This window comes from Rhea pennata, chromosome 1, assembly GCF_028389875.1.
Source record: "Rhea pennata isolate bPtePen1 chromosome 1, bPtePen1.pri, whole genome shotgun sequence".
In the NCBI taxonomy this organism is placed as follows: domain Eukaryota; kingdom Metazoa; phylum Chordata; class Aves; order Rheiformes; family Rheidae; genus Rhea; species Rhea pennata.
The window spans coordinates 212194982-212476804 of NC_084663.1; the positions used below are offsets into that span (position 1 = coordinate 212194982).

General features: G+C 45.2%; 7 protein-coding genes across 14 annotated transcripts; 5 read left to right on the forward strand and 2 right to left on the reverse strand.

Annotated features, from left to right (window-relative positions):
- Positions 1-8236: 8236 nt before the first annotated feature.
- On the reverse strand, positions 8237-11606 carry LOC134145967 (H-2 class II histocompatibility antigen, E-S beta chain-like). The gene is made up of 5 exons (XM_062586088.1): positions 11504-11606; positions 11049-11312; positions 10112-10393; positions 9860-9970; positions 8237-8319 (listed from the first exon to the last, which is right to left on the reverse strand). Exons 1-5 carry the CDS (start codon positions 11604-11606, stop codon positions 8237-8239), a joined length of 843 nt encoding a protein of 280 aa, XP_062442072.1.
- Positions 11607-15906: 4300 nt separating this feature from the next.
- Positions 15907-71905, forward strand: NARS2 (asparaginyl-tRNA synthetase 2, mitochondrial). 4 transcript variants are annotated; one of them, XM_062567396.1, is made up of 14 exons: positions 15907-16056; positions 18738-18847; positions 19353-19473; positions 20197-20337; positions 23663-23743; positions 31601-31701; positions 46297-46429; positions 54286-54384; positions 54787-54824; positions 56266-56332; positions 57959-58096; positions 59362-59459; positions 61650-61676; positions 67648-68476. In XM_062567396.1, the coding sequence occupies exons 1-14, from the start codon at positions 15907-15909 to the stop codon at positions 67790-67792; spliced, it is 1449 nt and encodes a 482-aa protein (XP_062423380.1). In that variant the 3' UTR covers positions 67793-68476. The 4 variants fall into 4 exon arrangements, with proteins under 4 accessions (XP_062423380.1, XP_062423383.1, XP_062423382.1 ...); XM_062567398.1 differs by lacking the exons at positions 15907-16056; positions 67648-68476 and adding an exon at positions 71500-71905 and having other exon boundaries at positions 18760-18847; positions 19355-19473; XM_062567397.1 differs by lacking the exon at positions 15907-16056 and having other exon boundaries at positions 18760-18847; positions 19355-19473.
- An 8729-nt stretch (positions 71906-80634) lies between these two features.
- GAB2 (GRB2 associated binding protein 2) lies at positions 80635-208302 on the forward strand. Of its 2 annotated transcripts, none has more exons than XR_009957337.1 (10): positions 80635-80779; positions 151255-151555; positions 184755-184995; positions 190353-190939; positions 192158-192252; positions 193505-193787; positions 194953-195043; positions 196934-197036; positions 197971-198064; positions 200961-201044. XR_009957337.1 is itself a non-coding variant. In XM_062567395.1 (10 exons), the coding sequence occupies exons 1-10, from the start codon at positions 80708-80710 to the stop codon at positions 201102-201104; spliced, it is 2043 nt and encodes a 680-aa protein (XP_062423379.1). In that variant the 5' UTR covers positions 80635-80707; the 3' UTR covers positions 201105-208302. The 2 variants fall into 2 exon arrangements, 1 of the variants encoding a protein (XP_062423379.1); XM_062567395.1 differs by having other exon boundaries at positions 197939-198064; positions 200961-208302.
- Positions 208303-212173: 3871 nt separating this feature from the next.
- On the reverse strand, positions 212174-247569 carry USP35 (ubiquitin specific peptidase 35). 2 transcript variants are annotated; one of them, XM_062578126.1, is made up of 11 exons: positions 247520-247569; positions 232337-233033; positions 231073-231208; positions 225500-225629; positions 223860-223961; positions 220814-220972; positions 220176-220369; positions 219964-220057; positions 217666-217772; positions 215254-216475; positions 212174-213837 (listed from the first exon to the last, which is right to left on the reverse strand). In XM_062578126.1, the coding sequence occupies exons 2-11, from the start codon at positions 233016-233018 to the stop codon at positions 213667-213669; spliced, it is 2997 nt and encodes a 998-aa protein (XP_062434110.1). In that variant the 5' UTR covers positions 233019-233033; positions 247520-247569; the 3' UTR covers positions 212174-213666. The 2 variants fall into 2 exon arrangements, with proteins under 2 accessions (XP_062434110.1, XP_062434109.1); XM_062578125.1 differs by lacking the exon at positions 247520-247569 and adding an exon at positions 242335-242780.
- Positions 247570-247748: 179 nt separating this feature from the next.
- On the forward strand, positions 247749-257782 carry KCTD21 (potassium channel tetramerization domain containing 21). 2 transcript variants are annotated; one of them, XM_062567400.1, is made up of 3 exons: positions 247749-247794; positions 249351-249498; positions 256364-257782. In XM_062567400.1, the coding sequence occupies exon 3, from the start codon at positions 256394-256396 to the stop codon at positions 257174-257176; it is 783 nt and encodes a 260-aa protein (XP_062423384.1). In that variant the 5' UTR covers positions 247749-247794; positions 249351-249498; positions 256364-256393; the 3' UTR covers positions 257177-257782. The 2 variants fall into 2 exon arrangements, with proteins under 2 accessions (XP_062423384.1, XP_062423385.1); XM_062567401.1 differs by lacking the exon at positions 249351-249498 and having other exon boundaries at positions 247771-247794.
- Positions 257783-262970: 5188 nt separating this feature from the next.
- Positions 262971-276690, forward strand: ALG8 (ALG8 alpha-1,3-glucosyltransferase). Of its 2 annotated transcripts, XM_062578128.1 has the most exons (13): positions 262971-263059; positions 263912-263990; positions 265277-265470; positions 266832-266941; positions 267909-267976; positions 268526-268652; positions 269824-269927; positions 270057-270177; positions 270481-270620; positions 271462-271601; positions 273224-273321; positions 274444-274516; positions 276028-276690. In XM_062578128.1, the coding sequence occupies exons 1-13, from the start codon at positions 262971-262973 to the stop codon at positions 276257-276259; spliced, it is 1575 nt and encodes a 524-aa protein (XP_062434112.1). In that variant the 3' UTR covers positions 276260-276690. The 2 variants fall into 2 exon arrangements, with proteins under 2 accessions (XP_062434112.1, XP_062434120.1); XM_062578136.1 differs by lacking the exons at positions 262971-263059; positions 263912-263990 and having other exon boundaries at positions 265446-265466.
- Positions 276691-278104: 1414 nt separating this feature from the next.
- On the forward strand, positions 278105-280559 carry NDUFC2 (NADH:ubiquinone oxidoreductase subunit C2). The gene is made up of 3 exons (XM_062578150.1): positions 278105-278289; positions 279102-279245; positions 280350-280559. The coding sequence occupies exons 1-3, from the start codon at positions 278151-278153 to the stop codon at positions 280397-280399; spliced, it is 333 nt and encodes a 110-aa protein (XP_062434134.1). The 5' UTR covers positions 278105-278150; the 3' UTR covers positions 280400-280559.
- Positions 280560-281823: the final 1264 nt, after the last annotated feature.

A 281823-nucleotide genomic window follows, 5' to 3' on the forward strand; every position in this document is an offset into this window, starting at 1 on the left:
GAAGTACCATCTCCTCTTCCTACCATATCTGCAAAGAGGCACAAGGCATCAATCCCCATATGATCAGGGATATATACATATATATATTTATGTTTGTGTGTGTGTGTGTATACATATATATACCTATTACATGTAAATATAATATTGTGTTAAAATTCTGCCCTACATCACTGACTCCCAGGAACTCATCTGAATGGGCCTAAGTGAAGGATAAACCTGAGTCTTTGACATTTACTAGTGCAAAATTCTTTCTGTATCCACTGGAAAGCCTTATCTAATTTATCCTCATCTCTGCCATGGGAGATGGGAAAGAGACACTACGAACCAGGAAAGCGGGGCACAAAAAGACTAAGTGTAGGGCTTGAGGCCAGCTGGAAAATTGTGAGCAGACTCATGACTAGATCTCTAGAATACTTGACCCCAGGCCGCTTCCTAATCCAACCTTATAACTGCAAGTCACTTTAACTGGTGGTGAAGGAAAATGCACACAGCTTCTGGGTTTATGTGAGTGTTGCTGCTAGTTAGAGGACTGCAGTCTCCAGGGTTGTCTAAGCACCTTTTGCCAAAATGGAATTGTAATGTGGCTTATACAGTTTTGCTTGATTTACTTTGTTCCTTTGATGTGCAAGGATTTAGTGACATGCTTAGTAGTACAGTAGCATGAGAGACATATTGCATAAAATCAAATCACTGCTGGGGCAGATATTTCCAGATTTAAAAGCTCAGTTGCTACCACACACACGTAACTGCCTAACCGCAGGCTGTTTTGCCTGAGAATCAGGCTCTGGGGGGTACTCAGGGCCCCTGTTAGTCCTAAAACTACAGTAACAAGGTTGAGGAGTCATCATTTGAACTTCAAGGTGAATATTACAGATCAGCAGTAACAAGAACCAGGTTGCATCAGTGTCTCAGAAGGTCTGCTTTCAGTTCTAATTCATCAGAAAAGGTCATCTTTCTCCTCTCCCTCTCCCCATCAGCTGTGGACATGGACAAGGTGATTGAGATATTTGTCACCTCCAAGCTGGATTTTGACTTTGTTCATAGCTTCTAAAATAGGGCATGAAACAGATGGACATATCCTAGCTGCTTCACATGGGGACAGCTTCCTGCTCTGGAACCGTCAAATAATGCTCAAAGTCCTCTACTAACGACGGGTCTGTTCCTGAATACAGCAAGGCTTTCAGTCTGCCTATCTACTGCCTATCAGCCTATCAACTGCTACCCAAGCCATGCTTCCTAGGGACAATGCAATTCCCAAAGATGAGGATGAAAAGTGCAGCATCTGGAGAGAAGTACCTGGAAACTGGTACCTGCATGGCTGCTTACAAATATCCCATCTACCTACAGCTTCAGGAGCTTAAATATCTTTCTCAGTCTGTCTTGTTCTGTTCTGTTCTGTTCTATTCTACCCTATTCTATTCTATTCTGTATCTTACCCTACCCCACACTACCCCACCCTACCCTCTTCCATGAAATTCGGATGGACAGACATTCCTTGTGCTCAGGGCACAAAGGAAACTTCCCAGGATCTTCTCAAGAAAGATCTCACTTAAGTGTCAGGATTTAATCTGAATGACACATCTAAGCCTCCTCTTCATAGTCAATAGAAAGAGACAGGCTCTTCTTGACTTCTCGTAACTCCTCAAAAATCCCATTTCAGACATCCATCCTGGGAAGGAAAGAATCATTCTCTGGAGTTAGCTGCCTGGGTAGTTTGTCTTCTTCTTCTCTTCCAATTAACTGGCACAGTTAATTTCTTCTTGTCTCTTTCAATTAACTGGCACAGCTGTGGGCTGGACACCAACTGATCAAAAATGAAAATATTGAGTGTTTTAATTTCTCATCATATTACACTATGACATCTCTTTAAGGCTGTGATCCTGCCTCGATGAAGTCAATGGGAGCAGAGGGTCAAAGACTGAAAGCCTGCACTGCACTGAACACAAACGGCTGCCGATTTCTGTAGATTATCACTGCCTTTGAGAGTTGAAATGATACTGCAAGGAAAACAAGGCAACAGTCTCTATAAGAAAGTACACGGGAGCCTCTTCCAGTCACTGACAATAAATTGGAAACACATTTTCTAGTTTTGCAATATCTGAAACATTCAAACAGTCTTAGTATCTCCTCTGTGCTGGTTTTGACAAGGACAAAGCCCTGGACCATGCCCAAAAGCTGCAGGCACTGAAAATTGTTGCTGAGGATTTAGATTTGAGAACTCTGTAATGAAAATCCTCCTTATAAAATATTGTTCCAGCATCTCCTATGAAACTGTGAATAAATCACACAGACTGTCTCCTAGTGTCCAGGCCTTTCCTAAGAGCGTAGATCATATCCTCCCTGCAGAATACCTCTGCATAGATCATGGGCCTGATTCAGTTAATCGTCAGCCAACATGTGGCCATGTGCTCATACAGAGCTCTTTGCAAGACCATGGCTTGAATTAGCCCACTTAATAGCATCCCAGGCACAGAAATCAGCCACTTAATTGACTCATGTTTCAAAAACCCTAGCCTTTTCTTCCATGTTATCTGCACCTGGTAAAGGCATTCCTGATGACAGAATCATTTATAATTAAATAATGCTTTTTTAAAATCCCCTATTCCACCACTTATCTAACTCTCTCAATTATCCATCCTATATTCCACTGAGAAGAAGTAATTACTGCATGTACCAAAATCCATACATCCCCCTGCCTGTCTAAAGTATTTATGTTTGTATTTAGGCAACCATTTGAGGTTTCCACAGAAATTGCCCCTGGGAACCACCTACTCCTTGGGAGCTCAGTGGGATCCAGTCCTGGTGTCTCTACGTGTTGTATGGGTAGGGTTGCATTGGACAAGAAAAGAGGAAGGAGTTCCAGTTTCCAGCTCTGATTGCATGTATCTGTGAACCTTGTTGAACTAACTGTAATGGAGAGTATCCATTTTTGGAGAGCACAAGCCTAGTTTCATTCAAAAATCATCAAGAAGGTGTAAGAGAAATCATTAAAAATAGGATAGGGAGGATGGAGGTGATGGGGCAGAAAACCACATACAAAGTGACAGTTCTGAGTTAGACTGTATTTGTATATAATTTACCAGGGAAATAAACACATAAAGAGGTGTTAGAAGTCCTCAGGATGACTTTTGGCACCAGTAAGCTGTCTAAGCCATGAATGACGGGTTTTTTCAGCCATGCTTGGTACACTACCAGCTCTGAGTTCAGTCCTCACTGGTGAGATGTTGTGAGACCTCTGCTGTCACCTAGTGATGAAAGGGAAGAAGTAGCTGAAAAAAAGGAAAACCCCGTGGATGACAGAAATGCCAGAGCAGGTTATGACACTGGGAGGCAGAAAATACTGTCTTGAACATCTGGAGCTTACTTACCTGTACAACGCAGAGCCAGTTGAAGGGTTTGGGGTTTTTTAAGTTGTCATCCCCACGCAGTGCAGGACTGCTCTAACTCTTTGGACATTGCTTATAGCCAAGGTATCTTCAATGGGCCACATCTCTTAACCATATAGACTTCTCTGTCCGAGATCGTAAGCATAGGCACTACTGTGAGCATACACCTAAGCTACTTAAAATAATCCACTTCAGGACGAGAGGAACTGATCTATCAGCTATAAAGGGAGCCTGAACAACCAGCTCAGGTGGAGACTTCTCCACAGTAGCATTCTAGAGTTAGGTGAGACATCTGCCATCTCTTATGCTTGGGGGGGGGGAGGTGACCGTCAGCTTAAACTGGCCACCCTTCAGTGTAGCTGACCAAGAGGCTGCTTCTTCCTTCACGTGGAGCAAGGAGCTCCTCCAGCCTTTTGCGGACATGTCCTATGTGGAGACAGGTCCTGTATGGGGACATGTTAGAGACAACAGGGAGCATCTTTGGCAGCTGGGAGAGGCTGAGGGTGGTAGAAACTGTCCAGGCAGGAGGAGGTAGAAGAGAATAAAGCATGAATAAAATAACAGCTGACAGTGAGTGCATTAGAAGGTCAGAGTTCAAATCCCATGTGTGACCTTGGCTTTTTGTGTGGTTTAGGATAAATTGTTTCACCAGTAAGGCCTAGCAGCAAAATACAGTAGCGGTTCCCAAAAAGACTTCTGCAAAGGCGTTTGGTGGCGCAAAACATCACAGTGACCCTGGGCACACCACATGCTCCTGCAGTAGTCAATGGATACTCCAATTTCAAAGCAATTAGGGTTTTCACCCACAAATAGTTTCTAGCCGGCTTTCTCACCTTGCTCGTTAAGTACTGCGGGTGCACAGTGGTTAGAAAAGCTTGACTTTCCTCCTGTCAGCAGGGCTGAAGCAACTGAATCTGAATTTTGTCTTTCTCCCACAGTATTCTTCAACTGTGCTACCAAAGTGGATATTAAATATGAAACACTATCAGCATTGTCCCATTCTGCAGGTAACGGGCCTACGGCTTACTCTGCATCTCTATGAATCACTTCATTAGATTCACAGACCTGCCAAGGTATTTTAGAGATTTTCTTACAAGTCTAGGAAAGAAAATATTAAGCACAATCATTTCTAGTGACAGTTTCTTTGTCCATGAACTATTTTCATTCATTAGAAGCCAACTACTTAAAGGACACAGTGTGTAGGAGAGGGGGAGGTGTTCCAAAAAAACTCACTTCTTAATCCTAAAGCCAAAGCACAGTCTAATTTTCTTTGTTTTCCAGCTAGACTCACATATCTGAGGCATATCCATGCCTTAAATAAGGTATGAGCATTAGAGACACTCAATGAGGCCCCAATATCTAGGGTACCACGATAAGTGCATAAATTCAGCTTTCAGAGCAGGCAATTTTTTGATATCACAATCAGGGAGAGAAGCTTGACAACAAGCCCTGAAATGATGGAGAAATACCTTCCTGCATTTGCTGAGGTCCTGGAACAAAGTCTTTGAGGATGAGTTCATGCAGGGAGCTTAACTTCAATGGGGCTGAAGAGGAGCATGAAGCTTCTCATGACCTGCCAGTGTCAGCTCACCAGAGACCATCCTGGACATCAGCAACACCATTGGTTCATGCAGCCCAGCAGATACCTCCAGCTGCTCAGGAAAGAGGTAGAAAAACAACTGCCATCCCTAGCTTTTCAGAAGAAGTGGGGCATTTCTGAGCAGGATCAAGGACTTCTGCGTTTTCCTACAGGAAAAAGCAAGCTCACAGGGTGAGGACAGGACTAGGGTCCAAGATTGCCTCAGTTTAGTTGCAATGCTCCTTCACGGCAAGGAGCTACACCATCTCTTCATTCACTCATGATGGGTTTTCTTACAGACGAAGGGACAGTGCACACCAAAATCCCTCTGCGAGAGTCCGCGGCACGTGCGTCTCCTTGTAAGAGCGGCTGGGACTCGGAGCACAAAATGGTTGCTGCCTGCACAAAGAAATATAAAGATGTAGTACACAGTAAACAAAGGCAACATTTCACAGCAGCGTATGGTGCCGGCAACTCACCTCAGGTAAATATGCCACAGATGAATAATAAAAAGCCCACAGGCTGTTTGAAGTGGAGGCTGTCATGGAAACCCTGGCAGCCAGCAGCATCCTTTAGTGGAATCACTTCGGAGTGACAGAAGGAAAGGGCATCATTTCTTGGGAGGGAAGCAGGATTCGGAGATCAAACACTCCAAGTAAACCTGAAGTTTGGGCTCAGCGGCCCTTTGACAGACTGTCCCGTCCAACCCAGGATAAATCAGCCTTTCAGTTCCTTGCCTGCAAACCGGGGAGGATCCCCCCCCCTCCTCCATCTCCCACAGTTTGTTAGATCTGTTTGGGTAGGGCATAAGCCCTCTAGGCAACAAATATCTCTGACTTTTTTTCAAACCTGCTTTTAGCCCCTCCCTGCTGAGAGATTGCAACCCGCCATGCTCACGTTGCTCCACCTGCTCATCGCTGTGCGGAGCACCCTCCTCGTGGCATACGGTGTCGGGATTTACGCCTTAACTGGCATCCCCAAAACCACTCCAGAATGAGGGCAGACAACGCGATAAAATGCAAGATGCCTGCCCTCCCTTCGGTGCCTTTCCCGCAGCGCTCCCTCTTCCAGGCAGCGTTAGCTATTTTATCACTTCCTCGAAAGGAAAGAACGGTTGAGGCCCCAAACCTCAGAGCAGCAGGGCGCTGGAGATAAGGCAGGGAAAATATTTCACTCGCAAGGAAACTGCGCTCATCTCGCAGCAACATCCCCATCCTCTGCAATCCGAGGCAATAATTACAGCAATTTGTAGATAATTATTCGTTAATTAAAAACAGGCTTGCTGGGTACAGTTACCAATTTCCTCTGCTGGCTGCACAGGGCTGTGAAACACTAGGGGATTGAAGATTTTGTAAAATCATCCACTTGCTCATTTCGGAAAAGGGCCCCAGTGGGTTGTCTCTTCCCTCTCCCCATATCCTGGCAGGTCTGATTCATTATCCTAAGACATCCCAGAGAGACACATGCCTGGATTCCCCTTGGAGATTTTCAATGAAGGTGACTGCTGCATTTCCCCAGAGCAGCCTGTTTCCATGGTTAATTTAATGACCCATGCTCATACAGCTTCATTTCCATCCATGTTTGAACTAGCAGCTCCTCATGAAGAAGCTGGGACCCTAAGTGGAGGTGACAAACCTGAGAGACCCTCCCTTCCATTCCATATCCATGCTAATACTAAGGACCACCCCAAATGAACAGTGTGCAGATGAAGTCAAACCTGAGCACAAACTGCAAAGCACTGTCTTAAATAGTGCGGTTAAGATGATTATTCTGCCTCCGGTGGGGCAGTGGTTCTGTGGTTCCTAGCAGGTGTCTGGTGAGCTGTCCAGGCAGAGTTTCCATACCAGCTGTGAGAAGAAGCAATGACAGGATATCAGACATCCCTTACTCCATACAGCACCCATGTCTCTGGGTGATGCCCTTCACAATGAGCCAGGATTTCAAATCTTGTGAGTCCCAGAGGATCCTGCCTCATGCTCTGTTTCTCCTGTGGAGCATTTTCTCCTGGGCTTACCATCATCCAGGCTGTGTGACCTACTGGTGTGGGACAAGTCTCCCATCCTGCTAGCCCACCCAGGTTTCCTTTGCATGTAAACCATGAGATAACGGAGGATGTATCCACAGGCTTGTTAGAGGGGAAGTCAGAAATCAGCTATGGTGTACACCTGGGGCTCTTCTGGATCACACAGTGCAAATATAACTGAAGGTACAACCACATCTACATCTCTCCATCACTTCACTGTGTCTGCAGAGCAGCAGGAGATGAGAGAGGAGACACATATCAGACTCCACTGAGTCAGCTCAGGTCTAATAGGGCTTATGAGATCTGCACTGGACCTCAACAGACTTCTGAAGACTGCTCCAGGGGTATTTACATCATGGGAACCTGCTTCAAGATCCCTCATACCTCCAGGGCCAGGAGAGAGAGGTTAGCCCTGGAAGTAGGAAAGTCCCATTGCACCTGATTGAGCAGCTGGATCAAGCAGGCTCGGCGCAGTCATTTTGCTATTACGTGTCCAGCAGCAGGTTCTTCTCTTGCCCATGTTACCAGAGGGACCCCTCACTTAGCCCTGTATCTCCAGCATGTACTGGGAGGGCATCAGCTCAGAGTAAAGCAGTGGTGACAATGAGAACAAAACTGATAATGGGGGAAGCAAATTAGACTGTCAATACCCTCTTCATGGTAATAATCTCATGGGTTGTTAGTCACACAGGGCTGCCTTCACCCCTCTAATTTTCTCCTGTACCTGGGCTTTCCTGTTCCTCTCATCACCTTAGCAGCTGAGTGCCTGCACCACATACGGAGGAATCACAATTAAGCAAAGTAGCTGGGTGTCATGATATATGGGACTGTGTCTCTGCTTCAGCAGCATGTAAAGCTAGCAAAGAGATGAGATTAAACACCGAGTTAATTAGTACATTTAATTAGCTCTCAGTTATTAAATCCTTTCAGACCCTTAGACAAATCGCTGAAAGTACAAAACATTCCTTAGAAATGCTCTTATTTATTTCCTTCCTCTCTCTCCAGGTGAGCGCAGGGATGGGAAGCTCTAGCTCTCCTTCTGCAACTTCAGTCCATCTTAGCCTCAGTGTCAGGCCCTGAGGTAATCCTTGAATTTGCAAATTTTCAAATTCATAGTTCCTCTGAGAGGAGGAAAAGGCAGCACTCTACTACCATGGGCAACTCTAGGAAGAAAGGGAACCATGTTGGGAAGGAGCAGGGGGCAAAGGCTCCTCTTAACCCTGTGAGAGAAGAGTGGATTCACAGAGGTTAGCCATGGACCTGGTCACCTAGCAGCATGTTCCTTTCCATGTCAGCTTCCTCTGAGGCTGCAGCAGACAGACACAGGACCCCTGAAGGGAAAGAGCGCAGAAAGAAATGAGTGGAGGCACAAATAGGAGAAGAATTTCTCATGCATGCTTCAGAGCTTCCTGGTCACAGTGCCAGCCAAATTCAGAGACAGGAAAAGCTCTCCCAGGGTCCTGTGAGCAGTCTCTCTTGCATCCATCCTCCTGAATGATTTGCCTGTGGCTTTGATGTTCCTCCTCATAATCCACAAACATTCCAAAGACCTGGAGCAGTTGCAAGTCTGCACCCCTGAGTGTGTGGTGAACCCATGCTTGGATCTGCTGAGACCCACAGGGTCCACTAAGCTTTGGCCAGCCCAGGGCCACCCTGCCAGAGGCTGTTCCTCTGTTCTCCTCTTGTTCTGCTAGAGAATTTGTTTTTGGTAGGTGAGTACAGCTTCTGAGACAACCTTGGAGACCTACCCAACACATTAATGAGGGCTTCTCTCCTAAGGAGACAGCAGAGCAAAGAGCTCTGCTCTCCAAGGAAGAAAAAAACTTGTGTCTTCTATGACCTGAGGGCTCTTAAGAGAGGAGACTGTACAGTGAAGAGTGAAATCAGGTTGGACCTGGATAACTGTATCTGAACAAGGCAGGTACAGTGAGCTTGGGCTGTGGGCAGGCAGGAGAACTGATTCCCATAGAGTCAAATCTGTAAGCCAGGCTCTTTTTAGTTCATTGAGAAACTGATATTTGGGTCTAAGGAAGGGGGTTCAGCATTTTCAGCACTAAGCCCTGCTTCTTCCTAGTTATTAACAGCTGTGATGATGGGCAGCGATGAATTCCTCCTGATGGAGTCCTCCTGATGTTTGCTGATGATTCAGACCCTTAGGCTGAGAATTAATGGGAGCAGAGGGCTACCTTGGACATGGCTTGCTTAAGGGAGTTTGCTTAGGAAAAGAGTAACAGTAGAGGATTAAGCTTAGGGATATTTCTTCCTGCATGGTGAAAGACATACAAGGATTTACCTACCACTTGTTTGTGATTCTCATAATCCTAAATGATTAGAAAGGAGAAAGTAAAAGCTGGGATAAATTCCTACTGTTTAGAAAACCAACATTTGAGGGGCAAAAATGCATTTTTCTGGAAAATCCATTTTTTCCTCCACATTGTTTCAAAAGAAGGGTATTTAATCCTATTTAAGCCTAAGTATGAAAGTATTTGATTCCAGGATCTAAAAAATTACATCTGCAATAAAGCAATGTGGAAAAAATTGGGAACAAAGTAGCTATTTTGAGAACCATAAGAAACCATAACCATATCCTAGGACTATATCTTGGAAGTCAAGATTGACCTTTTAGCAGCTGATGATAGTCCTAAAATGGTTTCTCATAATTGAAAGCCCAATCTAACATAAACCAGAATATATTAAAAGCTATCACGGCCATTCATGGGTATTGGATCAGACCAAGTAAAACCCCCGAATGCTGGAAACCAAAGAAAATTATCATGGTAAATCTAAATTCCAGGGAAGTCCTACAGGCTTAAAACATTGCTCTACAGTTCCATTAAGAATGGGTTTCTGCTTAGCTCATGAATAATTCACCTTTCTTTTTCTTCTGATAGATGATGAGTCCCATGACAGTGAAGCCTAAACCTAGCACAAAGCCCAGCATTCCAGTCAGCTGCTTGCCCACACCAGATCCAGAACGTGTCTCTGTGGGAAGAGGAGTCCAGAGAGTTAGGGCTAAGACATTGCTTTCCAGTAAAATACCTTTGCCAGGTTTCTGACTGTTCTATTAAAGCTAGACGTGACCCTTCCCAAGACTTCCTGGTCTCCCCATTTTCAGTTTCTTACCCCAGTCCACGGTGATGGGTGCTGGTAGGCTGACATGCTCCACCTGGCAAGTATAGACATCCCCTTGCTTGGGTGCAACTCCCAAAGTGACCAGGATTTGGAAAGACCAATCTCCATTTGGGAGGAGATCCTCATACACAACTTTATCTGTCTCTTCCTGCCCATTTTTGAACCACCTGATCCTTATTTCAGAGGGATAAAACCTTGTTGCAGAACACTTCAGCTTGTCAGGATGGCCCAATGGCTCTGTTTGCACAGGAAAAATTTTCACTCTGGGCTTAACTGAAAAAAAAAAAAAAAGAATGAAACAGAGAACTCTGGCAAACAGGTTGCTCTCTTCTTCCTGCCTTATTCTCATCAATAATTTTTCCCATTGACAGGATCTATGGAAATCATAAGGATTTTTCCCCCAAACCCATTTGTCAACCTGTCTTTCAGTCCAGACCCACTGCCTTCAACATGACCTTGCATTACACATCTCCCAGACACATTTATCTTAATCTTCTTTCTTTCTTCCTTCAGCTAAGGATCATCATGGAAGATGCACTCTGCTTCTGTCAGAAACCTCTAGTAAGGGCATTTCATCTCTGAGGTGAGTCCGGATGGGTTCAGGAGTTGGTGGGAGCAGAGATACATCTGTGAGGCTTAGGAGTACCTGCTCCAAGCTGTTTGGCAGGGCTCCTCTGAGACATTTCCTTCAGTCTTAGCCTCATAATAAAGATATTACCCACTCTGGTCCATGGCACTTATTCCCCCTTTCTCCCACTGAGGTCAAACCTATGTCCCATTTTCTGACATCCAGGAGCTGCCAAACAGGAAACTGGCAGAAGGAGATAGATGCAGTCCTAGGCTGAGGAAGCCAAAGTTGCCCATGCCACTCTCCCTCTCCTCTCCTCTCCTCTCCTCTCCTCTCCTCTCCTCTCCTCAGAAGACTCACCTCTCCTGTCCATCAGACTCCGAAACCTCCTCTGGTTATAACTGCAGTATTTCTCCACTGAAGCCCACAGGTAACTGAGCCACTCCAGCCTGTTCCAATACTCAGCGATTTCCTGGCCCAGGTCTGTGCGAGCCACGTAGAAACCCACTTCACTGTCGTAGTAACAGATCTCCTGCTGGTTCCAGATGAATCTATCCAGGTACCTCACCTGCTGAGAGCCATTCATGTAGTGACACTCATGTTTACGCTGCAGCAGAAAATAGTCTGGGAAATACATATGGACAAGGTTAGGAAGTCAGGATGGAAATCGCCCTTTGCTGCAACTTCCCTTTATCCCTGCAGCTGGCCCATCCCACTCTGTCTGTGCATCCTTGTCTGTGCAAGGGAAATGCTGATTCCTCATCTCACAGCTGGGCAGACAGAAATCTGCTTCCAGCCTCATGATTTCTGCTCACCTGGAAGGTCTGAACAAAGAGTCACATTGCTCCTCAGCATGATCATCACCATTAGAGCTGCAACCCAGCAGGTCTTGAACTCAGGAATCCCCAGAGAGACCATTGTTCCTCAGGTAGGGAAAAGAAGAGTTACAAAAGAGAGCCAGAGTGGTAGCAACCATGTCTCAGCCTAAAATAGGAAGTTATCAGTAAAGCCCTGAGTGGAGGAATTTGAGGAAGTTGTTAACAAATGCTAAGTGGATTGGACAGCCCATAGCTAAACACCCAGTCAATGCCAGAACTAGGCAACATCACTTGTAACCAAGAAGGAAAAGGTTCAGCTTCTGCATTTCACTAAAATCTTTTCCAGAGAAAATCAGAGTAAGAGTTTCATCAGCAGACACCACAAATACTATCAAAGCAGAACAAGCAACAAAGCATCTCAGATACTGCTGTGCAGCTCCTGGGCTCCATCCTTGGTGACGGCTCCTTCCTGGGACCCAGGGTTGCTGTCTGAAGACTGTGAACACAGCCTAATCCCATCACAGGGAACTTAGAGCATTTCTGAGCATTGTATTTATTCAGCCACCAGCCCATGGAATTAAGAAATTGGCCCTGTCCCGAAACCCAAAGTCAGTTATGCCAAGTCACGTGTGTTAGCTCTGACAGGACAGGTACCACATCCCTGTTCACTGAGAAATGTAAAGTTGTGAGTACAAAATTTTGCAGCACAAGGTAAAAGCTTTTGTGTCTACTTCTGTTTTTTTTTTTTTTTTTTTTTTTTTTTTTCTTTTTCAATGAAGGGTTCGGGAAAAAAATGGAAGCTGGAGCGAAAGAATGAAATACCTAAAGCAGCAGTTTGTTTAGGAAAAATCAACTTTATTGGAAGAAATGTGTTTCATATTGTGTTTCATTTCACTGGAAGGTTGCTGCTGTGAAACAAAGAAATACAGATTATTTTGGAACAAAGACAAATGTTGCTTCACTTTGGCTTACCAAGACATCCCTGAAAAAAAAGGACAGCACCATCCAATCCCAGTGTCCCTGTTCCTGTATCTGAGGCATAGCAGGTTGTTGATTACATATGTTTCACACAATGACTTTAAGGACATCCACTGTCACAGTGGGAAGGTTTCATAATAGTGGGGTGTCTGCCAGCTTGCAGAGCTGCATATTATCCACAGGTTAATGAGGATTAGGCTGCCTTACTCTTCTTCCTTTCGAGAGGACATGTAGATGCCCTGCATGCATAGTCCTTTATCAACCCAGAAAGCACTATTCTGGGTTGATACAAGCTGATCTCTTGGCAATGTAGTCAAAGAGATGCTGGACTTCCAGGGGATGCTCAGGACTCAATATCAGTGGTCCATAAACAACAGACACCGATGCTGAATAAGAACCCTCACGGCAAGAGTCCTCCAAGTCCAAAAGAGCTGCTGAGATGCTACTGCTGGGAAAAACATCCTCTAGCATGCCCAGCCCTCGGGGCAGAGTTTTCCATGAAAGTATCCTCAATGCGCAGAAAACAGGTTTATGTCAGCAGACAACAGAGAAATTAGAAGGTTCTTGTAGAAGGGATTTGATTTCTTGCTTGGCACCACTCCAGCTCTGTTCCTTGCCTTTGTTAGGGCTGCCCCATCCCTGCAGTGGGAACGGAGTGGGAATGACGTGGGGGACTCCATGTGGAGACGGAGTCTGCAGCTAAAGCACCAGGAAGAAGCACATCTAGAGGCATTTCAGAGCATTTCCGCCGCTAGGTGAAGGCAGAGCATCATTGGGACGATGACCTGTAATTCTGTGTTCCCATGCAAAAATGGACACTCCCCATCCAAAAGCTGTTTCCCAACATTGCTCCAAGTTTTGTGCGCAGACTCTCTGCCCAGCTAGGAGTAAATGAGAATCACTATTTCTCACCTTTAAACTTCCCTACCCGCAAATACTCCAATAATTGGCCTTCTGTCTTCCAGCTCAGACTTACATTATTAATCTAATCCACAAACAGCAGCCGAATACCCTATTGCTCTCATCTATTGCCAGCAGTCCCACACCACCTCTTCCGGACAAAAGTTTTCCCCTATTTTTTTTTCCTATCATCTGCTGCATCTTTCTGCTGTCATCCAGAGCTAACCTAGTTTCTCCTTCAGGATCTTCTGACCCTTGGCCTGGGGCAAATCCACTGTTCACATGCCAGCTAGAAAGTCATTTTGCTATGAGACATCCCAGTCTTCAGCCACCCTCAGCCCCAGCCTCCTTGGACTGTGGTATTTGTGTACTGAAACATCCCCTTCCCATGCACGTCGAAAGGCATTGATTGAGGCTATGCTTCTAGTTCAGCTCCCCCTGTCCTTTCTGCTTTCCTCCCCACAGTCTCCTGTCCTTTCTTTAAATGCTGCAAGTATCCAGTTATGCCTGCGCCCCTACTCTGCACCTCTAATTCCTCAGGAAGGCCTTTCAAAGGAGCTCACAGCCCACAGTCTAGCCCAAGAACTGCAGGTGGGGACCTCAGCCAACTGGGAACAAAGCGAGAGCTGGAGGGGGGGCCCTGACAAGCAGCTCAGTGACTTTGAGGACAAGATGCTTTTCATCCATAGATTAAAAGGACCACAGGGGGAAGACCAAACCAGGTATCTACAAAGCATTTCTCATCTCTTTCCCATGAGCCCAGCTTGTTCCCTTTAAATGAGGTCTCTGGTCAGCGATTCTTCTCTTGCCTGACACTTTGCAACAAGGCAGGCATTTGTCTCCATATGAGCTTGGTGTCTCTAGCAAAGCTCCCTTACATCACCTTGTGGCACCAGAACATCTCACCACTGCCCAGGGGGTGGGGTGGGGAGGAAGAGGAGATGGGCATAGGGAGGGTGAGGTTGAAAGCATTTCACCCAACCTGCTCCTAGGAATAGTGCCTGGAGATGGACTAGTCTCTGACCAACCGGCTAGCAACATTAGAGACAGATTCAGCTCTGCCTGTCAGCAGAATGATTGCACAAAAGAGAGAAAACTCACAGAACAGGCAGTCACCAGACAAAAGGGAAGCGCATGCACAGCAGAGCAGGTAGCAAAAGTCTGGGCTGCATAGGAAAGCCACATTGATTTTATCCTTTTTTATCTCTCGGCTTCTTCAACATTGCTTTTCATCCCACAGCTCAGAGCAGCTGGAAGAGGCAGATGGTCAGGAGGTGAAAATGATAAAGGAGAAGGATCTTGCCCCCAAAACAGGACTCACAGTGGAGAACTGAGTCCCACTTCCCACTGCCTAGCAATTCTTTTTTCGCAGCGTAAAGCAGTGTAAGAAAGCAAGCCTTGGCAGTAGGCTTATCCTCCGAGAGAGCACCGATGCGATGACAGAGGGCTCCAGAAAGACACTGCAGCGGAAGGATGGCACACACGTGGCCGGCCATCCCTGAAACGCTCTGCTGGCCGGGGACGCAGCCTCGGCCTGAGTCATCCGAAAGCTGCACCGTTGCCAAAAGAAGCAGTCCTCCCCCGTTCCAGCGTTCCTGTGCGATGGGCCTCCAGGCTGGTCTGGCTGAAAACCCAATTTTATTTGCTTTTTCCCCAGAGGGTGAGGCTGCAGCCAGACCAGTCCTTGATGCCCTCATGCGAGGGGGTGGTGGGAATGTGCCGCCCGGCTGAGGCTCCTCAGGCAGAGGAGGTGGCGATGGCGCTGCCAAGCTCAGGGTGAGCAACAGGATCCCTTGCCCTGCTATAGGGATCCTTTACCCTGGCCATGGGAATCCTTCATCCTCAGTGTTGGGATCTCTTGTCCTTAAATCCCTCACCTCTGCCAGGGGGATCCCTTGTCTTCTATGGGGATCCCTGGCCTCTACCATGGGGATCCCCTGCCCTAGCCATGGGGATGCCTTGCCCCAACCACAGGGATCCCTTAACCCCACCACAGGGATCCCCAGCCATGGGGATCCCCTACCCTCACCACAGGGCTCTCCTGCTATGGGGATCCCCTGCCCCTGCCATAGGGATCCCCCCCCCATGGGGATCCCCTGCCCCTGCCATGGGGATCCCTTATCCCCACAACCGGAACCCCTGCCATGGGAATCCCCTGCCATGGGGATCCCCTGCCCCCTCCATGGGGAGCCTTTCCTCCCACCAGAGCATCCCCTTCCCCCCACCACGGGGCCCTCGTGCTCCTGCCGTGGGGCTCCCTCTCCCCCTTCCCCTCCCCTCCCCCTCCCCTCCCCTCCCCTCCCCTCCCCTCCCCTCCCGCCGTGACTACCGCTCCCAGAACCCCTTGCGCCCGCACGCCGGAAGGGGCGGCCCTTCGGCCTGTCGTGCCGCTCTTCCTCCCGCCCTCCCGCCCTCCCCTCCCTCTCCGATTGGCTCCCCGGGGCAGCCCGCCGGCGGCCATTGGCGGCGGCGGCGGCGGTCACGTGGGAGGGGGGGCGGCGGCGGGAGCGGTGCGCGGCGCCATGCTGGCGGCGCGGCGCGGCTGGCGGGCCCCGCGCGCCTGTTGGGCCCCGCGCCGCTGCGCCGCGCTGTCCCCGGGCCGCGCCGCGGCGAGGCTGCGGGTCCGCCAGGCCCTGGCGGCCCGGGAGCCGGCGGGCGGCGTCACGGTGCAGGTGCGCGGCGCCGGCGGCTTCACCGTAGCTGCCCCGGGGCAAGGGGCCTTCTGGCGGGGCACGAAGGAGCTGGCCCGGGACGGGTGCTGCTCCTCTCCTGTGCTGGCTCGGGTGTTCTCGCATTAAACCGGACCCGGGAGCCGATCGAGCTTAAAACCGAGCTTACGATGGCCGGGTTTAGTGAGCGGAATGGGCGGCCTGCGCCGAGTCAGAGCTGCCGCCGCGCACCGCTTCTGAGGGGTTGTGGAGCGGCCGAGATGCTGCTGCCGCAGCCTCTGCCGCTCCGGTACGAGGGTGAACAGGGTACTGGAGCGTCTCCCCTGTGAGGAGAGGCCGTGAGAGCTCGGCCTGTTTAGCCTGGAGAAGAGAAGACAGAGGGGATCTTACCACTGTCTACAAATATCCAAAGGGAGGTGTCAAGGGGACAGGGCCTGACTTGCTTTCAGTGGTGACAAGTGGCAGGACAAGAGGTGACAGGCAGAGACTGAACCACAGGAAGTTCCACCTGAATATGAGGAAGACCTTCCCTGTGAGAGTGACGGAGCACTGGAGCAGGTTGCCCAGAGAGGTTGTGGAGTCTCCTTCTCTGGAGATCTTCAAGGCCTGGATGCAACCCTGTCTAACACACTGTAGGTGACCCTGCTTGAGCAGGATGGGATTGGACTAGATGATCTCCAGAGGCCCCTTCCAACCTCAACCATTCTGTGATACCTGCCTGAGGATGTGCCCTTGTTGCCTGGTGTAGGATGCAAGGCTCATCTGGTTACTTAACCCTGAAACAGACTGATGAAGTGGGAGGAAGCTCTTGAGAACATTTTGTTGTTCAAGGCCCTTGTGCATTTCAGCAAGGAGCCCTAATGAGGAATAACAGTAAGAAAAAACAGCTGTTAAACCTTAAGCATTAGACATCAAGTATAATATATATGATGTGCTCTGAGGATTTAACCAGCTCTGGAATACAGAATATGCACTATGGCTGCAGACATGTTACTGTGCCAAGTACCTTTTAAACACCTACTGCTTTAGCCATCTTAAGATGCTCAGATGATCAGACTTTAGTTTTTATAGACTCTTGTCTTGCTTTTGGCATTAGCTACTGCTTCTGGTGGGGTACCCTGCAGAGGGCATTCAGATAAATGTATTCTGAAAAAGAGACTGAAGTTGTGGTAAATGGTATATTTAGTTTTATGGCGTTATAATCTTGCCTCGTTACTGTATGCAGTCCTTTCCACCCCCACCCTCTGCTCCAATTCAGTAGACGTACACTGTTCAGAAGAGAGCTGATAAGGTTCTCTGTAAATACGTGAGATAAATTTAAAATACATTCGGTGCATCTTAGCTAGGAAGTAAAATCTAGATTTGACTGTCTCTAATACTCATGGGAGCCTGCATAAGGCCTTACTGGTGTTAGTAGTCATGTTGTAATTTTAAAAATGAGTTTTACTTTTGGTGCTGTTTATCTTGGAGTTTCTTCAGTCTAGACAATAGAATTAAGCTGCTTAGTTTTGGGTGGGGGGAGGTTCTTGTTTTCTTTTTTTTCTGGTCTAAAATTCCTAAAGCACTTGCTCAGTTTGAAGTCATTGAAACTACCTGGACACTTAAAGTTAAGCAAAAGACAAAGCTGTTTGGAAAAATGAGGCCTATTTGGTTGTTCAATCAGCACTATGTTCTGTTATTCTGTGCAATATTTTCATAAGATGAATTGGAAGCACCCCAGTGGGTAAGGGCAGCTTTGCCTTAACTCTAGTGCCTTAAGGAATAGCTAAGGGAATTATATTTTGGATGCTATTGCTTCTGCTTAGTGTCTGAGTATTGACTGTAAATCTTTGAAAGGAAAATTTTCTTTCACACTGGCAAACTCAAAAGTAATTGCCGTGATAGGTACATAGCCAATTCTACTGTTTTGCTGGAATAGAGAGCTGCTGTATGGTATATTTTATTCAGACTGGATAACACTGCGCTTTTTTTAAGGGGGAACATGTGTATGCTTAGGAGAGTTGGTAACATTTCAAGTAATGACCTGTTAAATTGTGATTTTTCAAATTTCAATTACAAAATGATTTTGAGGTATAAAGAGACACATCTAAAACTGCCAGAACATTCATTTTGGTTTTGCATTAATATTTAATTGTCACCTGAATCTATTGGCAGTGGCATCATTGTTGTAACGGCCCTATGACTTAGGGCACATAAACACTTAAATTTCAGCTGTGATCTTCCTACAGCTGATTCTATATACATCAAAAAAAAAAAGATGCTAAAGTCAAAATAGTCTTAACTGTGTTATCTTAATGAACAGTGCATTCGTGGTCTCATTACAATAACACATGTTTTGACGGGACATCACAAATAAGGATACACACGTTGCTAGAATGCTTCTCATCTTCAAAATGCTTGGCCAATTTCAGTAGCCCCAGCTCCTGAGATGCCAGTAGATGATAGCGATCCCTGCTGTACTGATGAGGAAAGTTGGTGCTTCTGTCTGACGTTTTGCTCCTGTTTCCTTTGAAATCAGTAGCAAAACTGACACTGATTTTTGTTGCCCTTAAAGGAATATTTCCTTTGACTTCAATATGCTGAAATAACTCTGAAGTGACATGTCCAGCTTGGCTGTAAGAGGAACGTAGCTACACTGAATTAATGCCAAGCAGTAACAAATTTCTCTTTTCCTTTACCTCTAGGGCTGGGTCCGCTCTGTCCGATCCCAGAAGGAGGTTTTGTTCCTGCATATAAATGATGGGAGTTCTCTGGAAAACCTCCAGGTGGTTGCTGATCCCAGCCTGGAAACTAGGTATGTCAGTTTGAGATACTTGGAGAAATGTATGTTTTGATCAGTGTTCGGAGGGGTCTGCTCAGGCCTTGTCTTTGCTAGTGACTCTCCAGATTGATAGAAGAATACCCAGCAGCTGCAGCCTGACCACAGGGAAGGCACAGTTCCAGTTTGGGGCCTCTAGATTTGTTTTTAGGATGGAAAGTGTCTGACCACTCTGTCTTGACTTAACTGAAGACTTCTTTCTCATCTTCCTGGTCCCTGGGATTAGCATGACCTCATTTTCTTAATAGCTGTACCTGTGTGGGCGTTCTGGACTACTTTGTCCTAAACTCTTCTGTAGCTCTGTGAATCTGTTCATGTTGCTACCTATACATAACTTTTCATTTCATCAATTGTAAAAGAGGTGCTGTAGCCGTAGGGCTTAATCTCAAGTAGACCAGCAAAATTAACAGGAATCTCTCTTCTGAACGTAGTTGACTTTGTGTCAGTGCCTGGTTAGTAGTTGTTGTTCTTGGTTTCTTAGAGACCTGACTTTTGGAAGCGCAGTGGAAGTGCAAGGGAAACTGGTCAAAAGTCCTCATAGGATGCAAAACATGGAGCTGAAAGCTGAAACGATTCGTGTGGTGGGACCTTGTGATACTTGGGTATGTCACTGCAGCAGGCAGTCCAGCTGGTAGGATCGCTTTGGGAAGTGAATTTCAAAAGTCCAAGTATCTTATAGAGCATGCTACAAACAGTATTTTCTTTAAGTCTGAATGCTCCCGTGTGCTTTGATCCCTCACTGATATAGAGAGGGGCTAGTGTGTCAAAGGAGAAACAAATAGATGGGACCACCGTGAAAATTCTCCTCTGGAGCAGAGCTGTTTCTGCATGGAAACTGGTGCAAATACTGGCAGCGGAATGTGCCTTTGTCCCACCTTGAACAACTTACCTGTGCCAGCTGGTTTTCATGCTGTAAGTCTGGCCTGGAAACAAATGGGGAAAGCAGAGAGACTGGCTAAATGCTTCAGACTGTGCAGGCAGAAAAACTGTATCTGCCACGTGCATCAATATGTGCATTTGGACCCAGCTCATTATTCCAGTAGTAAGATGGGCAGCTGTCTTCAAGGAGGCTCAACATTGAAAAGGTAGAGCATTTTCAGAGTGTGACTACCTTTTCTTGTGTTTATAGCTCTTACTCTGGCCTCCAAAGTTATACAATCCACAAAATAACTAGAAAAGATAGGCAAAAGTAATTATTTTTTTTTCTCTGCTCTGTAATACAGATTGAATTTTAGTAGACAGAGATGGTATTTCGTGGAGAGCAGTAAAATTATGTTAACTTTATGTTCTCATCCTTTATTTTTTTCTTCTCTTGTTGTTTTTAGGCATTCCCTCTGAAAACGAAGGAGAGGCACCCTCTGGAGTATGTCCGACAGTTCCCTCACCTGCGGTGCAGGACCAACACGCTCGGCTCCCTCTTAAGAGTCCGCAGCGAAGCCACTGCAGCAATCCACGCATTCTTCAAGGTAGTCCCTTCTGTACTGAGTCTTGTGTGTCAAACACTCCCCCAGGTTAGGTTTTGCAGTAACATGTTAAGAGGAATGGAGCACTGTGTGTTGCCTACAGGATATGGATTTGGCACACAGTGGTTTTCTTTTCGGGTCTGGGCCTGATTGAGGCCTTGGCCAGACTGTTGCTTATGATCAAGTTAGCACATCTGTGCTCTTGTTAGTGTGTCACCACCCATTTCCTGTTCGTTATTTTATCCCTTTTGCTAAGCTGCAGTATAATCGTCATGCGTGTGAGTATGTGTGGTCTGTGGAACGCAACATAATATGGGGTCATTTAACCCGTCTTCAGCGGTGACATTACAGTCCTTGGACAGAAGCCTCCTCCTACGTGGAAAAATATGTGACGCTGAATGGCTACAGACAAGCTGACTCAGAGCTTCATGTTATTCCTTTCAGTTCTTACCTTTCTATTACTTCATTACAAGTCTGTCTCCTGTTTTGATGCATCTTAAACTGATATTGGGAGGCATCTATATTTCATGGGTGTGTCAACACTCTTGAGTGGTGAGCACTGGCATAGGCTGTGTACAAGCAGTGGCAGCAGGGATAATGAATTAACTGATTCCAGATGCCGTGTACAGAACATCAGATTGTTTGTGGGAGCAGATAAAGAAAGGTGCAAGTCCTGTAGCACAGTTGAGCCCTTTCTTTTAGAACTGTTCACTGAAATAAACTTGTCTGTGAGTTTGGTGTGAGTAGAACAAACCATTGTAATCGCAAATTTCATGTGCAGTAATTATTTCATTTACTGACCTGAAAAAAATGTCAGAATTCTTGGGATTGAATTTCTGGTCCTGAATTTGCTTGCAGTAGCAAATTTTTTTGAAAGAAGGTTTTTAAGAGGCTCAATAGAGATAATATGTCAGGTAAAGCTGCTGTTGGTGTCGGCTTTGTGGCAGCACTTTAGACAATCCAACTCTGGGAATCAGTTTGTGCTCGTGTCTTGCCACTAGATGGCATTACCCACAACAGTTTATGATTTCAAGCCAGGGCAAGGAAGCCAGTTGAGGTACAAAAGAGCACGTTATTCTGGCAAAGACTTTTAGTTCTCCAAAGCAACTCCAGCTCAAACGCTGACATATCTTCCTGATTAAAATGTTCCAGGGCTCGCTAGTATTAGAAAAAAATATAACTTATTGTTAACTTCAGCACAGGTATAGTAAAGTTAAGACTTAATATTTGCAAATGCTTATGTCACAGCTCTCATAACCGCAAACATGCTCCTGATTCTAGTTTCATTTCTGTTGAAAGGGAAGTAGTCTTTTTAAAACACCACCTGCATCTTCCCGAAAATGCTGCAATCTCAGGCTTGGCATTGTCAGAACACACAATAACTAGAAAGTATAACCACACTGTTTTCACTGTGCAAAACTGAAAAGACCTTAGTAGTGAAAGAGGATAAATGGGATTTTTAAACATACCCAGAAAAGTCATCCAAACTCTCTGTAACCTAAAAATAAAAAAATTTTAGTCTAATCATTTCCAGCCAGCAGTGAATGACTAATGACGAATAGCTTTGCTTCAGATGTTGAAGGCTAAAATGTCATTTTTAAGTCTTTTCCTGAGTATGGTGGTCCCTGTGGAACAGGAACATTGTTCTGCAGCACAGTGAGATGGTTGTGGTGTGAATGGCAATCTCTACTTTGTAGGTTAACTAATTTACAGGTTTATCATGGCCACTAATGTGACTTAAAGCATCTCAGGAGCCTTAATAAGGGAAAACTATGCAAGAGTTTTTTATGGGAACCACAATTTTGGACACCAGTGTTCGGACCCCTGCAGTTCACGTTCCTTTCCAGCGCATGCAAAGGGTCTTTTGTGTGGAAATGTACTTCTCTGCTCATGCAGTCATTGCAATTAGCTGTGATTTGGGCAATAGTCCACTGTGATCTGGTGAGAGGATGGGAGGCTGTGCCACTAGCTGAGCTCTGGAGTGAGCATAGGATTATGGAACAGACTTGCATTTTGGATTTGTAGGCTAAAACTACCCTCCTGAGGCAAAGCAAGCAGTTTTGGCTCAAAGCCACCTTTCTGTGTTTTCAACTGGATCTTTATGAGGAGCTCCTGCCAGCCACTCAGCAAACCAGGCTCTTTACACCTATAGCCAAGATAGCCTGGAGCTGACTGTAGGGACTTTGCTCCCTCTTGGCCGTGCTAGGTTGCTTCCACAAAATGCACTGCGTGTCCTTGTGTAAGCTCTTTGGTCTAACTTAGCTTTAGTTTGATTCTCAGAGTAAGCTGTAAATCCTGCTGCTGTCTCCTTAGCCTTTTAACTAGCTGGTGCTAAGCACTAGGGCCTGTGGTGTGGTAGATTTCTGCTACTGCAGTGAAAGCTGTGAAACTTTAGCTTTTAAAGGCAACTTCCATTTTTATCTTTTTTTTATTAATGTTTTGTGTAAATAGACAATAGAATATCCTGCATCATTGCCTGTATCGTGGTAATGCTGGGACTGCCTGATTTTAAAGGGTCTCTCTTTGTGCTAGGCATTAGAGCAATGCAGAGCAAAACAGTTCCTTCTACTGACAGTTGAAATTTGGTAGTGCTGTTTGGCTGTGGTTCCTTAGCATCCACAGATACGATCTCTGCACTCCACCAGAAAGATGTTGTCAGTGCAGACTAGTCTAGGAAGGAGATGGTTAGAAAAGTTCTGCTCCCAGTTTTGCCTCCAGCTTGCTGTGTGTGATTTGTTCAAGGTCTATTTGATGCGCCCTTCCGTAGAAAATAGTCACATAGCTGGAGTTCTTATACCTTCTCTCAAAATCAGCTTCACTGACATTTACACCGTGATTGGGTGGTTTTAATGGCTCTCTCTCATGCAGTATATGATTTCTGGTATCTAACACACCTGAACATTTCTTTTAGTGAAGAGCACTGAAAGGTTGTCCTCTGTCCAAACTCTGACTTTCAAAAGCTGGTAGAAACTGAAGAACTGAGGCTGTAGGGTTCAAATTTGGTAGAAACCCACCATTGGAGCAGATGAAAAGAAAGGGGAACAGTGTGGAGACACTGGGATATGGGGAAAAAAAGTAGCAATGGCATAAATCTCTTATGAAACATGGGGAAAAAGCGAAAGCAGTACACTTGGATTTGTAAATCATGCTAATATTTAGCTAGTCTGATGTCTTTGCCTATGTAAGGCAGAAGTTGCCTAAGAGGTTACATATGTTATCCTGATTGGGGGCTAATAGCTGTGTTATGATGTGTAATTGCTGATATCACTCTTCAAGCTCACACTTGGTAATTTTAACTAGTTAACTTTTAGTGTCCTGTCTGTTCCAGGAAAATGGCTACATGCATATTCATACCCCCATAATTACATCAAATGACTGTGAAGGTGCTGGGGAACTCTTTCAAATTGAGGTAAGTTGGGTTGGGTAGAGTTTGTTTTGGTTTTTGCTTGCAGAGCAGTTCTGGAGTCATTGAAGGTTAGAGGAAGCATTTGTCTTTGTAAAGACTTTCCTTTATGTAGTTCCGTGATTGTTTTTTAATATAGTACTTCTTTGTCTAAATTAATAACTGAGACAGAGCTAAAGAGATACATTACCTTTTTGGTGTTGTTTTGTGTGTTAATCATCACTTTTTGTACTGATGAGGGTTTTCTGTCCCTGATGCTGTGGAAAAGTTTACAAAGAATAACAGAGGAACATGGAACATCTTAATATAACAGAAAGAACTGATCATAAGAGCCCAAGAGATGGGATGAGACATTAGGGATTGTCTGCTATGCACAAATACTTCCTAGTATTGACATGGAGAATATAATTTACCTAGTTTCTCCTTTCTCCTCCTTTGAACCATGAGATAACTCATTAGAAGAAAATCAGCAATTCTTTTAAAACTGCTTTTCACCAGTGTATATATTCTTCCCTAAAAGCTACTCTTATTGTATTTAGGAATTCTTCACACTAATATTGCCAGCTCTCCTTCCGCCAACCTACTGCCACAGTCTGTCAGTTATTACTAGCACAAAGCTGTAACATCTCTGGTAGAAACCTTCTGTGTAACTTGAGTACAGCTATAACCGTTGAGATCTTCCCCACACATTTCTGATGATTCCTAACCCGTGCATCCATGAGTCATGAGAAATTTCATTTGCCGTTTATACTTAAACATTTGAAATGTACTCTTCTGCCTCAAATGGTTACATCTATTGCCACTTATGCTCATTGGCTCCAGCCTTGCTGGTGAATCATCTAGAAGTGCAAGAAAAATTGCTGAAGCAGCAGTTATTTGCCATGGGTCACATCTTCCACTGCCTGCACAGCCTCATGACAGAAAACCTCCATGTACTGGTTCTTCAGGATCTCAAGGTCTAACTTGTGCTCCCAGTAAATCCTTTCCAGACCAGTCCAGAACAGGACATGTGGCTCAGCTTTTTGCTTGTTAGGACAATAGAGTTGATTAGCTAAACTAAATCGTTCCTGCTGAATTGAGATCTCTTAACGCTACCAAAGGTTCACTCCAGGCTGTTGCATGCAAATTAAGATGTGAAAACAAGTGACACTTAATGATGAAAACATTATACAGTTTGCAGCTGTACAGTATATTACGTCTTTGGTACAGATTGTATCCACTTGAAAGCTGTAAAGGATGTAGGACTACAGCGTAGGTGGCTTGTAGTAACAGAAGCACTGATGCAAATGTTGATTGAGGTGGTAAAAGTGCGAGGCTGAAACTTCTATAAGCTGGATCTTAACTAAGTGCGTGGTTTAGGGCAATCTCTTAATCTTGCTCCAGTGTGATTGCTTATGTGTGAAATGATGCCTGTTGTGGGGAAGCATGGTGACAGCTGTGCTTGAAAGGTGCAGAGTAAGTGTCGAGTCATAGCTCATTAGATGGTCTGTGCTGCAAAGAAAGGACTTCAGAAATGTATTTGCTGTTGGGAAGTGGGAAATTCTGTGATACCCTGTTTCCTTTTGGAGCAGCAGTCATCATCTGGCCTAATTTAGTGGGGACTTGATTTTGTTTCTTCAAACCTCTGCTCAGAATTGGTCTTGACTAACAGAGCCACCACCACTTTCTATCCTGCCACTGTTCCATTCACTCCACTGGAACAGTGTGACTGTGTCTTGGAAGTGGAAATCTGCAGGAAATTAAGCCTTCCTTGGGCCACAGACATGCTGCTCTCAGGTAAAAATCAGAGTAACAGTGTTCTTGCTGTAGTCACATCAAAACCTGTATATGATTCTAATCAAATGAAACATCAACACATTTCCAAACTTCTCCATTACATCACTCTTAAACCAGCCCTAAATTCATTACTTTCACAGAGCAAGGAGAATGTGAATTACTGTTCTTATATTTGAGCAGTAGCCAAGTGTTATCGTGATAGGAAAGTGACCTGCAAAGTAGATTGTTTAATTTTAAAAATACGTGAATCCTGGTTTTATAGTTTCAAAACTAATCCTCCAGTTGTGACCAGAACAAAAATTATTGTCGTCTTGCTCCTGAACTTTTGATATCTGCTACATGATGTATCTATATCTGTAGCTTGAGGTGTATGAAGCTGATAATCTCGCCAGTTTAGCTTTCCTGCTGCTGGTGGAGAAAGTTGAAAACTTTGGATCAATAGTCTTTATGGCCCTAATAGAGGCTGTATTTAGCTCCACTATCAACTCATGTCTTTTAATAGCTGGCTAGCAATTTTAACCCTTTAATGTCTAGTTGTTGTTCAGACCTGTGCATTCTTTAGATATGCTGTAAAATGAAGGGAAGAGGAATCTTTTACATGAGACGTGAAGAGATAGGAAAATAGTATTTTAAATTAAAAGGGAAAGGCCTTCTAATGGCACATGGTCCTTTTTTCCTAGACCTCTTAATCCAGTAGGATTTGTATTTGTTTATATGTCCAGCTTCCTCATTATCTTTGTTTGGTTTTGTGAGTACTGATTAGTCTGTGCATAGTTTGGTTGGGATTTTCTCATACTAGGACTTGGGACAGGAATGGGGGGGAATCCCTTTTCCCTCTCCTAGGCAAATCAGTTAGGAAAATATTTTAAAAATAAATAACCTAACAATAAATCAAGCTAAAAAGAGGGTAGTAAGCTGAGGAGAGGGAAGGAGGGGAAAAATACCAACTTGCAGGTTTGTGCACATCAGACTAACTTTTGGTGGAACCACAGGCAGGAGGTCCTCTTGCATGCAATGTGTTCTTTAAAATGAGCTCACTGAAAACACCAAAAAAGCTTTGAACATTCAAAGCTGGATTTTAGTAGACTGCAAAGTAGGACAAGGTAACTCTTGAACTGGAGAGAAGGGTGAGATGGCTCCTTACATTTTAATTTAATCTGAGAATAATTCCTCTGCCTCAGCTCTTTGAGCTCCTCAGGGCAGATCCTTTCCTCACAGTTTTTTCACATGGTGACTTTGGCTTTTTGCAGCAATCTTACGCAGTCCCTTTCTGGGGACTCCTCATAGGGAATTCTCCTCTCTCTCACATTTGTAGTTTGGCTGCATGTCTGCTGCCTACTGTTTTCAGTATCCTCCTGCTCGGTCTGTTGTGTTGAAGGCTCCCTGCTTTCTGGCTCTCTTGCTCCACCTTCTCTTCTTTGTATCCTTGCAAGTTTCCATACTGGACTGTCCTCAGTGGCTGTGAAGAAGGCGCAGTCTCCTTTACTCTCCCAGAGCGTCTTCCTGACCCAGTGCACATCAGCCGGTGCAAAGCCCAAGGCAACCACCTTCACTACCATGCAGTTGTAGCCTTTCAACAAAACTCAATATGCAGCAACTGAGAAAGCACAACGGCTGTATCAGCATTCACAGCTCTTTAAAACAGATCTCACATGTGTTTTATATTGCCTTTATTGCCATGCAGGTATTGTTCTTTTCTAATATGTATCTGGAGATGATGGTATGTGTGGTTTTTTGTTGTTCGTTTTGCCATATGCTCACAGGAATGAATGTGAAAGTTTCTAGGTCCATGATGAATGCAGGGCCATGGTTTAACACAATAGTATTAGTGCCTGTCCAGTGTTTCCCCTTTAGAGATGCGTTATGGTCTGGAAGCAGCCAGTGGCTAGGATACCGGGACTTCAGAAAGCTTTTCGGCAGAGATGGGAATAGGCTGGGACTTGGCTGAGGGGAGGCTTGCTCTCTCTGTTTCTTAACTCCCACTTTCTGTTTGTTTCTACCTGCTGTATCCCTGTCCCTAGTTCTGTTCCATATTTATAAGATGTTTCTCTCCACAGAACCAGCTGCAATTGCCCAATATCCCACTGAACATTTTCATTGCCCAGTATTGTCCAGCTTTCCAGAATTAGGACTGGAATTGCAAGGAGGTCTTTTTGGAAGTGAAGTTTTGTATCATTTGTCTAAAATGAAAAACTAAGTCGTGTTTTAGTATAGGACATCACAGAGGGCAGATCTGTATTAAAGTTCTGGTACTGTGAAGCTTCAGCAGCATAATGTCACGGGCCTGTATTAGCATTTGAGCAGTGATTTTCAAGTCTTCTCTGATCTCTTCATGCATTTGGCTTGCATGGAGTGAAAGGCAAAATCAAACAGTTTACACTTCCCTGAAGCTAATTGCCCAAAGCAAAAAGTTAATACAAGACTAACATCAAAGGGAATAATTTTAAGTGAAATCATTAGACATTTGAGGAGAAGGAGAATGAAACAGGTACTAAATCCAGTTATTCTTGTATTTAGAACGAGAATAAAAAGCCTTTGATGTTGACTTTCAATCCTGGCATGTTCAGCGTGTGTTTACTCTTAAGATGCTAAGATGATGTTTTGGAAAGATTCCTCCTCTGCCCCCTGTAACTCAGGCAGTTTTACGCTAGACAGTGCAGGGAACTTGAAAGCAAACAAAATATTTCCCCTTACCCTGTATCAAGTAGATATTTTTGGATTTGCAAGTGGAAGAACAGTCCAAGTGAAATAAAAACACCACAATGTTATTACTACATTTGCTCGTCCAGGATGTGAAAAACAATCTCACTCTGTGTCAGCAGCAGAGGTATAGCATTATTTGCTGCTTTTAATTTGGCTTCTATCATTTAGTACACATGGTTGCATATAATAAAGAAGCAGGCTTGATCCAAAGGGTTAAACATGAATCTGCATCACAGATGCCTGAGAATGTTGGCTTGTTTCTGTGTTCGGATGTGTGAAATGGAGGAGGAACCACCTCTAGAGAGTTTGTCAGTATTTCCATATGTGAAATAGGTAGTTGCTAATTACAGGATACTGCCTTGCTGAAGTGGTCCCTCCTGCTCCTGAAGGAAGAGAGAGCCATTTCATCTTCCCTGCGTGGCAGGTGGATTAATTTTGCTGCTCACAACATTCCTTCATCAAGCTTTGTGTCAAGTAGGCAGCTGAGGAGGAAGTGATCAGGATGGTGATAAGGGGATAAAGTTTTGTCTGAATTTTGCTACATTTACGCTGCACCTTCCGTTAGGACCAGCCTGTCAGCTCCTTGCAATGCACAGTTGCAGCTCAGGATCTGAGCGGTCTCTGTCAAACTGGTTGCAGGTTTTGAAGAGTCCAGTTATGCTTTAGTCTTCCAGTCATCCTCCAGTCATTGCTGTTGTCTCTATTTTCTCTTTGCCTCACTGAGATTACATCTGATTTGGAGAATGAAAAATTACATAAAGTCGTATAAATAAACCAAACTCCAGCTCCTGGAGACAGCTGTATCCTGTTTGTGGATGCGGGGGGAAGTTTTGAGATTTCGTGGCTGATTTTTTTTCTGTTCTTTTCCTGCTTCCAGTCCGTCTCTTTCTTCTTGTTTAATTGTTGCATCCTACAGGATTAGGTGGGATTTTTCACTTGAGGAAATAGGAGTGTAGCTGAACTGAACCTCCAATAGGAGAAACCAAGTGTAGAGTAATAGCTCTTCTCTTTAGAGTTTTGGCCATGGCCCTCTGCTGTGGTATGGGGATGTTTGCATGTTTGTTCATATCCTTATTGTTCTTGGTTTTATTTGTACTCTGGTTTTATTTGAAGAAAACAGTAGGAACCTGATTCTGCATCCTTTTTTTTTCTTTTAAACCTGCAAAACTGATGAAAGAAAGGAAGCAGTCCTAGGGTTGCAGCCATGGATTGTCACAGTTCCATTGATCTCCATGGAGCAAGGCAGGCTCACTCTTTTCTTCAGTGTGCTGTTGGGAAGAGATAAACTGTCTCACGATCTGTTTTATCTTTGTGATGAGCAGCAGAGCTTTTTTAAAAACAAAAGCAGCACTTTCCTACTCATTGAGAAAATTGGCAGTCCCAACCTCCCCAGGACAAAGCAGGCTGAGGACCAGGCTGGCTAGAGGCAGTGGAGTAGTTAGCAGAGCTAGCAACGCTTAGGGTAATTCCTGGACGCTGTGTTTTTTTAAAATGGCTATTTCAAACTTATCTCAGAAGGAAGTGGATGTAGATTGACCAAATTTCAAAATAGCTTTTAAGCTTTTTTCTTTCTCCTGAAACTTTGGCCCTTCCAAAGCTTAGGGATAACATTGAAATGCTGAAACAATATCTCATTTGTTTTTGCTTTTAAAAATGCTGAAGTGCAGTCCATTCAGATGACTCTTAATTGTGGAGGTGTTTTAGTTCTTGGTTTATGTCTCTACATTAAAAAACAATTAATTAAAAATTATAACGCTGCTTTAATAGGATTTTCAGACCATTTTTTATCATCTAATACTGAGCTTCTGAAGTTTTCCAATATGTGTAGTATTTTTATGCTTAAAATATCTAGTGACCTGAAAAATATGCAAAAACTGAAAGGAAACATCATTTGTTTTTCAGTGCTTATAGTGTAAGCTGTGATGTTTCCAACTCTGTATTGTCTCAGTTCTGTTTTTTAAAAAATGAATAACAATGAAGTCCTGAGAGGATATTCCATTTCTTTTTTTTTTTTCTTTCTTATTTCTGTTGGTCTTTGTGCAATGGAAACAAATTTGCCCATGAAAGGAAAATAACACTGTTTTAAAAACTCTTTATTAGAAGCTAGTGCACTTGACATGTGGAAAATACTCCTCCGCTTTCTCATCAGACCTGAAATTGAATTTTGAAGGCAATGCTGCGTGAAGCTTTGAACTTCCGAATAATAGAAATTCTTTACTCCCTCCCCTATCCTCCTTGATCTTTGTAGGAAAGAGTCAAAAATCACTACTTATATTTGGAGACTGGGTTGATACGCTGTCATCTTTCCTTTGCATGTTGCAGGGCAAATTGTTCCTCAACAGACATTTCAGAGAGGCTTTCATTTTGTATGTCTGCATTTCCTGAAAGCATGGTATGTGGTTTGTGTACCTGCTCGTGTGTGTGAGTGTGTAAATCGGGGCATTTCCTCTGCTACCCTGCGAAACCAGAATTAGAGACTGCTCCTAGAAAATCTGGACTTCTGCCTCTTTTAGTTGTTCTCATCCATGCTTGTAAAACGGTGCCTGTGTCCTTCCTGATGCTTTATTTTGCATTTTAGCTTCTCTCTTTGTACAACACCCCTTTCTAATTTAGCTTGTCTATGCTTAAATGTGTAAATTACATGATTCTGTGCTCTGAGTAAGATTCAGAGCTCCTGACTTCTCACCTGCCAAGTTGAGAAGTGAAGAGCCACATGCTTTTAGCTTTCTGAATGGCCTGTCTGCTGTCCTCTTTGGTCAGACAATCAAACTCCACGAAGCTCTGTCAGTTTAACCAGTTACTTCTCTTCAGCTGAACTGATACAACTGATTGTCAGGGATCTGATTTACAGTCTCCATTAGTTTGAGCAACAGCTGAAGCAACTGCACGTCCTTTCTCTGTTCTGGCACGTCCAGGCTTTGCTGGTGACACTGGTGGTAGATGCCACAGTTTACCAACTTGTTCTGATACCTAGAGCCTATATCCTCATAGGTCACTGAAAAAGGAGGTGTAAGCTCTGGCTTTTCCCATGTAGCATAGGGCTTTTCACTGTGCAGCCACATTAAAACACCTCCACAATTAAGACTCGACTGAATGGACTGCACTTCAGACCCTAAGAAAGGGAAGTTCCCGGGAGTGTTTTACCTTGTGAGTTTTTAATGTGTTTTGCTTGAATTTGTTTGCTAACGTGCTCTAAAACCACCTGACTGAAGATGGGGAGCATTGTGTTAAGACCTTCCATGTTGTTGGATTCTGTCTCAGTGGTGTTTGGATTGAATCTCATGGAATTTCTTGAGGGGTAGAGGGAGGGAAAATAAGCAGGAGCTGTGCTCTTTAATCAAATGCTGATAGTCTGATTTGTACCTTTTTTTCTCCCCCACCCAGACATCAAATGAAGCAAGGGAATCTGCAGAAAAGAACCATTTCTTTGATGTGCCTGCCTTCCTGACAGTCTCTGGCCAGCTCCATTTGGAAGTCATGGCAGGGTGAGCAAGATGAGAATTTTTTGGTTGATCTGTGGGGTCTTCTCTGTTAGTGATTTTGCCCTACTGGTAACCATTAGGTATCTGGCACACATGCACTAAAATTGAACAGCACTGGTGGGAGAGTCCCATTTAGCCAGGAGAAAGTCAGACTTTTTTTGAATTATGGTCTGTGAACCAGTTTTAAATACTAGTAATCTCCCTCTGCTTGCCAGAGATTGGGAATGTGGGATTAAGACTGAAGACAGTATTTGACTGGGAATGACTGTGTGATTGTTACTAAAAACTGTCGTACTGTAAATGTCATTTTTCTTGTTGTTCATATATGCCATGTCTCAGTGAGAAGTTTTTTCTTTTCCACTTTACCTGTTGCATTCCTTTACTCTCCTTGTCCTTTCTTCCCACTCTTCCTTTCCTGTGTCCTTCTGTCTTCCTGTTGTATTCCTTCCTTGGCCAATTCTCATACCTCCTGTTTTCATGGCTTTTACACTTGATGATTTGTTCATTCCAGCTGCTGAAGTGATCCTAGGCAAATAGTTAATGTTGATGCTAATAGAAAAATTATCCTTAAGCTTTAGTGGTAATGTTTCACTGAGATTGTTAGGGGTGAAAGTGTCGCAGTCTCAGAACCACTGTTCTCTTTGATTAGTACATTTGATGCTAATCTGCACTGAGTTTTCACAATAAATTAATTAAATCAATACATTAAACAGATGGAGTTCAGTTAGCAGTCACTTAACTGAAGGCATAGTTTCCTGAGGACTTACTGTGGGTTCTCTTCAGATGTGGTACTCGAGTCAAATTGCTGTCTACCAGTTGAATTGCTGGTAAAGCCTATCAGAGATCAGTTCTCAGGCAAGTAGCACTGGATCAATTTGCCTCTTGCCAGGGGGGTTCTTCATACTCCTCCAGGGTATACAAGCCTCCTTTTGAAGTGATCGGTTATCATCTGGTACAAATGTCCTAAAGATGAGAGGGTTAAAACCCTAGCTTTAGAAAATGCAGTAAGAAGTTGAAAGACCTGCCTTTTCATGTGGACTCCAATGAACATTTCTAATAGTCTTAGTGCAAGTTGCTGTGCATGCCTCAAACACAATAATAAATATTTAGCTGCTTTTCTTTAATCATTGCTGTGAAGTTTAATTGTTTGTTGGTAAATAGGTACAGTGAAATTGTAGCTCTGTTTGAAGGGGAAGCTTTGCCTTCGAATCAAAAGGTGTGACGTTCTACAGAAATTTGTTTTCTGCCTGGCTTGTTCTTTCTGAGAAATGGTGTCTTTTCTCAGACCACCTAGACAGCCTTGGACAGCTGAGACCATGCTAAGCTCAATGGGTCAAGCTAATGTTTCTTGATAGGCAGGATGTTTTTGACATACTCTCATGTGGTGCCCTGGCAGCTACGACAGAAGCACAGATCATTTGGCAGCCAAAGACTGACACATCTTCTCAGACATTAGCTGCAAGAAGTTAATGAGCAAAAGGTTTGTTTAACTGTAGGGATGACAAGAGTTTTTGCATCCCTCTGGGAAGATGGTGTGGCACGTGTTTGTATGTATAAGACTTAATTGACTTTCATGCCTTGTGACCTTTATTGAAGGATGTAATTCCACAAATCAAGTAAGTCCAAAGAAAAAGTATGGATTGCAATGATTAACTTGAAATACAGTCTTACTCTGGTACATTGCTCTACTCCCTTTAAATTGTGCCTGCTCTGGGATTGAGTGGAAGGCTGAACTGGATATATACAGGACCTTTCAGCTAAAAAATCTTCCAGTGATATCACTCAGGTGCACTGTGTTCCCTCAGAGTAGGTAAAAAAGCAATGCTCTTCAGCATGTAGTACATCGTATTACATTTTCATGCTCCTATTTTACAATAGCATGTTGTTCTTTCAGGCATTTTAGATGGACCTAGTGTCATCTAGATTTAGATTAGCTATATTTATCCACAGTGGGGCATAGCTGTTCTGTGAACCTGCTCCTTTTTAAGTTTTATTTAAGCGCGATGAGTTTTTGAGGCCTAGAGCTGAAGTGCTGTTGAATGGCTTCAGTCTTCAAAAATAGATTAAGTGAAAAGCTCTCCTGGATGCAGAAGCACCAGACTGATTAATCACAGCTGAATTAAGGTATTAACCCTTAAGATACTGCAAGGCTTTTATTTGTGGTTTCCTGTACAGAGCCTAGCAAGTTGGGCCTTGGAATAGGACTCCTACATGATCAGATAATGTAAGTACCTGATAGTAATCAGAACTGCTTGCAAATGAATGTGTTCTACTGATATTTTCAAAGTAGCCAGCTCCCCAAAATGGAAAGTTTTGGTCTACACAGTAAATGAAACAGCCAAAACAAAAGTTGTGTTTTGGTTTTGATCACGTGAAATTAACCTGTTCTCTCCCTTCTGTTTTAGCCAGACTAAATTTTTCATGCCCAGACAAGGAACTATTCTTCAAAAGTTTCTATTAACTTTTATAAATACTTTGATTTGCTGCATTTTCAAGGCTTTCAGAAACAACTGATTCCTGAGAACCTGGGTAGAGACCAAGGTAAAAGATACTTGGGAGGGCTTTCTGCATTGAGTCTGGGCCCACAACCAGCTGTCCCTTGCTGCAGGAAATGAGAGTTCAGAGACAGACCCCACACAAGTCCATTAGAAAACAGGGATGGAGTAGGCTAGTTGAGAGACAGGAATTTGTTCAGAGATTTTATCTAGTTGGAGGACAGAATGACAACTAGGTAGACAGTCATGTCTGTTTGAAGTTAGCTTTTAGTTTAGAGAGCTGATGATCAGACTCCAAACTGTGGTTGAAGAGTGTGGGCAGGGGAGGTGCGAGGCAGACTTAACAGATCTGTCTGGACCCAAGTTTTCTGTTTTTCTTGCTGAGAGTTCATTTGCAGTCCACAGGGTGTTACTGTTACTATTGTGTCTGAGTGGCTGTGTGTTGTCCAGAACTGAAGGCTATATTTTGTGACAGAGCTGCTTGCTACTGTTTCTAATAACGGAAGTGAAGTAGCCTCTTAAGGCTTGGGAGTTTCTACCCTTTTTTCTCTGCATGGAAAAAGGGGAAAAGGATTGTTCCCACATTTATTGACTATCTACTGTGCTATGTATGCCTATTATCGAAGGCAGGGTCAGAGAAGTTCATCCTGTCTCTCAATATGACATGAACGGCCTAGTTGGCACAACTTCTCATTTCATCATACTTCATCTTTGCAGTGACGGCATCTAGGTTGGCTGCCCTGTGTGTCTGAATCATTGGCAACTGCTATAAATCTCCAGAGTGTTTAAGGTCTCCAGAAAGGTCTTTATTCAGTAATTTAGCTAAATCTCAGATGAGCTAGTAACTGGTAGAAGTAGAAGAAGTTTGTAGGTCTCTATGCATCCTGATAATTGGTTTTAAATATCATTTATTTGCTGTGAAGTCCCCACTCCTTGTGGATTTTCTTTATCCCATGATCCTCCTGTGAGGATAAGGACCCCTTTGGGGACCTGAAGTCAGCTGGAGGGTCTGTGACAGCTGATGATTCAGAGGCACACTGTAGTCAGACAAAAACAGTTGTTGCCAAGAAGTACAGCTCATTTGATTCATTTATTTTTCTCCTTTCACCCATCTGCACTTCCCATAAGCTCTACCTGCATCTCGCCTTTCAGTTGTTGGTCTAATAATAATCAATTTAAAATATTGCATTGTTTTTTTATTATTCTTTTTTATTTTATTCCCCCCCTTCCCCTTTTCTCATGCCACATACAGTCTGTTCTGCCTTTTGCATCATGAGCTTGACTGAAACTGCTCTTTCTAAAAGCTCCTTAAATCTTGGAATAAGTGCTTTCTCTTCTCCTTCCCTACTCTCCCTAGCTCTACTTCTGCTCTTATCAGTCCCTCAAATTTTTCCTCTCTTGTCCATCTTGCTTTCTCTTGGAGTTCCCAGCAAATGGGAAAAAGGCTTAGGGGCAACTTAATAGCAGCCTTTTAATGCATACAAAATTATCAAGAAGACAGACCCAGACTCTCCACAGTGACAAAAGGCAGAGGACAAGGGGCATAAATTGAAATAACAGAGGTTCTAAGTGGATGTAAGGAAAAAATTTTCACTAAGGAGACAGTTGAGCATTGGAACAGGTTGCGTCTCCATCTTTGGAGGTTTTCCAGATGCAATTGGACAAAGCCCTAAGCAACCTGGTCTGATCTCATTGCTAACCTTGCTTGGAGTAGGAGGTCAGATTGGAGATCTCCCAAGGTCCCATCCAGCCTGAATTATTCTGTAATTCTAAACTCATTCTTGGCTTCATTCTCATTTTCCTTTTCACCAGTTCATCCACAAGACTATCTTTATGAATCACCTCCCTAGTTTGCGCTCAGTTCAGTGGCTCTCCCCAGGACCTGTATTTTTCTGCGTAAACTAAAATCTCTGCCTTTCACACTGACATCTGCCTGTGAATGTCTAGCTATCAAACTTGATGTAGTTGAAACATAATTAATCCTACTCTCATCTCCTTAAGCACATCCATCTGTTTTTTCAGCCATCATGGATTTCTCTACTGTTTTGCCTATTCTCAATATTCTCTGCAATCCTGCAACTGGCTCTTTTGTTGCAGAGAGATTCTGAAAAGTGTGACTCAACTAAACCATTTAGCTGAGTTTGCAGAGAGCTGAAAGCACCAAAATTCATGTTCATTTCAGGAGATACTAAATGACACTGATTTTGTTTTTAAAATGCTGGTATTTCACTGCTCTGGGCTGGAAAGAAGAAAGGGAGAGAGTTATTCTGGTTTGGTGTTCAAGAAGACAGTGCAGAATTGAAAAGAAATGTATTTGAGGCCTTCTTCCATAAAAGATGCTTTGCTTTTGGGAGTCTGGAAAATGCCACCTTAAAATTGGGTTGCAAAATGACTTGCTAATGATGAAACAAATTGCATTGTCTTCGAGCAGGTATTTGATCTACATTGTAGAAATTTAAATACTTTTGAATGCAGCTGCAGAAATGATGTCTGGTTGTATAGGATTCCTGTTGCTAAGAATTAACAAATGTGAGTGTAATTATTTATCTTGGATTCCTTAAAAAAAAAAAAAGACATTTTTTTCAAGACATTTGTTTGAGTGTGACTCACAACACCAGACTTATAATTAGCATGCTAACTTCCATTAATTAGACTGACACTTAATTGGAGCTATAAAAAGCAACTGTGGCGTGTCTGTTTTTAATCAATTACTGCATGCTTCAGTCTGGTTCATGATTGCTGCAGTGATTGCTAACGACTTTATGTTACTGGGAGGCAGAATACATGAGGTTTGTAGTTAGAAGCCTGAGCTGAGGGTCGGTTGGGTGGTCAAAGCTTTACTGTCTGAGTAAATATGTTGTTGGTCCGCTCCACGTTTTGGGGATAGGGAAGCAAGTAATTCCCGTGTGAGAAACGCAAGGAGTGTGGTGAAACTCTCTGTGGTTCAGCCATGTCCCTGAGATCCCGGCATATGCCCCAAGAATTGGCTCCGCTATGAGACATTAAGGCAGGCAGCTAGTTCCCTGTTTGCTTCCACAGCTTTTCTTAAAGTGAGTTTACAAATCCAACAGCAATATATGTGCTGGATTTCTTCAAAGACTTACAGTTGTTGCACACAGAGTAGAATATGGATACATGTCATAGCTGAAAAGTGTTGCCCGTAATATAGCTTTAAATATTTTCTTTTGTGTGTGTGTGTGTTTAGGACAGTTATTTACTTTCTCTAGTTACCCTAGAATTTGAGGTCCTGGAGATTTTAAAGAGCTACAAATAAATTTTGAAATGTGTCCCGAACCATGACTGACTCTATGCAGTAATGCACCCACAGATGTAGTTTCTGGCTTGGATTTCATGTTCACATAGTTACTAGAGCCAGTGTCCGTCTGAAAAAAATGTATTTTTTTTTTTAAGAAGGAAAAATTAAAAATCTGTAAAGCTATTATAAAGCAGTTTGTGGAGAACACATGTTTTTTCCACTCTGAAAGAGAAAAGATTTAACACAATTACTTTTTTTTTCCTTTCTGCTTGTACATTTTTATGGCTTAATGTAGGAGTCACTGCAATGATTAAGTTCTGAAAGAGATCTTTGCTCCCTGTTTTATTTATATCTTTGAAACATTTTGTATCATTCCTTTGTGGAAGGTCTCTGTTAGCTGGGGCATGGGAAATGGTTATTTGAATAAATGCCTACTACTGTGGCGGCTTCTATCAGCCCAGCTTGAGTTATCGTTGCTAATCTGTAGTTTTATTGACTTCAATTAGAACTAATAATACCAAAACTAGGACAAGACGAGACTTCACTGAGAAAAAAAAGTACAGTGGAGTTGCGTGAAGACCAGGCTGAGAGATCTTTGAGCCTGGAACAGAAGTGATAGCTTTTAACTCACATTTTCTTTGTGTGTCTATTTTCTCCTGTTTTTCTGCCATCTGTAAACTAGCAATATGGGGAGGAGAAGACTGAGGGGGGATCTTCTCAATGTATACAAGTACCTGAAGGGAGGGTGTCAAGGGGACGGGGATGAACTTTTTTCAGTTGTCCCGTGTGACAGGACAAGAGGCAATGGGCAGAAACTGAAGCACAGGAAGTTCCACCTGAACGTGAGGGGGGATTTCTTCCCTGTGAGAATGACGGAGCCCTGGACCAGGTTGCCCAGAGAGGTTGTGGAGTCTCCTTCTCTGGAGATCTTCAAGGCCCACCTGGATGCAACCCTGTCTACCATGCTGTAGGTGACCCTGCTTGAGCAGGGGGGTTGGGCTAGATGATCTCCAGAGGTCCCTTCCAAGCTTACTGATTCTATGGTTCTATGAATATAACCCCTAGGTCTGTTATGAGGCTTAATAAAGCATGGAGTGTTTTGCCAAGTAGTTGCAGAATATGGATCACGTTGCTGCTGTTTAGTTACTCAGGCAGATTTTTAGCAAGGAAGTGTAGATGGCTTGGAGAGGACTCTCATCCCACCTTCTCCATTAGTCATAGAATCGGTAAGGTTGGAAGGGACCTCTAGAGATCATCTAGGCCAACCTCCCCGCTCAGCAGGGTCACCTAGAGCATGGTAAACACGGTTGCATCCAAGCAGGCCTTGAAGATCTCCAGACAAGGAGACTCCCCAACCTCTCGGGGCAACATGGTCCAGTGCTCCATCACTCTCACAGGGAAGAAATTCTCCCTCACGGTCAGGTGGAACTTCCTGTGCTTCAATTTCTGCCCATTGCCTCTTGTCCTGTCACACGGGACAACTGGAAAGAGCTTGTCCCCGTCCCCTTGACACCCGCCCTTCAGCTACTTGTACACATTGAGAAGATTCCCCTCTCAGGCTTCTCTTCCCCACGCTGAACAGGCCCAGCTCTCGCAGCCGTTCCTCGTAGGGCAGGTGCTCCAGCCCTCTGATCATCTTTGTAGCCCTACGCTGGACTCTCTCCACTAGCTCCATGTGTGTCTTGTCCTGGGGGGCCCAGAACTGGACACAGGACTCGAGATGAGGCCTCCCCAGGGCTGAGGAGAGGGACAGGATCACCTCCCTCCACCTGCTGCCAACAGTCTTCCTAAGGCACCCCAGGAGACCATTGGTGTTCTTGGCCACAAGGGCACATTGCCAGCTCATGATCAACTTGTCATCCACCAGCACTCCCAGGTCCTTCTCTGCAGAGCTGCTCTCCACAAGGTCAGCCCTCAGCCTGGGCTGGTGCCTGGGGTTATTTTTCCCTAGGTGCAGGACTCTGCACTTGCCCTTGTTGAACCTCAGGAGGTTCCTCTCCGCCCAGCTCTCTAGCCTGTCCAGGTCTCTGAATTGCAGCACAGCCCTTGGGTGTGTCAGCCACTCCTCCCAGCTTGGGATCATCCACAAACTTGCTGAGGAGGCACTCTGTCCCCTCATCCAGGTCATTGATGAAAAAGTTGAACGGGATGGGACCCAGTACTGAGCCCTGAGGAACACCACTAGCCACAGGTCTCCAAGTGGACTCCACACCACTGATGACCACCCTCTGAGCTCTGCCTTTCAGCCAGTTCTCAATCCACCTCGCTGTCCACTTGTCTAACCCACACTTGCTGAGCTTCTCTAGGATGTTATGGGAGACAGTGTCAAAAGCCTTGCTGAAGTCAAGGTACACAACGTCCACAGCTCTGCCCTCATCTACCCAGCCAGTCCTTACAGGAGCCCATGCTAAGGACCCGGGGGTGGGAGAGCCAGCCCTGGAGCACAGCGGGAGGGTGCTGCCACCCCAGGGTGCAGGGCTCTGCCCGTCAGCAGCCACACCACGAGAAACTGCTCCCTTGTTTCAGTTCAGTCTGGCAAGGGTGGAAGTTTGGCACTTCCCCGTCTCTGTCTGGGAACTTAGACAGTAGGGTGTTTTTTATTTTTATTTATGTATTTATTTTTGGCTGCCTACAGAAGGAAGTGCAGTCGCATCTTGTCGCAGCATGAATTGAAACTGTAGCACTCAGCATCTCAGCTCTGCCACTCGGACCTAAACCTCACATACTGCTGTAAGAGCCCTGTGTTGCTGCGATGCAGCGTTTCACATCTGTCATTTCTCAGAAGGCAAATGGAAGTGGTATGCTCTGCGAGGAATCTCTTAAAATTCATTTTTTTTTTCCTTTTTCTGGATAAAAATCAGTCTATCTCCTGTTTCCTGTTTCCTTTTTCTTTTTTTCTTTTCTTTTCTTTTTTTTTTTTGCTTTTTCAACAAAAACATTTTTAGTGTGCAAAACCCAAACCATCAAACAATAGTAATGGTAATACTATTTTAACATGGAGAAAACGTGACATATTTTTTTTAATTTGTTCGAAAAACAAGTGTTTCGTCCAACTCTGAGGTTTCCTGAGGTTTCATTTTAACATAGTCTGCCCACCTCCAGGAAGTAAAATGTTCTCTATCTTTTCCAAGCTGCTGAGCGGCCATACCTCGCCTACGGCATTTGGAGAACTGGGTTTCAGCTCCTCCAAAAATTGGGCCCTGGAGGCATCATATCAGTAGGTTTGAATGTGTTCTCTGTGTGCATGTGGTTTCTTGTGTCGGGCAAGGACATCTTTCAAGATACAAGTTTCTGCATCCCTGAAATGCAGTTGTCCTTGGGTCAACAGCTGAGGCAGGTGGTGTGATGTCTCAGCTCCTGACCATGGAACAAAGTCTTCAGGTTATTTATGTGGAGCAGACAGGCCCTCTAGAAGACCTGCAGAATGAATCTGGTTGTTTCAGAACAGAGCAGAGTTAAATAAGATGGCTTATTGTAGTAATTTCTTCCCTTCCCAAGGGGAAGGACCATGTGGCTGGCAAAGCTAAGCTCCTGGTGTAGGATCACTTTGCTCTCCTCGCCTCCTCCTCTGCTGATGCCATGCATTGCCTCGCTCTTGCCTTTGAAACCATTGTTTCTAGGTTTTCTTCTGACCTAACTCTTCAAGCATGTGGTGCTGGTAGATGACTGTGAGAGGGAACATACCGTGTTGAAGGATCACATGCTGAATTCATTTAGGGTGGCCAAAGATAACAATCAGCTCCAACTTGGATCACTTACCAGCTTAACTCTTTGCAGCAGACCTCTTCAGAGCAACTGTTCCTTTTCTGTTTATGCAGGCACCTGTAGTATTTCAGGATGAGAATGAGGGCACAGTACAAACCAAAGAGCTGCATTTATGTGTGTGGTTCGGTGCTAGCCCTGAATCACATCGACTGGCTTCTTTCTCCAGCTGTGTTGCTAACGTGTTGTGACCTTGCTTTAGGCTGTAGGCTGACTATGCAGGAATTGCATCTTCTTGATTAATAGCCTTGTTCAGGGTTATATCCCCATGGTTCAACAGCACAAGCAAGTCTTTATTACCTCTGGTAGTAGCATGGAGTCCTGGCTTGCTGAATAAGAGCGCAGTCCTTTTCCTGGCTTGAGAACCGTCAGTGCAATTAATTTATATTTGAATTGCAGTGTAAAAATTGCCAGAAAGGCAGAGACAGTCAGACCTACGAGTATTGCATGGGTTTAATTAAAAGGGTGATCTTGAGCAGCTTTGGGCATAGATGCTTTATACTTCTCTATTGGGTTTTTATCTCCACCTTAATAATTAATTGTTAATGAGTTTGAATGAAATGAGCTTTTGTTCCGTATGGGGTAATGCTCTCAAAGGGGAGAGGTAACTGGTTTTGAAGAGTGTTTTAGTAGCCTGTAAAATAGGGGTGGAAAAGGGCACCTTTTCCTCCTTTCCTGGATATTCTTAGGCTGGAGATCACAAATGCAGCACGTGAAGAATGAGCCTTGACCAACGATCTTTATTTTCAGTGCGGAGGACAGCTGTGATCCAGCAATGCGTGCGAGCCCTCCTATCTGCTCTTGAAGGGATTCTCCCAGGCCTATTTCTAGAAGGTGACTAAGCTGGGTTGGGGCAAGCAACCTCAGCATTTTACAGGGCTAGGCCCTAACTGTTGCAACATTTCAGCATGTCAGAGGGAATGCTGTGGATATTATGTTGGCCTCCAAGTTCAGTTCTCAGATTTCCCCAGAGAACTAGGTAGAACAAAATACAGGCTCAGAAAGGCAGCAATTAATGAAACGACTCTGTGCCTCCTTTTGCTGCCGACCCCAGGAGCAAAAGGGGTTGCAGGAGCGCAATTGGGCTTGCTGTCCAGAGCTCAGATCTGGAGATGGCTGACTGCAAAGGGACTCATTTCAAAGCCCCCCTTGTATTCTTTGGTAGCGCACGTTAGGACAGTGTGACAGACATTGCTGCCCTGCCTGTAATGGCTAAGGGAAAGAGCTCATCAGATTGTTTTTTTTTTCTTCTCCTGTATGTATGCTTTTGATGGAGATAAGGAATTAGCAGTATGGATTTTTGAAACACGCTTGAGTGCCCACAAATTCCAACCGGTCTGGGTATATTTGGAGACTAAGCCAGCATTTTCAAGTTATTTTTAAATGTTGAAAGTCTTACAAAGGTCTAGGAATATAAATGATTAATTATTTGCATCACAGAGCATAGGAGTCACTGCCCTGGACTAAGGCTCCATTGTACCGAATGCTCACACAACAAAATGACTGGTTTTACCCTCACAACCATGAAATTGGAGCAGATTCAGCTCTGGTCGCTCTGTTTTCTAATATATTGGTAATTGCTCAGTATGATACAGCAGTGTATCAAATCACAGATATGTTTTTTAATGGCAGATGAAGTGCAAATAAAGGTCAGGCTTGTATAACATCTATTTGTTTAATGCCTTGAATGTCAGAGTACAGTAAACACGGTATGAATGCCTGGATGAAAAATAATTACTCAGGCATAGAGTAGATAACATTGACTGTATGTATCTTTACTATGTTTTTCTATTATGTCAAAGCCTCTGATCAGTGCTGCATTACCATTAACAGATGACTTGCTTTTACTGCCCTCCTTTGATCACTTTGCCAGCATGATGTCTGGCTGGTTTCCCTTTGCCAAGGTCCCAGGATTCTGATGAATTTGTGTCTTATCTTTTTTCCTTTAAAATCAGCCTGAGAAATTAAGGATTCCTCCCTTTACCCTGGATGAGGTGGGTTTTCTGCTCCACCTTCCCACACACACACTTTTTTTCTCCTCCCCTCCAAGAGGTAGGAAGTCAGATTCGATATGGACTTTTACAAAGCGCTCATCCCTGCTGCACCTTGCGATAATCTGTCAAGTGGCAGGCCCGGTGGTTTCTTTTGTACTCATACATGGTGCTCAGGGTATATGTTAGAGAAGATTCGTTCCAGCTGGATACCTGGAACTGAGCAAAGACTAAAATCAGTGCCTGTGAGACTTGTTCTGCCTTGCCTTGCCTCTCCTGAAGGTCTGTCCCTGGCAGAGAGAAGCTTTATTCTTGCAGCACACACAGAATTCAGCCATGACAGTGAAATGCTTGACCATGCTTGCAGTCTTGAAGTAACAGATAATATTTTTTTAGCTTGTTTTTGTTTTCTTTCAGTTTTTTTAGATATCTTGCAGCCACTGAGCCCCTTGGAAGATAAGTACCTAGACATCACACTTAGGCTGACATTCAGTAGGGAATAAGTATAGTTCAAAGTGTTCATAGCAGCCTGTGTTGCTGGCGACTGTGTAATCTGCCACAGTATCTTATACTTACTGAAGTGTAAGTGCTAGTGCCTGGACAGACGTTGAAAACGTGCCTTGCTGAAGCCAGACTGCTGCTTTGTGGGAGGGAGATCTCCTGCCCACCAGCTGGTGTCACACATTAGTTTTAAGTGTTGCATTTTGAGAGCTCCATGTCAGGGAGAAGTTGGAGACCTGCACATCAAACCGAATGGTTTTGGGTGTGTTCTTCTGCATTTGCAAGCTCTTCAGAATATTTTTGTCTACTGTCCAGTCCTGGTCTAGTCACAAATTGAACTTTTGGCTAAGCTGATTTATTTAGGAAGAATTTGTTCTTTAACTGAAGAGCCCCAAACTGAAATAGTTTAGCAAAAGACTGAAACCCTGGCGCAGGTGGCTGGAGGGCTTGCAGCTCCTGTTTCCTAACACAAACCAGCATTTCTGTCCTCTGAAGTGCCATGGCAAAGAAGTTTTTGACCAGTTCTGCCTTAAACATTAAACAATTTTGAGTGAGTGACTCATTGTTTCATATTTGTTGTTTGTATTGCTATAGCAGTCGAGACTCTTAAGCTCTGAATCCAAGACCTTGTTGTGCCAGGTGCTGTAAGAGCATGAAAAAAGAACAAAAAGACCTTATGAGGAAGAACACGAATTTCTCTGTAACCCAACAACAGATGGCTGCAGATAGGGGAGCACAAGGATCTAATGAGATAATACTGACCTGTGCAGTGAACAACAGTCGTCATACATCAGTTATCTAAACATTGCTGAGGTTTTTATAGACTCTATTACAAAGGACATTTTGAAGGAGGATGATTAAGTGATGGCAGAAGCTTACAGCAACATCCCATCAAGCCACGAAGGCAGCACAAGGAGAAGACACATGCCAAAAATGCTGCTTGATGAAAGGTGTTTGCTGCAAAATCCAGCAAATGAGCAGCAGAGGTTAGCAGCAAAGGTGCTGTGATCATGTGTGAGAGGGTACAAGGTACAGGAACAAAAGGCTTTGAAAGTAAAGACAGAAAATGTGTTTGGGTGAGCAGGGAAAGCAGAGCCACTCGGGAAAAGATTCCTACAAACTGTGTATTTCTGTTAGAGCTTTTTTTCTAGTGTATTTACTGCTAGCAACTCAACGAAGATGAAACTGCTGCTTCTTTAGTTCATAACCTTTAGTAGTCATGTGGCATTAAGGAATAGATGAGTGAACCAGAATGTGTGTGTTCCTTTATTTGTAGCACAAACGCCTCCCTAAAGGACAGAGGAAAAATATAACTTTTGGTAGCAGAATTACTCTGTGCAGAAACTCCAGCAAACTTCCTTTTTTGGCTGTAAGATTACAAGATGCGAGTTAAATGACAACACCAGCAGTTTTGCTCGCATCTTTTCGTGAGTATTAAATTGAGCTTAATCTCCATCAGGTTCTTTCTTGTGCCTGCTGCCTACTGCTAGGCAGCAGGTTGATGATGTACTGAAGGGAGCAGCTGCCCAGTCCATGGGTTTTCTGAAACAGCTCTCTTTGTCCACAGTCATGGTTTATCTCCCCTGCAGTGTGGGAGGAGACACAGCTATCACGGCATCTGTTCTGGAAGTTCTCCCTGACAGTAGGATATCCAGGAGCCTTGCACTCGTAGCCTGCAATATAAAAGGTTTTGCATGGAATGCAGCTTCACCGTGGTAGAAATAAAACTTTAAAGGTTGATGCTGTTTACTGAGAAGGATTTTTTGTGAAGGAAGTGAGGAATCAAGAAAGTTCTTATATCCTGTGTAATGTGGCTTGATGTGAGTGCAGAACAAGAGAATATATTTAAACAGATTCCCTGTAAGATTGCTGGAAAGATAGTTTCACAAAAGGAAGTGTATTGGTTGCTTCTGCATAAGATGTTATCCCAAATCCATTCTCTGTAATAGCGACCCATTTATTTGGAGCCTTGTTAGTTGTGTGTAAAGAGCCAAGTCCAGGCACTTTCAGCAATAAACTTTAGTCTTGCCACTAGAGGGGGATTGCAAGCCGTACTCCATACATCCATCCTGCTGGACTTCACCAGCATCTTCGTAGTGCTAGTATGAATCCAAGAGTACCAGGTGTGGGACCTTTTCAGGCACATGAGGCTCTGGGGTATTACAGCACCTATCAACATCGGATCTGCAGCCAGAAAAATGTGATGTGGATGAGGGCAGTCTGGCTGTCCTGACTGTTGTGACATCCCAGTGCTCATCCTCTTTTGCAGAATGTTATTTTTTTATTCCCAGATTGTCACAAAAAGTGTCCCGAGCATAAATAATGTTCAGTGAAAGCTGCACAAGCTCTGTGCAGCCTCTCCAAGTCATGGAGGCGTATGAAGAGCCCTTCTTCTCACCCCAATGAGGGAATGTGACAATGGCAGCCTACGCAGCAGTGCCATTACACTGATCAAAGATCAAGTGGAAATGTGTGCGTTTCTAGATCCTGGGAGAAAAATGAGTTTGTGGATAGCGGGTTTAGTATAGAGGACTCATTTGTGTGCTGGGCCTGGCTGCATTGCTTGACCTACCTGTTTCTTGTCGCCCTGCAGGGCCTTTACTCGCGTGTTCACCTTTGGCCCAACGTTTCGAGCTGAGAACTCCCAGAGTCGCAGGCACCTAGCCGAATTTTATATGGTAGAGGCCGAACTGTCCTTTACTGAAAGCCTCCAGGACATCATGCAGGTGGGTATCTCCAAATGTGTACATGGAACCAGCATGAAAACTTCCTCCCTTAGCTGTGCTACCTGCCCTCAACTGAGGCTGCAGTTCCTCTTACTTTCTGTGATCCTGGTTGGGAACACAGGGACTTCCCAAGGATCAGGGTTCACTCAGCAGAGCAGAGGCTTCAGAGGAGATTTGGGAGGGAAGGGATAGGAACGCAACTGTAGTCTGAACTGCTCTGCAGCCTTGCCAGGAGATGTATAAATGTGTATGGTACGTTGACTGGTGCTAACGAGTGGCGCTCTCCCCTTCAACACCTTTCCAGTATATCTGAGTAGTGTTTGTGTAATGGGTCCCTCAGTGCGCTCTGTAAAGCGCTCCTTTAAATCTACATGGAAATCTAAAGTAGAAACAGCAGTTCCTGGCAGACACTATTCAGCATGGCTCTAGTAGAAGGCTAAAATGCTTACAGTCATCTGTTGATTATCCAGGGTTGACGTCTTGGTTGCAGGTTAACCAGATGAGGGATGCTAAGCATCTTACTATGCTCAGCATGAGGCAGCTTGTGCCCAGTAGGACTTGTGAGTAAACATCCACATGCACTCTCATACATCGGTTAAGCTCTTTGGAGAACTGTTGTAGAAATATCCTAAAAAGACCAGAGGCCCTACCTACACCAGTATAAAATAATGTCCACGGAGTGATTTCTGCAGGCTGAGTTATATGCAGTTTGCAGGATTGGAGTAGTCTAGTTGACGTGGCCTGACATCAAAGATGACATATCCTGTCTCTTGTGTGACAATGCTGTTTTTGCACTTATTTTTGGACATCTGCAAGGCGTTGGGCTGTGTGGGCTGAGCTATTAGAAATCTTTGCCCTCTATTAATAATATCTTGATCTTTCTTTTCTCTCTCATTTTCTCAAAAACACCTTTGTGTATTGTTAAACTATGTCTATGGTGTGATCTATGCCTTAACTTCCTGAGCCCCCATTTCTCTAAACAATCAGGAGCTAACCAAAAGCTTCACTGCTTTTATTTAGCATAATGAGCAGGGCCTGATACTAGGATTTTTGAGTCCTTGGACACAGCATAAACATCTCTGTACTCTTTGCTGAGAATTATTCGTAATGAAGTATAGCCAGTTGGGCTGGAGGATTCAGAGAACTAGATTTGAGAATTTTTCTGGAAAATGTAAGACCTTTATTGTATTTTTATTTTTACTGTTGCTAAACATCTTATGAAGTATCAGACTTGTGTTTTCCTCTTTCTCTTCTTCTCCCAACCCAAAGTCTTTGGTAAGCCTCCTTTCTATTCTAGTAATTGCAGTTTTGCATTCCCCATAGCAAGTCTACATTGCAACATGCTTACTTCTGTGATGTTCTCACTTAGAGAAGTGGAGCTCCTGTTTTGTTTATTTTTAAGTTATTGGGCAATCTATTAAAAAAAGATCTGACAGCTGCTGTAAATCCTATGTTAAGTTTCTTTTTTTCCACATAACTGACCTAAATTTAGCATTCTCTCAAGTATCTGCCTGTTGGGCAGTTTGCCTGTTTGTTGTCATCTGCAAGTTCTTTGTTTGGTACAGAATGCCCAGTTGAAAGCCCTGGAGGCTGTTGGCCAGAGTTAGTATCTGAACTTTGTCCTTGCATAAACGGCTGGATTGTTTAACATTTTAACTTATTTTTTAAATTTATATTCAACAGTTGGAGTGAATACCTCCAACTGCAGCAGGTTTGTGTGCTTGGAATGCTCAACTTCTTCAGGAATATGTTGAACTATTTGCTTGTATACCATTAAAGGGTACAGAAGAGCCTTGCTAAAAGATGCGTCCTTATCATTCTTTATTGAGGCTTCAGATCTTTCTCCCACCAGAGCTCCAAAAGTAACATAGCCTTCTTTACGAAATAACACACACCAAGAAACAACAAAAAAACAGTAACAAAGTTAAATATACTCAAGCCTGAAGGAATCTGAGAGTGATGACCTTTTTCCCTGCTTTAATTGCAGACAGCAATGTTTAGTTGTTCCTGAATTAGTAGCCCAGTTCTTGTGAAGTCTCATATGTCTTGATCCTGTGGTCTCAGTGTTGGTGCTGTGCCCAAATGTATTTGAGGGCTACAAAGAAACTTGAACAATACTGGTTGCACAATACTTTCTGTGGAAAGTCCCATCATGTTCAGTGTGTTCAGCACAGTACTCCTGTTCAACTTTTTCATCAGTGACCTGGATGAGGGGACAGAGTGCCTCCTCAGCAAGTTTGCGGATGATCCCAAGCTGGGAGGAGTGGCTGACACACCTGAGGGCTGTGCTGCCATTCAGAGAGACCTGGAAAGGCTGGAGAGCTGGGTGGAGAGGAACCTCCTGAGGTTCAACAAGGGCAAGTGCAGAGTCCTGCACCTAGGGAAAAATAACCCTAGGCACCAGCCCAGGCTGAGGGCTGACCTTGTGGAGAGCAGCTCTGCAGAGAAAGACCTAGGAGTGCTGGTGGATGACAAGTTGACCATGAGCCAGCAATGTGCCCTTGTGGCCAAGAAAGTCAATGGTCTCCCAGGGTGCATTGGGAAGAGTGTTGGCAGCAGGTGGAGGGAGGTGATCCTGTCCCTCTCCTCAGCCCTGGGGAGGCCTCATCTCGAGTCCTGTGTCCAGTTCTGGGCCCCCCAGGACAAGACACACATGGAGCTAGTGGAGAGAGTCCAGCGTAGGGCTACAAAGATGATCAGAGGGCTGGAGCACCTGCCCTACGAGGAACGGCTGCGAGAGCTGGGCCTGTTCAGCGTGGGGAAGAGAAGCCTGAGAGGGGAATCTTCTCAATGTGTACAAGTAGCTGAAGGGCGGGTGTCAAGGGGACGGGGACAAGCTCTTTCCAGTTGTCCCGTGTGACAGGACAAGAGGCAATGGGCAGAAATTGAAGCACAGGAAGTTCCACCTGACCGTGAGGGAGAATTTCTTCCCTGTGAGAGTGATGGAGCACTGGACCATGTTGCCCCGAGAGGTTGGGGAGTCTCCTTGTCTGGAGATCTTCAAGGCCTGCTTGGATGCAGCTCTGTCTACCGTGCTCTAGGTGACCTTGCTGAGCGGGGAAGTTGGACTAGATGATCTCCAGAGGTCCCTTCCAACCTTACCGATTCTATGGTTCTATGGTTCTATAATTATGACTATCTCAGTGAACAGGGTGTATGTAAGGAGGGGCCTTTTTGACCTCTTTGCAGAAGAGTCTAGTCAAGAAGTGGAGTCAAGTTGCCACAAGTCGTTCTCCCCTGAAACTGAGTAAGAAACAGAAGCAATTAGGAGAGTATCAGGCTAGAAAAATAGAAGGGGTCCAGCCTGTATGGCAGAGACTGGGCTCAGCAGAGCCATTTCCCCTTCAGTCTCTGAACTGGAAGTCCAAGATCTGCAGTCTCATTTGTCCTCTGAGAAGCTTGCTCTCTTCCGTGCTGCATCACATAACATATCTGTAAGTCATTATCTTCTATTTTTCCTTTCAGCCTTCTTGACAATGCAGTGGATTTAAAGGATCCCAATTCACTCATAATGCTAATGGTGGCTTACTGAGGCCATGTGATGCAGTCATTATTGTATTTCATCAAATCCACATGCAATACCGTAGTAAAGGAGCATCATTTATGCTGAAATGTTAGGAAATGCCAGAAGGAAATTTTGCCTAGGGCACTTTTTGAAGTTTATGCATTGTTTTACTCCTACATAACAGAACTGCATCCTAGCACCACTTTCTCTCTAGGTACATAAGATGAGACTACAGTATAACAGAAATTATTTGAACTTTAAGGGCAAAAGTACTGTCTTCCACTTGTTACAAACTTCTTTAAAATTAATTTGCTGTCATGACATGAAGCCAGTGACATGAAGCATTGTTATCCCCATTTTGGAGTCCTGTGACCCGTTCTGGGCTGCACAGTACAAGAGAGACATGGAACTACGGAGAGAGTCCAGCGTAGGGCTACGAAGATCATCAGAGGGCTGGAGCACCTGCCCTAGGAGGAACGGCTGTGAGAGCTGGGCCTGTTTAGCCTGGGGAAGAGAAGACAGAAGGGGTGGATCTTCTCAATGTGTCTTAAGTACCTGAAGGGAGTGTGTCAAGGGGATGGGGACAAATTCTTTTCAGTGGTGCCAAGTGACGGGACAAGAGGCAATGGGCACAAACTGAAACACAGTTCTATCGGAATATGAGGAAGACTTTCTTCCCTGTGAGAGTGACGGAGCACTTTACCAGGTTGCCCAGAGAGGTTGTGGAGTCTCCTTCTCTGATGATATTCAGAACCTGCCTGGATGTGATCCTGTCTAACGTGCTTGAGCAGGGGTATTGGACTAGATGATCTCCAGAGGTCCCTTCCAACCTCAACCATGCTGTGATTTTACAGAAGGGGAATTTAGGCATGAAACGAACTGAAAAGTAGCACTGGTTTTCGGTGCCAGTGTGAGGGTCCTCAGGTATGATATGTGGATGTGATTTGGTTTCCAGAATACTTTGCACTGTGAGTACTTTATCTTTTAAGTACCATTTCAGTTCCTGTTTGAAATAATTGATTTTGGAACCCTGATGCTATTTTTAACTGTATTTTAGAGGTGCTAATAAGTTAAAAAATTCAGTGTACTGTAGCAGATGCAAAGAGGATATCCCTTGCAAATAAATGGCTTCTGTTGTACTGGGAAATGCTTTCTTTGTTACAGAAGTAGAAATTCTTGACGTGAATGCTAAACTTAACTTTCCAAGATAATGGTTTTGCAACAGCATTCAGGGCAACAACACTGCATGGTCATATCCTACCTTTGCAGCAGGTATATCTCAAGCAGAGGTTGAGTTTTTCACCATGTAACAGAGAGAGTGACCCTCACCCTACAGAAATTTAGCACCTGAGCTGTTGGTTTTATGTCCAAGAGGGGAACTTCATGACCAAGATCAGATGGGAGTTTCCCCTGTGTGTGTGTGAGCAAGCATGAAGGTGACAAATTATGGTCTAGTTGGTGCTTGGTAGGAAAATAATGGGTGGTCTACACTGCATCAATATACATTGCCCAGGAAGATGCCTAGACAAAATCCCTCCTGGCAGTTTTTTTTTTTTTTTTTTAACATCTTGCATAATAAAATGATTCGGATCAATCATGCTGCGCACAGCACCTTCAGTTGTTGCTGCTGACATTTACTGCTACATTATTGATAATTTCCTCTATTTTATCTCTGATCGTAATTTTGTTTGGAAAGAGAATAAGTTGTAATGAGAAAATTTTCAAATCAAAATTAAAAGATACGGTTGGGATCTGCTCCTAATCCAAATCAGAGACCTCTAGCACATTCCACAGAAACATCAAGGGAGGACAGAATTGATGCTACTGAACTTCTTTGAAAGGTGGGAATCCAGAGACAAAAGCTGGGAGAGATGAAGGAAGACTTTCACATTCATCTTCCTTGCCTGTTCTCCTATCAGCAGAACTTCCTCATTTTCGTTATGTAGCAAGAAAGCTAATGGCAGTTGGGGCAACCAAAGCCCCACCTCTAAGACAAGCTGGGATTCCCATGGCTTCCCCTTTGTAAGCCACCTCTCAAATATGCTGCTTTCAGGATACATTCAAACCTGATCAGTGGGCCAATTTCTGCAGCCCTCACCCTCCCTCAAACTAACAAGCCACTGGCTATGCTTCTGCACTCTTTTTTCATATATCCTACTTTTCAATCTTTCATTATATTATCTGCTTAAATCCATGACTACTTTGCATTGGAGAGCGTGTTCTTACCCCCCCTCCCTTTTTTGAGTGTTTGTGCCTAATGCACGTTTAGTGTAAATGAGAGTAAGTGCAGTGAAGAGGCCAATGCCTGACCCACGTGTCTGTCTGTCTTTCTTTTTTCTTTTTTCTTTTTTCTTTCTTTTTTTTTTTTTTTTTTTTTTTTTGCCAAGAAAAGACCTCAGTCTCAAACCTGGAAATATTTCTCAGATTGTTTTTCCCATACCACCCACAGTTCTTTTCCACAGGAGGAAGCTGCTTATGTTGAATGCTGTGGGAACCTAATTGTTACTTTATCGTGCAGTAAGGGGGGAAAAAGTGCTAATTAAACAACACGCTTTTCTAAAACCAGATGATACTTTCATTTTCTAGAAAGAGGAAGCTTGATGTAAAATCACTTCGTCTCTGCCTGACTGAAACCAGATGAATTGCCAAGAACTTTTCTAATTTCATTTGCATAAGCTTTTTTCAAGCTACTTTGAAGAAAGTTCAAAGCTGGTTGGTTATTTGCCACTCAGCAGCAGGAATGCTGGCTTTTCATGTCCTTTGTGTTTCAGTACCAGTAAGGGTAAAACCATTCGTTTGCATATGATAACGCTGTTCCTTTTTAAATAGAGGGTCTAGATTCATGCAGGAGTCTGAAAGTTGCATTTGTCTCCAGAAAATTCAAAATAAGAGCTGATTTACAAGTTTCTCTTGGCTGGTAGTATGCAGACGCTGCTCATCAGCACAGAGTAGTGTTTCAGTAGTTGAAGACACGTGATAAAGTATGCTCTTCTAAAGATGAGAGCTTGGACAATAGGCCTGAAATCTAGTCTTGGCTGTGTCACTAGCCCAGCTTCTTCTCTCCATTTTCTTTCCTTGTTTTTGCCCCATAACACTGGTTCCTTGTGAAGCAGAGGCCTGCTTCTCCAGCAGACTCTGCTGACTAAAAGTCACATTCATCTTTTCCACGTTAGTCTTCCCTGGGCAGTGGTTAGGGACCTGTTCACTTGGACATCACCGGTGGATACTTTGCTTCTTCTCTCAACTCTGCCATTACTGAAACAGTCTTTATGCCTACAGAAAGAGCAGAAATGTGCATGGACATCAGGAGCTGCTTTTTAATGGAAAAAAAATGGCTCCTATCCCAGGTTGAGATGAAACACAGTCAAGCTGCATCACTCTTGCTTACGAAGGAGAGGAGGTAAAGAGGAATTTAGGAGAAAGTCGTGAGCATCGGAGCTCCACAGGCATTGACTCCCTGCTTTACACAGGCATGAGGCTATGAGGAGCAAGGGGAGCTCGTTTGCCAGCATCACAGCCAGTGTCTTGATCTGCTTTGCATAACCAAACAGGGAAACGACTCTTTAAACAAGATGACCAAAATACACTGAGGCCCCATTTGGGTGCTTTTTTTTTCTATTTAGAATCGAAGTGGCATTTGTTTAATTTCTTCATGAGTGAAGTCTATTTTAACGGATAGGTATACCCAAACTGGACGTTAATGTCATGTAGCTTATCCATATTAGTTTAGAGAAATTCAGCCAGATCTTTGTTTCTTATTTCTCAAACATCCCTGCATTGATGTGCCCTCAACTTTTGCTGCCCATTTATCTCTTTGCTTTGCTCTTACTGTGCAGGATCTGTGTGGCTGAAGTCTGTCTGACTTTACTCAGTACATTTATTCCCTTTTCCTTTAGTTCTGCCTGTTGTAACAATTCTGATTTTCTGGTTTGTTGTTCATTACAGGAAAGGTATCTCACTAATAATCAGCCTGAGACCAGTCACCACAAATGGTGATAATGTGCTTATTTGTGCTTTGCCAGGGGGTTGCTGGGGTTGTGGCAGCAACAATGAGGGCTGCTGCTTGAATATTTTAGATGTACTTTTTTCACTGAACAGATTTGAAGATATTGAAGGCACCAGCAGATACTGAAACTCTAAACCTATAGCAGAAACACGAGTTGCATTCCTCTTTGGCTGTGGGCAAGCCTCCTATTAGGAGCGCTAGCAAACTAGTACCTTTGTGCGCAGTCTGACCATGCAAAAGGACAGAAGCTCCTTCTGTACCCTTTGCCTGATGTGTAACATGCTTTACTTAGTTTGGGACATAAAACAGTGTTAATTTTTCATGCGCTTCTGTTTTCTCTGTTAGGTTATGGAGGATCTCTTCAAGACAGCAACAAGTACTGTACTCTCCAAATGTCCTCATGATGTCGAGCTTTTTCATAAATATGTAGCACCTGCACAGAAGGTAATAAATGCAATAGGAAAGAGTTGCAATCCTTTTATGCCTGTTCGGTGCTCTTGACAGTAGGAGGCACTTTTTTTTTCTAGTATACTGTGCTGAGCTGCGTTAGCTAACTCTGAAAAGCCAAAAAATCAGCCTGATCTTCTGTGATTGTTCAAGCCAGTACAGACAGGACACAAAGCTTTCTGTAGCTAGTATGTGTGGCACAGTTGTGGCTCCTAAATCATCTAGCTACGTCTGACTGCTCAGCTCCAAAAGCCAAATATTCTTTCAGCACTGAGCGAGTGGTAGTGGATTTTGACCTACGTCTCAGAAATTAGAGGGAGGTGACTTTTCTACATTTTCACTGGGCCCCTGACTCTTTACTAGTAGCTTTACATTTTTGTTTTTCTTGTTTTAACCAAGGGCAGGTTGGAACAAATGCTGAAGAAGAGATTTGTGACGTAAGTACTTCTATTCCAAAATGATCTGGAAAAGTGTTTTTGCAGGGGGGATCCTTTTTTATATATCTTCCTTTCTCTTCCCAAATCAGTGTCTTCTGAAAAGTATAAATTGCAGTTGCTGTTGTCCTGTTTTCCAGTTGCCCTTCCATCTCCACATGAGACTGGTATATGTGTCTGCTGTTGTCCTTTAGCTTTTGCTGTCCTTCCAGCATGTACCAGAGCAGAGTTCAGCTTTAGTGCTCTGCCTTCTTTCACTGCCTCTCTTTTATACTATTTAAAATCCTAGTTGATTTTCTATTGCCAATTGCTTGTGCTACATTTTTTCCAGTTTTTTACGTGCTAAAGAATAGAGGAGATTTTGGTTTCCTTCTTTCTTGGGCCTGCAGTCATCTCTCTTCTTCCCATCCTTTCCTGGCTCCTCAAATAGGAGGTTCTACGTTCACCCCAAAAAGCCTTGTCAGTTCGCTCAGTCCATCGCTAGTTTTCCTATTAAGCAGGTATAGCTGCCTTTTACAAAAGTAGCCACTTTGAGAACCTCAGGTCTTATATTGGAGTGAAATTTTCGATCAAATTAGTGCAGGATAACACAACCCAAGCACGTAGAGTAATATCTTCCTCCCAGATTTATTTTTTCCAGAAGCTTTCCATATATTAGGGAATACTGTAGATTGAGCTAGTTCTTTAGGGAACTTGATTAATAATTGGATTTAGCTGATGATATAGAGATATTAAATTATCGTGACCAGGTTATCCTTCTTTCTCTCCACCACATGTGTGTGATATGTGGAAAACTTGTGACCAAAGTATCTTCCATTGAATCTTGATTTCCTGCTATCAGACTTGCAGCATCTTTCACTTTCTTTGCTCTGCCGTGGTGCTGTTTTTTCTTTCTTTTATTTTATACTGATAGAAGTCAGTAGAGAAACTGCTCTCAGAACTGTGTCAGAGCAATAGAGAAACATTGTTGAAACTAAATCTTAGAATTTTTGCAAAGTAAAATGAAAACGTTTGAGCTACTGACTCTTTGTACCTTGGACTGCCATTTTCACATAACATTGTGCTGAACGCACTGTTGGTGTTCCTTGTTGATGATACACTAGTTTCTTTTAAAAAAGATCAAAATTAGATGAAATAGTTCTTTGCAGAACTCATTTCTGACTGAAATGCAGCATTGTAGTAATGCGAAAATGTCTTGAGAGCTTAGCACTTCCTGTCTTGCATCTAGCTGAAGCACAGGAAAAAGGTAGGGTTCTTGCCATATAAAATGTAACTTTTTGGTTTCCATCCAAAAAAGCATTGCTGGGAAGTCTGACATCACAGCACAAGTTGGCCTGGGAACGGGGAAATGCTTCCTTAATTTTCCTATGCAGCACTTGGCCAGAAAATTTTCTTGTTATTCCTTTCACACTTATCTCAAAGACTTTTTTTTTTTTTCTTTCAGAATTTCCTACAGTGAAGCAGTGGAAATTTTGAAGCAAGCTTCTCAAACTTTCACTTTCAAGCCAGAGGTAGGTAATTGCCTGGTTGCTTATCCCTGCATCTGCTGGTGTATACAGCCAGGCTGAACTTCATAGATCTCAGGGAAGCCTTCTTTCTCACTTTCTGATAGTGCAACAGTGTTGTTACTCAGCAGAAGTTTATTTATCTTGGTGTGTTTGCTCAGTGGGAACCTCAATACAACTATTACCCTTGAAAGGTAAAATGGGAATTTTGTAGCAGTGGAGCATGTAACATTTGTAGGGAGGGAAGAGACATTTGTAGGGAAGGGATGAGTTTACTGTTGGGGCTTCCGGGCTTTGGCGAAGACCTCTGCGTTTCCCATGTGTGAGTTCTGCTGAGTGTATTGTGGATTCAGCAGCAGTCGTCTCAGGAGGGTTATTGCAGTAGTCCCCAAAAAACAAAATGGTATTTAGGTAGCACTGAGAATTTGACACGGACTAATAAGGCAAAACCTTGTCAAAATACCGTCTGATCTAGATGTAGGTAAAAGGATGCCTTGTTTTTTCAAATGGTAAGTATTGCCTAGGAAAAAATATCACATGCTTGTCTTCCTAGCACTGTTAGGTTACATTCTTTTGAAAACCGTATTTTAACCAGTTTCAAGCACATACACTAGTAGGGTAGTGTTCAAGGCAGTACCATTCTCATGTGTTTATTAATTAATGTTAGTATCATTTTGCTGCTCCAAGGAACATAACCCTCTAGTTTAGGGAGTTCATAGTGAGTTAGATAATTGTCTGATATCTCTGTAAAAGTGAGTGTAGAACCCCCAATCCTGTGTCTAAATGTAGCTACAAATCATATTTGTGGTGCCATCCCCCAAATCACTGCTGTACTTCTGTTGCAAAGGAGGTGAATTTACTAGATGGCTGTGTTAGAGCAGGGGGTTGAAAAGAACCATCTCAGTGAGATGTCTACTACCTTGACCTGAGACAGAAAACTCAGGATTCTTTTAGACCAGAAGAGTCAACAGAATATGCATGTCTCTCCTGCCACCACCACCACCCCTTGCCTAGCCCCTTGCAAATTCTTTGTGCATCCTACCATGGGCTGGAGATCTCTAATCAAAAGTCACAGAATTTATAGCATTTTACGGGAAGAAAGCAGAAGGGATGAAGGGCACTGAGAGAGTCCGATGTTTCTGGTAACAAAGAGTTAGTTGATAGGATGCTGGGGTTTATTAAGTGAGAATTAATGTGGCATGTAACAAGACACAGCAGGGAAGAGAGCAGTGGATTGAGCAAATATACTTTCTATACACCAAAAGTAATACTGAAATGAAGTTGGTTTACTGGGTTGAGTAAGCCAATTTTGGATGGGTGCCTATTTCCCTTAAGCTATCTGGAGTAAGGGGGGTTTTTGCTCTTTGTTTCTTCCGGTGTGATACATCCAACAGGGATGATCTGGACCTGTTCTCTGGAAGTTAAAGCATGTTATTCTAATGGCCTTGCTCTGCTTTAAAATCTGCAGAACTATGTTTTTCTGCTTAGCAAATTTTCTCAGTGAGAAGTTACTGTTGCTGGTTTTGTGTTATTGAAAGCTGCACATCATTCTTGTGCAGGAATTTTGCTATGTTTCTTGCCACAGGTAAGATGCCCCAAAGCAGGATCCCAGGTCTCTTGTTCTTTTTACAGTGGGGCTGTGACCTCCAGACTGAACATGAGAAGTACTTGGTGAAGCACTGTGGTGAGGTTCCCTTGTTTGTGATTAACTACCCCTATGACCTCAAACCTTTTTATATGCGGGACAATGAAGATGGACCTCAACACACGGTGAGTCCACTAGTCATCATTCTACCTCCTTTTTGGTTAGGCATCTGTCTTAGTCTATTGATAAGTAGATCAGGATACTTTTCTGCTGGTTCTCCAGTCAAGAAGTCTAAGATAAGCCGTCTGTCAGCTTCTTCTCTCCAGTCTCTGTTTGCTGTTGTAGGAGAAATCCCCAAAGCAAGAGCAGGATGAAGATTCAGGAAAGATATAAGCAGGGATATCTTATATATATATATATTTTATTTAAATTACTTAAAACAGATTTGCCATAGTTTTTTCTTGTTCTGAGAAACTTTTGTACTGCTAGGCAAAATGCTTAAAATTGCATGGCTCCAAGCAGCCAGTGACTCTTCTGTCATGTAGATCTACTGCAAGTAATCCTCACATAGCAGATAGAGACAAGAAAAAACCTTTTCTTCTACAAGTCCTGTGCTTTGAAGATGTGATTGCCTAATTGAACTGAAATAACCTGAAACCTTGCTTCTACTAAAAAGAGTGATTTAGCCTACCACGTGCCACTGCTGCTTCATTTACATCAGTTCTTGCAGCAGTTCAGCTGTGAGATGAGAAAAGTAACCTTGCAAAATGAAACAAAGAAGAAAACCAGCCCAAACCTAACACACATGCAGATGCTGACATTCTAATCCTAACACTTAAATCAGCATATCAATACCATTGATCCATTGCTATCATTACCACTAGAGCTGGCTCAAGGAAAGGGGGCAGGTAGAGGGCAAACACATGTCAGCTTCAGCTTGTGGTCAGAGCAATTTAAACTCTTGAGGAAATCAGGGTTTCAGAAAATTTGCCTGTGTGTCTTTCTCTGCCAACTCCTGAGTTGCTGTTAGTTGCTGTTCTTTGTTCCCTTTTCAGGCTTGCCTACGTGCACAGGCTATCCCACGAGAATAACCTGATGGGACTCAGTTCACAGCCCCTGGTCTAGATGTCCTCCATCTGGAACATCAGTGCCCTTGGTTAGATTTTGCTTAGGCTTACTGATATCTACCATTTGTAGCACACAGCCCTCTCACAGCATTTTCTGCCAAGCAAATTCCTTGATTTGATGCAATTAAGCAAAGTGTCTTCCCTTCCTGTCAACAAGGGACATTTCCTGCACATGCAGATAGTTACCAAAGTGTCCTGGACTCAGTAGATTACAGTAGCTTTTTATTAACAGCCTGGCTCTGCTAAGTGTCAACCATCTTTTGATGTAAACTGTGTGGTTATATGGTGTGACTTACATTACATTTCTCTTTCTTTATTCAAAGGTTGCAGCTGTTGATCTTCTAGTACCAGGAATAGGGGAGTTATGTGGAGGCAGCTTGAGAGAGGAGCGACTGCCCTTCATTGAATCACGCTTACAGAGGTACAGAAAACCCGGAGGTGCCATCAGACCAGCCTAACTGGAGAGTGTTTCAGCAGCCCTCAGTGGTAGGGAAGCCAGAGGACTGGAAGGACAGCTAGCACTATTTTAAATGTCCTATTTGTTAGCTTTCAGATACCTATTTGAGTAAGTGATTGCTAACTGGTAAAGAAGGTCTTATGCTTCTGTTGCAGGTATGCAAAGTACCTGTGTTTTAGCTCATTACGGAAGAGTTCTGTTCTGGGAGAGAACCTTTTCTCTGGCAGACAGGGCAGCAGGATGCCTCAGTTGTGAGCAGACTGTCTAGGACCAGAGCTGGTCTGAGGCACTTCATCTTCGAGCCTTCCCTTCCCAGCTCACGGGGCTGAGAGTTGATGGCGAACATGGAAGTTGTAATGTAGACAGAGCCTAGATATTTTTGTCACCACATTGTGTAACTGAGGAACTGCAGTTTGAGTCAGAAGCTGCGCTAGCTGTGATGTGACTGGCCTCGATGGCATCTTTTCAGAGAATGCTGTTCTTTGCTAATGGTTTGATGGGAAGCTTCATTAGGAGTGGATAGGATCTGTGCTGAGTCATCTGGTCTCTTTGACAGTTTCCTTCCCTGCTTCTGTGTTCGGGTCTGTGCGACTAAGAGTGATTTTAGGCTAAATTAACTCTCAGAGCTTCAAATCTGGTGGTTAGTTAACAATCATTGGCATTATAGATGGCGGAACCCTCCATGGACAAGTACTCCCTGGATCCTGTCTCAGTTTTCAAAAGAACCTTTCATTGCTTGTCTGAGTCAATTTGTGCCAGTCATACCCTTGTACAAAGCAATTTTGGAGGAAGATTAATCCCAGAGTAACGTCATTTGCACATTGTGAATGACTATCACTTAAATCAGCTACCCGCTCACAGAAATGTATCTAGTCAGTGGAGAAGAGCAAAATCCATTTCTGCATAATGAATCCAAAAGGCAGGGCAATTAAAATCACCACAACATTGGTTCCTAATATATGGTACAGGATGATATTATTCCCTGCATTGCTGCTTGTTCTCCCTCCAAACTCTCCAGAGACAAGCATGCTTCAGCTGAGTTCCGTGTTGCCTGCTGCACTTTTTCATTTGATATTTTTACCGAGGGGTCAGTGAGATCTGTAGTCTGCTGCTGTCAAGGCGTGGAGTTAGAGAAGGGGTGCATGTAGGGGTTAAAGCCAGACTTTCTTGTTTGACCAAAAAAAAAAAAAAAAAAAAAAAAAATCATGGGAATTACTTCCAGCTACAGATGATGCTTTTTCAGTGACTTTAAAGTACAGCTCTGCCTTGAAGATGATCTGGAATAAAAAAATGGAAAAATAGCACCTCTTATCACAAGTTTTTCTCAGTTTTGAGTACTTGGGATCTGCTCTGCTGAGCCAAAATATTTTGTTCTTGCTTTTAAACCTACTTCTTATGGAGCCAACGTAACTGAGAGATGAAGAACTGGATTTTTGTCTCTTTATTCACGTTTCATGGAATAGTCCTCAAAATCCTACAGGGACAATTTTGTAATGCACTGATGATTAGAGAAGTGGCCTCTTTTGGCTTACAGAGAAATTTTTGCATTGAGAGAAGTGGAAGAAACCTGAGCATCATGCCAACTCTGTGAGGGCAGGAAGGGGAGAGAAGTTGCACTAGTGGCAATTAGAAACAAATATTTAGTAGTTTTACAGAAGTTATCACACATTAGTAAAGCCATGGAAGTTTAGTAGGTTTGTGCACTAAAAAAGGAGAGAATTTGCATCATTCCACCATTCTGTAGCCGACACGTGAAGAGATTTTATTTGTCTCATTCGTAAGTGAGATCTAGCTGCGTATCATGGTAAATTTAATATGCAAGCCTGTACTCTCCAAACACTCAAGCAGAGTTTTATCAGTGTGGCTAAAATTAAGAATATGCACGAGTCTTTGCATGAAGTTGCAATCAACTCTATGTGTTTACAAAATAAACTATATTGTAAGAAGGATATTGGGAATCTGTTGAAGATTGTCTGTCAAGTACCAGAATCCACAGGGCTTATCATGTATTCCTCTAGTTTCCTGCCTTTTCTTTTTGGACTGAGTTTAGTTTTGATCCTCTGTTTCATACCAGCGTTCTCTTCTAGACAAGTGTTGTTTGTACAAATCTACTATTTTCCTTTACTTATGAGAGATTTTCTTTTTGTTCCATAGGTTGGGACTTGCAGATGCCTACCAATGGTAAGAGAATTTCTTGGTCTGTACACTGTATTTTTTCTTTTGATACTCTTTAAACAACTATTTCGGTTTTTGATCCTGTTCTTCAGAGGAGAACTTGGCCCAGTTGCCTTGCCATCACTGCCAGTCTAAATGGAACAGCCAGTTCATCTGAACAAAATTTAATCTAATGTTACTTAGTTTATCTTCCCAATTTGTCCACTCACAGCACAATTCATTCCTGTCATTATTGCGTAAAGTGGATTAATTTACAGCCTGTCAGTGAATTTTGATATTAAATCATTAAACTGTGTCCAAAATTGAATAGGTTCTCACCACTGCTGCATGAGATAAACAGGGCACAGAACTACAAGCAATTTGTGACCTTTACCAGTTCTATGAATAACTCCCTTTGCAATTGACAGGGCAGTTGGGTCGAAAAATTTTCCCTAACAAAGTAGTTGAAGCAATTACATCTGTCCTCCTAAGGAGACAAAACAACTTTTGAATTAATGGTCCAACCTATTAAAATGACAAGATTTTTATGCTTCTCTTGAAGAGTGTTACTTGGTATGCACTTTGTCATAACTACTAAGAGGGTGACGGTGTAAGAGAATTTTAAATTTAGAAGAATATGTTCAAATGCTCTTCAATTTTGGAATGATCGTTATGGATACTGTCATGATAGAAGTGGAATAAGTGTAGGATTCTTATCCTCCCCTCTTCCCACAATATGAAATCATTTGGAAACAGCCCAAGGTACTGCAGACCTTTATATCATCCATATGCAAACAGGGTGAATGAAGTGTCTTCCTGTAATGTTTACATTTATGGGCCAGAATAAACCATATCATTTATCTGACCCAGAGCATAACTCTTCAGGATTTCTCTCTGTAAATTATTGGAGCCCATAGCTTCTGTTCGTATGAAATATTTCTTGACAACCATACAGTTTAACTTAGACTGGAGGTGATGTCTATGTCCCCAGGTAAGACTGCTGGCAGACAGCTGTTCACATGTCCGGTGTGCTTTCTCAGAAAACTGCCAGTCTGTGGTAGGAGGTAGCACTCAAGTTGAATCCATTTAGCATGTTTTGCTTGTTTTTGTCCTTTTGAAACTATTGTGAAATACTCGGAAAAATCCCAGGACCCCAGATGATGCTTTGTAGGCCAGATTGTTGTTTATCTCCTGACTCTGACTAGCACCTGGTATTCTAGAGGACCATAGTTAGCAACATTAACATGTTTAGGTAATTGCATACTAGGTGTACTGGGCAGGGAAGTAGTATCTTGACCAAGAATGATCCATGGTTGGGTTAGATGTGGAAATACAGCCTGAGGAAGCCTGGTGTTCAGTGCCAGAGAGCCTTCTAGCACTACTAAGATGGTTCAGTCTTCCTTTAGGCTTCCTTCAAGAGAGAAGACTAAGACTTTGTCTATCGCCAACTTGCAATTTCATGTGCTATGTCACAGTCACATTCTGGAGACTCTTTCCTCCTTTCCTGTCTGCACTCCATCCCAGATGATGCAATTTCCCTGAGAAGGTTAATGCTGTTGGTACCCCCTACTGTAGCAGGGTCTGGTGTAGTAAAGGGGCACAGGATAGGAGTATCGTGGGTTGCTTCTGGACTCCAGTCCAGAGTCTGACAGAAAATAGGAAGGTGGCTTTGCCAGCATCCATCTTTTCAATGGAGATTGATTTCAGTCTCTCCTTCCATCTCTTCATTTTAGTGATTGGATTTAGTCTCCAGAGCTGGCACACAGACTCTTTGGAGAACAGTTGAATCTTTCCTTTTGAATGGGCAGCCATATGAAACATGATCCCTTTTGAAATCCTTTATATAGCTCAGTTGATTAGAGCATGGTGCTAATAATACCAAGGTCATGGGTTCAATTACTGTGTGGACCACTCATTTGAGGGCTGGACTAGATGATCTCCAGAGGTCCCTTCCAACCTTACCAATTCTATGACTCTCTGTCTGCCATATGTCTGTTTCTATTTGTTTTCTTCTCTCCTCACTGAGCATGAGGATATTGTGGGAGCTTACTACCTCTAGAACTGCTTCAGGAGTACCTTGCATGTAGGAGAATCGTTGAGCATAGAGGCAACTGATGATCCGAAACTGTTTTGCTTTTGCCCATTCCTGCCTTTCAGAAAGCTTTTCCAAAAGGTAGATGAAGGAACATCGCAGAACCCCTCTGAATCTCCTTCAGATGGATATATATTTCCTGTTTTGCAGGTTTCTTTCCATAAAGAATGATTTGGAAAACTATTTGGCTTGGTTTTACAGTTATTTTATGTTATTTTCATACTGCTTCCTTCAAACAGTAAATAGAAAAGAGCTCAATACTGTAGATGGTGACCTTGGCTAGACTGAGAGAGATCTGTGAAGATGAGGTGGGAAAGTCAGGAGATCGAGGTTTACTCTGGGAAGTTGTTCACTTCCTCTGTGCCTCTTTCCACCTGTTTTTTGCCAGTTCAGCCTGTTAGACCTGGAGGGCAGAGACTGAAGTCTCTGTGGCTGTATGATATGAATACTAGGAACCCGAACCTGATGGCAGACTCCAGGTACTGGCTTAACACAAGCAATAACAAAACAGGTACTTTGTCATGATCAACTTCCACCACCAACTTGAGCAGCATTTCTGGTAGTCTTTCAATGTATAAGACCCATTTCCTCACTCTGATTTTCCTTGTATGCACAAATGGAAAAGATAGGATCATATTGACCCCTTTACAGTCCAGGTACCTTTCTGATCTTCTAGTGTAATGCTGGTGCTGGTACGTAGCGCCTGATGAGGTGTTATCTGCTCTCTCAACTGGGACGTTACTATGTCATCTTGGCGTTGTTCCTGGTCTAGATGGAAAATGTTGAGCTGAATTTTTGTTGAAAATATTCAACAAAACAGTCCTTCGATTTTTTTTTGCACAATTTCATTAGTAGTTTTTCATTCCCTGAGTTCTCCTCATTAATGTATTCTTTTCTTCCTGTAGAATACTCAACTTTACAGACTGTGTAATGTCTTAGTTCTCTCAGCTGCACTTTTCTTTTAACTGGCTGATGTGGGTTTCCGTATAATAAGGGAGTTAAATAAAAGACTCAAGGTTGTATTTGTTTTTAAAGGAGACCAACAATATAGTCTGCTTATGAATGGTCACTAGGAGAGCACTGCTCTTCATAGTGCATTGCTGTGCAACACAAGAGCTTATGATGATATTAAAAGGATGCAGGTTTTTAAATGGATGAAAGGAAATGCTTTTCTAACTTGGCACATAACAAGCTCCTGGAATTCACTGCCAGGGGATGTTGTTGCAGCACATAGTTTGGTCAGATACAAATCTCAGAAGAACTACCAGTCCTCTAGGTCCAGGGCATGAACTCTGGGGCCAGCTGGGGTCATGGAAAAATATTTCCCCCATGAAATAATGCTGCATATTCCCCTCGTTGCTGATGGAGGGCTCAGGCCTCCTTTAGAGTATGAGCTACTGGGAGAGATAGCTGGTTTTGAGGTGAGAAACATCCAGTGTCTGGAGATTATTGAATAAAGCAAACCTCAGGGAGCGTTTTCCATCCTGAAGGGAATTTTCTCTTCATCTGCAGGCAGTTACTTTTCTTTTTATCTGAGAAGAATGGAAAATTTCACAATTCCTTTGCTCCTCCTATGCACAGTCATCAGAAAAGATTCACAGGCCTGATCCACAGAACATTTAATTCAGTGGACTTTTTCCATTAAACTTTAATGGTTTTGGTTTCCGTCTTTTCTTTGCCAAAATGGCTTCTGAAAGTGCTTTGAGATCTACAGGACAAAAGCATTGGATAAGCAAGGACAGAATTTATTATTGTTCATCTGTAAGAAGCTGAGTTATTTCATCTCATTTACAATGACTTTATAAATTCTACCGCCAGCAAAAAGGAAGAAAAGATGCTAGACTCAGTCTCAACTATCTTTACACTGTCTGAGATGTGCTCATAGATGTCATCAACTCTGCTTGTACTATTATTTAAACTACTAGTTGCAGCTAGACTTGTCACCAGCTGGTTTGCCAATTCCACTCATGGGCAGCGCCCATATCCCTCAGATTTATGAGATCTTATTTCACAATAGCAGCTCTGTGCATCGTTTTCCTTGCAAATCCTTAAAAAGGTGCCAGGGAGAGCTCCCTGGAGGCGGTGCGCAGTATCTCAGCAGACGTCCACGTTCTTCTTCATACAGTCTTTATGAAGTGCATAGAAATGAAGACTCCCTGCTGTTGCCCAGGCTACCTGCATGTACTCTAAGCAGTCCTCATCATAGGTATGGGGTGGATACAACTGAGCCTTAGCTAACCAAGGCAATATCCAGCAGACAAAAAAACAGGTGGGTCTCAGGACTCAGGAAACATATGTCCTACTCTTGAGTCTACTGTTCAACTTGCAGCATTGACATAACTGCACTTTTCTTTATGTGACAGTACTAGGAACGGGTAAGAAGTTCTACTTCTGGGTTTACTACTAAAGCAGTGGAATGAAGGTAGAAAAACACAGTGAAAAAAATGAAAATTGAATTAATTATAAGAAATGACTCCCCAAATTTTACTGCTGTTAATGAACTGCAAAGGAAAATAATATTTGGTGATAATAAAAGGCATGTTGTCAAGCTGAGCTGCCAGAGTAATCTCTTGCAGCCCTCAAATTTGTTGGGGGGGCTATTTCTATTCTGCAAATAGAGGTGATCAGTCACATTATTTGGCTTCATTCTGTTAAAAATCTCAAACCAACAAAATGCTTAAACACGTGAAAGTCTCATCAAAGACCAGGTGTCTTTTTAAAGACTGGCACTATTGATATGTATTTAAGTGTACTTGCTTTTTTTAAATAGAGATGGGGAAACATTCATACATGAAGATTAGAGGTATGTTATACATCTGGAGTCACTCAGTCCCTTACTAGTATAAAGAATAGCAGCTTTGTGGCCTGGCAAGCTAAAACGTGACTCCATAAATGGCAGAACCATTGAGATGTTTTTTCCCTCCTGTGAAAATAAAAATAAAGCTGTTGGTGACAATTGATAGCTGCAAACTTAGTTCTTGTGTATCACATCAGATAGAATCTGGCTGGGGAACAGGGAAATCTAAAGAAAAACCATCCTAATCCTCTGTGCAGCATTGCAGCCAGACATACACACATATTTGGAATATGTGCTTCCAAACCAGGGAGCTGAGATTTCTGTGGGCAACAGGTACTGTTCTTCAAAATTAAATGTCTTGTTCCAGATCTGAATTTTGGACAGGATCTGTCCAAGATTTTTTGCTGACCTAGCTGTGGGAATAAATGAATCAGGCTATAAGAGTGATTGAAGTAAAAGGAACTAAAAGCCATCATAATTATCTTAAAAGGAAGAAAGAAATTCAGAAAGAATATTTTAGCGGGCAGCAACAGCTATTTAGTCTGTGTGACAGTCTTCTAAAGAAATTACTGTAAATGAAGTGACTTAGACTACTGAAAAGACGACTCAACAGAAAATGATAGAATCTGTTGTAGGGCAGATTTCAGCACCAACATGGCAAGGGTTAACCAAACCCAAGCAGATGACTCCTGTCCCTGACCATGGGAATGTTTTGTGTTGCTGTAGGAGCCTTGGTTTGTGTCTCTGCTTGAGATTTAAAACTCAAAAAGGTGTTCCCATTATGAGCAGAGCTATAATGCTAAAGCTGTTCTTCGTATCCCAATGATCTGTTGTTCCTAAACCAAACAGGCTCTCATATATGGGCAAGAGCGTAGCTATGCTGGTTTAAATGCATCTGCACTTGGGGCTTTTGTTAGTACAATTTACTTGTCAGGGAGTCGCACCTTTTCGCACCTCTGACCAGCGCAGGCTGTGTTGGCAAAAATGCTCATGGTTAGGGTCAAAAGGAAGTAATTAGGATGGAAAGCAAAACCCTAGGTAAAAAAAAGCTCTCTCTGATTGCATCAGTGTAACCGTGCTGTGAAGGTAACTGTTTGTTTAAATTACAGGTATCTAGACCTCCGAAAATTCGGCTCAGTTCCTCATGGAGGCTTTGGAATGGGGTTTGAACGCTACCTGCAGTACGTCTTGGGAGTGGACAATATCAAAGATGTTATTCCTTTCCCCAGGTTTTCTCACTCCTGTCTCCTGTAGCTCCACAGTTGACTCACACGGAGAAAACTGCTGGAGTGACCATGTGCATGTAACCTATTAGCACATGACCAAGTGTGATGATTTATTGGGAGGGCAAGAGGATTTTTGTATCAGTGAAATTTAGGTAAATGTAATACTAAGTTATAATATATTTTCATATTTTCTGGTGAGATTATGGAAGCACACTTGCAATTAAGCTGATAATAACAGTTCATGTCTTCAGCACCCTTCCAAGTATTAATAAATCCCGCTTAACTAAAGGCTTAAGATTCTCCTGGGAGTAGCACAAGCCTCGGAAGTACTGAATAAGCATTGTTGGGAGGTAGTGGGGATTTTTTTATGTAAAATGTTAATAAGGAGGTGTGTCCTAAAATGTACTGGGAGCTAGGACTACTGTGAGGCTTTAATAGGCTTTAAATAAATGCCTGCGCAGTGCTTTGAAGATGGAGCGTTACAAAATTACGAAGTATTGACCTTGCTGTGATGCATTTGTTCTTACAAAAGGGCAACAGTAAAGTATGATTCTCCCCACCCAGAATTAAAAGCAAATTTTGTTTACCTTGGACAAATCAGCCAAACCTTGCAAGGCAAAACATCGTACTGTAACTACTGGAGTGAATTAGGTGAATATGATGTTTGATCTTGTGAATCATCAATAAAGATGTGCACTGTGTTGTTTTGTAACTCTGTATGGTTTCTTCTTCTGTCATAAAACTGGCACTCAGCATCATAGCATTTCCTTCAGTCTGTTTGGTAGATGTTTCCTTTTCCATATACCCTCATTAGCTGCACAGCTTCTGCAGAAGGTATCTGTTTTCTGTCTCCAAGAGAGCACATGTTCTTAGCAGAAAGAAATGTTCTGTTAGATGAGAGTTCACTCATATCACGGAAGCAAACTTGCAGTTTAGTGTATGTAGTGTTGTTTCGCTTGTTGTTATTGAGAAAATACATGCTTATCTGGACAAGCACATTTTTCTGTATTTCAAAACAACCAACATGTGCTCCCAGCCATTGCATTTGTATTAAGTAATTGCTTATCATTATAGGATCTGAACTCCTTCCAGTCTTCAATGGATTTATGCTCTCAGCCTGCCTGCCAGGTAAAGAAATATTCATTTCTATTTTGAAGACAGGATTGAGGACAGATCAGGTGACTCACCTAAGGCAATTGGAAACCAGGCAATTTGGACTGAGGATTTCCAGCATCCTTCCCTTCTAAATTATCACCATCCAGCAAATGGTCATTTGCATAGTGCTTACTCCTATGAAGCCCAAGACTGCTACAGTATAAACAGTATACATAAAGAGAAAAAGATTCCAAGGTAACAATCTTATTCGCAGAATCACAGAATGGGTAAGATTGGAAGGGATCTCTGGAGATCATCTAGTCCAACCTCCCTGCTCAAGCAGGGTCACCTAGAGCATGGTAGACAGGGTTGCATCCAGGCGGGCTTTGAAGATCTCCGGAGAAGGAGACTCCACAACTTCTCTGGGCAACCTGTTCTAGTGCTAATATAGCTAATGAACCCAGTGTAAATTGGCACATAAAATGAGAAGTGGCTGCAGAACAGCCCCGAAGACTTTTCTTCTGAGTAGATGGAAGAGACTGAAAAATAGTAATCAAATAGCATTGCACTGATAATACTGCAATCATGGTTCTCTCTGGTAGGGCTGTAAAATGCTGCACCTGCAGTATCTAAAATTATATGTTCATGTAATGTGGCACCTGCCATGTTTGGGTTTGGTCCGTGGCTGGCGTTCGTACATACTACAGTCAGGCAGATAACCTCAGCGCGAGGCTGTTGTTTTGGGGCGTTTCTTGCATGTGTTGAGAGTGTTGAGGCATCCCTTGCATGTCAAGATTTCTTTCATATCTTCTTCCTCCGCTTGAGTGGGCAGGTGTTAACTGTGCATTTACTGGTTTGTGATTTCCAATACAGCCTGAGTCAGTAAGTCCAGTTCCACAAAAAGTTTCAAGCACCTGCCTTGCCTTTGAAACCGCTGAGAAGTTCCTAAATCAGACAACTAAGTATGTGTGTGTGTTTGGACCATCTCCACTTTTAACGGGTTGTCTTAATGTGGGCCGTCACTGACTAAGCTGAGCCCTTATGTTTTGGAATAACTTCTTTCAGCAGAAGGAGGTGGAAAGAGTACAGCTGCCAAACAGCCCCATGCATACCATGTTCCTAATTAACTACCAATTAGCAAGGTGTCCTTACTGAGATCCTTAGCTGTTGATTCTGTCACAGCTGCTGTTAGTAAGAGGGTCTGAGCTGGAAGCTCCTCCATTGAAAACAGAGTAGGTGGATGGCAAAGCCATGTCCTGGCTGCTCTTACCCCTGGAGCAGCTTTAGGGTAGCTGGATAGTTTCAGGCATTAGTAAGGTGTTCTCAGGGCCGAAATGCAGGAGGCTGTTGATCTCTCAGCCAGGTGCGGAAGCTGATGGGCAGGGAGAGGCTAAACAACTAAAGGCAAAAAAAAATGTGGAAAAGAAGATAATAGAAGGTGCCAGAAAGTTGCAGGATGATATGGCATGATTGACAAGTTAAAGGGAAGGACAGCGGGAGTGTTTTAAATAGGCTTGCAGAGTGGTTGTCAGGGCCCATGTGAGGTGACAGCTTGCAAGATCAGAGGGTTGGTGCAATCCACCCTTCATTCTTTGCCTTGAGAAGGTTTCTGTAGGACAGATAGAAAAGGCTGAACCTTTGATTTGTTTACAGGCAGGTGTGGAAAGAAACGTCAGAGGGTTTTTTTTTAACCTGTTCTCAACCATTGCTGAAAGGCAGATTTCAAACAAAGATACAGCAACGATGCACTCCCAGAGATTCTGGAGGTGTTTCTCTGGCTGCCAGTTCAAGAAGAGCAATCTCCCTGGCCTCCTAAATGAGCTTCTGTTCCGTTCAAAGACCCTTGGTGAGTTGGCAGATCTGCTGGGCAGGGTTGAGCGAAAGGGGCATCACCCTGAAAACTCCCCAGTGACATGGCTGAACCAGCAGAAGGAGAGCAGAGTTGTTCCCAGTAAAACACACCAGATGAAGACTCAGGCTCAAAAGAGAGAAGAAAAGGTTGTCCAATCTTGAAAGAAGTCTTTGCCTAGCTGTGGGAGGGTAGGGAAGATAGAGGCTGAGGCCTACGTGATGGCACTGCTTAGGGTTAATACTGATTGGCATTCTTGTGAACAGCTTGATTTATGGGTACATGGCGAGGGAGGGTGTCGCATTTGTTCTCAAGGTTGGCGTTGTTCACCTTATGATACATGCATACATAACACCGGTTGGTATTGCCAAGGAATGCGCTGTGTTTTCCCTTGGATTTCCATCTGGAATGTCCTGCATTTCCTTTGAATATCCTCTCAGAATGAAGTGGAAGTTGATCTAGAGGACAAGGGAGGCTGTTCCTCTTGGACACGTGGTCAGGGAAATGTGCTGAAGATTTCTTAGACTCAAGTCATTTCCTTGCTACATGTTAGAATCTGCCGTCCTGCAGTGGTCGAAACCCAGTAAAAACTCTTAACACTTCTTCAAGTAAGAATCTCTTATCCTTTGTACGTAGGAACCATCTCTTAGCCTGAACATGCGATGCAGTAACTCATAGCGGGGTTAGGAATGCAGTGAGCAGTCAGCTCTTAAGCGCAGGTAGCCAGCATCCTTTCAGTGGGTTTTTTGGAAGTTTCAGTTCCTGAGGCAGCTGCCATCACCTCTTTTCAGGTTTGTCCTCACCCTGAGCTTTTGAGGTAAGAATCAGCGACATGGAACTGAGTCTCTGGGCATGCAGCGTTAGGCCAGAGTGACGAGAGAGGACGCTCCCAGGGATAAAACAGCAATGCCATGGACTTCGCCTAACCAAGTGGAAGCCTCTGAGAAGGGTGCTAGGGAGTCTTTACTGGCACAGGAATTTTGTCTGTGTTACCTGCATTCATGCTCCCAGCCCTGAGGGAAGAGTAGCCCGGTGATCTTCTCTGCAGTTTGTTCAGTTGTAGTTGTAACTTGGAATGCCAAAACTTTGATGGGAGATTTAACGTATAATTTTGCTAGACTAATACTGATTGTTTTGGAAGTAGCTTATAGACGTGTTTGTCTTTGGGGGAGAAGGGGACTAATTTGCTGAGAAATACTTTGGTCATCATTCCCACTAAATGTGTGTAAAGAGATAAATGAGACCTTTCTGCTACTGAAACCCAGAACAGTAGTTATTGCTGTTCTTTGAGCTTCTACCTTAAGCTTAGGGAGAATTGGGAGATGGATCCAAAGGAGAAATAAGTAAGATTTTGTATAAAGACCATCAAAGTCCTAATTTCCTCAGGTCTAACCAAAGCCACAGAAGGTACAAAAATGGCGGTCTCAAAGGTGAATTTATTGTTTTGTCTTACTGTTTGTTGCAAAGCCCTGAGCTGCTGAAGGACTGTAAAGTTTTATTTTATGATCCTGCTGGTAAAGAGATGCATGTAATTTACTGTACGAGTTCTTACAGACTTGACTAACAACAAGTCTGACCCAGAGTTCAAAGAAATTATGGCTCCTGTTGCTTTATAGCTGCTGTCAAATATATTATCTGTACTACAGTTGTGTCTCAATGCCTTCTGCACAAGGTGTTAGGCAAAGATGCTGTAAAGAGAGCTCTTGCATCCTGCAAGCTTTCATGAAGAGGGCAGGAGTGGGACAAGACTGCAGCCATCTGAAAAACGTATACCGGCTCCATCAGAACTTGCAGGCTTGATTATGGGTGAAATGTGGGTGAAACAGTTTCAAAATCCGTGTTACTCTTACTGTTGACGCTATTGTACCGTGGGAAATTGAGGCATCGAGCAATTAAGTAACTTGCCCAAGGTTATCAAGGATGTGTGGCAGAACCGTGGACCTGACCCAAATCACCTGATTCCCTGCTCAGTGCCTCCCCTCGAGACCTCTCTGGTTGCCTTTGGGTGTACTGCCACACTAGAAGCAACACAGGGTGTTTGCAACTGATCTGGTTTCAAATGCATTTTTGACATTTCTGAGATCTTAGACTCTGTTTCAGTGATGTGTATCATTCCCTCTATGTCCTGAGGCCTTTCAAACATAGCAGTATGTATTTTACAGTGCTGCTGTTTGGTTTTATTTCTCTGATAGTTGACTTTTTTTCTGAATAATTTGAGGCAGCCAAAAGAGTACATTTTTGGATTTCTTCGCAAAGCTTGAGCTATGCTCACAGAGCTTAGCAGGAGCTTTTTGCTCTTCACTGATAGCTGCATATTTTACTTATTGTCTCCAGCAGGTTAATACACCGATATTTGCGTATTCTGTAAAGATGGAGATCAAAATTTTAAAAAGTAACTAATCATATGAGTTACTGACCAAAAATACACAAATTGCTGAGAAAAAAAACATACTGTGGTCTGGAAGGGGGCCTCAGTAAGCCATAGTAAATACCTAATTTCTTTGTTGGACGATTCTGTATGCTTTTCCGTGACTTCCAAGAGATGCTAGATCTTAAGCCACAGGGGAGAATAATTATATTTCATAGTCACAATGGCTTTGTGTAATATTCCTATGGTGTCTTTACCTTCAAAGTGACTTTTGAGCATTCAGTAATGTCTCTGACACTCTTTGAAGATCTCAAAGATCCATCTAAATGCTGAATGTTGTGATTATGCCGGATTAAGCCACGTGAAGTAGCCTTGTGACCCCTATTTTCGGAGACTCAGGCCTCCCGTTTTCCTTTGCCTCCCTTCATGTTGCTGCTGCTGTGCTGACGGAGGTGCTGCTGGAGGCTGCCCGTCCAACCTTGAGACAGACTGAGCAGGCCCAGACAGCCCCAAGCCCTACTGACCTCTCTCTGTTTGTGCTACCAGGACTGCTCATGCAGCACTGAGACATCTGATGCACTAGGTGACTGCAGAGTGGTCAGGGACAGACAAAGAGACTTGCCTGAGGCTATGGAAGGAAGCAAAGTTGGAGCTCAAGTCGGAGAGTTAGACTTCCAGGCTCTCCTTCGTGAGGTCAGGGCACATTTCTACCATCTCTGCATGAAGTTATGGAAGACCAGTTCTCAGCCAGTGCCAAGCAGGGTGGCCAGTCCGCAGCTCCAGATGATCCAGCTGCAGAGATAGTGGTGTGACTCTAACTGGCGATGCTTGGCATGGTGGAGTCTAGCAATGCCATCTCTGTATAGCACAGATTGAAGTGACCTCTCCAGCTTAAATAAATCACCATGTGTGCTCAGGCTTGCCCAATAACATGCACCGTGTCATGGTCACCAAGCAGGGGCTCTGCATAGCTGTCATAGGACAGGGGTGGATGTGTTTTGGGTGCCTCCTTCTAAACATTCGTGGGCATGGGTGCTGCTTTCTGTATAACCCAACACATTTGAACTTTGCCACTTGCAAAATGCGAATAATAATGCAAATCAAATCCGAGGGCCTGGTTTAAACAGTGACCTCAAACAGTCCTTCAAATCTCATTAATAATGATAGGATTAATGAATTATTATCATTTATGGTGATGTAGGAATAGCATAAGCTTATTTATTAATGAGCTTGCCTGATGACTTGCCTGACATGATTATATTGCTATCTCCTTGGAGCACATGCCCTGATCTTAGCACCACATTACTCCAGTCCCTGACTGAGATCTGTTACCATCTGTAACAGCACTGGCATAGAAAAAGGAGGAAAGTTTGTGCTAAACCCTCTGAGATACAACATTATGAAATGTTTGTTTCCCAGATTATTAAAAACTCGAATAGCCATCTGGCCAAAACCAGAGATGCATATGGCTGTATCTACAGCTTAATGACATTCAGCTGTGAGGACGACTGGTCTGCAGCTTTTGAGACTGGGAGATGGAGACCATGCTCTGCCACTAATCTTAGGGAAGTCTCCTCACAGCTGACCTTGGTCTTTTTATGGCCGATGTGCAATTGCAAGTTCAGCTAACTTTTAGGAAGTGTCTGAAACTCAAAGGACATTTCAGTCAGGAATGTAATACGCCTCTTATGCCTCCAGCTGGCCTCAAGTGCTGTGAAACCACCAGAACATGCTACAACCACAGGTTACTCTAGTGATGATCCTCACTGTTAAAGATGTCCCGTATTTTAGGCTGCATTTGCCTGGCCACAGCATCTGTCTGGGGGATATCACTGTGTCTTAACTCTCAGCAACTTGAATTTGCAAAGTTAGGCCTGAAGTATGGTGGCAACAGGCTTTCACGTGCCACTTCAGTGGCTTAGCGTTGGTAGGAGCTGCATGGGACTCTGAAAATAAGGCCACTGTGCCACCGACTTCATTATGTTTAGCAGGCGTGTTCTCTCTCATCTATAGCTTATCTGGAGTAGAGCTATACTGCTGTAAATACAGCACTCAGTTATTCCCTGTTCTTGGACGGTGATGTACAGCAGAAAATGGGACCTGAGGATCTCCTTCCTCATGAGTCATTGACTTCTGCTTCTGCTCTCAGTTTCCCTATTTGTACAATAAAGATAATAAGATTTATGTGCCTCAAAGCTCACAAGCATCACAGATATATGCAGACTGCTCTGGTCTCTTTAGCTCTAAGCTGGTGCGTGTTATACAGTTGTAAACAAACGTGGAGATGTATTTTCTAGATAATTTACACTTTTCAGGAGAAGCCCGAATGTAATATGACAGCAATGACTTCCTTCTAATAGAATTTTTAGTTCATTATATTGACTATACAGTGCAAGCTCATATCCTGAAGGGGTGTCGCTGGAAGGAGGAATAGGGGGGAAAGCATCTGTTTTCATTCTGGCTTCTGTTTTGACCAGCAAATATAATGGCACATGACCGCTGAGCCGACAGTAATCCAGTTACAAAAGTCTTCAGAGTTACTGCACCAACCAAATTAAACTTGATTACATCCAATTATGCTGAAAAACCAGACAACAGCTCTTAGCTTGGGGTGAAGTAACTTCTTGCGATCGCATGCGGGGAGGCCTCGCAGGGTGTCGGGAGGATAATTGCTCGTTTGCTCTACCGCAGAGCACCATCTGCTCTTGGAGTAATGCGTAAGGATGTGAGGATATACCAGGGTCGGGTAAACAGGCAGGGGAGCCGAGCTAAGATTTCTCCCCGCTTGTTTTATTATGATTTGTTTTATGGTTGCTTGCCCAGAGCCTGGCTGTAGTCAGAGCCACGTTGAGCCAAATAGTGTCCGGAGAGAGAGTCCTTCCCATACCCAGCTCATATGGTCTAAACAGGGAGAAAAAATAAATAAATAAATGCAAAGAAAAAGAAAAAAAAAAAAAAAAAAAAGAAAAAGAAAAAAAGGATGAAGTGGCCTCTATGCTTAACTCAGAAAGCATCCATGTCTGGAGCACAGGCTGGTGGTCTTACCACCAGGCAAGGTTACCCTGGTTTTCTGTCCTGAGAAGATGAGAAGAAAATTTGAAAACTCCCATTTCCCTGCTCTTCCTCTCCCCGGGGGAAACAGCGTAAGTGAAAATAAGGGTAAACAGAGCTGCCAAAAATGTACCTGGATCTAGGCGGAAGAGTTTGCAGGAGGAATTCTGATCCATTTCCTTCCAGATGGATAGACTAGATGTGAAGAAGTTCCAATCTGAGCCTCAGATTTGGGAATATTTCAGTAGCATCTTGGTGTGGTTTAGCTCCAGGCAAAACCACTTGAAACTATCCAGTGTAATGAGAGAAGCATGACTGGGCTTTAGCTTGGAATGTGGTTTGTGTGTAGGAAAATCCATTTAATTATCTTCAAGAGCAAAGAATAGAAGTGCTCCACCAGCTGCCCTGGAGCCTGGCCGAGCTGCATCCACAGAAAGGTCCAGCTCAGCAACCCAGACATCATCACTGTGCTGCCTGGTGTGTTGCCTCCACAACGATACGCCAGGTTTCACCGTGATCCCCAACAGAAAGGGGATAAAGCAGGTTTGATCTATCACTTTCCCACCACCACCTTGGAAGAGCAACACCTACTTTTCACTACTAGCAATTGGACCGCTAAGTCCAAGAGCGGACTTGGATGCATGATGACCCATGCGTCATCTCTTCCTTTCTCCCTTTTTTTGAGTCTCTGCTGAGGCATCGGAGATACGATGCCTCTGTCTTTGCCTGAACACTAGTGGAAATGCTTCAGCCTCATCATCTCAGAGCATCCTGTGCTACCATTGCCCCAGCTCGTGGAAAGCAGCCAGTGCTGTCTGTCACACAGGGGAAAGGACGGTCTTGCCGTTTGGCTTTGATTACGGGCTGCTCTTGGGGGCCTGCTGTGCTCTTTTATGGAGGATGCAAGACTCCGGTTCTCCTTGGAAGAGATGAATTTTTAACCTTGAACATTTTTTTTTTTCATGAAATAAAGGAAGCCGTTTGCCTCCAGCTCTGCTGCAGGAGCTGTTCGGTGAAGATAAAGCCAGGTCGTGTTGTTGCGGAGCCGGACCTCAAGAGACCGAGCGTTCGCTCCGGATGAGAAGCAGGCACGTATCGCAAAGCAGCACGGCCGCCTTTTGAAGCCCGTCCCCCTCCAGCACGTTGAGGGTTATATTAACCTCAGCACAGGGCATTTCCAAGGGGTTAGTGCCTGGCTGGGGTAAGTAGCCCAAAGCATTTCACCCGGCTGGTCCTTAATCCCCAGGAAATGCCCTAGGGCTCTGTCCTGGCTGCCTACACACCCAAAACCCGGGGTGTGGAGGGGGGACACCGCGCTCTCCGCAGCTTTCCCTTCTGCCAGTAGATGGCACAGCTCATTCGAGCAAATCTGGAGCGGTGGCAGGCGTTGCAGTCTGATTCTTAGAAGTTGTGATTTTTTTTCACACGTACATTTCGGTTCCCTTGCAACCAAGAACGGGGAAGTGCGCGGCGGATTCCGATTAAAAAAGCGGCGGCTGCCGCCGCGGGAAGCTCCCTCGCCCTGCTTTCGCGGCACGGCGAGGTGATTTTCCCCGGTTTTCGGCCGAGGCTGCTGGCTGCCCGCTCGGACTCCGGAGATTCGCGCCATCGGCTGGGGCCAGCCCGAGCCCAGGCTCCGCCGTCGGGTGGAAGAACAGCTTGAAGCTGGGAGAACTGTCGTGAGCGTGCGAGTGCTGCCAACTGAGAGCCGTGCTCGTGGAGCGTGTTCGCCGCAACTCCTAGAAGCGCTTGGAGCAGTACTTGCGTGGCCAGATGCTTTAAGCGGTACCGGCGTTAGAAAGTGTTGTAACATGACATGTGTGGAAGAAAATGTGATCTGGCAGCACGACGCCGGAATTAACTTGATGTTCTCACTCGGAGTGCAGCCGCGGCAGAGTCAGGCAGGCACGTTCCCATGCAGCGTCGTCGTCTCAAACATTTTTCTTTATTTTATTTTTTTTGCATGGAGCTTACATTTTACGCTTGTGGTGGTAGCGTGCTTAAGAGCACGTAAAATGCAAGCTGTTTCATTTGCCCTCTGAAAGCCATGGCAGTCTAGGGTATGCGCGTTAGCTTTTCGCAGTGGGCACGGCCAAGACGTTTGGAAAAAAATCCTTGGGGGTTCTTCATCCTTTGAATGCTGTTCAGATACATCTTGTGATATAACAAGGTCAGCAAGTTGGATCCAAAATAAAGAGTGAAAGGAGCAAGGGAGCAGGCGAACATGATCAAGGGCTGTCCCCAAATGGGTGACAACTCATTCCAGTCCAGTTCCATGCAAATGGGATAACTGCGGGACATTTCTTTTAGACGCCTGTGGCCCGAACAAAGCGCTTTCCACGCGGCGTGGTGAGAGCTGTTAGCATAAAAATGCGGACGGGGTTCTTCGTGACCGGTTTGAAGGCTGATATCACTTTGCATCAATGTCAGCGTGAGGGAATTCCTAACCTGTGAATCATTAACGTGCTCTTTGGAAGGGATTTGTATGCTATCAGTGTATTAATAATGAGAACCGACGGTCTGTGCTCGATTATGTCTTAGGAAGTCCGTGGTAAGTCGCTGACTTCCCTGGATGTTGGGAAGACCTCTGAGATGGAGAAGATCGGTCACCGGGAAGCAATATCTTCCCCGTGAGCGTGCAAAGCACCTCAGTAAGCTGGGGGAGATTTAGAGGTGCCGCCTCGTGGGAAGCACGAACCGATGCAGCCCCGGTGCTCTGAATACAGCGGTTCCGATGTACATCACCGGAGAAGCGGCCTCTCCGTCTTCTCCAGTTCTCAGTCCCATCAGGTGGAGCGCGTTTTCGGAGGTGCTGAGCTGACGAGAGTCGGCCTCTGTGGAAAGATGGCTCCATGCTTGTGTAGGATCGAGCCCGCGGTTTGGGCAGCAAAAAGGTGGAAAAGCTGCCTTTTAGGCTTCTCGTTTCCCTTATGGAAAAAGAACGAGCGTTTTTAAAAAGAAATGATACACTTGTTGTGTAAGGGCTTGGTTAGTCCCCTCCTTCCAGTGTTCACAAGGACGACAAACAGCGCACGGCTTAAGCACGTTGCCCCCGTCTTGAGAAGACGTGTCACCCCCACCTCTCTGAGGCACTGCAAGCTTTAATTACTGCCCATAATGTCACGATGCAAGATCCCTGCTTGAACAGCGTTGAATAAAAACTGTTGGTGTGCGACTTACAGACGATCGTCCAGCCGGCATCTAGGTGCTACTGCACCAGACACGGTCCAAAACGAGGGACTGTCCTTGTCCGCATGGGTTGGAGCAGTTGACAAAACGCAGTGAAGGGAAACTGAGGCAGGGAGGGACGATTTTGATGTGCCCGAGCAGGTTTTAGGGCAGAGCTGTCATACAGAGGCAGGTTGGGGAAATGCATCTCCAATGTTGTGTTTTCCCAGCAAGTGGATAGGGGTAAACGCATTCAGAGCTAGCAAAACTCAGCACTGGAGAACTTTTCTTTCGGTGCAATTTCCAGATTTTTGCGTCTAAGGAAGGAAAAAAAAAGAAGGTTTAGAGCATGAGCCTCCTCTCAGGGCTATTGAAGGGACTTTTTGGTGGTGCCTCGGCTGGGGAAAGGATCAGACCTTGGAGTGTTTCTAGATCTGGAAGAGGATGGGTAAATCTCAGCTGGGGTACAATACACTGCAATACAAAACCCGGCTTGTCTGCGTGAGACTTTGGTGGCAGTCAGTCCCCCTTTCGGTGGGCGCTGCTCCATTATTTAAAAATCAGTAATAAAATATGAAGCTTTTATTGATTCCGCTCTCCTTTTTTTTTTCCATGAGGATTTTTTTTTTTTTTTTTGCTAGAGCATGGCGTTTGCCTGCGTTTTGCCTCCATCTCTTTGTTTTCCTCCTGCGGCTCCTTCGCATCTCTCGCAAACCCCTGAGTGCTGGAGGGCGTAAGCCGCCCTCTCCTCCCTGGGGTGACAAGGACGTAATCCATAAAGTGAAGGGAAGGGTCGAGGGGGGGGGGATAGAGGGGGGAGACGGGCGTAGTGATTAATCCCCACAGCCTTCGCTGCGGGGGGGGGGTGGGTCTTAAATAAAGATATAAATAAAGCTAAAGATATAAATAAAATAAATATAAAAATAAAATATATAAAAAACAAAAATAAAAGATAAATATATAAAAATAAAATAAAATAAAATAAATAAAAATAAAATAAAATAAAAGAAAAGAAAATAAAATAAAATATAAAGATGAACAGGTGGTGGGAGACTTTCCACGCAGGATCCCGGCTCAGGCAGCCCTCTGCCCTGACCCAGCGGGTCGCGCTGAAGTTTCTGCGCAGCGGCGTGCGGATCCCCGCGCACCCCGCGCCCACCCCAGCCCGGCGCTGCGGAGCCGCGGCCGCGCGCGGGGTTTTGTGTCTTTAACAGCGGCGAGGGAGGCGTGGTGAGCCGCGGAGAGGAGGGGGGGGAGAGGCAGTTTCCTGCTTCCCCGCTCGCAGCGGCTCCGCGGGGCTGGGAAGGAGGCGCCGGCCGCGGTTCCCGGCGCGATGGACGAGCGCTGGCTGCGGCGGCGGCGGCGGCGCTGAGCTCCGCCGCGCTGCGCGCGGCTCCGCGCCGTGCTGCGCGATGAGCGGCGGCGAGGTGGTGTGCGCGGGCTGGCTCCGCAAGTCCCCGCCGGAGAAGAAGTTGCGGAGATATGTAAGTTGTGTGTGTGTGGGGAGGGGGGGGGATGAGGAGGTTTGCGCGGTGCGGGGAGACGCGCGGCCGCGCAGCGCCGCCGCCTGCACCTGCCGCAGCGCGCAGCGCGGCGCCGCCCCGCGGCTCGCAGCCGCCGCCACGCGTGTCAGCGAGCCGCGGCGCCCGCGGGGGGCAGCCCGCTTCTCGGGCGGAGGGGGGTTTCTAAACAAAAAATTTTATTAATTAATTTATTTATTAATTTATCGCCTGGGCTCGCCCCGTACCGCGCCTGGCGCCTTCGGAGATGGCTTTTTGCGGAGCACCTTTGTCCCCCCGAGTGAAGGTAGCGGCCTCGGACCCCCCTCCCACTCTACCCCACGCCACGGCTGCTGCCCCCCTCCCCGCCTGCGGTCGCCGTTCATCATTTGATGTTCAAACTCTTTGAAGATCGGACCAGTAATGCTTCGGTAGCCTTTTTTTTTTTTTTTTTTTTTTTTTTTTTTTTTTTGAATTATATATATTTTTTTTCTGTGTGGCAATAGCGGCAGAGATCAAACAGCTCAAGGAAGTTGTAAAAGAGGGTCCAAATGCCAGCTCTGTCACATTCCCGCCTCGGTGAAAGAAATAACTGTTCTTTGCACCCGCCGCCTGACGCTCTCGCAGCGCGCCGCGAGCCCCGGAGCTCGGGACCGCGACGGCGCAAAGCCGCCGTCCTTGCGGCTCGGCGGCTGGAGCCAGAGCGCCGGGCGCTGGCTCCGGCGATGCAGCTCTGCCCCGTGCCGGCTCGTTCGCACCGCGGCATCCAGAGCGAGCGGGATGCTCTTGCTTCCCGGGATGCTCGTGCTTTCCCCGAAGCAAAACTATCCTTCGTTGCAGTTGCTTCCTCCCCCCCCCCCCTGCGTCTTGGAAAGCGCAGGCAAGGAAAGCATTGCCGGGGACTCCCCCTTGCCGTAGACCTGTTATTAACTGAAGCATCGCTGCACGCCCCAGAGTGGGAGGTGGATGCGAGTAGTCCCGTTCCTCACGCTGGGGCAGGGCTGGGGAGGTAACTGGTTCGCGATTCAGGGCTCGCCTCGTCCCAAGTGAGTGCAGCAGCACAGACTTTGGAGCATCTCCTCGCTTGGGACCATGCCTGTTTGCTCTTGGCCATCCTCGTTGTCATGCCTGTGAGGGTCAGGTTGCCACCAGGCTACAGATCGACTGTGTGATGGAGCTGAGAGAAAATCCAGTTCCTTCACTCCCTGCCCCTTAAACGTACTGAGACAAAGCCTGATGTATGCAAGCAGGCTCTCTGCAAGATGGACAGACTGACTTTGTGCCTGCTGAACAGTGGAGGATGCTTTTAGCCTAATGGAGCAAAGCACCTTCCTCCCGCAGAAATCAACTAATTGCTGATACTGAGTCACCAGTGGCCTTAACTCATCAACCATCATTAGCTCTCCAGCATCTGCCCAATGAAAGGGTGCTCACATCGCCTTCTGAATATCTAGCTTGTGCTCCAGCATTCCAGCAAGAGCTGAATAAATCTGCTAAATGCTATACATGGGAGTGTGACACTCTAGTGGTTAGTGCTAATTATTGATGTGCATAAGAGTGCTTTTCATGCAGATGCATCCCAAAGTGCTTTGCAAGCCACCTATGTTTTGAAAACATCCTTATTCCCCCAAGAGGAAACGCAGCCCGTTCCGAAATGTGCCCGGCCGTCCTACGCAACGTTAGCGGGACAGGAAGCGGCGACGAACAAATGTAACTCAAGGGGATCGCTCTGTACCCTGGTCCCAGAGCTGTGGTCAGTGGGACTTCCCTTCAAGTCATGCCGGTTGCACTGGCTTCCTGTATGACCATCAGCCCGGCTTGCTGGATTTTGCCCAAATCAGAAGATTTTGAAGCCATTTTTTCTTAGGGAGCTTACTTCCTTTTCTTCTTCTTTCCTTCCTAGTTCCAGTTACATAGAGAAAAGTTCTGGTGAAGTGTGTCACAGGGAAAGTCAACAAATCACTGGCTGGAGAAGCATGGCCTTAATTTGTGCTGTGCCTCGTTTGGTGTTGCACTATCACTTTTTAATATAGAGAAGGTTATATTATATAACCATGCCATGTATTAAGAATGTTAGTGCTGAACTCCTTAGTACGGGTTCAAAGCATATGGATGTGACCAGGAGTCCAGACTCTTACAAAACCTACCACCACAGCAAAAACACATAGCCAGGACCTTGGTTTTCCACCGCATGAGAGGTGAGTTTTCCGCCACTGTGCCGTTGTGCTGACTTCTGTACTGATCCAAAAGGAAAGCACCGAATTGCCACTTTTTACCACTTTCCTCATGCCTGCAGTTTCCGTTCTGCAGGAAGAAAGAAGGAACCGCAGCCTGCAGGATGCTGCTAGTCGCGTTTGAAGTCTCTGCTTCTACTGCACTGAGATAGGGACTCTGATAGATTTTATTTTTTTTTTCAAGACAAGCACATTTCAGATGTGCGTGTCTGCACATGGGAGCGTGGCTGAAACTGCACTTGGAAGAGCTGGGCTTCTGTAAGCTCTCTCTTGTTTCGGTTTTACTTTTCAAAGAGATTCTTGGCAGGTGGGGAAGATGCTTAAATTTGCTTTCTACCCTCCTTCTTGATTTGTGGGGAAGGGGACGCTCCTCTGTGTTTAATCCATGCAGCGTTAATCTGCGTTTATGGCAGTACCTGCTCTGTTTCACTCTAGAGGCAGGAAGGCGTATAGGGGAGGTTATGTGGTCTCTTAGGTGGGACCTCTTCGTACAGTGCGTTGGGTAGGGGTCAGGAATTATTGCTGTTCCCTTGGGTGAAATTTGTCTGATCAAACGATGATTACTTCGGGATGAGATGAACTGTGCCCTTTCCTACCTCGCTAATGAGGGCATGTGCTATTTTGGGACAGGGGTTCATATGGACCCTGGACAGATTGGATATGAGCTCAGAGGTGCCCTACAGCTGCTACTGTAGTACTGGTAATAGGGAGTAACCAAAGAACGGCAGGTCAAAGGGAATGGAAATACCAAAATATCAACGTGAGTCTTAGTCCTGCTTGCAGCGCCAAGCTCCGGCGTCTGCTTGCTTGATTTGCAAACACTTTCGTACCTTCTCCTCTTTTGACTTTCACGCATGGAAGGATCTCCTTGCAGTCGGCCGCAGAGCACAGAGCTGTCTTTTAATTCTCCTCCTTAAAACTCCCATATCTTCCCCCCCCCCCAAAAAAAAAAATAAAAATAAAAGAAAGAAACAACCCCAAACAAAAACCTTGGCTTTACTTTTGTGGCTGATGAGCCGCGACCAGCGCATGTCGTGCTGGTCCGTACTGACTCACTGTCTCGTTTCTCACTGGACATGCCTGTCTGCTGGCTCCCGAGCTGTACGTGGGTTTGTTTCGTGTTTATACAGTGCCTGGCATGACAGGATTCAGGAGTGGGCTCTCTGGTGGCGAAGCAGTGCAAAACATAACTCTCATAGTTAGATAAGAGCTCGTAGCTTCCTATCGTTAAATCACTGCACTTTGCCTGTTCATTTGCGTATCTTGAAGTCGGTGTGTTTTCTGGCTGGCTGAGACGTATGTCTACAGTTATGACTAAAATAAAATCTCCTCATCTTGCCTTGGTTTTACAATCCTTCAGCATTTTGCACTGGTTTAACTGGGAGGAGAATTTGGTTTTGTGCATCAGTGGTCATTTTTACCTCAAGTGGAAGAAGTTTCATGAGATCATCAGAAGACCTGGTCACCTGTGGGGCAAGCAGAAGAGGTTAAGGGAGCTCAAATGGGCTGGTCTGCTGAGATATTGCAGCCCTGTTCACAGTAAAGAACCTCTTTTGGCCCTTGAAGTAGTTGCTTGATATCCCACCTGAGCATGTGTATCAAGAATATCTTCATTAAATAAGGCTGTGAGATGTGGGCTGAGATAGGAACCACTGAGGCAGAGCAGTCTTGGGTTGTTCAAATGCTTGAGGTACCAGGTCAGGTTTGGTGCTGTGCTAATCTGGGTGAAGGTTTAGAGTCAGGGGAGAAGGCAAGGATGTGCCTTTAACCCCACAGCACAATACAGGAAAATTGCTATTAAACAAAGCAATAGCCTTTTTCTTTATCTGCAAGGAGTTTTAATGGGTAGCTGTCACATTTGCTGCTATGTTTAGTTCAGGGTGCTCCCTGAACAAAGAATAGGAACCGGTTACAGAGAATCCTGAGAAAGACAGTAAAAATGTGCAGAAATCTAGAAAACATGGGAAGATTGAAGGAAATGAGGTTGTTTAGTCTAGGGATGAGAGGAGTATATAAAAGGTAGCTGCAAAGGGGAAGGGAGTAGGCTGTTCTCCATGTCCAGGGCAGAAAGGCCAAGAAGTGAAGAGCTCAAACTGCTGCAAAGGAAATCAGTGTTAGGAAAAACTTCCTAACCTCAAACTGCAAGAAGAGTGAAGCAGTGGAAAAGATGGCCTGGGAAGGGCTCGGCATCTCCGTCAGTGGAGGTTTCTAAGAGCAGGTTGGCCAAAGGAGTACTTCAGGAGAGCCGATCCTCCTTTGAGGCAATGGAAGAAATTTGCCGAGTTCTCCGAGTCCCTTCCAGTGCTGGTTTAGGTGCATGTATGAATTTCTAGCCTGAATTCAGGAGGAACAGCAAAAAGGTATTAGGGCACAAATCGTCTCTGGGATCCACTGACTGGTCTCATTAAATACTTGTGGAAGTCCTCCAAGCCAGTGTCTTTGCAGTGTCTTCGTGCAAAGCATCAGCAATGCTGAAGTCCATTGCTTTGCATTTTATTCCAGCTGTCAAGTTGTCTCAATGTACCTTACTCCTCCCTTATAATCTCCAGGTCTGATTCAAAAGGACCATCAGGTGTTTTAGCTGTTGTCTGTCATATGATTCAGAGGAAGGACAAACACTCGCTCCGCTGGAGCAGGAAAAGGTTTTGCAGGTCAAGGGGTGCACTTCTCTTCCAAGGGCAGTGCCCTCTAGCACGCAGGCAGCACCGCCTCTCTTGTGCAATGCTGCACAAAGATTGTGCACCCTCCATAACTTGTTTCTCTACTGCATCATTACTGATGATTCAAAACACACAACCTCTTTCCTGTAATCTTCCCTCTGGGTCATTTTGGTTGGGAGTACGGGGGCTATGTTCCTTTGCCCACTGTAACACTTGTCTGAGGTGATCAGCCAGGATTGTATTTTAATCCTGATACTCTCAACATGTACCTGCAGTTTCCCATCCATCCAAGATGGACTAGCTGAGTGACAGTCCTGTTAAAAGGGTCTAAGGGTTACAGTGGAACCAAGCAGAGTGGAGCCAGTGGTATGGTCATATCCAGAGAGATAAACCATGAGCTGGGCTATGTTAGGAGAATGGTGGCCTGTGGATCAAGGGGTGTTGTTATCCTCCCTAGTTCGTGCTTATGAGGCTGCACCTGCAATATTGTTGTCTCTTTTGGGCTCCACATGCTAAGAAGGGTGTTGAGTAACTGAAGTCCAGTAGAGGACTTACCAACGTGGTTAGGGGCCAAGGGTACAAGATCCATCAGGAAAAGTAAAGTGAGCTGGGCTTGTTCAGCCTGGTGAAGAGGAGGCAAAGAGGCAATTTAATAATTTAGAGCTGCTTGAAGGGTGGTTACAGGGATGACCAAGCCAGACTCTTCTCAGTGGTGGCAGGTGACATGGCTAGGAGCAACAGCCACAAAGTGCAGCTTTGGAGATTTAGGTTGGACATTGGGGAAACAGTTAGGAGGGCTGTGGTGCGCTGGAAGAGGTCATCTGCAGAGCTTGTGGGATCTCCAGCTCTGGAGATTTTCAAGACTTAGCTAGAGAAAGTCTCAGCTGACCCGATCTGCTGACGATAGTCCCATCTCAAATGAGAGCTTGATCTAGAGACCTCCAGAGGTGCCTTCCAACCCGAAGCATCTGATACCGCTGTGGCACTATGCAGAGACGCTATGCTAGGAAGCAGCACGGCTGCTTCAGCAGAGCTCTCCACCCAGGTGTATATTCCATGTTTCATTTTTTAATGAGGCTAACGACCTCGGGGAGGTACTGTGCTAAGACAGCTACTCTGCTGAGACTCAAACTGGTTTGGTCAGAGCTAGCTTGCATGTCTTGCCAAGGTGCTGCATTGGTCAAGGTGAACATGCCCTTAGAGGTACGAGGACTGCATGTTGTGCAGGGAGTGAAACCTCCGTTTTCCTCATGGTTAGGCTTTGTGAAGACAGCTTGAATAAATCTTTAGCTGTCTATCATGACTGCATCATGACCTCAGAACTGGCCAATGGCCCTGGCAAAGTCCAGGGTGGATGTAAAAGATTGATGATGGCAAAACATAGGTTGAGCTTAAGAAAGACAAACAATACTTAAGGAAAGTATAACAGGAAGCTGGATTCATTTTTCTTTGGAATAGACCAGAAATGATACTGAAGCCTTTTTTAATTTTCTCTTAAAGCAAGTGCCGTATGCGTGAGGTGATGTAATAGTGTTTACCAGACTAAAGCACATAATTTATAGTAGTGACTCAAATGCAGAGCAAATATTATTTATTTGGATTACAGTAGCAGCTGAGGTGACTGGGAATGAGGCTGTGATGAGCCAGGCATTTATGTTCAGTGGGACCAAATCTTCCTGAAGGGTTTAGTCTGAGTGGGGAAACTGAGACATGGAGGAAGTCGGTGCTTTTGCTTGCACTTCGTAAAAGATCATTCCCACAGCTGAACTTGACTTTACTACTTCTACCTTAGACAGGGATTTTTGAGCTGCTGCTCACAAGCTGCAGCTGGTATGTGAAGCTATGGAAAATGATTTGAAGTGATCTGCAGAGGTGCACGGTACTCCCAGCGAGTATTTTGACAAGGAAGGGCGCATGATGGTCTGAGGATGTGGCCAGGGGCTCTCCTAGACTAGATGGTCCTTCCAACTCTCTGAAGTCCTACTTCCCTGTCATAATGCTGATGTGTTATATCCTTGGATCTTATAACACCTAATAGTGGTGATGATGCATATTTATCCCTGTGTTTCAAGGTGAAATAATTGCGGAATAGAGACTTTGATTTTCTTCAAAGCACACTGAGTGCAGTAATGGAGCTGAAGGAGGTATCTAAAAGGTCTCTGCCGTTTGGTATGAATCTCTTTCACCTTTCATCTCTTCTCCACAGGATGGACTCATCCTGCCAAGGGTTTGGGGGAAAAAAAAGGGGTTAACTCCAGTAGAAGCCGTATACAAATACTCATTATCCCACACCGTCCTCTGGCAGTGTCATTTGGTGGAATTTTAATTGCAGCACACCTAGGCCTATCACTCGGCCGAGAGGCGGCACGTAAACACAGTCTGCAGTGATTTCCTCATCCAGAGCCGCAAGCGAGCTCAGTCACCCTTGTCTGCCTTGGGACCTGGCTCTGGTACCGCTCCTCAGTCCTTAGTGCCATTTTCTCTAAAGACCCCCCAAAGGAAGGAAGGATGCTGTCGCCTTTGCTTTCTCTTTCTGAGATGCTGTAGCTAAGGATCAGAATTCTTTGGGGAGTTTAGATTCTATGAGCCACATCTTCTAGATGGTCTTCTAGATGGTCACACGGTCTTCTAGAGCTTCCTAGATCTCGTAGTGGTGTGTCTCTGAGCAGCAGCTGTGATAGCACTCGTATCGGAGATGCTAGGAACAAACCTGCCCCCAAAGTTTGTCATCTAAAAACAGTGCCGAGGAGAGACAAGCAGCATGTTCCTCTCTCCACAGGGTCATACGGTGGCTCTCCTGCTGCCAGATGATCTGTGTTCCTTATCCCTCAACCTTTCCCAGCGTACCACACTGCAGGATCAAAATAAGCTGAGCGGTGTGGTTGGGCAGCAGGGAAAAGTTGGATTGTTTTTCGGTTTGGCTTTTTCAGCCTCCCATCCCAGCTGATAAGTCACCAGTGTTAGGAATGAAATGTTTACAAAACACTGGTGTGCACCATTATGTTAATATCACACCACACTCGGATGCTTTTCAGCAAAAGCTTTTAGAGTTACGGTCCTGAAAAGGCTGCTGCAAAATGGTCCATGTCTCCCTCTCACGAAAGGGTTGCTCTTACCTGTGTATTTTTTTTCAAGCTGAATCTGGAAATGTTTGAAGGACGACTGAACAGCTTGCTACCAAGGGAAATGAGCTGCGTGGCTAGCCCAGCTTCAAGCAGCAGCAAACTGGCAGAGAACAGACTACACCTGAGCTCGTGTAGATGCAGCCTGTGGTCTGTGTTTGTTTTGTTTCTTTTTTGCCATTAGCAGCAGAATAAGCAAATACTTAGTCATCATGGAATCACAGCAAACAGACCTGAGACATCCAGAAGTGATGCAGACCATGTGCGTGCCTCGAGGCGAACGCAGTTACTTACACCTCAAGTATGCCTTTCAAGACGTGGGTTTTTTTTTTTTTTTTTTTTTTTTTGGATTTACAAATAGGAATTCTTCGAGGTCGGTGTGTACAAACCTGTACAGTCTGGATGGTGCAGTCTTGCGCCTGTCATCAGTCATATCTATCCACACAGCAATTTAAAAGTGTGCTGTGTTCAAGCAAACAAACAAACAAAATAAATCAGCGCTGGTCCAAAAGAGCTCATGGTCTTTAGCCTGCAAGCTGCGCCTTTAAAGAGCAAGAGGAAAATGTGAGTGCTGTAAGCATGTGTTTCTTGCTGTGTAAGATAGCCAGCGGAGCCTGTTTCTCCAGTGAATCTGGAACAATTTGATGCCAGCAACCTGGGGTGGGGGGGGTGGATTTCATTTCTGGATTTGTCTTTTCTTATTCAGTTCCCTTCTTCTGAGCTGTTGCACAGTTTTCCTGGAGAAAGTTAGACGTATCTGGGAAATCTTGCATCAGTCTGCTCGTCTGCATTACACTAATACCTAGAAATGAATTTCTCCATCCAAATGTGAAATTTCTCGCCTGAAATGATGCCTGTTCAGGATGGAAGGTTCAGTCTTGGGCCATAAATGGGACATTTTTATTTATAGTTTAAAGCTGCCTTTGAAGCAGGAGCAGTTCAGAACAGTGCTTAGACATTTCTGTATTAATGCTTCTTCCTTGCTGTTGCTTGGAAGGATCTTCCACCTCTGCTATTATGGATATTTCTTCACATGGCCTCTGAATTTTTAAATCCTATACGTTCATTCTTTCTCCTTTTCTCTGAATATTGCTAGCAGTCTCTTTGGATTGGCCATTTCTTTATTTCTTCTGCTGCCCAAGACCCTTTGGACAACATTTCCATTATGTCTTCTGGATAATGCTGAGCTGCTGTCCTGGGAGGATCTCAGTACTTGTTATGCATCTTATTCCATTTAAACCTGGTATTTTCCAAAGGCATTTGCTTTGGAAGGCATTTAGACATCTCTTTGGTGGAGTTCCAGCTCTCACATCCATATGGTAAGATGGAAATAACATGTGAGTCAAAGATTTGTGGTCTTTGAATTTTGTAGATTTTCAGTGATTAAGTTTTGTCGGCGATCACAGCTGCTGCCTTGCCTGTTTAGATTCCTTGCTGACTTTCTGGACATCCCCATGGACTTTCACATTGCTGCCAAAGATATATGTTGACTTGCTAAGTATGTTCCTTTGCCACTCAACATAATCCCTGAACTGGATTATATCTCATTTCTAAAAATGATTAGGAAACCTTTCTTTTGCTCTTTTTTTTTTTTTTTTTTTTTTTTTTTTCCGTGGTGATGTTGAGGCATCTTCTAATCTTTTGGTTTCAAAGAATCGTGTTACTTGTATGCTGTAGATCTGGTACCGTGGAGTGCATTGAACCAGGTGACGCCTATGTTACATGTTACTGCGCTTTTTTCCCTCCCTCCCCATATTAATGTCAATAATCGTGCTAAATGGAATTATTAGTCATTGTGCTGGTCACTTCTGCAAATCTTCTTTTACATACTTATTTAGGCAACTCTCGGTCGTGATTTTGCAGTAGTTGTTTTGGCAGGGAAGGACAACTCCCAGTTTCTGACCGCTCCCCAGATGCTCTTGGCTTGAAGCAATGCCCCATGGAAAAGGGAAGATTTACTACATGACTCATATCAAGGCCTTGGTGCTCCTTAATTGCATCTCCCTCGCAAAGTCACCATGACCGTCCCTGTGTAGGACATTGCTCCGGCTAATCGCCTCCATGCCTGGATACATCTAAATCTCCTTTCTCTTCATGCGTGTTTGAGAGCGACCTAGCACAGGAAGGGGCAAACAAAATAAATATCCTTTCCAGCTTATTGACAACAAAAAACAGATGAGCTGCTTTCATGCCATCAATATTGGGCATAGTTTCTTTGATTCTGGGTCTTCTGCAGCTCTCTGTGCTGTTCCTAAATAACTCCCTCCAGATAGGAAGCTCATAGGAAAGTGTCATTTGCTTTGATTTTAGGCAGAAGCAATGTCTTGAGGCTTGTTTGCTCCCTTTTTCCTTTCCTGCCTCTCAGCCCGTGCAGGCTGTGCATGGCACGTAATGTCAGATTGGGGTTTCCAGCGGGAAGAGCGCGGCGATAGGGAATAGAGTGGCCCACTTTTTGTGGAGCAGAGCCAGGATGGCAGGAGAGAGGGGAGCAGAGCTGGCAGCGGAGCCCCATCCCTACCTCCAGCACCACATGATGTTATAGTATCCATAGCTGTCAGCACTCCTGCAGACAGTGAGTGGTCCATAACCAATGCAGACTCAAAGCCTGTAGGGGGTGGAAAAGTAAATAATAATAAAAAAACAAATACAAAACCCAGACAGAAGAGATCAGATATGTGGAATGACTTGAGAAGTGAGGAGTGTATGGTTTGGGGGGCTCTGGGCTGTGCTGAGCGGAAGGAGCGATGAGAAATCATGTTCCTGCAGCAAGCCAGAAATTGGGGATTGGAGTTTGAAGCTAGCAGTGTGTGCGGAGTTATGCAGGCCGGATAACAGGGAGTTTTTCTCCCAGCAATCAGGACTGTGTCCTGCAGAAATGTGTGTGGGTGGACTGCTGACAGCAGAGCCTTCGATGAAGGGTAATGTGTGCGATTAGGAGCCTGGGAAAGCTTTCCATGATGAGCCTCTGCAATGTTGAAGGATGTCCACCTTCCAAAGAAAGTGAATGAGAACATGCTTGGTAAAAGCATGTAGGTCATTGATGCAGATGATGCCCGACATCTGAGCCTGAGTTGTGGGACTTCTTACAGGAGCACCCCAAGGCTCTTTTCCCAGTAGGTGACCAAAAATGTTTGTCACATCACTAAAATGCAGTGGGCTCTGATCATAGGACTGGTAAGCAACTGGACATGCAGCCATGAGAAAAATGTCCTAGCCCATCATCTGAATCCACCCATGTAACAAGATGAGTGGTCTCTAACTGTGTGACCTGACTTGCAGACTCACTTCTGTCTTGGCTGAACCCAATTCAGAGCCTGTGTTGATCCACTCTGCACTAAGGAAAGGTGATTAGCCATTTCTCTTCCATCAGCATCAAACTTAGAAATAGTCACAGCTGTTGAAGCTTGCAAGATTTTCGGCCTCTGCATCATTCAGCAGGTTCTACTGAATTCTTTCTCCTATCAAATCTGAATTTGCACCTTCTAAGGAGATGAGACATGAGTAGTAAGAGTGTCTGGAGCAGTAGAATTTGATTCAACGAAGAGAACACTGGAAAGGAGAAAAATCTGTGTTTTGAGATTTAAATGAGTCGAGTTGAGGGTAGGCCTTTCTTGGTGATGGGGGCTACCTCCATCTGCTTGTTCAGAGAGTTTCCAGATGGAACTGGGCATGTTTTGAAGTGGGACTATTAGATCCAGTTTCTGATCCAGGCCAACTCCGTTGTACCCATGGAGGTACTCTCTGTTTTAAATTCCTGAGACGCATTCCCTTCAAAATCAACAAAGCAGCAACCCGGAAAGGATCGAGCCATTGTCTTAAACAGCACAAAATATGTTGGCTGAGGCTTCAACTCAGAACTCTCCTTTTAGCACCAAATCAGTACAGCCAGCTGGCATGCATATGGTCTCATGTATAACGTGCTATCACAGGGAGGCATACCAAAGAGTAAGATTTGAAGAAGGAGCAATGTGTAGAGGGTAAGGTTGTTTGCAATTCTTTAGTACTAAAGGCACTTCACCAGTTGTGTCTACATACAACAGAAGGCAGAGCTGCTTACAAGTCGGTGTCATGGCCAGCTCTTCATAAAACACTAGATGTTCAGTGGCTTATGTTAGATCATGGTTGCACTGAGTGTAGGGCTAAAAATGAGTATTTATAGTGTGCATTGACGATGTATGGGCTGCTGCCTACTGGGTAGCATCTCAACTGCTCTCCGCCACACGACCTTTACTGCTGATGGTGAGCTTCATGCTACCAAGGGGTCAGATAATGTGGTGTTGGATCAACAGCAAGGTGCTTGAGTTTGGAGTTGCTGTGGTGTGCATCCATGAAATTTTATTCGGCTGCAGGCTTTCTGCCCTGGTTTGAACCTTGTGCACATGGTCTGAACTAGAAATAAACATGGGAAGCAGAGTGACATCTGTCCTGTGTTATTCATAGGATGTTCATGGGGCTCTTTGTAATGTCGTATGAATTAATGGTTAACTAGCACATTTGATGAAAGCATTCAGTATGTGATGTTTCTCTCCATCCTTCTGTATGGAAGAGTCTGCCATTACCAACTCAAAGTGCTGCTAAATACACCTTAGTTAAGGCTAGATGAGATTATACTAGACCTGCATCTCTGAAGCACTCCTTATTTCAGACATGATCAAGTTGTTGGGTACCACCTGAGGATGAGACACTTCAAGATTTGCGTTGGTAATTAAAAAAAAAGAAAAAAAAAATTTTAAAGCTTGTTCTTTGCATTTGTTTGTACCTGAAGCCTCCCACTAGCCATAGGATCTGGCAGTGACTGAAAGTGAGAAGGCAGAATGACGTGTTCAGGGGTTAACTGTTCATGAGTTATATGCACCTCTCTTTTGGATGTATTACTGTTAACTGAACTGTGATTTAGGCAAGGCTTTAACCAGCTTTTTCATGCAGACAGTTCTATGGAAAGGCCTGGCCAAAACCTTCTGTTGGAATTGTTTCCTTCAAAACATGTGAGAGTTTTGACTAATTATCCTTTAAAAAAAAATCTGTTTACTAGAAAGCCAAACGCCAACAACAAGTATGTTCAGAAATGCAGCCACAGTGCTCTCAGCATTGTAACTCAGACGTCCCGTGTGTGGTTCCTCCATATGGACTGGATTCCCTGTGATGGATGCATCGTGGTGTCTCCGCAAGAGAAGAGATCGTGGTGCCTTTGGAGAGATGTGGCTTAGCCAAGAAGGCTCTCTCAGGGGAGCGGGGACACCCAAAGTACAACTGTCCTGAGGTATCTCTGAATGTGACTACTCATATCTGAGCCAAATAATTTTTTGGGCTACTATTTTTTATATTACTTGAAAAGCTGACACTTTCTGACAAGCTCTTTCACTGCTGTGAGTGATTGCAATAATAATTAGGAAAGGAAGTACTTAAAATGTAGAGGAAGGATCAGTTTTTTTTTTTTTTTTTTTTTTTTTTTTTTTTTTTTGTAGGTTGGTTCTCACTTTTGGTGTGTCGCCATAATAAAATATTAAAGGATAGAACTCATTTCAGAAGTGTGAGAATCGCTTCCCAGCTTTGCTTCCCTAACCTGTCCGATGGGTGACTGCGGTACGTAGCATCTTCTAGTCTGAAAGCCATGGTCCCAAAACCTGCACGTTTCTAATCCTGCTTTTCCTTGCCCCATGTCCCTGCCACCGCACGCTGAGAAGCTCAAGTCTTCTGAGCCTCGCACGTGACTTTCCTGAAATCAATAGGATAACGCTAGCAGTAAATTTGGCCTGTTTTAAAAACTCACTCCATCTGCCAGACAGGAAAATCTGATGAGTGGAAAGTCAATCAGACATGGGAAAGGAGGGGGGAAGCGGAGCGGTTGTCATCAGCAGCGTGATCGTCGTAGGGTTGGCAGTGGGTTCCTGCCACATCAGAAAAGTCGGTGGATGGCCCATTTCGGGAGCGAATGCGCTGCGGTGCACATGTATGTGCTGGTGGCTGAACTCGGCTGGGTAATAAGAGTAAATCTCCCATTGCCCTGCTTTAGAGTGTTATATTATAACGTGTTTAGTCCTATAATTTCGTATGGTGAGCTGGTAATTTACTACGATGTTTTGGGCCATCAGAGCCACAGTTAGAGGCTGTTAAGATAATTTAGTGGAGGTTTGTGGTTATAAAAACAATTTCCATTGTGACTAAGGATTCTAATAGATATTAAATTCTGCCAAGGGTTTTTTACTATTATTTCTTTTTTTCTGTATACTCCCCAGCGTTTCTGTTTTGACTTACAAATCTTACGGAATAAGCTGAGGGATAGCTATTATATAATGTTTTTTTAACTCATAAAATAGGAGTTATAAAAGATGATGTGATTAATGTAGTGTAATGTAGTTGTTCAGCAGTGCAGCTCTGAGTTATCCTACTTTTGGATGCTGATATTAGAGTTGTATTGTATTAGGCAGCATGCGAAGCTATTGTAATGCAATTCCTTCTCATGTACATCTTTTTCAGTTGTAATATTTTTGGTAAAAGGGGAAATATTCTTCTCCACCCACCTGGCCTCATGCAAGAAAAAATGTGCAGGATTAAGAACTGAAATTTAAAGATAGACTTCAGGCTAGTAATGTAACACAAGATCCTCCTCTGAGTCTTCTGTTTGCTGCGTGAGCAGCATGATCCCACATGCTGGGCCAAAGACTGCTTTGGTATGCATCTCTGAGAAATTCAGGTCTAAACGCATGGAAACGATTCACCCAGTCTTTGTAACATCTGTTTGCAGAAGCAGGGAGTATTCCTACTGCTCGGCTGGCCCAAGTCAGAAATGGACTCAAGCTCTGTTCAATGTTGAACTGCCCTCAACTCTCAAGATGCCAGTGGTTCAGCTCTGATGCCAGAGGTCTCGGAAGCATTAGCCAGTTCAGACTGTAAAACCTCCAGGACCTCAGACATGAGTTTCCAAAAGTATCTTGCATCCATACAAATGCGGTCTCCCTTCCAGCACCGAGCATGCATTGGTCACTGTTGACCTCCTTGCTGGAGGCATGCATAGTTAGTGAACAAGACTACACAGGGATAGGGTTCACCATCCAAATGGAGAAGTAGTCGGTGGGAGAAGTGGCATGGTTTGCTGTGGGAATGCCTTGGCTCTACTACTCTGCTGTCTTAATGCAAATAATAATATTAATAATAATAAAAGTTTGAAGGCATAGTTTGGAATTGGATAGCCCTCCAGAAATAGGGTCTCCCTAGAGATATCTCTTACTTCCTGCTGGGCTGGAAATATTGCACTAATAGCCTTTATGCTTACATATTTAGGCATCTTTTGGAAACTAGAGCATGAAGGAATGCAAAATAATAAAGGAAATCAGCTGAAGTTGCTCAAACTTCAGAAAAGTATTTCATAGCATTTGATACGAGCTTCGGAAAGTGTTCCCCCATGCACTCCACCTGGAAAGGCATCTGAGCTAAACCCCAATATTCACAAATGTTTCTGAAGTTTTTTGAGATCTTCCAGACTTAGACTCTCTTTCTATAATTAACAATATTTAGTTTGAATGCATCTGAGCTCCTGGAAAGCATGGTCCTCAAACAGAGCACATTGCATCCTGGTCCATATTCACTCCAACTCTGTCTTCAGGTGGTCTGAAGTGGGCTCAGAGTGCTGACTTATTGCTTATAAAGTAACTTGTGGCATATTGGAGGATCTCTGACAACCTCAGGGAATAGCTGATACCATCTGGTGTATCTTAATGAGTTTGTCATCAGGAGTTTTATCTCCCCACTCACCTTTAGGACAACTGGCTGATCCTGAAGGCAGCAGGCTAAGGTTTTTGCTTCACTGCTCCCTGAGGGCTGCCTATTTCGGTATACTTGGTCTTTCTAGTATGTTTTGGTCTTTCTCTCTTCTCCCCTTCTAATTCTTAGTGCTCAGGGGCTTGTCATTGGGAACCCACTTTACCCAGTGTGCAACCTGATGTATTTTATTCACTGAGGATCTGGCTTCATGGAAGAGAGCTTCCTCTGCAAGTCCATCTTAAATTATCTGTACTCCCATTCCTACTCATCTTAAGAGGGCTATGCCCATCTTGCAGTGTCTCCCAGAAACCTAGCCTAAATCAGCACCTCAGAGTGCAGCTACACAGTAATAATCCTTGTTCTGAAGTGTTTACAATCCTCAAAAAACAAGTTCAAGATATACAAAGCAGTATTAGTAACCTGACTTTAAATGTGGAGAGCCTGGGCTTGGAAAGCTGGAAAATCTGAATTTCCAAAGCTGTTGATCAGAGAGTTAAGTGCAAAACTCTTTCCCCTCATCCTCTGGCTTTAAGGTTTCCAGAGGGATTACTGGGATGATGTAAATGGCTGGTATTTCACCCACTGTCTCCCCAGCCACACCGCCACCATGTCTAAAAGCCCGTGTCAAGAACAGAAGTTCAGAAACAGACAGTCTCAACCTTTCCTGTCTTGTTTTCCCATCTGTTTTTAACAGCGTGTTCTTGCCATTTGGACCTTTCTGGGCTCGATCTTGTGATCCCTGATGTAGTATGACATTTCCAGTTTATTAGGAATGCTTTTGTTTATTTGCTGGGGTTTTTTTCTTCTTTCTTTCTTTTTTCCCGCCTCCCCTAGGTTCTGTGGAGGCTTTCTTGCTCCCCTGCCAACACAAACGAACGGGGCTGGGCCTCCTCCGAGTCGGGGAGGGTGCCACCCACACCCATCCTCTCTGGAATGTGGACACAACTATCCCAACAGCAACGAGCCCTTTGAGGGCTCTCAGCAGTTCGATTTTTAGGGGCTGTTATTAAACTGCAAGAAACAGTGATTATTTTTCTTGTGCTTCCCCGGCATTCTGTAATAAAAGGCCAGCTCCTCTCGTGCTGAAGCCAGGGAGAGTTTTGCAAAATTGGTTTAATTTTATTAAACTTGCTTAAGGAATACTAGCAAGAATGAACTGAGGGCTTCAGTTTACTGGTAGTATTTAATGTTTACCGGGCCTGGATGTGGTATTGCGTTTCGGTTCTGCCTGTAGCAGGTAGCGCTCCATGACTTGTGTGTGCTTCTCCTTAAAACCTCCTCTGTTCTCATGCCTCTGAGAAATTAATCAAGTGATGTCTTTCAGAAACCTGGATTTTGTTCCTGGTCAGCATGAATCTCATTGTGTGACTTCAGAGGTGCGCTGTTGTGGAAGGGTTTTTTTGGGGTTTTTTTGTTTTTTTGGTTTTTCTTTGTTTTAAATAACCTCTGCTATACTGTACCGGCCCGTGAAGTGCTGCAGTGGTATGAGAAAATGCAATATCTGAGCAGGCAGTGATGTTGTTTTCTGGGACTTTTGCATCCAAGAGGCATTCTTTAAATCAGCAGGAGAGTCATGCGAGTGTCCAGATGTGGGAATATCAGTTCTGTAGCACAGCGGACTCTCTCCTACCACAGTGTGGTCAGGAGATCCTTACACAGCGGGGATGGCACAGGGCAGGCTCTCCAAGTCATCTCCCTTGCCTGAGGGTGAGGAAGATGCGGGGAACAGATTGTGCATCTCCAAGAGGCTTGTATTTGTTAATCCAATTTTAGTTGCATTCCTGAGCCAGGAGAATAAATCCAGCAAGCATTATGGGGCTGCAAAAGGCAAGGAGGAAAGATGAGGTCCCACACCCCAGTGCAGACTTATTTGGGGTTTGTCCACCTTGAGGGAGAAGCTTGAGGACCAAATCTTTGGCAGCTGCGATCCACTGTGGTTCCTTTCAAATAAAGGCACTACTGTACAGCAGAGCACCTGGTTTGGGATGATGAATCTCTCCCGTACATCTATGTTCCTGTACAAAAGCAGACCTGCAGCACACAATAGTGGTCATTTGAAAAAAATCTAGGAAATCACTGTTCTGTTCCTTGTGGGTCTGGAAAGAGGATCAGAATTTGGGCCGGTAACAGTAAGAGTTTCCAACCAAAAATCATCACGTAGCCAAAACTAACAACAACAACAACAACAACAACAAAACCCTCTGAAAGCCATGGGAAGGTCAGCACTACTTGTCTGCATTTTATTTATTTTAAACATTGCCCTCCCCAGGAAAGCAGATAGAGAGCCTTCCTGAGCCCTGTCTACTCCGATTGCTGCCAGCCAAGCAGCAGCAGCATGTTTCTACAGAGGCAATCTGTTTCATGCATCAAGTTTCCCAGGGACCAGCCTTCATATCATTCCATTTGGTGCAGAAATCCAGTGTATGGGAATGTCACCAATGCATGAATATCAAAGCCACAGTGATATTTTCTCAAAATGACCTCTCTAATGTCTTTCTGCCAGCAGTCTGGAGACCGTGCCCACTGCTGGGCATTGCATGGGACGTGCATTGGGCGGGGGTACCGAGGTGAAACTCATCTTACCGTTGCATTAAATAGCCTTGTTTAAAGGCTATTTCTTGGCAGAAACCCTGCAGAGAAATATAAGGAACCACCCATAAGAAGGGCTGATTGCAAGTGCAGATGCTTCGGAAGAGGCTGGAGTGGGTGAGCTGCACGTGCACGTGAGCAGTCAGGGATTAACTGCGGTGCTTTGTCCGGACTCAGGGCTGAAGGATACAGGGAATAATACGCCGGGCGCAGGCAGAGCAGTTGGAAGGATATGTCAGGCTGTTGAGATATGCTGAATTAGCCTTTATGGGGTTATTTTTAACACTGGGGAAGGCCTCGACTGCTAGAAATAAACCCGATCAATACCCGCTCGGGGTCCTAGTCCTGCTGAACTGTCTCTGTGATTGATGTCTCTCAGGCCCTCAAGCATCGCTCTTCATGGGCTGTTTGGAAAGGAGCAGGGAGTATAAGGCAAGGATTTTTTTTTTATTATTTTAAATTATTATTATTTGTTGCTCAGCCTCGGTGGAATTTGGCCTTCGGGAGCTTCAGCCCCAGTGCTGCCACGGTTTTGCCCTCATCCTGTGCTCAGGGACAGCTTTCGTCCTGCAGCAGGATGAAATAATATATTTTTCTCAGGCTGATGGCCATTTTATGAGACAGCCTCTAACTAACAGTGTCTCTGCTTCGCCCGGGTTGATGTCTTTTAATTTTTTCACTTATAACGCTAGTACTGGATTTGCCTGTCTGAGGATTTCTGAGTAAGGTTTTGATCTCAGATTATTACCCCGCTGTGCTACTGGTTCCCATTTTTACCTTTTATTCTCCTTTTTTCCTTCCTAAATTCTGCTAGTTCCTCACCTATTTCTTTTTATCAATATACGTATCCTCTGAGGAATAGTGCTAGTGTATTTATTAGTATTAATTGGCATATGTGCAACAAATGTCATGCAAGGATCACAGAGCCCGTTGCCTTGGAGAAATCAGTGCAATTATCCCCCATGGGGAATCAGAGGCGCGGAAGAAGCCAGATGGGCATCGGCTGCAGGCATGCCCTGACTGAGCTGACCATGATTTCTTCCTAAAAGGCAATTTGGACCTTGCAATCATTGGCACACGCTTGCTTGAAACTACTTCAACCGTGCCCTGGAAACCATGTGCTACTACAGCCTTTCTTCCAGCAAACCTGCTGGGTTTCGCTTCGGCTCGCTCGAGCCCTGCATCTCCTCCCTCTGCACCTCGCGGGTGGTTTTGCAGCGTCGGGGTCACCCGCCTGCTTAGTGGAGCCGCTTGTCTGGGTTGGATCCCCCCTCATCCACCTCTGCATATGGGTAAGGGGAAGGGAGGGGCTTGGGAAGTCCCACGTGCCACAGCCCTGTGCCTCGTTCCCTCCTCGTTGGACCACCCAATGCGCCACAAACGTCCCCAGCACATGGTGTGCTGGAGCACTCGCTCGCCCAGCGGAGAAGAAAAAATAGAAGAGGCTTGTTCTGGAGATGATAATCATAATAATTTCCTAGAGGTGTCATTTCATAGCAACTTATTGACGTTTAAAAACAATGCAGGCAGAATGACCTAAGATGGAGCTTTGCTCAGAAGGTAGAAGTAAAGCCAAGAGGGCAAAAAGGAAGTCTGAAGGCTTGATTTATTATATTTTTACCATACTGAGCTGCCTTTCAATAGTGACTGGGTACAATAGGCACTTGTTTCCAGTAAATGTCCCACAGAAGACAGCCTGTGCTTTGGAGGGGACTGTGCAGGGGCTTCCAAGAGGGAAACCAAAGCCCGTTCGTTCCTGCAGATCAGCACTGACGCCCTCACTCATCCAGCTGAGCTGGGGGAGTTTATTTTTCCAAAGTTCCTACTCAGAAACATTTGGCTAAAGGAAAATTTGTGGAGGAGGTTTAGCTCAAATGAGCACAAAAACATGTGTCCTTGTAGTAGATTGCTTTCTTTTTTTCTTTTTTTTTTCTTTTTTTTTTAATATCTGAGAGCTTGGGAATCATGTGAGGAGGGTGGGGGTGATGCTTTTCAGATGGATGCAGAGCTATGTAAGCATGAGGAAGGGAATGCAATTCTGCCTGCAAGTTCTCCCAGCATTATGGGCAGCCTGGAGTTTTTCTCTTTTTTTGTACTACTTCTTCAGCTGAACGGGCAGAAGGATGGCAGAGGTCTCCAAGGAAGTCTTTCAAAGCTGGGCTAAGCTTTCTACCTTAACTACCATTGCCTCTAGCATGTCCACCCACTCGTCTTCCAGTGGCTCCCAGATGTCCCTGGATGAGGAAACAGGGTCCAGTGCTGTGCCAAGGCCCCTTTTCTTTAGCTGTGACCTGGTCACCAGGGAAAAAAGGGGGCAGGGTGTGAGAAGAGCTGGGATCTGGACTCTTAAACGAGGAGCAAGCAGCTGCCTTCTTCCCTCTCACACCACTTCATTCTCACGCACAAGCTGTTCCTTCCAGTCCCTTTTCTCTCCTGCTCTTCACAAGTGAAACATGTTGCTTTATGCAGATACGAGATGCTGAGCAAACAAATTGCAGGTCAAAGTCTTCCCTTCTTTCCCCCGCTCTGTTTTCCCACCCGCACATTTTTGTGCACCAACCCCCTCTGCTTTTTCCCATGCCCTTTTGGTGGGGAGCAGGGCTGGTACGCGATGCTGCCGAGCGCTCGGCCCAAGAAAGGCGGGCCTGCAGATGTGAGCCGCGTTCGGCAGGCACGGGGTTTTGTGTGCAGAAGGGGTGGAAAACCCGGGTAGATGGATTCCACCCTCCTCGCCAGGGTGGTCTAGGTGCAGCTCTTGCACGCGAGGGATAGGAAATGATTTAGCCCCTGCGACTTTTTAAGCCAGAGGGTCGCAGAGTGCAGCTGAAAGGAGAAGAGGTGCGAGTGGCTAGAGAAGCTCTTTCTGCCCTCCTGCGAGGTTGCATGAGGGCTATGGGGCAAGAAACGAAGTACCATCTAACTTGGTTGTGAAGCACTGCTAATGGTGAACGAGGAATGATGTGCATGGACTTGTGTACCTGGGGATTGTGCATCCTGAGGAGGTGCCATGAAGCTCACCTAGAAGCAAGATAGGGGTTATAAAAAGTGATAGAATGAAAAACGTGAATTTTTTGCATACCAAGACAGGCATTAGAGGGGAGGGATGTTGAGAAAAAAGGGAACCGCAGGGTTTTAGGAATTCAGGAGAGAAAAACAGAATATTGTGGCTACATTTGCTGTGGAGCACTGGGTTTGCAGGGTGGAAGGTGGTCTTTATCTCTTCTGTTGGTGCAAATAATTTCATAGGGCTAATCTGGTAGGCAGGATTCTTCATCTCAGGTTGTAACTGAACCACTTCTCTGGCCTGTGTTGTCAGCAGCACCTCTGAAAAGGGAAGAAAGCAAAGTCCTGACCATGCCTGGCTGCTGACCATCTCCTACATGTTGTGAAGACTCCAAATCCCAGGCTATCGTTTCCATCTAGAGTGAAGGACTCTGCCTGACGTGGTTGTAGGAGAGTGTCTTCTCTTTCTTTTTCAAACCTTTGCTTGGTAACTGAGTGGACAGGTCAAGTTCTGTCACTCCACTGGGCAGTGGAAGTATTCCTGAACTTGCTGCTGAGCTGCTGTAGGAAAGGAGTTGTGCTTTTCTTGGTTTCTCTTGCTCATAACACAGAGCTTATTCTCTGGTCAAACTACCTTGTGAAGCTAAATTCACTTCGCCCCAGAGTCTGCTGGACTCCAGGTTACACCTCCAGCCAGTAATGTGGACCTGAATGAAACGAATCTAAGAGTATTGCTCCAAAAGGCAGATGCAGAACCAGTGCTGCATCTGCTGTTCCTCAACATCTGTGCTTTGTTAGCCAAAAAATCCCTGTCCTGTATAGAGAGAGAGACAAGAGTTTGCAATCTGGTTTATACCACCTAGTCTTAAGCACACCCAGCTGAATTCTCCTTAGGCTCTTTCTGCAGACAGTTATTTTGTTTTCTACCTGGAGCCGCTATTAGGACACTAAGTGATGATTTAATAGTGAACTAGATCATCTTGTTGATGACTTGATCTCGTTATGGACGTGCAAGTCAAATAACCATCTGGGAAGCTCTGCAGCGTATGTGTGACTGTTGTGATGCCCGCTTATGGATGAGGAGTGTTACATCCTTCCTCCGAGTGAGTGGTAAGGAGCGTTAACGCCCAGGAACAACATGGCCACAGTGCATGGAGGCAGCGCTTTGTGTCCAGGGATGAGAATTGAAATGTCTGCAGCCTGGTGCTTCACGGGAGCAAGGCACTCGCTGCTCTGGGAACTGCGATTCTTAATTTGCGTGCCTGTGCTCCAGTAATGCACAGAAAAGGGAGGCCTTACCGAGGAGGAGAGAGAAGTTAGGTGAGAAGTTCAGTGGAAGGTGGCATCGGATTTCCTTATACTTATATTGAAAATCATGTCTAACAATATTAATCTCTGGCTGCTTACTCCTCTCTGTCCTTTCCAGAGTTTCGCCATATTTCACACCTTCTTGCACCACTGAGGTGGGTGAAACCATGACTGAAATGGGGTTGGCTGTATAGCATGTGAGGCACCAAGCAGTTTTAATGAGGTCCTTTTCTCCTGCTCATCCCTTTGTATCAACCTTCAGCTTCTGTCCCAAGCCACCAGAGACTACTGCCATGTTGCAAAGAAATGCTGTATAAGACAGGGGATTTCCTCTCATACAAATCTAAAAGCTGGGCATGTTCCATGTCAAGTATTAATGGTGTAAAATCTTGAGTAGGTATGTCAAAGTGAGCTGCTGGACTAATTTAAGCAGAGGAGAAAGGGACTTTCACTTCTTGTATTCACTACCTTGCTGCTTCCTGCAGTTTTACTGCGTTGCTTGGTCAAATCAGTCCTTTCCCAAAGAACATGCACAGGGAAAATGTGACAATTTAGCTTGCTCCTGTAACTTTCATTGCTTCATCAGGTCAGAACTGTTGACTCATCAGTCTGTCTTCATGTGATTCCCTCGAAATAGCTTCCTTTGGGCAGACTGCGCGTGGAATATGCAGCCCTGTCGGCACAACTTCGCTTTGAGAAACTGATGTAGCTGATCCAGCTATTCTGGTCTCTTCCACTTATGCTCACCTACTCAGCTTTGTGTGTGTGCAGGAGGGGAGGTGGGTTTGGAGAAGAACAGCTTCTTTTCTTCAGTGAGTTTTATGAGAGGGGGTGAATATTTTCCCTCCACGGGGAAGAGATGCTCCTCATGACACAGCGAGGGTTGTTGAGACATTAAGACATGCTTTTCCCAAACCTTCTGAGCCTCTTCAGTGTTTTTCCCCATGCCACCTTTGTTTTCCAATGCCACCTCCCTGTCTAGAAGGTCTCAGGCAGAGATGGACAGTGACAGTGGTGACCTAGGATGACACGGCAACATGTGGCAAGGTGACAAGGAGGTCACTGCCCCTGGGGGTGAATTCCATGGGAGAAATCCTGGCCACACTGAGAGCAGAGTCCATCCATCTTCCAGGACTTGGGGGACTGCTTGATATCTCTCAGAAGGAAAGAAGAGGGAAAACAACCTTCTTGCTCTTCCTTTAATCATTTCCAGAGATTACCACTTCTCCAAAATAAAGATAAGAGGTGACGGATGGCTTGAGGTACACTGACTTTGTCTACCCTCTGCATGACTGCCCAGGCTGTGGGCTGCCTGTTTCATCCTGCCTAATGTTCCTTGATTCCTGCCTCAGACCCTGGCTGTGCAGGCTTTTTGCTGGTGTACCCAGGGCAGACTGTGGTCAAGTGGTTTGGGGCCTGTGAGTCAGGTCTGCTGTGCCCTGTGTTGCTGTTGCTCTATGGGGTGTCCTTCACTAAGTCTCTTAAGGAATCTGCAGGTCTTCCTGAATCTCTTTAGAAACCTTCTCTCTGAGCAGAAGGTGGACAATAAAGAGCTGGAGCTGATCAGTTTGTGGTTGGCTTACTTGTCTGAGGGGGCTGTTTTTCTTTTGGGGTGTTATTAAAAATTTTATTCCAGTTTTAAAGGTTTCCCAGGAAGGATTTGCTGCAGTTTTCTTCTTTGGCAGTTAGGATAGAAAGAATATAAACAGGTTTCAACTTTTTCTAAAAGCAATGAGATGAAAATTGTCTTCATTGGTGGTTTTACCTAAGTGAGAGCTACTTTTGCGTGATCTGAAGATGCTGCTAAGAGTTTTGTAACTGCTTGTCATCTATATCACAAAAGTGTTTTGAAATCCTGGGCTAGAGGTCATTTATCCTGACATGTCCTTCCTCCCTACCGTTGCATTTGGTGACAGCATAAACCCTGACGTTGTAACTGAGGTTATATACCCCCTCTTGCGATACTGTCGAACACTTTCCCACTTCCCCCCTCCCCTTTTAGGTTTACTTTTCAATAGCAAACCCAGTGGTTTTCTGCAAGGAGTGAGCCCAGTAGAGCTGTCTGCAGAACCAGGGGGTGCAGCCATCTCGTCTGATCTTGCTATTTCAGATGACCCCATGGCAGTTACTTGCAGCTAATGTAACACAACTAGTCTCCCAGCGCTTTGGCCTCCTGTCTAAATGCTTCCATACTGGCTTCAGTGCCAGCTATAATCACTGTCTAAGAATGAGAAGTAATTTAGTTCCTAAGCAACCTCTCTCCTGGACTCTTGCTAAAGAGTGACTTAGCATTTTCCAAAGGAAAAAGGAGACACTGATAGCAGTGTGTCAAGGCAGGTTCTTATTATGCATTTAACCCTTAGCAACCTGCTTTAGTTAAGAGACACCAAGTTTCAGCCAGCTAGGTTGCTTCCAGGGAGGCTGGGACACTAAGTAGTGCTGTGCAGTGGGGAGTCAAGTTCAGTCCATCTAGGGGAAGCTCGAATAGGGATTAAAATCTGTAATCATTAGGAGTGTTTCTAGGATAGCATTCTTAAGATGACTAGCTTTTTCCTCATGTCTTCTCACTACTTTCATTTTTTCCCTACCCTTAAAGCATTTTACTGTTCACTGATAGTTTATTTCTTCTGATCCCGACCATTCTAGCCATTTCAAAAACCCAGGAAAGTCAATGAATGCCATTTTATAGGGCATTTCTGTTGTCATGATTACTGGTTTTATTTCAAACCCATCAGTGCTTGTCCTGGAAAATGAATTTGCAGGCTATCCCTATCCTAATCATCTCTGTCCATCTGAGATATTCCTATTGCCTCCATTAGAGTAGTATCTCAGTAGATTAAGATGTTTAGTGTATTTGTCCCTGTCTGATCCCCATAAGGCAAAGCTTTAGGTCAATCACAGTTTGTGCAAGTATTGTAGAGAAGTCAGAACCAAAGCGATGACTTTAATTTGTTTCATCAGGGTACCCAGCTCTCACATGGGACATGCTGACTTCTGACCTCCTGTTTTCATTCAGTTCCTCTTTAGTCGCAGTTCTCAACTCCTTCCGGGAGCTGGGAGGCTTGAAGGGGGAAGTATGTTGCATTTTGAGATTAGGCCCTAGGGGAGGGACAAGCAGCTTGAAAGGAAGGTGTAAGAAATGGAACAAGGGAATTCTTTAGATCACAGAAACATAGAATTGATGAGGTTGGAAGGGACCTCTGCAGATGGTCTAGTCCAACCACAGAATCACAGAATGGTTGAGGTTGGGCCCCCCAGCTCAAAGCAGAATGAGCTATAGTATGCCCTAGACCATGTCCAGTTGGGTTCTGACTGCTTCCAAGCCTGCCCTGCTCCAGTGTCAGGTCGCCCTCGCTGTAGAAAGTGGTTTTTTTCCTTATATTTACACAGAATTTCCTGTATTTCATTTGGTGTCCATTGCCTCTTGTCCTATTACTGGGTGCCACTGATAAGAATCTGTCTCCATCTTCTTTATTCCCTCCCATCAGGCCCAAGAGCTGAACCTGTTTAGCCTGGAGAAGAGAAGACAGAGAGGGGATCTTATCAAAGTATACAAGTATCTTAAAGGAAAGTGTCAAGAGGATGGGACTGGACTCTTCAGTGGTGCCAAATGACAGGACGAGAGGCAATGGGCACAAACTGAAACACAGAAAGTTTCATCTGAATATGAGGAAGAACTTCTTTATTGTGAGGGTGACAGAGCACTGGACCAGGTTGCCCAGAAAGGTTGAGGAGTCTCCTTCTCTGGAGATATTCAAAACCCTCCTGGATGTGATCCTGTCTAACATGCTTGAGCAGGGGTGTTGGACTAGATGATCTCCAGAGGTCCCTTCCAACCTCAACCATTCTGTGTTCTATGTGTATATATGCACATTGGAAAGATCCTCCTGAGCTTTCATCCTTCAGGCTGAACAGTCCCAGCTGTCTCAGCCTCTCCTCATATGACAGATGCTCCAGTCCTTTAGTCATCTGTGTGGCCCTTCATTGGACTTGCTCCAGTAACTCCATGTGTTGGAGAGCTCAGCACTGGACATAACATTCCAGCTGTGGCCTCATCAAGGCTGAGTAGAGAGGAGGAATTACCTCCCTTAACCTGCTGGCAATGCTAATTCTAATGCAGCCCAAGATACCATTGGCCACTTTTGCCACAAGTGCACATTGGTGACTCACACTCAACTTGGTGTCCACCAGGACCCCAGGTTGTTTTGTGCCAAACTTCTCTCCAGCTGGTCAGACCCCAGCCTGTCCAGATGCCAGGAGCTGATCCTTCCAAGAGGAAGGACTTGGCATTCCCCTTGCTGAACTTCATGAGGTTCCTCTCTGCCCATTTCTCCAGGCTGTTGATGTTCCTCTGAATGTCAGCACGACTATCCGAGCTACCAACCATTCATCCCAGTTCTGTATCATCTGCAAAGTTGATGAGGGTGCATTTGGTCCCATCATCAGTATTGATCCCATATCAGTCCCTGAGAGACACCACTAGTGACTGACCTCCAGCTGGCAGCTATGACCCTAATCACAACCATCTGAGCCTGGCAGTTCAGGCTATTTTCAGTCCACGTCGCCAACCATTTATCTAGCCTGTACTTCCTCAGTTTGTCTATCAGGATGTTAGGAGAGACAGTGCTGAAAACCCTCCTAAAGTCAAGATAAACAGCATCTACTGCTCTCCCCTCTCCACTGAGCCAATGATTTCATTGTACAAGGCTATCAGGTTGGTTAAGCATGGTTTAGAGGCTTTTCCACAAATGCAGCTGGAGATCAGAGAGGATTGCATGACTGTAGAAGGTCATGATTACATACTTGTTAGATGGGATAAATCCAGATATTTAGGTTAAACCGAGCAAACTGCTAACAGAATTTTGGAGTATTTCAGTCATTATGTTTGTACTTTAGTAATACCTCACAGTGTGGGAGGTGTCCTAGAGCAGGCACAAGGCTTTTCTGGTGGAGCTCTGCAATCTACAGGATTTTTTTTTACCCAGAGAGTTTGCCCCCATTGCTGCCCCCGTAACTGGTTTGCTGAGGTCAGCACATATCTGTAGTCTGCTCACATCCCTGTTTGTGCCAGCTAAACTGGGCTCTTCTCTGCATGCTCCTCTCTCCATGCCACTGACGCTAAGCTACATCTCCCCTCTGTCATCTGTGCAACATAACTTACGTGTACCTCACCATGGACATGCAGAGTGGAGCTTTTCTTTCTTTCTTTCTTTCTTTTTTTTTCCTTCTCTCCCTTGTCTTGTTTTTGTAGGGCTAAAAGAAAGACAAAAGGAGTGACAGCCTGGTACACTTGTGAAGTCAATGGACAAGAGCGACTTCACACAAGGAGCTGTTCTGCTGAGTAAAGTAACACTTTCTCACGCGACTGAGTGAAGCCAAAGTGGGCATGTGTGTGTGCTTACATTAAGCAAGGGCTTGCCAGCTCTGGAGGGCTGAGGTTTAGCTGTTATGAACCTAGGAGCTGCTAATGGTAAATTTGGGAGTAGAACCCAGGCATGATCTAATGGTTGCTAATGACCCCCTCAAGCTGCAGTAAGTTGTCTATATATACTAGGAAGGAAACACTATTAATTTTTATTCCTCTTTATTTAAAAAAATAAATCATCCTGGCAGAGAGTCAACATGCAAGAACTGGACAGGCACACTGCCTCATTTGTTGGAATGGTCTACAGATTAAATTAAGGTTTAAAAAAAAATTAGAAAGAGAGAAAGAGAACAAGCGTTTTCTATGGGCAGAGTTCATTTGCAAGTCAGTCATTTCTCTTGCTCTTCAGGGAGTGATATTAGACAATTAGCTAATTGGTTTGGGGAGGTGACCTGTCAGTGACTCAAGGAGGAAATGTCTCCTGTGCAGTTTGACATAAAGAATATATTTTCAGCCCGTTGTGACAGCTGCAAGTACCCCCCTCCCGTTAAAGTTGAGCATGTAATGGGTGTAATAACAGCAAGCTTGGAATCCATTGTAGTGAGAGAAAAGCAATGAAAAACCTGATAACATGCACTACATGGCAGTCATAGCTAGTGTGTTATATTGTCAGGTCTGAAATATTTCTGAATTATCTTACCATTAGCACCACCTAAGCATTCAAAGCCTTTCTGAGGTTGAAGTCTGTCCCCGATTCATTTTTTAAGCTCTTCAGTTCAGTAGTTCATCTATCTTCAGACCAAGGTTCCTATGAGTACTCATTAGGTAGTTGACTCTGCTCTGAGTCTGTGTGAAGCCTGGAGGACTTGGATCCAGGATTTTGGCCCAAGCCGTTCGAAAGAAGGACCAGTTGCTAGATTTGCTCTAAAAAAGCATGTAGATTTTCCGTATTTTTTTGTAAGCTCTCAGGGCCTGGCCGGAGGTCTTTGACATGCCCCCATAAGCCTCCCTCTTTATTTTGTGTGTTTTGGCAGATGCAGGAGGTCAGGGAGAAGCACACTGGTACCACTGATGTAGCAAAACCGAAATACCAAAGGGAATGTGTTGCAAATAGACACCAGTCATAAGATAATTGGCCGAAGAAAAGCAGGAAGTCTCCTTCAGCTGAAATGATGTAATTTTCCACAAACAGAACTCCATTCACGTGAATGTTAAAAAAAAATGCAAGTAGGGCAACTCCAACTTTTAACTGATGACCTTTGGAAGGAGGAGGAGGTCCTAAACTGATGCTCTGGAGAGCATGGTTTTCCTTCCATAGATCATTGGCCCTTTCTAAGTGTCAGATGCCTGAAAATCATGATATGGGTCTGAATATGTTGGCTACCAAACCTGGTCTCCATCCCTTCTCACACCTCCACCATTCACTCGTATTTCCTTGTCTTTTGAGTTACGGGGCAGGACTGTTATAATATTTGTGAGTGATGAATAACTTTGCAGGAGTTTAGAGGCTCGAATTTCTATGCTGACAGGGATGAGGTACGTGCTAGGATCAGACCTGTGGATGGAGTTACAGTGGAAGCCCTTCCTTGAGGATATGTAGCATCCATGCCCTGCTGTGGACACTGAATTTAGGAAGCCACTGAGGCTGGTATAATTTTTGCCGCTCACACTTGTGACTAAAACCAGATGTTTATTCTCCTTTTGCTGGTAAATTATACAGGGTCAGCAGGTTGGTTTGGGCAGAAGGCCGTGGTTTGATGACTGGTTAACTTGAGTTGATGCAGGATGTAGAAAGCCAGATGTTTTCCAAATTGCTGAAGACCCAAAGTCCCTTTGAAACACTGACACATCACTCCTCAGCCTTTTTTCTGTTACATCCCATAAACAGTGCAACTTATTGCGGACTCAAACTGGGCTGTCTAAGCCAAAACGATAACTACTAAATAGAAATCTGCGTTTGTGTCCGAATCACAAGCAGAAGTTAAAACAAGTGGATCATCAGTGTGCCTGTTAATGAAGTGTGAATGTAAAGCAGCCGTCCTGAATAAGCCCGTTGCCTCTTGGAGGCTGCTGCATAGGGAAATGAAAGAAATCCTGCCACATCCTTTCCCTCTGCAAGTCCCTATGTGAAAATATGACCTTGGAGTTTTTGGTGTCTACAGGGTTTTTGATGTCTATGGACTAGGGTTTCATGGGACATCCCGGAAAACCGCAGGCACCTTGTTGCATTGATGCATTAGGCAAACGATATGTATATGATAAATTAGAAAAGGAAAAAATATATTTCATCTAGCTGGTGTGTTTATGTCAGAATGCCAGACGGTTTCGTTCGGGCACAGGCAGGAGACAGTTGCTATTTTAATCACCGCTACACAAGAATTTCTCATAAAGACCTTCAAATTAAAATAAACCTCTCAACTGACTGACCTGTCATTAGTGGTAAAGGCAGCTATGCGCCACCGCAGTCATATACCACAGCAGGGCAACATGACGTAGAAATGATCTTTTTAAAAAAATGGAATAGCAGCAGACACATTTTCCAAAACTGTTTATTTGTTTTGCAGAAAACTTCTAAAATACCTTAATTTACCCCCCCATGTGAAATATTAAGAATATGTGAAATTGTGAAGCGTACGGAAAGTTAGTGTTTCCCAGTCCTACCCCACAGCCTCTCTGATTCTTGCCCTCTGAGCCTGGGGATCGTGGCCCCCAAAGCAAAAAGAGAGGAAGAGCTGCAGAGACCCGAGGTTTCCAAGTTACCCCACTGCCCTTTCCCCCTTCCCTAACGCCACACGTGGGCATGCGCGTGGGCTGGCTTTAATGCAGATGGATTTATTCAGCCAACGTTGGTCTCTCTGATGCCGCCGTTGGGAGATGCTCCGTTGCCAGGCTCTCTCCTTTCACAAAATAAGACAGAGCTCTTCTCCGAAAAGCTCCGTGCCTGGTTCCCACGTTATTCTCCTTTCTGTTCCCTCAACTCCTTGTGCCATGCCCTCCGATCTGCCTCCCATTCTGTTTTCCAGATGCAAAAAGCCTTATATTGGGATTGTTCCCATTCCCCCATTAATACCATCATGCTACTGCAAAACAGCTGCTGGTGGAGTTGTTCCTCACCGGCCTCAGGAATACTCAGAGATTTTTCTCTCTGTCATTGCAGACTAGCTGGAAATGGCAAACAGGCTCCAAAATTACCCGCTGGGGACCCGGGGTCCATCCCTGCCGCTCTCCGGTGGCTTTTCATGCCTGCTGGTCACCTTTGTTGGGCAGGTTTCTCAGCTGGTCACCTTTGTTGGGCAGGTTTCTCGTGCTTGATTCGTTAGTTACTGCTAATAATCTGGCAAGTGCCTGTGCTAACGGACAAGTGGATATTTGTGTTTTGAACAGCTAGAGACCCTGTGCGACGTGTGGGGTGTGCCTGCCCTGCGGCGTGGTGCTGGCTGCTCCTCTTCACGCTTTGCCCTCGCAAATTCGTGCTCATTTGGGCAGCTAAGCATCTAATGTGTTTCGTGCAAGTGATGCTAGTATTTCAGCAGCTACTGAAGTGTTTCCCTTAGGGAATTTTCAAAGCAAATCACAATTACAGTCAGAATATATGTAGGAAGTCTAAAGGTACTAAATCTCCACATTTTAGCTACACAGGAAAAACTCCTTACCAAGAGCTTGCTTGCTTTGGGATTTATGTTTTTCTCTTCCAAATACTGTACTCTAGAGTGCTACAGTAAATCATCAGTGTATTGTAAAAGAAAAGAAATCAAAGCTCTGTGACGACCTTTTGAAAGCTCTCAGTGCGGCTGAAGAAAGTTTCCGGGGCTGCATACTAAAGGGCTATTTTTTTTTCAGACAGCTTTATCTGCAAAGCTTGAAGTCAAGTAACTTGCCCAAAGTCTACAGAAAACTTGTAATGAACCCTAGGGAGCTGCACATCAAGAGTTATGCTTTAAACTAAAGCAAGAGCTTAGGTCTCTGTTGTTTAACAGACCTAAACAGGCATTTTTGACAAATCTTTTTTGAGGGTCAAGAAATTCCAGTTTTTCAAAAATAAACTGTTTTGCAGACGTGATTGTGTTTCAGCAGGGATTTGGAAGGGCTTTTGAGATTCAAGAGGGAAATTCTGAGTGAAAGGAGGAAAAAAACCTCCAGAATAACCAGCCACACGGTGACACATGGTCAAAGCAGAGCAACTTTTGCTCCTGTATTACCGGAGATGAAAGCTGAGGAGTTAATATCCTGGTGCATTTTGGTGGGGCAGGTAAAGAATAGACTGTCATTCCTGTTGCATGCTGGAAGAAAGCTGAATTTAAAAGCAGCTACGTTTTCTTGGTGAAACAGAGCATTGTTTTCTCGACAGTTTGCACTGCTGGGGGGACTGCATGGCCCCACCAGGTTTCGCGTGAGGAGCATTAACACAAATTCCCTTCTTTCCTCCTGCTTGGCTCCGGGGTTATTCTCGGCCTTGACCCGACAGCCCCATCTCTCCGGGTGAGCCACGGCGCTCACCCAGATGTGCAGGTCCACCCAGCAGGATCCCACTTGCTTGGAGATGCTTGCTGCCTTCTCAGTCATGGCAGGGGGTTTCGATACATACCTTCTTCTGGACTCGCCACCTCACGAAACAGTCAAAAGAAACCCCAGCTATAGGGCAAACATCCTGCTGGGGAGAGGAAACACTTCCTCTGACACTGGATAACCTGCCTTCCTATAGAAAGAGAATTTATGTTTCCTGGCGGAGCACACGGATGGACGAGGAAGAGGACACCGCGCATGTGCCAGTTGTGCCTGGAGGCCCAGCCCCATCGTTCACCAAAGTCGATGGGAACGTTTCCCACATTCATTGGGTTTTGGGGTGGGAAATATGTGAGGCAGCTTCTCAGGGATGTGCTCCGGTCTCTTTTCTTCTGCTGGCTCCTACTGCCAAAGAAGCAGTGCTCAAGACTCTTGCAGGAGCCAATTCCACCCTTGCAGAAACTAATTCCTGTCTTGGGGAAGTTAATTCTGCCTTTGCAGGAGCTAATTCCCTCCTTGCAGAAGCTCATTCCCCCCCCCCCCTTGCAGAAGCACTGAATGCAGTCCCATGTGCAAGGAGCAGGGACAAAGGCTGGACCTGAGGACCAATGCCACGAGGCTGCTGGAGCAGGTAGATCCTCATTGGCACCTTCTGCGCAGGGCTCATCGACATGGCTTTTACAGCATCTGCCAGAGGGACAGCAAGAGGATATAAGCAGGCTATTTGCACACTGCTGGGAATTTGGAATGAGTTTTGCCTACACCATCCACATCCATACAGCCCAGGATGGACACTGTGGTCAATTTGGAGTAGAAGAAATTTCTGCTTCTGAATGAGGACAGGCAGAATGAAATCTGCTAGCTGAAATGCCCTAAAAAGAAAAGAGAGAAAATGGGTAAAGAGAGACGTGAGGCAGAGAGGAAGACTCCAGGAAATGAGGTTTTGGGGTTGTTTTGTTTGTTTTTAATATAATGGCCAAGAAAAGATTTCCTGCTGTGCTAGAGGGACAACAGAGGAGGGAAGCTCTTCCTAAAAATAAACAGGCGGCTGCATGTACTTGCTAGACAGCTCCTCTTTGGGGCTGTCTGGTTTGACAGGGAACAGCTCAGCCTGCTCCCGAAGGCACTTCCACTCGAAACCCGCTCCTTCTCCTCTGATGTAGATGCGCTGATCCAAAGCATAAGTGACTTGGCTTTCTCCCCTCCCTCCCCCAGCATTTTCCCCCCATGCACTGAAAATACCCAAACATCTGTCAGCAGAGGTGACGGGCAATGAGGAAGGCATTTGTGAAACGAAACGGCTGAAAGAAATGCTGGATCCCTCGCGGCTCCACGCAAGAAGAATACAAATAAAGAGGGCGAGATATGATATCCCTCTAGCTGAGCATCATGTAAAGGCAGGATCTGAGCAGGTTGCATGTCTGAGAGCAAAACACGACTCCGCAGGTGTTCCTCCTGAAAAGCAGGGTTAGCAATGTTTTACAGCCTCCGCTACAACCACGAGGCATTGAAACTAGGGGGAGAAATAGTGTGATAATTGAGACTTTGGGGCAGGGGTGGTATGCTTAGCCTGGGCAAGTCAGAATATCTGGCCCCAAAGACTCCCTATTCATCCTATTCCTGCTAGAAGAAATCTACTGGCATCAGTAGAGAGGAGTGCCAAGAGGCAATCTGGGTGCAGAAGGCAAGAAACCAGATCCTCTCTCTGCAGAGTGGTTTCTAAATGGCAGTTTTATGTGTAACCTCCTGGTTCAGTGCAGAGCTGGCCTCAGAATTACTCTGGGCAAAACCAGCAGCCAAACAGGCTCCCACAGGGAGCTTGTGCTTTTATGAAGATTATCTACTTTTTAATGACATTAAAATACAGAAGAAAAGGTTTGGATGCATTGTTTTCTGATCCTCTTTCCTGCACGTGCCACAGCAATGTTCAGCAGGTTGCTATACCTCTCTTGCTCAATATGCTGAATTAGGGTAATGCTTTCCCCCAAAATAGGCTATTTCACTATTTCAGGGATTCCAGAGATTCCATGAGATCTATGGTAGTGGCCATTATTAGGGGGACTGTCTAGCAAACCTTTGGCTGTAACCCACCATCGCAGGTCCTGTGTGACCCTTGGGAGGACATGCTGAGCATTAGGCATCAGCATCTCAAAGCCTCCAGGATCTGAGCAAATGTTTAGATCTTGTGTTTCTCCTTCCTCTGGAAAATCAGAGGATCATCCTTCAGATGGGAAACTGGGGCAGTGTCTGGAAGAGGGCTGCAGGAGGCCTGCAGGAACAACAGCTTTTGAATGGTAATTATGGTCCTTGCAACCTCACTTAGACAGGAACGTAAATCGAGGAGAACTTGAAGCCAGGGAGTTTGTCTGGATATTAACCTGCATGTCTGAGATGAGAATCTAACCCTAAATCTTCTGGCCAACCTCCCAACCTGTATACATATTTCTGCTCTGCTAGTCACTTGCCTGGGCTGAAGCAGATTTGATCAAACCAGACATTGAAATCATAGCTTATTTCAGATAAAACCTGTGTCATCTGCTCCATGTTATCTGCTGTGGTGGCACCCCCCCACCCCTCAAAAGAATCACCATCCTGTTCCCTGTCCCTCCTCCTCCTCCCCTCATCACAGCAATGTTCCTCTGTGAAGAAAGGAATGGTTTCCCTCCTCTCCCTTTCCCCTTCACCGTTTTTGGGGCTTAGACCTGGTGGTCTCCACTCTTCCTGAATGTGGAGGACTGTTGCTGCTAGCTAAAGTTGCACAAAATCAGAGTTAGTCCCACTGTAGCAAACCAAAACACCAGTAAAGGGTCTAGACTTTCATTTTGCTTCCTGCAAGCTTTTTTGGAAAGCTTTTATCCACATGGCAGATAGGCTGTGAAGCTTGGGTTTGTATCCATGGAATCAAAGTGCTGCAAGAACAGTTTCTTTAAACTTCTCTACTCAAAGAGTGAAAAAAAGTCTTTAAAAAACTAACAAAAAATATCTAAATCTATCTTAAAAATGTAAAAAAAATTCCTTGAACTTTCCAGTTTGCAGAAAGCATTTGGACTTGTGGCAGACACACAGAGACTATGTTGCTAGCCTCAACATGAGCTACAAGCTGTGTGGAAGAGTCTTGTATTCATCAATTCCTGCCCATATGTGGCAGCCTGGACAAGCTTTCGATCCAATCTGGATTTAAGAAGTTGTGTATAAAGGCCACTTCATCCATCCTATGAGGCTGTGCTTAGGAAATATAAACAAGCCCTTCTTGAAGTGTGGTCCTTGCATGCTCTTTACATGTAACCTTGGATGTTTCCTGCCGTCCCCATGTGGTGCATTCTCATGCCACATCATGTAAGGCCCTTGCAGCAGAGCAGTGCACACAGGGCTGGGGGTAATGCATCCCCAAAACTGCCTGGGGTTTAAGTGCTGAAGAAGCAATGAATGTAATCATCTGTATTTTCACATTTTTACCCAAATAAGCTCCAGGTCTACCTGGAGGAGACTCAGCTGCTGTTACCATGTTATGGGTTGAGGGGATTAATATCCTTTTAATTGTCCACATTAATATGTGAAGAACACTCTCAGCTCTGGGTCAGGATGCTCCTATCCAAATTAAGTTCTACCTTGTTTTTGCCTGCAGCTGTGGTGAGCTGCATGGGCAGAGCTGGGGATGGAGCAAGAGGATCAGCTCTGAGATAGCAGCACTCGTTTGAGGCAGATTTGTGGTGTTTGTCTTACTTGCAACTGCTTTTAAATGCATCTGGAATCCAAGGGTGTAATTAAATAATGGAAGCAATTTACTGTAGACCTGTGCCGTGCAGCTAAGAGATCTCTGCCGGTAAATACAAGAATATCAATATTCTAAAGCAACCACATGTTTTGAAATCAGTGATGCAGCAAGTGCAAGGAATTTTAATGCCCATGGAGGGAGGAGGGAAGAACTCAAGAACTGAAAGATGCACCTTGTTGCAGTTTTAAGGTAGCAAAACACTGAGGAGTGAAGTCTGAAGAGGCTGTAAAGACCTCCGGGGGATCTTGTGAGAAATAATATGCTGTGCAAGTTCAGAGGCAGGGGGAGAAAGCCCTCTTGGATCAATGAAGTCTATGCAATGACTCAGGGAGCACGGATGCTTTTCTTCAGGCCTTCAAATGCACTCAGGTGAGGATGAGATGGTGAAACTTGGGCTACTTTTGCCTTTTAGGATAGCATATTTGTGGCACCACATTTGACCATGTAAGGCCAAATAACTGCTGAGAGTTGAAATCTCTCCTGGAACCTGCTCTAATCTGAAAATCCCAGCTCTGGGTATCTGATACATGCACCAAGGGACCCTTCCCACAGCTCCTTTGGAGAGGTCACCTTTTGGCAGAAACTCAACCTACCTGCAGGTTGGCAGTACTTTTCTTCTAGCAGGTCTGCCTCTCCACAACCTCTCTCTGGCTTTAACTGGGGTGGGAGCAAGAACGAACAGCCAGGTCTATGAGAGCACAGGCATGGAGGGCTTAAATTGCTTTTACTGAGCAAAACACGATGGTTGAATTCTGCCCTCAGCACAGGGCTGGGAGGGTCTGTGTGCAAAGTTGTAAGAAAAGACTGTTTTGAGCAAGCTGAAGAGAGGGATTTTATTGTCACCTTGGACATTCATGTTCACTTCTGGGTGAATTTAAGCAGGAACAAGCAGTGGCTCCTCTTCTATCATGAGCTGACCTGCTCGTATGACTTGGAGTCCTTCCCTGCAAGCTGGGTCTTGTACCATCTTCTAAACCTGCTGCCAAATGCCTCCTCTCTCGGCCCAGGAGTGCGAGTGATCCTCCTACACTACTTCCTCCATAATTGCCCATTTTTCACATTCAGCACTGTGCAGACAGCTCTGACCTGGGATGATTCAAGACCTTTTTTGCTCCCAGAGAGCAAGAGGTCATGACTGCATGAGTCACACTGAAACCTTCCCCTTTGGGGCAGTTTAAAAGATTCTCCTTCTCGTTATCAGTTTGTAATAAATCCCTGTGATTTCCAGCTTCTTTTTGCCAGATAGGGCTTTCCTTTGGCTTTATGTAGATATATAGAGCAGCTGAAATGGATATTTGGAAGTCCCAGGATGGAACGACTTTGGCCTGCAGCTGATTTACACAATCTGAAACGTAGTCTGGCACATCATCGTATGTCAGCCCATCTCAGCCCCCGGGAACGCGTGCATGAGTGTGTTATGCATGAATAACTGTGACTCGCTTCTCTCTCCTGAAGACTATATAGCAAGTGGCACTGAGGATTGTGTTTATGAATGGCATCAGCCAACATTACTTGCCATAGATGATTAACAAAGATGACAACTAAACTAATAATGAAATATTGTCCTGAATGTTTTATTGCCTGTTTTGTTCTTTCTGTGGTCTGATAGACAGAGTCCCTGGGTGAGAAGAGTCCTCTCTGCTTGGCACAAGCAAGGGGGAGGACCGGTACCTTCCTGACCAAAGAGGAAAGAAAACTGAGGAACTGAGATTGCAGGGGAGTGATTTACCTCTCACTCCTGCTTAGTCATCCTCTTGGTGTGACAATTTTCTGTCTGTGTCTGGCCTGATAGTAAATTAGGATCTATTAGGTGGAAGAACAGTGGCAACAAAGCGGTGTACAAAACCAGAGGCAAAACCAACGGCATTTTCCAGAGAAAGCACTGTCTGCACCCAGGGCGGTGTTGGCAGGCTCAATGCTTGGAGGGCCAGAGGAGGCAGATCTTTTCTGTAGCCTCCAGGCACATATTAGGAAGCAGAATCGCCCACCTTGGGAACTTCTTCAAGGTGGGACACAAAGATAATTGAAACCTGTTTAGTCCTTAAGGGCAGAATATAACTGGCTTAAATTATTGTAAATGGATGGGGAAATATCCTATGATCTCAAAGCCAAGCAGGTCACCTTTAATTTCCTTTTCCTTCCATCAGTAATACTGGCAGGCTGGTGTTTGATTTATTAAGTGCTGAATAATAGGGTTTCATGTGCATTGCCTTCAAAAAGATAAACAGGTCCCTTTGAAAGCAAGTTTCTGGGAGACTGCTATGACTCTCCTGATTTGTGTAAAGCAAATCAGGCCCTCCCCTTGGAGCGGGAGCCAGTTGCACCCTATACCAGCAGTCCAGTCTTTTTTCTGCGGGAAACTCCAAACTGTGATGGCAACGGCAATGCGCCTGGGTGCATGACACCCGCCGTGTCCCTTGAAGTCCTTGCAATGTCTTTCTTAGTTGCTCACAGCTGAGTCACCGGGTGTCATCGGAGCCATCGTTGAATCTCCCTGTGCATGCACAAGAGGCGGTGAGACCCAGTCTGCCCCACAGGGAGGATGATTAATGCTCGCAGAGTGCTTTGAGAACATCGGATTAGTAGGGCAGAGCCTCATTATTATATTAGCAGTCACCGGTTCCTTGGCCTTTTGTTTTGCTCTCAGCACACTTACTGCAGCGCCTGAAAGACCGATGGTGTTTACAACCAAACCTCCTCGCATTTGCCTGTATGGGATGCTTCGGAGAGAGCTTTTCTCACTGTTCACAGCTTTATTTTTAATAACGCACCTGTGGTGCAGACTCTGCCACAGTCCCCACAAACCACTGCCCTTTTATTCAAGCAAACATGGTGCAGATTAAAAATAAAGTCCACTGGGTACTCACTGTAATAACTATAGTAACCAAACATTTGGTTCGACTATAAAAGGCAGGAGTGTTTATGACTGTGTGGCCAAAGGCATTTCCAACCAAAGTGGAATGTATTTTAGTTCTACAGGCTATTTATAGATAGACAGCAACTCTAAATTTGAGCCTTCCGTAAGCAATTTTTTGATGCCTGCTGGGTTATATCCTTCTTGTTTGGGGTTTGGTGCCATCATCACAGAGAGTCAAAACTGTTTTCAGTCACCCTACAAGACAGAAGTGGATAACATGTTTTAGAGGGGTTCACTGATACCCTCCAGCAGAACTAGAGGAAATCTTTGACTTAAAACTGAATAAATATTTTATTTGACTGTAAATTAAATATTTTGATTTGGAACTATTGTTTTAACCTCTCCAATCTGAAAGTAAAATTACTTCAAACTGAAAAGTCCAAGCATAGTTCTGAAATGCTAAAAAGACTTGTTTCAGAGCTGGGGCTTTCTAAAAGATGTTTTCTCTAATGTTCGCAGAATTGACACAGACTAGCAAAATATTTCATGCCCCATTTGTCTTCCTATTGCTAAGAGAGTTTCTGATATAAAAACTCCCTTGTTCCTATCTCTTAAATTTGAAGTTGTTGGTGATAGAAGAGAAAAACAGGATGTAGGTGTCTAAACGTTGTGATTGTTACAAGTTTCTTGAAGAATGGCTGGGAACAGGGCTGGATGGTGTTAGGTACCAGAGCAGAGAGACCCTGCCCTCCCAAGCTTAGAATTGCAGAAATATCTACAAAGCTCCTCTTCGTTTGCGTACACATCAGGGAAACCCAACACAAGGGCTCAGTGTGGTTTTATGAGTCTCACAATGCCACAAGTCATGCTACAAAGACCTACAGAGCAGCTTTAAGGCTCAGGGGACTGCTGTAAATTGTAATTGGAGAGACCTAAGCCCAGGCTGGTAACTGTAGTGGGTCAGAAATTTCCTATTGGGCAAGAACTAGAGGCTGAGTGGCTGATGTGACTCCAGGTGCATAGCCCTCACCACCAAGCTATGGTGCTCTTGACTTACAGGTTTCTAGGATGGGAACTGTGGGGCTTGAGCAGCTCAGAAAAGCAGTGTGTTCTTGCTTGGGGACTAAACACGATCAGGTCCCCAGGCTTCAATTTGCCACTAGTTTGCAAAGTTGGCTTCCTTTCAAGCAGAGATGCCTGATAGAAATAGTTTGCTTAGACCAGCCTGCCAAAGGAAGATTGTTCCCTCCAGCCAAATGTTGACTGTTTTGTCTGTCTAATTTTTAAAAGGGGAAGGAGGAGGCCTCCAGTGAGGAGGCTGACAAGCTCTGTCTGCCTGTAAGGGCTGAAGGATGGCCCATAAATTTGCTGTTGGTAGTGCTGACTCTTATCCTGGCTCTAGCCCAGGCTTAGGGCATCCACACTGAGTTTAGAGAGATCCAGGATAACTGCACACTTGCTCCTGTGCAACTTGTTGAGGACGCTAAATATGACCATGGTCAGATCTGGGCAGATGACACTTGCTGGAGCGTGGGCCCATGCTTGCCCACCAAGCAGCCTTGTATCCCCCTTCTGCAGAGCCTTGCCTAAATCCATGCCCAAGTTCCCACTAGTGGAAAGGGTCTTGTAGCAAAGTTTAATATCCCATTTAGCTGACGGTGCCAGGATATTGCATTAGGAAGAGTGTTGCCAGCAGGTGGAGGGAGGTGATCCTGCCCCTCTACTCAGCCCTGGGGAGGCCTCACCTCGAGGTCACCTGTGTCCAGTTCTGGGCTCCTCAGTTCAAGAGAGACATAGAGCTACTGGAGAGAGTCCAGTGCAGGGCTACGAGGATGATGAGAGGGCTGGAGCACCTGCCCTATGAGGAACGGCTGTGAGAGCTGGGCCTGTTCAGCCTGGGCAAGAGAAGCCTGAGGGGGGATCTGATCAATGTGTACAAGTACCTGAAGGGAGGGTGTGAAGGAGACGGGGACAAACTCTTTTCAGTTGTCCCGTGTGACAGGACAAGAGGCAATGGGCAGAAACTGAAGCACAGGAAGTTCTGCCTGACCGTGAGGGAGGATTTCTTCCCCGTGAGCATAACGGAGCCCTGGACCAGGTTGCCCAGAGAGGTTGTGGAGTCTCCTTCTCTGGAGATCTTCATGGCCCACCTGGATGCAACCCTGTCTAACATGCTGTAGGTGACCCTGCTTGAGCAGGGGGGTTTGGACTAGATGATCTCCAGATGTCCCTTCCAACCTTACTGATTCTATGATATGCCGAGGTAACAATTTCTTTTAGCCTGCTCCTCCAACCTTGCCTCCATGCTATTACTCTTCTTCCTACTCTGTAAAGCCCCCTCAGTGATTTCCCTCTGTCCTTCATGTGTTATACCTTTCAAATATTTGCACACAGTTGAGTTGCTGCATCCCTGCTAAGCTGCTGTTACACCAGGCTAAATACATTAGCTCAGAAAGTCAGTCTCTCTGACTCCATAATAATATTTTGTTTTGCTCTTCTCTGAATTTCATCCAGTTTATAGACATTTTCCTGGGAGTGCGGCATGATACAAGGTGGCGCCATCCTTGCTGAAAATGGAGCACTGAATAGAAAATCAAGGTAGCCTATTAACGTAGCATCCATGCTGAGAAGTAGCCTTGCTTTCCTGGGGTCTAGACCCTTCCTTCATCTTGTTTCAGTAAGTGCAGAATGGAGGTGGCCCCCAAACCTTGGCTGAACTAGCAAATCCATCTAATGGATTCTTTGAAAATGACCCATGCAAGTCAATAAGTCCCTGTCTGACCAGATTTCCTTGAGCTCTTCCATTCTTCCTTCTTGTAAGTGGAGACAGGAACTGAGCATTGCCATACTCAAACCCTTCTGCAGATCTTCAGCACTGAAGGAGCCTTCAGAGCATCTCTCCCAGATCTTCTGTGCTTACAGTCTATGCTATCACCTATGCTATGACCAAAATGGTAGATGAATGCAGTAAACCCTTATCTCTAGTCTATAAGGACACAGTTTTTGAAGCCCTGCGTGGTCCTGTCTTCCCAGCCTTAATTCTACCACACCATCAGTTGCTCTAACCTCGTGCCTGTTCTTGCTGGCTGAGGAAATACAGGCAAGTAAAGCAGTTCTTGTCTTTGCGTAGGACTTCCTTATTGATTTCATTAAGAGGCCGGTTCCTTTTCTGTGCATCCCTGGACGCTAGTAGTGGCGGTTCGAAAGTATCCGGGTTACATGTGGAGCCCACCCCCGCACACACGCCCTTGGTGGGAAGCAAAGCCATTCTCTGTGTGTTTGCTCTGGATGGAGATCCCAGCAGGGTTCTCATTGCTCATCCTCACTGGTGGGAGGACGAGATGGCTGTGTGTAGACAGGGCGAGGATCTAAAATGGGTTTTGCTTCTAACCTATTTACTCAGCTGCAGAAACCACTTGAGCATTCAGTACTTGAAAAGGGTGCTCACAGAGTCAACACAAACCTCCTGTTTTTCCCACCCCTCAGACAGTACTGGGCCAGGCTCTTTCCAGTCCCAGCAGGGAGCATGATGCTCAGCACCCACAAATCGCGGTTCAGCCTCCCACACCCTGCTGAGCCAGATGACCCTGGGACATACAGCTTGGGAAGATCAGTGGCCTTGTAGTGATGATGTAGGAGCTGAAGTGCTAGCAGCCTGGTGCACCTCTCGGTCACGTCTCTCAGAGAGGCACAGGGACACGTGGAAAGACCACCTATACATTAGGAGGTAACGTAATAAGGATTGGCTTCCCTCTGACAGCAGAGCCTGGGGTATATTGCCTCACTTCCTCTTCCTTTCTTCCTCTTCTGCATAGCTATGGAAAGAGGTTGTGGAGTCTCCATCCTTGGAGATATTCAAAAATATTCAAAAACATTCAAAAGCCATCTGGATAGGGTCCTGGGCAATGTGCTTTAGGTGACCCTACTTGAGCAAGAGGGTTGGACTAGATGATCTCCAGAGGTCCCTTCCAACCTAAACCATTTTGTAATTCTGTGATTCTCCCCTGGACAGACCTCTGAGAGGACAGGATTCAGGCAAGCTCCTGAAAATTGATTTGCTCTCCTCAGGCTGCTGAGGCATTAGTGAACTGTGTTATACCCAGGGCCGTTCTTGGGCATTCCTCCCTAGCAGTGTTTCCAGGAGATGCTGCATCCTTGTTCTCCAGCCTCAGGTTTAGGGTAGGATCAGCCAGGAGGAGAGGGAAGTATTTGGAGCTGCATGAGTGGAGATTTACCAAACACATTTTAATCCCCAGATATTGTCCTCTCAACCATCCTGCTCTCCATGTGTCTTGTTCCCTTAAATCAGTTTGGATAAAAGAGGTTGACTCCACTCCCTGAAACACTGCAGCAGGGGTAAAGGAGGAAGCACAGTGGCTTTGCGAACAGCGGCCAGAGGTGCAGCTAGAAATGTCACAGCATCCTCAGCCACCCTCCCTCCTCCTCTGTGCCATGTGCGTAACCTTGGTCCTGCAAACGGAACCCAGACGGGCCACCTCCCTCCGCGGTTTACTGCTGTTGCATGGGGCCGGGTGAGTCAGCACAACAACACAAGCACTCCTGAGTCAGTGCGAGCCGCGGCTCAGCCGGAGAAACCCTGTCTCGCAGCTGCCTTGCGAATACGCGGGGCATCGGGCGGGCTGCGTGCAGCGCCGCCGCGGGGGGAGCAGCCATCCCGGCCACAGCTGGGGGATGCACAAAACTGTCGGATCTGCTTGAGCTGCTGGAAATAACAACGAACTGAGGAATCTGGGGGTATTTTAGTGCAGACTCTCTGTCTTCCCATAAGCCAACAGCCTACACAATTCAGGGTTGGAAAGCCACATACCCTGTGTGCGCTCCAGCGTGGTCATGAAGGTCCCTTATTTTTTAATGATTCATAGCATCTGCTTCTAAAGATGACTGGCACCAAAGGAGTTTGCAAAGGCTTACTAATCCACAGGTCCTGTTAGAAAGTACAGCAAATATCTTATCCCAGTGCACATACATGCAATCTCTTATCATAACGTATCTGGATACAAGTGCGCTGTTGCAGACCTCAGTTCTCTACCCAATCCTGATGTGAGCCAGAAATAATTGCACTGAAATCAGGAAAGTTATACTGGTATAAAAGACATGCAAGTGGGATCAGAAAAACACAAAATGTCGTAAATGCAGAAATGCTGGGAAGAAAAGGTGAGGAGTCCCAATGCAGAGGGAAAAATGAGTCCAGCTCATCCCTGGACATATGCTCCAGCTCTCTGGAACTGTGGAGCAGTGCTGGTTGCCTACCATAGCCCCCTGATTGCAAGTCCAGCCTGCAACACCAAACTTTTTGAGGACAAGGGCTCCCTGTGAAAGCTCTACCAGTACCTCTCCCATTTAAGTCCATGAAGAGTAGTCCACACACAGTATGGGAGCAAATCACTCAGGGAAACTCTTAGCTCCCTTTGGAAATCATCTGCAGTGGTCTGTGACCCCAGGTCGCTTGAAAAACGCCTTCGAAGGCTGCACTTGGCTCACCAGGTTAGATACTTTATGAAAGTTATCCATGAAGAACATTTCCTTCTGGCCTTCCTAGGCCAGACACTGTTTTCCCAGTCTAGGATTGATCCCAGATGTGTTTTAGCATTAAAAATACATCTCAAAAACACCTTTTTCACCAGCCATTCTCCTGCCAGCTGCCAATTCCTTCACCCCTATCTCAGCCCCGGTTTTAGAGGAATGATTAACACATGCTGCAATAAAACTCATCAGTTATTGCTCTTTCCACCCCTCTTTGCTGCAGGTTCAGATTCCCACGTACTGTTTTCTACCTCTCGATGCATGAAACTGTTTCAGGCAGAAAAATTATTCCCCACCCACCGTATAACCAACTTTCCACCCCCAAAGTATTTTTGCAGACATCAGCCATTTTTGTAATATCCATCTGAGATTGGGTCCTGATTTGCTGCTTGGAAAACTGAGGTACAAGGGCAAAGCTCCTTTCTCGGAGCCTGTGACAGATTTATGTCAGATCTGGTATCATATGTCACAAATTCCTACCTCCAAATCCTGTGTTCAGATTTATCTTCTAGTTTGTTCTGTAAATTCCTTTTTATGTATTTCATCTTACCTAAAATCCATGATACAAGAGCTTTGTAAAGCTTAGAATAATTAGAAATTAATCTATTTCAAATCAATCTGTAAGATCTCCCTTTGGGTATTCTCCTGAGGGGAGAAATTCAGCACACTGTTTAGGTATCTTCATGAGCCTTTTTTTCTTATATACATACTCAGTATCAAAGTTAATTGGCAGTACATTTGCTTGAGGTAGAGAGTGTCACGTGCAAACAAGCCTTAACCAGCACAAAGCATTTGAGCGTTCAAATACACTCACACATGAACTTGGTGCCTGGTGTGATAGTCAGGGAAGTGAGTAATGCACAGGATGGGGCTCTCAATAACCCATGTTATGAAGGCACCTTGCAGCTTCCTTTTGTCCTTACTACACTTTTCAGACACTTTTTCAGTGATGAAGCAAATCAAGCTTTTGGGTCCTCTCTAATAGCCTTAGAGTCCAGTAGATTCTGAGCACTTTGCAGCCTGTCTTTATGGTAGGAGGGCAGCCTTATCTTTATGACACTAATGGAAAAACAAGGCCTAATGATATCCAATTCCATTCATTTCACTTACACAGGTGCTTTTGGTGCAGTGTAGTGTTTATGTTGTCAGTCTGATTTACACCATTTCTCCCCGAGGTGCTTTGGTCCACAGCACATATCTGTTGGTTTGAATCAGGGATTGTTGTGGAGCAAATCTAGTGAAACCCAGGAGCAGAGAAGCTTGCCCACATGTGGGTCTAGACCTCTCCAGCTTCAGGAAGACCTGGCTGTGTCTTTGCTGTCTCTCATCAGTGCTATGATTCCTGGGTGCACATGTGCAGATGGGTTCATTTCTCTGCCTATCCCACTTCATTACATGGCAGGCAGTGCTTTTCTTTTGTATTTGAATGGGAACCGTGATTAGGGTTTCTTCCTAAAGTTGTATGTTTGAGGAGGGCACCAGTGCTCTGTAGGAAGGAGAACCCACAAGTGTCTGTTTCTGTCTGTTGGCGTATCAGCTGAATGTTTCCATTGTGGTTTTTATGTGAAGGCTTGTGTCTAGTCCCTTTGCTCTTGTGCCAGGGAGTCCCAGCACTTCCATCCTTGAGCTGTCTTGCTGGGACAAAAGACATCAGTGTGCACGCAACTTCCCCTGCTCTTGCCTTAGCGCGTCTGACAGTTTTGTGTTTGAGTGGAGCATGTTTAAGTGGGTCAACAAAGAGGTCATTTTCCAACACAAAGTACCCTAATAAATTAACCAAGGAGGTTTTTAATAATACATGAAAGGAGAGAGGTCCAATGCTTTGGAAGTGCTTTTCAGCTACTGACAGGGTCGACAGCTGGGTCAGTGGCCACTTGGGATTCCAGCAGAGAAAGAAGTGGTGGGCTACATCCTCCACTGATGTGCGAGGGGGCTGTCAGGCTGATAGAGTTACCAGCTGACACAAATATTGTTAAAGACTTTTCAAGACACATTTTCAGGCGGACCAAAGAGTTGCTTTGGCTTAGTGGTGGTGTTGGGATAGCATCCATCCTTTCTGCCCACTCCTCTGAGCTCTGCTGCCCCAGAGGGTCCAGCGCGTGGGCTTCAAGCTGTGATTTCAGTTTAATTTCCAAGATGATGAGGTCTGTGTGATCAGTGTGTGTGTTGGGGAGGGGGAGAGGTTTGTGTGAACCTGACTGCTTGGCAGTTTTCCAATTTGCATTACATTTTGGTTTATTGACCAGTTTCAGCCAGTCAGACTCTGCCAAAACAGAGGTCTCAAAAATACTTAAATCTCCAAGGTCATGAAAACAGACTGCTAGGAGAGACCCCTGCTTCTAAGAGGAAAGTCACACAGTAATTCATCCTTTGCTAGGCACCAGTGAATCCCCTCACAGCTTTGTCTTGAGAGCTGAGGAAACCAAGCTTTGTTAGATCTGCTGTTCCTAGAGCTGCTTGTTCATTTAATAAACTTAAGTATGGGAGTTGGGCTTCTGGCCAGCCAAAGATCCCAAAGCATCCCTTACGATCTTCTGCAGTAGTGTCTGGGCTGCATCCACTTTTGAAGGAAGTATTTAAATTTAAGGAAACAAGACTAACCTGGATAGGTCCCATTGAATGCCACTGTCATTCCTGATGGCCTGGGTTATGCACATAGGTTCCCAAAGCTAAGAAGCAGAGTACTTTTGTGCTCTGAAGTATCTTCCCCAAGCTTCACTTGCTGACAGAACGCAAAGACCAGAGCAGATACCTGTTGAATAAAGTACCTAACCATTGTGTTGATGGCTGTTCCTGATAGCAGTGACAGTTCTCTGCCATCCCAGTGTCCATCAGACTATAGCTCTCTGCCTTTGAGAAGATGCTTTCTGCAGAAGATCCCTTTTGCCCTACAAGAAAACCCAGTATTTTGCTTCGTTGCCATTGAATTCTGTGTGAACAGTCTCTGGAGGTTACCTCTCCTTAAGCCTTCTGCCATGCCCAGAACTCCCCATGGCCACTTCCCTTTGATATTAGGAGGTGGGTATTGTGTCCCGTCACTGAGGGCCCTCAGAGAGACCAGAGCAGTATGAGAAGTTCTTGAAGGGAAGTTCATGAAGGTACTGAAAGCAGCAGACTTCTTGCCTCTCTACCAAACTGTGGGGAAAAAAAGATCATAGCTTTAGAGGTAGGGGGAGAGAGAGATTGAGTTATCTAGAATAAGGAAGTTATTCTAATCCAGAAGGTAGAAGAAGTGTTCAGAAAAAAGTTCTCTGGATAGCAAAGACCATCAGTCCAACATCAATCCTGGGCCAGATACTGGCACCCAGGAGTCTATTAATAGCAGATCAGATATAGGATAGACAGAGCAGTCCGACCAGCACAGAGCACATGGGAAGTGTATTCAAAGTTAACAAGTACCAGAAAGATGTCACACTCAAATGTGGCTTTTCTTCATGGCATTTTTCAAGGATTAATGCTAGGCCTCAATGTATCTTATCACTGAAGCAGACCCAATGTCTCCTGCAGGGAGAATCTGATAGTGGCACAAAGGGTAAATGTTGAGGACAAATTAATCAGACAGAGCAGTCTGGGTCACTTAACAAATGAAGCTGATTTAAACAAAATATGTTAGAATACAACCCCATGCAAAGATATGTATCAAAGCCTAAGATATTAAGTTTGTTCTTACCAAAAGGAGCAGTGAACCGCTAAAAGCAGTGAAACTAGAAGTCTGCATGTATTAGCTGAGGCTGTGCAACAAGCCAGTAAGATTGGGCCACCTTCATGTCATACGGAGTCAAATCTAGGATTGACCAAGAACATCCTGAGTTATCCTCCTGCGTTAGTCAACAAACTGGCTCCTCGCTCCAGGCACGGTCCCTACCCCAAGCCACGGAGGACAGGGCACGTCTCAGGTGTCACAGAGCCCATTTTCTGACATAGCTTTTAGAGCCACTCTCAGGGAAGCAGAGAAACTGGAGGTCACCACCAAGTTTGGGTTATTCTGTTATGCCTCCTTGGGGAAAGCCACCCTGTTGCTCTCAGGCCTCTGTACCCTCTTAAGAGACCTTGCCAGAGCTTGACACCTGATTTTAGGAAGTGGCATTCTCTGAGTGAGAGGTAAGACCTCTCCACTCCGTTTCTTGCTTGCCCAGCTGTTCTTCTATGGCATTTAACCCCTGCAGATTGCCATCTTTTGGGAGTGCTCACCAATAACGCCTTCCTGCTGAGAGGCTTGGTTCACTGAGAAGTGCAAAGTGCCCAGATATCCTCCAGCAGAGATGGTAGTTAACTGTAGTTCCTCATTTAACCTCTCTTTCTGCTAATAAATCACCTTATTGTGCTGACAGAGTGTGCTGTTCTGGTGTTGCAAGAGAAATAACGCTGGCTGCCGTGAGACGGTTGCTGGGGAGTGATGTTAGGGGTAGACAGCTTGGCACAAGCAGGGCTGCCAGTCTCTCTGGCTGATGGACAGCCGTCAGGAGGCTGATAGGCAGCCCACAGCATCCATCCTGTTTCAGTGCAGTTGTGCTGTCTGCAAGCAAAACCTGTGAATCCCTTAGCAGGTTTCAGTTGTGCCTGACAGTAGGCTGCTATAATTGGGTCTCTACATGTTTCATTTAAAAAGGCTAGGTGAAAGAGGAAAGAAACCTTGTTTTAACTAAAGAAAGGCTGTAGCATGAACTTAGACATTATTAAGCACCATGAATCCACTCTGGACAGTGCCTTTTAAGCTGCAGGAATAAACCTGATATCCCCAAAATCAACAGAGTCATGAGAAACCAACCCATGGGTGAGTGCCATGAGTGCTGGTGTTCACAAGAGCTGCCTTTCTTGAAAGGGCTTTTGACTCTGTTTCTCTCTTTTGCCCCCATCTGATCTGCTTTCTCCCACAGCCTCATACTGCATCAACCAAGGACTCTTCTTATGTAGGAGATGTCATTACCGACAGGGAAAGCTTGTGGGTAGTCCTAGCCATGCAGCCATGCCTGTAGTCACCACTATGACTCCGGCAAGGCATCCAATTGCTAAATGACTCATGACCCATCTCCAGAATGGTCCTTTCCACTGTCTGTCCAGTACGGTGGCTGCTCAGACTGAGGCCTGCTATAGGCAGCAAGCTAGGTGTGCAGCATGCTTTGGTCCCTGTCTTGCTGAAATACCAATCACACCCATGTTTCCCAGAGAAAAGACAGGGTAGCATGTGAAGCAATGATGCTGGGCTCTTCCAAGGCAGTCAGTTTGGATAATGCTGCCTCCCTTGCTACTTCCAAGCCTAGTACATATGAACATCCATAAAGAGTAAAACCCAAGTCTATCTAGTGTTGTATTCTACTGCAGTGGTCAGCAAGCAGGTGTCTAGGGAAGAATACTTCCTCTTTCTAATATTTTGCCTGTTTTCAACAATTTTCAGCTCAGGACTTGCTTTGCCACATGTGACATCCAGGCATCTAGTAACCTTTGGGGGCTTTTCTTTCCACAATTTTGTTCAGTGTTCCCTTGAGGCCGTGTAAACGTGAAGCATCCAGCTTCAAGCAAGGAGCTCCACAAGTTATTTCTGCATTGCACAGAGGAAAATGCACAGTCATCTCTTTTGCAGACTGATCAGTCTAATCTCACTTAATAGCTCCTTACACAAAAGCCATTCCAGATTTTGGATTATCCTCGTTTTGCCCTTTACTGCCAGTTGTGGAGACTGTAACACCAGCTGTGCTGCTCAGATAACTGCCATGCTCAGATAACCTGCTAGAGAGTTGTCCGGGACTATCAGTTCAGCATCAGATGGATCAGGCCAATTCCCCCATTTTTCCTTAGTTTATGGACACAAAAGGGCTGATTCTTTTCCTTTAATTTCTGAGATATCCTCTAGTGCTTCCTATGCACATTTTTGCATTTGCATGCCCTCATTCACACGCTCCTCCGGGATAGCAGCAGGAGGCTCACCGAGTCACAGACACGGGCAGACATTGGCTTCTGCGCCCACGAATGACTTGCTGACAGAAAGGAGAAGAAAGCCCCAGCCTCCTGACTCACAGCACTGAGTTCAAGCCACAGCTTCCCTGCAAACAGGAGACTTTGCTGGGTCTGTGGGTTTGTCTGAGCCAAGCCTGTCTGGTTCTTCCAGGTGCCGACCGTTATTTATGGTACTTAATTAACTCTTGATTTAGCACTGGTTGCTGCTCTTGTGCAAAGAGCCTTACAGTTTGGGTAGAATGTAGATAGCTCAGAGGCATCTCACCTCTTTCTACCTTTTCCTAGCTATGTTGCTGATGGAAACAGATGGGATGGCACCTGATTTTCAAAAGCAGACTGTAATTTTTCTAGGTGTCTCTCTCCTTTAAAATATGTTTTCATTGGAGGCTGAGAATTTCCCACTTAGCTTTGGCTTTTCTCAGTAGGGTTGCTGAACTGCTGTTGTAGTTATGGAGATTAGTAAACACGCACTTCGCAAGGGCATAGTTGCCTCTGACCCACTCATAAGACGTTTGCTCACTCCTCAGACTAAAAGTGTCCCCATTTCTTTCTCTAATCCACCCTACGTCCTCCAAAGAAAGTAACCAGCTCTGAAATGTGAAGTCTGTGCCAAGTCTCTGCAGACTGAAAAATTTGCTGTTGTCATTGTTGCCTTTGCAAAAGGCCTGAGTTTGGTGTGAACTTCAGCTTCTTCAATCACATTAGAATAATTTTAACCCATTCACAGAAAACTTGGTTTTAATTAAAGATAATCTGTGTGCAGACAGATGAAGTCTGACTTCATGGTGAAAAGGCGTGAAGTTTGGGTCACTGGTGGCAAAAAAAGAATAAAAGAAAAAGAAAAAATACACCCCAAAATCTGTCACAGATTTTCGTGAAGTCCTGCTAAGACCACGGCAGGCAGCTTGGTGGCCTAAAGGCCGTGTCAGAAATATGTATTTTGTGTCTGCTTGGGTCATTGGAGTTTAAAACTCCTCTGCCATCCCCCGTTTCCAGTCCTTCCTGTGGACTCAGTGCTCATGGTGTGACACAGAAGAACTGAGGCTGCAAAATCATATTAATTGCACCCGAAACATGACCACAACCACAGAAGTCCTTCTTTCAGGCTGATGCTCATGTCACTGCTGGTAGGCAGAAAACCGGATTATGTCCATCCACAATTCGCTTGTCTCTAAAAGAGCAGATCAGTAGCTTGAAGGTGTTGAACCTCCTCCTGCCTTGTGTATTTGGGGAGCAGAGGATTTCCTTTGGGTCTGATAGAGGACATCTTGGAGGTGCTACTCGTAGTAGCCTTGTACGTATGTGTCTATAACCCTGGTAGATTGGACAGGGATGTATGGCTTTGTTTCCTCTGGAAGGGTGTCAGTCTGCGGGTGCCAAAACCACTTCAAAACCCGAAGCAGCGTGAGGCATGTGGAGATGAGCAGGAGATTTGTGTCAAAATATGATTACCACTCCGAGCAAATGGCTCTTGCAGACACGTGTGCCTTGACCACAGCTTTATCAGCACTAGACTTAAAGAAAGGGAAATCTCTGTAAGGAAAGACTCTGGAGGCAGCGTGATTGCAGCCAGAGTGATCAAGAGAGTAGTTTATTGGCCTGGGAGCCAGAAGACAAAGTCCTTTCCTCACCTCCGCCGCAGACCCGGGTAACCCTGGCTCAGCTAGCTCACTCCTTTCATTATCCATCTGCCTTCTTTCTTCCAGTCTGGCGTCTCTGAGCTAATGCTGTTTCTCACTATGCCGTGTCTGGCACAACGCAGCCCTGATTTTAGATAGCTTCTCGTGCTGGGGATACCATGGTAATGATTAATTGACAAAAGAACAAAGACAGGGGAAGATTAAGGTCCAAATTCTGTAAAGACATGAAGGGACCCGGTTCCCACAGTATTTCCTGGTTTTTCCATTATTTTCCAGAGGGTTTGTGGGAGTGTGTTGGAGTGGGCAAAAAAACGGTGAAATGTGAGGGAGTGCATTTCAGTGAGTGAAAATTAAGCTCTGCAAAATTTTGTACAACTGGCCCCTGGGCCGATTCCTGAGTGTCGGGTGTGAAGTTTTGGCACTCAGGAGCAACACACATCCAGGTCCCAACTGATGTCCCAGTGACATGACTGTCTTTCTCTCACAAAAGAGGTTGCACACCAGGATGCTATTCTTCTAGTGCACAAAAAGGGCAGTTTCGTCAAATCATCTCACTTTTGCAGAAAGAAGCCAGGCAGAGATTTGTTCAACTAGAGCAGTTACATGCTAAGATAACAGAACAGTGTACAAAAGTCATTGAAAATTAACAAGCTTCGGAGTTTTTCTAAGACTAGAAATCATCCCAGAAAAGCCAAACCAACACCAAGTACCATTACTAGTCAGATAAACCAGGCCAGTCCATTAGATAGTGCGGGTGCTGTAAGAAACTTCTCGACACTTTGCTGTCTTCAGCCATATGTGTGCCATCTGCTGGGAACTGCCGCATGTCAATTATGTTAGTCTGATGGACCACGTAGAACTGGGTGAGATTTTGATGCAAGCTTCATCTGGTGCAGCAGAGGACCAGTGCTGCCTGATGGTGCTGAGCTGTTGGCACAGGGCAGATGCTCAGCAGCCCAAGTGGTCATGAGCTCCCCAACAAAGCAGCTCTTCTCTGTTGTGCCCATGTTTGTTCAAACTGAGACTTTCCAGGAGAGGTAGGTGGCTTTTTGATTCATTTCTTTTTTTGATTCAAAAGTAGTGTTTTAGATTGTCTTTTTGTCCTGCTTTGAAACGCAGACAGTGTCCAGGATTTGGAAAGCATTCATTGGGTGGGAAATCTGTTTCTCACACAATCCCATCACTCAATCCCTGCCTCCCTTCATGAGCTTGCAGATGCTCTGTAGAACAAAAAAAAAACAAACAAAAAAAAAAGAAATGCGATGCCCTGTGGGTTGACAGTGCCTGGAAACTGGCTTTCAGCCAAGCCCAAGCCCAGCAAAATCAAGCCTTATCATCTCCCAGATATCCTCCTGGATGTTACAGAGGGTTCAAAGGGGGTAGCATGGGATGGGAAAGCAGCAGAGAGCTGGTGGAAGGAGACGACATGGGAAGGGACACGCTTTTTCCCATGCACCCCTGCTGTCCAGGGCTGTGGCCAGGCTGAGAAACTCTCACGTGCTGGCATGGCTGCCACAGATGTGAAACCCTCTCTGTCCCACTCTGGCATGTATCCCCAGTGAAGTTAGCAGGAGTGAGTCATCCTCAGCACTGTCCCAGGGCAAAGGATTTGGCCAAATGGGATCTCTCACATGAGGAAGGCAAGGTTCATGGAGCATTTGGGGGCTATGTGTTTGTGAGAGTTCCTGTTTTCACCTGCTTGTTCTCCAGGCAAATAGGACACTATCATCTCCTTACCAAGTGGAGGAATGAGAGAATTAGCATCCCATCCAAGTATTTAAATAACCTGCAACCAGAACCTAGACGTCCAGAATCCTAGCCTAGTGTTTTCTTTGGGAGATAAGCTTCTCTACCCAAAATCCAAGCTTTTCCGTGTAGCTGAAAGCAACAAGAACATCCCTTGGGCTGACATTTTCCAGAGTGGATCTTGATTTCCCAAGATCCAAATTAAAACCCTTATGGTCTCGTTTCCATATTTCCCAAGATCCAAATTATGGTCTCGCTTCCAGAAGCACTGAATCCTCCCCACTGTTACTCCAGGGCCATGAGGTGAGATGAGCACAGGTAACCCTAGCACCTCGGCCTGTGTGCACTCACAGGGTTGAGATATCTTGCAATGAGTTTTGTGCGGGCAGAGGCCGATGTAGCTTCACTGGGGATCTCAGCACTGCCCATGGAGTCACGCCGAATCTGGGGCAGGATCCGTGCCACTGTGCCCTGTCAATCCAGCAATGTGACTTTTTGGGGGAAGATCGTTCATTCTATTCTTGGATAGAGATTTGGAGTGGCTCAGACTGGCGGACGAGGGGAGGGAGCCGCTGGCAGCTTTCTGCATAGTACTGTGGGATTTGTTTTGCTGTTTCAGCGGTCTCCTGCTCTCTCACACACCCTCCAATGCTTGCTACAGAGAAAAAGAGACAGTGACAGCACAGAGTGCCCAGAAAGCTAGAAAAACTCAGTCTCAGTTATCAAAGCACTGTGGTCAGAGCAATTTGTTCATGCGGCGTTCCCATGTCCAGCCCTGGTTGTGTAATGGGCCCATGTCTGCCAACTGGTTCTCATATCCCGCCGGGAAAGCGCTTATCAGTGCCTGATACAAAATTCTCAGGGGGGAGGAAAGCCTCCTAGCAGTTTGCTTTTTCTTCCAGAAACCCAAAGTTCAAAAAGCAAAGTAAACTGCTTTCTTACTCCCTCGTGGTTTGAGCATTTGTGTTGTGCTTGGTGGACTACCCTGGGAGGGTTTGCTCGAGGATGGCTCTTCCATGTGGACCATCGAACTGAAGAGGGAGAGGGGAGATGCAACGAATGTTTTCCAAAATAAAGGCAGACTGTGGATGTAAGGAGCCACTGCTGTCCTGAGGCTGCTGCAGGCTCTGGGGTAGCAGCGCTTAGATGAAGAGGAAAGCTGAGCCTCATGTTGATAGTGTTGATTAAAGCCATTGCAGGCGAGCTGAGTGCTCCAGAGCTTTATCACCCGTGGTGATGGACAGTGGTTGCAAATGGGCTTGAAAAGCACCAGTTTCAACGTGTAGTGTACAAATAAGGAATAAACTAGCCTGCTAGGACATCCTGTTTGGTTGTTTCAGCAACTTGTCCACGTCACTCTCTGCAGAGCTGCATGGTAAGCCAGCACCTGCTGCTCCACTGCAGCCCAAGGGACGGCAGGGGGACAAGGACACACGTAGCCGGGGGCTCAGTCCCTCACTCACGTTGAGAGCTGCGTGCTTCCCTCAACAAGCCTGCCTGACTATGGGAGTGGTAACCAGCCTGGGTCTTGCCCCAGCCAGGGGTCAGGATGTGGCCAAGGTAGATTCAGTGGCTAGGAAACGATCCCTGGGCAGGCATTGCCCGTGAGGTTCATACGTCCTTGAGGCCGAGGATGAAAAATCCCTTGAGCTGCCCTCACTTTTGGATCAGACCCAGCCTAAACAGTTGGATGGAGAGTCACTGAACGGCCCTTCGGGGCCCCTGCGATATCATTTGTAGCTTTGCTTTTGTAGGAAACGTTGCCTTTAGCTGTTGTTTTTCTCATGCTGAGTGAAGGGGGCAAGAGGCAATCTCACCCCTTCGCAGGGTGCCCTGGGGGCTGCAGGCTCCCCACAAAGGTTGACTCAACTGGGGGCCCCAATCCTGTCCGTAATTCCTCTGTGTCCTGCTCAGATCCCCCAGGGAAGGGTGTGTCACAGGAGGGATGGAAAGAGCGATTTCGGCTAGGAATAACAGAGGGAAATAAAGAACAGGGCTGAATACCAGGAAATACTTGCAGATAATGAAGTCCGTGACATGGCAGCACAGAAGTGGTGGAGGCCCCTGCACGTGAATCATTTACAGCAAGGCTGGATGAGCCTGCCCTGGGGCAGAGCTCTTGCCTGCCCTTGAACTTGGTCTTCTGAATCCCTCACTTCTCTCCATATTTCTGTTTGCAAAGGAACCTTGTGTCTTCCTGCAAAAGGAGTTACCCAGAAAAGGCTCCTTTACTCAAGGAGAGTAAAACATGCTGTTGTTGCCCTTTATTGCATAAAATGCTGCATGTGCAGCAGAGAGACCCCTTAGGAGCAGACTCCTACATAGGAGAAGAAGAGGGTATGCCAGGCACGCGTTGATGCTCATGGTGCAGCATGCATGGCTGTCCCACTAGGGTGGGACATCTGCTCATGCTCAGCAGATCCATCTCAACGGGCTGTACATAAGGCACCCCCCAGCAAAGCCTCTGTGGTCTTTTTTGGGCAGACATAGGCTCTTGCTGCCCACTTTGTGAGCTTGGCAGACAGAAGCCTGCTCCATTTCAGTGGTGGTTTCTGCCAGGAAACAAATCCTGCTCAAGGGGCAAACCTTGGTTAGCTGGGCCCTTTGCTAACACATCTCTGGGTCAAAGCTCAGAATATGAGCAGAGTTTCATAATTTCTCCATACAACAAATTCAGTATGTATATCAATTCTTTGCTGAGAGCTGTATTTAATTATAGAAAAATAACCTAGAATCAAAGATAATTCAGATTGGAAGGAATGTCTGGAGATCTCTAGTCCAGCTTCCCACTCAAAGCAAGGCCAACTTTGAAATTAGGTCCAACTCTGAAGCTAAATCTTGTTACTAATGGCCTTGTCTGGGCAAGTCTTGAATATCTCCAAAGATGGAGATTCCCCCTAGCTTTGGACAGGGAGGAGATATTATTCTCATTGTGAATATTTTTTCTAATATCTAATGGGAACTTTCCACTGCCTCTCGTTCTATCACCGTCCACCTCCTAGAAGAGCTGGCCTCCACCTTCTCTCCACCCTCCTGTTAGGTGGTTTTGGACAGCATGAGGTCCCCCTTGGGATCCTCTTATTGCTCCTCTCCTATTGCACAGCCCCAGCTCTCAGCCTCTCTCATACGTACCATGCTCCCGCCCCAACCAGCTTGGGGGTGAATGTCCTTGTGTTGTCAATGCAGAAGCAAAAGGAGATGAGAGGTTCTTTCCCTCCTGAACATCACCAAGGGCCAACTCCTGGTCAGCACTCCTGGCCCTCCCTGGGCTTCCCCAGTGTCTCTCTTGCTCAAGTGGGTAGAGCTTGTCTAAAGATGCAATACAATCTCGCTATGTAGTATTTTATTGTTCAACCCAACCTTAATCAGTGTTCTCACATCACGAAGACATCTTTATTTTCCTAAGATCGACAGCACAGCGCTGAACTGTTGAAATTGTTCCAGCAGGAGAACTCCCGTAAAATAAATATTTAGGGAAATGTTTTCCACATTGTGTCACTGCTTTGTTGCCCTTCTCATTTGCAAAACACGGCTGTTCTTAGCAGACCCTCTGAGCAATGCAAATGAGAGAGGTTCTTCTGCACACCACCATTGCTTTAGGTATGAGCCATTCAAACCTCTTTGCTCCTCAGCAGCAAAAGCTATGATTGCAGGAGCTGGTTTTGAAGCTCATGATGTTTCAAATAGGTTTCAATCCTTGCCCGCAACTCCCCTCCTTAAAATACAATTTAAATCAGACATAAGCGATGCACAGTGTGTGAAGTCTTGTGCTGGCCTCACTGCACTTGGGTGGATTTCACGCATAGCAATTAAGTGTGTGCTCTGAAGATTGATTATGCCTTAGACACTGGGAGAAATAGAGGAGCGAGTGTTGGTTTGACAGTTTGAGCTATGCGCCAGGTTTTTGTGTTTTTTTTTTCATCATGGTTACTTCTGCCGATTCTCTAGAGAGCCAAGGAGGAACCTCCTTGTGCCTCTGAAGGTTTCCTTTGCACTGAAGGATCTCGCTGTTTGCACCTCACCATTATTAACACTGTCAATCAAGCCTTCCCCAAGTACTACTGACAAAATTGGAGTGAACTCTGCCACAGCAGACTCATGATTATCAGGCATCTCTGTAGAGAATCTTTTCATCCGAGGCATGGGCAAGAGTCATGGAGAGAAAAGGGAAGCGCACTGAACCTGAAATGAGAGCCTCTAATGAAGCCGAAGAGTAAATCACCGGCAGTTCTCTGCGGCGCCGTAAGCCGACGTCTCCCGCCCGCTGCCAGCACGCAGCGCTCCCTTCGCTTCGGCAGCAATACGCCCATTTTCCGTCAGCTGAGGAGGCGGCAACGTGCCATTTCGCAAGGTGGATCAATCCCATTGCAAGCTGCCCTCTGAAATAGCTGGTGAGGTGCTTACCGGAGGTGTGCCAACGCCGGGGACCCCAGCCCTCCCGGGAGCATGGCTCAGCCCTAGCGTTCAGTTTTGCCTCTTGGCGAAGGCGTTTGGCTTATAGTAGGTCAATAGGTTGCAACTCGTTTATTCTCGGTGCTTAAATTGCTCTCAGCTGAGTCTGGGCTGTGGTCAGTGGATCTGTGAGGGATGAGGATTGTCTTGGTGGATGAGTCTCTGCCCTGGATGGATGGCTCTGGCTCATGGGATGCTGCTCCAACAGCAGCCCAAGTCATGCCGTGGAAGAGGAGAACAAACCCATGGTTCGATGCTGTGTTTCGCAGAGGAAACAGAGCATGAAGGAGGCGGCTTCGTGCAGGAGCAAGAGATGCCACCACCGGCAGCACTGAGCAATCCAGGCTGGGACTGTAGCCCAGGGGTGGCTGTGGAGGAATCCAGGTGAGGTTAGATTCATCCTCCTAAAAGACAGAAAGCCATGGGACTGACTCCAGTCTCCAAAGTGAAGTGATGCAGGCTGGCTTGCAGCCGCACTGCCTGGGGTCAGCACCCTTCAGGACAGCTCAGCCGTATCCTTGTTAGATAACATGTTGTCCCCACCTCATCCGGGCCCCCTGTCATGCCTCAAAGGCATAATCATCATTTCACATGTACTTGCTCAGTTCAGAGTGCCTGTGCTGTGTGGGCTGTCTCACATCCCACTTGCATGGTGGTTTTGTGACATGAAACCTCAGGAACATGGTTACACCCCAGAATACAATTAGAGAGAGAGCGGAGGGGAGGGGAGCTGAGCTTGCTGGGCTAGCTTTGGAGGACTCAGTGCAGCTGGGTGCAGTCTCAGCCACTGCTCTTTCAAGCTATCCTCAGGGGGAAACGAGCCCAGGCAGACATTTAGGCTATCAGGCGGAGGGTGCTGTGGTCAGAGACAGGTCAGTCTTCTGACAAGCCAGATTGCTTTTTGCCCATTTACCTACACTTGGAGCAATTATGCTGAGCAGAAAACCTCGGGACAGTGAATTGTGCTGCTGCCAAAGGGCAGTGTCCTGCTGCCCCAATCTCCAAAGAGCTTCTGGTGCAACCTCAGTTCCTCCTTTGCAAGGCAAGGCAGGAGATGACACCTTTGTGCCATGCTTCTCTGCGCCGCAATGCTGAGCCGTTACAGCCAAAAGCAAATAAGCAACACCTGCTGCAAGCAAAATTTGTGGAGGATTGAAAGGTGCCCCTGCTGTAAACAGGCGAGGGGCGAGGACAAGGTGTTTGCGTGTCGTTTGGAGAAGAGCAGTGTAGATTTGGGAGGGCGTGAGGCAGAGGGATGATTCACGGTGCTGGGAACAGAGCAGGAATTTGGTGCGTATGAAGGGCCAGGCTTCAAAATAAATGAGGCAGAGGAACAACAGGAAGAAAGATGGGGGGGAAAGCACCTTGTCTGGGATCCCACGGCGGGTTAGTGCCAGACCCGGGAGCAGAGCAGAGGTTTCCAGCTTTGCACTCTGGACTCTCTCGTTTACCCTCGTCACTTGGGGACATCGGCTGGAGCCCAGGCCGCGTTCGCGATGAGTAAGACTCGCTGTGCTGGGCTTACTGCAGTTGTGCGCACTGGGGTAATTTGCCAACCTCTGCTGGCTGGCATCACGTTTACATGAGCAGACATGTGGGATTTCCATGCTTGCTGCATACTCCTCCTTACAAATCTTTGTCTTCTTCCAACAGTCAGTTCCTTTGAGTTAGAGCTAATGCAGGGAGGGGAGAGCATTTCTCGTGTGAATAATAAAAACATCATCATTCTAGCCATCAGAGAAGATTAAAAGGCTCCAAGAACAGAGAAATTGCTATAGATGAAGAAGGCATTATTATATAGGTCATGGTATAGCTTATTCTATAATCATCCTTTATGGATAGCACAGGCCAGATAGCACAGGCCATAGGAGATGACCATGTTCCCACAGCAGCAGGCCACTGGGTTAATTTAGGATGTTCCCGTTGTGGTGTCTGCTGTAGCGATCGGTGCTGGTGCAATCAGTAAAGTGGCTCAGGCCGTGATGGGAGCGCTGTTTCCCAGGCATCTTCGCAATGCAACACGTCTGGGTCAAAACTTTTGTGTCCTCTCCAGGTAGCTACAGTGGTCTGAATCCGCAGTGGGAAGCCTTTCGCTGCACAGTGACTCCCTACAAAGAGGAGGGCTAAAGGGTGACTTAGTCGTGTGCCAGTCCCCTTCCCCAGCCAGAGCTCTGGGAACAAGGGATCCATTGGCCTGGGAGCACAGAGGTAGCGCAGCCCTGGCCGCCGGCCGGTGCAGGAAGCCTGTCTACAATCAGCTCTGTTGTTGCAAGTGGCAAAAACAATAACGCCACTGATAAGAGCTCGACTCGGATTCTCCAGAGCAGGCCAAGCTGGATCGGAGCGAAAAAAAAGAAACAAAAGCCCAGCTGATAGTGTCACGGCACATGCTCGCATTAAAGAGCGCTTTGAGTGGGGCCAGCTGAGCTCCTGCCGGAGCCGAAGGACCAGACTCAGACCCCACAGGATGGGCCTGGGGGAGATGTTTTCATGCACGAGGTCAGATTTTGTGTGGCTGAAGGAACCATTTGGGAGCAATTCCTGCCTTTCCTGGAATAACTTCCTAGGTAGGGCACATCATGACCTGACCTCGCAGCCTCCATCTTTGGAAAGGCCCCACTGATCTCGTTGCCCTGAAGATCTGGACAGGGCTGATGGCTGCAGCAGGTCAGAAGCAGCCAAAGTTCAGGCTTCACCACACAAGTCATACTCTGTCTGCTCTGTTGTCATCTTGAGGTCTCCAGAAATGCTTTCCTGACCATTATAAAAGGTCTGGCCTGCAGGGAAACCCCCCACTGCCTCTCTTGTACTGTCACAAACATCACCAAGGTTTAACGCAAATTCTTGTGTCAGCTTCAGAAAAGTTATGCTAACATAACATGACTGAGACTAATAGCTTTGGTGGCATGGGCCCCAGGGCTCTGATTTGTATGTAAATACTGAGCCACAAATGCAGCAAGTCGCCTACACTCGGTAACCCAATTATATCTATGAAGAAACTCCTACTGGCTTTGGAGGTGCAAGGTCAGACCTCGTTTAACTGAGAGGTCACAGGGACTCATTTCACTTTGGGGAGTGTCACTGCCAGTTGCTCTGGTTCCCTCTCTGGAGGGCCTGGGGATGCCTGGCTCCTGCCCTGGGGTGGACCTGGGGTGGGTTTGCCATGATGTAGGAAGGCTGTCGGCCTTGATTTGATACCTGGGAAACTTGGGCCCTGGCTCCAGCCTTACTGCAAGGATTTTGAGGCTAGTCACACCATGATCTGAAGAGACACAAAATTTTGGGATTGCCATGAGTGTCCCCTGGGGACTGCCCAGTGCATCACCCAGGTTTTCACTCCAAAGTGTTCTCCCCTAGGATACAGGCTGCTCCCTGCCTAGGGCTAGCTGGGCGCAGCCTGGAGAACAACATATGGAGTCAGATGGGGACAACTTCTGCTCAAAGTCCATTTTCACTGTCTCTCCTGCTCTTCAGTGGAAATGAAGGGGTGTTGTTACTCAAATTTCAGAGGGAAGATACATGTCTGAGCCTATGCACAGAACAACTTCTGGTTCTGGGAGCAGCTTTCATCACTTCCTCCTCCCACCCACCTCTCCTCTTCCTCCATGCAGCCTCCTGCGTTGCAGCCTCCTCACCCACCTTTGCCAGCCTGCTGTACCATCACTGCTTCCCTTCCCTCTTCCTCACAAAGGTGTTGAGGTCCTTCTCACAAGCTACTGGAGTGTGAACTCCTTGGGCAGGGTGTGCACGTGCTCCGCTCCCTCCCTGCCAAGCCAAACGCGCCAAGAGCCGATGGCCAAATGTGGTTAATGGGGCGTGCGACCCACTGCACGACAGGGTTCGTCCTGAGCTCTGTCAACCTGCAGAGTGCAAACTGGGGGCAGAGAGAGGTCGGGATGATCGGCAGGTTGCACGTGCACATTAGCATCCTCGCCAGCAGCGAGTCGTCACAAGGAAACAATCGGAGCCGTCCTGCAACCAGCATTTTTCTGGCTCTGGGCAAGTCTGGGACACAAGTGTCTAATTGCCCCTTTGCTGGGTTGCCTGCTGGGTTCGCTCAGTCGTTGATTTGATCCTGCTTTGAGAAATTTGCCCAATATAACGTCTAGGTCGTGCGTACCGCCTGCCAGCTTGCATTAGGCCCTGTGATTTGTGTCAAATCAGATTTTGGAGCACTTGTTTCACACTGTCGGAGTGCTGCACTCCCAGATACAAAGGTGAAGGCTGGGGGAGAAAGAGAAAGAGAAAAATGGAGAATCTTCCCAGTGGAGAAAATCTTGGGGCTGGCTCAAAGACCCAGGGACAGAGGTGAGAGAGAAGTCCAGCCATAGAAAGCAAAACCCTGAAACTGCTGTTCGCATCTGCATGAGCTCTTAGTCACTGTAGGTGCCCTATCACATGCCCTATTTGGCCCAGCAGCTGGATTCAAATCCATGGGTATCAGAGAAGTGCTCAGCACTGGCAGCGTGCTGAGCATGTTCCAAAAGCATGTTGTAGTGGGAGCAGATCAAGGTTCCCTCCAACCTGCTCCACTGTGTTCACCTGTGATGGGCACTGTCCTGAGGCCAGATAAGACAGCTGCCTGTGCAGTGTCATCTATAAAAAAATATATATATAATCTATATTATAAATCTATATATGGTAAAGGACAATCTGAACTCTCTGCATCCATACTATCAGCTCCATTGCAGTATTTCTCCTCAAGTCCAATAGCAGGGGATGTGAGGGGCTGCATTTATCGTGTGGTCAGAAGATTTCCCGTGACTGAAGCACAATCATTCAAGAGCAACCACGTCTCCAGCTAGGATTTCCTGGCTTCTTTACTCCTAGCACCTGGGCTTAGGCTGAGCCTGTGCTCTCTTAAACCAGCACCCTGAAGTGTGTTCCTGCCATGGTCCCATTTAAGAGCATCCAGCCCTTCCAGTCCTCAACTGGGGCCAAAGAGTGGAGGCTCAGCACTGTGAGTGCACCCACACATTCACCTTTAAGAAGGGCTGGTCTTGCCCATGCATTGGGAAGCCACCCTTGCTGTGACTGCAAGCTGAGAAGTCCCAGCCCTGAAAAGGGATCTGATCAGCAGGGAACAGCTAATCCTGGCTTATGCTTTCAGAGCTTCTGTGTTGCTTCAACTTCACTTGGTCCCTCTCCTTCTTCCTCATGACCCTCAGTTCTTCCTCAGGCTTGTAGACCATTCCTTGCTTGCTTGGATGTGCACAGCCCATAGATTTCCTGGCCATGAACCTTACCCTTCGCCCTGCTAAGTGCACTCGACCCATAAAATCAGCAGCACTGCCTTGTTTTCTGCTAATTGAGAGCTCTTAAAGCCATAAAACAACCAACTTCCAGGTATCATCCAGCTGGAAACTGGTCAATTTTCTGAGCATTAACTTGCCATTGTGCTATTGAGGAGGAAAGAGACTGTAATAGGCACAGATGGAGCTTCTCGTAACAGATAAATAGCAGCCTTGATTCTCGGAGACCAAGGAGAATCTACATTACGCTGGCAGCATGAGGGGTTTTTGCTTTTTTTTGCCTTTTTTTTTTTTTTTTTTTTTGAAAAGACTTAAAAAGAAGTACTTGTCAAGCATCAAAATATTTGTCAATGATATTAAGGGCCTTTAGCAGCTGTAATTTAACAGTGAAGCAACCTGATGTGAACAAAGGACCACACAGCTGGAAATTTATGCCACACAGGCACCATTTAATGACTGTTAAACTAGTGGCCTTTCTACATCGTAAAGCTGTTAAGCAAACACAACCCTTGGCTCAAGCCACGTGGAATTGGAGTGCAGGCTCTTGGCTAGACCGTGCTGACAGCAAGGTGGGAGGGAGAAGGGGGCTTCATAAAAATCCAAAAACAGAGAAGAACTAGGAATAGGCAGAGGCAGAAAATTCAAGCGGGAGAAATGGAGGAGGAAATGTCTCCAGCTGCAGGAAACAGGCGGCCCAGTGCCCAGGTGGATAGGCCAGAGCTCATGCGCTGTAGGTTTCATATCCCATGCCATGTATCACTGGGTGCTGCAGCAAGCTCCGTTGCTGCGATGACATGGCCCAGGCCGGCAAACACAAGCTGAGCCTTTTGCCTTATTTACTAGCAGAGGTGTAGCATACCCGTGGGGAAGAAATAAAATACGTTCACTTACCAAACTTGGTGTTTAAAATACACAGAAAGAGAGAAAACCTCTTCAAAATTAATAAGGTTTCTTGTTATTTCTTTATTATTTCCTTCCATCCTTTTATAAAAGGGAGTGAATAATCAGACGAGCCAATGCTTATTCCTTTGGCTCAGAAACTGATCTTAGAAGATAGAAGCATTGAGTTTAAGGGCTGATCCAGCTACATTGGCATGAAATGGTAAATGGATCCAGCTGTGCTGGCTGAAGGCACTTGCACTTCATGCAATAAATGGCAGAAAGGACGGGATGAAAGTTTCCTCATCCTCTCCAAGAAAACTCAGACAGGCTCCCTCAAATCACCTAGTTAAACCATTTAAACTCACCTGACCAAGCTTCTAGAGCTTCCCCGCAGCTCTGCACAAGTGGTCTTCAGGAAGGAGAGCTAGGAAAGGAAAAAGTCTTCGTCTGACACAGCTGTTTGCTGCACATCTGGCTGTAGCATGAGTGGGAGTGCTCACCCCCAAGATCCATAGGGATTCGGTGAGGCTGAAATGAGTATAAAGGAATCTAACTTTCCTTTGGCCCAAGTGCCACACCATGGACCTGAGCTGAAGCCCACGAAGCCCTGCGGGAGTCATCCCTGTGTTTCCAGATTGCACTTATAATACAACAAAGCCTTCATTCTGGTGAGACAGGTCCAGCCCTCATTTTTCCTTCCAGGGACAATTACACATGGCATTAGTTCTCACTACAGCAGTGAAATTCAATAAAATGTCTTTTAGCTAGTGGGAACACAATGTATCTAAAAGGCACCAGGCAAGGAGGCAGGAGAGTTTCATGGCTGCTGCGGTGAACATTTTTTATCTGGGTCAGAAGCTACTTTAGAAGAACAGCAGTAACTGTTATCATCAGGGAGGTCCACAAAGGCACCAAGCAGAGGCAAAGAGGGTGGCTGCCCCAGGTGCCAGAGACAGCTGCCTTCAGCGGGGGTTTCATGGCCTTGGAGCTGTTCCCTCATCCTGAGATCCCACTGCCTAGCAATCCCGAGTCTGGTGGTGCAGTTCCCCTAGCTTCACAGTGAATTCGTGCTTGGATAGAGTAGGTCTCTTTCAATTAGCTTATATTAAGACTTACCCACTAACATCAGACTGTGCAGATTACCATTTTCTCTACCAAATATCAACAGCCTGGGGCTTTCTGTTGCTGGCATATAGCCCAAAGAGAAGAAAAAAGCTGTGGGTCTTGAATCAGTGATAAAAGAGGAAGCAATGGTAGTGTCTTTAGCCTCTCTGGCAGTATTTCATCCTATTTTTCCCCTGAAGTTCCTAGATTCAAGAGCCTAGTTACTGTATTTTTCTTTTTTTTTTTTTAATGTAACTTCTCAGTCATGAAGGAGTGCTCAAAGGCTTGACACCTGAAGGTTGAGAAGCAGCAAGCCAAGTAACAAGAACCAGTGCTGAATGTGTTTTCATTTACATAGTGGTTCGTGTGGTTCCAAGATTTGATCCTCTTCCAGACCTCTCATCATGAACTTGTTTCTTAGGCCGTTGGTGTAGAGTGGCTTCAAAGAAGTGTCTTGGCTCTAGTAGGAGGAAGCTAATGGGATATTTTCTACCTGGAGCTATAATAAATGTTCACAAGTTTATTTCCCAATGATATGGCTGGTCCAGCTTCAGGAGATGGACTAGAAAATTATTACTGTTGCCTGGTTAAATTGCTTTTTTTCCTCCCTGATAGATACAGCTCCATAGTGTGAATATATATTTTTTTTAATCTAAGAGCAGCCATTTCGTAGAGAACTTAGTGACTATTTTCCCAAGAAACTAAAAGCTGAAAGCCAGCCATGCGCGTTGTCTTGCTAAACAATTTGCTGTTCCACTGCATTTGGAAGATTGCACTGAACTTGGTTTCCTGGCACCAGCAGCCAGTTTGAGAATTAGCACAAAGCTAATTAGGTTACAAATCTCAGAGACACAAACCAAGGCTATTTTTAAGCATTTGAGAAGTACAGTGCAAGCTGGATTGTTCAGAGAAACAATCATGGAGACTTCTTTTCCGTATTTCCGCCACCAAGTTCTCCAAAAGCTGGTCTGAACGCTGTGATGGACTACTCAAAAAGCAAAGCAATGGAGTGAGATGAGCCCACTTACGAGTGCGCATCACTGTCTATGCTGGATGGACTCGTACGTACTGCACCTTATGACAGCAGAGGATGCTTCCTTGTTTGAAGGCACAGGAGAGTGTACTTCCAAAGCAGAAAGTCTGGCTCTGGCTGCACCAGCAGACACAAAGGAATTTCCCAGTGCACTGCACAGAACTCATCCCCTGCAAGATGAGGTTACACTCTTAATGGGCTATTTGCTGTTATTCTGCACGATGCACCCCCACAAATACAAGGCAAGGATGCTCCTGTAAATTGTTGCCAGTGTGTATGTTGCATAGACAAAACTTTGTTGTGCACAACCAAGCCCAGCAGGGTTATCAGGGCAGTGCTGATAAATGCGAGCTGATGTCAGTCTGTTGTGAAGGGCACATCTTTTTTAGGAATATGTGCCCATATGTGGAGGTTCATGGCCACAGTTTCCTTTGACTGGGATAAAACAGCAGTTGCCAAAGCAAATATGAGGCCCAGATTGATTTTTACCTCTCCAGGTTTCTCATGTTGTTGTTCCAGGGCTGTCCTGGGATCCTAATGTGATTAAATTGCTGAGATCCAGCACACGCCCCATCACCAGCAACATGGGAAATCAGCATCAGCCAAACTTCAGGGAAGCCTCCCAGGGTCCATCACCCCCTCCTGGCTAGCGTCGTGGAGGTCCATGGTACACAGTCCGTTTTATTGGCTCTCTCATGTTATTAAAGATGTTTGTGGCTGTCAGCTCTTCCTTGTTATAGAAGTCATATGCTTACTCATGATCCAGCTTCTCATAATCATATGACCCCAAAAGCTGGTGCTTTTTTTTTTCTTTTCTTTTTTTTTAAGCCAAATCTCATCAAACAAACATCTATCCATGGTTAGGGCAGGACAGTGGGGATCGTATCCCTTCCTATCGTATCCTTGATGCAAACTGAGATCTGCATCCTGTAAATCAGGAGTGCTGCAGTCATCCCTGTGGCTGCATCCAGCCAATGTTGTTCATGGGCCTCTCATTTTCCATTATAAATGTTTTTGGTGACTTTGTTTTCACTCCTTGAAGTTTTTAATAGATAAAACTGACATTCTATTCAACAACAACTCCCCCCGAAAGAAAAGCTGCATGTGCACGTCAGAAATAAAACAAAACCTGTTCTACTTAGCTTGGCACCGAACCGTGGAGCTGTCTCCAGCAGACCCGTTATCACTGCATGCCGCACTCTCAGTGCGCCATAAGCTCAACACCAAGTTTTATCTATCACAAACACTGTCGTTCTCCTTCATGTATGGCTGGCGGAAATGAGTTTAGCGCAAGTGGCGGGAGGTGAGAAACCACACAAGGAGGTCAAAGCAAGGTCCTCAGTTTGTGTGAGATAGGCGCTCGCTCTGGCTGTCATCCAGGCCAAGGAAGAGGAGCTCCCATCAGCAGACATGATCTCGCTTGCAGCGAGGACTAGAGAAATGGTTCAGGGCAAGGATCCACAAACATGACAACCTGGCTGTGTCGGAAGGTGACAAGGAGTCCTGGGCTAAACCTCAAACATTAGGGCATGTGGGAAGCAGTTTGGTTAGAGGCTGTGATGGTCTCCTGCCTCAGCTCCTGTTCAGGGCAGGGAAGCGGGGGTGGGGAAACCATCAAGAAGTTTTTTACAACATCAGCCGGAGATCAAGGAGCCTCTTTGCCTCAGGCCCCATGGGCTGAGCTGTGTGACTAGGGCAAGGCATGTGCCCCACTTATGTCCCTGTGGGTGCTGGCCAGGAGCCCTCCCCCATCGTGTGTGGCCCTGCCTTCAATGCTCCACTTAGTGCAACACAAGCAGATATTTCAGACCGATGTTTAGGTGGTCAATGAGATCTTAGCAAGCTACCAAACCAAGCCAATACCTCAACCTTTGCATCTGGAGATCCCCTTTGCTACAAATCCCTACCTCCAGCCTATCCTGATCCCGAAACAGGATCAGGTCTTGAACTGATCCTGAGAAGCACCTGCCTCTCTCCCTCGATTCCATCAGGAGCTCGCACAAATGATTTAGACCAGAGAACAATTTTTTTAAAAAGCGGCACTGAGATGAATCCCTCCCTTCCTCCTGCCATGGGAGCTGAGATCAGCCCTTTGTAAGGTCTTATAAAGGGGATTTCCTCGCCCTGTAGATCCCTCCCCCAGGCACAAGGAGTCTGATGATAGTGCAGAGCCAGCCGCAAAGGCTTCCCAGCTGGGTAAGCTCCAGTCTGCAGACTGGATATCCCTTAGATAGGCATAATTCTCTGTATCATGTGTAAGCTCTAACATGCAGCACTTTATTTTTGCAACTACTCCTGCCTCCTGTACCGAGGGCTGTGGGCTGGCAGTTGCATTTGGTGCTGCTTCTGCTAAGAGGATGGGGCAGCTCTAAGGGGCTTTTTCATTCAACTCATGGTATCTACATAGTTGGCCTGAAATTTCTTGTTGAGGCACCAAACCTCTGTGTCATCCTTCTCAGAAAGGCCCAGCGCAAACCCCCATGTTGACTTAGCTGTTGGACCAACCCAGATGGTTTCCCCTGAACTGGCTTGCCTTAGGGATAACTTCACAACGTCAAAAGCCCCATTTGTTTTACATCGCTGAAAACTTCAGCTTGGGTCACAGATTAATTCCTGCTCTCCCCCATTAACAGCTGGGCCAAGGCGTTTTCCACAAACACATGTGCTTCTTGGCAGAGGAAAGACGATGCAAAACAGCCCTCTGCGCGGTTGCACTCAGCCAGCTCCTTCCTCTGTGCAAAGCAGGTGTTCGCACAGGGGAGGAGAAGAGGGGGGACAGCTAAACACTGGTGCAGGGAGCGGCTGGGGCTTGCGAGTGACATTTATTTTCCAGTTTGCTTAAAACAGCATGAAGCCCTGAGGCCATTCTCGGGGGCAGCCTCGACAGGGGTGGTTTTGCCTAGTGAAGCAGGGCTGGAGGGCTGCCGGCCAGCCGAGCTCTTAAGAATCAATAACCTTTTCTTTGCTAAGGAATTTCCTATGTACCAGGGAGCAGAAGATGCTGAAAACAAATAAAGTCTGGATTCTCCATGGGTCTTCCTGGCATTATTCCTGGTATTAAAAAAAAAAAACAAAACAGTTTCCCATTGGCTTTATTAGCCTTTCTATACTGGCATTTAAACAGAGATGGGATCGACATGCTCTGTGTTTGTAAATGCTCATTATAATGCTCTCAGAGGGTTCTCTGAAGGGCAGGACACCTAGGATGCTGTATCTAAAGAGCTTGGGTTCCTGTGAGTTGCTGGAATGTATTTTGACAAAGTTATTGCCAGTAATTCCTTCCCACAAATTATCTCCCATCAAGGAGCACAGGGTATTCAGGTCATGAGAGGTGCAGCGGGAGAATCTTTTACTGTGGGAGAAAGATTGCTCTAAGCTCCAGCCTCTGGACTAGCACTTCTTGAAGTCATATGAACCTTAGGCCATAAAGATATTTTGGTACTTAACTCTCCTGGATAACCAGTGGGACTGGAGTACTGTACTCCTAAACTGATCTGGGTCTGTGCACCTCTTGCTATGAGGTATCTTCCCAGGACAGAGATTTTTTTGTGTTTTTCTGTGTCACCATGTGTGTGTCCATGGCTTCTTAGCCCTGCATGACTTGAGCTATGGGAGACACTGAGGTGGGCTGGGCGCAGCCCCTGGTATTCATGCTTTCACTCTTCTTGTTTTCAGGCATGGAAGAAACGCTGGTTTGTCCTGCGCAGCGGTCGGATGAGTGGTGACCCTGACGTGCTAGAATACTACAAAAATGACCACTCTAAGAAACCCTTGCGTGTGATCAACCTCAATTTCTGCGAGCAAGTGGATGCCGGACTGACCTTCAACAAGAAGGAGCTGCAAGACAGCTATATATTCGACATCAAGACGAGCGACAGAACCTTCTATCTGGTGGCTGAGACAGAAGACGACATGAACAAATGGGTTCGCAGCATTTGCCAGATCTGTGGCTTCAACCAATCTGAGGATAACACAGGTACCATGAGAGCTGTGTCCATAGTCAACAGCATCTCCCATGTTGTTCTTCCTTGGGTGGGTCCAACTCTTCTGTCATATCAGACATGAGGGAGGGGGGCTGCAGGCTGATGTGATGCTGGAATAGTTTCTGGAGGAACAAGTGGAAAGCCTTCAGGAGGATTTCCTACTGTTGACAGCCAATGACAAGCAGATGTTGACCCTGCAAGCCACCTAATTCATCTTTTTTCATAACTGTAGGCCTCTGAGTCTCTTAAAATTAGTTGGTAGGATTTTTTTTTTTAACTGCAGCATTTAGCCTTTGTCCTCACCATGGAAGTCCCCTCATGAGCTGTGAGAATCGGCAGTGAAAATCCCCCTCTTTCAGCAGTGTCAATCTCCTGAGTTGGGTGGAAGGAAGAAGTATTACTGGGACCAGGTCCTTCACCCTTGCTGCAGTTGCATCCCCCACCAGCAGGTTCCTGGGTGAAGGATATACCACTTCCTCCCACCCACATCCATATCTGCTCATGGGACCCACTGAGAAACCACTGAAGGGGAAGGGGTAGATGCCCAGGTTTTGCACAGCAGGGGAGCTGGTGTGACCTGTTCCAGCTGTAGTCCTCCACCATCAGTCCCTGCTGTGCTTTGGCAAGCTGCTGCATTGAGTCATGGTGAGCTGCCTCTGCTTCCCTGGTATGGCTGGGAGATGTGCATTGCGTACCCTCTCCAGGTGAACAAAGATGTTCCTTGGAAATAAGATCACCAGATGGCAACTACAGCTCAGCAAAGTCTCCCCAGAGCTGTTCAGGCTCATACAGGGCACCTCAAAGGGCCACCTAAATCCCAGCTGGAATGGGATGGAGCACTGGGGGCAGAAGTGCAGAGCTGTGGTTGACTGCCAGTCCTGTCACCATTGGCATCAGCTGTGGGACTCCTAGCTCTATCTATTCCATAGCCATGTGGGGCAGCTGTAGTGCTTTCCCATAATAATAGTAATGAATGTCACATCTGAGGAGTTTCCTGGAAGCTGAAGCTGTAAAACCAGCTAAATGGAAGAGAAGGCATGGTTCCCTTCACAACCCATAGTGCCTGGCTTCTGCTGCCAGATGATGTAGCTAAAAGATGGGATCAGTGACAAACTAAAAGTCTCATTTTTCTTTTAAACAGTTTATCGTGTTCATTCTTTCAAATTATAGAATTCCCTCCCTCTCTCCTCTCCTTTTCTTGCATTTCTCTCATGTCATCCCCAGAAGGTCCTCCCATAGCAAAAACAAGTCCGTTTTCCCTACAGGAAGGAGACCTCAGTCCTGTGCAGGGAAGACTCACAGATGCTGTCTACATAAACCTCCCAATAATAATGTCCAACTTTAATTTGTTTTGGTCAATAGTGGAGCAGCTGCAATCTGCACAAGCTGAAACCTTGCCAAAAGATTGTCAGGCAGGACAGCAAATAAAGCATCACAATAGCACAAATTCAATCTTCAGCGATTGACGCATTAAACAGGATGTCACCTTGGCAATGACTGTACAAGTGGTATAAAGAATCCTTGATAATGCTGCGAGCATAATCTTACAGAGAAAGGTCAGGCTAAATAAATTACATCCAGTTCTGATGTCAGTATTGCAATCATCAAGGGTCAGCTAAATTGCAGATACCTTTTTAAGTGCTGTTTTGTTGCAGGACTTTTCATTTGACTTGCATTCAGCTGGTGGAACTTTTTCTTCCAATTTAGTAAAATGAGCTCTCAGCCCAGAGGAAATAGGATCAATAGTGGACTTAAGTGAAATATAAGCTGGGGTATCACAAGGAAAAACAATCTCACGCTTACAAGTACATTTGTCCCAAAGGGAACATAGGATTTGTTAGGCTGTGGGGATTCAAACTCTGTTCCCTGCGGGACCATGGAGTGACATCAGCAAAAGAGGAAAAAAATCCGTTGTAACGAAATTACAGCTCATTAATGCTGCAGGGAAAGTACCCTCTTGAAACAGTACCCGGCTGCCAAAGCAGGATTTTCTGAGTCAGCTGAGAAAAGGCCTGCGATGATCTGCAAAAGCAAGCACAGCAGATGCCTCCAGATGTTGGAGAAAGAGATCAGAGAGCATCCATGAATTATTCAGGGCTAGTGCTTCACTTTGGTACTCAGCAAAATGGTAACTCCACAATCACCTCTGGAAGGCACCTTTTCTTCAGCATCACAGCTAAGTAGGGGCAGCACATGAGACCACTGTAGTACACCTGAGACAGCCCCAGCCCTTGTTCTGAGCTCTCATCCAAAGTGTTTGTTTTGGGTTGGGAAGGACCCATGGCCCAAGGCTGTGTGGAGAAGTTGCAGGATCATTGCAGTGTGATCGCTGTTAGGAGTCTTGTCCATCATATATGATCCCATAACATCCTTCCTCATGGATCAGCTCTAGTGAGAATCGAAACAGTCATAGCAATATTTGCAGCTCTGTAACTACCACACTCCCCCGTCATCATTCCTCGCAGCTGTGGGATGATGGGCAGAGGAGGGTAAGGGACATGGAGAATTTGCAGTCTCTGTATAAATGAGTCAGTAATTTGGATGCACCAAAAAGGGGAGGAAAAGGTAACCATCAGGGGCAGGAATAACTCTCCATGCTAATTGTAGCAATTAATTAACTAACCTCACTCTCCCAGCAGACAGTCAGTGTGGCGCAGTGAGATCAGAAATTGCCGGGGAAGCTACTGCACACATTTTTCTCTTATTCTTGCTCTGAGGAAAGTAGGGTGCTGACCTGAAAGCATAGCTGAGGTCTGAATTCAAAGCCAGGGTGTATCCAGCTGGATCAGTAGCATCCCATGCTGCACCACCAGCAAAGACATCTACTAAAGCTGTGATCATATGATGGATAACCTGCTCCTTCATGGGTTACCCCATGTCAGCTGAGCCACAGCAACTGAGCATGAGTTTGCTTTTAGCCTACTAGTTGTGGAGTAACAATTCACTTGCATTCATGGTAGTTTGTACTATCATCCAAGCATATTTATTCCCGTTTGGGGACAGCTAGGAGTGTGCATAGGTGGTCACTGTAGCCTAGGTGGCAGGCAGAAACCTATTCAGATGTGACAGCTTTTTGGCTTTGGTCATGTCGCCAGTCCCTACAACACGAGGGCAGATCCAAGTTTCTACTACCTTAATGTTACGTGAGATCAGAAGAATGGCCCAGCTGTTAATTTGTGCATGCTGTCAAAGGCCTTGACTGTAATCGGTGGGAAAGTACTTGGAGCAGAAGCTCTCTGGGCTGAAATGAGTGACTGTAGCATTTTTTGTTGTGCAGGTTTCACCAGCTCCCCTTGACAGGAGAAGAAAACACAGGGTTTCAGTTGCTTTTTAGTATATCTAGCAAAAAAACAGACAAACTGGCTGCACACATCAAAAGTATAACAACAACTGTCCTGCATGGCAGCAAACCCTCCACCTAGGCTACCAACTAAATATCACACAGATATTGCTTAGGCTCAGCTTCCAGCTTTTCGAAAAAGAAAAGCAAAATGAGTTTGTGTCCTTTGATGCTTCTTTCTGTGATGTGTTTGCAGTTTGGTGAGAGATTGTAAATTTTCTGTTGCATGAGGCTGTTTTTTATGTTAGACATACACGTCCTGTCTAGACTGGAAGACTCTAAGGACTAAGAAATAGGAGGGAGTTTAGGGTAGTTAAGCAGTTGCTACATTTAGTTGAACTGCTGTAATAGTTAGTCCCTGGCTGCTTTACACATGCTGTTCATCAAAAGGAACCTCATTTCAACCTCAGGGAGACAAATTTAAGTGAAGCCACAGGTAGCATTGGTTACCTCAGCACTGCCAATGAGCAATCACCCACCAGAGTCACTGGAGTTTCACTCTTTGCCCCAGCCTGAAGATGACTGGAGAACAACAAGGTAGGGAGATCATATTTGCCTAGAAAGGGGAAATTAAATTCACTCTAAGCTATTTACTCAGGCTGTTCTAAAGCTCTCTGTTTCTGCTAACACCTATTTACTTTGATAACTAATTAACGTTTTGGGGGGGAAAAAAAAGAAAGAAAGAAAAAAGGAGCCTTGCAGAATCTCGTCTCCTCTATAGGCTTGGGTAAGTTGACAGGACTCAATGAAGGCAGACTTGCTTCTGACTCCATCCACGAAAGCCCAGACTGCACAGCACTGATTGTACAGCCCACTTGTCTGCACACGGAGGCAATTTGCACTGGTTGCACTTCAGTCAGTTCAAGTACAATATAGGCCTTGTTGACATGAGGATATTTACCAGAGACTCTATTTGCAGGAGTGGAGGGAAGCCGATCTTACAGCACTCTCTTCACTCCAAACCATGGTCCTTTCTGCAGCTGGTGGCAAGGAATGTGACAAAAGGCAAAAATCCACCAAATTTTGCCTGTTCTTATCAGCTTGAGATTGGGGCTTAATTCAGAGTGGGAATCAGGCTCACTTTACCCCCTTTCCAGACTGATGGTAGGTAGGTATGTGCACGTGTACGTCTCTGTGTTAATGAACCTGCATACGTGTAAGGTGTGGCCTGGAGAAAGACATCAGCTTTGGTCTCCACTGTGTGGTGGCCACTTTTTGGCATTCACTTCGCACTGGTGCTGGTGTTGCTTCGTGATGGCCAGTTGCCCTAGTTTGTTTGAATGTTGCTTTTTGATATAAGCTCAGAGGGTTCCCAGGGACCCTTAGCATGGACTGATGAAGAAATACAAACTCATGATTATTTTGTTATATTTCTAACCATCTGTATTTTCCCTGCCCTAGTGGGCAGGCAGCCAGGTTTGAACTGTGAACTTTATTTTCTCATGTGCTTTGTTTGTTGGGGGAAAAAAATCCTGCTAAACATTTTTCATGTGCCATTAACCCTTTCTGGTGCCAAAGCAGGCTTCAGCAAAAACTCAGCCATGTCATTTTTTTTGAAACAACTTAGAGCTGAAGCTATGGCAATGTATAATTTAATTTCTCTTGGAAAGATGTGCATCCCTTCTGGCAAGCAAGCACAAGAGCTTGTCCTTGGAACAGTTCTGTGCACAGGTTACTTATTTTGGAGATGTAGGTACCTCTCCTAGCTCTGCCTGGATTTACTGTGACCTCCAGTACCTCCCTGTGGCTTCTTCTATTCCCATCTCTTTGGACCATCTCCTCCATGGGGCACAGACTTTTCAGGGCTCATCGGCCAAAACTCTTACTGTGGATTTGTGGTAGTAATCAGTGCCCTGATCTCAGCAGGGCCTTTTGGGTGGCAGTAAAAATCAAAATAGAAACAGTAATAATATGTTAATGGATGCACAAATATCCTTACTCCAAACTGAAGGCTCTTATCCCTCAGAGAGGACAAGCAGGGTGTGGAAAAAGTGACAAGATGCAACTCTTGCCCTGATGGGTTGAATTTGGCAGTGAAGGCCTCTCCCACCCAGTGCAAGCACGTTCATCTCCAGCCAGAAGCTCGTTGTTGTGGTCTTTTTCAATCTGCGCTGTTATTTCGTGATCGTGTTGTACAGCTGATTTGAAGGCTGTGGATTTTCACTCACCCGCATCTTTCTTCCAAAGCAAAGGCTCATGATAGCACCCTGGTTTGGAGGTGGAAACGTTGGCGGAAGGGGAGCAGAAAGATGTGCTCAGCGCAGGAGCACTTTGCCACCCGCCTCGTGCTGGAGGCTCACTCCAGGGTTTCTGCAAAGGTGCTTACCTGTTGCTCCATCCCTGTGGCTCGGTGCTGACATTTTAAATCACGGGTCAGATCAATCACTCGCACTCCCGATGCTTTTACCATCTCTCGTCTAACGCGAGTCAGGGACGAGCATTAATGTTTGATGGAGACCTGAGCATCTTTCCGCTGGCACTGCCAGCAGCAAGAAGAAGATTGAAGGGCTGATGATTTCCCAGCTGGCTGAAGAGGGAAATCTCTTTCTTCCTTCAAGTCAGTCAAGTCACTCACACCAACAGTTTGCTGGATCAGCCTCCAGATGCCAGTGACTCTCGGTGCATGTGGACGCCTGGGTGACTGTGTTCAGCTGTTCCCTCTCCTGGGGAGCTCCAGGTGCTGTCTTTCAAATTTTTTCATTAGTCAGCAAGAGGTTCGGCTGAAACGCCTGTGACAGGACCATCCTTGTTCTGCTGACAGGGGTTCTCCAGCTTGGGAGGCAGTTCGTTTCCATTCAGGAAAGCTAGCCACATCAGTGACTCCTAGGACCTGTTCCCAAACTCTCTGCTGCTGATATCTTTGGCCAGAACCTGCCAAGCCTCCCTAGCCCCTCCAATGATTACCTCTTTCCAGACCATCAGAATAGATTTATCTCTTTAATACCCATCTAACCTGTCTGATCTGTGGATCCCATGTGAGTCACAGCCCACTGCTCCCAGCCCATGCATTTCTTCCATGACACCCACTGACCCAGATGGCTTGATAGCACATGCCACAGATCTTATTTGGCTGCTATTGCTCCCTCTTCTCTTCTCCCCCAAAATGTGTATGTCCCAGTATAAGGCTAATTATGTCTTTTGCACTATTGGTTCCCTCAGTCCAGATTTACACCAGTGCTTGTGCAGCACCTTGCACAGGGAACTTTGTACTGCACATCAGCAAAGGGAGCTACGATGAGCTGGAGAAAAGACAGAGTAAAGCTACCTCCAAAAACTTTTTCAGAGGATGGCAGTTGCCCAGAAGCTCAGGGAAGAGGTTTCAGGTAGGACCTGAAGAGGAGGCAGGACCAGAGAAAAAGGATACCTAAAGGACGTGAGTGATGGAGGAAGAGCAACTGGAGGAGAAAGCTGATCTGCCGTTTGCTTGGAGGGAGGCCTTTCCATGCCATGCACCACCTCCCACAAACACCTTCAGGTCACCTGTGCTCCTAATATCTGCATTCAACAGCAGAGCTCTGGGGACACCACACAAGGAAACAGAGCTCTCGCTACCCTGCTGCAGCAGTGTCTCCTGTTGCCAGGCTGAACTGAAGTGTAGGGAAAATACTAATGACTACAGCAAGGTCCAGGTACTTCCTTGTTATTGTGCCGGGCACACGTCTGCTTCCTTTCATGCCAACACCTGCGACATAGCGCCCTTGTCTAATTGCAAGCCATGACTGTGTCAGGGAGTATGCAAGTGGTGTGGAGGGGCTGAGTAATGGAGATGGATTTTCTGGGCAGGAAGTAGGGTGTGTGGGGTTCCCTTGTATCCCTGAAAGTACCTGTGTTGCTGATGCTCTGCATTTTGGTATTTCCAGCCAGCTTTGTCACCTAAGGGCAGCTGAGAAGGCGGCCAGACGGCCTGCAGAGGCCTGGTCCCTCAAGCTGGGCCAGGACTTGACTCTTCCTCTCTTACCACTCCTATGGATAGGCCTTGACTTCATCTTTAGCAGCTGATATGGGCTATACTTGAAAATCATCTCACTTGGAGGCCAGTCTTGTTCCCAAGATTATGATTGAATTGAACTCAACTTGCAGGGTGGATGAGGCAGGTCTGGTTTGGTTCTCTCCATGCCTCCCACCTACCTAAGAATCATTAACCTTCCCTCATGTCATACTTACCCTGTTTGGGACTTGGAGCTGGCCAGTCTTGGGAAGGCAATGTCATAAGCATCGTAGTGGGGGAACTGTGGACTTACAGGGAGTTCCTGAGCCTTGAGCCCTTCCTCTGGCCCAGCATCCCAAGGTCTGAAAAGATGTAGCTTTTTCCTCTGTGTTCCAGTCAGTAATTTCTGCACTCAGTGTCATGGAGCTCCTTCTTTTAAAACCCCGTATTTCAGATCTAGATCCACTGGTTGCACATCTCAAGGGTATTTGGATCAGTCCCTTCTTCCTTCTGTAACATGTGCTGAGCTTCCCTAAAAAGGGAAATATCTGTGGTTGCAGGTTTGCTCTGATGGGGTAACTGTAGATGTCACTCAGACCTCTGCCTGCCTCAGCCTGCACTGGCATTGGTGGGAGAGTCCTGGTCACTCCATCTTACTTTGGACTAGGCACTTAGCTAAACTTCAGGCACATGCAGATGTCTCCTTATCTGAGTCCCAGGTCATCCCTTAGTTATACTGCGTCTTTAAATTTGTTTCAAACTTCCCTGACCCTGGTTTTCCTGAGCTGCAAACAGCAAGTTATTTTAAGATCTAACACTGTTCAGCTTTTATTTCAGTGTAAACAATACTGGAGATGGAGTGGTCTTGGCACAAAGGAGCAGTTTGAGAGCGGTTAAGTGCCTGCTGCCTTCTTCTCCCCTCTTTGCCTTTGGAGATGAGCTAGTTCAGGTGATAATGAATCTACTGAAGAGCAGAAAGCCACTAACAGCCATGAAACTTGCTTCCTGTAAGAAAGAAATATGGAAAGACTATTGCTGTCTCTTCTGACCTCTACTGAGCTCACCTTGATATGAGTTCCCCATGTATTTTGGAGAGGGAACCAGCTGAAAGGATTTGTACAGGATGTGCCATTGGCAGCAAGACGTGTAGTGGTGGTTGTAATCTGTGCACCACACAGTCCTACAGCTTGGCCTTCCAACAGCGTGGTGTTGGGTGAAAGCTCTCTACTCTCTGTCGCTCGGCTCAGTCAGCCTCGCTCTGTTCGTAAGACATTTGCCTGGAAGCAAAAAACACATCAACCAATTAACCCAGCTTGATTCTCTGGCTTTTTGCTCTGTTTTGCAGCTGGCGTCCAGTCACTGCAGGGCTGTTGTCTTCCCCTGTTTGTGGATGAGGAGAAGGAGGCACTGAGACAGGCCATGATTTCCTGGGGGCCACACAGGCAGAACCTGGAGTAGAAGTTACGCTTTCTGAGTTGAATGTTGTGTGATAGTCATTAGTTGGCATTGTCCTTCTTTATGTCCAGGTCCAAATTCAGATTATACTGAAAGTCACTCGTTCATCCATTGTTGTGAATTAGGATCATCTCTAATTAAATCCATGCAGCCTTTGCAAATAGAACTCTGTGATGGGGACTATCTATCTGAAAACAGATGGGGAGCTTCAGATGTAGACCTCTCCATGTAAGTCCATCACCCATCCATCCTTTTTAAGTTGGTGAAGAGAAATAACGCTATCTGAGAAGCATCTTTTCTCATGCTTGAATAGATGTGTGACCTGAAGTGAATTGGTTGCACCCTGAAAGTGCTGGTTTCTTTCCTTAGACTCTGCAGGGAACAAGGACTAGATAGCTGAGGTATCCACGGTGTAGCCTCCTAAAGCCATTCTGTGAAGAATCCCACCCATCCCAGGGTTTCTGTCAAGACTGTCAAGATATTTGGAAACAGACTTCAAATGGTGTCATCTGTCATCATTTCATTTACATTACATGAGGATCTGCCCCTGCCATCATTCCATGTCTTACTCTTCTTGCTGTATGTGGCTCCTGCCACAGTGCTGTGTTATCAGAAGCATTGCAGGACCAGATTCAAAACAGCGCTATTGTGATGGTCACTGTCCTCATAAACGAAAGCAAATTTCTACCCTGCTTGGGTACAGAGAAAGGACTGAAGCAGGGTTACAGAGAGCTTTAGAAACCAGAAAGCAAGGGGGAAAGTTTTAATGTATCTACATGGTTAGAAAGTCAAACTTCTGGTTTCAGCGATCTAATGCATACAGGTGAACATCTGAGGACTGTAATGGTGGATAAGAATTTCCTTCAGAATTTAGCATTTTGGAATTCAGGAATTTTTAAGGTATTAGAAGTTAAGCATTTTATTGCGGCTCTGGACGTGTTGGAGGGCTGGTAGAGGGACTGAAGAATCCGAAAGATCTGATGGCCTCACGTTTGCTAGCCCTTAGCAGGAACTGCTCTGCCATCCCAGGAGATTCATGGTAGGAGATTCCACTCTACAGTACCCTTCTTGGTACAATTATGGCCCAGAAGTAGATGAACTTTCAGAAGATGTGGCCATTTGTGGGAGCATCCAGGTTTACAGGCAAAGAATTCTCTTATCTGGAGCAAATAATGAAAACTTCAACCAGCAGGAAAGAAAATTTATGCTCAGCTTTCAGAAAAGACCAACAACCTAATACTACAGTCCTTCTTGACAGTTCCCCAGCAGGCACCCAGAGCAAGGCTGTCCCACTGCTGTCTTAGGAGGATAGGTATGGAGCTGGAGAACTGGGCTTACTGGCCTACTGGGGAAAATCCTGTCCTTTTCTGGGAAAAGTCCCACTGGTTTGCTGGGATTGGGGCTTCAGACCCTGTGTGTTCAGCACAAACACTGAGAGCTGGGGTGTGAGCTTAGAAAGAAGGAAGAAACATGAAGTTCAACAGCATTTTCATGAGATCAAAAAGCATTTCCCAGTCCCAACTTTTCAGCAGAAGTTGTGAAGTTGAGAAGCTATGTTCACAAGTCTCTCAGCCCAGCCCAGGGGTCCTGGTACCCAGAATCAGAAACCGATTTGAAATAATTCTTCATCCCATAATTAGCTTTTATTGCTACAAGCCCTGCGCATGTCAGGTCAGCCACATTAGTTTAATGGGTGCTGAGGAATTTTTGAGATGACTTACTGACCGTGGAAAAATGAGTGTGGCAGACGGTATCAACATTAGATCAAAAACCAAAACCATGCAAAGCCTTTGAAAGCAAAATCAGCTGATAGGCTTGAAGCAATGGACTGGAGCAGCAGCACTGTCTGAACAAAACCAAGGGAGGGAGGAAGGCATTTTGAGTGTCTGCCAGCTGGGAAGAAACTCGCAGTCAAATTCGCTTACATTTATATTATTTCCAAGAAGAGTCATCTGAAACCCTCTGCCTGCCTCGTCTCCATGTGGCTGATGCGGCCATGACTGTTCAACCGCTTTGATGGTGCCGAGTAGTACATTTCTGGGCCACGGGCATGGCTCTCCCCGGTTTTGGGGCTCATGAAGCTGCATCTTGGGGTCTTCAAAACTATATGGGATCAAGGGCATCGAGAGAGCCGGTGCCTTGGGGAGACAGTTCTGCAAATGATTCCCTACATGCAGAGTCCTGACCCTGGAAATATGGTGGAAGCAGAGTGAGATCTCAAAGGGGAAAAGAGGGCATAAATTCACCTCTATCTGACTCACATGCTAGTGTAAAATGAGAGTACACCAAACTGGTATCCGGCAGACACAAATCCCTTCCCTGCACCAAAGGTGCTGGCTGGAGATGTCCAGCTCTAGCAGCATGGGTTAGCACCTTTGCTGAAGGGCAGAGAGAGGTATGACAGCCAAGCTCCAGCCTTACCTCTCATTGCGGAGATGTGAAATGCAGCCTGTGCATGTATGTGAGCAAGTCACAGAATCATAGAATCAGTAAGGTTGGAAGGGACCTCTGGAGATCATCTAGTCCAACCTCCCTGCTCAGCAGGGTCACCTAGAGCATGTTAGACAGGGTTGCGCCCAGGCAGGCCTTGAAGATCTCCAGAGAAGGAGACTCCACAACCTCTCTGGGCAACCTGGTCCAGGGCTCCGTCACTCTCACAGGGAAGAAATTCCCCCTCACGGTCAGGCAGAACTTCCTGTGCTTCAGTTTCTGCCCATCACCTCTTGCCCTGTCACACAGGACAACTGAAAAGAGTTTGTCCCCGTCCCGTTGACAGCCTCCCTTCAAGTACTTATACAATTATACACATATACTTACACACAGATACTTATGCACATATACGCATATACAGGTATACTTACATGCAGATACTTATACACATATACAAGTCAGAGAATGAGGGAAAAAAATCACATCAAACCCTGAGTCTAATGATTTTTTACCTTGTTACTTTTTTTTCCCTCAAGCTGAGATAGCTCTTCTTTTTTCCCCTCCGTATATTTCACGTTGTTCCCTCTGAACCTTTGATACTGGCCATATTTTGTAACTCCTGAGCACTTCTTTGTAAAACAGGAAATGAAAGCCAGCACAGATTAAAATTCTCATTTCCCAGACCCCAGTGCCTGTTTGTTTACTGTTTTGTGTTGCTTTATGATTACAATTAAAAATAAGCCTGAATAAAGAGAAAGCTTTCTAAAGCCTCCAAGTGAATGCGCACGGAGCAATCAGGAAGGAGCCGTGAAGCTGTAGATTGCTATGAACTTTCCGTGACACCATCCAGTGTTTGTTTCCAGACTGATTTTTATTTATGAATGCAGTAGCATTTATTACTGATTTTATCTGCAAAGATAACACTTCTTCCCTAGATGGTTTCTGTGCTTCGGTTATAATTACTGCATGCTTCTCAAACATACTTCTGCATTGTTTGAAGTAGCGCAGTGTCAGAGCTGTAACTCACAATTTATCATTTGGGTTACACCTGATCCGGGGAAGGCAGGAGCACTTCTGGATTCCCCATGTCCAGGTGTGTGCCCTCGCTGTAGCCTGTCTCCCTCCGAGAACTGCTGAGCACATCTCTCAGGCAACCTCAGAGATGTTTGCAGTATAGATACAGCCAAGGAACCAGTCTTGTGTTACGCCAGGGACTGTACAGGTACCAAATGTAAAGGCAGTCTCCAGCTGAAGGAGTCCATCTAGGCATAGCATTGACATGTTGGTGCATGGGTTCTCTCTGTCCCTGACAGTCTGAGCAGTGCTGCTCTGGCCAGGTCATGTCTGTAGCCATTTGCTAGCAGAGACATCTCAGTGGTGGTTTCTGCTCCTTGCAAGCTGTGAAAGATCTTAAATGGGAGACTTGGACACAGTTCCTGGTAAGCTCACTGAAAAAATGAGACTGTTGAGGAAAAGATGTCATTCAGCTCTCCCATTTCCCCCTTGATCTCAGCCTGCTTCTTCCTGCTCTGGGAATCAGATCTAGGAGAGAACTGCAGTTTCCAATAGGTGTCTAAGGAGCAGCTTAACTGTTAGTACATGTTTATGTTCATTTTAAGCCAGGAATAATTAAGCAAGTACTTACAGTTAAGCATAAGAAAAATATTTCTTGTTTTGAGAGTGCCAAACATTCTCACAGGTTGCTCAGAGAGGTTATGGAGTCTCCATCCTTGGAGATGTTCAAGACCCAACTGAATATGGTCCTGTGCAACATGCCCTAGGTGACGCTGTTTGAGCAGGAGGGTTGGACTAGGTAATTTCCAGAGGTCCCTTACAATCTCACAAATTCTGTGATTCTATGGGTTTTTTTAATGAACAGACACTGCATAGAAATACCAGACTTCAGAGTGTGGTGAAGCTCATTGTCTTGTCTCGGCCCTTGCTGTGAATTCGATTCGCTTTCCTATCTACTGGCTCTCTATCATATGTTGAGGAATGTGTCTGACTTGTTGGCACTTTTGTTTGATTTCCACCCTTTACTTTTGTTTTATTAAGATGGAAAATAACATTTCACCTAAAATGTTCATCATTTGGTCTTTCAGCTGCATGTGATCAAATCCCATGCTGGCCGACGCAGGTCATCTTTGCCAATTTTTGGCATGATTGCCTTCCATTGTGTTACTGCTGGATATATGAACTGCCCCTCTTGTTGTACACGACTGCTTTTGAAGTAAGCTTGAGTTAAGTGGCTCATTGTATTTGCTGTTTTTTTCATAACTGACAATGAATCTTCTTTTTGAAGTGTTGGGGAAAAAGTCTGGTATGGACTTGTGCACCAGTAGAGCTGTCACTTGCAAATACTTCATCCTTTGTAAAAGTCTAGAGTGTAGTTACCGTGCTGCCCATGTCTCCATTTGCACCTTTGTCTCCATTTGTACCATGGCAAATCGCCTGCCCGGACAAGCACCACCTTGTTTGACGTTGGTATTTATGTAAACCTTTCCCTCTAGTCTGCATGTATTTTGATTGTACAGTCTCAACCTTGATATGAAGCCTTTATAATGTTAATTATTTTTGCTGGCTTGTCATAGCAGTTCAATTGCTCTCAAGTGAGTCATGATGAAGTCTTTTAAATATCCACTCGAAATCCATAAAATTTGTGATGAGTATTTTTGCTGTTTCATGGTTTCTTTGATGATTAGTGTTAGGGTGAAAATCTGCTCAATGCATGATCTTCTAGGTCAGAATGCAGCCTTCCTCTCTTCCAGAGGTTTATCTCAAACACGTTCCTCCTAGAGCAGAGGACTTTTTCTTTCCTGGAGAGCATTGTGGTATCTCCTCAGTTGTTGAGGATTTTATTAGTACCTTAATTCCAGTGCCTTGACTCTGGTGACTTTTTCTCATCCCCAAACTTTGCTCCGTGATTCTAAGAATGGAGCAACATGATTTATGACTTTCCCTTGAACTCCTTCACATTTTTAGAGCTTGATTACAGTTTTTAAATACTGTTATATCTATTCGTTGGCGTTAACATTTGCCCTTTCAAAGCATTTGAGATCCTATTCATTCAGTTTTAATACTCCCTGCCTGGCATGTGTTGTTTCTGGCATTTTTTTAAATGTTCCATTTCTCTTATCTTTAAGAATAACTCAGAGTATGGGCCTGCAAATGGTTTGAATTTCTCTGACATGTTGTTTGCTGGAATGGCTACGCTATCCTGTGTCTATCACTGATGCTTTTATGAAGATAGGCCCACAGTTTGCTCTGTACTAGCTCTAGAGAATCAGTGTTTCTTGCCATAAAACCTCCACCGACATATCCCGGTAATGCTTTCTGGTGCCTTGCCATGCAGTTTGAAGGGAAGACTGGCCCTGTATTTACAGACCCGTATAATATTCAGTGGTTCAGTTTGCAGATGAAATGGCTTAAAGAATTAGTACTTCCACGAGTGCAGGAACGCCTATAGTTATATTAGATAAGTTAAAATATTTGTTTTAATAAGGATTATAAATGATGAAATGAGGCATAAATCAGTATTTCCTACGAGTGCCTTATTGCATGAGTGATCTGTGTGAAGCTCTCAGTTTTCTCTGAAGCATTTGGAGACAGAAAGCTGGACTATACTGGCTTCTGCTCTGGTCTGGTTCTGGTAATTCCTACATTCTTGTGGTTGTATCCAAAATCTATTATATCATGGCTTATTATTCCTAGCATCTGCAGAGAGAAGTAGCTCCAGTATACTTGCATTTTTGTTACCAAACCGTATTTCATGCTATGGGTGAAGGACTCAGTGATATGGATAAAAGTACTGGATCTACCAAGTACTGTGTCTAACTCAGATTTATTCCTGCTACCAAATACTCTGGACACCAAGTTACGATCTTGGTCATCTAAGTAACTTGGAAAAAAAAAATATCGTCCCTGTAATTATAAAAACGTTATCAAAGGTGACACATACGGAGTCTTAGTTTTGTGCAAGCTGATTTTTTTTGTTTATTTTTTTCCTGAGGAATGTGAAACAGAGGATGTAGCTATCTGAGGGAAAACATTAAGGTACACAATGTTATACATGCCGTGCCTGTGATGTCAAAGCAGCGAGCTTGCATACTTTCCTCCTTGTTGGTAGTTATCTCTACGTAGCCGTTATTGTAACGACCCCTTCCTTAGCGGGTGCTGCCGTGCAGCCCATTGGGTGAGCACAGCCCTTGCAGGGAACAGAGCCAAGCAGGGAGTGCTTCCCAAGTCCACTTCGGAGCTGCTGAACACTTGATGTGTTCACTTGCATTCATTTTCAGTGTCAATTTTGACTATGTGTTTTCAGTCTGAATTGGATTCAATTTACTAAAAATCAGAGTTTCACTCAGAAATGCACTTTCACATTTCAAAAGCCAACAGTAGGGTGATTAAGATGATCCGCGTCAGTCGAAGCAGAGTGATCCACTCCAGAAACAAAAGTTTCACTTTAATGAGAATGAAATGAAACACCCTGAGCTGCTCAACTTTTTTAAAAATTCACTTTTATCCTATAAAGGTTTCTTGCAGTACAGGGCTACAAATGATCCCTTGGAAAGCTTCTGTTTTGATTAAATGGCATTTTCCAGCTGGAAGGTGTCAAAACATTTTCTGCTGGCTCTATGCCAAGCATGAGGCATCTGAGATGCACCAGAGAAGTGCATTAATTTTTGGATGGCGTGCTGTTACCTTCTGTAGTGTGTGCAAGGACAGGCACAGTCACAGGGATGACAATATAATCTATATAATGGGCCTCTTTGTGCCCACCTAGATGGCAGCAATTCCTCCCTCTCCATCTGGCAAAGTCCATCAGGGAGAGCTGCATCTTCACAGTGACTCCAATCGTCCTGAACCTGGTGAACTTCAGTCCTTGTTGTAGAGCAGGAGGTAGGTCAGATCTTTATTTCACTGACCCACCTGCCCATTAGGGTTTTCATACTATCTGTTGTGGGTTATGGGGATGGGCTGCTGCTCCACAGGCTTTGCCACCCAGTATGTGGTGTTTGAACGAGGAGGGGGGGGGGGGTCTGTTTAATAAACAGAGCCCATGGAATTGCTCGTGTGGGCGTCTGAGCCAACACCAGAGGAGAGAGGATTTGCTTCGGTACTCAGATGTCAGAGGATGTTTTGTTTCTGAGTCACAGGATGAGGAATGCTGAAGTCCAAAAATATTTCTCTCAAGGAGATTCTGACAAGTGGTTTAGATCCTAAATCTGTCCTGCTCAAGTCTCCTGAGGACAGATCTCCACATTACATTGCGTCTCCCCACTAACCCCTGTTCCACTGCTGCTACAAGTTAAAAAAAAAAGAAAAGAAAGAAATAGCTCATGCTTTAATGCACAAGGTTCAAATAGCAACATTCATTCTGGTTATTTGCCCTGATGGTTAGAAATATTGCTCCTCTGCAAAAGTATTCGGCTAAGGCCCTGACCATACTCAGATCTTTCCCCTCCATTTGGATGACTGTCCCTTTCCCATGTGTGCTCTTCTTGCAATATACATAACGGACAGGATTTATCACTCCAGTCAGACATCTCCAGTGTGGAGTTCCCCACATGGGCTTTTCTGCCTGAGTTCCCTGTAGCTGATGGTGAGAAACAAGTACTTCCAAGCAGAAAGCTGAGACCAAGCACCAGGATGAGATGGATAGCACCTCTTCTGCTCTGCAGGGACTCCCCACACACAGCAGTGTCGCTGCTCCTGGATGACTCTCAAATCCTTGAGCCAACCTGGTCCTGAGTACTGTTCTGGTGTCCTCTGCCCACAGTGCCATAAAATAAGAGATAAGCAGGAGAAACTGGGGATGAGAGCATGATAGCCGTAGGCCTTTTAAACCAACCACACCATTATCCTCTAGCTCTTTGCCAGCATCTGCTGAGCAATCTTTAAGACAAACCAATAAGGTTTCTTGCCCATCTCAGAATCAAAGAAGCCGTATTATAGCAGGGGAAAGACCCACTCTTTCCAGGGCTGCAGCAAGCCCTGTTGATGCTATCATCAGGGTGGAAATGTTCAGGCAAAGAAATAATAAAAGGTAATATGGAACTGAACCGATGGTGACCAGAGTCAGGATGAGATGTTAAACTTAGCAGAATTCAGAACGGGATATGCACAGGGCAAATGGTCCCAGCTTGGCATACCGCAGGGTGTGTCTCCTGATGAACCTTGATGTGGATCCTGGCAAACTCTAACCACTGGACAAGACAGCTCTGGGGTCAAAGAGAAGCATCGCTTTTACCCATCCTCACTGCTTCTTTAGGGGGCTCTCAGGGAGAACCAGAGAGGGATCCCAGCCCAGCCCCAGCAGATGCGATGCTGCAGTCGCAGCTGGAGCCATGGCGATGGCTTTGCCCCCAGGTTGGCAGGTACAGCTGGTGCTGACCCTCACCTGCTCCATAAAGGCTTTCAGGAGAGGCTGCCAGTCCCACATTTCTGAGCGCCAATATCTTCCTTATGCGTTACAGTCTTGCTTTCAGCCCACGCCACTTCTTGCCTTTGGCACAAGTCATGCTCCTCAGTCCCTGCCAAACCAGTACAGATGTTTTGACACCCACCAGAGCCCAGATAATTACAAACAGAGCTGAGAAACCGGTCGTAGCTGTTTTCTTTTCATTGCTTGAACTTTCAGCCGTTCTCAAGCAAGGCAACTCCCACTTTCTGTCACTGCTTTCAAAGACATTCTTGTGGGCTGGGTTGCTAGTATTCATTTTATTATGGAAACAGCTAGAAGCCCCAACCAAAATGAGGCTCCCAGCGTGCTAGGTGATGTAACGGTGACCACAGAGTGAAACAAGTGCAGAGCTGACAAGTGAAGGGATGGAGAACTTGCCTTACAAGAGGAAAGTAACACTGCTTTGGCCTTTAGCCTAGTAGAAACAAAAGCTACAAGGGGTGATGTAGCCTATTAGAAACAAAAGCTACAAGGGGTGGTGCTGTTCACCATGAATCCGCAGTGGGGACAACACCTGGGTGGAGAGGAGTTATCGCACTAAGGAGTAGTACTGGTCCAAGATCCGCCAGGTGTAAGGCAGCTGAGGTGGCATTTTCATAGCAACTTGGAGATGGTTTCTAACTCTCAGAGGAATGAGACTGCAGGCCCACTTTCCTGTCATGGGATTGCAGGCCTTATCTCATCTTAAAATGAGATTTGAAATAGTTTTGAATAGGGTGGAGCTGTGTGATTGTCTGTCGTGCATGGGCAGAGGATGCTGCTGTTCCTTCCCATCCTGGGTCCTCATGGAAGACTGTCCCCATCCCAGAGAGCTTGCAAGCTAGGTGGATAAGACAAAGGAAGGAGCAGTGTCTTCTGTTTTAATGATAATTGCCAGAAGTGGACATGGTCTGGGTTTGTAAAGCCCTAAAGTAAGGGAATCTGGCCTATGAACCAGGAGATGTATTCCCCAGACCATTTACAAATAGCCAGTTTTGAGTTTAACAGATGAGAATTGATTTATTATGAATGAAGTCAGTTGTCAAATGCATCTCCTCTGGGGCCATCTAGAAAGTGTCTGTGAGGAGGAGGACCAAGAAAGCCTCCTTAGGCTTAGTGGTCAGAGGCATAACTTCCTCCTCGTTTTCGCCAGGATGTTTTGAGGTCCTGGTTGCACAGGTCCATTTTACCATGTAGACATGACTGAGAAGTGATTGGGTGGAAGATTACTGGCACAAGCTCACCCCCAGTGTTGGGGCTGGGGTTTGGACAACAGCTTGAGCTGCATTCGTTACTCTCCTCTTGGGCCCTGATATGAAATTTCTTATTTGCCATTGTCAGACGTGAAGGAAATTTTCATCCAACATTATTCCAGTTTGTTTCCTGTTGCTGTGGAGACCAATTTAAATGAAACACTAGTATTTTGAAAGAGAATATGATTCTAAGTCATTTATGATGCAAAGTCTCATGCTAATAGCATTAGCATATTATTTGATTATGATGACATGTGGAGAATAAATTCCAAGTCATTTTTGCCATCGTTGCATCTTAAAAAAGAGGAAGAGAAAAACCTCCAGGTCTTAGCCAATACTGTAGACCTTGTCTGTAAGTGAATTTATGATTTCTAGTGCAAGAACCTCTGCGTGCCTAAAGCTTTGGGAGCCACAGACATTTCTGACCTCACGGCAGTGAAAGTAGCTTGCTGCGAGTCTAATCATTGTGTTTCAAAGGCCGCTCAAGGGGCAGCTGCTATAGCAATATCAAAATTGGGAGATGTTCTTAGCAAGTAAAGAGGGTGTCTGCAGGATGAGAGACTGAAGAAAGCAGTTGGAAGTGAGGTGGAAGGAGGTTTCAGGTTGCCATGATCAGAAAATGATCATCATACAGGGACAGTTGGTCTGTCATTGGTGTGCCTCTGGACAAATCATTTGGGGACTTATTCAGGGTTATTCAGACCACCTGCACCAACAGCTGTCCAGTGGCAGCCTCTATGGGCAGTACAGAGCAGTAGCTGCAATACTTAAGTGGGGCATCTGAAATAGAGGGGCTGAATATAGCCCTTCATCACTTTATTTCTCCATTTCTTCCTTATCATTTGTAATTTCTCCAGGGAAGAGACCTTGTATTTCTCTACTTCCACTAAGTGCCGTTAATAGACTGCATAATAGGCTGGACTCTTGTTCTTAATGATGGGTAGAGAGCTGGGGTGGCTGTTTGAGCAGTTTTCATTTTTGCCGGAGTGCTGATATTGCAATAGTGCCTTCAGAGCCTGGCTCGAGAGCGGTTGTGTCAGGCAGACAATACGAAGGGTAAATTTCAAATTGCTTTAAGAGAGCTTTCTTCTTGCTTTTTACCTTCAATATCTTAGGAATAGTTTCTCCTTCAGTACTTCTTTAGAGGATTTGGCATGTGGACTAGGTACTTCCTTAGCCCCTAATTAAAAAAAAAAAAAAAAAAAAAAAAGACATGCGAAACTCTCACAGAGATACTTTCTTGAGAGTAAAAGCTGTATAGATGAGAAAGAAATAAGATCTAAATCACTGAATCACTGGGGACCAAGACCTTCCCTTTTATCAGGTACCAGTCGGTACCCCTGCAGAAAGGCCTGGTTTTCAGGGAATGGGTGCTTCCCCCTTATAGCCTCTGAAGATGGACACATCTAAAATTGACATATCTGAGCAATCACATCCCTTTTGGGACTCTTGATGGAACAGTCATAAACCCTCAGCAGCAAACAAATTCTCCCTATGGTGAATCAGGTTTCACTCGTCGAGTTTCTCTGGATGTCATGACACTTCCAGGCCTCAAGTCTTCCGTGGAGACTTCAAGGGAAAAACAACTGGATAAATGACAGCTGAAATCCTCGGAGGAAAAGACAAGCAGAAAAGAGTCTTTTCGAGTCTCCAGCCATATAGGACACACATTGGCTGCGAGCATGAGATCAGACCTGGCCAGCTTCCTCTGACTTTGCTGGCCTTGCAGTCCAAAAGGTCCTTTCTCTTTCCAAAGGGCTTTGCCTTTGCTGTTGTCTCTTCCCAAGTGCTCTTGTCCCACTAACCCTTCTTTGACTGACCCTTGGGTCACATTACTGACAGGCAGCAAACTCCCTAGGGAAGCCTCTCGGTTAAAATATCACCCAGAGAATAAAAAATAACATTAAGCATAGTTAGAGAAAAGAAAAATGGGTCCAGACTACTGGGCTCTGGTTCCACTCAAGGGTAGGATTGCCCAAAAGGGAAGAGAAGAGAGATCTGAAAAGGGAGATGAAGATCATTTCCATTTCCCTATCACTTGTTTGCCAAGGAATCTTGAACCGGGCTTCCACAGTGCGGCTGTTTTATTGACTGCTCTACAGACCAGGAGCTATAATGTTTCTCCCCTAAGGTAAGGAGAGATCGAAATAAATTACTTCTGTAAAGAGCCTAGAATGGCAGTTCTTCTGTAATACAAAGTGCAAATATTTGGGCCTCTTGTGCTCTCCCTTGAATAGAAATGGTACTAAATCATGCATAAGTAAAGCAGGTTCACAATTCCTCATAGAGAAAGTTTTCCTCTGCTCTCCTGGAGCATTAAAGACCTATGCTGAAATCTCCATAAAACTGGCTATAAAATTTAAAGCGGTCCATTAGGTATGCGGAGGAAGTCCTGGTTAGGATTAGGCTGTGATTCACCCTTTTTCCCTGCTAAGCAACCTGCCGGCAAGTGAAAAGTGCACTGATGTTTGTTTAAGCAAGGCGAGTTGCCCACATTGTGCTTGCTGCATGTTCTTCTCATTGCTGCAAAATCCTCTTATCTCATTCCTGAGCTCCCTGCAACCATGTCCAAAGCCAAGGAGCCGAGGCCCTTCACCTCGGCCACCAGAGCAATGTGTTGGGCACCCTTAGATGTTCTTCTGAGAGCAGCTGTGCAGTCTGGATGATGCTGCCTCAACTTCTTATTTACCTTGCACAGCCCACAGGCCCCAGCACAAGGTCCCTGTTGCATGTCAAGGTGCTTTGTCTTCGTGAGATACCCCCATCTGTCCCTTAATTCCTCTCTTGGCTAGTGGCTTGCTCACCACCATAGGCTTTTGTGGGAATCAAAGGGAAGACAGAAGGTCAACTTGAAACCAAGTCAAGTTTCCTGGACCTTCCTTCAAATCACCCATTTCTTTCTTATTTGCATCACGGAGAGTTGCATGCAGGGCACCAGCTACATGTAGGACTAATTCAGATATTTTCAAAAAAAAAGGACAAACCATGATGGTAAAAATGAACCTGGTCCCTATCATACAAAATGAGGTAATATCAGTACGTAAGGAATTTAACCATGTGACTGCCCAGCCTGGCATGGATGCAGGATTATATAACATTTCCCAGTTTCAGTGGAAAAATAGTTGGTGTGTTAATTCTCCTGCACAGCCCATCTGCACTTTCACCATGCCAAACAGCTGTGTGACACCATGCTGTGGCTCTTGCAGTGACTCTTTGCCATAACCACTTTGGTCTGATGGCCAAGGGGCCAAGTTTCCACTTGAAAAAGCCCAAAGTTACAATAACTGATCCTATCTATCTCTCAAAACACAATGCCTAATCTTAGTTTTGCACAATAAGAAGGAGCCAGTTTGGGGCCACAGAAAGACTATATTTGGAGGAAAAAATGTTTTCCCATATGGATGTGCTATCTCTTTCAATGGCTCTTCCTGATGATTTGATTCAGTAGCACCTGCAGCAGTAGGTTATACATACTGCTTGCACCTCCATCCAAACCCTACTAGGGATGGCCCTGGCATGAGCAGAAATTGCATGTGCTACCCGCAGATAAAAAGTAGATAATTTGGTAGATCTGCACTGCCTTGACCATGTCTGCAATCTGGAACCTGCCCCGAGAAAGGTTACAGTGCCCGCCTTGAGCAGTGCCTTCCCTGAAGACCACTTTCTATTTCCACTATAGACCACTATCTATAGTTACAGCTGAGTCTTGTTATCTATGCTTTCTCCTTCTATTCCAAATTAAACAGCTCTGGCCTTTTTTTTTTTCTTTTTATCACTTCATCAAACTGTTACCCTAATCTTAGAAATGATGATTCATGAAACAGAGGGTTAGAGACGATGTTGTTTCTGCAAAGTAAATGAAGCCTGTCCCATCCCACGCTGCCTGCCCTGCCATTTTTCTCTATTCCCAGCTTTAGTTCATTGCTGCCTGTGAGGGCTCTGAGATAAGCGCATAGCCAGGTGCAATACTGCAAGGTTGCTCATAAACCAGGGTCACGCTTCTCTTCTTTTATCTTCAGCACTGAAGCAATTACTGAAAAAAATAAATACACGCGCACCGTTGCATGGACCAGGCAGCCCAATCTGAAGGGAAAAGGCTTTCTAGGCCAAATGTTAGTCTTCCAAATATTGACATGAAAAGTTGAGCTTCACAGACCAAGAGGCAGATTTTCTTTGTAAAGGGTAACCATCGCACACAGGGCATGCTGATAAACCAGTTGCTGCCTCTCTCCTCGCTAACACATATCTGGGCCACTGCCACAAAGGGTATTTTCTCAGTGCAGGAACATGATTTTGGAGTAAAGTCCAGGCTCGCGAGGCAGAACTGGGAGGTGAATTTTTGAGCATCACATCCCATTGGAGTTTGCATGCTCTGTGCAGCAGTATGGGGTGTGGAGACACATTCAAGGGTGAAAATCCTACCAGGGTAGCAGTCGTGGATGGGGTCAGGCACCAGGAGCCAAACACAGCACAGTCGCACCCATCACGCCTTTTGGTTGGCATCTCGGAGATTCGTGACATTATGGGACAGCAGAATTAGCCTTGAGTTGGCTTTTTGTACAGTCCTAGGACTGAATTGGGTCAGTGCCCATTTCTTCTGCTGGAGGACAGAGCCTGCATACCATGAACATCCCATGTCATGGCAAACAAGAAACTCTCAGCATATCCAACCCTCTTCCCTTCCTGCATTTCCAAGGTGTTCTGTGCTTTTTACACTAGAAAAGCAGCCGTGTTTGCATTTGCTTTCATTCAGGTTTGTGTGTAGGGGGGAAGTCTCCTGTGAACTACAAGGCCGCTCCGGGAGGAGCACAGCTTTGCCTTTCATGTTGCACTCTCTCTCTCCCTTTTCCCCCTCTTTGTCCTTCAAAGAATTGATTTCTGTTAAAATAACTGAGATATATAACGCTTTGAGGTCAGGATGATCTGACTTGGCTCTTTTCCCTCATCTCTCTCTTTCTCTCACTTGCTCTCCAGCACTGTGATTTTTTTTCCTGATTCCCATGCTCCTCTGAGGCTAGCAATGCTGGAGAAAGTGCCCTTGTTTCTGTATTTTTTTAATTGTTCTTACAAACACAAGCAGAACGCTGACACTAATGGGCACAGAGGATGTTATTTATTTCCTCTGATCCTTGTCTCATTCTCTCTTCCTCTCCCATCAACTGGTTTCTCTCTAACACACGAGCTGAACAACACAAGGAGAAGCAATGTGGAGCAGCAGCACCTGTTTATTAAGCAACGGGCTTGTGTGAAGGCAAAAAAGATGATATGTCATGCAGAGAAGGATGCTGACGTGCAGCGCGGAGAGATGGAGACTATCTGCTCCACTTTCTGGCTGGGCTGCTGCAGAATGGCCCTTGCTCCAGCCCTAGAGAAGGCTCTTGCATCCCAGGGTTCCCTCTTAGCACTGCTATGGGCTTCTTGTAGGAAGGTACTCAGGCCACGAAGGGCTTGTAGCATCCCACTTCAGCCACCTCATGTTCAAGGAGCTCCCCCAAGCCTGAAGATGGACCTTCTGCTGCTGAGAGGGAGATACAGGGACCTTTATAGGGTAATTCTCCCCCTCCTGCATTAGATGCTTAGGATAATTGAGGTGTTTCACCTTTTGGAGGCTTCTTCCCATTGTATATAGAGCCAACATAGAATAGCTCAGGCTAAATGACATTTAAATGTTTGAAATTGGGTAAGAGAAACCATGCCCTTAGCCCCTCTGTGCATCAGATCCCTGTCCATAAATTGGGGATACTCTTTCTCTCCCCAGCCTCGTACACCTTTTAGAAAGCACATGGAAATAAGCAACAGAAATAGGCTAGAAAAGAAAGTCTTCAAAGTCCAGTATCTCTTTTTCCCTGCCCTTCAACTCCTCTTCAAGGGACAGAAATGGAAAGGACGAATGTTGTTTCCAGGGCTTGATAACGTAGAGCAAAAAGTTTATCCAGATTTCATTGCCTGAGAGCTTTGTCCACGTAGTCACTGCCTATGGCAGCAGATGAGGTGCTCTGGGGCAGGACCTGGGAAACACAGCCGCAGAACAGGTGCAGGCAAGACTCAGAAGCTCGAGCAAAGGAGGAGGAGCTGGACATGCCACAGAGACCATCCTAGGTGCTGGAGATACCAAAGTGCACAGATTTCCTGAAATCACTCCCTTAAGCACTCAGTTAGGCGGCATTGCTTGTGCCCAGCCGTCCTACTGAGGGTCCCTACTGAGGGTCCCTCAAAGCATCTGTCTCCCACCTACAGCCGTGCTGGATACAGGTCCTCTCCTCTGTTTTGCTGAACTCCACCCTGTGAGTTCACTTTCACAGCCTGACACCTGAAATTTGGGCCCTGCAATGCTGGGTATTACGATACCCAAGTGCTTTCATGTACATCATCCTCCCCTTCCCTGCATAATCTCCCTCACACATCATGAAGCCTTGAAAACATTTCTCTTCCATCAAACTCACTGGCTGACAAAAGAGCTTAAATCTCACAAGATTCATTTTCTCTCTCTCTCAGCACGATTTATCTGCCGCAGGTCGTATTTCAGCACAGATTATGTGTGAGTTTTGAAATTCTAGTAGGGGCCAGAGGTGGTTTCCACGCTGGAAACCAGGGACTGAGCAGCCGAGAGAGGAGCAGATAATGCACACCCCAATGCTGACAGCAGCGGTCACCGTGCCTTTGAGGAGTCACCATGCTCCGCTCGGGACCGCGACTTCCTCAGGTTTCTCTGGAAACCACTCAGCGGTCAAGTTTCAGCCTAGCCATTGGGTTGGGTTTTAAATTACAGCAATGCACTGGCTCTCTCAATCTTAGCGCTCCCCAGAAGTGCAAAGATGAGTGAAGGATTTTCACATTAAGTGAAACTCTGAAGGGCACCAAATGCGAGGGGAGATCATGCAGGATGAAAACAGAGAAGGCCACAAGTCAGCAAGAAACAGGAGAGGGAGAAGTATCTGGTTCAAGCAAACTTTCCCACTAACCTGTCAGATTAAACATTTATAAGGTGACTTGCCAAGCGTCCTCAGATTGACAATGAACGTTCATCTCTCTTTCACGCAACAGATTGTCCAAATGCCATCCAAATGGGAGGGAATGGGGAAGGCTTGCTGAATAAATGTTCCTTCCATGCCACAATCGTCCTCACTGCATCTTAGGGCCTTCTGGCAACGCATCACATGAGCTGACTAATATATCGGACATGTTGTTTGTTCTGCTGGTTGTTTGTTCTGTCCGCGCCAGGAGAAGCATGTGAAGTGCCTTGTTTTGGTAGGGTTGTTTGTCTTTTTCTTTTTTTTTAGAATAGACATTGCTGTGTATTTCCGCTAGAGTCGGCAGAAATGTGCTGCTGGCAGCGGTTGCAGACATGCAGGCAGGGTCCCTTGCTGCTCCGGGAAGTTACTCCAGCGTGATGCACAGCCCTGGAGAGGAGCTCTGCCCTCCTGGTGTCCAAAGCGTGGGATTGCCCACCGTGATCTCCGTCCAAGAGATTTAGGTGGCCTTTTTACTCATGCACGATACCCATAGCATATAAGACAAGTCCTACGTTTGAGACCAAAGTGCTACTTGAGAAACCAAAACCACTTTTCTGTTGTATCCCTTGTGGAGTGCAAAGCAGCCAGGGTACCTTAAGGTATGTGGGATAGGATTTAGGGATCCAAGCTGCCTATCATCTTTTGCTAATAAATGAAGGAGTGGCTGCAAAAAGTAGGAAAGAGGGTTGCACATGAGCCCTAATCTCCCCCATTGCCTCTTAGTGCATTATTTCTAGCAGATTTCTCCTGTTCCCTCCTGAAAAAATCATTTGCTGTAAGTTTTAACTGGCACAAAGTCAGCAGAGAGGTCTCAGGCTTTGCCATTTCCCATCACAGGCAGGTATCGTATGGTTGAAGCACAAGCACAAGCTGAAACGATGAATCACTAATGACCTGTGGGATCGATTAGCGTGCTGTGCTCCTCTAGAGCACAGACCCTTGTTTCTTCACAGAACAGAGATCATCCGAAAATGCATTTATTAGCCTTATTTGCCAGAGCCATCAATCCCTGCATGGGCCAGTGCTCTGTACAAATCACGGGCAATTGCATGCTGCTCAAGGCATGTTGAAAACCACATCTGGCCCCTTTGCTGCAACTGTCCACGGGAGCTGGGGGATTTAACTGTGATGAAGAGTCGCAGCCTTTCCAGGTGCACTTTTTCAAGTCCATGAGTGTAAGGAATTTTAGATGCAGCCTCTGACTTAAGGCAGGGAAAGCTGTCATCATGTTAGCTGTGATGGTTAAAAAGGCTCTTTTCTGAGCAACAATTTCCAAAAGAGACTGAGTAATTATTTTACTCAGATAAGCACAGGAACATTGTGTAAAAATATGTGTACATAGCAATAGTCAAGCGCTCTAAGCAAGGGAATTTGAGAGCTGTCAGCAGTGAGGGAAATGCCACTTTGGGGGATCAAAAACATTCATAAAACATTCCTGGCTCCCAGCCTAGTCAATACCGTTGCTGGCCGTGCTTCTAGTTGCATATTTTTGTTTCAGGGATAGAGTCTCGATTAGTTTTTTTTTTTTTCCTTGCTGCAGCATATGGCCAAACAGGCACGTCTTAACCTGGATTACAGAGGGCCAAGCCTTCAGCTGACAAAAGCCAGCATTGCAACACGGGGTTTTGCAGGGCTGTACCGAATCACCAGCTGAGCATCTGGCTCAGCAGAGATCAGTGCAACATCTGTAGCATGAACCCAAGGAGACGTTTGCATGCAAGCTGTGCTGCTGACATGAAGTTTAAGTTTAGGCATTCAGCACTGCCTTTTCCAGACCATGAGAGCTGAATTCCCAGAACTCAGAGGAGGGCTGTCCAGGAAATGTGGGGTTAAGATGACACTTCCCATATGGCCCAGCCACATAACCTTAACTCTGCCCCCCTGGGAATGGCAGTAGGAACTGGAACAAGATCTGATCCCTCCTTGGCTTTATTTGATACATTCCCTCAACATAAACTCAAGATCTCAACCTAAAGCCAAGGGACTTAGAGGCTGTTAAATAAATGAGGGCCACAGGCTTATCCTAGGTCCCAAGGCCAAGAGACACAAATTGGCATATATGCACACTGCTCAGCCTGCCTCCCTCCCTGCCACCCTGCCCTCCAAGAGCAGATTGGCTGGAGAAGTCGGTTTATAGCACAAAAGCAAAAGGTACCCGCCCAGGGCCCTCACATCTGACTTCTGAGGTGTTTGAGGGCACCAAGCTTGCTGAGATAGTGTTGGATGGCTGTGTAGGGCAAAAGGGGCATTTTGTCTCCTAACACCTGTGACTGTCAACTGTGTAAGGAACAGGGGTATGGGACACATGCCCAAGCCCCCATTTCTCCAAGACAGATGGCCACAGGGGAAGGTCAAGCATTGCTCTTCTGGGTGTTGGTTGCTCTTGGCCAAACTGTCTTTGTGGTTCATGATCCGCATGGAAACAATGCCCAGAGGCAGTCGGCTAGGAGCGGGGGCACGCTGGGTTTTTACCCAGCACCATGCCTTGCAAGCTGTGCAGCACTGCAAGGTTATTATCTAACCGACCTGCACGGGCAAAGGAAGGGAACCTTTATCCCCATCACTTCAGAGCAGGGAGCTGCGGCATGGGGGGGCTAAAATGACCTCTTTCAAGGTCTTGTGAGGTCTCTGTCCCAGGGCTCATAATTTTCCCTGTAGGGGCTCACCCACATGATAACCTCTCTCCATTTCAGGCCTATGTGAAAGCACAAATGTCTTGGCCTTTTCTTTAAGTACTTCAAATTATCAAAGATAATTTTTCTCCCTTGATCTTCTTTACTGCGATCCTGTCTTCTTTTCCGCCCCACCAGAAGGACACATTGTCAATGTCTGACCCAGGCACACAAGGCAGCCTTTTCTCTCTAGTGCAAAAAAAATAAAATAAAATAAAATAAAGAGCAGTCTTGGCAGTCCACTTCTGCAGCAGCAGGATTTATCTTTCCAGCCCTTGCAATACCCTCGCAGGCCGACAAAACAATCCATCTCTCACCTGCTATTATGGAGTTCATCTCGCAAACCTAATGGCGTAAGTGAGTTCTGAATTCACTCCCATTAATGCTTTCAGCGTCCGGGTCGCTGTGGAAAGTGGAGTGGGAATTCATTTCGAAAATCGATGCTGCCGTCAATAGAGTGGCTTCCCCTAGGGAAGCAGCTTGCTTTTACTGGAGTTTGCCCATTGCTCCCCTTTGCCCCTGTCTTGTTTTATGCTTTCGGAGTAACGGGGATAACCACAGAGTTATTAATCCTGCTTTCAATGACTGCTGCTTTTGTGCTGTGCTCCCAACTTCCCCAAATCAAACTGATTTTTAAAAAGGGATATGTCTTCTGGCAGTGCAGGATTCGGTGGGTTGCATGGACTCGGCAAATAATGCAGTTTAAATTTGCAATGCAGCAGGCATGCTGCTGTCAGGCTAGGGTTACAGCAAGAAACATCTCCTCCGTAGAAGAGTTTGGATGGCATGGAGTGGCCTAGCAGAGGGTGGAGATGGGTTGTAAAATGGCTGACCAAGTAGCTAGACCAGTGCAAAGCGTAATTTCCTAAAGCAAATAGGAGCTCACAGAGTTCCAATGCTGCAGGGAGCTCAAGAGCAGCAAGACAGAGAAGGGGCAAGAAGCATCTGCGAGGTGGCCAGCGGCAAACCAAGCCCTAGATCTCCTCTTCAGCCATGTCAGCGTGGGTAAATCAGGCATGCTGATCCCAGCATTATCCCAGCTCTGTAATTGTGAACTCCCTGGCATATTTTGGGCTATGTTGCCCAACATCCTCCCAGGCAATGCCCAGGAGGCTGTAGCATTGGTCAGGGGCAATTCCCTGTGGGCATCCTCCAACTGTTTTCATGGGAAGAGAATTTAGGCCAGTAGACATGAGCCAGGCCAGGCCACATGGCCTCCAGACCAGAGATCAGGCCTATTATATTTAACACACTTTGATGGCTGCATTGGGGCTGTTGAAGTAATAAGAGCAACTTAAAGCAGCTGTCTGGGGAGACAGGAACCACATTTCTGTTCCCTCTGCGGTAGGACCACTGATGTAACCATGCACTGACCTACAAACCGTCTGCACCAGGAAAAGAGCAGGCTTGATGCATCTGGGGAGCAATTGGACAGGTTTTGGAAGCACAAAGCCTACCAGAATAGTGGTGGAGGAGAACTCAGGATAGAAAGAACTCGACTTGGTGCAATCTCATCTGGATGCTTCCCCAAGTGGTGCCTGTGGGCAACAATTCCCCAAACCAAGCCCAGGCGTTGATATGGAGAACAGTGTACTGGGAGCAGACCTGAACCACCAAACAGTGCGAACAACCAGCTCACATCCCAGCATCTCCTACTTAACAGAAGAGATATGTCCCCAGAGGCATCATTTGCACTTGTTAGCTAAACGCATCCAGGACGGGGACATGACATATTGATCTGCCATCATCTATACTATTAAATTTTTGATCCCCCTCCTTGGAAGGATTTTGACCAGGACCAATCTCAAGGGCAATTCCTATCCATGACTTGGGAGGTGGCAGGACCAGGTACCTGGTAGGTACTTTGTGCATGACCACACTGTTTTGGATAACAACGTGGACGTGGACTCTGCCACACTGGTTGGCCTCAAGGCCAGCTACATTTATATTGCCAAAGCTCACTGGGCTCCCTTTTCAGTGGGGATCAGCCTGCATTAGTAGGGGATAAATATTTAATAAGAATGAGGGTCAAGGAACTGTTTTGTCCAAGGACACTGAGACAGAGATTTACTCCCATGAAAAGCACCAAGAGATCTTTAATGACCATGCAAAGAAGACAGGAGTTGGAGTTTTAAACTCTCATCCCACACCATTAATGTCAACGTTAAATATTGATCCTTCCTGTGTTCAGTGCAAACCAAACAATAGAGTCAAGCCACACGCTTTGGCTTTTATTAATGTACTTTCTCTGTCTCAGTAGAAGTTTGCAGTATCACAAGAAGAAAGAACGTAATGGCAGGGAAAGAACAGCAGACAGATCGATTTCATATCTTGACACAATTTCGAAGCCGATGAAAAATCGCCCAGTGCAGAGCAGCTCTTTATCTAAGCCATAGTGGCCATTTCACGGAGATGGAGAGCTAGGTCCTGTTCATGATTACATTTCTGCACTTAAGGGAGGGGGTCAGGCCTGAAATTTCTCACAGGATTTGAGGACTGAGAGAAGGAGTTGATAGATTAAAAAATCTGTAAAAGCTGAAAAATTTTACACATTGGCCTCTTTCTGAAACCAAATTTGAAGAGACATCACGTTAGAGGAAACATGTCAAAAATTCCTAGGTCAGTGGTTGCCAAAAACTGGGTTGATTTACCCAGGAAAGGGTGGTCCACATGCCGTTTCACTGCATATCTGTCACCACTGGGGATGGCGTCCTGGCTCGCAGGACCTTCAACTCGAGCGAGCGCTACTATCCTTATCTTCCCCCTCGCCTTATCTCTCAGGAAGGGTTAAACAAATGCAGCGTTTAGACGGCACTTACCGACGGTCCTGGAGGAGGATAATGGGTTGTAGAGTGATCAAAATCTTATTTGAAAGCTGAGACAAATTCTGCTCTCGTTTCCATGCTCTTTGCCAATGTAATTGAGTTCAGGCTCTCCCTCTGCAAGGCTGATCTTAATGCAGAGCCTCGTCCTACGGCACGCTCCTGTGAGCCGGGCTGTATTTAATTTGTTTCCCACCATCCTGCTGGCTGGTTGGATCACTCTTAATTCAACCAATATGCCCCCAAAAAATCATATAGCAAGGCATCAGGTGGAGGTAGGCACATCGCCTCTTTTGCGGTCCTCCAGATCACTCCAGGAAAAGGACTGAATTCTGTGTTGTGGATCAAGCCTTTTTGTGAGGTTTTCTTTTCTTTAACTCATTTTCCATCAGCAGCAAATCAGTTAAAATCACAGCTATGAAAAAGAGTGACTTCAGTGCCACATGATGAGTGTTTTCTCCACATTGGGAGTGCATGTATGGCAGAGAGACCACTGCAGTTTCTGGAGCCTGAGATGGATCAGCTTTTCCAATATATTCTGCAGCTTGATTTTTTTTTTTAATGGGGTTTACAGCTTGGCTGTAAAAAATCATTCCTCGTTCAAATTCTTGCAGTACATTTATCAGAGAGCTGGAATAGCAGAATGATTATTTCTGACCTTTAGGATACTCTGAGTAGAAATGAATTTAATATTTTAAAGTGTATTGATCCTTGAACAAGGAGGGGGAGGGACTGGACGTTAAACCTTTTGTCTGCCTCCCATTTTGCTAGCAGAAAACAGCAAAAAGTCTTCTGAAGTCACAAAAGTGGTTGAGAATTGAGGAACCTGGGAGTATTTTTTGGTCTCTGCTGCCCATTGTGCCCATCGACATTCCTGCTCCATGCCTCAGTTTATCTCCCCTGTAAAATGGTTGCAGTGATGACCTTAGACAGAGGTATGGAGCGGACAACTTAAATCATGTCAGCTGAGGCTGAGCTGAACATGATGTGGGAGCTGGGAGGGTTGTAGTCACCTAATATAGTCACCTAATAACCTAAATATTATTTCCCTAGCTGGTGCCTATGGTTGCATTTTCTGTAGGCAGAGGCATCTGGTTCTCTCTGACTGCAACTCTCAGAGCCATAAGTAAACCCCACAGATCTCCATAAATGCCTGAGCACATATGTAATCTAACATTTGTGAGGAAAATGAAGGAAAATCCTAGGAACGTGAGCTGCCTGGGTCACTGAGTCCAGTCTCTCATGGGCAAAGTTGTTAGACCTCCCACTGAGAAGGTCCTCAGGACATCTGCTTCGCTCTCCACCACAGTGCAGCGTGTGTCCTGTGGCAGACCAAGGACCTGAAGTGGGACACCAAAAGCCACAGTGCAGTCTTGATGTACATCATTCAAGCTCGGGAAGGGCACCACCCTGGAGGCTTTAAATCTTGTAATTATTTAAGAGGGGACAGCACAGATTTGCCCATTTTCCAGTGGGGTTTGGTCTCATTCTGGAGGTGAGAAGAAACTTGAGAACTTCATCCCATGGTGTTGGGGGCAGTTACAGTGTTTCTGTGCTCTATTGGTCGCAGCCAATATCACAGGCTAGCAAATATGAGGAATTTAGCTAGTAGCCAACAAGTTTTGCTAGCTTGTCAGGACATGCAGATCCAGTGGCCAGGAAGCCTGTTTGTGGTGTCAAGCAGCCTGAATTGTCACCCCAGCTTTGTCCTTAACCTCCCACGGGGACCTAGGGCCATCCAAGCTCTGGCAGAACACCGTGCCAGACCTGGCTGAAGCAGCTAAGTTGGTTGTGACCTGGCATACGTAAATGACCTCATGTGTTTTTCCTCACACAGATACCCTGAGGAGTATTGCCTCCATGAACCATGCTCCACGTTCCTCCCCAGCTGAGCTGAGCGGCTCCAACCACCATCTGCTCCGAGACCGCAAGTCCTCAGCACCGTCCCATTCCAGCCAGCCCACCTTGTTCACTTTCGACTCGCCGGCCAACCACATCCAGACCACCCTGTCTGCCAGTGCCCCTCAGGACTACCTTTTCCTGCACCAGTGCATGAGTAGAAAATCAGAAAATGCAAGGTACTGTCAGCTTTCTGGGAGTGAATCTCAGAGGACAGCGAATGGAGGGGTGGGGGAAGTCGGGGACAAACAACAAACAACGTGTCTGTGGAGGTTTTCAAGACCGAAGCTGTGAGCAACCTGGTATGAGCTCATTGCTGACCCTGCTTGGAGCAGGAGACTGGACTAAACACGTCCCAGGGTCCCATTCAGCCCAAATTACCTCATAATCCTGCTCCATAGACACAAATGGTGCTTGGGCCAAGGCGTAGTGTCTGCTTCGGAGCAGGCAGAGCAGGGCGGTGGGCAGCCCCAAGCTCCCCGTTGCCCAGCCCCTGGAGATTTTGGCAGTATGCTTTGCCTCACCATTTAATTTAAAGCAGCCTTGGCAGGGCGGCCTCCACCCCGCCGGTGGTGAAGATCTCTTCTGCAGTGTGGTCCCACAGTTCACAGAGGGTTTGCAGACACTCTCTCTGCCCTCACACATCTGGAGAAGTCTTTATGCCCTGGGGAAGGGCTGCCGGACTCGTGCAGTCTGGAGGAGAGAGGGCGGTGGGGAGGCGAGATAACAAGCCTCTGCTACGTGAGATGTTGCAGAGAGGTGAAGGATAAAGTGTTCTCCACATTCACAGGGCAAGAACTGATGAGACACAGATTCCTGTTTGGAAGGGGATTGAAAAAGAGTTTCTAAGACCCCTGAGGTGCTTTTAATAAGTGCCAGGCAGAGATTGCTTAGAGAGATGAGCCTGCAGGAGAAGGACTAAGTGACATCTAAAGGGCCCTTCCTTTTTTTTTGTGATTCTATGTCCATAACCTACTGTCCGCCTAAGAGCTGCGGAGGAGGAACAGCATGGAGCTGGCAAAGCTAGCCAGGAATTTATCCCCTCAGGGGAATTCTCTCCTCTCTGGCTTTCCACTCCTTCTTCAGCAAACAGGGCCCTAATTTAATCCTCTCATAAGGAAACCTAACAGTGAGGACAGGCGAGTGGGTTTGCCACCACTCTCCTGCCGTTTCAGATAGCGTTCGTGCAGCCCTGTCGAAGCCCAGTGTTCATATGGCTTCACAGCAGCCCATGGTATTTATGAGTGAACAGCAACTCTCCGCCTCCAGACCAAGCCAGTTGCCTTAAATAGTGAGGAGTTTTGGCTTGCAGGAGCATGAGGAGGAACCGAGGGAGAAGCGGTCTGAGCCCAGCTGGCTTGGTGGGAGACTAGAGACCAGGCTGGAGCCTCTGCTGAATTTTCCTGCTGCAGCTGCCTTTTACTACCCAAAAAAAAAATAATTAAATAAAGGAGGGAGAAAATTAACTTCAGATGGAGTAAATGGAACAGTGCTTAAAAAAGTTATGCGATGCTCCAGCTGTTAGACACCTCTCGTAAGCGAAGAGCTGCCAACCTTACTCTGGGCACAGCTAAGACCTGCAGAAAGACAGAGCAAAGGCCAGGGCTTGGTGTGCACCAAACTCTCTCCCTGCCAGCTCCCTGGGCTCTGGGCAGAGATAACCTGGCCGATGGCAGCATGCACAACTGAGCTAGAAATAATTGCAGTGATCAATGGTTAGTGTGCGGAGCTAGGCTGCAAATTGTTCCCCTTGCAGCTCTGGAGGTCTTACTTTACTCATCCATAAAATGAGGATGATAGCAGCTAATTGGCAGGAGATGCTGAATAATTAACCCTTGAGATACTTTGGGTCCTGCCAGAGTCCAGATATCTCATGGACAGACTGAACATCAAAGGCTGGGAGGATTCGTTTGTCCTGCCACAGCATCAGGGTTTTTTTTTCCCCCAAATAAGCCCTATTTCTGAGCGCCATCTCGTGATGGCTCCAGGAAACAGTGCCACTGTCCTTGCGCAGCATCAGCCCTGCCAGCGCAGTGCAAAACAGCATCTCCCAGCTCTTCCTGGCCAAGGGAAAGTGAACCCCCACCCCTGTATAAGCATTTCATTTCTTCCCATCTTCTGTGATTGATACAAGGCAGGAATCAGCTCCACATAAAGACACTCACATTTAGGAGTCTATGTAGAGGTATTTAATGGGACCTAATATCACACCTGGAAAGGAGGTAAAGTTCTTCCAGATTCCTATGTGAACAAATGGTGAGTTTTGAGTCTTTCTTTTTGCAGTCAAAACAGAGGTCATGTAACATAAAAATAAAATAAATATTTCAGTATTATCATAGAATCATAGAATCACAGAATCAGTAAGGTTGGAAGGGACCTCTGGAGATCATCTAGTCCAACCTCCCTGCTCAAGCAGGGTCACCTGGAGCATATTAGACAGGGTTGCGTCCAGGTGGGCCTTGAAGATCTCCAGAGAAGGAGACTCCACAACCTCTCTGGGCAACCTGGTCCAGGGCTCCATCACTCTCACAGGGAAGAAATTCCCCCTCACGGTCAGGCAGAACTTCCCGTGCTGCCCATTCTGCCCATTTCTGCCCATTGCCTCTTGTCCTGTCACACGGGACAACTGAAAAGAGTTTGTCCCCATCCCCTTGACACCCTCCCTTCAGGAACTTGTACACATTGATCAGATCCCCCCTCAGGCTTCTCTTCTCCAGGCTGAAGAGGCCCAGCTCTCGCAGCCGTTCCTCATAGGGCAGGTGCTCCAGCCCTCTGATCAACTTTGTAGCCCTATGCTGGACTCTCTCCAGTAGCTCCATGTGTGTCTTGTCCTGGGGAGCCCAGAACTGGACCCAGTCCTCGAGATGAGGCCTCCCCAGGTCTAAGCTCCTTTTATGGCTGTTGGCATGCAGTCTTGAAAGGCCTGGCTCACGCTTGGTTGTACCTCAGTGCAGGCAAATGAATCCAGCCCAAAGCTGCCAGCTCATCCTGAACTGGCCCTCTTCGTGCAGATGCATTAGACCTTCATTGCAGGATAACCTCTCTGGGTGCCTGTTTCAGGGAGCTCCCTGAGCAAGCAACCTGGCTGTATTTTACTCAGCAGCACTGCTAGAAACGGCCCTGTGCCTTCCAGACCTCAGTGCCAGCTTGCTCTGAAGATGGAGCCATCATTTCTTCCCACACTTGTCTCCGATGCTTCTCACTTTCCTATCCCAGCACTTCACAAGCAGCGGTTACATTTCCCCACATCTTGCAGGATTTGCTGCTGGTGATGCTGGTGGAGCTGCTTTGTGGAGAGGCAGTAGGAGACAAAAGTCTAAAGTCCAGATTTTGTGTGGCCAACTGGAGATTGAAAATTTGAACTGGACTTGAAAATTTTCCTCTGCCGGGGTTATGGGCCCAGAATTCCCATGGAACTTGTGATCTTCTGCAAAAAAAAAAGTGGAGTTTAAGTGCTTTAAGAATGCAATAGCAGCATGAGGGATAAAACAGGTGGCAGCAGCAGATGAAATGCGTAATTTGCCAGGGGGCTTTGGAGGGGATCTACTGATAGCAGAGGAGCAATGGCTAATGAGCAGTCATTAAAAGACTTAGGTCTCCACAGTGCCTGTGTTTATGTGGCCTCGGTCTTTGCTGGTGTCTCTTGGCATGACCACCATACAAATCAAAGAATCATTAACAAAGCAGGGACCTAGTAACCACACTACTCCCACACCCTGAGGAACTTGAAAGGTTTTGTAAATCTGAATTACACCATGGGACTATTTCCTCTCACCCTGCAGCTGAGATAGGTGCTGCAAAACCCAGGTCCCAGATGAGGAAAGGAGCTTCCAGGAATGTAGCTCATCTCCTCCAGGCTGTGCGGCTTGCAGAGCAGTCCAGCCTGAAGCACCAAAAACATGCCTCAAACACCCCATCCTACAGCCTACGTGGCGATGACAGCTCAGGCTCATAACCACCAGACAAAAAGCAGTTAAATAGAGCCACAATGAAAGGAAGAGAAGAACAAAACATGTCTTTACCCATCACTGACTTCCTACAGCTCTCTGGGCCGAAGGAAGGAAATTGTCTCTGTCACCACCAGCCGCAAAGGCTTAAATAACAAACAGGGACGCTCAGCGAGTCCGGCAGCAGCAAGGAGGGAACAGAAAGGCGATCCCTGAGATAGGGGTCATGTATGAGCAGTGTCACAGAGACACTTAGCTATTGACTGACCTTCTAACACTCCAGTTTTGGGGGATTATCCAGGCAGGATCATATCTAAGGAACCTGATCAGAGAGCATCAGAGGCTGGCGAGCTTTGTAGAGAGCTCGCATGGAGTCTTCCCCTCCAGTCCTCCCGTTATCTGCTCAGCAGTGACCTCCTCTAGCTCTCTGAGCAGATGGAGTATTGCCCTGCAGGAAGGCATGAACACAGCATCCCCTGAACACTTTGAAAATCCCCATAAAGGATTTTTAAGTCTTGCTCAAATTAATTTACGAGGGTGTGAAAATGAGTCTCTTTCCTGCACTGGCTGTTGGGTGGCCGAGGCACGATGATGACAATGTTGCACTGTACTGGGGGGCTCTTTACAGCCTTGCTTTGTTCTTACCTGATGGAAAAATTGCCTATTTGGAGCAATTTATGCCTGAATAAAAGGTTCATTCATAGCTCAGCCATAGAGCTTTCTGAGCACATACCTCCCACAAACAGCATGAGCTTCCCTCTGGGAAGAGGTTGAAGTTATAGGTGGTGCTTAGGTATTTTGAAGGTGTTTCAGTACAAAATGAGTTGTTAGCATGTTCAGTGAGGTCAGAGCTTGGTCCGAGATGTTCCAGTTGCCCTGACAGGGTGCTGTGTGGCAAACCTGCGGGAACTGAATGGCAACAGTAGTAACAAGGACATCTCCACCAGAGCTCATCAGCCTTAACCCCATCTATAGTCAGCTGGAGAGGAACAAGCAGTTCTGGGGTGTGATTCATCTGGCTCATTTTACAGCCCTCACGGATGAGATGAAATGTGCTCTAGACGTGCTTGTCTCCCTCCACTAATTTTGTGGACAGTTTATATGAGCATGTTTGCATGGACAAATCCCTTTCGTCTTGGGTGTTGCTGTGAGGAAGTCAAGTAGTGTTAAGTTATTGGAGAGCAACAGAAAAATGGGATCACTCGCCTGTAACCTACTACAGAGAGCAACCTTGCCGCCAAGCAATTGTGCTGGTCACCAGTGTTCCCCATCAGTCCTACTAGCCATGATGGTGTGTTCTTCTGTTCCTCTCAGCCAAAAAAAGGCAAAATCTGCTCCTTTTGCAACCCCAGTTTGTCCAAGCCTTGCTATTCCTTTCCAGATCCCCCAGGTTGCTGCCTTCAAATTCTTTCTGGATTTGAAGGCAGAAGGCAGTGAAGGGGACAATGTGGGTTGAGAGACTTGCAACTGAGGGGACAGAGCTAGGTCTGGGCTGTGACCACGCGGTGGAGTTGCAGCCAAGGTGCATGGTGCAAGCCCAGGATAGGTTCTCCCACACATCTAAGCCCCCTTCTCTCTTTCTTCCTTAGGAGTGCCAGTTTCTCCCAAGCCACAAGATCCTCGTTCTTCATGAGGAGCGACACAGCTGTTCAGAAGCTCTCCCAGGGCAATGGACACTGCATGAACGGGGTCAGTGGGCAGGTCCATGGCTTTTATAGCCTACCAAAACCCAGCCGGCACAACTCAGAGTTCAGGGACAGTGCGTACGACCTCCCACGGAGCTTCGGTTCCTACACCCACACCAAGTCAAGCCTCACAAGCTCCGAAACAGATAACGAGGAAGTCTATACCTTTAAGACTCCCAACAACACCCTGTGTAAGGAGTTTGGGGAGCTCTCCACAGACTCCTACGACATCCCTTCCACTCCTCTCTCCATCTATCAGATCCCCAGGACATTTACACTGGATAAGAACCACAATACTCTGGCCGTGGCTGCCAGTGACTCACCTGCCGCGCCACCCCCGCGGCCCCCAAAGCCCGGGCAGATGGAGCCACGGTGGGGCAGCCCACCACAGAGACCCCAGGCCAACGAAAGCTTAGGATTGGTGCCCTTGGCAGCCACGATTCCCAGGAGGAACACATTACCAGCGGTGGAGAACAGCAGGCTACACAGAGGTAAATTTGGGAATGGAGAGGAGTACCTTTCTACCAGCTGGTGGCATCAGCTGGGACAGTAAAACTCCATTTCTGTAGGGCCAGTGCTTCTGTTGGCATAAGCCAGCATGATGGGTTTGAACAAAACGAAGCTCTCGCAGGTGAGGATCTGGCCTGGTTCTTTTTATGAGATGGGTTTGTGCCCTGTAGAGACATCTGTCAGTGCTCTGCACACCCAGGCTTCTCACCTGGCTCTTGAATGCACTGTGCCTTGAATTAAAACCTCAAGCCTCCTTGCACCCACCTGGACCCCATTGGTCTTTCATCAGATTTTGCTTTTGAGAACTTTTGCCATTTTTAGCTTATGTGTTTTATCTCAGTTAATAACTAGGTTTTTGAGAACTTGCTTCAACCTGTAGCTGCCTTGATTTTGCTTACCAGACTGGAATTTTTCATGTCTCTGAGATATGCGGAGCCATCCTTCCTGTTGGCCATGCCTAGAGAGCATGATTTTCCAGGACCGCCACAGAAATGCTCCCCAAGAGGCACGTGGATGAGCATGCCCTTTCCAAACATTATGCCTAGTCCTATAGGGGACAGAAAGAGTCTAGGACAGAGTGATTTCTCTCCAGATCACCCATTCTAATCTGGGTCATATAACTGCATTATGTTATGCCTTGCTATTTCTCCATAGGCAGAAAGTGGGTGAGACAGTTGCAAGGTAACTTAGAAGGAATAGTAGGAGAGACAACATATCAAAAATGATATACACAGCTTTCTCAAACATCTCTTCCATCTCCTCCTACCTAAATACCAACGTGTATCATTTAAGCTGAGCTCAGACCAACATTTAGCGACAGATAGGCGAGACTAAGAGCTTAGCAGCCCATCCTCACCTGTCTCTCCTTTAACCCAGTTTTATTTCTGTCATACACGTTATCTGACGGTTTCAGCCCTGAGGTTTTTCAGTACTTTGACAGAACAAGGCTAGGTCCGGACTGCACACGCAGTTGTGTTGACACATCTGAGAGATGGTAATTGGGAGGGAGCATGGTAGGGGGTAGAAGTCAAAGGAGATGTGGCAGGCTAGAAACCCTGTCTTCCTGCCAGCACAGCACGCTACAAACAGCAAGAACAGGTAATGAGTTCAAATTATCTGGATATGGGATTCTATTTCCAGGGGCCACATTTATTAGCAGTTGTGCTGCAACATACTGTGTGTTTGTGACTGTGTTGCAGCTTCTTCTTGTGAGACATATGAATATCCCCAGCACGGAGGCAGCAGTGCTGTGCAGTCAGTTGAGTCTATGAACGATGGGTACAATTCCTACCTGGTAAGTTGGCGTTGGTATCAGCTGCGGTGCTATAGGCTATAGGCTATGTGTGCCTTCTGGATTCAGAGAGGAGACAAATCTGTTCCTGGTGGGATCCAAGTTCAGTCCTGCAGAGCTGAGTCAAGAATGATTTTATTAGCGACTTCAGTTGAAACCTTGTCCATAAGGAGATTTTTTTTTTCTCCTTGTGCAATCGGAAGTGCAACAGCTGCTCCTCAATACGCACCCCAAATATGAGAGAAGCACCATTTCATAACAACTATTTGTTCAGCTCCCTGAACATGCTGCAGGCAGTTTTCCTGGCAGACAAATCCTCAGTCTCACATCTACAAGGGGTTTTGGTACCTGCACAACTCTGTAGATCTGAGCCTTTCTTGTTCAGCTCACTGTGGTCTCTGCAGTGATGACCGACAGGGCAGAAGCAGAGGGACAGCCCCCTAACTTTCTGGCATCATATGCAGAGCTTTGCTTTGGATGCTTCTACAGAGTTATCTGCCTGCAGCTCTGACCCAAAAAAAGCCCAGGAGTTTGGCTTCATCCTGTAAGCCTGAGATGCTGTTGAGCTGAATTTGAAATGTTGCCAGAGCAGACTCTTTTGTGCACTTTCTAAGACTTCCTGAGCTGGAAATGACATTAAAGCAACCTTTCATATTGCATTTTAGTCATGGCCAGAACCCAGGGAAAAATGACTTTCCAGGTTAGCATTGCTTCTGCAAATCACACTCTGTTCATGAGAAGAGGCTCAGGTCTGGAGGATTAAGATCATTCTATGAACTCAGGATGTTTCAATGTCTTGCAAACAGGGGCTGAAGCAGGAGAGGTAGAACTAGTGTGGGGACTGCTGGCTCCTGGGACCCAGCAGTTGTAATTAACCCTCCGAGAGTGCTGGTACCACATCAGGAGGCTGATGTGGAGGAGCAAGTGAGCCATCACCTGTGAAAACTCGTGGCAAGGGAGAGGAGATATGGTCCCTTCCCTCTGTGCTGAGATGAGGTGTATTGATAGGTACAGACAGGCTGCAACAGGAAGAGGTGTGACTATTCAAGATGCTATCTCCATCCCATCAACTCAGCTAGTTCTGGGATTAGCCTGAGTAGCGCCAGCTCAGGTATGTGTAAGGCCCTGAGTTAGAGCTGGGCCCATCCCCAATGCTAGTGCTCAGTGATGATAACAAGGATGGATTTATACTGGGCTGAACAGTGTCTGATGCATTCAACGTGTCCTGACTCTTTGCCTCCTGCATGTTCTCCAGCAAGCTAAGGCTGCCGTGGCCCGCTCACACAGTGCCGATTCCGAGGACAACTATGTTCCAATGAACCCCGGTTCATCATCACTGATCCACACAGAGAAAGCCAATGACAATGCCCAAAATCTCTACATCCCGATGAGCCCTGGGCCACATCACTTCGACTTAGTAGGGTTGTCCTCGAGCACCCTCCCAGTGCATAAAGGAGGAGCCATGACACAGTGCCACAGACGGTTGAGTGAGATCCAGCCCCCACCAGTCAACCGCAACCTTAAACCCGACCGGAAAGGTAAGGATATTTGTTTGTGGGGAAAGCTTTCCAGGAACCCTTCTCTTGTGATGCTTCAGGCTATGTCTGTCATATTGTGTGTACTGTATGGAGCAACAGTATTTGCATATCTTCCAGGGACTTCAGGCATGCACATCACTGCCTAGTCCTATTCAGAGTGTAATTAGTTAAGCAGCCACAGCACGGTCAAACATTCAGATCTTCCCCTTCCCTATCACCTTCTGATTTCAGGAGGACTATGATAAAGATACATCTTTCGTGGTGTTTCTAAACAGCCTACCTCAATTCTTTCCTGGCCTTTACAGAAGGTGCATAACACAGGCACAACCTCACGCCTTTTGCCTCCACTGCTCCCTATTTTCTGCCTCAAAATCCTTGGGTCATATTCAGATGGCCCTAATTTCACCTAGTATTTCCTATTGGCTGTTTTTAGGCAGCTCTACCCTTGGAGCTTTACCTTCTCCCTCCAAGTCATACCTCTGATCATTGCCCAGACCATCAGGGAAATTTTGGCCATAGTCAAATAGATGCTGAGCGGGGAAAGTTTCCATCTCACTGCCTGCAGGCTGTCAGAATGTAACCAGATTAGAGCACTAGGTGAGGTCTGGGGCTAGAAAGCAGTGCTGTTTTCTTCTACATAATGAACTAATCGTGATTAGAAGAGCTTTCGTATTACACTGCAGATTCACTTTTTAAGTTCCTCAGGGGAAGTTCTGGCCAGAGGCTACTCAGTGCTAGCAGCAGCCTGGTATTGTCTAGCTCTATCATCTGGCCATAAGCAGCGGGAGGCTTTTCCCACTCATCAGGGCTTATTACGCCCTTTGTTTGGGCATTTTTAGCAAATCTCCATTTCCTTGAAGGCACATTCCCCTTTTGGAGCCACCTATGCGCTGGGGACCCTTGGAGACTGGCAGGAGGAGTTGTGTGCCATGGATCAGAGGGAAAAGTTGCCTCATTTCCTGTAATCTTAGCATAAACAATCCCCTTTTGACTGGGGATATTCATCAGGTGGAAGGAGGGTTGGTGGGCTGAGTAACCTGAGAGCGGAGTGGGAAACAACCAGCATGTTTGGGGGGATCATCCCCTCTCAAGCCAGTTGTGAGAGCTGAGTTGTTGTGAACATCCTCCCTCTGAAAAAAAGTCATCTTCTCGTATTCCCTCTCAGCAAAACCATCACCTCTGGACCTGAGGAACAACACAGTCATTGATGAGCTTCCCTTCAAATCACCAGTCACTAAATCCTGGTCCAGGCCTACGTGAGTACCTGGTTGGGGTATGAGTGCTTGCTTTGCTCTGATGGCAGATCCCTGTTTCAGCCAGGTCCCACTCTCTCTGGTGTCTACATGTAGCCTCAGTGTCTCCTTTGCCTTTGGTTAAACATCTCTGCCTGAATGTCACAGGGATGCCAGCTGTCCTTCTGCTCTGCTGTCTGCAGAGGTTTCTTGTTGTCCGTCATCTCTTTCTGGTGAAGGGACACATTTCTAATATGCCATCCTGACTCAAACCAGAAGCAAGCCCAAAGTTTGGATGCGGACTTGAATTTTCCCAGAAGATAGATGCTCTTTTGTCAGTTTTAAAATCAAGAGCTGGGTCATGTGTTAGGAACATACAAACATAAGAACAGCTGAACTTGGTCAGACTGAAAGTCCAGCTTGTCCAAGATCTTGTCTCCATCAGTGACCAGTAGGAGCTATCTGGGAAGAGTATAAGAACTGAGCGTTCATATTGCAATACTTTCTTAGAATATTCTGCCACACCATGGTAATTTTCTTGGCCAGATCATTGTCAGGCTTTGGATTTGGGTCAGATGTTGTCAAAGCAGAAGGGTTCCTGTCTTGGGCTCCTCACAAGCTCTGTCAAGCATAGTAAGAGCTGGAGTCGTATTCCCCATACCACAGCTGGTGGCAGCATGATAAGTTAATTTAGGTTAGGATTCCACATGAAAGCCCAGCAAGTGGCAGAGCAGCTAATTAAGATCATTTGAAGACATTTCCTATTTCTGGGGTTTGACACCACCTGCAGATTTCTGGCTTTGACACAGGATCTGTGGTCTGCAGAGACTCGTGACACATCTGAGTGACCCCCAGCTCAGCTGAACTGAGGACACAGTGTGCAATTTCACAACCACCTCTTGCAAAAAAAATGCTTTAATCTAGAAATGTAGAGTTTATGCACTCACAGAATTTCACTGATTTCTGTTTTGATTGCCTTGAAAGCAAAGCTTAGCCTGGAGGAAGTCTGCAAAATGAAACCAAAGCACTTCATACCAAAGTCTCTCCGCCAAAAATAACAGGATTCACACAATTCCAGTTCTGCTGCTAATTCATAGTCTGATGTTGTCCAATAAAAGGAAAAAGCAAGACTTGGCTGTTATGACTCTTCTAATAAATTGAATTGTGTGGAGACCAACTGCAGGGCATGCGGGCTGTGTGCTGAAATCACTGCATCAGGAAAGAGAGAGTAGGGTTTGATTGACAAGATGTCTGACCATGTAGAAGCTAATGGATTTTTTTCTTTATCAGCTAATCATATGACCCTGCCTTTACTGCAAGGCAACGAATAGCTTTTTAAGACACAAGCTTTAATACCAGACACTGATTACATTATGTTAGTCTATATAATTAGATTTGACCAATTGAGAACAAGATGACGCCTTGGAGGTTTTGTTTTCCCACCAAAAAAGAAAAAAAAAAAAACAAAAAAAAAACAGATAGGCTACTGCACAGTAAACAAAGCCTGGAGCTGTGATTAGGATGGAGGTGAGAAGTCTGCTGTGTAGCTCCACAGAGGCTGTCTCTATATCCTACAGAATTAAATATTTCCTGTGAGATAAAAGAGTTTATGGAGCCTGGATTTATGTATCTGATAGCAGGAGAGTAAAGGATACATAGCAAGCAAGGAGTTATTAAAAAACCTTAGACAGAAAAAAACTTAGAAGACCAAACCCAGTGGTTCTCTGAACAGAGGGAAGGCTGGGCTGGAGAGACAGTCTTTGCCACCAGCTTTTCTTCAATAAGATTGAGGACCTAGATCTGAGCAGTGATGTTTGGAGACATCCAGTGCTGTCCTCTCTCATCCCTCCTCAGCAATGGGCAAATGACACCTGCAAATAACGTTATTTAACGTATTCATGCTTCTCTTTACAGTCAGACTTTCAACTCCGGCTCTTTGCAATACTGCCGCCCTGTCTCCTCGCAGAGCATCACCAGCACTGACTCAGGAGACAGCGAGGAGAATTACGTGGCAATGGTAAGCCTCTTCCTCAGAGGCCCCCGCAGCGAAGATACATATAGTCCTGGCAGGATGTGTATGTTCCCCAGTGCTGCAAAAACATTCCTAGCTCCCGACTATGGAAGCACTGAACTTGCTCAGATAGCACAGTGAGGAATGTAGCGTACGTCCTTACACACATCCTTACGCAGAGCGGTGGCTTTTGTTCCTAAAATGACACCTCCCGTTGGGGTTTTGACCCTAGATGAGAGCAGGAACGTGGACCACCTGCTTTGCCAGGAGTGAAGAGGTGATAAAAACATATTTGGATTGTCTCAATGTATTTTCATGATTTAAGTAGATTTTTTTTTCTTTTTTCCCCCGAGCTGCTGACATCATGTTTATGTCCGGGGCAGGGGCTATCGGAGCAGCAGCAGGGAGCAGCACTGGTTACAGGGAGGGGGATTTTGTCTCTTTCGACAAATCTGCTGACTTGAAGCATAGTTTTAAGGTTGTGTAACCAACGGGGCTGAGGAAATCTGCGGGCTGTGTAGCACAGTCGTGATTAGTGAGGATCCCAACGCCAGCCCGGCCCCACTAAGGTGTGGTTCCAGGGAAATGCGTAAGCCTACCCATCAGATGTTAGGCATGCGAATAAAATCAGCAAAAAAAGCAACAGGACTGCACCAATGAATCAAGTTAATAGTGTGCACTTATACGATTTGTTAATATCGGGCACGCACAACCCTATTGAGTCCCAGTCCAGCAAACCCCAGGCCCAGAGAGGACCTGGTAGCAAAGTGGTAAGTAAAAACAGGTCCAGGCTGGGACTTCTGGTGGAAGTGGAACCAAGGCATTTCTTTGCCAGATTTCTGTTAATTCCTTTTTTTCTCTTTCCCATTTTAATGCTCATTATCTCTCCTGTCTCTTTCCTGCATTAGCAAAACCCCATTTCTGCTTCTCCTGTTCCTAGTGGCACCAACAGCCCAGCACCTAAAAAGAGTTCAGGGAGTGTGGATTATCTGGCTCTAGACTTCCAGCCAAGCTCGCCAGGACCACACAGAAAGGTATGGGGGATTTCTAAACTTCTGATTAAAAGTAATGTGGGATTTTTTTTAGACATTTTTATCCAAATAGACAACAGCATGGGTCAGAGCCCTGGGCAGAGTTAGCAAGTGGCATGGTAACCTCTGAGGCATGAATTTTATGTGAGGATCTGCTGTATTTATTCTAGTCAGGATGTCTTTGTTGTATGTCTGTCAGCCTTGCTGGAGATGTAACCAAAAGCATGGATGTTTCAGGGGTACTAATGGACACAGAAATTAAGCTATAGATTGTAGATTTTGTGTCAGGCCTTATTCAAAAGCTATCAGAGGGCACACCAAGGAGCATTTTACAAGAAGAATTTTTCTTTGCTAGAGCTTCAGAACATCAGTCTTCAAAACCCTGGCCTGGGTTCTCCATGTGAGCTACTTTAAGGCACTCATTTAGACAATATTGAGCATCTATCTCCTACAGATCAGCTGTTTTTAAAGGGTGCCAATTGCTTTCCAAAAATGAAATTCCCATTTAAAAGTCAGATTCTGTTGACCTGATCAAGACATTACCCTGTGAGAAAGAGCTGTTGGGAACGGGTGGGTCAGGAATGAGATGCATCTTCCAAATACGGTGCAGAAAGATGGAAGGGAATCCTCCTACAGACCCAGTTGTTAGTGACTTTTCATTAGGTTCAAAATGGAGGAAATATGGCCATAAAGCAAATCGTAAAAAACAAAGCAAGAAAGGACCTTAAGGCGTCTCCATGTCCAAGGCAAACCATCTCTCCTTAGATGACAGACAGGACTTAAAAGTCTTAGACAATGGAGATGTCACAACCTCCCCAGCAAGACCACATGTTAAGATGAAGAAGACATCCAGGGTGGAGGAGTGGGATGGGGGGACCCGATACAGGTCCTGCCAGGTGCAACCCTGAGCATACAGCGGGGAAGAAGAGTGACTGCCTGATGTGTGCACAAACAACGAGCTCTTGAGCAATGGGATGGCACAAGGACAAGGCATTTTTTTAAACCTTCAGGGGACCCATCTGCGATCTGGCCTCAACTTTTTCAAACATCACCTTGTTCCCTAGGCAAACTGCCCCACTGGTTAGACTCTTTCATTATTTGACAGTAGTTTCTTTCTGCCCAGCAGTATTTCTGCAGGTATTACCAATTTAAATAATAACCTTCCCTGGAAAGATCATAGAATCATAGAATCAGTAAGGTTGGAAGGGACCTCTGGAGACCATCTAGTCCAACCTCCCTGCTCAAGCAGGGGCACCTACAGCATGTTAGACAGGGTTGCATCCAGGCGGGCCTTGAAGATCTCCAGAGAAGGAGACTCCACAACCTCTCTGGGCAACCTGGTCCAGGGCTCCGTCACTCTCACAGGGAAGAAATTCCCCCTCACAGTCAGGAAGAACTTCCTGTGCTTCAATTTCTGCCCATTGCCTCTTGTCCTGTCACACGGGACAACTGAAAAGAGTTTGTCCCCGTCCCCTTGACACCCTCCCTTCAGGTACTTGTACACATTGAGAAGACGCTCGTAGGTCTTCTCTTCCCCACGCTGAACAGGCCCAGCTCTCGCAGCCGTTCCTCAGAGGGCAGGTGCTCCAGCCCTCTGATCACCTTCATAGCCCTCCACTGGACTCTCTCCAGTAGCTCCATGTGTCTGTTGTCCTGGGGAGCCCAGAACTGGACACAGTACTGGAGATGAGGCCTCCCCAGGGCTGAGCAGAGGGGCAGGATCACCTCCCTCAACCTGCTGGCAACAGTCTTCCTAATGCACCCCAGGAGACCATTGGCCTTCTTGGCCACAAGGGCACATTGCTGGCTCATGGTCAACTTGTCATCCACCAGCACTCCCAGGTCCTTCTCTGCAGAGCTGCTCTCCACAAGGGCAGACCCCAGCTTGGGCTGGTGCCCGGGGTTATTTCTCCCTAGGTGCAGGACTCTGCACTTGCCCTTGTTGAACCTCAGGAGGTTCCTCTCTGCCCAGCTCTCCAGCCTGTCCAGGTCTCTCTGAATGGCAGCACAGCCCTCGGGTGTGTCAGCCACTCCTCCCAGCTTGGCATCATCAGCAGACTTGCTGAGGAGGCACTCTGTCCCCTCATCCAGGTCATTGTTGAAGAAGTTGAACAGGATGGGACCCAGTTCTGAGCCCTGGGGGACACCACTAGCCACAGGCCTCCAACTAGACTCCATGCCACTGATGACAATCCTCTGAGCTCTGCCTTTTAGCCAGTTCTCTTTAGCCTATTAAAAAATGTCAGTTGGGTCCAGTTGCAGCTGATGGGTGTCCTCTGAAATACTTGTAGAGAAAGAGAAAGTTCCAGGCTCAAGAAACTACAGCGAAAAAAAAAAAGAAGAAAAAAAAAGAAAAAAAAAGAAAAAAAAAGAAATCTCATTATCCAGCAGGTCTCCTGAGTGAACCAGCAGGTGTATCTGTTGTTTTGGGGACAAAAATAAGGTAGTGCTGTAAGTTTGTCAACAGCGCTAAGATGGATGGAGTTGGGACTTTTTTGTGCATCTACAAGATCTTTGCTTGTAAGAAAATGAGCCAGATTTGATTCTCAATCCTGTCCTGCAGTATCAGCAGTTAGAAAGCATGATTGCAACCAAGTATTCAAGTTTCAGAGTTAGTTCAGCAGGTAGAAACCAGGTACAGCTTTTGTCATTCCATTGCACCCCAGTCTCATACACAGGAGACATAGAGCAGGGTAAAATCTTTTATCTGCGACACTTTGAGAACAAGAGAGGGTGGTGGAGAGCTCTTGATTCTTCAAGAAAGCATGGGAGCTGCAAGTATCCTTGCTGTATCCATGATAAGGCTGTGGGGAAGGCGACAGAGGCCCAGGGTGACCATCAGGGAAGAGAGGGAGCTGAATGAATGATGAGTCTGTGGCTGTGTTTCTCCTGCCCACAGCCCTCCACCTCATCGGTCGCCTCGGACGAGAAGGTTGATTACGTGCAAGTGGACAAGGAGAAGACACAGGCCCTGCAGAGCACCATGCAGGAGTGGACTGACGTGCGGCAGTCCTCAGAGCCCGCTAAGAGCACGAAGCAGTAGTGCCAGCAGCGGCCCAGGATGGGCATCTAGACAGGCAAATGTCCAAGCAGTTTTCCCGGGCTGAGGCACGGGAACCCCATCTGGGGTTGCCAGCGCTGCTTGGGCTAGTTTCTAAGACTGTTGTCTGCAGAGGGGAGGGGGTCTTCATTATTTTTTCCTTTAAGACACAATGAAACTTAATTTCAGGGGAAGACTTGGCAGATACTGTTTGCCAGTGATAAAGACCAACTACGTTCGGTGGCTAGGTTTGTGCTTTAGCTGCTGGTTTCACTATCCAGGAACTTTAACTTAGCAATATCAGGTTTTGCCCTGCACAACTTTTGCTTATAGCTATTAAAGCCACCTTGTATGTGCGAACGCTGCAGCATCTCTCCCCGTCTTCTTACAAACTGTACCCTCAAACTGTGCCATGCGGGTTTGGCAGCATCTCTCGTAGGACATCAGTTCCGTAGCTCAGATTCCCATGACCCCTCCATATGGTCACCTTCTTCTCTCGCCCCTCCTACCGCATCCCAAAACTGAGCAAGGACCATTCCCATATGTCTTTACTTTCCTTGTCACATTTCTTGTAAATAATGATGTGTTCAAAATGTCTGTGAGCTATTTTTTCTCCTGGTGGGACAGCCCCCATGTTTATGGTTGTGATTCTTAACAGTTAGGAGCCCGAAGAGTATCCAAACCCACCAGCTGAGCTGGCTCTGAAGTCCAGAACTCATGCTTCACCATACATGCACAAGCACATCAACACATGCTCACGCACACATGCATGCACACATGAAGCAGCCAGCTTTGTTGGAGTGTCTTCTTCTTCCACTGATGCTTTCCAAGGTCTCTCAAAGACAGTGGATTGGAGAGATTAGCTTTTGACTGCAGAATTTAAATTCTGACCATTGTCTGTTTGAAGCCAAGTACCCGTGAATCTGGCCCTAAGAATCAAATTTTGCCCTTCATGGCAACAAGAGAAGCCCATAGAGGGAGAGTCCTTCATCTGTCGCCATCATGAGAAGCTCTGCGGTTGACTACTAGGAGCAGGAAGAGGCTCTGGAGGCTCTTGTGTATTGTGACTGGCATGAGGATGATCAAGAGGAAGGGGGTGTGAGGCTGTATGTGAGGACACGGAAAAGGCAGATGCTGTGCTGGAGAGGTCAGACTTGGGAAAAGGGACCAACGGGGTGTTTCTTGGAGGAACGGAGCAAAGTAACTGAGATGTCGAACTGTGGTGAAGCCTTAGGCTTGGGAAGAGGCTGTACAGGAGAGTCGAGGCAGAGCGGGCATTTGGGTGTTTTCATGTAAGCTTTGATGTTGTGCTAGGAGTGGTTTGTGCTGGGTGCAAAGGGCTGAACTAGGTGTTTTCTCCCCATCTTTAATTGCAACTATTCTGTTGTTTCTTCGACACAGCTAGGCGGCTTGCTGTTGACAACCCTGGACTCCAACTAATGACAGGAGCCTGCTGTTCCCCCTCCCAGCTTGCTTGACATATCCAGGCTTTGGGATTACTCCCTGAGCAGCTGCTGGGCTCAGAGAGTCAAGAGGGAAGAGGCAGAGATAGTATTTGCAGAGATAATAATTCATGATCTCATAAAAACAGGAAGGACTAATGATTGTCATGTAGCACCGTGATTGCCAGACTGTGAGCGTGGACACGGATAAACAGGCTGACCACGAACTGAGAGCCAGACAAGAGACACTAGTAAGATTAGGTAATAATATTTATTAAATAGCTTGGACCAGCTATTTTTTCTTCAAGCTGAACCCCTCCCAATGCCACTGGCTGGAAGTTTCTCCAACACCACCAAGAAAAACAAACATTAATGTTCATTATTGATACTTAGGCTTTAACATGTCTTTTAATCTTGGCCTGAGTTTGGAAAGAGCCAGATATGACCCACATGGGCCTAGGACGCCAATCCCTTTAGAGCTGGATGCTGCCTTGCAAACTAATTCTCAGATTTCCAGTTTAGATCTTCTCCCTTACTGTGAAAGGGGAGGATATTAGTGAAAAAGCTCTGGATGATCTTTTAGCACATTGCAATGTTGGCCTTTTACAGGAATAATAAAGCAAATATCTTAATGCTCATGATAAAAATAAGAGTCATCTGGGAAAAAAAAAAAGTGGGAAAGATTTAGCACAGCCATATGCTTTCTGAAGGTCGGGGAGTGTGTTACAGCCTGCAAGGGCCTTTGCCTCACATTGAGGGCTTGCACGCTTACACAGTGAAGTAATACAATGAAGAGAGTACAGTACTTTGTATTACTATAACCTCTTTCATCATCACATCTCAGGGGAGACTAAACATTGGGCCCAGTTCAGAGCCCACTGAAGTCACCGCGAAGCATCTCATGAAATTCTGTGAGCTCATTAAAAGGACATGGACAGACCGTCTGGTCTTGGCATCACATGGGTGCCTGAGAAAAGGGGAGAATAAGCAGAAGGAGAAGCTGAGCCCACCGGCCTGCTTTACGTTCACCTAACTGAGGGCACTGGGCAATGCAACACCGCCAACAAAAGCACCATCCCTGCTGAAATGCAAATTTGACTTCAGCAGGAAGCCAGTTTTCCTATTTAATCTTCCAAAGTATTATGATGACCCTTCCCAAAGGAAGATCAGATTGGGGAGAGGGGTTGCAACGCATGCTCGCTGCCCTGTATTAGTACATGTATTTACTCACCTCATGTCACACCGAAATGCAGCCACCGCTGGTGTGGATTACAGAAGTAATTTAAGGGGTAGCACCCAATGCTGCTATTTGGGCCTCTCTTGGTAAAACAACGCAATTACTCTAGAGAGTAAACTGAGTCCAGCTCCAGGCAAAAATGTGCTAAGCCAGACCTAAAACCTGGAGTAATCGGATGATAACTTGTGCTCAAACTGAGCCTTTTTCTCTGCCCATGTGACTCGCTGCCTCACGCACGTATCCAGTAATTTGAGGCGCGATCAGAAATTCATTTCCCCTTTGCACGAACAAGGTTGAAAGGAGAGGAGCTCTGGAACTGCTGAATAATATTTGTCTGCTGTATCCTAAAAGCAGGGAAGGAAGGGGGAAGCAATGTTTATTTCTGATGATACAGCGACTCGATGGACAAAATAACAAGTGGGATGCTGTCTGTTGAGCCGATGTCCTTCAGTTGTGGGATCGGGTGCATGCAGTGCACTCCCAGATCCAATCCAAGGGGGTAAACGAGAACAAGAGAGCCCTTCCTATTACTGGAGGAACTAGTCTTTTTCCTCTGTGTCCCCATTTGTTCATAGGACAGAAGCTGTCACATACAAGGCGTGGGATATCTCTTTTCCCTGGCTGAAAACTTCTGATGATTTCCATATTAAACTCTCCAAATGGCAGGATTGCTTTCATGCGCATCCCCGATAACTGGCCCTTCACATTTAGCAAGCCAAAGGATCCCTAAAATAACTACTTTGCAACCACTAGTTGCAGTGAGGTCTATATTTTCCCCTTCACATTGGTCAAAAACAGACCTTCTCCTCTGTTTTTTGCTGCCAAGCACCAAGCATGTGGCTCCTACACCATGCACCCTGTGCATTGCACTGCCTCATCCCTATAGACATAACTCTGCCAGCCCTTCCCAAGCCCAAAAGCAGTCAAGTAATCAATGGCTGCAGTAGAAATAGTCATTTCTGCCGGTTGCTGAGCTGATTACACCAGTCCCCAATGATTAATGTTTGTGAAGTATTTAGCATTAAACCGTATTGAAAAGCTGCTGGTTTAATTACACGGACTGCCAAGAACTTTGTCCTGAAGGCATTAAGTTCATCGCATCCACTCTATACTTAGATGCTCGAGTAAGACTGTCTCTTTTGTTAGAAATAGGTATTTTAAGAAGCTGAGAACATTGCAAATGAGTCATCTGCATTGCAAGCAAAAGGTCTGCCTTGAGTCCATACGTCAAAGCCTGTTCTTCAGCTGGACAGTCCCGTTTAAGTAAAGGGATGTGTATGTATTTGTGTGTGTGTTCACAGACAGAGGTTGAGTGTTTGACAAGCATGCTGACCTTTGCATTTACTTTTTCGAAGTGTCAGGACCAAGGCACAAAGCTTTCCCCTCTTTCAAAGCTGGTGCTTTTAGAGGCAGCATGTTTCCAGAAGTGTGTGTCCCTTTTTGTGAGCGACTGACTATTGCTCCCAGCTATTCTGGCTCTTCAAATGTCTATGAGCTGCCTTGTAACCAATTTGCTCAGAATTGCCACTCTAGTGCTTGATGGGAAATAAATTTCCTGCTATAAATGGATGCCAGACTTAGGCTTAGTCTGAAGTAGGAGAAAGAATGTGCGTGAGCGGACTGTGCAGGGGCAAAGCTGAGTGTTGGACAGACAGAGACAAATCGGGAGCCAGCACCAAAAAGTGACTAAGGCTTGGGGTTGCAGAGGGCTAATCAGGATGGATTTAGGATACAGGGCCACTAGCCACTGAAGAGGGAGCATGAGACTGGGAGGAGATAAAGAGGAGATGTTTGCCAGTGAGGTTTGAGTCTGGGTCTTTGCACAATCCATCCTTGGCAGGACTTACAAGTCAGATTTAAACAGAATGTTTGTGGGTTGTGGAGAGGAGCTTCTGATCACTAAAGGTCATGTGCTAACTCAAGGGGAGTGCTCCATGCGCTCTTAGGCTTTACCCAGGGTGATGCAGCTTCTGGTGGCCCTGCCTGACTCGCCTGGATTGGATAGCCCTGCACCCAAGGCCGTGGCACTCCTCTCCTGTTGAGGAGCCCCAGGACATGCGCCCCAGCATGCAGCTGTGCAGCAGAAGCCCTCAGAGAGAAGTGTTGGGGACCTAAAGCCCAGGCAAAGAGCGTGGTCAGATCAATGCTAAGGGGGCAAGGGCTGAGCCCCACTCTGCATGCAAGATCTGGGAGAGGGTGCCCTCCCCTACATCTCTCTTGGGCTGCTTGGCACGCAGCAGTGTGACAAGCACAGGATGCCCAGAGAGGCTGTGCCTCTCCACCCTAGGAGGCTTGCAAGACTCAGCTGGAACAAGCGCTGAGCAATGGTGTCAGATTCCATCACTGATCCTATTAAAGCAGGAGGTCGGACTAGGGACCTCCTGAGGAACTCCTAGTGTCATATTAGCATTCTAATCAGGGCCAGGGCCTCTTCTCCAGCTATGAAGCCAAATGGCAATGCACAACTCACATAACTAAGGCTAAACATGCTGCCAGCAAAATGGCCTAATCCCCCCCCCACCCCCCCCGGGACAATCCCTTGGACCTGGGAGAGGTTTCAGTATTTTCCTAGCTTGTGATGTTGCCATTCCATTTAAGAGCTGCACTTCGCATCACATTGTAGGGACAAGCCCAGTGCCATGGTGGTGTGCCTAGGGAGAGGCCCCATTCGTAACGGGAAGGGCAAAGAGCACAAGCTAACTCTATCCCCCGCTGGGGTATGGGGCCAAAGGAAACATTTGGCCATCAGAGAGCTGTCACTGCTGTGTGAACACCTGAGCAATTCAGGGACTTTGAGGGACCTTATGCCAAGCCTCAGTGTTTTCTTGCAGAGCTCCCCAGGGAAGAGCAGAGTGCATTACTGCCCAGAAAGTGCTAACCTCGTCTCATTCACACATTGATCTCCTGACTGCTAATGAGGTTCACGCAGTTAGAGATCTACACCTTTCGGTAATGATTTCTTTCTTGGACTTGAGGACATCCCTCTGTCAGCTCGTTCTTTATTTCTTATCTGTGTAGTCAAGATTTTATCTCCTTGTTCACAACTCCTAGAGATGTATTACTTACTAATAGGGCTGCTACTTCAGTGGCTTCTCTTGAGAAAATTTGATATGTAGCAAGGTGTATGAGATGTAGTTCTTGCCCTGCTGACCTACAGCCAGCTTGTGCTGGCATGCACCAAGTCCAAATTTCAACACCAACCAGCAACCTGTGGACCAGAAACTGGTCTATATGGCTCCATCTCTTGAGCTAAAAGAGCTTCACTGCGGACTTGCTTCCCATCAGAGGGTCCTTAATTTTCTGTATGGCTATTCCTAAGATATGACGGGTGTATTTCTACATCAGTGGGTTGACTACATGTGAGAAGTCTGCCCCCAAGACCAGGAGATAAGAAACCATTGTTTTTATTGTAGTACTTTGGGTGACACCATACTATATCTTCAGAAGGGAAAGGGTATGTTTAAGCTCTTGGTACCCCACTTTCTCTCCTGTTTGAAAAATGAAGATTTTTATTACTTGATTCCTCATCTCATAGATGTGTTCTGAGGCTTAATTGGTCATCATCTAATGATGAAAAGAGCTCATTTGAGCCTGCACACAATTGAGTCTGCAGGGCAGCATGACACCCTGCAACATTGTCACCTAGCAATGCCTAGTCTAGCACCACACAGGACATGAAATTTCCTGTTCTACACAACTCATTAAGACCCTCATCCTTAATTGCTATGGGGAAGCATTTTCTCTTGAAGAAGGTGGGGGGAAAAAGATTTTTGCACAGTTTTGACATTCTGCTGCCATATCACCCCTCAAAATACAACGTCTCTTTTAAGAGCGCTTCTAACGTTGTGGTCGAAGCCTGCCCCATGCAGGCAAAGGGAGTAGGACCATAGGCTCCATGGGGAGTCTGCCAGTGAGTTAGGACCAAACCTTTGGAGTAGGACATCCCGCTCAACCCAGCCCTCGGTGAAGTCCACCAATCCCTGTTGACTTCAGTGATCACAGTGTGGGAACGACCCCATCTGAATTAGGGTAGCTTTATCTGTTTGTTTCTTCAACTGCTGCAAGGAGAGTCGGAGCCCTGGCTTTGAAGCCAGCGTGCTGGCAGCCTATTTGCAGTGATATTTTGTGTGTTTTGAAGCCTATGACTGTTCTTAAACAGGAGTATTTTTAATTTTTTTTTATTTGTAGAAGGAAGGACAAGAGTAATCTGTGGCAAACTGTACAGTATGTGTCTTCTTGTGGTGTCACTGTTTGAAAGGTAATTAAGTTTTCAAATCACTGTGGACAGCTAATCACTTAAGTTATTAATTTATTCTTTGGGGTTTTGTTGTTTTTTTAAGTAATTTGAAACAATTATTTATCCTGTAAATTGATCTTGAGTGAAACTTAGATAATACTTTTTTTGCTGTTAATAAACATGGTACCTGCCTGACGTGAAGGTGATCTCGTTTTTAAGTACTGTATATGCAGTGGAAAAGCAACGGGAAAAATAAAAGAATAATAATAAAAAAGACCTCTCTCACTGCTGACTCCAAAGATTGATTTGTGGGGGGGGAGGGGTATTAATTTCCAGGTCAGTGGGGCTACCTGGCACCTTTAAAATGTTCAGAGCACCTTCCTTTGCATCACCAAGTATCTCCCCTCCTTCAGCTCCAGGTGCCCTGCCTGGGCAGCGAGGCCAGAGCAGATACTGCAAGGTTTGGGGTAGTTTTTTAGAAACACTGGCTCTGTCTAGGCTAGTAAATTAAATAGACCAGGAACTGTTTGCTGACCCCAAGGGCAAGTGGCAGTGGGGCTCAGCAGGGCCTTTACGTGTGCCTGGTCCTGACTCCCTGCCCAGGCATCATCTGAAGGAGTTGGCCCACGCCAAAGCCATGCAGGGACCACGGCAGCACTTCCCGTGCCCAGCCCTATGCCCCGGCTTGGGTTTATTTGCTGGTTCAGACCTTCCTAGGACCTCACCAGGAACCGAAAGGCTGTGAAGACAGGGGCTGAGCCTTGACACACTCACTGGTGTAAGCCTTGCCAAGGACTGCTGTATCAGGGCCCTTTTCTTCACTCTCTATTTTGACTGGTCACATTAGCACACGGTCACAAGCTTTGCTTATCCAGTCTTTGGACATCTTGAATCTCTTTTTGTGTGTACTTTTCTCTTCAGTCTATCCATCCCTCGTTAAATGACCTCAGAACAAATCCTGCTGTGTGGATGAAGATACATTGGTCACAGACACCAGGTAGACTGTTCTTCTAACCTGGCCAGCTCCTTCCATCAAGAAGGGTGAGGCAAGGATGAGCTGGTGACAACATTTGCCAATGCCACCACATGCAATCCGGGCATGTTGCCGCAATATAATTCTCTTGCACGTGTACTCGCAGCTCAGAAACAGTGCAGGAACCTACAGAGCCCATTGCAGGCTCCAGGCAGTTCTCACTACACCAGCTAGCACCAAGGGTGTTTCAGACCCTTCAGTCTGAGCCTTCCTCCTGCCGCATTGCCTAGCTCCCCAGTAAATCCAGATTTCAGTGCTGCCAAATGCCTCCCCCTCCTAAGAGATGGGCACTTTGCACCCCCCTGCTCCATACGTAATTACAACTGTTAAGGCATGCAGCAAGTGGCATCTTGGTGACATTTTTGGGGGTGCTGGAGGTCTCCAAGAAACCAGGAATATCTCTTGGCACCCTGAGCACAACAGAGGAAAGAAACTGCTGTGGGAATGTCAGCTATTGCAAGCAAAAAGACCTGGGGTGTAGATGTCGCTGTTCGCCCGACACGAGGAAGGGGCGGCGAGCCCAGGTTTTGTCCTCCACAGCCTCAGCCCTTGGCACCTCAGGGTAACTCCCAGCGTCATGTCTGGGATCGAACAGGGGCAGCATGAGACACCAAGCCCAACCCTAACATCTTTGCAGACTGGCTTTTTAAAGACTTTTTTTCCAAAGTTTTTGAAACTGGCTTTCATCTCAAAGGAGGGGTTTCTCCACATTTGTTAACTGTGGATCTGGGTCCCACTGGGAGCTGGCAGGGCTCATTAAACAGGCAAGGTGGACGCTACCGCACTGTTTTAGAGGCTTCACAATATGGACACGAGATGCTTCACACCAGCCAGCCCCAGTGCGAGCAAATTGTCCCAGGTATGTTTGATTCCCTGTTGCGGATGATGCCAGTGTAACCAGCTGGGCCTAATTTAACCCAAACAAAAGCACAAGGGGATGTAAGAAGCATCAAAGTAATAGTATGAGAAATCTGCAATTAATACAAGTGCTGATCGCAGAAGTAATGTCTGGGTTGTACCCTCTGTGCAACAAATGCGGAAAGCAGTGTAGGACTGGCCGTTGCCACGTACATCTATATTTCACAGGTCACCTTCCTTGCCAAAATTCAAAACAATTCTGTAACAAAGGGATTTCAAGCCAGCTCAAAAAAAATATATTGGCTACTGATAACACAAACAAAGTGGAAAAAGGCAGTCTTTTTTCATACGAGGCCATCAGTGGTCAGGAAGTGGGGTACAGTTCCACCCTGCTTAACATGCAATTCTGGTTTGGGTTCAAAACCAAGATTAGAAGAAATTAGAAGTCTGGACTTCCAGCCACTTAGGAAGCATCAGAGCATTACCCTGTCCTTACTCAAGTCTGAGACACTAAAATGCAATAGCTCAGTGTGTAGTTTACATTTATATAAAATATATAGTTATATTCTTATATTACAATAATGCAATACTAATTGCATATTCTCTATATATTATACTTATATAGTATATAGTATTGCTAATGTTATAGTATATTGATATTATTACTGATATTAATAATGGTAGTATTATTAATGAAGTGTATGAATATTAATGCTAATAGTAATGTATATTAAATATTTAGTAAATTAGTCATTCATATCTTTTTTTATATCTATCTATATATGTAGTAATTATTTGGGAAAAAATATCCTAGAGCAACTGTAGACAATACTGCGAAAACACAGGCTCAGGGCTCAGTCCAAAAGGGAAATCCAATGCTAAGAATTATAGGAAATGAACAGAGCCCAAAACAGACAACCTCCCTACGCCGCTGAAAACACCCAGGCTGTGATCCTGTGTTGAAACCTGCACGCAGTTTGGGTCAGCTCATCTCAGAAAATCACACAGTAGAAGAAAAGTAATAATCAGGGAAGAACCTAGCAATAGCAACAGCTTCTCCGTGACGGATGATAATTAGCTGGGACCTCCGGTGTGGCAAGGAGACCACGACAGAGGAATTTGCAATCCCAAATGGCGCAGGGAAAACAGAGAGGGACCAGTTCTCCTCCTCTTCCCATGACACAAGCTCCAGGGAATAACTAAGAAGCACAGACTCCACTGTCCCATCTTGCCTTACTTACTCAGACCACGTTTCCCTGATGCTTTGATTATCTGTCTTGATTGTTTAGATTAGGAGCCAACCAAGGCCGAGACAGTCTCCCACAAATTTAATGTACAGCACTGAGCACAGCAGGGACCAGGTCTCAGCAAATGCCTCCAGGTGACAACGTAATGTAAAGAAGGAAGTCAATGTGACCTTCAGGGACAAGAAAGCTTTAAGAAACCTCTTTGGACAGGAGGTTTATGAAAGATTATTGTTAATAGCAGGAAATACTGTACATTTTTCTATAATTTCAGCTTTGGATCCATGTTTATTTCCCATTAGCACCACTTTAAATCTAGCTTAATTCCAGCAAATACAATAGATATGCTCCGCTATTCATATACATAAACCCTTTAATAGGATTACAATCTGCCAGTGTAACTCAGATTTGAATTTAACGCAGTACGGTTCAAATTTAATGCAGTATGGTTCATAATTAATTTAGCTTAAATATAATTGTTCAGTTTTGAAGGCTCCTTATTTGTTTCATGTTTTATATGAGTGTATATAAAATAGAGGATGAGATCCTCAGAATGGGGTTTTATTTTCCCTCTTCTTTCACACTGCTATATTTATGTTTAAAGCACAGGGAAACATAGTCCAGCCAATGGCTCTGCCAGCCAGCCCACACGGTATTCAAAGGTAGGAGGACGTGGGAAATTTTAGGACATTTTAGGGGCTGGAGCACTCATCTGGCAAGGGAAAACCAGCCCCGCAGGCACAGCGACAGGGAAAAAGCTCCCACCAAGGGGTCAGGCACCCACAGCCAGACCTCATAGGTCAAGCAGGATCCAGCCCCAGCTCAAGTTATGCCAGTGATAAGCAACAACCTGGAGAACTACCGAAGCAGGGTGGCCGGCAGCAGATGTGTAAAAGGAGGCCATCCACAACCAAAGGGTCGCAGAAATGTTTCGTGTTCCCCAAGCATCGGCGGACAAAGGACCGAAGCCGTTCTATGAAGCTATCAGTATGAGACACTGAGCATGCCATAAGCCTCCATATTGAATTAATTCATCATCTCCTTTATTTATACGTAGGAAAGACACTAAAAGAATTCCAGAGATCACATCCCAAGCCAGAAAGTGTCATCTCTAGCAGACCTCCCATTTGCATCAACTGTAGCAATTTCTGTGCTTTGCCTTTCACTCCACAGCAATGAAATATTCCCCCCACCCCGTCAAGATTAGGCCCTGAACCCAGGACCTAAGGCACAAGTCTCTGCCGCTTGAGCTAGAGAAATCTCTACTACAGGCATGAGTGAGGAGCAGACTTGGACAACTGCAGGGAAACAGCGTTAGAGAGATATACATTCACACAGACACATGACCCTGGGGTAAGGTCAACCTCCCACCATCAAAATAAGCTTCTGTCCTTACAAACCAACATTTATATTGGTTTATATAATGCACTGGTTTATATATTATGTATTTATATTTGTTTATATAATATATCTAGTTGGGGTTACTGTCCTTGCAAACCAGCATTTTAACAAATAGCCAGTATTTTCAGGTGTCTCCATTTTGGGGGGCTGAACTCAAGGTACCCCAAAAGAAAGCCCAATTTCTGAATGACAGATCTGGCCCAGAAACCCAGAAATGACAGTAGCAGAAAAAGGGTAATCAAGTCCTAAAGACATGCCTGGACAAAGGGCTGTGTGTCCAGGGCCGTCTTGTACATTAATAGCATCCAAAGAATCTGGCGAGGTCACTGTAGGAAACGGGTAACACAACAGGGGCTTGATAAAGCACAAAAAGCCCAACGAGATGAAGGTCAGTCTCTTTTGGCTTGAGGAGTTTGGGCCCCCCAGCCTCTTTCCGGAGGTTTGCAGTGCTGCACTGGCAACGCTGCACAAAGCCCCTCTAGTTGACTTGCTCACGCTTGCTCTGATCAAAGCAGGCTCGTGGGCTCGCTCCCCCAGGCAAACCTGCTCTGCCACGCTGGCTGCTGAGCTTCTTTTAGAAAATGCAGCTCCTTTACGTTGTCTTCCCATGGTTTCTCAAAAACATATTTAAAAAAAATCAAGCAGAGGCACCCCAAAACTGAGTCGGCGCTGTAGGAATGCCTGGGCTGCAGATGGGGTGTGCATGGAAGGTCTCAAACCCCGGAGCTACTCTGGGTCCATCCCTGTCCTCTCGCCAGGCTGGTGGCATGGTTGGCAGCAGGCAAGACAAGGCTACGCTTAAGCAAAAGGGCACTTCTCCGAGCTGTCATCAGCTGCTCATCTCCATAGGTGCTTAGCTACTAGTATTACTTTAAGGCGTTAAGATCAAGTGCATAGAAAGCAGTAGGACCCTCCAGGTGCCAGCATTCAGCTCCAGCCAATCACATAGTCTCTGAATTAGCCCATGAGTCCTTTTTCATTGAATCATTCAAGGCCAAATCCTTCTCTGAGACACTTGCTATCACCGGTATCAGAAAGAGAAGCCTCTGGCTTCAGGTTGGCCCAGTGGCTGGGTTAGACACATGGACAAGAATGTTTGATTTAACCCGATCCCTAGAAGACAAGTCCATGAAATGAGCCGGATCCTCCTCCCCCAGCAGCGGGGCTGCAGCCCCCTGATGAGCTGTCGTCATCCTTGTCCCTGTCAAAGTCTCTCCACCACAGAGGAGATTTCGGCAAGGCGGAAATGTAGGCAGCTCTGTTCCTTGCTTCTTTTTCCTGTTCCTAGGAGAAGGAAGGGGGAGAAATACAGCAAAGACATTGCCATTATCCACAGCTAAATGGCACAGAGAGCTGCTCCCACCTTCCCTTCAGCGAGAGAAGCCAGGAGCCTGCTTCTTCATCAGTGGGAGCCTGCTACAAATTGCTCTGAGGTTATCAGACCACAGTGCCTCAGATCAGGTCCTAGTGAGAAATTCAGGAAGGAGAGAGAGATCAGAAAGGTCAAGGGCAGGTTTCACTATGAGATCTGGAGTATCAGCTGGTACGGTTCAGCATTAAGGGGTAAACCACAGAGGAATACTCCATCTGCAGGCCCACTTGTGAAAGCCAACAGCATCCTTAAGCCTTGCTTAAAAGTGGGAGGGGATCTGCTAGCAATAAATAATGGGCAGAGTTTGGATCCGTAAACCAAAATGGATCCCCAGGGATTCACAGGTTTTGGAGCGATTGTCCGTCACAGATCTCTAACATCTATCTGAGCACTCCGATAGCTGAGTGCTCATCTCTAGAGCTGTCATCAAGCATGATGTGCAACATGAGCTGAGGAGACACAGTGGCAGGAAGACACATCAGAGCATCGCATCTTCCAGGCCACAGCAAATGACCAAACACCAGACCCTCTGCAGCCTGCAGCAACCTCTGGGAGAGGAGGAAACTCCTCAAATTCCCTTCCATTTGCCTTTCCTTCAGATGATTCACTTCCTACAGGACACTTCTGCTGTTTGGAAAGCTTTAAACCTGCCCTGGTTTTTATTCTCAGCTCACTCATCTTTCCTAGACATCTAGTAGAAAATTTGATGCAAATCTTTGGCCAACTTCAGTGAACTCCCTCCTCCAGCTGAAGACATGCTTTGGAAGCATAAAAAACATGTTTCTGATAGTTAGACAAGATCAAGTAGCTGCTTCTCCCTCACTTAACAGAGCCATAAAGAAAAGTCAGGCCTGACCTTGGGGAAAGGCATCAGAGATATCATTATACTGCAGAGGGAGCTGCCAGTTGATCAGGCTAGGCAACGGGAACAGATTTACCCAGGGACCAAACTTTTCCACACAGCACGTCTTCCACATGTGGTGTAGATGGTCCCAGTAGGTAAGTCTGGTTAAAAAAAAATCAAAAGCTCAAATTCGTTCCTGCTCTATCCTGGCAGTCTCAGCCTGGAAGCCACAGCGTGGTGGCCCACTTAGGTGATGAAGGAGGTGGGAAAGCCATGACATGGCCACCTACATAGCTGTGAAAGCCATATAGAAAGTAAAATACTTAACAAAGCTCTGAGTTAATTTGGGTATCTACACATGTGGACTTATCCTCAGAACTGGATCTTGCTGCCACCAAGATCTGCGGAAACACAGCTGTTGATCTCGTCAGCAGCAGGAACGCATCCTTCTGCCATGGTGCAAATGGCAAAGGGAGTTAGTTACCTGCAAGAAGAGGATGTTATCTTTGGAAATGGCTTCCATCAAGTCCTTATTGAGGGAGGGTTCACCGTGTGGACGGCTGGTCTCGGCCTCAGTCTCGTGCACCAGGCAGCTCTGCCTGCCCGGCCGCTGCCTGTAGAAGAGCACGTAGGCAGTGTCTTTGGGGAAAAAAGAGGTCACATTGCTGACTGATTCGAAGGAGGAGAAAGAAACCCTAGTGTCATTGAAGAGGTACCACTGGATTTCAAAGTCCAACTGCTTGTCAGAAGTAAGTTTTGGTGCACCATCCCGGGGCTGCCCACAGGCAATGGTGTCATTGCACTCTCTAGAGTAGCAATAATAATGGCCACTCTCGGAAGAGATCCCTGAGTGCACCACCACACTACAGAGGTCATACACGACAGACACAAAACTGCTGCCCAGTGCAGCTCTCTCTTTCCTGCGCTGGCAAACATCCTCGCTTTCTTCTGGGGTAACAAGAACAGGCAGCTTCAGTACCAAGGGAATGGAGACGTTATCCAAGATCTTCTTCCTCTTCATGGTCCTTGGGTCAAAGGAGAACCGCAGCAGGGTGAGGATGAGATAGTGTGGTCCCTCCGTCAGCTCAGCCACTTTCTCAGCATCCTGTAAGGAAGCACATTTCTCACAATGATATTTATTCTCTGCTGTCAGTCTCTCTGGGGACAGGAAATAATTGATTAAATCTGGAACAGATCTGGAGTCTTTGGGACTGCACGTCTGCTCCCCAAAAGCCAAGAGAGGGTCTTTGGCTGAATCCATGCCAACAGCATCATTGCTTAAAGGAGTTGCCTGGTCTCCTGGCTCCTGGAAACCCAGTGTTTCTACTGGCACCAGCTGGGCTGCATGGTCTCCAGACACATGAGGCTTCCTCTGGATCCTGGGAGATCCCATTATCTGGCTTGGGTTTCCAGGAGGCTCAATAAATTGTGGACCGATTTCTTCCACTGGTAAAACAGATGCACTCCCTGTGCTAAGCACATGCCTGTCTGGTGGAGGGAAAGCCAGAGACAGGTCTGTGAAGACTTCTTCTCGAGAGGAGACATTCAGACACTTCAAGCAGCGGATTTTTGTCATCATTTTACCCCCAAACATCTTCTCAATTAATGTCTTGTTTAAATAATGCTGTTCAATGGCCTGAGACATCAAGCTGGATTCTTTGAGTTTCTGGTAGATCCTTTTTCCAGTTTTTTCTTCTTCATGTAATCTTTGGCAGAGGAAAAAAAAATAGGGGGGAGAGAGAAAGAGAGAGATTTCATTATACAGCAGCACAACACCAAGAAGCAGTTTTCATGTATAGTTTCTATTCCCCCAGCTAGTTTCACTCAGGGGTGTTAATTCAGGTTAAGCTGCATATACATAGGTGCCTGGTGTCATTTGAAGCGCTGCAGAGCACCCCAGACCCCAGCACATCTGCACACAGCTGGTAGACATGGCAAGAGCCTAAGGGAGCCCCATTCCTTTGGGGAGCAGCAGCTGGAGACCAGATGGGACACTCTCAGGCACATCAAACAGCTCTGCATGTTTACGCTTAGGCATCTGAACCAAGCCGCCAGTGTCTCTTCTTCATCCTCTGCCTTTATATGGAGGTTTTCGACCTCTCATCACTTTCAGATGGATGGAGAGAGTCCCACTGGTCGAGGCGTTCGCTGCAGGTGGAAGGCAGGGGGTAGGGAGGGTAGGATTTTGGAATCAGAAGTCTTCATGTGCTATTGATCCCAAGTCTAGAGGGATCACTGGGATGCTGGAGATTTGGGAGTTCATGAGAAAGGCAAAATGAACACATCAAGCAGAAAGCTAAATGGCTTGTCATTCAAAGACAGGCAGCCGGCTTCTCTTTGAACTTGGCACAATCATTCCCCTTTGCCTTCAGAGTAAAGGCAGAAATTTTCAAGCTGAACTGATTTCCTGAGCTTATCTACTGGACAGCATAAGCAGGACTTTATTAAGGATTCTGGGACTAGTTTCCCTGCCTTTCAGCCCCAGGCACTCAAGTCTGCATTCTTTGAAGTCCTCTGGGTCTCACCTGCTATTTCTGGCTCCAGCACACTTTCTAAATACCAGTCCTTCGGGTGAAATGTCATTCGTTCCAGCACCCAGGGCTAGTATAACATATCTGACGTGTAAAAAAGAACGTGTGTGTCAGACAAGGCTCAGAAATGCTCTGAGTACCAGGAACAGCAATATTAGTCATTAAATGCCTTCCACTGTTCTTGCTAAAAAATAACCCTGGAGTGCCACAGGAGAATGCTTTGGCTATCATTAAATATTATGCTCATAGCCTGGTGCAACGCTGAGCTGGGCAGCACAGAGGCAGAGCAGTGAGGCTGTCCCTGCCACGTCACGGTCTCTGTTGGTGTGCATGGGGGCTACGAAACCACGGCGCCTGCCACATACCGGTCCAGCAAGTACTTCAGATACTCTGAGCAATCCTGCTGAGCACCAGGAGTAAACCAAGGTGGCCAAGAGGCAGAGAGGAAACTTTCAGGTGAGATGGCAGGTCGCTGGCAGAAAAGAGAAGAGGGAGAAAAGCATTTAAGCTGGGGTCCAGGTTCCCATTTGGCATGGGGGGCTGGAGATGAGGAAGGAGATCTTTCTGCCTGCTTTGCTGGGAGCAGGGCAGGCTCATGTGCCACAGCCCTGATCAGGTCCCTTCTTTTCCCATACAAGGGCTAATCCCAGAGCCCAGGAAGACTTGCTTGGTTTGCTACAAGCCTTTGCTGGCTAATGGAAGGTAATAAAGTCAGAAAACCTGTGTCCTGCTCCCAGCTCCTCATGCCTTCTCTCACGTATGACCCTCTCACTTCACCTTCTTCTGTCTCAGTTTTCCCCTTAAGCAAAACCAGCACAACAGGACCACGACTGGAAGGACAAATTTCCCACTCCCCACTTTTGCTGAACATCCCTTTGCTCCAGTATTACGAGAACAAGAGCTTCTGCTCACCCACTTTTCTGGGCCATTATTTTATCTATACTTCTGTAAAATATCCTCATGTTTATTTCTTCCTTCAGTTTTTAAATGGCTTATTTCCCTGGCCCAGAGACTTCTGCTTAATTCAGCCTGAATTTAATTTGATGCTCCATTTAATTTGATCAGGATATCTCTCACCAAATCCTTCTATAGAAAAACAAAACAAAAAAATCCACTAAATTTCCACCCATCATTCTGATCACTGCAGGCAGGTAATCTGCATTACCAGATAATGTAATCGCTGCCCTGAGGAAGCTGCTGTCTAATTAACATGGAAGAAGAAACATCTTCAGGAAAGAAGTCATTTTAAAAGCAGCCCAAAGAAGAAAAATAACTGGAATATTATTAGGAAACTATTAGGATATTAGGAAAACAGCACAACTGATCCCATCCATAATATTATTTTACATGCTTGTCTGGACAGCTGGTAAGCTGGTAAGCGGACACATGAGGAATTTCAATCCAGAGGAAGGGACTTGCTCAACACAGGAGGAAGACGGCATGAAATAGCGACTGCGCTGTGATGGGCGTCCACAACAACGTTTTCGAGCCTTGGGAAGGGCAGCCAGGGGACTGGGTTGTTTTCAGACTGTAAGCTACACAATAACAAGCAGGTTGTTCTGTGCAAAACCAAACCTTGGTGGTGCTTCCACTACTAACAGCCCAACCTGCTTTTCCTCCCGCCCCCTGATCACAACCCTGGACACCAAGCACAGAGGCATTTGAGGGAAAAAAAGCAGAAAACATTACTGTATTTGCTCATCAGAAGATCATAGACACCCTACGCTGCCATTAAAAAGTAGGCTCTTTTATGACTAAATACGATGTATTTTTTTTTAATCCAAAGCCACCAGAAATGAGAAATCACCACAATGCAACAAGCCAACGCTGTCAGTCAAGGCTTAGAAACCAGAGGGACTGAGCACAACAGTTTCACAACAAGGGAACATTCACTGGTCAGTGATTTTCCAAATCATGTCTCTTTTAGGGATAGAAAGATACGTTTTCAAGAGAGGGGCTAGATATGACCATACTTCATCTCCAGAAATCTGCAGCTTGGTCCCAGAGCTCTGAAAGGCAAAACCTTGCTGCTTCCTGTAGTGTATTATGGACACTGCGCATACCAGCTAAATGCTCATTCATAATTAATTTGATTATGGGTTACAGAATCCTTTAGTTTCCCTCAAATGCAGAAGATTCAAAGCATCCGGAATCTAAAGGCTTTTTTTTTTTTTTGTTTTCCTTTTAACAAAACCACTTTTAAAGCAAATTCCATCGGTTCCACATAATTTGCCTGCACTTTCCTGTGAAGCAAGGGGACAACTGAGCTGATACAATCTTCTTTCTTGATGCAGAGCAAGAAACAGAAACCTTTATACCAACAGGCTTTTCAGTCAGCCACACACATAAACTATTAACAAATGGACTTCATTGTCAAAATCATTAGTTATTGTATCAGCCAAATCAAGGAATGTCACAGGCTGAAGGCATGGAGCCTGGTGTGAATGCAGCTCACTTTCATGTGTGATAAATGTTTGGGACTTACTTGCCTCCCCCACCCCCAAAATCCGCCTTTTTCATATAAACAAAATTCGTCCCTTTATAAAAATCCACCAAGATCCACAGCTCCTTATCAGCACGTTTGGGTAGGCAGGAAGTAACTTGGAGACGAGCCTTTCCGCAGCCGACAGTCCAAACAAATAACTAGAACATGAAATAATTACCTGACTGTGCTCCAAAAACGCAAAGAGCCACTGGAGCTTTGTCATCAGGGGCTGGGAGTTGCCCTCTGTTAAATTCAACACCGAATGCCTAAAGCTGTAAAAGAAAACAAGAGATGCAAAACAAGACAGAAAATCAGTCCGAGAAGAGCCACGCTGGTGTGGCAAGCAACCCAAGAGCAGTCCTGAGTGGGAATGAGGGAGCAGAAACTCACTCTGAAGCCATGAAAAGACTTTGTATGATGCTGTTCATGTAGCAGGTGTTTCCCAAGTTAATTAACCCAATCTTCCCTGTCTCAGATTTGGAAGCCAGGCGTGGGTAGAAGCAGGCCAGCTCATTCTTCTGGGAGGTCCAAGCGTTCTGTCCCAAGAGATGCTTAATTCGGTCTTCGTTTGGAATCGGAAGAGTCTTGGAAACAGAGAGCTGTGTCACAAATCGGTACCTTTCGAAGCAAAGAATTAGTAACAGGCAATGGCAAAACTCCTCTGCAAGAGGTGTTCATGGCAAAACGTATTTCCCTTGCTCTTTACATGCACATGCATCTATGAGAGGAATTCTTTAGCTGCAAGCATTAGTATTTTGGAGGCATCCAAATCACAGCCAAAACCCACAGTCACGATCAGGACTTCTGCAGGCCCACAGTAGATCTCTCTACCAGTCTCTCTGGCCAGTCTGCCTACAAGCAGCTCAAACTCAAGAGTTTTAAACCCTTTCTTCTGCCAGAGCTTGAGGTATTCAGTCATGACACCCCTACCAGTGAGACAGTCCCTCTGTGCTAAACAGCAAACTAACACGCCACTTCTGTGTGTAATACGTAGCTTGGAAAAAGTAGCCGAGAGGTGCTTGTCTTACTTTAACTGCTTCTAGGACTGGTTCGTAGAGATCTGGAAATCCTGAGAAGCGGAAGAACATGCAGTGGATGAGCTCAGCCAGCTGCTCCAGGGAGCTGGTGGCAGAGTTGGAGTCTTCCTTCTTCAGAGAAGCCACCAACCTGGGAATGTGAGGGAGCAGCTGGAAAACAAAAGTTCACTCGGTGACATACAGCTCCAAATTACTCACAGAGCCATAACACACACTCAAGCGAATGAAATTCACCCCCGGGCAGGAAGGACAGTGCAGGAGTTCACTTCAGTCCCATGCAGGACCTTGTCCTTCATTCATTGAGCTCAACTCAGCAAATCTTCCATCGACTTTAGCAGAGTAAATTTGGAGTTATAGACTTTAAAGGGTTCATGTCGCAGAAAACATGCAGGTTGGCCTTCGTTCTTTGCCATGCTGTGATTTTCTTTGCTGTGCTGTGATTTTCATTCTTTTTACAGATTAATCTCTTCTAAAACACACTCATGCACTCTGGAAAGGAGTGTTATAAGCTAAGTATCAAGTGATTCACACCTCCAGTGCAGGTAAATTAACCTACAAGCGCATTCCCTATCTTGAGTAACGTTGATGTGCTACATTTTATCTTGCCCTGCATAAACAAAATGGCAATTAGCATGGTCAGCTGGGCGGTGACAGGCATATAAATCGCACATTTATTATTTTGCTTTAAGCGTCATTCTTAATCTAGAATTTTTTTTTAAAATGAACAAGCCAACCCAAATGGAAATGATGAATTGCTCTTGGGCCCCCTCTGCTGACCCTGTAGCAACAGTGAATTAATAAACTATTCCGACACTTGCATATGCGCTAAAGCTGAGTGAAAGGTGACCCTGGGTATTCACACAACATTTTTCATATTTATATTTTATATTATTTTACACCAGAGCAAGTCTGGAGTAAAATATCAGAATCTCTTCTATAGCAATTTCCTGCTCCTTCCTCTCCTCCTTTCTTCCTCTTCTTCTTTTTCTCTCTCTCTCTTACTTTCTCCTTCAAAATGTTGCTGGTTTTAACTATTTCATTTCCAATTGAAAAGTTTTGTTAAGGAAGCAAAAGCAACCCAGTACCATTTTATAAATCAATATTGCACGAAGCTGTGATAGGAACAGTTCTCAGAACTCTTCCAAAGTGCCAGTGCAAACACAAAGAGATAAGAAGCAAGAAAGACGTATGCTGTCTTTTAAAAAAAGTGGGAGGAAAATCGTCCTTGCTAGGCTAGAGATGAAAACTTCAGGCCAAGAGCAACAGATGACTTTTGGAGTGTTTCAAATTTTGGACGCCTGGCTGAAGACAATCCGTTGGAACGGTCCTATTTTTAGAAACTGAAGAGTTTCTCAAGAAATCAGGCTCCTCTAAAATATCTCCAGCTGAAGAACAAAAACACATCAGTTGAAAATGTTGGCCACTTTGATTTTTTCCAGCCTTATCTGCTTAATTCCATGAACTTTAGGTGAAAAGCCAAATGTAAAGGCTTTAATGATAAAGTATAAAATCAAACATTAATAGCAGTAATTTTCCATTATTTTTTTAACCAGCTCAATCACTGAAAACATGCCTTTCAGCCCTGCTTTTTAATCACAGCATTCCAACAGCAACACCGGAAAGAAGCAGCCTCAGTGTCAGAGCAAAATAAAATATGCAGTACCACTGAGGAAGTGAAAAGAGAAAATACAAATGCTGCTTAAAATGGCTTATTTGGGGTTTTTTTGGCCTTTAACAGCAGAGAATTTGTGAATCGGAGGCGTTCCGATCCAGTCTCTAAATGTCAGTCGCTAATGTTGACAAATCCTTAGAAAGATACCCCATCACTTCAAGCAGTGGTAACTGGTGTCAGAGGACACTGGTAACATTTTGAAGTTATATGTGGAATGGTCCAGTGAGTCCAAGGAAGGGTCAGGCACTCATTTAGGGAATGGCAAGGCCTTTTTAGGAATATATTCCCTTTCCTTCACTGAGCCCTCTGAGACGCTCTGAATGCACCTAACGTGCCCAAAGTCACAGAATCACAGAATGGTTGAGGTTGGAAGGGACCTTTGGAGATCATCTAGTCCAGCCCCCCTGCTCAAGCAGGGTCACCTACAGTGTGGTAGACAGGGTTGCATCCAGGCGGGCCTTGAATACCTCCAGAGAAGGAGACTCCACCACCTCTCTGGGCAACCTGGTCCAGTGCTCTGTCACCCTCACAGGAAAGTTCTTCCTCATATTCAGGTGGAGAATATAAGTTAGAGTGGCAAAATTTGTGACACCTCAGCTGAAAGGATGACAACAAATAATTATGGTGCTGCATCTTCTTAATCTCAGCCTGAAACAGCTACTTCTTTCATTTGCAGAGCTGGCAAACGCCAGGTTAAAATGACTACAAAACCATCTCAGCTGTTTCTGATAAAGCCTTCAGTGTGGCTCCACAGGCCGTGCCATATATTCACACTGTGTCCTTGGCTGGCGTGCTCTGAAGCTGCGAAAGGACTGCAAAGGCTGTGGGCACTTGCACATGGAAATCATTCTTCTGGCTAGCAGAGCACTGCAGCAAAAAGTGGAGCCTGTACACAGTAAACCCAGACAGCGCACACATTGCAAACCAGGAAGAGCCAAGCCCCAGTCGGCTTTATACTGATTTATGCTGGAAGATGAGCCATCAGGTTGGTAAGCCTCAAGAGAAATGGGAGGAATTATCAGAGAATAAAGTAAAGCCTTACTTCTACTCTCCATCTCATTCTCTTATCCAGCACAGTTGCTTGGTCCATATCAACCTACTCCTTCTAGACTCAGGACTTCCCTCTTTATCTCAGCACCGACTCTGCAGTGCCCATAAAGCTTTTTGGGCTGCAGAAAGACGGCGCACAGATTCCAGAAGAGACAAACAGACAGGGCTGGGTTTTCACACGGTGAAAAGAGGCAGACTATGGAAAGTGATTCCACGGTATCTCAGCTCCTTAGGCTCCCTCCCAGCTCCCACGTTCACCATGGCACAGTTACGCACAGAGTGACACACTCGTCTGAGTCCTGGATTCAGCCTTACCAAGTGGAACGCTTCGTGGGAATGCTGGAAACTCAGCAGCATGTACTGCAGGACAGACAGAGCCCCTTCTCTCACAATGGGGTACAGTAACTTGGAGAAGACCTAGTGGTGAAGAAAAATAAATTTAAAAAAGCAAATAAGAAGGCAGGATGGCATAGCAACACACCCAAGAAGGCACAGCAAGAAACAGAAGCACTGGATGGCCTCAGCTGCCCTGTGTTCGTGCACCACTTCTGGTCAGTCTCTACACCTGGATGTCGAAGCAAACAGGCCTCCAGAGTTATCTTCTGTCCTGAGTGTGGCCTCAGTGCACCCCACACATACCATGTAGGGCATCCTCACTTTTTCAGGCCTGCACAACGAGCACAACAAGGTGCTCATCTCTGGACCATCAGTACAGCCATAACACTACTGCTTCTCACACTTTCCAATGGAAGAGGCCATGCAAGTGCAAAGGGATGTTCTATTTTCTAAAATGTGCCTCTTTTGTTTTATTGCCATATTTGGATTTTTTTTTCTCCAACCTTTCAAGCAAATAGAGAAGAAAGCAGAGGACAAGTAACAATATGTGTCCTACTCTACAGAAAATGGCATAAGATGCCTACAGCAATGGTCACTAACCCTTCCAGATCATGCTCCTGAAAGTTTCCAAGAATCACATATCACATTAAGGGCTGTGTCCCTTTCCTAAGCACTAGCACTGAAAGGAAAGATAAAAAAAAAGCTGGAGACTCTGCACTAATCCCTCACTGTTTCCTGTACATGGGGTACTACAGGGACAAATGCAGTTATTCATAATATTCTGCATTCCTACAATGACTTCCACAGCAGATATTCAACCAGATATTATTTTCATCTTACAAAGGAGAAAAAGAAGTCACACAGGAGCATGGAAAACATTATCTGAATTGACCACCTGATTGCTCAGTGTCCTGGTTTTCAGGTAGTGGTAAGTACTCACCCTCAAAACAGCTGACAGCAATGGGAATGGGGGATTTATTTGTGATAGTAAATGAAAAAAAGGGCTAGGGCATAGGCTTAAAAACTAGTTTGTGACTGTGCAGATTGTTAACATGCTCGTTGGCATGTATTTTGCCCATGCCAGCCAGCACTGATCCCGGTACAACTGAATGAGAGCATGTGCCTCGCTTTCTCAAAGGCAGGTTGTGCAAGACCTTCTTATTTTGGAAAGCAAAACATTTGTCTGGCCTGAGAGTCCTCAGCTTGTTTTATTTTATAACCTTTAAGATATTAGCACCTCTGCAAATCAAGCCCTAAAAAGCCTCAGCTTGGGCTCTTGACCAAAATCCTTAGGCAAGACACTAAGGGAAGGAACACACTGACTCCCAGTGCCCAGCTCCCGCTAGCAGGAATAACACACACGTAAAATGAGGCTTTCTGGAGGACATAAATGCTAGCTGCAAAACCAGTATTGTATGTAGCAGTGCAGCTTTAGCACGGTGTGCAGCAGGCACAGCCTGTTAGCAATGGTCCCTTCGAAACTCCTTGGGACAACATAATTTCTTCTATTCATACCAAGTCGCATCTCACCGTCATTTGGTTGAAAGGCAAGGCAGAAGATAACCTAGATGCAAGGAGTACTCTGTTGTTGCTAGCAATGTTTAAAAGAGCCTACTGACCTTTTCAATTTTTGATAGAGTGACTTCGATCAAGATGCTGAACTTTTTCACTGCAGCCAAACCCTTCAGCAGAGCAATGATCCACTTGTCTATGTTCTTTCCCAGGGGCCAGGACACCCAGTCAATCATCCTAAAATGAAATCCAAACTTTATGTAATAACTTAACGCGCACACCAGGAAAGCCAAACTACACTCAATCAGTGGAAAGACCAAGCAAAGAGGCAGGCCTCCCCACAAAGCATTTCATACGATACTCAAAGCACAACACTTCCTGAAAGAGAATGACCCCCACATCCTCTGTATTTCGCAGCTGATGAGAGGACCTGACTACAAATTCATAGCAGTTTTTCCATTAACGTCAATCAACTTGAGATCAAGTTCACACCACTGGCATGCCACTGCACCTCTTTGTGGACTTTCTAGTATATCCTTTGGAGGAGTCCATGAAAAGAGAACCTCTGTTTTTAAAGAAAGATAAGGTAGATCTAATGAGGTGGTGACGGGTGCCTGTTCTAGACCCTTAGCATTAGCTACGGATCAAGGTCTCTGCTACCATTACAGAACATGATACCAGTACGAACTCTGGATTGTTACTGGCAAGGAAATACCGCAAGGATTTGGATTTTTGTCTTCTCTGTATGGGAGACATTTATTCCCAAATATACATTAAGGAAAAAAATACTAATAATTCTGACAGCAGCCAGATATTCCAGAACTTTTAGCTAACAGATTTATTCTATATCCATGCAACCAACAAGATGTCACAGTATTTAAAATCTTTTTTTTGCAAATAACATTCTATTTACAGAAGAGTCAGTCATTAAAAATAATCTTAGAGTAATGACAGGTTGTTTGTTGTTTTTTTTAAAAAAAATTAGGTGAGAAGTTAAACAAAAATGAGAGGTAACTAAAGTTTGGGCTCTCCAAGGGTCAAACTTTGCTGATCACTTTGGTACCTTTGATTTGAAGGTATCATCTCTGGCCTCCTTCATCTGATTTGAAGGTATCATCTCAGGCCTCCTTCACATTCTAGTCTGCCACCTCATTCCAGCTATCTTTCCCAGCCAATCTCATTTGTTTATCAATCTGTATCATCTTGTGTAAAATATATTAAAGGAACTGAGATGAATAACCACAACAGGGAGATGATCAGGGAAAAGTGGAATCTGCAAAGCACTGGGGAAAAAAAGGCTAGCCAGTAAAGAAAGCTTAAAGGGCAGAATATGCTGGGATCTTGAGAAATGCCAAAAGTCAAGCCGGGTCAGATAATAAAGTAAATGTCAAAAAGCTTCTGCAGACATTTGCATCTGAAGAGAATAAGGACAGACGTGCAACCACTACATACGCAGGATGTGATGGCGATTAAAGATATGATATGGCTTCTAGATGCGACTTCCAAGCTAAACACATGCTCGGCCTCGGTTTTCAGCAAGAGGAAGGAATTGATCAAGGCAATAAAAGAGAAGGCAGATAATGGGTATGAGAATGGAAGCAGAAACAATAACCGCTGATATGAAAACAAAACATGAAGAGCTCATGCACTGTAGTCAAGTGGAGTCAGGAACTTCTTCCCAGAAAGTGCAAACACTGGAAATGTGAAATTCAACTCTGGTGCATTTTAATGACTCTGTTAACTTTGGCATGGTGCCATATTCCTGAAGACTAGCAAGACAGTTCCTATAATGAAGACAGGCAATGAGGGGATGACTGGGAAGACATGATACCACGTCACAGAGGTCTACCACAGGCGTTACTGTGCCAAACTAGGATTTGTCAAGATGTCTGATTTTCTAGTCATAGAATACACAGTAGGTCATATCTCACTGGGTTTCAGCAAAGGTCCTGATGCATATTTGTGCATGTGGGAGCAGTTAGTTAAAAAAGAAAATTTGGCTTAGCAGAAGAATGGCAAATTAGGTAAGAAGCTGGTTCCAGAAGAGATGGAAATGAAATATAGGAAGTCTCATGCTGCAGAGATGTTACAAGTAATGTTCTTCAGGGTCTAATGGCATTGACAGAAATATCAGGAATATGGCTTTGAAATTTCTGATGACATGAAGCTGGGAGGCCTCATCAGCAGAGGAGGAGGATCAGGCTATCACAAGGAAGAACTGTGTGACCTTGAGGATGAGAGATACAGAACCAAGATGAAACACATTCATTCAAAACACATGCAGTGGTGATGGGGATCAAATAGCAAAAATAGCTGCTACATGATGGGAGCTGATCTGCTTGAAGAAGACTAGTGAGACAACGATGACCACAAGTTCCCAGTGTAACAGTAGCCAGAAGAAGGCAAGCACCACACTAGAGTGCAGCAGGAAAGGCATCTTTACTACAAAAAAAAAGGCCTTTAATGCCATGGTCTAATGCCAGGATGAACCTCATCTAGAACACTGTGTACAAATCTGACTATCCATGTCCAAAAACAGTGAATTGAAGCTGGAGCAAGTGTTGAAAACAACTGTTGAGATGATCAGGGAAATGGAAAATTTCTCTTCCAAAAGCTTGAAGCTGGCCTGGTTTGATCAGCCTAGCCAAAGAAATGCAGAGAGGGGATGTGACTGCTCTCTGTGCATACACTGAAGGAATAAACACTAGGGAGGGAAAAGACCTTATTCAGCTATTTATGTTAGTATAAGATCAAATGAGCTATAAGATGACCAAAGATAAATATAGGCTGGCAATTAGAAGAGAGATCCTAGCCATTAAAGCAATCATATCCCAGAGCAGCTATGGAAGAAGAGCAGTGGGAGTAAAAGCCCTTTTAAGATTAGAGTTGAACATTCATGAAAAGGGCCCACAATGTCATTGCCTGCAAGAGCAGAAAGATGGACTCAGGGATGCAGAGGCCCCTCTTTACCCTGTGTTCTTTTACATAGGCAAACAATATGGTTGACCATGAGCCAGCAATGTGCCCTTGTGGCCAAGAAGGCCAATGGTCTCCTGGGGTGCGTTAGGAAGACTGTTGCCAGCAGGTGGAGGGAGGTGATCCTGCCCCTCTACTCAGCCCTGCGGAGGCCTCATCTCGAGTACTGGGTCCAGTTCTGGGCTCCCCAGGACAAGACACACATGGAGCTAGTGGAGAGAGTCCAGCGTAGGGCTACAAAGATGATCAGAGGGCTGGAGCACCTGCCCTACGAGGAACGGCTGCGAGAGCTGGGCCTGTTCAGCGTGGGGAAGAGAAGCCTGAGAGGGGAATCTTCTCAATGTGTACAAGTAGCTGAAGGGAGGGTGTCAAGGGGACGGGGACAAACTCTTTTCAGTTGTCCCATGTTTCAGGACAAGAGGCACTGGGCAGAAATTGAAGCACAGGAAGTTCTGCTTGAGTGTGAGGGGGGATTTCTTCCCTGTGAGAGTGACGGAGCCCTGGACCAGGTTGCCCAGAGAGGTTGTGGAGTCTCCTTCTCTGGAGATCTTCAAGGCCCACCTGGATGCAACCCTGTCTACCATGCTGTAGGTGCCCCTGCTTGAGCAGGGAGGTTGGACTAGATGATCTCCAGAGGTCCCTTCCAACCTTACTGATTCTATGGTTCTATGATTCTATGAATATAGGTTACAATAAACAATGTTTATTGACATTTGTGGCTAAATTATAATCTTGCTCCACTTGCTGCCTGCATTGCTACACTATAAACAGTTATATTTTATATTCACTTTCCACACTGAAAGATCTACAAGCATTTTGCAAGCCAGTTTTCCAAAGGAGTCATTGATTTTTGCATACACATCTTTTAAAAGGTCGGGTCCTGATTCCCAGAGACAGCAGGTATCTGCATCTCTGGGAAGGCAGATGGCTCTTTATATCCAGACCTTGTCTCTTTGAAACAGATATACACTAAAAGAAAAAGAACATCAGCAAGCACTTCTGAAGCCCTGGATGCAATTAAATATAGCTTATCTGCAATGCATCCATCCTATGGGCGAGATAGAGGCATTCTTTCAGTCGGTGGTGTACACCTATACCAGCAGGTGCCAGGCTTGCTCTTATTAGCACTGTTTGCTCTCAAATGCTTGATCACAAGTTCCACCCTGCTTCAGTTTACTCCCCTGGTAATGCCTCCCAAACCCAAACTTTGAACTCTGGAGGAAGAGATTTTGGTATGAAATTAGTGTGTCAGCAATCCTAAGATGAAAGACTTCATTTACCCCAGTATATTTTTCTTTTATTTGCGATTTATTGAGCACATGTTCAACAAAAAGCCAATGTTAATATAGCTTTCTGGAGCATCTGTCTGCTACAAACACTCCACCAAAACTTCTGCATTTCTCCTAAGTGGACGTAATTACGATTTGTGGGCTCTGCCTAATATTGACTAACATTGAGTAATCATTTACTCATCCTTCTGCGTAACAAAGAATTTTTAAAGGAATGAAGCAATTGATTTTGCAACTGCTATTTTTAGTCACTGCTGTTCTTAGTGGATTTATTGACTGGAGCTCCCAGCAACATCTGGGAACTGCATCCAAGGAGAAAGAAAAAAATGAATAAGATTAAAAACTGAACTGTCAACTTATTCCTTTGTCTTGGGCTGCTCTGGACTCTGGGAAAACCAAGGCCCTCTTCAGCACCCTTCCTGTAGACATAAAGTTCCCATAAAGAATTATATGCACATCCATCATGTAAGGGAGACAAATCCTGGAACAGGAAGGGGAGAAAGGAGATTTTCACAGTGAGAGCAAAGCAGACCCCCCTCCCTTCACTTAAGTACCTGTGAACATCACCCATTTAAACAGGGACCTCTGAGGAAAGTATAGGATGAAGATATTCTTAAGCAAGTCTAACCAAGGAACCTGGAGCACAGAGTAGCTGTAGGACTTGAACAAAGGCGTGCAAGAAAGATCTAGTGATCCCAAAGAGGGCACTGGCCCTGGGAAGACTAAGTCTAGCATTTCAGATAGTATTTCATCCACTACCTCCTCATCATGCTCGATATCTCCCTTGACTCTGCCTGCACAGAGGGCAGGGATAAACGTTGGACAGCACTGAGATCTGGACCAGCAGCACCACGTTCATCTGGAAAAGGTCAAAGTGGGATCATTTAAGCAGTTGGGCATACCTCCTTCTCCACTGAGAAACTCCCAGCAGTTGGAGATGCACACGCCAAGATTTTTAGCTGTGACTGGTCATTTAGGATGATGTCCCTCTGAAAGAAGACAGAGGATCCACCTGAAACTCTTTAAAGGAGATTTTATGAGGAAAAGCCCTCAACAATTTCTGGGAAACAACTCAATAGTTCCTGGGGAAAAAATCTAATCTCTTTAAAATGTTTTATGTTCGGCATCCCTTAGCGCTACATATTTCTAAGAAAAAAAGAAATCAAATTAAAATAAACAAATAAAATAACACAAAATATCTTTAATCTAGTTCTCTAGGCCCTGAGGATTGGAAGGAAAGGTCTAGGAGTTCCCTTTTCCCCAAACCTCACAAGACAGTACCAGCCAAATTTGCTTTTGCTGTACAACTGCAGTACTAGGATAAAATTGTTATGAGGAAGTGAGTGCAACTTCGGGACAGGTTTTCCTCTGGACTGAAAAAGACCATGTGAGTTCATTCATGCAGTCTCTCCTACCTACTGATGGCTGTCATCATTTGCACATCAGTGATGCTGTCATCATTGGTTAGGTTTCTTATGACACCATCCATAAGCTCCAGAGGGACAAACTGGACCACGCTGGCCAAGGCATTTGATGGTGTTTCCTGCTCCTCTGTAAGATATGGACAAGAGCCAGCAATAAAGATGTTAATCACCAGGGAAACCAGGCACATATGGTCATTTCTCATCTCTAAAAGCTGAATCACTTCTGGTTCCATTGATAGAACAGAGCATAAATGATCAGTGTAATGTGGCATCTACACTTAGCTGTGCTATGCGGACAATTCCCAGAATCACAGTGTAGCCCATAACAAGGTTGGGTCATAGCAGACAGGGTGTTGCATCAAGTCATGCACAGCCCAAAGGGAGGCAAGGGTCACAGACACAAGAACATTACTGCCTGGGTCCTCTGCCCAAATTCCCTCTGTGTGCCCACTTCATACTGACCACCGAATAACCGAAATGGGATGAGGCTGCACATTTGCCTGTCTGGAACTCAAAGGATGAGGTCTTCAAAAAGAAGGCACTTCAAAAAGAGGCCCATCTCCTCATGGGGTTAGGAAGAGCTGAGACAGGAGCTCACCTGCCTACACAGAGTCTAGCCTTTTATGGCACTAGTACCTCTAAACATCTTCTGAGACCCTTTATAATAATCTGAAGGCCCTAGAAGTTAGATAAACATCCTCTATCCCATCCTAAGATATAACTACCCTCCAGAGAGCTACTGACCATGGAACATAGGGCTTCCTACCCTTAGATCCAGTGAGAAATAAGTCCTTAGCTTCTCAGTAACTAAGGCTACTTAGTAGCTATGGAGTAGGCTGAGAGGCCCAGTAAAGTTAGCTATTAGAGAATGACATTCCCAAATGCTTTCAAGTCCCACTGTAACCCTACTGCAGATAACGGAATGCTTTGCATTAAGGCCATCTGGTGCAGAAAAATGCTGAGGATATAAACTTCTGTGCTGCACATATTTCAGCACAGTTAATAACTCCTGCTTACAAACTCTGTGTGGTTTCACAGGGATGTTGTCTTAGTCTAAAACCCTGGACACTTTGGGGACCCTTGTTTATTATATTTCAGCAGAGGCTGCATTTCTGAAATGGGTTAGAAAATTCTAGTTTATCATAGCTTATGAAATTATTGAGCTCTGACATGTCAGGACCATGTAAAATGTCAACCTGTCTCGTTCCTCATCAAAGCCAGCGTTTACATTTGTGCTTGTTATTTATTTCTTTACCTGTAGATGAAATGATAGTGAACAGCTCCTTCAAAGAGGGCAGGATGGCTGAAGTCTGAGTCCTCCAGATCCTTTGCAGCAGACCGCTCACTTTGTTTACCTGCTCCAAAAACTCCATTATGTCCTCTTCCCCTTCAGAGATGCACTGGAACTGCCCGATGCACCGTATCAGCTGCTGACAAAACAAGATCTGATGTTTACCTGTGGGAATGCACTGAGGATGCTGGGTTAAGAGTTTACTGATTTTAGCACACTGCTTGGGGCTAGGCCTCTCACAGACTTTGCGGAGCACTTCAATCCTCAGTAAGTTGAAAATGCTATTTGCTGATGGGCTTTCCAAGACAAACTGCAGTCCTAACTGGATATAATCTAGTACATAATGGCTTCTTTTTCCCAGAGGCCCATAGCCTTCCTGGAGGAGACTCAGTAGGAAGCGGACATTGAAGAACTCCTCAAATTCCTCCGGGTGGTAGTGGCCGTAGACCTCCAAAACCTCTTTCCCAATCTCTCTTTTATACTTGGTGTCCCCAGTAAGATAAAGCTTGGTTGACAGCTCAAGCATGGACCAGCATTGCTCACTGTCCATGGGCTGCTTTGCTGCCTCAATGACGCGCCTCACAAGCCCCTGCTTCACGTTGTTGGGATATGAAGACATCACCACAGCTTCCAGTATCTTATCCATCTCTGCTCCCAGGTGCTGAAAGAGAGAAGGGTGCCAGGTTAGTTCAAGTGGGCTCCGTTGTGCTTTACAGCCCAGAGATGATGACTACCTGTGCTTCCCACTTGACAGCAACTGGACCTCAGAGTTAAGGCAGAGAGAGGGACAGGGAAAAGACGATGCTGTTGGGAGAGCAAGCGGTCTGGCCCAACAACAAAGCAAAAGTACGAGCTCAGACCCAGTCCCATGACTCTCTAGACTGTGTTCCCCGGAATGGTTTAGGAAACTAGGACTCTCCAGGCAATGAATGAGTATATCTGAAAGGCCAGCCCAGGCCACAGCTTGGTCAAAGAAAACAGCATAGATGAAGCTGTCCTGTTTTGGGAAAGGGAGGAAACGGAAGTTTAGCCTGATGGATGTGAGTCACACAGAACCACTTGCCTTTGGACAAAGAACAAGCCCAACCTGTGCAGTCTAGTAATAAGGATATAGTCTATAACTCCACATCTTAAATATCCCTCTACATTGGTGTGAGCTTCTGTCTTATGTAATCTGAAAAGAGAAAGGATAAGGCAACAGAGATGTATTTTGATGCTTTGTAAGACATGGGACAATGATTCTTAGACTTAAGAATGGTGAAAATGTGGTGGAATGTGGTGGAAACCAAGCTGAATTTGGCATCAGGATACTTCAGAAGTACCCTGAAGACATCTCTATCTCTGCCAGATCCAGGGCCTGGAGCTCTGCAGAAAAAGCCTCCAGAACTACCAGAGCCATTTCCTCCAGTGAAGACTGTCAGGCTGTAGCCCCTAGGGTCAAAAGTTTCTAATAGGCTTAGAAGTCTCTCTTTGTTCTGTCTAAATATTAGGAAGAACTTTTTTACCATGAGAATGGTCAGACACTGGAACAAGAGCCCAGAGTGGGAAAGGGGGAATCTCCATCCTTGGAGATATTAAAAAATGGACTGCACAAGACCCTCAGCAGCCTGTTCTAACTGGACCTAATTCAAGTAAGAGGTTGGACTAAACGACTTCTGAGGGTCCCTTCCAACCTATATTACTCTATGATTATGAATCTTAAATTATGAGATCATAATTTTAAAGGTTGGCATGGGCTTACAAACTGTCTCTGCTCCAAAAATGCTCTTTACTACGCATCCAGCATCTCCCACTGCTTACAGTCAGTAGGGGACATTTCTTTGTTCTTGCTTAGAAATCTTCCATGATAAATCAACATTGCAGCTTCTCTGCGCGCAGTCCACCAACTCTTTTCCTAGCCTTGGCCTGGAGGATTTAGCAGGTGCCTTCATGGTATGGTTCTGATGTGTCTCTTCCCCAACCTGACCAAAATTGTGCTCTCACATCTCTATTAATGGAAAGCTTTGAAAAGAAGGAGAGGGCTCATGTTGGGACAGGGGCTAGAAAGCAGAGTCATGTTGAAATGACATAAGAAAATTGACTTTGAGTCACTGCATTTTGAATGGACTCAGGGCAGATGCTGACAAGAGCCAGGTGGACTATAGTAGGAGACTGCAATGTTCATAGAGTATAATAGGAATACAGATGTGACAGAAGAAGCCGCAGAACATGAAGGAAAGAAGGGAGCCCCAGCACAACACATTGAGGAGATGGAAGGAGCAATGCTACTACAGTTGCAAGGATGAAGGACTGGAAAGCCAGGAAGTTCATTATGGTTCTGAGAGGTCTGAGAAGACGATGAGCCATCCTATGGGAGAGCTGAGCATAGTACAAGAGAGCACAGCAAGAGAAGCCAAAGAAGCAGAGCCACAGAGCTTGCTGGGGCCAGTATAAAAATGCTAATCTTTGTGCCATTTTTATGGTGGTATTTTGATGGATGCAGAAAATGTCCTCTAGTGATGCTCAACCGAGATTAAAGGCTCAAATTGAAAATTAATACATAAAAATACAGAACTTCTTCAGATTAATCACATTTTTGCGTTGCAAACAGACAACCAAAACCTGACACTTGATAAGAAGGGATGAGCTCCCTCAGTTCCAGGGTCTCAGTAACTCAAGATGGTGCTCCACATTTCATAAAATCCAATCCCCACAAGAGACAGCCTCCCACAGACCCACAGAGAGGCTTAACAGGGAATTATGGGACAGTCAGTGGAGTTGAGGTCTTCCATTGGTGTCTATACCATTCTCCTCCAGAGGCACGATGCTTCCAATGATTTTCTTCATGTTCAGGGAACAAGCTTCACAAAGCAGACATGAGATTGCAGCCTCTGTCTGGGCAATAGCACAGAATGCAGGGGAAGCATCTATTTAAAAGGATCCAAAGCTTAAAAGGACAGAGATGCAGTGACAGGGCAAGACTTCTGCCCCTTTCCCTTGCACATGCAGCATCTTACATGTGTAAAGGGACATGTATTTCTCAGGGCTCATGCCCATCCTGCCCCTAACAGTACAGTCTGGTAGGTCATGTCCTAGTTTGGTGAGGACTGATCTCCAGTAGAGGGAAGCCACACACTCTCCTGGTACCATACTACGGAGCTCCATCCATGATGGACATCCATTCTCTTGCTGGGGCTGTCCTTGCTAAGGACCTGGCAAGGTGGGTTGAAGTCAGCAGCTTATGAGGCTGACCAAGAGCTTTCCACTAAAGGTAAAGTGTTTTGCTAGCTCCATGGCCACTCTTAGCCAGTCAGGGGGCAGGTATGTGGACCCTAGGTCTAACCAACACAAGGCCAAGGAGTTCCCCTAGGAACCTTGGAGTTTCCTGCTCTCCAGAGGATCAGAGAGCATCAGGTCAGATCATGCACTGGGGGGAAATGTCAGGCATGTTGGGTCACAGCCCCAGGGCTAAGCTTCCTTGGGGAGCCCATTTGAGTTGCAAGGCCCTCCTAGCTGTTACATAGTGATGTGGCTAGTTCAGAGCTCTGGAGCTTAATTCACAAAAGCCAACTGTTCAGCAGATAAAAGGGTTCACACACAGGCTGGGTCTGGTACAAGGTTGAAGGTCCTTGAAGAGAGAAGGAAAACACTGTACCACACCAGGAACGCGTGAACACACAACCTCCCTCACAGCAGCTGAGAGTCTTGTGCCTACGACATGAGGCTGCACCGGTCTGCCCCACGTGCAGCAAGGGGTGATGGCGGTGCAAATAATTTAGATAAAAAGAGAGAGGCTCACGCTGATGGAGGCACAGGGGTTCTATGAGACATCACTCCCTCCAGCTAGGAGAGCCACTTGAAAGTTTAAAAGCCTTGAAGAAATATCATACTTATGATAACAGGGAAATGATGGAGCTGGGATTCCAGCTGGAATGTGAAATAAAAGATGGATAAGAAAGAAAGAGAGATAAGAAAGAAAAAAAGTCTTCAAAAGAAGAGTCAGTAATTTGATGCTGGCAGATCCAGGCTATCCAAGTATGCAGTAAAGGTAACAGAGATACTGAGCAAGCAGGGTAAGTCAGAGCACATCCTGTAAATAGGGAATCATTTGAGTGAAGGAAGTTTGGGATTTGAACAACCACAATCAGTCATAAAAACTCTGCCCCAACTTGTGGTCTGATCCTCCTGAATCCAGTGAAGTCCTATGTGAACCACCATCTAAGGCTGCATGCTGCTATCTGGAGGGGAAAGATGTCTATCTGCTCCATGAGTAACAAACCTATTTAGAAATATATCCCTTCCCCACTACTATGAAAAAAAATGTTTGGGTATCTATAAATACTCAGCTCTGCCTCAGTTTCAATCCTTTGGCTCCTTCCTTCCTCGGTTCCCCAGGCTCCCGGTCTCACACGTGGCAGGGGGTGTGCAGTTGACATTTGCACGGGGCCACCACCACCCTGGCTTGACTGGAGGGACTGACGCAGTCTTGGCTGCTCCCCAGGGACCTGCCGCATTAGTATGCTATACCATCCGAGCGAGAGGGCAGAGAGAGACTGCAGAGTCAGGCAAAGCTTGCCATTCGCTCGAACTCACCAGCAGTCCAGGGTTAGAGAAGAGACTGCTGAAAAAAAGAAGGGAAAAAAAAGAAAAAAAAAGAGAGAGAGAGGAGGATTTCCCTGGAGCAGCTCAGAACAACATTTATGTCACATTCATAGCCACGTGCTGGAGGGACTATTGCACAAGAAACCTCATTACAAAAAGTGATAAAATCAGCCAGCCAGGATTTCTTAAAACTTATTGCAGAGAATGAAGGTATAAAGGGCCACAGTAGGTCCTCCCCATGCTAGGTGCTGCACAAATACATAGTAGGAGACTGTTACTTGCTGTCTATAGTCTAAAACAATGTGTGGGAGAGGGAAAAGGAAGACAGGTATCATCTTGATTACCTAAGGCAGGATAGTTTCATCCATGCTCAAGTATGTAGCGTTATATTGAGGAAAAAAACATGACACACACCCCAAGGATGCTCGGAGAGAGCTTAGCAAGAGCAGAGTTAGGTGATGCTACACATCAGTTCATCTCTAAGCTTCTCACTCCAAGGAAAAAGGCCACCAACTGACAGCTGGGATCGCATGGGGAACGTATGTATGATCATGGTTACGTCTCCGCACTGACATGTGGTTTTCACAGACGACATCTAGAAGGGACCTCAGAGGATGCCATCCAGGGACCAGTCTATCCCTGGAGCCTCCATCAGAGTGAGAGGGCATCTTCTCTAAGGGTAGAGAGCTGCCTACTGGTGGGAAAAATTCTGTGGCAAATACAAACAAAGTTCTGGTTCCCAGCTTATTGGCTAGTAAACTCTTCTTCTCAACCAAACATTGCCTCTCCCCATCATTGCTTCCCCTGTGGTCTCACAGGATGAAGAAAACACAATTTACATATGGTCAGAGCCCTGACAGGCAATGACAGTGGCCTGCAGTGCAGTGGTTCTCCAGGCACCATTTTGGCCTTTGTGTCCCATATCTGTTGACTTGTATGGTCCTCTGTTGACATGTTGGATTTGTCTCCTACAAACACCATTCCTGCCTTCCCTGCATGGTAATCAAGCTATGGCAGAGCTAACATTGTTTTAATTGGATTTAAAACATAGCCAGGACTTTCAAGGGACCAACTTTCATTAGAGTGGTAACAAATGAGGACCAGGTAAGAGAAGAGAATAAAAGAAGTTCACAGGTTCACAGCCCGATCACCTCAAGCTGATCCCAGAAGGGAACAGAATGGGTCAACCCAGCCTTGCTGCTCAGAGTGGTCTGGTCTGAGGAACTGTGGAGAAGGACGAGCCTGAAACAAGGCTCCCTCAACAGCTGACAGGGCAAACAAGTCCCAGTGGAGAGTATCTAGTGACCCACTTTCCCATGAGCATATTAACATTAGGACCTTAAAGATAAGCAAGGAGAACCAGCTGAGTTGACCCTGTGATGGAGGCTGCAGGTCTCTCTTCACCAAAGGAGGACTTTGCAGTAGAAGGCTGCACTTTAAGTAACACCCTCCCATCAACATCCGCCCCTCTCTAACTACACTGGTATTAGCACGAGGGGATGAACAAGCCCAGGTTTGCACTGTGAATGAGGGTACCTCATGTTGGTGCCCAAGCAAGGGCCAGACAAAGCCAGGATGGAGGATGACAGCTCTCGGACAGGACACAGTGAGCAGAGGAGGCAAAGATGAAGCAGGAATGGCTGGAAGAGACAAACACCAAAATCGCAAGGATGGTGCACTGACCAAGAGGCTGTGGAATCCAGAGAGGAAAAGGACACTGATGCCATTGATCCAGTCAAGACAAACTAGTTCAAAAAAGCAGCATTTCTGGCCAGGAGCCCACCTAGCTGACTTCTGTTCTTCCCTTTGTCAACTTAGACAACACCACTCCAGTTCTCAAGAGCTTAACTGAACAGCACTTTGCAGAAGCCAGAGAAACTCTAAAAGGGATGCATGTATGATGTATGTACAATACACGTTCCAATCTTAAAATATTAAAAGAGCACTTAGGTTGCAAAAGGTTAGGAAGTAAGATGGTTATTTCAATCTCAACACAGCTCCAGATGCTTTCAGAGAGATATTATTTAAATGATCATATATTAGCTTTCTGTTCCAGGACGTTCCTGGAGAATGAATCAGGGTTTGCAGCAAAGGAGACTTATCTGTAAGATCATGTCTCATTTGTCATAAATGACCCAGGGAACTGCAAGAGAGGGAGGACAGTTTCAGCTCCAGGCAGCTGAACGCTGCCCTGGAGGACTGGATTCTGCCCCTGCCTCTGCCACAAAGCTCTGTGAGTTTCGTATCAAGTCACAGAAATAAAAACCTTTTCATGAGTGGCTGTTTGCTGTTGGCCCTTCTTTTTTCCAGGTGCCCCAGCTGGAGACCTGGAAGCCCAGTTTGGAGAAATGTTGAGCATTCAAGGTTTTTAGGGCAAAGCAGCTCCTGGTGCTCAGGATGTTAAAACTCTGGATGCCCAGCTTGTGCTGCCTGGGGCTTTAGTCTGAACTCTCATTCACAGGATGCAAATCTGGATACAATGAATGGGTCTCACTATCAGCGCAACAGATCTAGGGATTCCTGATCATCCAAAGAAACTCAGTAACTACTGGTACACCTCCTGACTATTTGAACCACTTCACCTACCTCTCTCCAAGATAGCCTCCAAAGGAGAGGGCTAATCCTGAGCAACATAAATCCAAGCTAGTTGGCATCACTTTGAATTGGGCTCCCTGGTTGTCTTCTTTTCAGCAGGATAGTACAGAGGGTTTCCAACTAAATACTCGGAGAATTATCCATCTAAAAGCAGTGCTTTTGAAGTGGGACAACCTTACTATTTCTGCACTTCATCTTCCTTACAGACACTAATAATTCATAGCAATGCTAGGAAAATCAGCTTATTCCTGCTTGCAAAGAAACTAAGTTCCTACAGCACAGGAAGATGCTATAGAAGTTCAAAGCGTTAATTGCTAGTTTAAAGAGCAGCTTTGAGGTTCCCATCTGCTATGTGGCTCACCCAAAAGAGGAAGTACATACAATGAACTCTACAGCAGGAAAAAATCCCATGAAATGAAAAAGCTGTTCTGCTTCCTGGGTGAGTGAACGGCAGATGCAACATGGATAAAATCAGAATCAGGATGGAAGGGGCCTCAGGAGGTTACTGATCCAACCCTGAAGAAAGTAGGGTCAACACTGAAATCAGCTGAAGCTGCTCAGGGCTTTGTCCATTAAGGTCTTGAAAATGTTTCGGGATGGAGACTGATAAGATGCTCTGGGCAACCTGTTTCAGCTTAACTATCTCATAGTGAGAAGTTTTTCCGTATATCCAGTCAGAAGCTTTGGTACAATTTATGTCTGTTTTTCTCTTGTTCTCCTACTATGTAATGCTGTGAAGAGCCTGGCTTCATCTTCTTGATAACCTCCTTGTAGACCCTGGAGGGCTGCTACTAGGTTCCCTCTTCGTCTTCTTTTCCTCAGACTGAAGAAGCTCCATATCGCCAGCCTCATCTCACAGGGCAAGTGGCCTCCAGGCCGTTGGCCATTTGGTGGCCCCCTGCTGAACTTCCTCCCGCTGATCAATGTTTTTCTTGTACTGGGGAGCCCAAAACTGGACACTTTTCTAGATGTCTGACAAATGTTGAACAATGAGGGGAATAAGCACTTCCCCTCTATCTATTGGCTCTGTTCCTGTTTATACAGCCCAACATGCTACTGCCCTTCTTCATTACCAGGGCACGCTGCTGGCTCATGTTTAGCCTACTGCTGTCCAGGATCTGGGCCCTTTTCAGCAGGGCTGCTCTCCAGCCTGTCAGTCCCCAGCTTTTATCTGTGCAACGTAAGTGTATTCTAGGTGCAGGACTTTGCATTTGTCCTTGTTGAATTCCATGAGGTTCTTGTTAGCCCCAACCTATCCGGGTACCCCTGTATGACAGCCCTATCCTCAAGCATGTCAATCGTTGCCCGAAGTTTGACGTCACTCACAAATTTAATGAGATGTTCTTTATGAGTGACCCTCAGGCCACTGATGAAGATACTAAATAGAAAAGGTCCCAGGATAGATCCCTAAGGAACTCCACTCGTAACTGGCTCTTAGATAGAGCACAAACCGCTGACCACCGCCCTTTGGGCCCAACAATCCAGCCAGTTTTCCACACATCTTGCAGTACACCCATCTAGACCACAAATCTCATCTTTCATACAAGGATGCTATGGGACACTGTATGGAAAGCCTTACTAAAGTCAAAGTAGACAATATCCCCTACTCTCCCCTCATCCACAGATCTATCATTCCATCATTGAAGGCAATAAGGTAGGACAAACATGATTTACCTTTGACCTACCCTGGCTATTCCCAGTCACCTTCTCTTTCACATGCCCCAAAACAGCTTCCAAGGGGATGTGCTATACGATTTTCCCAAAGTGAGGCTGACTGTAGTTCTGCAGACCATCCTTATTCATCTTTTGAAGATATCCTAGAGAAGACAGTGTGCTTTGGAAGAGGGATGTTTCTCTTCAAATCTCATATTTGTCATGCAGAAATACGCTCAGACCTACAAAAGTGTCCTGAGGACACCTGGGAGATCAGTCAGCTTTAATGGCATTCAACACCACATATCTCAGTCTCACATTCACAAATACACACAGAGGTTCACTATGCTTTATCCCATGCTTCCTCCTTAAAATAAAATGAACACTGTAAAGGAGAACAGTCCTAGCTCCAAACTTAAATTCCATCTAAAGTCACAAGGAAAATGAAGTATGTCACCAACATTTGTAACAGGCCTTGTTTACCATAAGATGTGACCCTGCAAGTTACAGATACACAGACACGCTCTAATAACCACAGAGTGAAATGGCATATAAGCAAAGAGTGACATCAGGCAGCTTGGTTTCAGTCTCCAAATTGAGTAAAGTGCAAAAAAATAAACAAAAGACCTTAGGATAAAACGTCACCTTGGGCTCTGAGTCTAACCTTAATAATCTGAACTGATCAGAAGTGTCCTTTTAATAAATTTCTCTTCTGATTATGGTTTTCCTTTAATAAGGATTCATTTCAGTTGAAATCTATCCAATTACTTTTTAATCAATTCATTCCACTATCCCAGCCAGCAACAGATTTCCAATAAAGACTCCTTGGTGCATTTTGCAGAATCGAGTATCAGCTCCCACACCCCAGATCTCACAGAGCTGTGAGAAAAAGATAGATCTGAGATGTTTCTTATCTTTAGAAAATCTCGGTAACAAACTCAGCACATTTACTAGAATGACATCCAGATTGCTTCACGCAATAATTTGATAAATATCACTAGTGAAGGAAAAAAAGCCCACTATATAAAGCCTGATAAATAAAGTGGTATCGTTCTCAGTAAAAAGGAAAAGAAAAAAAGAAGAAATTGTGATCTACTTCCCTGAATTCCCTGGAGCACAGGAACAAGACTCACCTTTTATTGTCCTTTACTCCTGCTCAGACAGTTTCTTTTATGTCAGCCAAGACATTACTGTTATTCTTGCTGCATATTCCAGATAGCTAGGCAATTAGGGCTCAATTCTGCAAGATGCTGAGCTGCTGCAGGCTGGAACTGAGTACACAGCAGCTGGCTAGAACAGAAAATACTGCACAACAGTCTTCCTTATATAAAATTTTCCATAACTTGGTACATGTCTTCTTAAAAGGAGCAGCCTCTGTTGGTCACACTCCTTTCTAGATCTGTTTTTCAGGAACATCACAGTAATTGAGCATGTCCTGATGCATTCTGGCAGGGGAAAAAACGTAAGGGCAAAGGGGATTTTAATGAGTCCAAAGTATCTGCGTGTTTATCCAGCCGAGGAGGGGAAACAGCAAACGATTCATCTGATTTACATCCAATAGATGCAGCCTGACCAGCCAGTATTGGACAGTCACAAAAGTCATTCTTATAACATCCCTATTTTTTTTCTTAATGACTAAAAAAAATCTCCAAACAACTATGAAGAAATTAAAATTTCCCTCTAGAGTTAGAAATCACCAAATAAAAGCCACTGCTCAGCTCTCATCAATGCTACTATATCTCCTGCTTTTGTCTCCCCATCATCTGTGGTAATTTATAGGTCCAGATATACCCTTAATTTAGCTGTGAACTAGTTATCCTGATTAAATCACCTTAATTAATGTAAGCAACACAATTCCAGTTCAACGACCTTCTGTCCATACCTCAAGCACTCACATAGACATGCTGCAGTTCCTTTCTCTAGTCCTTTCAGTGACAATTGCTGCTTCTCTCTGCTTTCTTAATTATTTCACATCCAGTTCCTCATTATTTAGCCAAAGCCTTCACTTCCCTTATTTATTATTTGCAATAAGGCCTGAGGGCTTCAACTGAAATAAGAACCTGCTGTCCTACAAACTAGGCATATCGATAGGAATATACACAGGGGAATATATCTCTCTCAAGAGTAAAGGCAGCAAGAGGATACCGTTCGCACCTTTTTGGTAGTGGTCTATCAAGGCACATCTAAATTAAGCTCTTTGCTCAAGGATATACAATAGGTTGAGGCAGACCCAGCAACTAAACACGTACGGCGACTCTTGTCTCGAGTCTCCAGGCCACAAATACGTTATCTGCAATATCCCGCCGTCCTGCACCTACTTGCAGGTTTATATTTAGCAGAGCTGCACCTAAACAAAGCGCCACAGCAGAGCAAAGCATCGGGTCCGTTATTACGCGATCCGAGCCGAAACTGAGAGCTGCTAACTGTAGAGGAAAAAAAAATCCAGTCAAATACCCCTCATAGCAAGAAACAGAAGTGGGAGTCTACCCGTCCGCAGCAAATAAAAGGGAGAGATTGCTGGTGCACAATCCTGGACAAATTCGCTCGTGTAGTTACAATCTGCCTTTTTAAATTCACCTTTCAATGAGATAATCTATTCTTCAATTCCTGTCCTAAACCACTTTTCAGTGGCAGATTGCACTTGTCTTGCATGACTCCTACTCACTAGTTTTAATTAATTTGGGCTCATAAGACTCTTCTGTGTTTTCCAGTCCTCTGTTGTACTGAATCAGAAACTCCTGAGTTGCTCCTTAGAACCAGGAGTTGACGGAGATGCTGCTTTAGCCACAGGGAGCAGCAGACCCGGAGCAGAAGGTCGTCCCCACCGCCTACAGGACCATCCACCCCGCTGGGCAACTTTCGAGCCGCTGCAGAGATGAAGGATTTGTTCGAGCGTTATCACCCTACTGGGCCTGTCAGCATTTGGCAGGGCTTTTCCGTACGTCAGGAGTTCCACTCCGTGAACAGCATATACTTTTCACTGCATAAGAAAAAAAAAAATCCATCAGCCACCCGCAGGTGACTTACCGTGGCCTTGATCACGGACAACAGTGTGGGACCGACTGCTCTACCTGGACACGGTTATCTTAGCTAACCTGCTCTCACATTTCTTCAAAGCCTTAGTGCAGCAAATCCTAGGAGCCTGGTCTCTTCCTTTATGTTTCTTGCTATCAGGAGCTTTGACATGAAATGAAAAAAAAAGGCTTTGGCTAGATGTCAAAAAAATCAGTGCAATAATGCCAAATAAAGCCCAAGGCCCTCGCATTTTACCGTCTTTCTATCTCTGGACAGACTCCCCCTCCCGGTTCAGTTCCTTTCCTCCATCATCAGATACGCACCTCTCTCCCTAATACGGAGCAGTACCATTTTCTAACAAAGCTCCTCAAAACCCTTGTTAGCTTTTTATATATTATCAGACATGATTCGCTGCTATGGATGCAGAAACGCAAGCACAAGGAAGTTAATTTCTATACCCTGCTGCCTCCGAAACCAGTGGTAAAGAAAGGCACGCAAAGCAGAACTGCTCTAACCAGTAGACCATTGGAGATGAACCATGACTAACAGCAGCACCAGCCACCAACGCCACTGAGCCAACGCAATTGCTTTCTAATTTCTTTCATATGTTTGGCATCAGATGACCCAAAGCTTTGTCCTGCCTGCACTAGGCAAGGTTTTTCCCCCCGGGGCGGTCTCACCCCCCAAGATGAACACATCTTCCTTTTATTTCTCAGCAGTGTTCTGCTTTTCTCCTTAGCCAGAGGTCCCAGACGGGGTTGTGCTACGTTACTGCCCCAGGGGTTGATACCACGAACGTCTGGATCCCGTTCTGACCTTCAGACCAAAGTCCTTTCTATTATCATCCCCCGAGACCATAAATATGTCTAGGCCAGAAGGCTTGTTGTTTTCTTGGAGATATTAATAGCATAAACATCACTCTTCTTTCTTCTGATTTCTGCCTGCTTTTATCTGCATATAGAAACAAAACCCCTGGATAAAGCTCAGTCAAAACCCATGTCCTATTTACCGAAGCATACCAGACCAAGAATTGACGCTAACTGACACCGGTGGGATTCACCAGACGCTGCCTAACTGCCCAGACATGCAGAGCTCTCCAGTGCTTTGACAGTGTCTTCAGAACAACGGGATACGTCACTCATTCTAGACCTCAATTTCCCTTCATCCCCCACATATTTGGCTTTGCATCAGCCAACACACAAATCAGGAAGGCGAATTCAGACCACGGCAGACTTTACTGACTGCATCATGAAACATCCAAAGCATTTTGAACTCCCTTCCCAGGTGAAAATCCAGCCCCTTGCTACGTCCTTTTTCCCTTAGGCATGAAGTTCCCAAAGCATTTTCAAAAGTGGCAAATGGATGCCAGTCCCTGCTTTTATTCTTCAGTAATACCTCCAATGTTCAAGCCTGGGCAAATTTAATCTAAATGGATTTGGATCCAGACTGTTCTAAATTTGACCTTCATTTTTAGGGCCTTTGGGCTACCTATGGGATGGGAGCATCCCTGGGCATTTCTCCCTGGGTCAACTTCCCTGGGTGAAAACCTGAACCCAACTCAGCCAGTTTCTCAGAGCAAGATGCTGCCTTAGAAACTGGGGTTTGCAGAGTCCTGCAGGCACTGGAGGAATGCGCCCACACCCGCTCATCCAGCATCCCTCCTGCATCTCTGCCTCCGAGCACCCCCCCAAGCATCCTGACCCGGGGAGTCCCTCCTGCATCCCATGAGCATCCTGTAATCTGAGATATCTCCTGCGTCCTATTCCCTGAGCATCCTGATCCCCAAGCAGCCCTCCTGCCTCCCATCCCTTGAGCCCCTCTCCTGCCTTGCCTCTCCTCCCCCTTCGAGGATCTCTACTGCATCCCCATTGCTAAGTATCCCAGTGCTCAAGCATCATCCCCCCATCTCCTGACCCCCAGCACCCCAATTCCCAAGGATCTCTTACATTCCAACCTCTGAGAATCCCTATCCCCAAATACCCCAATCCCAAAGCATCCCTCCTGCATCTTGATCCCCAAGCACCCTCCCTCTAGCACCTTTCCTGCTTTCCAACCGATGAGCACCCCTCCTAGATCTTGATCCCTGAGCACTCCGATCCCAAAGCACCCCTCCTGCATCCTGATCCCTGAGCACCCCCTCTGCATCCCAGCCCCAAACATCCATCCCTCAAGCATTTCTCCTACAACTCAACCCCTTAGCACCTCTCCTAAATCCTAATCCCTGAGTGCACTGATGCCCAAGCATCTCTCCCACATCCCAACCCCCACGCATCACTTCCATCCTGATCCCCGAGCATTTTTCCTACACCTCAATTCCTGAGCACCCCTCCTGCATCCCTCCCTCAAGCATCCCTTCTGCATCCCGATCCCAAAGCATCTCTCCTACAGCCTGACCCCTAAGTACCTCTCCTAAATCCTAATTCCTGAACGTCGCAATTCCCAAGCATCCCTCCCCCCTGAGCATGCCTCCTGCATCCCAACCCTCGAGAATCCCTTACCCCAAGCCCTCCCTGCATCACTCCCTTCATCCATTCCTTCTGCATCTCATCCCCAAGCATCTCTCCTACATCCAGACCTCCAATCCTCCCCAGTCCCCAAGCACCTCAAAGCACAAACAGCCCTCCTGCATCACCCCTCAGAATATCTCTTACCTCAAGCCCCCTCCTGCACCCCTCCCTCCAAGCATCCTGCCTGCATCCCACCCCCAAACATCCCTCTCGCATCCCCATCCCCAAGCACCCTGACCCCCAAGCATCCCTCCTGCATCCCAACCCTCCAAGCACCCCTCCTGGATCCTGAGCCCCAACAAGCTCAACTCCTGAGCATCCCTCCCACACCTCTCCCTGCAAGCATCCTGCCTGCAGCCCTCCCCCAAGCATCCCTCCTGCATTGCAAGCCCTGAGCATCCCTCCTGCATCCCACCCCTGAGCACCCCAGCCCCCACGCATCCCTCCCACACCCCCATTCATGAGTACCCTGACCACTGAGCATCCCCCCTGCATCCCTCCCTGGAGGCTTCCCCCCTGCATCGCGACCCCTAAGCATCCCTCCTAGATCCTGATCCCCAACCATCGAGTACCCCTCCAGCATCCCTCCCTGGAAGTAGCCTGCCTGCACCCCAGCACCTGAGCATCCCTCCTGCATCCCCCTCCCCGAGCATCCCCCCCGGCATCCGCATCTCCATTCCCGAGCATCCCTCCCTCAAGCATCCCCATCCGTCCCGCATCCCAATCCCTGAGCACCCCTCCCTCGAGCCACCCCACCCCACCCCACCCCACCCCACCCCGGCTGCCCCGCTGTTACCTGCCGCCGCGGGCCGGGCCGGGTCGCGCCGAGCCGCGCTGGCCGACGCGCGGTGCCCGGCGCGGCGGCGGCTTTAAGGCGGCGGCGGCGGCGCGCGGGGCCGCCTGGGAGCTGTAGTCCGACGGGCTGCGGGCGGGGCGGCGGCCGCCGCCAGGGCCGCGCGCGGGGGAGGAAGGGGCGAACTACAACTCCCAGGGAGCCGCGCGTCGCGCCCGCTCCCCCCCCCCACACCGCAGCACCGCCCCTCCGCGGCGCCGGGCACGGCACGGGCCGAGGTGGGTGCTGCGGGGCGTCGGGCACCGGCCGCGGGTCGGGGGGGTTAATCCACCTCCTCGGCGCGGTTTCTAAGGGTGTTTTTTTTTTTTGTTTTTTTTTTTTTTGCTTTTTTTTTGGTGGTGTTTTGGTGGTGTTTTGCTGCCGTGCAGCTGCACCCCGGTGCGTATCCCCCCCCCTCCCCTCCCCGCCGGGCAGCAGCACGAGTGCGTCGGGGAAGCGCATCCCCCGGCAGGGACGCCGGGGGCGGGCGGGAATACCCGGGGGCTGGGGCGCTGGCAATCCCGGGGCGCTGGCAATCCCGGGGCCCACGCCAGCCGCAGCGCCTTTGCGGGCGGCCTGCTGCGGCCCGCGCCTCTCCCCCGCGCCTCGTCCGCTCCCGCTCCGCAGGGCGAAGCCTCCTTTCTGCTTCCACCGGCGCTTTCGCTCCTCTTCTCTCCGCACGAACCCGACCTCTGTTTTACCCTGCTGCTTTACCCCTTCCTAACCGGGCGGCAGCCGTGTGGTGCCCTTCCCCTGCCTCCCTACCGCCGTCTTCGCCCAGAAATGCTTGAATTCGGCACGCGCCAAGCGCCGCGCGCGCGTTCGACCCGCCGCCTTCAGCGCCGTCCTCGAGCGAGCGGCACGGGCCTGTCCGCGCGCGCGAGCTGCCGCGTGGCGGGCGAAGGCGCGCCGCCCTTCCTCGCCACGCCGCGAGCAGCCTTGGATCGGAGGTGTCTCCTGCGTCCTGTTCCCCGAGCATCTCGAAGAGCAGCGTCTCTCCCTGCCAGAAGGCGCGGGCGCCGGGAAGCTCGGGTGCACGCTTTGCTGCTGTTGGGCTCTCGCCGGCTATTTCCGTCTCCAGTGGAGCCAACGTTAGAAAACAAAATCCAAGTAGCTAGCAGATAGCTAACCGTCCTCCGGAGCGCTGCAGGGGACAGCACGCGTCGCTGTGCTGTTGGCCGCTCTCGCATCGCTCCCAGAGATCTCGCATCCCTGCCCGAGAGCCGAAGGAAAAGGCCGGCTGCCGTTTCCTGTCTCGCGCCTGCTGGGAGTTTGAGTCCCCTCCTGCGCTTCCCCGAACCCGGGGTGTCCCCGGCTGGGCCAGAAATCGGTTCTGCATCAGCCGAGTAAGGAGGGAGGCGAGTGGCCTTCGCGAAACGCGGGCTGGAAAATTCCCGTTGCGCAACAGCAGTCCTGAAGCCAAGCTAGCTGCTAGCCCCAGGCCTCTGCCTTTCGGGATATATTGCTTTTGGCACACGCGCCACGCTCGGGTTCACCCTACTGAATTTTAAGGCTCTGACTGAAGTGCTGTACTAGACTTACTGGAGGGAATCACCTCCGGAGGTTGATTTAGCCCGCCTAAGATCTGAAGGGCCCTCTGCAAGTGCCACCCTGTCTCTGCGTGGGTGCCACATGGACCCTCAGGATCTTGGGTTGCCTCAGCCAAGTGTCCAAAATTAGGTGGGATCAATTTCTGCCCTGCAGCCATGGGAAAACACCGAGTTCTCCTCGGTAAAATTAGTATAAATAAGCACATAGCGTAGGGAAACCGTATCATGAATGTTTAATCTTTCAGACTTGAGGATCAACTTAGGTAAGTAAATCTGGATCAGCTGCACACCAAGATTTAAGCACCTTGTTGCTACAGATCTTGTCTCAAATCCTTCCTTAAACTCAGCTCTGACTTGATATCCACTGGCTTCGGCTTCTCTGGCTTCGGCTAGGTAAGTGGTGGTTTTTATGTTTCTTTTCTAAAAACTATTTACTTTGTTTCTGCTTTTCCCTGTGTTTTTTTGTTTGTTTTGTTTCCCCTACCTGTCACAGCCTAGGGGACTTCAGACTACCCAGAACTGTCTTGGGGCTGTTTGTAGTTCTGGTAACTACAAGTTACTTAAGTAAGTGGGGCACAAATTCATAGCTGCCTGTCTCGATTTCTTTTGAGAAATCATCTTGAAAAGGCACAAGACACAAAATTAGTCTAGAGGTGAAGTCAACGTGTTTTCCAGGGGCTGGTACCACTGCACGTGTCCAGAGGTAGATTGCACAAGTTACGGATGGTTTTCTTAGCACCTGGGTATTTCGTGGAAAATGGATTTTTTACCTCAAAATGAACTGTTCTGTTTTAGTAAGACATAGTGGAGCAAAGTGATACCTGCTAAGTGCGGGGAATTTGGAACAAAGTTGAAGACAGAACAAGTGTTCGGCAGAAGGAAATGTCTTTAGCTGATTATGCACTTGACATTAATGTACTCTAATGAAAGAGACTGGAGCCCAGTAATTGGAAAAACTGTTTTCCTGTAGAACCATATTTAAAGTCTCCAGCTGCCAATGAAGAGGTGCCGAGGATTTTTTTTTTTTTTCATACCTTTTCTCTGGCTGAAATCAATCTGTCCCCTACCACGGCAGAAGTTATTTCCTATAATGCATTACCTGATTGGCCTCTTTTAACATTTATCCAACTGATGTCGCTCTCACCAGTTCTCTTGGGCAATACTCAAAAGCCAGATAGATTTTAGTCTGGCTCTTCTTCCTGATGCTTATCATAAATATTCCCTGTCTTGCTTTAATTTTATTGCCACTTAGGCATTCTTCAATGTGCCAGCCTAAATAATTCATCTCTTATTTTGCTGTATATATATTTTGCAGTCTATTGTTACTCCTCAACTATTTCTTAACTAAGCTGACTGTTTTAAATGCAGGTTTCCAAAGTTTCAGTGGTGGAGGGATGTTTTGTTGGTGGAATATTGAAGGCTATATTACTAAATTAATCTGCAATACAGTACCTTATGTACAAAATCAAAACAGGAAAAATGATCGTGTAGCTGACCGTGTATTACTACATCTTGCTGTAGTTCTGGGTAGGGGAGCATGGTTGCAGAGCTCTCCAGGCTCCAAGTGCATGACAAATCCATTGCGTTCAGCTGCTTCTGGATTTGAGAGGCTGAAAGCTCGACACCAAGGACAACCTTGGTACCAGAGAGGCAGGAAAAGATGCTACAGCCGTCGAAGCATCCATTAGCTGGTTCTGTCAGGGAATGCTACAATTTTAAAAGCTTTTTTGTAGGTCACATGTAAAGGTTGCAAAGGCCATCAGCAGCCTGTGGGCTACTCTTTGGGAACCCTGCTTTTAACAGCTCATCATGATCCACTTCTACCAAATCACGTCTCTCTATTAGTTTGCTTTAATTGATTCATTAATGAGAGTCTCTGAATGACAGCATGATCAGCGTGTTAACCCTAGTGTCGCCTCTGAACTCCCAAGCAGTTGGCTCGTTTTCCTTCCCTGACACTTATAAAGTTAAATCTGTGTTTTTAATCAGTTACTGCTGCTTTAGTTCCTGTGTTGTTTTTATTTTCTCACTCCTAGTCATTATTTGCATTTGGGTTTACTTGTCAGGGAAATCAAGATACTGATACACATTTTCCCAAACAAAAAGCTTCATGTTGTTTCCTGGTCTGTTTAGTATCCTTTGCACATTTTCTCTACCCCTACTGGTATTTATAGCTCCTGCTTAAAGCAGTATTATGTGTATTTTGTTAATGAAGAGACAGCTTTCTTCCTATCTTCAGTGAGACTGCTAAACAGAGCTAAGCTTAGCACATCTGTTTGGTATTTCATAAATTTGTTGTTTCAGGGTAGAGTATTTTTACCTGGAATGATCTAAATTATCAATTTTAATCTAAATAAGCAACAACTGATTTTTTTAAATTGTTTTTTCATGTGCTTTATATATATATATATATCTATAGGTAGGTAGGTAGGTATGTTTTCTGAAGGAAATATCCATTTCTTTGGAAGCTGCAAAAACATGTTTGTAACTTGCAGACTTTACCTCAAACTCCATTTTTGACTAGGATGCACTACAGCTGTACACTTTCCCAAGTGGTTAAATACTTAGCAATATTTATTCTGCTTTTTTACATTTTACTTATGTTAGCAAATCATGAATGTTGCTTTTTTAGATGATTATTTGTATAGTGGTATTTTCTCCCAAGTTGGACAAAAACTCAGTTAAATTATGTATGTGGAATTTTATTTATTAGCTAATTAAAGCTCTCTTAAATGTGATGAATGCATAAGAGGGGAAATAAGCTTATCCAAAGATGTTTTACATTTAAAATTATTAATCAAAGGAAGTATTTTCTGTAATGAAGGAAATGAGCTGATAAACATGAAGACTTTGATTAAGCGAAAACAGGCAGATTTTGCCCCTTCGCACACTGTTTCATACCTTCCTGCTATTTCAACTCAGTCTCTCTTCCAGTTTGACCCAATTATTTGATGGGCTAAGGTAGCCGAATAGAAGGACATTACAGAAATGTTACCTTTGCACTTGCTGAAGATACTCCTGTTAGTAAAAGCTAATTTAAAATTTACAAACCTTGTCTTGTGCAAATGCTCAGATAGCAGCCTCTAGCATTCAGTAGCTTAACTTTTCCAAAAGCTGCAATGTAAAACACTGCTCATTTCTTTCAATTCAAATATTTTATAATATATTACTATATATAACTACTTATAATATTTTTATAACTATTGCATAATACATCATATTGTATAAAACAATTTTAATGACTGTATTCTATTTAATAATTTATTTTGAAAGATCATGACTATAAATTAACCGTTGACTTTTTTCCTTAATTTAAAATTTGTTTTAAAGAAAAGTATATTTAAATACAAATCACTCTAATAGCACATAATACAGCTTGTGTTCTTCAGCTAAATTTGCATCTTCAGCTCTCAGTTAGATTTCTAGCTGATCTGATTTGAATGAATTTTAAGCACAACTTTGGCAGCAGCTACACAAAATGCTTTACTGTAATTTCCTGCTTCCAGGAACCATAACCCAATTTGTACTTGTCTTTAGTGCTTTGACTGCAAGTTATAGCCACCCATGTCCAAGATCAGATGCTGTCTTACCTCATTCTTGTGTAAATACCACTAAACTGAAGTTACCTCTTGTACTGCATTCTTGGGAAGCCTTTCTGTTCGTTAAGGAAGTACTTGGTCCTCATAAACTAGGGTAGAGGCAGCAAATGCTGGTTTTATGAGCACACTGGCCATTCATTTCATCTGCCTTTGAGTTAACATTTAGGAGGAAAAAGCAGCAAAGATTGCCATTCACTCCTTGGCTAGAATCAAATACATTGGTTGCTCAGTGCATTAAGTCCAAATCTGTGATGTATCCAACTTAAGTATGCGTGCCCATCTGTGCTGGTTTTGGGTATTTCAAAAGATGCCAGACTATCCAATCTATCTTGTCTGTACCGTGCTGCGAAGATATAAAACTGTAACTAGCAAAATGAGTTAAGCAAAAGCAGACGTTTAGCTCCTCGTATGTTCATTCCATTTTATGAATGGCATCTGCACAGCAGTCATCCTGCAACTTTATCTATGGACAGGGCATCACCAGATGTTTACATCGTGAACTGTTTAATTCAAAGTGAATGCAGTACGGGGGGTGTGGGGACGTACAAAATAAAAGCAACTTGATGTCCCGAAAGACTGAAATCCAGCTTTCATGGGTCAGCTGCACGGCCGTAAGCAGAACTTCGAAGGAACATGTGTGAGCACGTGTGTGAGCACGTGTGTGAGCAGCGCAGGCTTGGACGTGGGAGAGGAGAGCAGAACCCGCCTGAGAGTCTGGGGCACACTGTCGGTGCCGAGCCGTGGCTGGTCCACCCAGAACTCTTTCAGTGCTGGAGTTAGCACAGTTAAAGTCTGATCAAATTCCTGATGCTGTTGCTGGCAACATAGACATTATCTTTGATTTAGAAGAGCTCATATTACTGCCTTATTTTGTTGGCAGCATCCCTTTTGAGACTACTGATAAAGAATCCAGTTATGAGATTTTTCTTTTTAACGTCGTCCATTCAAATTGGACCGAGTCATCTGTTTCTCATTGAACTTACATAGGCAGCAAGTTCTCAAATCAGAATAAACCTAGGGTAGATGTTGATTTTGACACGAAAGTCTATGTCTTGTCACTGAACCTATGAACCATCCAGTGGTCTTTAGGTCATGACTCCTGACAACGGGCTACAGCAAGTGAAGGCTGCCACATGCAAAGTGAGGGAAACATGTCAAACATGTCACTCTGCAGCTGGCTGACTGGCAGAGGACATGAGAAAACTACCCCATTGGCGCAGATGATCAAGCTTGGTCTCAAATACAATCAGACATCTGCAAACATGACTTACGAGGAAAGAATAGAAGAATTGGGGCTGTTTAGAGCAGACTGAGTGGTAGCAGTGAAGGGAAATTATGAATATGCCTTTTGGGGTCACTGTCAGTCCTAGTTCTACAATCTGCTTTATTTGCAGTGTGCTTTGGGGAACACTTTTGAACTTTGATTAGACTTTAAAAAAAAAATCCATTTTGGGGCTGTTTTTGTGAATGTCAGGTTGTGTTTGCAGTAACTCTTTTACAGACATATTACAAGCCCTTAGGGGGAAAAAAACATGACAGTCACTTGTACTACAGAATTAGACCAGGCCAAGCCTGCATATGATTTGTTTCAAGTAGCTTTTTTTCTCTATAAATTGTGTGTAAGTCTTCAAGAGGAAGAAATACGCTGAGTGAGATACAAGAAATATGCTCCACAGTACTGAGTGCTGTTTAACACTAAAATAAATAGCTCTTTTTTTCAGGCTGTATTTGGCAAAAGTTAGTAACAAGAATGGTCTTCAGCTGGGATGGAGGAGGAGTGTATTGGTGTACATATGTGACCTTATTTGTCAATTTTATTGAATAAATGGGAGTAAGGGATTCACACTGTGGATTTAGAAATCTGATTCTTTCCATTAATTTTTGTGCAATGGCATATACGCTGTGTGTTAGAGGCTAAAGAAGGCTAAAGAATAGAGAAATGCTAGATTTCAAGTAGAAATTAAATACAAATGTTCCTGTGACCTGTAACTGTGGTTAACTTGTTCATATCAAAATGTGCTTGCTATCTACAAGTGTATTTGTTTTAGAGTACTTAAAGTGCTGAGTAGCCAATGGCCCCTTTGCAATTGAGTACTTGGTAGTTCAAATAATAAGCTAAGAATGGGCACCAAGATTGGAGAACAGAGGCGTCAAGCTCTCCATGCCTTAGTCTTCTGTTCTGAGAAACAAGGTTCATAATCACCTCTCTCAGAAGGCTATTTTGAGCCCTTTGAATGTCTGCAAAATGCTTAAGGATCTAGGGATGGAAGGAGTGCTATTACCGCTATTATTCTGGTTTCAGCAGCCATAAAAGAATTGATGTTACAGTACAAGGTCATGTTCTTTCTATCTATTTTGCTGTGACTCCAGAGCTAATAATGGTGTCATGGTGTCTACGATTATTCCATGACTAATTATTGAAATGTCTGCACTTAAGTTTACTCTTAAGGGAGCCGTTTGGCTGCTTTCTGTTGAATGACCACAGTGACTACAGCAAGAGCATCCTCCTACCTCTGCAAGCAAACACTGATGGGATTTCTGCTTATTTTGAAATATTCTTTTCAGCAGTATCTGCAGGATTCAAACAATAAAACTGGGAGGGAGCTGTTGATGGTTTTGGATTTGGCAGACACTGAAAAACGGACGTGAAACTGAGCAGAGATCCTCAGCTTCATTTCCAGGACCTCAGCTAGCATAAATGAGGGCACAGCTTTTCAATACGGTTGAGTCGATCTGAAATGAAAAGGGGATCACAGCTCCCTCCTCTTCCCTTGCACCAGCCCTGGCAATCATCTGGTTCCAAGATGGTCCAGGAAGTTAAACTAGCAGAAATGTACTCTAAATAGAAAACAGTGAACACTGATGGTTCTGCTCCCTAACCTGTCTCACCATGGGGTCAGAAAAGTGCTAGAGCTGATGTAAGAGAGAAGGAATGTATGGTGGAGGGGGAAGAGAGATGTGTCCCTTTCAGAGACAGTGAGAAGTTAGAATGGCTTAACATCATCAAATCTCATCTTCAGTTTGTCTCAGCTGACAGCAGAGGAGCTGCACAGAAGCTATGTCAACTGAAGATGCAGCCCCAATTAACTAGGAAATTTTTGCTCAGGTAAAGCATATTGGAAGTAGAAAGCCTGGAGGATTTTTAGTGAATGGAACTGCAGACTGTCATGGGCACAGCAGCACTGCTGCCTAGTAGGATGGCTTCATACAAGTTTATGTCAGGGGATACTGCTGCAGGAGCTTTGCTGCTTTAGTTATATAGTCAGAGGCCACAGAGATGCTGGGATGTGTCTGGTTCTTGTCTGCTCCTTCTTTTCCCTCTAAATTCTGTTTTCATGAGGGATATAGGACACAGGATACAACTCTTGCTTTGAAGTCAGCACTAGTTCTTCTGTTCAGATTTTGCAGTTAGCAGTAATTGCAGCATTTTGGAAGACTCATGCTTTCCAGCACTAGTTAACCTGAACCAGATAAAGCAGCGTGGGAAGTCTGTTGGCCTTCCAAAAGTATGTCTCCATTTCTATTTTCTATGTTGAATTATTGTCATGACATTACCATTATGTATTTAGGACTTTTTCCCCTGTAGTTTACGCTATTGAACAAGTAAATGTGTGGTGTTGGATTTTTTTTTCTTTTTTTCTTTTTTTTTTTTTTTTTAGAATTAGTCCCAGCATCGTGACTTTTCCATCATGTCAGAGCCTATCACGCTCAATGTTGGAGGAAAACTCTATACCACCTCTCTGTCCACCCTGACCAGCTTTCCAGACTCCATGTTGGGGGCCATGTTTAGTGGGAAGATGCCAACCAAGAAGGACAGCCAAGGCAACTGCTTTATTGACAGAGATGGCAAAATCTTCCGCTATATCCTGAACTTCTTAAGAACTTCCCACTTGGACCTCCCTGAAGACTTTCAGGAAATGGGCTTACTTCGACGAGAGGTAGATTTTTATCAAATTCAACCACTGATTGAGGCCTTACAGGAGAAGGAGGTGGAGCTTTCTAAAGCTGAGAAAAATGCCATGCTTAACATCACCCTTGATCAGAAGACACAGACTGTGCACTTCACCGTTCGAGAAGCACCCCAGATCTACAGTCTGTCTTCCTCCAATATGGAAGTGTTCAGTGCTCATATCTTTTCCACATCATGTCTGTTCCTGAAGCTTCTAGGTTCCAAACTTTACTATTGTTTCAATGGAAATCTCTCTTCAATATCCAGCTATCTACAAGATCCCAACCATTTGACCTTAGATTGGGTTGCAAGTGTGGAAGGTCTACCAGAGGAGGAGTACACTAGGCAGAACTTAAAGAGACTCTGGGTGGTGCCTGATAATAAGCAAATCAATAGTTTCCAGGTGTTTGTGGAAGAAGTGCTAAAAATAGCCATGGGTGATGGTTTCTGCATAGATTCTTCTCACCCACATACATCAGATTTCATGAAAAATAAGATTATTCGCCTAATTCGGTACAAGTAAGAATGTCTGTTTATTATGTTAACAGCATGGAGATAACTTAGGTTAAGTGTTTCCCTTTAAAACACAATTACAGCCTAATTCAGAATCATGCTAATCTGGAGTAAGAGTCACTAACAAGGGGATGATTTTCCTTTAATATATTTACCAATATGATCTTTCAGAATATGTCTATATTCTAATCAGAAGGAATATTGTCCATCTCCTGGATTAAGGATTGATTCTGTTTCTGCCTCCACCTCTGACCTGCTGTGCAATTGTGGGGAAAGTCACTTAACTTCCACCCTTCTTTTATTGTCCAACTGGAAAATGGGAATGATCCTTAACCTATACTGCAAGGGTGATGTGATGGTTCAGTAATCAAGTATCTGGAGATCAGATGCAGAGAAAGATGCCATGGAGCTGCAACAGTGGACAATCCAGGGAGCAGATTTCCACTTCTTGCTTTGTCATCTGCCCCTGTATAGAGCGCCCATGAAGTATTCATGGATTGGCAGAGAAGTTTCCCCACATGCACACTTACTATGGCTGTAAAGGAAAATGCAAACTGCAAATGAATAGGGGATTATGTCTGAATGGTTTAAACAAAGATTTCTGTTGCCACTTGAAGCTGACTTTTGTTTGTTTGTTTGCTTTCTGAACCCTGTGAGGTACTCTGTTCTGCTTTCAAGGAAGCTGTGTTTCAGTGATGTGACTGGCACTGCGAATGACCAAGGAAGCCGTAGCAAAGCAAATGATGTTCTTACGAACGGAGAAGATTGTGGGTAGAGGTGAACTTTACTTTGGATGCTCATAAACCTTTACTTTTACATTCTGAAGAAATCAAAGACAACTAGTCCTTTTCTTTCTCTTAGAACGTTGTACTTGTCTGGAGGAGGATGCTGAAAACACTTTCTGAGGTTGAGACAGACAAAGACCCCCTCTATCTTCTGAATGTCGGAGCCTGGACCTGGCCTTTTTGGGGGGGCAAACTTCCCTTCAGCAGTGCCTGGAGTGTAGGGGATGGTCTGTAAATAGGACAGATCCTACCTGAAAAAACAACCTGTCTATAAGGTTATGCCTAGTATTTTTCATTAGAACAGCGGCTGTTTTGCTCTGTACCTTGAGCTGTTTTTTACATCATTGTGAAATAGTTAGACCACCACAAAAATGCTTACCCACTGGCTTGGCTTTAGCACTAGATTGTCAGAGAGGTAAAGTGGGGGAAACAACAGGTGATGACAATGGTCAAGTCTCTTCCTCAGTGCCTAGTCTGTGCTATTACGACAGCTGTACTCTACTAGCTGCATGTTAGCTCTAAGCATAACTTCTGTCCACATTCAAGATGGTTCGTTCTCAGCTAATTAAGTTTAGGGAAAGGCAGCTAAGATACTTTTAACCAAATTGCTATGTGTGCCTGAGAGACCCTCTGGAACTTTCCTCATTATCCCTAATGAGACAGAAGAGAAAATAAAATGGTCCAGAGGGCATCCAGTAACCTAATTGTCATGTTTAGAATTTCATTGCTTCCAAAAGCTTTTTAGTACAAGACTGCAAAGTTCAGTCTTGCTCATGTGCTTATTTTTCAAAGAAGTGAGTCTGTTGTTACCACCAAGCTTACATGTGAACAGCATAAAGGAGAACTGCTTTGTTATTGTTGTAAAAACCAGTGAGATGAACGTAGTTCTACTGTCCCAAGTTGTAATTGCATGCAACATATACCAGTAAGTGGATGGTAAATATGCACACTCTGCAACTCTTGACAGCCTGTTACAAACCACTTCCCTGTCTGAACTGGTGCAAAACCAGTCCACTACAAGTGGGACATATTGCTGGCAATACTGAGTAGGACCGAAGCTTTCAGAATCATTAAACCTGGCAATTCTCATGAATCCTGATTTTAAGCAGGATGTTTTGGCCAAGTTCCAGCTTGAGTCACCATATTCTTTTAGTTTTAGCTGCATTAGGAAGGACTTTTCCCCGGCCTTCCAGTCCTGAATTATAAAATGGGTGTAATCCATTCCAGAAGTTCCTACATGCCACTGCTAAAGCAAAGTAACTCCTATGTGAATCTCATTTCCACCATGAATTTTTCAGTCAGTTGGACATTCAGTGTTGACTTCTTCAAATGAGATTATAATGGTCTGTAAAATGTCATATGTGAACCTACTTTCATCAAATCTGTACCTTGAAGCAGATAAGCTTTTGCGGAATTTAGTGGCAACACAACTTTTAGGGGCTGCTGGCAGGCTTTTTTTTTTTTTAACCAAACCCATCGAGTGTAGATTTTACATTACCTGTAGCAGGAGTTTTTGTATGTTGGGACCAAAAGAATACTTATTCGTAGTAATTTGTTTTCCTATCAGCATGAGTTCATCCAGAGTTAAGAACAATTAGCTTGATTCTTATTTGGAAGGGGGAGCGACTCCAATGCAGGCCCTTAAGAGTTCTGGATTGGTACTCACCCATTCTGCCTCAGTAAAATAAAAATATTAAAAGGAGTTAAATTATTACTGCATTTTCTGGTAAAAGGCATATATGAGGAGACACCAAGAGTACTATGCAAAGCTTCATTGTAACCACAGAATCTGGAGCATTTGCTCTTCCCTTTTGCTCTGCTCTCCCTTCCTTTCTTCAGACAGTAGCAGCATCCACACTAAAAGCAGACACATGGTTTTTCAAAAACCTAATAATAGTCTAAATATGAAGAATGTCCCAACCTGGCCTAAACATTAACTGGAGTAATTCTGCTGACCTGGAAATACGAGTTTGCATCCCTACAGACTGAGGAGGGAACTGAACCCAGGTCTCTTCTTTCTTGAGAGCTTTAACCCATCAGTTTATTATGTTAAAAATTGAAACTTTAATCCACATTTATATGTGCTCAGGTGACTAAATCAGGCAAAGATACACTTGTTTACACATCTCTGTCATTTCTTAGTAACTTTCATATGCAGAGATGTAAAATTTCCAACTAGTATAAAGGCATGAATGAAGCCAGGCCTTGGGAGTAATAGAAATTTAGGGTAAAACCTGAGATCTCTGTAAGAGTAAACTTCTTGGCAGGATGAACACCTTTAACATTTTTAAGAATGAGATACTATTTATGATACCACAACAGTGCTTTGTGCTAACCAAGTACATGAAATAAGTGATATGTGAATCACTTTGAATTATGGTCAGACTTAAGTTATACAAATGCAGTTGCTATTTCCAACTACTCACTAAGCTAAATTTCTAACTGTTCCTTAATTTTGCACTGTCAGCTATGTTATAATGTGTGTTTATAGGAATGTTCTCTCCGAAGTGTCTATTCCTTTTTTAGCTAGCTAGCTAGCTTCTATTTTTGAGCCCTAGAGGTATAACTTTCTTTTTGTTTACCTGTCAACAGCATTGATGATTCTTGTTCTCAGCAGCTTTCCTGAATTAAAGTGAACAAGCACAAAGCCATATTAAGCCTAGGGTAATGCACATCTTAACCTCTAGTCATGAAAAGCATTTGAAATGTATCAGTAATAACATCTAAAAATTATTTTACTGTCGGAGTGGAATACTTTTGCTCAGAACAAACTTCTTAATTTCTCCATAAGGGCCTAAGCACAAGAAAAAGATCTAGTGATTTGTTTTCCTTCTTAAGGTCTCTAGGATCATTTCTTCCTATACACCCATATTCTTACAGTCATGTAGGAAGTACTCCTGTTCTCTCATATGGTATTGCGAATTCTCTTCTGAGGTGCCCAAGTCTGCATTCAGCGTACAGGGAGCAGTGACACGTACATCAGCCTTGTGAACCCCGCTGCACTTTTCACTTTGAGCAATGCGCTACTGCGCATCACGGTGCCCAACTTCCATTTTCATTCCAGTCTAGGCCTGTCTATCTCAACATCTCCATCTATAAAATGAGTCTAAGCCACGCATGATTTTTTTTATATGGCCTAAATGCTGAGAAACCCACTGAATAGAGATCAAGTGTTAGAAAACACCAGAGAGCTAGGCCAGATGATAGGTAAGTGATTAGCTGTAGTGTTTTGCCACTGTCAGATACGGGCAGGTGCACAGAACAATGAGATTTCCTATAGGACAAAAAGATGATTATAAAGCATCTTAGTGGAGTCCAGAAAGAATCACTCATGGATTTCTCCATATGCTATTAGGCTTGATCTCCCTTTATTATCTAAAAATGCTCACTTATAATGAAGGGACTAAAACCATATACAAATAGTAAGAGGTCTTTCATTTATGTAGCCCTTGTTAAAGGATGTTAGGAGAAGGTGAGAGCAGTGTTTATTGCTGCAGGTGATAGTAGCAATAGGTGAGGGAAATGAAAGGAGTAGGTTTAAAAGGTTAGACCTGGAAGAATCCAAACATTTATCGAGGAATCCAGGATTTAGAAGAGAGAGAAGCATCTAGAAATGTTCAGAAAAAAGAAAAGAAAAAGCAAGATACCAATGTAGAAAAAGATTTTGCTATGGAAAGAGGCAGTGATTAGAATGACTCAGTGGTCCTTTCCAGTTTTAATCTGCTCCTATGCAACTTGCATATGATCAGTTGGTCATGCCAGAAGTTATGCTGGCAATAACTTGCCCATAGAAGACAGCTTCACTTAAATTTGCATGTGCTTTAAATCACCAAGCATATGCACTGCTGCAGTTACCCATATTTTTCTCTGATGCGGTTGCTGAATATAAATTGCTACTTGAGTTCACTGGCAGTAAATACCTGCAATTAATCAGGTTTATTCCCATTCTAGAGAAGGCTGATGAGGTCCATATAAAAGGTCGCAGAGAGTGATGAATATTACCTTCAGCCCTTGCCATAGAATCTGTAAAATATAGCTAGGATCTTCTGATACTTTGCAGATAAGCAGAAGTTATGAAGAAGACTTCTTTGGACGAGTTTCATTTTTACCCCTATCCTTTTGGTGTCCTTGCTTAATTTTAAATGTTTTTGGAATATTTAAGTGTCCTTATGGTACAGGCCCTTCCCAGTTAAAATCTCATTTTTGAGTTACTTCAGGCAGTTATGTAGCTGCGCCGTGTGAGAAGGGCTGCATTGAGCAGATATACAGATCATGCTCCCAGTTTCCCTTGGGAATAACATGAGGAATGGCTTTCCTATGGATTCAAGAAAAAAAAAAAAAAAAAGAGAGAGAGAGAAAGCCATGGGAGAAGGCTGTATGGAATGAAATATTCCCTTTCTTCTCCCCTTATTTTCTTGTTCCTGATGCTGCAGGATTTTCCAGTTGGTTGAAACTTGATCTGTGATTCACTAAGAGCTGTGCTTTTGAATGAGTACTTTCTGGAGAGTGTCCAAAGGCAGCTTTTATCTGTTTCCACCTTTACAGAGAGCCTGTGGAGTTACTGCATTTAGCAAACGTGGTTCCATTTCTCTGTTAGCTCCTGTAACCTGTTACTAGTATGTGTTCAGAAAACGGTGAATAAAACGTGAATGAAGCATTCCGTCTGCCACGCCTTTCTTGGCAAAGGGCAACGCAGTGACGTTTTCTCAAGTTGAACCTTTTTTTTTTTTTTTTTTTTTTTGACCTTGGTTCCGCTGAAGGAACAGTTCTCACTGTGTAACAAGCTCACACCCGTTGGAAGCGGCAGGGGAAGCGGAGCTACGGCCAGCACAACCGCCCCGCTCCAGCCCCACAACGCCGCTGCCCGCCACCCCCGTGAGGCGGCGCCGGCGCCGTTCCCCGCGCGCCGTCTGCGCACGCGCCGCAACGGCCGGCGCTGGGGCCGTTTAAACGGTCCGCGCGGGAGGGCGGCCGTTGCGGCGGCGCATGCGCGGCGGCTCTGTCAGCGCGCGGCGCGCAATGGCGGCGGCAGCGGTGGCGGGACGAAGGTGGTTCCGTGCCCTGGCGCTCGGCGTGTCCTTCCTCAAGTGCCTCCTCATCCCCACGTAGTAAGAGCTTCCCCTCCGTCCTTGGGGCTGCGGTACGGGCTGCTAGGCCGGGCGGGGGGCCGCGAGGCGGGGCGGGGGCGCCATGGGCTTCTCCCCTCTCGCTCCCGTCAGGAGCTGCCGGGTCTTTGTGAAGCTTTGCCGTGCACAAGCACTCGGTGTCTGAGGAGTTAGCGGGGCTTGTGCTGCCAGCTCGGGTTGCTGCGTTTAGAAATCCTGCCTCGTGCATTTATCTTTCTTGTGTAAGGGCATCTTCAGTTGCCGAGTGGATATTTTTATAATTTTTATTTCCCTAATGTATTGTCTTTTGTAGGCAGGACGTTACCGAGTGATGCTACCTCCTTGCCCCTTTAGCAATAAAAAGCCGCCCCCCCCCCCCCGAGAGTAAGGTGTTTTTTCTAGTGCTGACTTTGTCTTCTCAGTGCAAAATAGTTTTGTTTTGTGTTTGGACACACTTGTAGCCTTTCATGTGTAATCTAGGAACTTTAAATGTGCTAAATTATTCACACTTTTTAATTGAAACACTTTAATGTTAACTGCTTAATCATGCAGGCTTAAACTGTAACATTTTTTTTTCTAAAAGACACAGAATTGAAAAGTCAAAGCCAGGAATTTTGGCATTAATGTCAAAAAGCTGACCTATAAATGGTTTCTGTTTTATAGTTGCCAATGTATATTCTTGGTACAATCTCATACTGCTTGTTTGATACTGTTCAAATTATTTGATCAAAGTTCTTAGGTCAGCTTTACAGCAGCTGCCGTGTAGGTTTCTTTTTTGTCTGTCTGTGGCGATAAACTCAAAAATGTTTCTCCTTTAAGTGCATGTATGTGACTTTTAATGTAAACCTTCTTCAGTCATTCCACAGATTTTGAAGTTCATAGGAATTGGCTTGCCATCACTCACAACTTGCCCCTCTCTCAATGGTACTATGAAGTAAGTTGGATTTTGGGGGGGGAGAGGGAAAAGGTTTTGAGGGGACGTTCTTAAATTGTGTGCAAGCTATGGATATATGTCAAACTACTTGTATGCTGGAGGAGAAAGCCACTTACTTGCACAAAGTACGCAGCATGAATACTGATGGTTGTCAGCTACTGGTAGCTATATAACAGTGGTGCTAAAACATACTGGTTGTTGAGCCTATGTAACATTCAGGTTTTTAAAAAAATGGAGCAGTTGCTAGTCTTTATGCTGGTGAAATGCAAAAGACAATTCAAACATGGATTATTGGAAAGACTATATAATAAAGGAGCGAGTTGCATGGTAATCTTAAGTTGCTCGTTTCTTAGCTGTTGTTATGCATGATATGTAGACATCATAATAAGTGCACCTAACTCTTTGCAGAAGGGATGAAATAATAATGACCTTTCTATTAAAGTTAATTTATTAATAGTGACAGTTTTCTTAAGAGATACTAACTAATGAATAAAAATAAGTTTGAGACTGTTATAAGACTGATAAGACTAATCAAGGTAGGTCCATGAGCCAGCAGTGTGCCCTTGGTGGCCAAGAAGGCCAATGGTCTCCTGGGGTGCATTAGGAAGAGTGTTGGCAGCAGGTGGAGGGAGGTGATCCTGCCCCTCCCCTCAGCCCTGGGGAGGCCTCATCTCAAGTCCTGTGCCGAGTACTGGGCTTCTCAGTACAAGAGAGACATGGAGCTGCTGGAGTGAGTCTAGCAAAGGGCTACGAAGATGATGAAGGGACTGGAGCACCTGCCCTCTGAGGAACGGCTGCGAGAGCTGGGTCTGTTCAGCCTGGGGAAGAGATGGCTGAGGGTGGGAAATCCTGTCAATGTATAGAAGTATCTGAAGGGAGAGTGTAGAGAGGAGGGGGCTAGACTCTTCTCAGTAGTGCTGGTAATAGGATGAGAGGCGATGGGTTCAAACTGAAACACAGGAAGTTCTGTCTGAACATAAGGAAAAACTTTTTTACTGTGAGGGTTCCTGAGCCCTGGACTAGATGATTGCTAGAGGTCCCTTCCAACCTCAACCGTTCTGTGATTCTGTGGCCCACTTTCCTACCAGTATTACGACAGAAAAACTTAAACCATGTTAAGCTCTGTACAGCTGGTTACTACTATTGTGAAGAAGGAGTTTCTGCTGAGTAATGGCTACTGATGTAAAATGTATTGGCTCACTTGTTATGATAAACTGTATATGATGGTCTTTAAATACAATGCCTTATTCAAAATGCTGAATTATTTGATCTCCTTTTGTTTTTAGGCTACTTCAGAATGGACCTTGGATTATCCACCATTTTTTGCTTGGTTTGAATATGCACTTTCCCACATTGCCAAGTACTTTGATCCAGAAATGTTGGTTATCCAAAATCTAAATTATTCCAGCAATGCAACCATCTTCTTCCAAAGATTTTCTGTCATCTTTACAGATATCCTTTTTATATATGCAGTTCGTGAGTAAGTCTTAATGTTCTAATTTTAAGGAGAGCGGGTAGCCTCTTTAAGATCTTGACTTTCTAGAAAACATCAAGAATTTATTTGTACAAATGAGCTTGTAAATATATAGAAAATCAAAATTGTTTTCTCTTATTCCAAGAGAAATTGGGAGAGGGAGCTAAATGCAAGTTGCATCTTTTATGATTCCTGGACATGCTCTTATACATGTGACTGGATTTGTACATGTTCAGACTTTAGCTGTCTTTTTCTCACATGTTACAGATATTCTGTTTGTGGTGTTGGGTTCACTTTGTAGTACTTGAGGGCAGATTGGGTGAGCCCAGCTGTTTTTTTCATTACTTCTCTTATTACTCTAATCTTCCAGTTTAGAGTTGTGAAGGAACTTGTGATAAAACACCCGTATGATCAAATATGCAAAGCAAATCTAGTGTTTTAGGTATTCTTGCTAATGAGCTGACTATTCCAAGTCTAACTGTCACCACTGTGGAGGAGTGGTGTGGCGTTTTTGGTTGGTTGGTTTGAGTTTGTTTTTTTTTGTTTGTTTGTTTTTTGTTTTGTTTTTGTTTTTGCCCTGGTTTTGCAGAGGGGAAGTGTTCATTTTATACTTAAAATGTAGAATGGAGAAAGATGTCGAGGGAATTGCTGACTTACAGACCATAATGATTTGGCTCTAACAGTCTTTCTACCTAGATCTTGAACAGATGGAATAAAATGGGCAAAGTTATCTGTTCCTGCATTACAGCATGTGAACTCCTTTATTTAGTTTCTGTATCTGAAGTAGCTAACTGATTTGTGTGTGTGTGTGTTTTTTTTTTTTTTTTTCCTTGCTCAAAGATTTACAAATGAGCTAGTTCTTTTAAAGTGGCACTACTTGCACCAATTCAGTACTTAAGTCATTCTGGAATTTTTAATCTAAAATAATATTTTAAAACAATATAAATACAGCTTATGATACTGCAGGGAGATGAGAATAGGTTAATCTCCGCTTGAGGACTTTAAATACAACTTGGTATAATGTTTCTAGATACAACAATACTTTCCTCGTGCGTGAGAAATTCATAGTAAACAGGCTATGACAACCATATAGGTTTTCATTATTCAAGAAAAGACATAATGCTGAGACTCCTTAAGTTACTTAACATAAGCTTTAATATGAGGAAAATATTACAATTATTTAGCTTTTATTCACTTAATTTTATTCATGACATTTTCTTGACTTGGTGAACTTGGCAAGAATTTTATTGCAGTTTGTGCTAATAAAGTCAATATCCTCAGGTTAAATGCACTTTCCATTTGTTGTGAGCAACAACTTTTTGTTAGCTGTTTCAATTAATGTTTCCTTTTATACTACTCTTGTTCAGATGCTGCAGATGTGTAAATGGGAAACGAACTGGAAAGGATATTATGGAAAAACCAACATTTATTCTTGCTGCTCTGCTTTTGTGGAATTTTGGATTGTTAATTGTGGACCGTATCCTTTCAAATCATGATGAATTGTTTGTTTTTAACCTTTCACAGCATTTGGTACAAACCCATAAACGTTAATTCTCTCATGGAAAGTAGAGTTACTGGCTGTCATGAAGTTTATAGAAAAGCTTAGCATTTTCATTAGAATTATTATTTGGCAAAATGGAAAAAAAAGTTCAAATTTTTTTATTTGACTTGCCAGAACTCTAGGAGGACCAGAATGGCAGCAACATGCCTCTTCCTGCTGGCTGTTCATTTTCCACCTGCCTACAGAAATATTTTAAGAGCGCTGCTTTCCTGAGTGTGGTTCTGGATCTGTCCCATGGCAAGGAAAGTATTAGTGTTCTATGTTCAAGTTGGATTGATTTATTCTACATGAGAATTAAATACTTAAGAGGATATAAAAGTAACTCTAGAAAGTTTAATTGTTGTCAGTCAATCTCAACATAATGTGCATCGTCCTAGCTAAAGAAGGAACACAGAGGAGATGATGACAGTAATTGTTTCATAGTTTGGGGCACTGAGCTTCACAATCCATGTCTGAATTGCCTGCTGACAGGTGGTGAGTGGCAACGGTTGAAGATGATAACCTAATTTAATACAATGCCAGGCATATACTAATAATTAGGAATTTAAAAACTGGGGAATTTCATTAATGAGAGTATGCCAAAAAGTTTTAACATATTGTGATAATGTTTTTATTTGCTTTGGTTTTATGTGAAAAGTGCACTGAATGCCTGTATTGAGAGTTTTATTAAGCATTGCTTTATTTCATGGTGATAATATACTAGTGTTAGTGGATCTTGTGTCTGTACTTGCAAGTGAGATTAAATAATGATTTTTATGCCCACTTTAAGTAAATTTAGGATTAGATTTCTATTTTAATTAGTTTGACTATGCATTTGAGTCTCTCCAGGCAACTGACAGTAGCAAAGAGACATTACTTTATTCCTTTCTTGACTCAAATTCAGATATTCACTTCCAGTACAATGGCTTTCTGTTTGGGCTGATGCTTCTTTCCATTGCCCGACTATGTCAGGTAAGCTTGAGTGGCGCTGTTCTGGCCGTATCATAGATGTTTTAGTGCATTAATTCACTTCACTGTGCTGTTCATGTTGAAGTTAAGGGGAGTGACTCAAATTGAGGTGTGCTGAAGTCTAATTATTTGTTAAGTTTGGGGGGAAGAGGAGGTGTTGGAGCTCACTATAAATACTTCCTTGCTGATGGTGCAGCATTCCTGTTCTCTGTGAGAAAGCTGAATTGTGTGTTATACCTGAACAGTGTGGCATGGCTTCTTGTCATCTTGTCTCCTGATAAGGCACCACTCCTTAGGAGACATCTCTGAGCTGCAGAGAGATGAAACCTCTGATTTCCAAGTATCACGTGAAAGAATAGGTTCCATCTCTATACATGTTGTGTGTGACTGTATTTACTTTGTAATTTTGACTTGTAATGGAAAAGATACTCATTTAGTTTTATGCCTATGATGAATGTTCTGTTACTGGAAAAGTGCAATAGGAGTACCATAAAAAGCTTGTATAAAGGGAAAAGTTGAAAAGCTTGGGTGTTGTTTTGTTTTTTCCTTTAGAAAAGATATTTGGAGGGTGCTCTTCTTTTTGCTGTTCTTCTGCATTTCAAACACATCTACATGTATGTGGCCCCAGCATACGGCATTTATTTATTACGATCCTATTGTTTTACTGCAAATAATGCAGGTAAGATACATGTTTCCTCACTTCCTTTAAGGGAGGAGAGGAGCCTGTTAATTAGTGGGGTTTAGGGAAAACTGACAAGCAGCCATCTTTATAACAAGATGGCCATAGGTAAAATGAAACAAATTCTGCTTGGGGAGTAGAGTTAGAAAGATCTGTAAGTATACTTGTTTCTGTAAAATTCATGTTTCTTTAGTTCTTTATTAAGTAAAGCCGACATGAACCAAGTGGCAGTTTGAAGCTGTAGGAGGTGAGTCTCACTCAATATGGAATGAACAGATAGCGTCAGAGGTTATTCTAAAATCTTCCTTTGAGTTTCTCTCAGTTTTTCACCACTGAGAAATGTTTGATATTCCTCACATGAACAGAGAAGGCACATCTCTTGAAAGAGAAGATAGCTAAAGGTTGTATAATGCAGGAGCTGCAGTGTGGAAGGAGCCTAGGCTAATGAAGAGCACAAATGAAAGAAATGTAACCTATTTTGAAAGCAATGCCACGATAGGATTTTCCAGTATGGAAACTAAGAATAGTTACAAGCAAACAATAGAGTTCTAGTTCTGAAGGAGCAGTGGCTAGGCAGGTCACGAGCTGGTTTAAAGAAAACAATTCAATGTGGAAAAGGGCTTGTAAAGATACAATTCTACTAAATTGGAATTCATACTAATCTCATGCTGAACAGTAGTTTCCTATCATTTAATAGACTTTTTTTTTCTCTCTATCCAGTAAGGTCTTAACTAGACCTTAACTGCAATTTATTGATCAATAAAAGTAGCCCATATTCAAGGTAGCACAATATACCTTTGGTTTCAGGCCTGTGTTACTCTCTCACACAGTGTATCCTCAATGTGCAGTAATTTCTGCCACAAGCTTCTGCTTATAGTTGTATACTGTTCCATAAGAAACTGAAGCTTGATTGTGATCTACTTCAAAAATTAACACTGCTCTATATAAGTAGTAAGTTTGATACAGAGTTGCATTCTAATTTGCTGATGCCCAAGTTCCTTGGTGTAAGAGTATATAAAGAGTGTAACTAAGCTAACTGTGGAAGGAAGCAATTGAATATATTGATATAAATGTTGTATGTGTGATAGCAATTTGCTGTTAGGGTGGGATGTTTTGTTCTCCTGCCTGCTTACCCTGTTATCTGTATTCGTAATATTTTTGCTCCTTGTAGATGGATCCCTGAAGTGGAGAAGTTTCAGCTTTCTTCATGTAACTCTCATGGGATTGATCGTCTGTCTTGTTTCTGCTCTTTCATTGGGCCCCTTTGTAGTATTGGTAATGATTTCTTTTTCACCTCTTATCCCCTGAACTTTTAGAAAATGTAGTGTTATAAAAATATAAAACATGCCTCATCTAAAAAGGCCATTTCTTTCATTCCTTTTTTTTTTTTTTTTTTTCCTTTAGGGCCAGCTACCTCAAGTCATTTCACGGCTTTTTCCTTTCAAGAGAGGCCTCTGCCATGCTTATTGGGCTCCTAATTTCTGGGCTTTGTACAATGCCATGGATAAAGCATTAACAGTTATTGGTACAGTATGCTAATCTTAGTATTTGGTGCTTATTTGTGTATATAGCTCTCTAGATTTTATTCTTCCCTCCCCATATGAAATCCAGGAAGCAAATTAGACTTTCAGATTGCCTTAAATCTCTTGATAATCAATGTACTGCAGTGCATGCGAACAGTTTCCAGTTGTTAGGTTAGAAATCAATCTTCCCTCTCTGTCATCTTCTAAAAAGAAACTCCGCCATATGCTTAGTTCAGGTCCGTATTACAGCTTCTTTATTTTCTTTAACATTTATCAGTTTTTGCTTTTTTATCTTTTATTTCCAGGTTTAAAATATAACTTTATTGACCCCACAAAAATTCCTAAAGCTTCAATGACAGGAGGGTTGGTTCAAGAATTTCAGCACACTGTCCTCCCTTCTGTGACTCCACTAGCAACATTAATCTGTACTTTAGTATCAATATTGGTAAGAACAAGTAATGGTTTTGTGAACTTCATGTGTCCTGTCCTCACTGGTTTTTGTTTGATTAGCACGCATTCCATGTGAGACTTCCTTTCCTGAAAGATGTTTTTTGCCCTGGAATAATGTAATTAAGTAAAATATTGAAGTAATAAATTTTTTTATACACAATATTACTTCTAGCTCAGTATGCAGAATAGTTTTGATCCAAGATTGCTTTCATTAATCTCTTTACTGCTCTAAAGCTGACACAGGCCACAACTTTTGGTCGTATTTGGAAAAAGTAATGTTTTGCGGTAGCAGGTAGTTGAACCTGTACTCAGAGACAGGAGTTGAATAGAGAGATTGATCTGTTTGGGAAGCTTGTGTTCCTAAAACAATGTGAGCTACAGGTAAGGACAGTGTTCTGTGTGTGCAAAGCAAGGAATTGAAGGCTCAATAACTAATTAACTGGATACAAAGTCTTTTTCGCTCTGATGAGCAGTTCTATTAGCCTTTGACCAGAAATACCTTTGTTTAAACACCTTTAGGTAAAAACATCTATGAAATAAATTCAGTGGGTTAGATTCAAAGATGTTTCTTGCAACATAGATAACAAGGAGTTAGCTATGCAGCTGAAATCTTCCATCAAAACAACAGGAAAAAAAAAGTAGACAGATGTCCTTCAGGCAGTAATCATTATGCACTCAGACTCTCTTCCTCCTGTACTGTACAGGGCTTGTGCTGTACAAGCACAACCTGGGTGCAGTTGTGTTTGTTAATGTTGTAAAAGCTCTTGTGGTCAGTGGCTTGCATTTGGGATTGTTAAGCTTTTCACTGAAGTCTTGTTTTTGCCTGTTGTTTCTAGCCCTCTGTTTTCTGTCTTTGGTTTAAACCTCAAGGGCCCAGAGGCTTTCTTCAATGTGTTGTTCTTTGTGCATTGAGCTCCTTCATGTTTGGCTGGCACGTGCATGAAAAAGCAATACTTCTTGCCATTCTTCCTTTAAGGTAAGTGAGTTCTGTAGGTTGCAGTTTGCCTTCTGAATCTTCAGCCCTGTGCTGAAGAATCCTCAGAAGAGGGTCACTTAACTTTCAGTATGTTTAAGAGAATTAACATGTACACAGACTGAAAAAATTTGATGCGCTTCTGGCAGAACTAATTTCAGTCACCAATAAAATGCAGCCTTCTTAGAAACAGAACATGAAGACACTAGCAGAACAGTATATTCAGGAACCTAGTGTGGTGCTAAACAGTATCGTCTGTGAAATAGTAAGAAATACTGGTTCTGCCTTAAAATAGTTTCTACTTGGAAACTCTACTTAGAATTTATATTAACTTAGAAATGAGTGGAAGAGTGAACAGAGAAGTGCAAGATCTTGAGACTATTAAGCAATCAATTTAAAGTCTGACAGGCAAGACTACCCACTATGTACTCTCTTCTTCCATTTGAAAAATTAAGGTGTATTAAGATGCATACAATAACTGGAAATCAATACTTTTTGATTCAGATGCTTGATTGCCATTAGGGTAAAACAGGAGATTTTTCAAAGGTGCTTATAGACGATCGGGATTCAGACTTTAGGCCACATGTGCCGACGCAGCCCTTAGAACGATTCATTCGCATCCCCCTTATAGCCTCCCGTCCGTAGTGATAGTTTGGAAGCAGGGTTGGTAAAATATTTCGCTGATGTTGGATGACGGTTGAAAGGAGGATGCTTTCCCAGGGTCATTTTCTTCCACTGTGACTAGTCCGCTTGTGCAGTGAATACATGGCACCAGAAAAGTCAAGGCCTGTTTATTTTAAGTCTTTTGGCCCTGCGTTTTCAAGAGAAAAATAAATTGGTTGCCTGGCTTGAACAGTTGGGTATTCCTGTCATACCCAGATTTGGCAAAACGGGTCTAAATTTAGTGAATGAAAATCTTGCCTCAGCATCTCTTTTTGATTTGACCATCCACATAACTGGAAACGAGTATTTCTTGTGTGCCATAGAATTCATAGTTGGGCACAACTGTTTTGTGGAACTTGTAACGTGAGTGAGAGAGAAGAATAGATGCTGAGATATTTACGTGTGTCAAGAAAGCATAGTGATGAGTATGACTGGAAGTTAAACTGTTAATATCTGGCCTATTGTTACTGTTTTAGATGTACTGGCTCATGCTCCTGAACAATTGAGCTGCTGTAACTCTGATATCAAACCTATGACAGCAGCTAGTTCAAGCCTTGATTCATGAACCAAAGTATGGAGGCTGATGCTTAGTAGATGAAATATAGAGATTCTTCATAAGCATTTGCAGCTGAAAAGAGAGGAAGGAGTTTGCAGCCAACTGTCAAAGGAAAACTTTTTGTGGAAAACTTTAGGACTTTCTGATACAGATGTTCAGTGCAAATGTGGTTTTCTGGGGTTGGTTTCCCTGGCTGGTGCTCTCCTGCATTCTGTCACAGAGGCCATCTGGCATGGAAGAAGGAGATGCCATCACAGGGTCCAATATTTGGAAAAACTGGGGCTCCATTTGGTCTCCATTTGACCTGTTCTTCAGTCTGTCTTCTGTGATTTGTGTACTATGTAGCTGAAAATAAAGTTACTTTCTATAAGGCAAAAGTATAACACACACATTCTTGTCCTTATAGCTTGTTATCAGTTCAGAGAGCAAAGGATGCTGGCATCTATTTGATTCTGACAACCACAGGGCATTTTTCACTTTTTCCATTGCTATTCACGTCACCAGGTAAAATGTTTTCCTTCTTTCTATGCTTTCACTTTTTCTTCTTCCTTTTTGTTCCCAGAGGTGGCATGGGTAATATTTGAGATTATTTTACGTAAAAAGTTGAAAGTTGTAAGCGGCTAAATGTCAGCATGTTTCCCTAAATCCAAACTCTCCACCTGGTGAAAGGAAACATTGCTTAAAAAAATAAGGGAAAAGCAGTGGACTTCAAGATGAAATACAGAGGGATCAGAAATTGTCATAGTCAGTATTTGTTATTCTTGGTTCAGCCATGGTTCTAGAAATTTCCCCTTGGCTAACATAATCACATGAAACAGTAGTGATACAGACAATCTTGAGATTAAGCCTGACAGATTGTCTGTTTTCTGGCTGACTTCATGTCATCTTCTACCAGAAGCATTGTTGCTTGAGAAATGATTCTAAATTCAGTAATGTTTCATACATTAAACTAAATCCTGCAGCGGCATCCATTTGAAGTTAGATAAGAATGTGCAGAGACATAACAGATCTTTGTGACCAAAAACTGTTTCCTTCTCCAACATCCCTTCTATTTTTAATTAATTAAAGATCCAGTTGCTTCACTTAATCCTAGACTCATAGCTACAACAACATTGCAACTTCTGTATAATGATTGGTATCCCTCTAAATCTAGATGTCCAGTCCAAATCTAGACGTTCTCTGTTTGATTTGATGCTGCTGCTTATTTGCAATAGGAGAAGGTGCAGCCCTAAGAGATAAGCAGCTTCCTTTGCATTCTCTGTTAGCTAGCCAGTATCCAGCATACAACATAGAACTAGATATTTTTGATTTGGCTTTCACTTTGTTTCAAGCTTTCCTGTAATATCTGATCTTTCTGAATAGAAAAAAAATCTTACTTTCAGTACTGCTATGTATTGTAATTGATGTGTTCAATATGTTTGTAGACACTTCAATATTATTTAATAGGTGTAATATATACTTTGGTGTCCTAAGTATATAAGACTTCATAGTGTTTACAGAAAGTAATTATTAAACAGTGTGTTTAATATTTTTATTAAATGGTTATTTGAATAGTGTAACTTATTTTTTTTTGCCTTAAAAATTAAAATATCTTTATAATCTTTAAAATTATTTCTTGTATTTCAGAACTTCCAATTAAAATACTGCTTATGCTGCTGTTTACTGTTTATAGCTTCTCTTCACTGAAATCTCTCTTCAGGTAACTAAACAAACTGTTTCTAAAGACAAAAGTAAAACCCCTTCTGTCACTGGGAATGGTATAATGTCATCAGGGTTGAATGGGTTGGGAAGTAGATGCTGTCAAATTGAAATACTGCTCATCAGAAGATCACGATACTTCTGTCCTAGTCTCAGGAGGCAAGATTTAGGATAGTACTGTTACAAGACATCCTTGTTGTGTTTGAACTGGGACGGCTCTCCAGGTAGTCACAGAAGATAGTAAATTCACACCATTCGCATTTGTTTCGAAGCACTGTTAAAGCACAGAGTTGTGGCCTCTGAGAATTTCATTCAATATTAGAATACTTTTAAACTCAGTACGCTGGACATTTTTATTTATCTGTGCTAGGAGTTATAAATACTATTGTGTTTTGCAGTAGTAGTTAGTGTTTTCATGTATGAAATGGCAGGCTGTGAATAACATGTTTTGGTGATAAGCTGTGATTTGTCAACAGATATCTTTTGCAAGTGTTTTGCTTGTCAAAACATACGCTAATTGCCTGAATTCTCCAGTGTAGTGTCAGGGGCAATTTCTCCCACGTCCACTTAGTCGAAGGTACCGTTTATCAGCACGTCCTCTGTAGTTACTGCTCTTATTTCCCAGACTTCTCCTGATGAAGCCAAGCTGTAAGAAAGTAGCTAATGGAAATATCCTGGAGTTGTGCTTGCTAAGTCAGTCACCTGTTTCTTTGTAGGTGATCCTCTTTCAGACTGCTTTGTCCCTTTTACTATTCCAGGATTTAAATCAGTCCTGCTCAAGAGCTCTAACCTAGGACCTCTGCAGGAGATTATTTTTTTTTGTCTAGAGTTTAGATCTCAAGAGCTTTTGCATGTCTCTTGTTCCTGATTTTTTTTTCCCCCAATTCAAATTCCTTGTGAAGTCTCTGTAGTCAAAGCTCTATTGCTTGTTCTTTGCAAGAGATAATGATACATAAATTCTACAAAAAGTTGGATGTACAAGAAATCTGATGCTTCCAGTCTTTGGATATAGCACTTCCATGGAATAAATATGTATATGAAGTATGGAAGGACTCTCTGTTTGGTTATTGCCAAAGCAGGAGAATGATGTAGGGTGAAGCAGCACAACTGCTAAGATCTTCAGCAGAAATGAATTTAGGTAAAGAAAGGAGTCTGGGGGGCAGGTTTAGCTCGGTTGGTTAGAGCATGGTGCTGCTAATGCCGAGGTCATGGGTTCAGTCCCCATATGGGCTATGCTGGGGGTTGGACTAGATGACCTCCAGAGGTCCCTTCCAACCTTACCATTCTATGATTGTAATTTAGAACTTGATATAAAAGCCACAGGATGAAGAAATTAGGAGTATTCTGTTCTATTTTTTCCCACTGAAAACTCTGCAGTCTAATTGTTATTTAAAGACTTACTATGATGAAGTGTATAATACTCTTCAGTGGTCACTTGCATCACCAAGGGTAATTGAAAAACAGAATGGTTATTACTAGTAAAATATTTTAACATTTTTCTTCTTCTGACAGGAGAGAGAGGCATCTACTTAACTGGCTTGAAACTATCTACCTCATGCAACTAGTGCCTTTGGAAATCTTCTGTGAAATTATATTTCCTCTGACCGCCTGGAGACTGACCTTTCCTTTTGTTCCTCTATTGTTGACCTCTGTGTACTGTGCTCTAGGTATCACCTATGCTTGGCTGAAACTATATGTCTCTGTCTTGACTGAACCCGTTCCTGTTAGACAAAAGGCAGAGTAAAGCAATGTTGTCAGGACCAATATCGGGTTATCCTGTCGAGAGGAGCATCCAGCACTGTGAGGAGCTGTCACAAGGAATAGACCTGTTGATAAGGCAGGGGCTACAACTACCTTAAATCTGCATGATTGGGGGTTTTGTTCCCAATACCGCTGTACTGTCCAGCTAGAATACCTCTTGTCAAAAGAGCTCATGACAATGACATGTAGCTTAGTGAGATGCCATTAGCCATGAGTAAACTGTGAAACTTGATGAAAAGGACCTTGTATTCATATTGGCTACTTAAAAAGTGCAGACTTCCGTCCTGAGGAAAACCCTGGCTTTCTCATTAATGTTGTGTTTTAGTGGAGAAAAAAAAACAGAATGGCAAATTACAAGGGATTATAACTGCATACTCTGGAATATGTAAATAAAAGACTTTTTTTTTTTCTTGATATCTTTGTCTTGAACATAGTTTTTTAGCTCACGTGTGAGCCCTGCTTTGGGAGCCTTGTACCACAAGGTTATAGCAATGACTAGTTAAAAACTTGTCCTGAGGGGCTTTGTCAGACTCCTAACAGCTAAATCTAAAGTTTTATATTAGTTCCTTAATACATCAGTGTGTCTCTGATCGTTCTATTTTATAATCTTTTCAAAGAAGTTTTGATGCACTTCAAAAATAAGTATAATTTAGGAGACGGGATTACCAAATTGAGCAGTTACCCTAATGCCAGTAAAAGTCATGTGGCTGGAAAATGACATTTTCTTTGTAATTCATGTAAAGCTTTGCAGCTAATGCCAAAACGCCAGGTGTCCACAACCATTTCTCTAGTGCCTTACTTTGAAGACATGATAACCCTTGCTCTGCCTCTGCGGATTAGTGGGCAAAGATTGTTCTGAATCTGGAGGGGAGAGAATTACTTACAGTCCTACCTTTCTGTGGATCATGACTTGTTTCATTTTAAACTCTATAAAATTGTCCCTAAAAGATTGTGCTCTAGCAATCGAAGTCTCTTTTGAAACCTACAAATAACAGGCAAAACTGTGGGAAGGGGAAAGGGATGGATTGTGGTGGTGTTTTTAATAGTTGTCTTGATTTTTCTATGTTAGTTGAGTAACTGCCTTTAGAGGGGGTAGTGGATTAAATAGTTACTTTGCTCTTTGAGAAACTTGGTTGTTAAAATAGCATGTTAGGAAAGGGGGGGTGGATATTAGAATGTTGAATTTGATAAATCTCCCTTCATTTGCTGAAAAAAAAATCAACTAGTGGTGCAGATCTGGGCAATGTTCCTGCAAATCCTTCAAGTGCTGATGGCCCGGCTGCAAGGCTCTGCCTCTCCTCTTAGCGAATAGCCAAAGCTTGTTCTTGCAGAGGAAAAGGTAGCTGGAAAAGTTAGAGGAATAGACTTGGAGGTCTTCAGGCTATTTTTTCTGTGTTTTTAGTTAAGCCGACCACCGATTTAATGAAAGAAAAAAAAAAAAAAAAAAAAAAAAAACCCACAGCGGCAGAGCTGTGTGCTCTAGCCCCAGCCCTCAATCCGGCCGTAGGCAGAAAAGAGGGAAAATTACCCTGATTTCCCACCGAAACTAACCCTTCAGCCGCAGGCGGGCGGTGCAGCGGGGCGGCAAAGGCAAAGGTGAATCTCGCGCTGAACCTCCGCGGGGCTCCCCGCCTTTAGGGGATGGGGGGGGGTGGGGGGGTGTGTTGGGGGGGGGAGTTATTTATTTTTTCTTTAATTAAAGCATTCGCTGCCCCGCGCACACGGGATTGGGGGGGGGGAAGGCGGGGGCCGGGCGGAACCCCGGCGGCGGCGGAACCCCGGCGGCGGCGCCCTGGCGGCGGCGGACGGGTGCGGCGCCGCCCCGCTCCGCCCCGCCGCGTCCGCTGACCTTCGGCGGCGGCGGCGGCGCCATCATGGTGTTCCTGCCGGACGAGTCGCGCTCGCTGCCGCCGCCGGCCCTCCTCAACAGGGGCTCGGCGTGGCTGGGCTTCACCGGCTGGGTGGCGGCGCTGCTGGACAACGGCTTCAACCACCGGCCCGTCATCCGAGCCGGTGCGGGGCGGCGCGGGGCGGCCGTGAGGGGCCGGGGGGGGGGGGGAAGGGGCGTTGGGGCCTGAGGCGAGGGGGCCTGAGGCGGCGAGGGGGCCGGTTCGGGTAGGGAGGGAGGGAGGGAGGGGAAGGAGCATTATACAGGGGGGGAATTGGGGGGATTATGAGGGCTGTGGGAGAAGGGGGGAGGAGATTTGGGGAGGAAAAGGGTGTTCGGTGAGGTGGAGTGGGGTGGGGGGCTGAATTTGGGGTGACCGCGGCAGCCGCGGTGGGGGGAAGCCTGAAGTGAGGGAGCCTGTTCGGGTGGGGATGGGGGGGGATCAAGGGGGGCTGGGGAAGGGGCGTTATATAGGGTGGGGGGGGGATCTGGGGCAGCTGTGGGGGAGAGGGGATTCTGAGGCTGGGGGCTGCTCGGCGGGGGGGGGGGACAGGGGAGGTCTGCCTAGGTTAGGGGTGCTGCAGGGACTTGGGGGGCCAGAGAGGGGGCTGAGTGGGACCAGGAAGGACCAAGGGTGCTCAGGGCGAGGTGGGGCAGAGGAGCTGGGGCAGGGTTTGAAGCAGAACCGGGGGGCAGAAGGGTGGGGGTAGCGCACCCGGGGCTGGGGGGGCTCAGGGTCGTGTGCCTGTGAGGGCAGCTGGATTCGGCGCCTGCCTCCCCCGGGGGGAAAGAGACCCCCTAGGGGGGAAGGAGACCCCCTAGGAGCTGCCCGGGAGGTCGCTGCCGCTGCGAGGCGGCGGCCTTTGGGGGGATTTTGTCCCGTTTGCGCTTCTGCTCGTGCCGAGCGGTCGCGTTGGCCTTTCTCGTCGTGATCCAGGGGTTCACCGCCAGATTCTGTTCACGACTGTGGGCTGGTTTGTTGGGTATTACATGACTAAGCGGACGGAATACATACATGCTAAACGCGACAGAGAATTGTTCGAGTACGTGAAGCAACATCCCGAAGACTTCAAGAGGAAAGGTATAACGAGCTGTTATTTTAAGACCTTAATCTGCCATACAGTGGAGATTAATAAGCACTAGTACGTATCGGTATGCTGATGTGCTGCGGCAGAATCTATTCCTATCTGGCAAGTCGTACGTACTTTGCACTTAATTTGCAGCATGAATGGCAACGGTAGTCAGGAAACTTGTGATATAAAAAGAGACATTCCCACTCTGCAAATCAGCTGCCTTGATGACCCTCGCTTATTCTGAAAAGCTTGTTTTAATATAAAAATTGCAGAGCCACAGTAGGCAAAATTCATGCCAGTGAAAGAGAGAAAAAAAAATAGTGAAAATTAGAAATTATGGCTTTTATTGTTTTTAGTCTTGTAAAATTTAGGAGCCCCAGTCAAGGTGAAGATTTTTTTTTTTTTGTTACAAGCATGATACAATTTAAAGTCAGAAAGCGTCCTTGCCTCGCAGAATTTCGCCTTTAGAGGTGATGGGTTACCCACTGTAGGGTCGTTCCCTTTTAGATGTGTTGACAGAGTGGTGCTGTCCGTAGCGCAGTTCTGAGCTTCTTGAGATTGCAGTGCGTGTCGATTCAAAAATGTTGTGTGTTAAACATTCAGGAAAAAAAGAGCAGATGAAAAAAGTATAAATAGAAATGTCAGGAAGCTAAAGTGCAGTTGTTTCTTACTAGCTCATTGATGTTGTTTGAAAGAACCTTAGCAAACAGCGTTGTTTTGCTAAATCTGGACAATACGTGAAGCAACGTAATGGTGAAGTTGCATTAAGCGTCTAGTGTACCATCCAGTAAAATACTGACTATTGCTGTTTAATGACGATTTGCATCGTGCTGTGTCAGTAGGTAACTGTAGAAATAAAGAACACTTATTAGTGAGGTCCCTTTTTAGGGACCTGCAATTCAACCCTATGAAAAGGAAGGGAAGTTATCTACTTAGTTTATGCTGAAAGTTAATAGTTCACTGGAGGTAGCAAGAGACAAGTTTTTGGTGACCTTGTTAACTTCTTGATCAAAAAAAAAAAAAAAAAAAAGGAATCCTTTGATATCTAAGTCTTCAAAATCTACCTCAAATGTTCAGTAGGTTTTTCCAATTCCTTTCATTGCCTTTTGCAGAAAAGAAAAGAATAGGAGAGCTTTTGGAGGATTTCTATCCCGTTCGCTGAGGATGTCTTCAGCAGCTGCGAGCCTGTGCGCAGGATGCTGTCCGCTGAACCAATTCCGTGCCGGTAACTTAAACAGGCTGTCTGTTAGTAACTGTCAAGTGCACGTGGCTTGGAAAAATGATTATTCGCTTTCATATAATTAAAGTTATCATTAAATACATAGTGTTTCATTATTCTCTCTTTTAACATTACGACTATATCATCAATGTGTATGTAATGTTGAAATCTGTAATTAGTAATTTGATTCATCCTTTTTTCAATTATTATGACTCCTTTAATTGTGAAAATGGAAGATTGTTTATGCAGAGTACATTTAAGGAGAAGAAGAAAAACCCACACAGGAAAGTGGATGGGTAGCTTCCTGCTTTCTCTTTCTCAATAGCTTTTTTTCCTAACTTTTGAGCATATGCTGAACCAGCCCCAGAGGACAGTGTAGTGGGATCAAAGCCAAAGGTTGGCTGTGGAAGAAGTTCTGTACCACCAGGGAAAATACATGCTCTTCATAATTGATTCCCTCTATATTTTGCCTTCTCATTTTGTTTTTTCCTTTGCTAAGGAAGATGATCAGGATCCAACCTTTCCACTTCCCAGCTTGATTTGTGGATCCTGAATCCACATCTTGAACCCAAGTGTTTTCCACACATGCTGAGCATCTGCAGCTCTTCTGAATTTCACTTCAGGGTCCAAGTGCTCCGCACATCTGAAGGTCAGAGTACTTCTAAATGTATTTAAATGTTTGTGTCTGAAAACACAGAAGAGTAAAAGAAAATTTTGAGGCTATTTTAGTGAATATGGCAAAATCAGCAATGGCTTGATGTTCCCATGGAAACACCTGAAAATGGTCTTTAAAACACTGTAAAATTTCTAGTATCTGTGCAGACTTCTACCTCCTTCCCTTTTCTGTTAATGGATAGTGACGTACCCTTTCTGAGCTGTGATTCCAGTAACACAGTGCATTTCGGGGGGAAAAGAAGGAGTCTGGTAAAAAAGAGGACTCCAACTTTTGCTGTAACCGTTGTCAAAGTTTCTTTGTCAGTTCAAATTACCAGTTTGGTGTGCTGGATTTCTCAAGACATGGTGCAGAAGTGCATCTGGCCTAGATTCTTCCACTGCTGTTGCATTCTCGGGTGTGCAGCCTTCACTCAGTGCAGCGTTTTGCGCCGTGCAGTGTCTGGAGGCTCTTTCTCAAGTGCCTCTTCCTTGGACAAACCCTGGCACGGGCCAAAACCCCTAGGCTAGCTGGAGCTGTTTGCAACATGGATGCGGCTGCTTGTTTAGCTCGCTATTCCTGCCTTGTCCTGTCCTATCACCTCTGTGTATTAGAGGTGCTGCTGGAGCAGGGATGAGTGTCCAGCGACACTTGCTCTGAGGTGAGGGGTTTCTCACCTCACCTGCTGCTCAGTTCCAGAACCCCTGTGTCCCAG

Bases quoted from the DNA above. Each gene is read 5' to 3' on its own strand.
- GAB2 (XM_062567395.1), top strand. From the start codon at position 80,708: ATGAGCGGCGGCGAGGTGGTGTGCGCGGGCTGGCTCCGCAAGTCCCCG. The intron at 197,037-197,938 runs GTAAGCCTCTTC...TTCCTGCATTAG, and splicing joins AGGAGAATTACGTGGCAATG to CAAAACCCCATTTCTGCTTC. The intron at 198,065-200,960 runs GTATGGGGGATT...TCCTGCCCACAG, and splicing joins CGCCAGGACCACACAGAAAG to CCCTCCACCTCATCGGTCGC.
- KCTD21 (XM_062567400.1), top strand. From the start codon at position 256,394: ATGTCAGAGCCTATCACGCTCAATGTTGGAGGAAAACTCTATACCACC.
- USP35 (XM_062578126.1), bottom strand. From the start codon at position 233,018: ATGGATAAGATACTGGAAGCTGTGGTGATGTCTTCATATCCCAACAAC. The intron at 220,058-220,175 runs GTGAGTTTCTGC...TTTCTTTTACAG, and splicing joins AGTCTTTTCATGGCTTCAGA to CTTTAGGCATTCGGTGTTGA. The intron at 213,838-215,253 runs GTAACTAACTCC...TCCTTCTCCTAG, and splicing joins ATAACATCCTCTTCTTGCAG to GAACAGGAAAAAGAAGCAAG.
- LOC134145967 (XM_062586088.1), bottom strand. From the start codon at position 11,606: ATGGTCTCTCTGGGGATTCCTGAGTTCAAGACCTGCTGGGTTGCAGCT. The intron at 11,313-11,503 runs GTGAGCAGAAAT...TGTATTTCCCAG, and splicing joins TCTTTGTTCAGACCTTCCAG to ACTATTTTCTGCTGCAGCGT. The intron at 10,394-11,048 runs GTGAGTCTTCTG...TTTTTTTTTCAG, and splicing joins GAGTCTGATGGACAGGAGAG to TTAAGCCCAGAGTGAAAATT.
- NARS2 (XM_062567396.1), top strand. From the start codon at position 15,907: ATGCTGGCGGCGCGGCGCGGCTGGCGGGCCCCGCGCGCCTGTTGGGCC. The intron at 46,430-54,285 runs GTGGGTATCTCC...TTTCTCTGTTAG, and splicing joins GCCTCCAGGACATCATGCAG to GTTATGGAGGATCTCTTCAA. The intron at 59,460-61,649 runs GTACAGAAAACC...TTTGTTCCATAG, and splicing joins ATTGAATCACGCTTACAGAG to GTTGGGACTTGCAGATGCCT.
- ALG8 (XM_062578128.1), top strand. From the start codon at position 262,971: ATGGCGGCGGCAGCGGTGGCGGGACGAAGGTGGTTCCGTGCCCTGGCG. The intron at 273,322-274,443 runs GTAAAATGTTTT...CTTGTATTTCAG, and splicing joins ATTGCTATTCACGTCACCAG to AACTTCCAATTAAAATACTG. The intron at 274,517-276,027 runs GTAACTAAACAA...TTCTTCTGACAG, and splicing joins TCACTGAAATCTCTCTTCAG to GAGAGAGAGGCATCTACTTA.
- NDUFC2 (XM_062578150.1), top strand. From the start codon at position 278,151: ATGGTGTTCCTGCCGGACGAGTCGCGCTCGCTGCCGCCGCCGGCCCTC. The intron at 278,290-279,101 runs GTGCGGGGCGGC...GTCGTGATCCAG, and splicing joins CCGGCCCGTCATCCGAGCCG to GGGTTCACCGCCAGATTCTG. The intron at 279,246-280,349 runs GTATAACGAGCT...TGCCTTTTGCAG, and splicing joins CGAAGACTTCAAGAGGAAAG to AAAAGAAAAGAATAGGAGAG.